The sequence below is a fragment of the Mustela nivalis genome, assembly GCF_964662115.1.
Source record: "Mustela nivalis genome assembly, chromosome: 9".
In the NCBI taxonomy this organism is placed as follows: domain Eukaryota; kingdom Metazoa; phylum Chordata; class Mammalia; order Carnivora; family Mustelidae; genus Mustela; species Mustela nivalis.
This window is the reverse complement of record NC_139028.1, coordinates 43,513,848-43,769,192: the sequence shown is the minus strand read 5'-3', so window position 1 is coordinate 43,769,192 and position 255,345 is coordinate 43,513,848. Positions and strand designations below refer to the sequence as shown.

The following is a 255,345-nucleotide window of genomic DNA, read 5'->3' as shown; positions in this document are numbered from 1 at the left end:
AGAGAGGGAGAAAGCACAACCAGGGAGAGTAGCAGAGGGACAGAGTGAAGCAGGCTCCCCGCTGACCAGGGAGTACAATGTGGAGCTTGATCCCAGGACCCTAGGATCGTGACCTGAGCTGAAGGCAGACACTTAACTGACTGAGCCACCCAGGTACCTCAATCCTTGGATATTTAAAGTCTTACTTACCTTCAGGTATATTTGCTTTTTCTCTGAGATATTGAAAGAACAAAATACCTTGAGGCTCAAATAAATGGCTCTCAGATGGTAGGAATTAAAGCAGAATTCCTCCAGTCTTAAAAAACAAGCAAGTTCCTTTCCTGTGGCCTTCTCTGTACATTGTTTGTTCACATTTTCCACCTTGTAAATTACCTTCCCCATGAAATTCTGACATATTCTGTAACATGGATGAACCTGGAGGGTATTTTGCTAAGTGAAATAAGCCATTATGTAAGATCTCTAGAGTAGTCAAATTCATAGAAACAGAAAGTAGAATGGTGGTTTCCAGGGACTGAGAGAGAGAAAAATGGAGAGTTGTTTTTAAGAAGGTGTAGAGTTTCAGTTTTGCAAGATGAAAAAATTTTTAGATTGGTTGCACAACAGTATGAATATACTTAACACTACTGAATGGTATACTTAAAAATGGTTAAAATGGCAAATTTTGAGTTATGCATGTTCTACCACAAGTAAAAAAGATTTTAAATACAAGCTAGTAGCAAAAACAAACAAACAACAAAACCAAGACAAAGACGTTTGCAGCATAATTTATTTCACCATGGCTTTGAAGATGGAGGGGACCACATGGCCAGGATTTCAGGTGTCCTTTGGAGGTTAGGCTCAGCCAGGAAATAGGAACCTAAGTGCTGTAACCATAAAAAACTTAATTCTGTCAAGAACCTAAAAGAACTTGGAAGTAGATTCTTCCTAGATAGTTCACATAAAAGCCAGCCTAACTGATTCCTAATTTTAGGAATCCCAAGGAGGGATTTTAGATCCCAAGGAGGAAGCCCAGTTGAGTTATGACATAGTTCTCATATATAAATCTGTATAATAAATCTGAGATAATAAATGGATGTTTAAGCTGTTAAAAAAAAATCCCTTCCTTAATCTCGGGCCCTCTTTTCCATAAGCTCCCATTCTCTTTTTTTCTTTACAGCCACATTATTTGACATTCAATGTCTATTTCGGTTCTTCCATTGACTCTACCTTGCCCCAAAATACCAGTGACTTCCTTTAGTTCCCAGTTCTGTTGGACATTCCAAAAGTTTTCTCTCCCTTGACCTTTGTGGCATTTGATGTTCCAGGCTACTTTATTTTTTATGAAACTACTTTCTCCTTTGGATTCTTTAACCCAGTTCTCACCTGGTTTCCCTCTTACCTTTCCTGCTGCTTCTTCCCAATCTCTTTTGTAGATTCTACAATCACTAATTAATTCTTAAAATTTTTGTCCTCCAGAGCTCTGTTATTACCCTAGCTTTTATACCTTATAAATTCTCCTTGAAGAATATCATCTACATTCACAGTTTCAGTTCTTAATTATGCATGTATTATTAAATCCAAACATAATTCTTTGGCTTCTACTCCTGGTTAAACCTTGAGATCTATATATGCAATATCTTAGGGGACAGTTACTCTTGGAAATCCCAAAGGACTTCCAAGTGATTACATCTAACCATTCTCTCCCTACCAGATTTGCATATTTTCTTACAGTTGCTATCTTGATAAATATCAGTCTTTCTAACTCAGTCACCCAAACTAGAAGAAAATAAGTGTTGTCCATATTCCCCTTCATCCCTTACTACCCTTTCCACAAACCAACAATGTAGCCAATCCTAATAGATTCTCCTCCTATAGATCTCTTAAGCCTGACCTTACCTATGTGTACTGCCATTCCTTAGTTTGTGTTCTTCCACTTCATGCTTGATTATAATAATAGTTCCTAACTCTTTTCTTAACTATTTCCTAACTGGTTACCCTATTTTCATTTTGTCCCACTACAATTTATTCTCCACACCAAAGTGATCTTTCTAAAATGCAAAGCTGGTAGTATCACTTCCCTTGATTAAACTTCTATAATAGTTCTTCACTTTTTTCAAGATAAAGTTCAAGCATGCAACACTCTACAAGATCTGGCACTTTCCACACTCCCCAACTCATCCTTTATGTACCTTTTGCTTGGGACATACTAAATAACTACAAATTCAGTAATATGTCAAACTGTTTCTTATCTTTATTCCTTTGGGCATGTTATTCCTTTTGTCCATAATTCACCAACTCATTCTTCAAATCTTAGCCTCTTAAAAACCTATTCTAATGACTGTTGCATTTAGGTGTCCTCCTTTTATCCTTTAACATTTTACTATGCATAAATTGATAGCACTACCTTCTTCACAGTTCCCACTGAGAGTGGTCTACACTCAATCCACCATTAGAATACACTCCTTGAGGACAGATGATGGGCCTTATTGATCTTGTCCACCTAGTATCTAACACAGTGTCTAGCATCAGTCAGTGCAACAAGTATACTTTAATACATGCATGAGTGAATGAATGAATTGTCCTTTATTCATTGTCAGCCAAGAGCTGGTCATAGTTGAAAAGGAATACCAAGACAAAGATATTATTTTCGCCAGCCTAGTAGTAATAATAATAGCTAATACTTAATATGGGCTGGGTCCTATGCCACCTTACTTTTGTGATTTCATTTTACTTAGAACCTACTTAAGATATGTAAAGAGTATAGTTATCCCCTACTTCAGATGGGAAAACTGAGGCATCAGGAAGTCAAGTAATTTGCCCCAAATCCACAGATATAAAATCAAGACTCAAAACTCAGGGCGCCTGAGTGGCTGAGTTGGTTAAGAATCTGACTCTCAGGTGAGGTCATGATCTCAGGTCATGATCTTAATTTTAATCTCAGATTAAGCCCTGAGTTGGGCTCCACTCTGGGCATGGAGTCTGCTTAAGACTGTCTCTCCCAGGGTGCCTGGGTGGCTCAGTGCGTTAAAGCCTCTGCCTTCAGCTCAGGTCATGATCCCAGGACCCTGGGATGGAGCCCCGCATCAGGCTCTCTGCTCAGCGAGGAGCCTGCTTCCTCCTCTCTTTCTACCTGCCTCTCTGCCTACTCGTGATCTCTGTCAAATAAATAAATAAAATCTGAAAAAAAAAAAAAGATTGTCTCTCCCTCTGCCCCTCCCCACTCTGCTCATGCTTGCACACTCTGACTCTCTTAAAAAAAAAAAGATTCAAAACTCAATATTTCTGACTTGACATATAAACTGCCAACCATATGTAGTAAGCTATATAGACAGTTTGGAATTTGAGATCCTCTTTTCCATTATTAGATAATGTAGCAGACCAAAATTTTTATTCAGAAAGTTGAATGCTTCGGTATATAGTGAATGCGTGAAAATAAAATCACAGTAAGAGATAAAACCAATTTTTTTTCTTTCTTTTTTTCCCAAACAAAAATTGATCTGTGTACCTGGTCAGGTAAGCAAACAGCTTTCCTCATAGCTGTCTATCTATCACATGAGTATATATGTTCAAACAACTCACCATAAAGCAAGTCTCAGATTGACTGTATTTTGAAAAATAGCCCTTTCTTTTAATAATACCTGGACTTTTAAAATTTTGTAGTAAAATGTAACAAAGTTCCTGACACATAGAAGGAGTCTAATGGAATTGTAAAATGCTTTATAGAGCCCATCGTCCTCAGTGATGCGGATGCAGGTGAAAAGAGAGCTGCGGGACACGGGAGACTGATGAGACTCCGAGTCCTCATTGCATTTTCAAGATTTGTGGTTTCATTTTTGTCTATATTACTTATGAGACTGCTCTGTAAGATTTTATCTGAAAAAAATTTTATTTTACGTAAAACTTGAAAATGACTTGGATTGTGAAAGCATTTTTTCTGTGACCGTGTGGTGATACATTTTCCAGGAAAAAAAGGGTGGGGCAGATTTCCTTTTCGATTCTCCTTGCATATCTGCTACGTGAAACAAGTTTTTTCTCCTTTTGGTCAATAGATTCTCCTCTATATTTGTTGAAGACAGAAACCTAAAGTATAAAATAGACGTATCCCTTTGATTATAATAGAGCAGCTTGACTTTAGGCACAGACATTTTGTTTGAATTGCATGAGTAAGATTATCACATGTAATTCTCAGCTTCATTCCCTAAGTTCACATCCTAGCTCTGCCACTTTGAGTTGTGTGGCCTTAGACAAATCACTTAGACTCTCTTCACCTCCATGTCTTTATCTGTAAAATGAAGTTAATGATAGAACCCACTTTATAGTGCTGTGGTAAGGGTTAAATGAGTTAACATATATAAAGTTGTTCAAAGAGCCTGGAAAATGGTATGAACTCAATAATTGGTCATTGTTATACTGTTCTTTTTCGCTTGTGCATGAGCATCCTAATCCTTGAAAACCTAGCCATTCTCCATACTAGTACTACTCCTAGCCAGCTCCATAAAAACAACACTATGGTTTTCACTTAAAGGCAGCCAAAAGCAACATAGCCTTTATCTAGGCTTCACACTTAGTAAGACCCATTGACAAGTCTGCAAAATCTACCACTCAAGGTAAGACCTAGTTACTTGGGAACCCAGTAGCTTCCAAAATGATGTTCATCCATCTTCTCCACAATGTGTGTGTTATTCCCTGCCGGGGGTGTGGGACCAGGTACATTGTTACCTCTGGGAGGATTTTGTTGCTTTAACTAGAATGCAAAGACAGAGCCACTATTCAGTTTTTAGTTTGTGAGAGAGATCTTGAAGCCCATGGCAAAACTGTGGTAATAAAAGTCAGAGTTTACACAGAAATAAAGGTATTCCTGAAGTTCAATAGCTTGCCTTTTCATACTAAAAGCAAAACTTGAAAATTTGAAGCATAACATTTCATTATAAGCTCTAGATAGAAATGTAAGTATTACGATACAAAGGAAGTTGCCAGCCACTTAAGTGGTAAGAAGGAAGTGGAAAGAACTTCTGACTGGAGGGACAGTGGTCAGACAGGGAGATCTAAAGAAGACCAGATAATGGAGAGAATTATCATGGGTCCCTGAATATATCCCGAGTGCAACAGCCAGGTGTGCGTGGAGACAGGAAGATTTTGCAGTAGTAGAGATTATCACAAAAACCCTCAACATTTTGATGCAAAAATCAAGAGCATCCAGGCCAGTGTTCTGTTTTCCCAAGCTGCCCATGCTGGCCTTGCAGCAGAGTGGGGGAAGCGTCTACAGAGATGAGCCTGGGATGGCACACCCGACTCTGGGATGGCACATCTGGTACGGTGCTTATACGGTGGGAGAAGGATTCACAAACTTCTGGGGACCTCATGGGATGTGGATCATAAGTGCTGGCTGTGAACTTGTTAGAGGCACAGACAGGCCAAACAGGGGATGGAACAGAGTAATTGGGGATCTGCAGCACTAACGAGCCAACATGGGGCCTAATCGACAGGAGGCAATGGCCAAGCTCTTTAGGAGCAATCGCTATGTGACACCCATTCTAGAGGAGGAGAATCAAGTGATAGCAGCTGATGGTCCATAGCAGCTTTAATGTGATTAAAGGCTGACTCCCGAAGACCAGGTGAGAGATGCTCAAGCACAGGTCCAGAAAGAAGCGAAGGAGGAAAACAGGTAAATCACCTCTTGCATTAGTTCACACAAATATCCCCCTGCTCAGACTCCACCAACTCCCCTGAGAGAGAAGTTAGAGACTTCTCTGCAGACTCTGATTATCCAGAAGAGACAGGGCTGCCTTGAAATGGGCAAATTTAAGGTTTTCCAGCATTGCCAGAATGAAAACTCCAGGGCAAGATGAAGTCAGTGACCAAGAAGTTGAAAAGTACATACTTTGTCCCCTCCAAGTTGAGGGTTACCCAATCTGACCCATTCCTCATGTGACTGAGTATGCGCAGTGTGATGGGAACAAAGAAGGTCAGTTTTTTCAACTGTGGATTTAGAAAAAACTTCCCAGAGGAGTAATGGGGAAGGTAATTTTTGAAGGTGAGCAGGTGTTATCCAGCTATGAGGAAGCAGAATTATATTTCAGGAAATGCAAAAAACACGAGTCAAGGTACACTGGTGAAATTAAGAAGAGCATGTTCAAAGAAAACAAAGTTGCCTGAGAGGAGACCTAAGCCTAGGAGCAGAGAGAAAGCAGGTTGAATAGGAAAGCTGCAGGACCCTGCCAAGGGCCATAGAGGTTGTGACTGGCAAGGACCTCTGAGTGATTGGGGGCTGAAGAACAGCCTGTGCCCTGTTCTCCAAGGGCACAGTGTAACCTACAGCAGAGAGAAAGCACCCTGAGTATGCAACCACCCTTTGTAGTTCACACAAAGGCTTGCTTCGCTCTCCAAGCAGCCCACAAGGGGTCCCTTTCTCAATTTTGCACAAAGACGTGATGTACATTAGCCGGGATCCTTTACATAGGGTCAGGTTATTGAAGACCTCGCAAGTTACTATAAAGAATTTGGACTTTAAAGGACAACGGTGAGCAGCCACTGAAGGTTTTTGGACAGCAGTGTGACATGACAAAAGAGATTATTCCAGAGCAGCTGTATGCAGGATAGATTGGAGCCAAGAGACTCAGGAAGTTACTGCAGTTGTCCAGGCATGAAGGGAAAAAAAAGAGAGAGAAAGAGAGATTCAATGGTATCCATGGTAACAGAAAGGGAAAGATAGGGAAATTATTTTGAAGGCAGAAACAACAGGACTTGATTACTGATTGGATATGAGTGTGTGGAAGAGGAGGCAGTAATAAATGACTCAGGGGTTTTGAGCTTAGAAAGCTGTAAGAATAAATCTGAAATAGGGATGCTAATCAGGAGGGATGCTTTGAGAGGAGATATAGAGAGTTTGGTTTAAGGCATGTTGAATTTCACATAATGATGCAATGTATAAGTGGAAATGCTCTCCATACACTAAAAAGGGCAAGTCTAGGCATTCGCGCTTTTCTTTTTTTCTTTCTTCCTTTCTTCCCCTCTACTTTTGTTCTATCTCCATAAATTTGACTGTACCTGAGGCTATTTTTCTAAGGCTTTTGGGAATAAATTTACCACTTTCCTTACTTTGAGTAAACTGTGAAAAAGGTTACCATCATTATCAGCGTCAACCTTGTCTTCAAGGTAACACAAAGTATTTTCCAACACCTACTTGTGTTTGTCACTTATGTAGACAGTGCTCACAATAACAGATTCGATGCCCTTGGGAGATTTACACTCTGTGACAACCAATATTTATAGGATCAACACATAGAGAACACACAGAATGGAAAGATAATCATTGAACAATATCTACATAAAAGTAATATTTGTACTCTACAGGAGGAAATAGGGATGAAGAGGAGAGGAAGAAGGTGAAGATGAAGATAGAAGAAGAAGGAGGAGGAGGAGGAGGAAGAGGAGGGGGAGGAGGGAGAGGAGGAAGAAGAAGAAGTAGGAGGGAAAGGGGGAGGGGGAAGAGAAGGGGGAGTGGGGGAGGAAGGAGAGGAAAGAAGAAGAAGGGAAAAAGAAGAAGAATGGCATTGTGCTAGATAAGACCAGTGTTGGGATGTTGACGGTGAGAGATAAAAAGAAAATTGGCTAGAATTTTTCTGCATGGAGCTAATATAAGTCATCATCTCCTTAGGAAAGGAAGATGGATTTGCGATGCTACTTACATAATAATAATGATTATTTTCATTTGTCTAGAACTTGACGCTCTCATGCCATTATCTCATCCTCTGCATGGATTCCAGGACTGGTACAAGACCATGTAGCTATTCTTCAGGAAAGCTGGGCCTCGAGCTCAACAAATTTCCAGTATGGCAGTGAATTTTTCCAGTGAATCATTTGAATGATGATAAGAAAGACCACAGTATTTCATAAGGAATTTCAGCTTCTTTAAAAAAAGTTTAGAATTTAAGAACCCAAAAATATTGTTAAGGGTAACTTCTTTAGAAAGCTCTTTTTTTCTGCCTTTTACAAACCGAAGTCCTTTTGGAAGAAAGAACCCAAGGGTAGGCTGCTCATCTCTGCCCACTTGAAGAGCACATTTCCTTCACTCATACATATGTTTGCCTTTGCTGTTGTTCCTTGTATGAAGCACTTCTGTGAGTCAGTGGGAAAACAGTTACATATTATATGTAACCCCACTACATTATGTTATATGATCTCCCACTTCATTAGAGAGGAGGGTCAACTTTGGGCAAAGAGAGAGGAAGAAATGACTTGTATTCTTCCTTGCTTTTCTACTTTATTATTTTCCATTACAGTTTAACATTGTAGGTCAAAATCTGGGTTCAGAGTCAGGTGACTTGGTTCCTGTTTTTGGTCCACTGATGAGCAGGTTATCTTTTGTGCCAGTGTTTCCTCTGCTGTTAAAGAGGTTTACTTGGATGTATGTTGAGAAGATTAAGAAGTTCAGTCAAGATGATGCCTTGTGGATATAGGCACCACTCACAATCAAAGTCAGCTGGTGCTGGTGAAGTCCCCATTCTCACTTATAGAAAATTCTGGGTTATTTTAAGTTTCTTGGTAAATTGAAGCCATCAAACATTTGCCTTTTACTTACATAATGTATTTTCTCAAGTTTCCTTAAATTGTTCAAGATACTAAATAGAGTGAATTTTTTTCAAGTATCTTTATCTTTCACAGCTAGTTCAATATATGAAAGCTTGATTTCTTTGCTACCCACACAATTTCCTCTGGGGCCTTAGCCTTACCAGTGTGCTATGACTCATTGCTTTACTTTTCATAAATAGATGCTAAATAACTGCCCTTGATTCTATTAGAAATGGTAGATAGCAATTCTCAAGGAAAAATCTTAATTAATGCAGATAAATTTTCCCCTTCTCCTTTTTTTTTTCTCTCCTTCTCTTTCTCTCTTGTTTCTGCTCTCCTATTTGCTTGTCATAAACAGTGGTTGTCAATCTCTGTCAGATAACTGTTCACTTTTATTTCTCTTCCCCACAACACACAGTCCATTTATTACGAAGGGAAATGTCTTCTCCCTTTCTTTTTTATCCTTCATTTGCCCATCATTCCCACACTGTATTCTCTTCTCTCCTATCTATTCTCTCTTCCTTTTGTCTAGGTCCATCATGGGTCACTATTGGCCCCAGAAAAAGTTATTTCCTCCTACCAGAGACCTACTTCATTTGTCATCTTTCTTGATTGCAAAGAGCCCTGGGAATCCTTAATGGTTGAGACTCAAGGAAAATAAAGATACCCAGGGTAATTCCAAGCCTAGCTTCAGAGCAGAGACTGGAGGCAGTGAAAACCATTGCATCAATTACTTAATTAATTAATAATTGATAATTAATATAGTGGTCTGGAAATAGTAGTGGAAAAAAGAGAACACGCATTGGGCATGGATACCACATTCTTTCAAGACAGTTTCTCCATGGGACTCTCGTGTTTCTGCACATCTCACGAGAAGAGGCAATGGCTCCCTTTGTTTTGGACTATCTAACCAAGAATGTTTGTATAGAAAGTAGCCTTGGAAGATGCAGTGTTCCTTCCAAAGCAAAGGGTAGGCCAACTTACTATCCATTGTAATGGCTTTGGGTTCCCCAATTCAGGTTTCCTCTCTTGCCATGCAATCTGCAGGTAGCACCTGGTTCTCTCTGTGGCATTTTGTAGGAATTGGAGCTCAGCAAACTGCCACAAGTAAATTCAGATACTCTGCTAATTCTTTGAGTAATAAAGTTATCTGTCTCTGACCCAGAAGTGTTGTGTCTTCTGCCAGTATCTATGAAGCCATAGCAGGCTAATGTATTAGATTACAAGTAGAGTAGAATCTCAACCTTTCACAGTTCTTGACAATTTCCAGACATTATAATATTTTAGTCTGTCGGTAAGAATATTAGGCAGATCAAAACTTAGAGGCAAATTTTTTTTCTATTAATATCTTGAAAGAGTTAACTACATCTCTCCCTCCCCTTCAGTTCCCACCTCGGTCTCATCTAATGTACTTTCTTAACCTTGATAATGATGGGCTTTAATGGCCCATTTATTCAGTAGAGTGGATTTCTAAAACCCATTTCCAGATTACAGTTTCTGTGCCAGGATTACATTTGTTTTTATTAATAGAGAAAGGAGTCGAGCAGCAGATTAGAGCTGACTTTTCAATCACTTAGTCAGCAAATACATCCTGAGCACCTTTATGCTGCTGTGTTAAGTGCTATACAAAGCAGCCTCCATTCTTAGGGGCATTTTAACTTCCTTCCCTCCAATTAAGAAAAACTTCCCTATAAAAAGAACCCAAATGTTCAAGCCACTCACTCAAGCAGTAACCAGGAGAAACATGTTTATAAGAGGGAGTATTCTTCCTCATCTGTCCTGCTCCTAAACAGAAAAGCAATCTCAGGACCCAGAGTCAATACTCTTTTGATTTGTAAAAACCTCCAACTTTTAGGGAACTCAAAGACTGAAATGCCCAGACCTACCAAGTCAACATCTTTCTAGTAGACCTGATTTATTGTAATAATAAGATAAAGCCTTACTCTCAGTTATTTCCAGTTGATTCAATACATAATGATGATTGTTTGTTGGAGGGAAGAAAGCAGGGAATCATGGTAAGTCTTTAACAGCTGAGGAAAGAATCATGTGAATATAGACACACAGAGAGACATACACAGACACAGACACACAGATATACACATACAGACTTAACCATACTGAAATACACACATTTTCATATCAACTTGAATCATGGCATTTCTTAAACAATGGTGCTCAAGTGATAAACACGTTTAACAGTTCAACAAAAACTATAACCTGTCATTAGTTCCTCTGACTCTGTGATCCCCAATTCAGTTCAGAAATTAACCTCTAACCCAAAACAGTAATGACCACCCGAGTTTCAACCACAGCCTTCAGAGAAAGAACGTAGGAAAACCGATGCAGCTTGGTTATGTGTGGAGATGGGGTAAGCCTAAAACCTCACTGACTTCTACTACCCGGGTACCCAGCAAACAGCTACTAAGCTAGTGAAGAGTTTATAAGGGACGGGATATTCTCAGGACTTGCATTCTTTCTGTGGGAAAAAGCTGTTCTCCTCTCTCTGACCTATCCCACAATTCACAGCTTGTTGCTTTTAGCAGTACTGCCTGTTTTCTTTGTACTGGTTTCCCTTTAGAAAAATGGCTACAACATTCAGCAGAGTGTGCCACAGGCTACATTGCTTGCTGTCTTATCCTCAACACAAGAATCAGGATGAGTACCCAAGGACAAAGAAAGATCTTGGGTTGCATAATTTAACAGGCAAAAAGTGGTTAAAGACCTCCACACACACATAGAAAGATGGCGTAATTATCCCAAAGTTAATAACACCTTTATGATGGCAAAGACTTCTGGGTAGTTTTTGTTGTTGTTGTTGTTGTTATTGTTGTTTGCCTTTCACAGATTTTATTTATTTATTTGAAAGAGAGAAAGAGAGCACAAGCCGAAGGGAGGAGTAGAGAGAGAAGCAGATACCCCCACTGAGCTAGGGGCCCGATCCAGGACTCGATCTCAGCACCCTGGGATCATGACTTGAACCAAAGGCAGACGTCTAACTGACTGAGTCACCCAGGTGCCCTTCTGGGGAGTTCTTGACTTGGATGTGGTTGTCTCCTCAATTAAAAGCCAGAGTTGTGTATATAACTATATACACTGCTTCCACTATGTGGGAGGGTTGAAAAAAGTGAAGCGAGACATAAGAGAGAGTTAAGTCATTCCCAAGGTGACCAGTGCTATAAACTGACTGAAGAAAAAAAAAAGAAAGAAAGAAAGAAAGAAGGAAAAATCTCCAGAGGTTCCAGCCTTAGACAGACCCAGCAGTAGCAGTACTTAGGGAGAGGAATAGTTAGAGCTAAAGAAACACAGCTGACAGAAACTCATCTTAAAGTGTGAACTCCAAGCAGTTGCTGACAGAGTCTAAGAATCCTCAGTAGTTTAAGAACTCAGATTCAAGAAGTAACCATCCCAATACAGAGCTATGAGAAACATTCCTATATTAAGAATAGCATACCACATAGAACACAGGTCTTAGTATTAGAAGAAAAGCAGGAGGAAATATGGAGACCTATACATAGATCAGGCATAGATATTTCCCTTTGGCATTTCTGGCTAAATCTATTGCCAGGTCTATTGCCAGGCATTTCTGGCTAAATCTATTGCCAGGTCTCTAATGAGTTAAGATCCTGTGATGGCTTGAGTATATGCTATTTGTAGTTTCATGTGTGCCTGTGCTCATTTGCTGTTAACTATGCAGAACTTGGACGTAGTACATTCTTTGATATGAGTTTAATTATCCTCATTTAATCCTTTTTGTGTTCATCATAAGAACCAATGTGAAACTCCCCAGCAAATACTGTGATGAATAAATGAGCTGGACTGAATGTGCCCAGCGAACAATCAAAACCAAGATTCTGGTGATTGGAGTAAACAACATTAGCAACAGCCCTTCCAGAATGTTGCTTCAGCAGGATTATTTCTATCTGGGTATGCCACACTACTTACTGGAGGATCACAGAGCTACAGAAGAAGGCTCCCAGGAGATCTGGTTGCCATATATAACTCTCCTCAAAGACAGTGTGATTTGCCAGAACTCAATGACCTACCTACCCCCAAATCGTCACCTTCATCAGCCAGGCATGAGCCTGAAATTCTTCACTCTCTTTGTTAAAGAAGTGTAATATTAGAATGTAATTGGGGGAAAGGGGAGAACACTTTTAGCTCTCAGCGTCTACACAAACATCTTTGTATCAACAAGTAAGGGGTCTTGAATACAGCAAACATATTTTAAACTTGACCCAAATCTAGATTTGGGTCAAGTAGTTGCACAAGTACAAATGTAATTATGAACTTTAAAACACTTTGAAGTCACCATAGAACTAGAAGAACTGAAATATTAGGTTATCACAGGCATGAAACAGGGTTGCTTTAATGGTGGAGGACAATGATGAGGCAATAGAGCCCGTAGAATGGAGGAGCGTGAAGCCATCGTCGCTAGAGAGCATCACAGCATTTACAAGACTAGGAAAAGAGTAAAGAAAAGGGAATCCACTGATTCCGAAAAGCCAAAGATCACAAGGCTGCCCTAAGTGGCCCTAATGCTTCCATTTAGCCCTCGATATTTTTGCTGCCAGCTTCAGGGGATAAAAAGTGAAGGAAAAGTGGACAAATATAAATATCCTGCTTTCTTGAACAGAAAATATGGAGAGAGTGGATGCTCAATTCACTATATTCTGAGTCCCTAGTCTGTGTCAAGCCCTGAGCCCAGCACTCTTCTTCCACTGGGTCAAGGAATAGGCCACAGAATACATGTTACCATAGCAACATACCAGTGAAAACACCTCATGCCCCACCTACAATGAACCTTCTATTCTAAATATTCCCAAGATCCATTTCCAATAGAAACAGACTTTTCTTCGCACTTCTGAGAAAGGACTGTGATTACTGATTATTATTTATTTACTTATTGCCATAAAGTTTAGTAATGTCATACAAAACCTCAGCACTTGAAAAGAAAGTGGACTTTCAATGGGCATGCAAGTTGTTTTTCTTTGAAAGACTACCACCTGCTTGACATCTGGACAGAATATCAAGAGCTTTTACTGCAACTCTCAATTTCATCTGCCAAAAGGAACTTTAATATTGTCTTTAGGAGCTGTAAGAAATAACACTAACCAAGGCATGGTGATACCTTTATCTGGTTGGGATCTCCTCACTTCAGAGTTAAGGAAGGGTGGAACTAAAGTCTGACCTTGCCGGGTCATGGGGTGCTGGCTCTTCCTGTCTTGGTCACAGAGCGCCCCCTACTGTATCTGCCCCACTGCTTGCCTCACAGCCACCACATCCTCAGGGCCAAGCATTCCAAAGCCCATAGCTTTGAAAGCCCAGGGCCACTTCCTATATTTATAAGCATCAGTTGGACAAGTGTGTCTTGGACCATAGGGTAAAGAAAGAAGGAGGAAGGGTCAGCTTTGAAGTTTGGAAAGAAGAGTGTATTGGAGATTCACAAGGAGGGTTTTAGATTTCTTCTTACTGCCCAGACTTTAGTCCACTTTCTTTAGTCCACTTTCTCAGGCTTCTCTGCCGCCAGTCCTCTGCATGGAGTCTACGCCAGACACAGTTCCTCACCATGTCCTATATTGTTTCCCATGGTTTTGCCCATTCCATTCCCATTGTCTTGGCCTCAGCACATAGCCCAAACCTGTCTATCTTTCAAGGACTAGTTAAGGGTGTTTTTCTCTCTCCATGAAAGCTTTTTTTTTTTTAAGATTTTGTTTATTTATTTGACAGAGGGGGAGAGATCACAAGCAGGCAGAGAGGCAGTCAGAGAGTGTGGAGGAAGCAGGCTCCCTGCTAAGGGGAGAGCCCAATGCGGGGCTCCATCCCAGGACCTGGGGATCATGACCTGAGCTGAAGGGAGAGGTTTTAACCCACTGAGCCACCTGCCCCACCATGAGAGCTTTCTTGCCAGTCTTTGCAGTTCTTCATACTACACATGGTCAATACCAATTATCAGTGAAACTCCCTAGTGGCACCTCTTACAAGTTTAAGTATGTAATTCTTTCCTGGTTCTATAAGTTGTATCATGCTTTGGGATGATGTTGCCAGCAGGCTTTTAAGTTCCGGGGGGTAGGGGGGAAGCAGTGACATGAGATTTACCCATGGCACACAGCACCAAGAATAGGGCCTTGGACCTGACAGGAACTTTTTCTTTATTTAATCCTTTCTTCTCTAAAACTTCTTTCATTCTGTTCTGTATAATTCTTTGTAGGAGCTTACCTTTGTGAGAGAGCTCTGAATTCAGTCGTTAACCCCATAACATGTATTCTCTTGTCCTCATAGCACAGCAGACAGGAGGATGGGTGGGAGCATAAGCAAAACCAAAGAATGAGTAATTTTTTCTTTGCTTCTAGGGGCTCCTCACTATCCAGTATGTCAATGAGCTTAATTTTAATTACCCAACCATGCTATGGAAATTCTTGAATTCTTTTATTTCATGAATATCAAGGATATAGCCAGCTCTAAACTATGGTAGCTAAGACCATAAATTTTAGAGAAAGAAAAAAATTGAATTTAATTTTCTTGTTTACCATTTAAATCCCAAGTAACCTTGGGCATGTTTCCTGGCATCATTAGACTTGTTTCTTCATATGTAAAACAAAGATAACATTCCTCTAATGCGATATTTGTGAGAACAAAATGAGTAATATGTGCAAAGCACTTATCACAGTGTTTAATAGTAAGCATAATCAATGGTTGTGTTTATATTCACAAGACCTAGCAGGGAGGTCACAGGAAGTATTCAACACACACACACACACACACACGCGCGCGCGCGCACACGGAAAAAGACAAGAACAGATCCATCCCAGCCCAGGCCCAAGGAACGGATCTAGCCTACTGAGCAATAAGTAGCAGCAGTGTGTAAAGATTCAACTCCAGGCCCCATTCCTCAATGTATATCATTTGTCCCCAAAACTCACTGAAGACAACCTGCTCCTCCTGCTCTCATCTTCTCGGTCTAAACTCCTCCCAACTTCTACTTCTGGTTGGTTCTGATTAGATGACAGAGTAAGACATGCCCCAGTATTCTGGCCAGCATGCTCTTAGACTCAGTTGAGCAGTCCCATTCTGGGTCCACATACCCTCTACACTGAGAGGATGTTTTTCTCTCCTTCCCATCCTGTCTAGGGAAGCCCTTCTCATCTCTCCAAGGAAGGGAGATGGGCCACAAACATCCAAATGAGCAACTAGCTAACAAAAGCAAAAATATCAGTTGTCTATTCGAGAGATGAATACATATCCAACTTTGTGATTATATTTTCACTGGTTGCTGAGAAAGTATTCCACATTCTAATATGTATTCTCATCTGTCTACTATCAGAGACTAATGTTCACTATTGTTAATTTCTAACACGACGTATAGTATACGTCTATGATTGAATATGCCGAAGTCTCTTGGAATGGAATGCTGATTACCCACATATGAAGGACAAAAAGGTGTGAGCTTGTCAGAGTGTATCCCTGCTTTGTTTAGTTTAGTTTATTTTTAGCACCATTCCCTGGCATACTGATTCTGAGAATCGCTGTTTTACCTATGATTTTGCTTTCAGCTGGTTGTCAGTGAATAATCCCTCAGGTGTGGACTGACATTGCCTTAAGGTGGTTTTAAGTGCAAAAAAAGTATAAGGCTTTAAACACTGTATCTCCCAATGGTGTTTACACTTCTATATGCGACTCTGGAAGAGAGTCCCAGGAACATGAATCAGTCTCTCAGGGTAAGATTTCAGATATCTTGACAGAGGCTCAAATCCTATCATTTGGGGGCTCATTTACTTCAACGTCCACAAATGTTAGAGCCCGGAGAGTGCAGACTAAAAGTAATAGAAAGATGGAGATTAATATGTAAAATATGCGGCTGTCTCTTTTCACTTAAAATCTGAGGTTAGAAGCTGAGTCATCAGCTCCCAGCTGCTCCAACAAGAGTTTTAGAACAACCAAGGCCACAGCTGTGAAGAGTCCACCCAGGTTTGGCTTCTGCAGTTTCCTTTGTATGAAAAGTAACAGCTCCTTTCTCTCAAGTAAAACCTGTAAAGACTGTTCCAGTAATTTTAAAAGAATATCATTTTGAGGGGGCACCTTGGTGGCTCAGTGGGTTAAGCCTCTGCCTTTGGCTCGGGTTCTGGTTTCAAGGTCCTGGGATCGAGCCCCACATTGGGCTCTCTGCTCAGCAGGGAACCTTATTCCCTCTCTGTCTCTGCCTGCCTCTCTGCCTGCTTGTGATCTCTCTCTCTCTCTGTAAAATAAATAAATAAAATCTTTTTATTAAAAGAATATCCTTCTGATACTGAAACCACCAATGCAAAGAGAAAGAGGAAATGTCCCTTTTAGCAGGCAGAGTGAGTCCCAAAGACTGAGCCTAAAGCTATGTGAACATACAGCCTCTGTCCGAAAGCCTGAAATTAAATTCAGCAACTTGATATTATTATTTCCAGGGAGCTAAGGGCACAATTTAGTGAGCTCCATGGCCCTAACCCTCAAATATTGTGTTGTCCTATGCCCAGCTTAATATCACAAAACTTACCACTTTATTTTGCTATTGAGTTTTGCTTTGTTTTTACAAGTATTCCTTGGAGGAGACTGTGAAGAAAGAAAAAATCAACCAGTTAAACACACAATAGGATATTAAGAATGGATGTAGCTTGCTGAAATGCCAGAGTACCATAGAGGAGGGGAAGATGGTAGGTGATGCTGAGCACGGCTCAGGGAGAGAGCCTCAAGGAAAACTAGACAGAATACTGGCCAGGAAATACAGGACCCGCAGGTAGGGGTTGGAGACAGGAATTAAATCCTCACCCTGGAAGTATGTCAGGGAACATTTGAGCCTTGGGTATCAGAGTGAGCTTAATTGGAACGATGCCTATTCATTGAGCCACCATAGGCAAAGTCAAAGACTTTCACTACACGAGAAATGCAAAGATGTGACAAAGGAGAGATTTCTAGCTTCATACAGTAACCTCTGAATTAGTAGTGTTTTATCCTGATAAAGCCTTAATCTAACTCCATCGTAAGAGTTCCTTGTCCCACACAATCCAAGATTTGTTTCTGGAAGAAGGAAATATGCTAACCCAGAAATATTCCATGAAAGTAATTGCCTGGTAAATTTGTGGGAGGAAGGAACACTTTCTACAGAGCTATTAAATAGAAAATCTGAAAGAAGCTCTAAAGTCAATAGACTAAAATCAAACCATCATGATGCAGTGTGGGATAATGCAGAGAATGTCAGTCAGGGCAGGTGAGAGGGAACTAGAATAATCTCCGGCATCTTTTCCAAACTACACATATCATCCCACACAGAGATTCTGATGGGACCCCAGGGAAAATCTCCCACCTTCACACCCCAGAGAAGAACAGTGCTATTGATGGGCAGGAATCATCAGATTGGCTGAGTGAGAAAAGGATGAGAAATGAGCAAAATGAGAAAAACCACTGGCCTACAGTCAGATGACATGAGAATCAAATTTGGATTCCCACACATACTAAGTTCTTGTTTGAGGCTCTTATTTCATTTCTCTCTGCATCTATTTCCTTGTCTTCAGGAAAGAGAGAGAATAATGAAAGCCACCTCATAAGTTTAATGTAAACATTAAATAAGATATATGATAATGTTATTAAATAAATTTTAGTTGAATCTGAATTGTATTGTGCCATTTATAACTATGATGTTTTATCAAATAAATATGTCAGACTCTACCCACTGTTTTCATTTTACCTTATTTTTATTCATATCAATTTGCCCTGGTTTGTACTAAAAGGATTTCCTGGCTTGTATAATTTTAATCAGTTTGTGGGAAAGGAAGTTCTCAAAGGAAAGACTCTTTGCTCTATATCTGATGGAATCACTGGCATAGAATTTAGAAAGCTAAGAAGAAATAACTCATTTACAGTTATTTGATTTCACATGGAAATTTCCTTTGGGTTTGGATTTCTTTTTGTTGATGTCATTGGCACAAAATAAACTGCTGAATATAAAGGTATGAATCCAGTACTAATAAAGCAAAGTGTAAAACTGTACCAACTAACCTGAATTTTATTCTCATTGATTTTATCAATCAACTTGAAGTTGGACAGAAAGTTTTCTCATATTACAAGGTAGCCTACCCAAAAATCTAAGGAATGCCACTTATCCATCAAAATAAATAAATAGTGCGTAATTCCAGTATAGAATACCATCACATAACTAGGTCCTGTAAGTCTATACTCTAAGAAATATAGTCTTGCTTCCCTTTCTCTATTTATGCATCACTAATATTTATGTATCATTAATATGTATAATAGTCAACATTGGCATATATATTGGGAAAACCATAAAATTTACAGTTTAGTGAATCAGATGAGAAGATTATGCTGGGATTGACATACTCTACCTCATGGTTTATACACCTAATTGAAGGTTACTGTGCTCTTTGGGAATTCATAGGGCCTTCGGTGAAACTGACAAAAAGATTCATTTTCTTACCATTAATATTCATGTCGGAACCTTTAGAACCCCAGAAAAGAGCAAGGTGTAAGAGGAAACTCTGAAGAGTGTTTAAGAAACACCCCCCCCCACAAGGAATTATCACCTTTTTCCCCATCACATACCTCTATCCCTGATCTACCTAAAATTCTAAGCAAAGAAATCAATAGAGCTAAATTAATATAAGTGTGAATTTATCATTATCTCTCTAAGTAGAATTATGCCCAGGCTTTATAAGCTGCATTTCTTCAGCTTCTTTGCTGTCATAAAATGGAATTTCACTTAGCTGAGGTTGAGAATACTGGACAGAGTCAAGGTGAACATCTAGCAAAGAGCTTTGGAAACACTCCAGGGAGAAAGCTGAAGCCATTAGTCACCGGAACACCAAATGAAATGAAATCATTCTAGAGTTTGCTCCCTCACCTCTTTCCCCCACTGCCACTTTCACTTGGTAACCAGTGGAAAAAACCATTAACACTGGTCCTGTGCTGACCGTGAAGTAATACCGAAATGAACAGGAACTCAGTATTTACCTCTTTTCATCTTGAATCTAACCAAGAAAGGATGACAATGTTTCTAATACCTCCTCTCAAAGATGTTTTTAAAGGTACTTATATGAAACAACTGAGAGTTTAAAAAAAAATCAGGTCATTAATAAAAAATATTTCATAGGTCCAGAAATTTACCTCCTTTTCTAGAGTTTGGATAGAACAGAACAGATACTCATAAATATTCATTTATAAAGCATTGTTTATAAAACAACCATTTTACAAATGAAGAAACTAAGGTTCAAGAAGTGCAAATGATTTGCTCTGTCACGGAGCTAGTTAATAGAAAAGCAAGTTGTTTCCTACACGTACTATCTTACTTTTTTGTTAATCATTTATGCATAATTCTATTATATCCACAATATTATCAAAGAACTGTGAGTGATACAAAACCAAACGAGTCATAGTTCCTGCTCCCAAAGTTATTCTTATTAGATACTTTATACAAAGCAATAAGAATAATCACTATTTATCAAAATTCATCCTGTGAGGAAAACTAGACCCATGTGCCACGGTCACATACCCTCCAGAGAGGAGTACTGTGTTCCTCAGTTTACAGAGGGGGAAGCTAGGATACAAAATGGTCCCATACTGGTCTCAAATCACACAATTCATGTAAAGCAGGGGTCAAATTTGAACCCAGATCTTAGTTCTTAATTACATCGAGTCCTTTTACAGAAACTTGGCACTTACTTGTAGAGGCTATGGGAAAAACTTTAGCTAAATGTAAAAGAAATTTTTGTAACTCTGGAATAATTGACCATAGGAACCTATGGAATTTCATCTGCTCCCACGCCCAGTTGACTTAAAAGTGAGAAGACACTGAGTTACAGTTTCCATGTAAGGGTAGGCTCCCTGATTGCCTAGTAGGAAGTGAAACCAAAGGGTATCTCGGGGTTTCTTCCATCCTGTGACTCTATCAGTTACCTTGAAGTCAGGGAAATCAATAATATCCAAAAAACCGAAACAGACTCTCTCCTGTGTTTTCCCTTACATTCAAAAGAGCTTAAAAGTGATAAATGTATTATAAACAAAGTAGCCACACAATACTCTTGGGGGGAAAATGTGCATGGGCTATGAAGCTTTAAGGTGGTTCCTAGGAGATTTTTCAGTCTCTCATAGTAAAGCTTGATACTGAAGTTTGGGCAGAGGTGTGTGTTTGTGTGCAGTGACTAAGCCCGTGTGTGTGGGAGGCAAACATTGCAGATGGCTGAAAAATATGCTAAAGCTGGGAGACCCATGTGATGGTTGGCATCCTGAAAGAGAGACAGATGTTTCCTCAAAAGAAGAATTTTAGAACAAGTTGTTTGCTGCCCTGTTTGGGCTTGATTCTTTAGCTGCATCTCAAGGTCATATCCACACAGGAAATATTGCAGCGGTAACTACGCGTCTCCCTCTGTATCCCAAGAATGAGACCGAGCACCAGGAAAGATCCAGCTAATTAATCACAGGGCCTTTACTAATACTGCCTGTCATTGGAAATACTTTTTTTTTTTTTTTTTTTTTAAGTTTTCAAGATGTTTTCATGTTCTGTTATGCTTGCTTTGGGAATATTGCCTTGGTTCTAATGCTGGGCCCCCTGCTGTGCACCAAGAGGCTCTGTACCTTTTTTTTTCTTTTTCTTTTTTTTTTCCCCATAAAAGCCAATCCTCTAGTACTCACTCTGTAATACAATATCTCTTCTCTGCTAAAGTAGATGCTCATTTGATGGCAGGCAGCATAACTATCTTGTTAACCATCAAATTCCAAAGCCCAACACAATGCCAGATGCAAACCAAGCTCTCAAAAACATTTTCGTCTAAGTACTCCTCTAAGAATAGAGATTCTCAGATATTCTAGAGTGGCAAAGCCTGGGTTGGCTCTTTCGTTAGACTGTTGGAACAAGAGCACTCATCTATTTATTCACTCATTTATTCAACAAATATTTTTGAGGATCACCTGGGTGGCTCTGTCGGTTGTTAAGCATCTGCCTTCGGCTCAGGTTGTGATCCCAGGGTCCTGGGGTCCAGTCCCGCACTGGGCTCTCTGCAGGGAGCCTGCTTCTCCCTCTGCCTGCCACGCGTCTGCTTGTGCTGGCTCACTCTCCCTCTCTCTCTCTGACAAATAAATCTTTAAAAATAACAACAACAACAAATATTTTTGAGTTCACACTATGCATCACGCATCGTCAGGCGCTGAGTTATTGGGATTTTACCATGAAAAGAACAGACAAAAATCTTTGGCTTCATGGATCCTGCATGTCAGCCTAACTACACTTGAGAAAGAAATTTAAACATCTAGCTGCTTGACGACAAAAATCATGTCATTGTCAGATTAGATAAGGTTGCTATGGATGGCATGAATTTTCTATCTCAATCAGGTGGGGAAAGATCTCTGTAACACCTGTCAGATTTTAAGCAGAGAAATACAACTTAAAGGTGGAGGAATCTACCACAATGAATAACGAGCTAGCTGCGTACTACTCCATGCCCACCGTAGAAGCTCGCAGGCGCTTAAACATGAACACACGTGTCCTATATTTTATTGCCGCCTGCCAGGATTCTGGGCAGTAGGCATTGGGCTCTGACAGAAATAGAAACAGGTGGAGAATGGGAGTACTCATGGAGAGAAGGAAACTGTAACTAACTTGCACAGAGCTGTTTGCATGTATTAAGTTATGACTGGAATTTTCACATATACTATCTCATTTGATCTTGGCAGTAAACAAAAAAAATAAATCGTATGACCTTTTATTTTCTATCAAATGAGGATATAGGATCAGAGGTAGAGATGTGCTTCGACCTACTAATACAAAGTGCAGTTTTGCAATGGCCAGAATTCCTAAACAACAAATTAACTTCCTAACTAACAGATTTCTGGTCTTGCTTAAAAGGGGAATAAATGAATGGTCTCACCAGACACTAAGGAAGTTTGTCGTTCATTACCCTGTGCCAAAAAAGAAATGGGAAATCATCAGACCAGAAAGAATGGCTATCTACCTTCTATATAGCCAGGCAAGATTTTGTAGAAAAAGATGGCAACTGGTTCCAGATCAATGTTATTTAAAGAAATCCTGACTTTCAAAATTCTCCTTTCTTGATGACATCTTTTTTTTTTTTTTTCTTTCTGTCCTTAAGGTCACAAATTTTTCTCCAGCTGAAAACACAGCTGCCTCACAGAAAAATTGCATAACAAAATTAATAACAATAAACCCCAGAGGAATCAGGGATGTAGTGATAAGGCTGTTTTATGCTTTTCCCTTATCCAAACGCAAACTTCCTGAGGGCCTCATTGCTGAGTGCTAAAAGGCCAGAGGAGAGTGCTGGAACAGACAGGAGAGAGAAAGGAGTTGAGGGGAGGGGTGCATGGGGGAGGGGTACATGGGGGAGGGGTGCAGGCAGGCATGCAAAAGAGGGAGCAAAGGGAATCTTAAAAAAGAGAAAAGTCTCCAGCTGGGCCATGTCTAAGGACAAATCCAGGTCCACAAGGGTCTTTAACACAATCCTCTCCATCTCTCTCTTCCCTACCCTGTTCTCTTTGCCCCGAGTCTCCACCCCCTTCCCAGCTGCTCTGCGTCCCACCCTCTCAACCACCTGAAATAACAAATGCTCCAAATCAGGAGTTAGTTTTGTGTGTACAGAGGAGCCCCATTTTGTACAAATTTAATTCCTATTCTGACTTTAGAACCTAAGCTTGTCACTATTTTTTTTTTTAATCTTTAACCCCAAACCAATGTATTATCATGTATTAGGATTACTGTGGCTGAACAGTAAAAACCAGAATGGACTATGCCTTCTTCTCGTTAGAATTTATACCTGTCCCTCCTTCTCCTCCAGAGACTAAGAGGGTCTTCAAAGGCAGAATATTGGAAAGGGCAACACAGCAGAATATATGTATTCCTTTTATTTCACTTTTGGTTTGCATCAATGGTAATCAAACTTCAATATGCTTAACAAATAATGAAGAGCAAAATGTTTTAAAACCACTTAGACCATACCTCATAGGGTTTCGCAAGCAAAATTTTGTCTCTCCCAAGTTTTTATCTAGTTTTGTTTTTTGAACATGTCCAGCTACAAAAGTCCCTTCTGCAGTGTGTACATTTTTCTGGGGAGACATTCTACAGCTTTTGAAATATTCTCTAAGGAGTCCATAAGCAGCACAGCTAAGAAACACTGCTCTCCCACAACAGAACTCCCATCACCACGTTCTGTTCCTTCAGGAATACCTCATTCCCTTGCTAAATTACTGCAGTTTAACCAATACATTAATCTGAGTTAAATTTCTTTATGTCTCCTGAACCCAAACAGCACCTGTACTTTACATAGATTCTGGTGCCTGAGCTCAAGGGATTAGATAAATCTGAGGAATTCCAATCAGTTTAACAGAATTAGGAAGGGAAATATTTGGGTAGAGGAGTCAAAAGGATTTTTAGAGCCTCTCAAAACACGCTTTATAAGTAAGCACTTCCTCCTCTTCCAAGAGCTTTCTTCTTGACGCTCTCTACTGACCTACTTCCTGCACCCACATCGCAGCTGCTGCGTGGTGGTGTGAGTGGGACTCTAGATCACCTGGGTCTGAGGGTCTTCAGAGGAATAACATAGAAAAGGAAGTTGAAGAAAAAGGACCTGAGAACCTTGATGCAGGTGAGATCCTTGGAGGAGAGCCCCTTGAGACTGCTACCATCCCAGTCCCCCAACTGTTTAAAGAGAATAAAATAAAATCAGAAAATCCTGTAGCCAAACTTCTGAGATCTATCTCATGTCTTCGGGTCACATAGGTACACAGACATTACAGATCCCAAAGTAATTTGGCAAAGTTGGCATACTTTACTTTTAGAAAATACTGCTCTTAAGAAGAGCCTGGCACCAAGGGTCACCCCCTGTCAGTTCTAGACAGAGAGAAAAAATGCTGACTGGCAGCACCAATTCTAAGTGCCACACCAGGAAATTCACCAACCTAAAGAATTCACAAGCTCTGTGCCTTTGGGGAACACTTTCTGGTCATATTTATTTGGGCAAAGCTCTCATCCCTCACAAAGCAAAAATCCATGCCCTGGCCATTATGACAGCATCGATCATTATGCAGAGAAATAGAGAGAGATGAACCCAGTCAGTGTCTTTCAGAGCTTTGACTCTAGCTGAGCAACTACATGACAAAGATGGCTAGAGATAAGAAACACCTTTACACGCCCGACATTGCATCTGAACTTTGAGCAACTGTAAATAGAAATTTAAAAAGAAATTAATGCCATTCAGTGTGAAACCTGTGAGAAAGTCATCTATCTGCACAGAGAGTCTGGGGTGCAAGCATTATGAGGCACAGCAAAATAGCAAGTGAGGCCCTGGATAAAGACCTAAAACAGCACTGTTTTCCTTGGTTACATCTGGCAGAGGCTTTTGCCAATTCCTTGGAAGGAGGAATCAGAATTACTATCAGGAAAGGATTTTTAGTTTGTTATATATTATAATTATTGTGCTCAACTAACTGTAAAGTTTATATCACTTAATTTCATGATACAGATTTGTTAACTCTCAATTAATTCTTCTATTTTCTTAATAAAACACAAGATAAAGAATTCTCCCAGATACTGGTAAAAAAGATTTCTAGACTGGGATGAAACTTCACTGGATTATAGTCAAGATTCTAATATCCAGATCAGAAGTTTAGGTAACCTGCAAATGTTCTTATTCCATCTCTTTGTTTTATAAACAGCAAATGTAATAGGTAGGAGGGTATATTTCTTCCTCCATTGTCTCATAGATTTGCTTTAATCCTTGAAGGTTTTTAAAAAGATACAATTGCAGGGTCAGGAAGTAGCATCTTTCTTAGTACAAAGCTAACAGGACTGGACATAGAATGACTGCCTCAGCCTCATAAACATAGCCCCATATTACCTGAGCTCTCCTAAGTGCCTGGCCACAAAGATTTGCTCATGACTATTGTTCCTGCCTGTATTTCTGAAGTCTCATAACTTAAAAATATCTGTTGCCAGTGCAAGTTCTTCAAAGTCTACCCAACAAAGCTAGTTTCATTAGCATAAATAAATAAATAATAAATAATAAAGCAATGATCACACAGATAGACTTGGTGTGATTTCTCTTCTTCCAGACTTCACAGGGATTTACCAAGTCACTGGTCCTCAACTTAATGACTTAAAACAAGGCTTTGGTTCAGAAGATGGTCTGTAAGTTGTGCATTCGCAGGAGATATGAGTGAATGATTACTTCTCTGTGAATAATGCATCCATCTGACAACAAAGACATGATACTACACAACTAATGAATGGCTAAAACTCAAAACACTAACAATACTAAATGCTGACAAGTATGTACAGCAACAGGACTCTCATTCATTGTTGGTAAGGATGTGAAATATAATTGCGATTTTGAAAGGCAGTTTAGCAGTTTCTTATAAAACTAATATAGCCTTAGCAGCAATTTTGCTCATCAGAATTTATCCAAGTGATTTGATAACACACATCCAGGGGTGCCTGAATGGCTCAATTGTTTAAGCATCTGGCTCTTGATTTCCGCTCAGATCTTGATCTCAGGATCCTGAATTCAAGCTCCATGTTGGGACCCAACACATATCCACACAAAAACCTTCACATGAATATTTATAACAGCTTTATTCATAATGGCTAAAAACTGAAAACAACCAAGATGCCCTTCAAAAGGTGAAAGGATAAACAAACTTTGGTATATCCATACAATGGAATATTATTCAGCGATAAAAAGCAATAGGCTATCAGGCCAACTGAAAGGGCTCCCAACAGCAAAGGTTGGAGTGATTGTAGTAAACAAAATAATGTAGCATTGGAGTCTAACTTAAAGCATAAATATCCATGAGGTCACACTGATGTAAATGACTGAATATCTAAATGGGGGACAAGAAACAAATCTCCAGTAGAGGAGAATTCCAAACAATTTATGTAGCTAGCCCATCCTGAAGAGATGCAGCACAGTGCTCCACTGCTTAAGGGTGGGGCACACGGTGACTTTCTTCCAAAGAGTGCACTGGAAAGGAGAAGAGTAACTTTACAGTGGAAAAACCTGATGAATACCACCTCGTGCCAGCTGATCAAGGTTAATATCAGCAGTGAGACTTCATTTTGATACTACGTGCCCTTGACATAGTAATGAGAATGGCACTTTACCTCTGTGGTCATCCTCTCAGATACATTGCTCAGTCTAACCATGAGAAAAAAACCCAGACCAATCCCAGCTGAAAGACATTCTACAAAATATCCGACTAGTGCTCCATAAAACCATCAGGGTCCTCAAAACAGGGAAAATCTGAGAAATTGTCACAGACAAAAGGAGACATGACTACTAATGTAATGTAGGTGGATTCTGAAAAAGAAAAAAAAGCACATTTGGTAAAAACAAAAACAGGGGGCGCCTGAGTGGCTCAGTGGGTTAAAGCCCCTGCCTTCGGCTCAGGTCATGATCCCAGTGTTCTAGGATCCAGCCTCACATCGGGCTCTCTGCTCAGTGGGGAGCCTGCTTCCTCCTCTCTCTCTGCCTGCCTCTCTGTCTACTTGTGATCTCTGAGTGTCAAATAAATAAATAAAATCTTTAAAAAAAAAAAAACAGTAAAAAATAAAGATTTCACAGGAAATCTGCATAAAGTTTGGAGCTTAGTTAATAACAACTTCTCAATATCGGTTCATAATTGGACAAATGTTCCATATTAATGTAAGTATTAATAAGAGGGGAAACTGGACGTGAGATGTATGGGAAGATTACTATATTTATAATTCTGTAAATCTAAAAACTTTGTTGTAAAAATCATCCATTCAGTCTTGAGCAAATGTTGGTATACTCTTGCATTTTACTGTGTGGCACTGTATATAAACAGTGAGCAAAACAGAACTGACCCATGACTTCACGGAGCTTATAGTCTAATTTGAAGAAGTGAAATTCAGCAAATACACAAAGAGAGAGAGCGCCTATGTTGTGAGGATTTTATTAAGTAGAATGGCTACCGAGTCTGTAAAGATGTCCTTAGATCCCAAAGAGGGAAGCATCATATCCTTTATTCTGGGCCTCACAGCCACAGGCTGCCTTTTAGCCCTGCCAAAAAACACTTAGTTGATGTAAAAGGGGACTCTGTAGAGAGTAGGGGTGAGCAGAGCATGAATGGATCTATTAGAATTAGAAGACCTGGGATCTTTTTTTTTTTTTTTTTTTTTTAAAAAAAAAAAAAAGAAGAAGACCTGGGATCACATCCCACATTCTGTCCCTCCTCAGTCATTTCAATTCCTTGACCTACAACTTCTTAACCAGTAAAATTCAGATAATAATACTTACTTTTCAGAGTTGGTGTAAAGAGTAAATGTGCTTCTATAAATTGCCAAACACATTTAATGTCTACTTGCAGCAGCTTAGCTAGACCCTCACATTAGTCTGTTCCCTTAGTCCAGAAAAACTCTACTCCAACACATCTCTTTTCTTACAGACTTGCTAGGTATAGTTTCTCTTTTTTCCCCTAATTTGCCCCCTCTCTTGAGAACTCTTGTCTCTCGACACCTGACTTTTTTTATCTGTAAAATCCTGCTGTGCAATGACGCTATAGCTCAACAGAGCTGATCAAAATGGGAAAAAAAAATTATTTTTCTAGTTGCTTTGCTTTCACACAAGGAAACTCAATTTATCTTGCAGAGGGCGAAGGGAAGCTGCATCCAATTTATTTCTGGAAGCAGAGAATATGCTATAGAGAAAGAAAAAACTAGACAGTACATTCGAACTTAAAATCTAGGTGATGCGATCCCATTAATTTGTACATCACTGATTCAGAATTTTCAATGATTCAGTCAGGATTCATGTGCTTCTACTGAATAAAAATGAAACCTGGCAACTACGGGGATTTTGTGGTGTATTCTATTTACATTAACTGACCTGATGTAAATAAATCCATGTTAAGTTCTATTAAATGTATGGGAACACACTCTGTTAGATGTTTCTATGGATGGGATAATTTAGTCACACTCATTCAGGATATGTGATGTGGTATATTAGTATTACCACAGCTACTGTATCTGAACCCAAGGGCCCAACAAACATAGAAATAACTGTTTGAAAAATAATGCTGCAAATGTTAGGATGGAATTGAAAGTAGAAAGCAATTTAGAACTTCAAATAAGAGGATGTCCTTGGGAAAACTGTCATCAGAAGTCATACAAAAATATTTGAGACCAAAATCATTGTCTGGTTCAGGTAATGATGTCCAGCACCTATTGAGGAAGTGGGTATCTTAACAACTTTACCAGCCCTGAAGCAAACATAAGATTAAACATTGTCTTTGCCTCCCCTCATCCATTCTAAAATCTGGAAATGTTAATGACTATTTAACTGGGTTGATGGTAGTATTTCTAGAGAAGAAGCTATCACTGCACTGGACATTAAAAATACTACAAAGAAGATTCTGATGTAAATATAGGTAAATACATATTTTATCTTGTTCTACAAATTCATGAATATATACTTTATCCTACCAAAAATCATTAAGATTCAAACACATCATTATTTCCCTACCAATACTATTTGAAATATTTTTCTTATAGTACTTCCAAAAGTATTATTAAATAAAATAAGAAAATGTTGCATACCTATCTTCTACAGGGAAACTGATGTAAAACTCTCAGTATCCTTCTTTTTACTATTTTTATTATTAATACTCCATATTTTATAGGCTCCATATTTTTTCAGTGCTTTTTTTATAAAACATATGTCATTGGTTTGTTTCATAGATGCTGAAATACTTTCAAAGATACTGAGGACCTAAATTAAAGTCATATAGCAAATAAGTGATGGACCCAGGACCAAACTGCAGGTTTCCTGGCTTACAGCCACAGCTTTATATGTCCTTTATAAGCCCGATGCTATTTGCAGGACAGATGCAGTGAGAGTTGTTTATCATATGAACTTACTTTGTCGTTCACTTTGTAGTGTATACAAATATCAAATTATTATGTTGTATACATGAAACTAATATAGTGTTATATACCAATTTTACCTCAATAAAAAAAGAATGCTTTTCAATTTAGTTGTTTATAAACATAAATGAGTGATACTGAGAATATTAAACTTTGCAATATCAGAGGAAAATGAAATTACCTAACGATCTGTCCAATTAATAAATGCAGACAACAAATCACATCAGAAAAAAGAGTCAAGCCCACAAAAGTAGTTAACTGGAGAGAGCCTCACTCTCTCCATGGGATATAATTAGTGATGGAGTATTATGGACATTCTTGGGAATTCTAAAGAACTGGAATGATTTAGAACAGATAAAGCAACTATGTTCAGAGACGAACATACCACCTTTCCTTTGACACTTGGATCTTTTGATATTTTTTCTGTCAAAAGTGACAGACTCTAACTTCAGTCTGCTTAAAGCAAGACATTGGAATTTATTGCAAGGACATTGTGCTGCCTGGGAATCTAAGATCACATGGGTAGGGCTCATGATCCCCGAGACTCGTTTTAAACATTCTTTGCACACAGGCTTTCTTTTTTGTCTGAAGGAAAGAGGAAGAGACTAGAGTAGAAGAAACATTCTCCACAGACAACACAGTGAGTATAGGAATCTGAACAGACCTGTTTCTGCATGCTCCAAGATGCTCACTAAGGATGTGTTCACTTAAGTGGAAAGACTTGGGCAGGGCTGGGGATTGGTAAATTCCTACAGTTTTATAAATGAGGGCAAAGAAGCCAGCGAATTCTGGGCATTATGCTAATGTGATTGCATTGCTGCCCACAGACAGGAGAAGCCAGAGGACATGAGTCACACATATACCAGGGGTGTGATACAAAGAGGGAGAGAGGGATTCTCCACAGACCAGTGGAGAACACAATGTGAGATTTCTGCACTAAAGCTTCCCCCATCAGTGGCTTTGGCACAATCATATAGCTGTAGTGCTGAGGAAAGCAGGGAGTGGGAGGTAGAGGGGAACAGAGGCAAGAGCCCTGGGCAGCAGCATCTGCTCTTTGCTATTGGGAAATCTGACAACAGACCTTACCCTAGGCAGTAAAACTGGGGCTGGAAAGACGTAAAATGATGGGGTTTGGGTGTATGCATTATGGTGAAACACTCTAAGGATAACTCAGAAGTAATCTGTAAAGGTGTTTAAAGGAGTGCAGAGTGACTGAGACAGAGCCAAAGAAATAATACCTTTGCACTGCTCCTTCTGACTCTCTCATTCTACCCGTGGCTGGGGAAACATCATGTATACATCACTAGAAATGTGTGAATATCTCTCTATCTCCATATCTGGGGAGTTCTCTGAGTATTGCCTTGGAACCAGACTATTTCATGGTACTTGCTGGTATAGAAGTTGTTTTGTACATTTTTTGGCCCTTTCCCACTTTCTGGCGTTCAGTAAGAACTCAATAAACCTTTGTCACTGGGGGCTATCCTGCTGCCTCACATACATTGGCTTCTTTCAGTATCATTTCTATCTTCAACAAAAAATTCTACCTATGATGTTAGTCAGGACATCAGGAAGTAATGCATATGAACTATAGCAATAAAAATCTTTTGAACCCCATACACACCTATTGTATTCATCTTAAAAGACAAATCTATATTATGTAATCCATTGCCAAAAAAATCTATATGTTGCAGTGAATTGCATATAAAGGTAAATGATATTTTAAACAGTGATCATTGAAAAAAGTTTTAGAATAAATTTGTTTGTAAAGGAAATAATCATCTCTCATTCACTTCCTTATAGATTTGTAGTGTCTCTTTAGCAGGTTTGCAGAAAGGCAACAGCACAGCAGAGTGAGAAAAAACTATGGGTTTAAAATCAAAAAGACTGGGGCACCTAGGTGGCTTAGTCAATTAAGCATCAGCCTTCAGCTCAGGTCACGATCCCAGGGTCCTGGGATCGAGCCCTGCCTCAGGCTCCCTGCTCAGCAGGAAACCTGCTTCTCTCTCTCTCTCTCACCCCCCCTGTTTGTGTTCCCTCTCTCACTGTGTTTCTCTCTGTCAGATAAATAAATAAAATCTTTTAAGAAAATAAATAAATAAACAATAAAATCAAATTTAAAAGACTAATAAATAAATAAGTAAATGAATAAATCGAACAAAATCAAAAAGACCAAGAATCCATCTTTATCTCCATTAACTAACTGTGCAACCTTAAACTGCTTTCTTAGATTTGTTAAGCCTTAGTTTCCTATCTGTAAAGAAGGGCTATTGCTGATCTCACAACTTACTCTGAGAACCATGTAAAGAACTTGTACATGACAGTTGCTCATAAACAATATGGTATGCTTTATGTGTGTGTAGGTACACGTACACACACATATTACTACACTTACTATACATACATATGTATGATACCCACATATTTTTTGTTTCTGAAGGAAATAGTATTTCTAGAATTTTTGAAGTATATATAGAAAATCAAAAGTTAGAAAATTTGTAGCACAGATAAGAAAAGTTAGAAAAATTTGTAACACAGGTAAGCAATTACAACTCTTCAATGTTCTGGATAAGCACTATGAAATTTACACTTTTAAACTGTACTGAAATTAACATGTTGGTATATTATTTTATTACTCCTTAGATAAAGTTGACTGTTTCACCTCAGTTCCTACTAAATGAAAAAATAAGTGAATGAGATGACCTTTTCTATATTTGTTGCCTCCATCTGTATGAAAACCCCAATCAATTGATCAGTCAGTATCTGCCTTGGGCATAGGACTGTACCCAGGTAAGATCTTACTAAGTACTCTCTTATCATTGGAATGATGCACCTGGCATTCCCCAAAATCTTATTTTTAAAAAAAGATTTTATTTATTTATTTGTCATAAAGAAAACACAAACAGGCAAAGTGGCAGGCAGAGGCAGAGAGAAGCAGGCTTCCCTCTGAGCAAGGAGTCCAATGCGGAACTTGATCCCAGAGCCCTGGGATCATGACCTGAACTGAAGGTAGTCATTAGCTGACTGAGCCACCCAGGCATCCCTCAAAATCTTATTTTTGATAATTTCATTGCTCCTTTAAAATTTTGGAAAAATAGCAATGAATTCCAAGAGTCAACCTCAGATAGTTTTTCTTCTTTTGTAACAGACATAGTCACAGAGATATCATGACCATTAGTTGCTGTTCGAGTTTCAATATCTGTATATTACAGTTGCAAAATGGGCCTCAAATATGTTCAAAACCAATGTGTTTCAATTGCAAGGTTTTCCCAAGAGGAAAATTAGAATAAATTTTGTATGGTAAAATCACTGCTTTGCATTCTGCAACCTTCGCTGATTTGTACACTAATGTGGAAGAATTATAGGAATCATTTCTGCACCACATCTGTCATTAAGTTTGCTGGAAGATACCTGTTTGAGGGCTTAAAAGGCCAAAACAAGTGTTGAAATGATATGTGCCTCAGTGTTGGGAACTCTTTGTGTCAAACAAATCTATCAGTGTATTTCCACATAGGACATTAGCTCTTATTTTTAGATTTTCATTAAGCCCAGTAAAGCAGGTGTCTGCATAAAATGAAATTTCATTGATATGTTTGTTCTGCATATAGATAGAAATTACATTGCTCCTTATTATTGGTAATGCTTGCCTTAAAAGCAGAATCTTTAAAAAGTATTTTAATAACTGGATTTTAAAAGCTCTTTAGTTTCACTATAACTCACTTGGTCAAACCTTGTTTTCACAAATGTAGCTTCAAAGAAAAATAAATCACTATTTAGTAAAATGTTGGATTAGCACCAGCCAGTGTGCTATGACTGATCTTAAGTGCTTCAAATCAAGTAATAAAACTTGAGATTTGGAAATGACCTTGGCCGATTATCATATTGCCCAACCTATGTATTTTATGTATTTGAATTAATGCCCAGAACTCTGTCACAGATCTTGTAGTATCAAATGCTGACATACTCAGGTTTGTGAGCAGTCTCAACTCACATGATATAAATGTGAAAGGTTTTTTTTAACCCCAATAACCAATATTAATTGTGCTCTCATGAACACCCCACACCATTTTCCAGTCCTGGCCATTTCCCAGGTAGGTTAGTAGGCTCCCTTAAGGTAATTTATTCAGGCTCCATAGCTTTGTAGCCACTTTTCGTTATTTAAAAAAAATCACCTTTGGGAACTTAAAACAGTGCTATTCATTAGCTTCAGTCTCAAAGTTGATTCAAAGCCCTCCTTTTTTTCTCCCTAGCGCAGGATAAACTCCTGACTCCAGAAGCTTGAGAGGAGACTGAGCACAACAGGGGTATTGACTCCTCCCCTCTTCACCCTTCCCCATCCTATCTTCCAGTTTTCCTGCAGTGTTGAGGCGGGGAGGAGGGAAAGGGAGAATACACTGTGTCATCTTCTGTATCTGCCTTTGATGAGGTTGCCATCCCTTTCCTGTGATGGCATATCCTTTTCAGCCAAACATGGGCCAGCAAACCCTTCAGTGTGGTTGACACTCAAATAACACTGGACCTCTTTTTTTGTTGTTGTTCACACTTGATTCCTTATTGACCTCACCCAGTCTGGTAGATTTTAGTAATTTCTGTATATCAAGAATTTCCAGGCTCCAACTGCCTAACCATTGTTTCTATTTGGACAGTCCATCGTCATCCCAAACTTCACATGTCCACAAAACCTGCTCCAGTCTTCCCCATCTCAACTAACAGCAACTTCTTCTTTCTCATTCCTCAAGCCAAAATTTGCAACCATATGATTCCTTCCTCTCTAATCCCATATCCAATCTTTCCACAGATTCCATCACCTCTACCATCAAAATGGTATTGAAGATCCAAATCCATCTTACCATCCCCACTGCTATCCCCCATCCAAGCCATCATGAGCTCTAACCCAAATCACTGCAATGCTCTTCAAATGGATATGCCTCCTTTCCAGTCTTTCTCAACATGGCAACCAGAGTGATCCTGTTAAAACCTGTTTCAGATTGTATCATGCCTCTGTTCAAAATCTGACAGATGGTCCCTATTTCATTTAGAATGAAAGCCAGGTGTCTTACCATGGCCTAGCTGGATTTATATGATTATTTTCATCCCCCATTCTACTTCAGCCTATTCTGCTGCTACATTCCTCTTCACTCACTCCACACCAAAATCTTGATTCCCTGCTTGTCCTTAACAAACACTCTTGGCACATTTTTTTCTTAATTGAAATATAACTTATGTACTATAGAATGTGTAAATCTTAAGTGTCCAGTTCATGGGGTTCTGACAGCTATATTTACCCATGTAAACACCACACAAAACAAGATCTAGGACTTTTCTGTCTCCTCAAAAAGTTTCCTCATGTCTTTTTCCAGTCAATTCTTACCCATGCCTGTAAGCAACACTTTAATTTCTGTCACCATAGGTTTAGGTTTACCTGTTCTTAGACTTGATATAAATATAGTCTCAAAGGGAGGAGCAAGATGGCAGAGGAGTAGGAGACCTAAATATCATTGGGTCTCAGGAGTTCAGCTCAAATCATTCTGAACACACACCTACAAACTCAACAGGAGATTGAAGAGAAGAAGAGCAGCAATTCTAGGAACAGAAAAGCAACCACTTTCTGGAAGGTAGAACATGCAGAGAAGTGACTCTGAAGGGATGGGAAGATAGAGCACGGGGGGAGGAGGTGGCTCCAAGCAAGCAGTAGAGCAGGAGAACACAAAATTGGAACTTTTAGAAGTCTTCTCCACTGAGGGACATCGTTCCAGAGGCTAAGCAGGGGTGGAGTCCTTGCAGGAAGGACAGTGTGGTCTCAGGACCCACGGGGTCACAAAAAAGCTGGGGGTGTCTGAGTGTGGCAGAGTTCCCAGGTATCTTAGTGGGGAAGCCAACTGTAGAGACAGAGCTGAAGAGTGTGCTCTGAGCTCGGGGTTTCCTTAAATCCTGATCTGAGGCACAGTCGGGCCACTGGTCTCCAAGAAGGGAACAAGTGGCAGATCCAGGGAGACTCACCTACCTCCCTGGGGAGAAGCAATGCCAGAGCATGCTGTAGGAATCTGCTGGGTGTGGAGACCCCAAACAGGACCATGTACCAGAGATAGAAATACTTGACCATAGACTGGATGAGCTTGGAGTACGGCCAGAGACCAGAGAGATGGGAGGGATTGACTGCTTTTCTCTGAGGGCACACTGAGGAGTGGGGCCCTGAGTTCTCGGCCACTTTGGGCCTGAGACTGGGAGGCCACCGTCTTTACTCTTCTGCATCCGAAGCTGTACAGAAAGCATTCAGGGAAGCTCCCGAGATTGAACCCAAGCAGATTACTTAGCCTGGCCCTTGGCAAGGGTGGTGCAACTCTGCCTTGGGCAAAGACATTTGAGAATCATAGTAACAGGCTCCTCTCTCAGAAGACTAGCAAGAACATTCAGCCAAGATCAAGTTTACCCATCTCTGAGAACTGCAGAACCCCAGAACTAGGGGAAAGCAACACATAGAATTCATGGCTTTTTCCCCATGATTCCTTTGTCTTTCAAAGTTAAATTTTCTTTATTTTATATTTTCTTATTCTATTTTTAAAATATTTCCTCTTTTCTATTTTAACCTTTTAAACTATTTTATCTAATCAAAACCTTTTTAAAAAATCTTTTCTTAATTTTCATTATTACTGTCATATTCTATCCCTTCATTGTATTTAACCTTAATTATTGTATACACATAGGTTTTTCTTTCTTTAAAATTTTGGATCCTATTAGCTAGGATCTTCTTGAGAATCTTGGCATCCATATTTATCAGGGATACTGGTCTGAAATTCTCCTTTTTGATGAGGTCTTTGCCTGTTTGGGGGATGGGGGTAATGTTGGCTTCATAGAAAGAGTATAGAAGTTTTCCTTCTGTTTCTATTTTTTGAAACAACTTCAGGAGAATAGGTATTATTTCTTCTTTGAATGTTTGGTGGAATTCCCCAGGGTATCTGTCAGGTTCTCTGCTCTTGTTTTTTAGGAGGTTTTCGATCACAGCTTTTAAGCCAAAGACTATAATAAGAGATGAGAAAGGACACTATATCATACTTAAAGGGTCTGTCCAACAAGAAGATCTAACAATTTTAAATATCTATGCCCCTAACATGGAAGCAGCCAATTATATAAATCAATTAAATAAAATCAAAGAAACACATCAGTAATTTTTACAACTATAGTAGGAGACTTTAACACCCCCTCACTGAAATGGACAGATTATCTAAACAAAAGATCATCAAGGAAATAAAGGCTTTAAATGACACACTGGACCAGATGAACATCACAGATATATTCAGAACATTCCATCCCAAAGCAACAGAATACACATTCTTCTCTAGTGCACCTGGAACACTCTCCAAAACAGATCACATCCTGGGTCACAAATTAGGTCTCAACTACTACCAAAAGATCAGGATCATCCCCTGCATATTTTCAGACCACAGTGCTTTGAAACCAGAACTCAACCACCAGAGGAAAGTTGGAAAGAACTCAAATACACGGAGGCTAAAGAGCATCCTACTAAGGAATGAATGGGTCAACCAGGAAATTAAAGAGGAATTGAAAAAATTCATGGAAACAAATGAAGGAGTGCCTGGGTGGTTCAGTGGGTTAAGCCTCTGCCTTCAGCTCAGGTCATGATCTCAGGGTCCTGAAACTGAGCCCCTCATCAGGCTCTCTGCTCAGCAGGGAGCCTGCTTCCCCTCCTCTCTCTGCCTGTCTCTCTGCCTACTTGTTATCTCTGTCTCTCTGTATCAAATAAATAAATAAAATCTTTTAAAAAAAAAAACGAAAATGAAACATAACTGTTTAAAATATGAGAGAAAAGTACACAATACAAGCCTTTCTCAAGAAATAAGAAATGTCTCAAGTACACAACCTAACCCTACACCTAAAGAAGCTAGAGAAAGAACAGCAAAGAAAGCCTAAGCCCAGCAGGGAAGAGAAATAATGAAGATCATACCAGAAATCAATGATATAGAAACCAAAAGAACAGTAGAACAGATCAATGAAAGTAGTAGGTGATTCTTTGAAAAAATTAATACAGTTGATAAACCCCTGGTCAGATGTATCAAAAAGAAAAGAGAAAGGACCCAAATTCATAAATTCGTGAATGAAAAAGGAGAGATCACAACCAACACCAAAGAAATACAAAAAATTATAAGAACATATTATGAGCAACTATACACCAGCAAATTTGACAATCTGGAAGAAATGGATGCATTCCTAGAGACATATAAACTATCAAAACTGAACCGGGAAGAAATAGAAAATCTGGACATACCTATAACCAGTAAGGAGATTGAAGCAGTCATCAAAAATCTCCCAAGATAAAAAAGCCCAGGGCCACCCAGCTTCCTAGGGGAATTCTACCAAACATTTAAAGAAGAATTAATACCTATTCACCTGAAACTGTTCCAAAAATAGAAATGGAAGGAAAACTTCCAAACTCATTTTATGAAGCCAGCATTACCTTGATCCCCAAACCAGATAAAGACCCCATCAAAAAGGAGAATTACAGACCAATATCCTTGATGAACATGGATGCAAAAATTCTCACCAAAATACTAGGCAGTAGAATATAACAGTGCATTAAAATGATTATTCATCATGACCAAGTGGAATTTATTCCTGGGCTGCAAGGATGGTTCAACATCTACAAATCAATCAATGTGATACAATACATTAATAAAAGAAAGAACAAGAACCATATGATACTCTCAGTAGATGCTGAAAAAGCATTTGACAAAATACAGCGTCCTTTCTTGATCAAAACTCTTCAAAGTGTAAGGATAGAGGGTACATACCTCAATATCATAAAAGTCATCAATGAAAAACCCACAGCAAATATCATTCTCAATGGGGAGAAACAGAGAGCTTTTCCCCTAAGGTCAGGAACATGGCAGGGCTGTCCATTATCAACACTGCTATTCAAGTCCTAGCCTCAGCAATCAGACAACAAAAAGAAATAAAAGGCATCCAAATCAGCAAAGAAGACGTCAAACTCTACAATCTGATACTTTATCTGGAAAATCCAAAAGACTCCACTCCAAAACTGCTAGAACTCATACAGGAATTCGGTAAATTGTCAGGATATAAAATCAATGCACAGCAATCAGTTGCATTTCTATACACCAATAGCAAGACAGAAGAAAGAGAATTAAGGAGTCTATCCCATTTACAATTGCACCCCAAACCGTAAAACACCTAGGAACAAACCTAACAAAAGAGGCAAAGAATCTGTACTCAGAAAACTACAAAGTACTCATGAAAGAAATTGAGAAAGATGCAAAGAAATGGAAAAACTTTCCATGCTCATGGATTAGAAGAACAAATATTGCGAAAATGTCTAGGCTACCCAAAGCAATCTACACATTTAAAGCAATCCCTATCAAAATACCATCAATTTTTTTTCAAAGGAATGGGACAGATAATCCTAAAATTTATATGGAACCAGAAAAGACCCTATATAGCCAGAGGAATGTTGAAAAAGAAAACCAAAGTTGGCGGCATCACAATTCCAGACTTCAACCTCAATTACAAAGCTGTAATTGTCAATACAGTATGGTACTGGCACAAAAAATAGACACATAGATCAGTGGAACAGAATAAAGAGCCCAGAAATGGACCCTCAACTCTATGGTTGACTAATCTTCAACAAAGTAAAGAACGTCCAATGGAAAAAGGACAGTCTCTTCAACAAATGGTTTTGGGAAGATTGGACAGCCACATGCAGAAGAATGAAACTGGACCATTTTCTTACACCACACACAAAACTAGACTCAAAATGGATGAAATACCTCAATCTGAGACAGGAATGCGTCAAAATCCTTGAGAGGAACACAGGCAGCAACCTCTTTGACCTCAGCTGCAGCAACTTCTTCCTGGAAACATTGCCAAAGACCAGGGAAGCAAGGGTAAATGAACTATTGGGACTTCATCAAATCAAAAGCTTTTACACAGCAGAGGAAACAGTCAATAAAACCAAAAGGCAACCAACAGAATGAGAGAAGATATTTGCAAATGACATATCAGATAAAGGGCTAGTATCCAAAATCTATAAAGAACTTACCAAACTCAACACCCAAAGAACAAATAATCCAATCAAGAAATGGGCAGAGGACATGAACAGATGTTTCTACAAAGAAGATATCCAAATGGCCAACAGACACATGAAAATGCACTTCACATCACTTAGCATCAGGGAAATGCAAATCAAATGAGATACCACCTCACACCAGTCAGAATGGCTAAAATTAACAAGTCAAGAAACGACAGATATTGGCAAGGATGCAGAGAAAGGGGAACCCTCCTACACTGTTGGTGGGAATGTAAGCTGGTTCAGCCATTCTGGAAAACAGTATAGTAGTTCCTCAAAAAGTGGAAAATAGAGCTACCCTATGACACAGCAATTGCAATACTGGGTGTTTACCCTAAAGATACAAATGTAGTGATCTGAAGTGGCACATGCACCTGAATGTTTATAGCAGCAATGTCCACTAGCCAAACTATAGAAAGAGCTGAGATATCCATCAACAGATGAATGGATAAAGAAGATGTGGTACACACACACACACACACACACACACACACACACACACAATGTTATACTATACAGCCATCAAAAAATGAAATCCTGCCTTTTGCAAAGACATGGATGGAACTAGAGGGTACTACACTAAGCAAAATAAGTCAATCAGAGAAAGATAATTACTGCATGATCTCTCTGATATGAGGAATTTGAGAGGCAGTGTAGGGGGTTGTGGGGGGAAGGGAGGGGGCAATATGAAATAAGATGGAGCCAGAGAGGGAGAAAAACCATAAGAGGCTCTGAATCTCAGGAAACAAACTGAGGTTGCTATGAGGTAAGGGAGAGTGGCTGGATTATGGACATTGGGGAGGGAATGTGGCTTGGTGAGTGTGTGAATTGTATAAGACTGAGGATTCACAGACCTGAATCCCTGAAGCAAATAATATGTTAATAAAATTTTTTTAAAAAGAATAACTAGCCCTTAAAATGGAAGCAAACCATTGAAGGTGTTATCAATAGATATGTTAAAAGGATTTATTTTATTTTTTTTTTTAATTTATTTATTTATGAGAGAGAGAGGGAGCGAGCACAGGCGGACAGAATGGCAGGCAGAGGCAGAGGGAGAAGCAGGCTCCCTGCGGAACAAGGAGCCCGATGTGGGACTCGATCCCAGGACGCCGGGATCATGACCTGAGCTGAAGGCAGCTTCCCAACCAACTGAGCCACCCAGGCGTCCCAAGATATGTTAAAAGGATTTAAATTCCCTAGTTAGTTTTCTATAAAAGACCAAGCCTAAAGACCCTCTTGGCAACCCTGTGGGGACCCCCTCACTCTTGAGAGTTTCTCTGTATCTTCACTTAATAAACTTCTATTGCTCTACTCACTGTATAAATAAATAAATAGAATCAAATAGGATATATTCTTTTGTGTCTGGCTTCTTTGATTCAACACAACATTTTTGAGATTAATTCCTGTTGTAGCATGTATTCATAGTTCTTTCTTTTTAGTTGATGAGCAGTATTCTATTTAATCCATTATATGAATATACCACAACTCATTCTTCTCTTGGATATAAGTGAAATTTTCCATTTGGGGCTAATATGAATAAAGCTGATATAAATATAAGCATTAGTACAGAGTCTTTGTCTGAACATTTGTTTTATTTTATTTTTTTTTCTTTTGAGTGAATACCCAGGAGTGGGATTAGTGGGTCATAAGGTAAATATATATTTAACTTTATTGAGACAATTCTTGCCTCCTGGCCTTTGATCTTTCTGTTCCCTTAACCTAGAATGCTCTTCCTTCAGGTATGTAATGACTCACTCCTTCACTCCCTCAAGTGGAGGGGAAGTTGAATTCATCATGGAAGAAGTGTTTAAAGGCCCATAGTTGCTACATGCTCTTCTAGGCACTTGAAATAAATTAAGGAATAAACAAAGATCTCTGTCTTTGTGAGGGAGACAGACAAAAAATAAGAAGTACAATAAAGAAGCAAACTATATTATGTGTTAAGTGACAACTATTAGAGGTTTAAAAATGTGCTGTGGAGGGGCACCTGGGTGGTTCAGCTGGCTAAGCATCTGACTTTGGCCCAGATCACAATCTCAGGGTCCTGGGATGGAGCCCTGCATCTGGCTCACCATTCAGTGGGGAGCCTACGTCTCCCTCCCCCTCTGTCCCTCCACCTGCTCATGCTCTCTCAAATAATAAATAAAATATTTTTTTAAAAAATGCACTGTAGCACAGAGTCAACAAGATGAAACCTGCTGAGTCGGGGTTGAGGAGAAGGGTAGAAGGTTTTCCCCTGGCCTCTCAACGGTTGGTGAAGACATACACCTTTTCCTCTGGAACAGGCTTTCATACTGGCAAGTAATAGCTTTGTTCTCTTCCCATTCAAGCAAGTAATAGAATTTTGCATGGTCATTTTGACTCTTTTAATTTCCAGATTGGATTTAGCAGAATGACATACTAGGATACCCTGGTTTCTATATTCATTATATTTCATTAGAACTAATTTGGCTTCCTCTATCTCTAAGTACTCAATCTTTCCATCTTCCCTTCACAAATAGAATAATTACTGGTTCATGTCCTTTGACGTCAGAATAGTCCAACCACTGTCAGAGCTCTACCACTTCAACTCTAAAACTTTCATTTGACTCCCTGGACCTCATGTGAACTTCCATGGGTACAAGCCTATCTTAATAAAAGACATAACCACTCTGGGCAAAGTAGTGAAGCAAGGAATGACTGGGAGGGAACCCCTGCCACAACTCACTTCTGAGACTCTTAATCCATTTATTACACTTCTCTTCTTCTCTTCCCTTGCAATGAACAGGGCTCTGATGGAGGCTCTGACCTGTGCATATCTCCCCTGCCCAAAGCTTACCTCCTGCGTGGCATTACCTTGAAGACTTTCCATATAACAGATAAAGCAGTGGTTATTAATTCACACACAGTTACTTAATCCAGGTGATTTTTTTTTAAGGGGGTGGAATTGGTTTGGCTTCATCTTATTCAGTGTTGTATCTCTATACATACATCTCAATACATACTAGTAATCAACATATTTTTAGTGAATGAATGAATGAATGAATGAAACACACTAATACATGAAAATGTTTTCTGACAAGAAAAAAATGTGAATTTTGTTTAAGTGGTTGAAATTGAGGCCATATGTCTCCTATAACCTTCTGTTTTATCCCTTCCTCGTGTATACATACTTTCATCTCACCCTGTTTCATATGTCTGCGTGTCTGTCTGTCTCTTCCACTGAACTCTGAGCTCCTTGAGGGATGTGTTTAGCTGTTTTATATCCTGTCACTAACAACCAGGGTGGGAGAACATTTATTCCCCCATTTGTTTCCAGCCAGAGAGGAACAGGAATGTCTACTCCCTTCCTCAGAAGAGGAAACATGGAGGAACTGATGCTGGGTGGGCTAAGGCCCTGAGAGGCAGGGCCTCAGGCCCATCGCTGAGAAGTTCTTAGCTTTGTACAAGAATGAATTCAAGAGCAAGGCATTTAGAAAAAGGGACACAGGGCACCTGGGTGGCTCAGTTGGTTAAGCATCTGACTTCAGCTCTGGTCATGATCTCTAGGTCTTGGGATCAAGCCCTGAGTCTGGTTCCCTACTTGGGGAGTATGCTTTTCCCTCTTCCTCTTCCTCTCCCTCTGTTCATGATCTCTCTCTCAAATAAGAAAAATCTTTAAAATCTCAAATAAGTAAAATCTTTAAAAAAAAAAAAAAAAGGAAAGGAAAGGAAAGGGAACAAAGATTTATTAAGTGTAGAAGTAAGAAGAGAACCATGTCATAGACAAAGTAGCGGTCTCTCCTCTCAGGTAAGGAAAAGGACCTCTTTGCTTCTAGCAAGAGTTCTTTAAGTTTTTTTGTTGGCTTTCGTTTGTTTGTTTGTTTGTTTGTTTGTTTTTACTTTAGCCAACCATATAGGAGGGACTTACTCTTGAACTTTGGGTATGTCACTTACATTGGAAGGTTAGTTTTTCCATGGCCTAAGGTTGAGGAATTACCCACAGGGAACAATTTTAAGAACATCCAGGCTTAATGACTTTTACTGCAGGAGGAAGTGGGGTCTTGTGGTCATTCATGAGCTGGGTCTTGTGACTCCTTTTAGGACCTGCTGACGTTTAGGTTAATGTTCAGCCTAAGACCAAAATGGCTTTACTTTGGTCAACTTGACTACTGAACCTTCCTTCCCTCAGAACTTCTAATGTCTGGCAAAGCCTTCTTTCACCCCTTTCTGGGATGTTTATTTCATGGGGAAAGAAATCACACAGCTCTTTCTGGCCGGCCTGCCCTCAGGATGCCCAGATGTACTGCTACCGTCGTGGGGTAAGAGTATGGGATAGGAAGCAGAGTGAGGGAGTTTTAATGCTCTTCCAGGGCCTGGGTGGGTAAGTCTGCCTAATTCAGAAGTAAAGTCTTAGATGACCCATTACAGATGCCATTTCTAAACCACAGTGCGTAGTCAGCCTTCCCAACAAAGCCCATTTTGCCTCTCTGTTAGATTCCTGCATTTGTGCCTGAATCGGCTCTGAATGCCACAGCTAAGCAGAGGGCCTGGCTCATGCTATGCGCTCAGAAGTGAGTAAGCTTACTGAGCTAATATTGTCAGGGATTTTGTGATGCTTGAATAGAAATGTGAAGAATGACCTAGATAAGCACAAGGCAATTCTAATGCTCAGGAAAATGGGGAGTCAGCTCTCACCCAAAAGTTCAGGAGTCATTACTTTATTTGGAACTCTGGGGAATAGGATCAGACTAGGGTGAGTTGAAAAATGCCTAATGATGGCTCCGTGTTTCTTTGTCTCCACTCTATCATTTAAGGGTATAAGAATGTGCCCTGAGCTGGGGCACATCCCAGCAACACCTGGTATCTTTATCCTAGAAATGCCCTTCTCAAAGTGTGATCTCTGTGATTCTGTCTGAGCAAGATACTTTCTAGAAAAATAAAAAATGAAAAAGGGAGAAAATAGAGCCTTATGATCAAGAGTATGGGATCTGCAGCCAAACTGCTTTAGTTCAAATCCCAGCAAAGCCGCTTGCTCGTTATGACCTTGATCACTCCAGGTCATTGTTCCAGAAAAATAAAGATGCATCATAGAATAGTTATATGGATTAAATGAGGTAATCTATGTATAACATTTAGTGTGTATTACATTTAACATACTAAATACAGGGGTGCCTGGGTGGCTCAGTGGATTAAAGCCTCTGCCTTTGGCTCAGTTAATGATCCCGGGGTCCCGGGATCGAGCCCCGCATCAGACTCTGCTCAGCAGGGAGCCTGCTTCCCTTCCTCTCTCTCTGCCTGCCTCTCTGCCTACTTGTGATCTCTGTCAAATAAATAAATAAAATCTTTTAAAAAAACATACTAAATATATAGTTGCTCGAAAAATTCTGGCTTCCTTATGAACACTTGACAATTGTATTACCTCCTGCTCTTTGATATTTTCTTTTTTTAAAATTTTATTTTTTCAGTGTTCCAAGAATCCTTGTTTATGCACCACACCCAGATTTTCAATGCACGCATGTATACTTGGGGCTCTGCACTAAAGAAACATATGAGTATGTTTACTACAGGACTTCCTAAATCTATTTCACCATGAACTCTTTTCTTGATGGGTTTTACAGTTATTCTTAACATCCCATGCAAAAACTTCAGGTAATGTTGCCATTGGACTGCGAATATAGCCAGTGGCCACACACACACCCCTGGTGACCATTAAACCCTAAAAAAAGTAGATGTAATTCAGAAATACCCCCCATTTGGCCAGTGAGTCATTTCCAAAGCCTAACAGTATAGCTTCCCTTTGCCATCTGCCTCTTCCTGACCAGCGCTGTGCACAGGCTTTAGTTAATTGAACACGCAAAGAGCCACCCACAGGCAGTGGTCTCAGTATATATTTTGACTCATCATCCACCGAAATCAGAGATGAAAGCAACGTCTAATGGCTGAGAATACATAAATAGCCATTTCCATTCACTTTCAATTACCCTGCAGAGGAATCTGGTCACAGATGAGCTCAGTAAATTCACAATATGCTATCCTCAATAGCCAAGCTGAGCAAAATCACCTAATTTGTTAGAACATTAATCCTCTCAAAGTGTGCCAACCCTAATCATTTTATGGCTTCAGATTGCTTAATGGCAAAGCTAAGAGGACCCCCAGGGATGCCCAGGTGTGACCTTCAGTTAGTCCAGTGCAGACGTCTCCTGATAACATGGATACGTGAGTGTGGCAGGTGCCCTTCACCAAGTTATCTTGGAAAAATGTCTAGTCTTTTGAGACCGAGGATTACACTGTGCTTATTTTTGAATCCTCAGTGATGGGCATACAATCAGGCACATAGAGGTTGCTTGATATATATCCACTAAACAAAAGATAAATAAGTGATTGGCAGTTAGCCCCAGTGAAGAAGAAAGAGAGAGAGACCGAGCATGAGGGAGAAAGGTTTGTTCGTTTGTTTGTTTTACACTTCTCAATCTAAAGATGGAGGTGAAGGCTCTCTTTGCTTGAAGGTATCTGTGAGGAAGAATTCTGAAATGCTGATAACTTCAGAGTACAACTGATAGAATATCCTAACAATTGAAAGCACACATTCTGCCCCATCCTCTACGGGATTAAATCTTGGATCTGCCTCTTAGTAGCTGTGTGACCTTGGGCTAGCTAGCTAACCTTTCTGTGTCTTAATTACTAAATTATGAGACAGGGATAATAATGAGGATTGTCTCAAGTAAATAGATTTTATATATCTATATCTACCTATCTCTGTATCCTTATTTATTTACCTACCTACCTATCAAAGTTCTGGTATACAGTAAACACTATGCAAACTTGCACCATTACTATTTGGGGGTGCCAAGGTGACTAAGTCAGTTAAATATCTGACTATTGATTTCTGCTCAGGTCATGATCTCAGCGTCATGAGATCAAGCCCCCCACGTCAGGCTCCACGATGGACGTGGAACCTGCTTGATATTCTCTCTCTCCCTCTCCCTCTGCCCTGTCTCTCCCCCTCCCCCTCCCTCTCTAAAAACAAAAACAAACACCTGTGCCATTACTATGTGAAGGACAAGTAGTATAGCAGTAACAAGTTTATGAACACTTTCTCCCATTTAAATTGCCCTTTCTTAATGCTGTTCCCTTTTCTGCATCTCTTAGTATCCATTTCTCACAAGGCTGATAGAGCATGAAAGCCAAAAAGCCTGGCAAGGAATAGTATATATGTCTTTGGCCTTGCTCCCTATTCAGATCTCTCTCTCTGGAACCTAGTTGAAGGGATGTCAAGGACACCATTAACCACATGGCAGCCTTGTGCACTTTAGTCTTCCCTGTTCTTTGCCTTGGTGTCTTTCCCTCTTACCTTCCACCATCCAGATCTCATGATAAATTTCAGCCATGCAGACCCCCACAGCTGTACCAAGGAGGCTATATCCACATTCTAGCTTGGATATCGAGTCAGTGTAAATTGGCTGACCAGTGGTCATCTTGAAGAATCATGCTTTGTAGCGGCCTTCCCTTTTCCCAATATGCTTTTTTAAAAGTCAACTGAATTGAGATATAAATTACATATAATAAAATGCTCCCATTTATAAGTGTTCAGTTTAGTGAGACTTGACAAACGGACACACCTATACAACTAACACCTTTTCAGTACATTTCTGTCACCCCCAAAATCTCCCTTGTGCCCTTTGGTGATAATTTATCCCCACCCCAGTCCTAGGCAACAACTCATCTACCACTGTATAGGTGAGTTTTGCCATTACAAGAATTTTCTATAAATTTGCTGTGTATTTTATTGTATGCAACGTGTATTTAAGGGTTATCCATATTGTTGCATGTTCTGGGAGTTTTCTTTTTTTTCTTTTTTCTTTTTTTGTGCTAAGTAGTATTCCAATGTATTAATAATTGCTTTATTCATTCATCTGTTGATGGACATTTGAACTGTTTTCATTTTTTTTTACCATTATGATAAAGCTTCTATGAACATTTATGGACAGATTTTCATGTAGATGTATGTTTTTATTTCTTTTAGGTATATTTCTGGGCATGATTGCTGGTCCAATGGGAATTCAGTGTTTAACTCTGTAAGAATCTGCCAGATTGTTTTCCAAAGTGTTTTACCATTTTATATCCTCACAAATAATTTACAAGGGTTCCAATTATTCTACCTTCTTGCCAATACTTGATATTGCAAATCATTCTAATTTTAGTAAGACTAGTGATTGTGTGATTATATCTCGTTGTATTTTAATTTTCACTCCCTGATGATTAGTGATGTTGAGCATCTGTTCCTGTGTTTATTGGTTATATGTCTTCTTTGGAGGAATATCGGTTCAAATCTTTTGCCTATTTTCAGTTTGGCTTTCTTTATCTTATTACTGAATTCTAAGAGTTCTTTATGTGTTTAGGATAGATACCCAGGTTCTTGTAGTGTTTTAGTCTGGTTTTGTCATTGGAGTAAGACTGGCTTCGTAAAACGAGAGTAAGAAGTAATTCCTCCTCTACAGTTTTCAAAAAACGTTCATATAGAATTTGTATTATTACTTCCATAGTGTTCAGTGGAATTCACCAATGAAGCAATCTAGCAAATACATAGCTTTCTTTGTGACACATCTTTTAACTTTACACACAATATATTTTGTAGATACAGGGCTATTTAAATATTCTACTTTCACCTACATTAGTTTTGATAATTTGCGCTATTCAAGAAATGCTTATTTCTTCCAAGTTCTCAATTTTTTTTAGGATAAAGTTCATAATATTTCCCTTTTTTTTCTTTTAATTTGTGGTGCTAAATCCTGTTTTATTCTTGAAATTTGTAAGTTGTGTGTTGTTTTTTTTTTTTTTTTTCCTGATCAGCCTGACTATAGGCATACCAATTTTAGCCATCTTTTTAAAAAAATCAGCTTTTGGTTTTATTGATTTTTCTGTTGGTCCGCTTTCTATTTAATTACTTTCATTACTTTCTTTTTAAAAACCAATTAATTAACATATAATTTATTATTGGTTTCAGAGGTAGACCCCAGATGTCCACTGACAGATGAATGGGTAAAGACGATGTGGTATATATATATATATACAGTGGAGTATTACTCAACCATAAAAAAATCTCTCTTATCTATTATTTTCTTTGTTTATGTGGGGGGGGGGGTTATTTCCTCTGTGGTACACAATACCATCTTCTTAAAGTGGAAGCCTAGATAATGTTCTTGTTCATTGTGGAGTATTCCTTGTTCTCAGTCTAATAGAGCCACTCTCTCTTTCTTTTGATTTTTTTTTCCCCTTGGTAGTTTTTCATCCTTTTACTTTTAGCCTAGGTCTTGATATTTAAGGTAGATTTCTTGTTGAGTTAAGCATTGCTTTTTTTAAAATCCAATTTGACTGTCTTGGTCATTTGTTTAGTGCCTTTAGTCCATCTACATATCATGAATTATTGACACAACTGGGTTTAAATACACAATCTGCAATGTGCTGTTTGTGTTCGAGTAAATCTTTTCCTCACCTTCATTTCTGAAAGATATTTTTGTTTATTATAGAATTCTTTAGGTTAATGGTTTTTTTTTTCTTTTTTTCAGTAGCTTAAATCTATTTTCCTATCATGCATTGGCTTGTATGGTTTTGGAAAGAAGTTTGACATTTTTATCTGTGTTCTCTTTTAAGCAAAATGATAATTTTCTTTTCCTTTAGCTGTTTTAGGATCATTGACCTTCAGCACTTTGGTTAAAAGATACCTTGGTGGGTTTTTTTAATTGTTTATCTGATAGTTTTGGGTTGCCTTTTTTTTTTTTTTTTTTTTTTTGGAGTGCCTCTCCAGACTTTATTCTATGCAAATACAAATACACATATTTAAAAATGAGATCATGATACAAATTCTGTTCATTTTTACAAAAGCTACATAGTTTTTTTTTAATTTTAGAAATAATACATGTTCATTTTACATCATTAGAAATATATGTCTGATTGTTAATTTTGGTTGGCATTTGTTGAGTTTCTTGGATTTATAATTTTGTGGATTTTATCAAATCTGGATGTGTTTTTCCTTTATTTCATCAAATACTTATCCTACCACCTTTCTTTCTTCTTGGATTCTAATTATACGTATGTGGACTATTTGAAATCTTCACAAAGATTGCTGAAGTTGTATTCATTTATTTTACTCTTTTTTGCTCTCTCTGTTTCCACTTGGATAGTTTCTATTGCTACGTCTTCAACTTCATTAATCTTCCCTCTACACTATCTACTCTCCTGTTATCTTCATCCTGTTTATTATTTTTTAAGATTTTATTTATTTATTTGACAGAGACAGAAAGAGCATGAGTAGGGGGAAGACGAAGAAGGAAAAGTAGACTCCCTGCTGGGCAGGAAGCCAGGTGTGGGACTCGATCCGAGGACCCTGGGATCATGACCTGAGCCAAAGGCAGACTCCCATGACCTGAGCTAAAGACAGATGCTTATCCACTGAGCCACCCAGTTGCCTAACATATTTATTTCAGACATTGGTTTTTCATTCTTGGAAATCCCATTTGTTTTCTTTGAAATATTTACTTTATTCCTCACTAATTTCATGTTTTTTTAATAATTCCTTGAGCATATTTGTTAGAGCAATTTTAAAACTATTATGTCAATTCCTATCTTGTTTGTCATTTCTAGGTGTTATATTGACTTCTCTTTTCCCTGTTTATGCCTCACATTTTCTTGTTTCCTTACATGTCCAGTAATTTTTATTGGATACTAGAAACTGTGGTTTATTACATTCTGCATGCCTAAATTTTATCTTCCACGAAAGTGTGTTTTGTTCATTTTAGCAAGTAATTAAATATGAGCTTGACCACTCTGAGGTTTATTTTTATGTGTTTAGGAATGTATAGAGTAGCCTTTACTCTAGGGTTAGTTTAGCCCTAAAGTGTGAACGTTCTGGGGTCCCTTTTTAATGTTAAATGAGACCTCATTACTTTAGTTAGTTACAACTCAAATAACTTCCAGTCAAGTAGGATCTCTGAAAATTGCTGGTTTTATAGCTCACTAGTGGGTCTTTACTTGGCTAGGAGGAGTTTTCATGCTCTGCATGGATTAGTATTTATTAATGGACTCAAGTGGACCTCTATGCAAGTTTCTGGTGTTCTTTCTCTACATGGCTTCCTACTCTCCAGTTCATTGACCTACAAATTCCAACTACCTGAGCCTCCTCAACTTCAGATTTCTGTGTCCTCAACACAACAAGACTTCTGAGTTCTGCTCGGGTTCTCCCTCTATGAGCTTTCATCCAGAAAGTACAGAAAACTGGAATAGTTGAAAGAGTGACCTCACATTGCTTTTTTTTTTTTTTAACTTTCTCTCAAGAATCATAATCCTGCACTGTCTGTTGTCCAAAGTTTGAAGACAGTTTATTGTATTTTTGTCCAATTTTCTAGTGTTTATAGTGGGAGAGCAAGTCTTTTCTCAGTTACTTCATCATATTTGGAAGTGGAAGTCAAACTTTGTGTTTTAATTGCTGTTATACTGCAGCCAAAATGGTTTTCTGATTTAAGTAAAATTCACATTAACCTATAAAAGACTTACCTTCCCTTTCAAAGACCACAGCAATCCCTTTTCATCATCAAACAGATTTAAGGAAAAGCAAAGAATAAATGGTCAAAGAAATCCTCCATTGGTTATGTTGGCAGGATTTCCATTAAAAATGTTATGTAGCCTTTTCACTTAGCAACACCTCTCTGTCTCTCCACTTTTCCTCATCTACATTCTTGGTTCTGGATTCCCCATGCAGTACATCATGCCCCTCATTCTTTCCAAAATGTCTCTCGACAGAATTTCCTGCCTAATTAGCCATCTGTTCAGAGCCCTACTCCCCATTCAGGGACCATATTTTTAGGCCACACTTCAGTGGTGGTGGGAGACTAGCTCAAGGTTTATTGCTTTTGACCAAGGTAACATCTGTTCTTTTTAGCAGACCCCTTCTGGAGACAACAGTTCTGCCTTTGTTGTTTAACCCAAAAGAGTACATCTAATCAGCTTAGGTAGGAGCAAAGGCCTCTTGGCCAGTCATTGGGAGTGAACATCTTAATTAGATCAGGTCTTTAAATAATCTCCTGGTAGATAGTTAATAAAACTGGGGAACTTTTAATAACACTAAATCAAAATATATCTCCCAATTTCCAGTCTCCAGAAGAGCAATAGAGGGAAGCATTCAAAACTCTTCCTACTTAATTGACTTCCAAGGGATAATACAGTTACACCTGGCAAGTATTTATAGGTTAGCTTATTGTTATTTTATCTTGTTTTATTTTTAATTATTATTATTTTTATTATTTTAAGTAATGTGTTAAATAATATGTTTGGAGTAATTTATCTATTAATTCAGAAACACGTATGCCCTGTGTTAGGGTTGAGTGGATATAGTTACCATTCCCAAGGAACATGCAGTCTTCTGGAGGAGCAAGATGTGTAACTAGATCACTATAATATAGGTATAATATAGATTGTTACAGATATAACTTGGATAGAGACGTGCCCAGAGTGCTTAGGGACACAGAAAAGGGCGTGATTCTCCATGCCTTGGGAAAAGCTACCCAGAGCAGATACCATTTCAGTAGTAGAGCATCTGAGAATCAAGAGCGTTTTGAACTAGAAACATCATAGATATACAAAGATCATTAAGTTAAATATTACAAAACAAAATAACTTTTTCTGGGTTACTAATTCTGGGCTGAGTGAGGATATCCTCATGTTCAATGCATAGATCATTATCAGAGAGAAGGAGCGAAAGCAAGAGACCAGGTCTGATGTAGCTAATTGCTTGAAAAAAGAAGCCAGAAACTCTGTTCGAAGGCTGGGTAATGACAGCAAATGACTGACTAACAAGCATGTTCTTCTTATAGGAGCCATGAAACTCTCCATCCCTGAAAATTCTTACATTGCTGGATGTGTGCACATACACATTTTTCTGAGAAGAGGTTTTTTTGTTTTGTTTTGTTTTGTTTTTTCAGATTTGATCAGGTTATCAACATATCACATAACCTCTAAGTGTTGTGAACCACTGCCACATAGTAAACTTTCATCTAATGACAACAAGTTATGAAGCCAGAACCTCAAGTTTGAGAGTAGGGTCCCCCATACAGTACCTGTGCGACATTCAATATATCCCTTTATCTCTCTATAACCAAGTTCACCATCGGCCTACCTTGTAGAATTGTTGTTAAAGTCAAAGGGTTTCATAAAATATAAAGTGCTACACTATTGTTACTTATAAAAATAAACATTAACATAAGTAAATGCAAATTTAGTTTATTAGAAGTTCCCATTGCTCTTTTATATAAGACAAATAAATACAGGTGTGCCTGGCTGGCTCAGTCGATAAAGCATGCAACTCTTGATCTCAGGGTTGTAATTTCAAGTCCCATGTTGGGTATGGAGATTGATTAAAAGTAAAATCTTTTAAGGGCACCTGGAAGACTCAGTCAGTTAAGTGTCTGCCTTCAGCTCAGATCATGATCAGCAGAGGAGTCTGCTTCTCCATCTCCCTCTGCCCCTCCCTCTGCTCGTTCTTTCCCTCTCTTTTCCCCCCTTCTCTCTAATAAATAAAATCTTTAAAAAAATAAATAAAATAAAATATTTTAAATAAATAAATAAGGCAAATCTACCTTAGAGATTTATTCCTACTTGTATGTGTATGTGCTACTGTGTAAATTAAAAAAAAAAAAAATTCAGGGCAAAAATTTTCAGCCATATGCAAAAGAAGAGGAAATAGTATAACAAACCCCCATGTACTCATTTCTGTAATTACTTAGCCAGTCTTGTTTGATCTATACTCCCATATGCCTCTCCATTCCTCAATGGGTTATTCTGAAGTAAATCTAGTACTTCATATTATTTTATCCGTATTTACATTAGCACATTTGTTAAAAAAAATAAGGTGACTTTTTTTAAACACAATGACATTTTAACATAATAATATCATGATCATACCCCAAAATTACAGTAAACCTTCAGTATCAACAATGTTCAAATTTCCCCGTTATCTTCCTGAGTCAGGGTCCAAATAAGGTCCACACTGAACCTTCCCTTGATAGGGCTCCAGAGGTTCATCCCACAGGCACCTTTCCTGATCCTTGTCTCTGGGGCCCCAGATGCCCATCCCTTGAACCTCATGAGCCAGAGTTGATCAAGCCAGGAATGGCAGCAGCAGCTTCAGGCACCACCAGGTGGATTGGGAAATTATTCTTATTGCTATAATCTTTATATCAACCAGGGCTCAGTCTGACTTTAATTTGGGCTTCTACTTTGATTTCCCTGATAAAGCTACTGACTACTTGCCTACTGCTTTCATGGTTATGTATGGTGGTTTTAAAACTTAGCAACAAAGTCTTAGATGCTCCTTCTCTTGAGATATTATGTCTATGCCCACTTGGATCTGAGGGAGTTTTTACTGCTTTGACAAATAAAGTACAGAAGAAGTGATACGATGTGACTTATAAAGCTGGGTCATAAATGCCCAGGGAGTCTCTGTCGTTTTTTTGCTGGACCAGTCCACCATGGTGTTAGGAAGCTCAGTCCACATGGAGACTGCATGTGGACCTTCTAGCTGACAATCCCAGTTGTGCCCAGTCCCACCATCCCACTAAGCTCCATACCCAAGGTTGAAGACCTTTCTAGATGATTCCAGTCAATGGTCATTTGGGTCCCTCCAGATTTTTGAGTGTTCCCAGTTGCAACTCTGAGGTGTTAAAAGCAGAGAAACCACCACCACTTAAGTTTTATTAGAGAATACCCTACCGGAAATCCTGACCACAGAATCATTGCAAAACAAATGGTTTATGTTTTATGCCACTAAATTTTGTAGTGGTTCGTTATATATAACATTAATAATCACCCCAGGTCTCATCATGCTTGTTTCCTTTAGAGAGCTAAATTCTCCCAAACTCCTACCTCAGGGCCATACATTGACTGTCCGTGATTCGGGAGACCAGCTAAACAGATGGAAATCTTACCATCTGTTGTGAAGAATTTTATAGAATCGCTATTGCTAGAAAAGTGACCCTCTCTGACCCCAGGCTATACCCATCATCATTAAGTCCAGAGTGCCTTGGTTCCAATTTTTCTGGAAAATAAACCTCTAGGTGCCAGGTTTTATGAAGATGGGAGAAGGGTTCAAATAGCCTAAATTTCAATCTATCTTCATAAAGCTGTTCGCACCCTGCCTTCAGGTCCCCAGCCTTTCCTGGACCCTGCAGAGTGAGGCCTCATTGTTGGCACCGTTTCCAGGCACTTCCATTTCCCCTATTGTCTCTTGGCTATGTTGGCAACCACCAGCTTTCTCCCATCTAGAGTATCTGATATGTTTAACATACCACACCTGCTGTGTGTGTTTCCTAGTCCCTTTTGTCTCTCCTGTTTTATTCATTCTCAGGCTCTGATAGCCTAGAAGCAGGACAGGGAGAGTGGCTGGAAGGGAGTCGCTAGATTTCCTGAACGTGGACTCTCCCTCACTCCCTGCTTTCTTATCTCTCACCCTAGCTACACACGATATTGGATATGGCTGAGTTCTCAACTCAAATTTTCTTTTCTTGGCTAGAGACCTTCAAACAGTCTTCTTATTCTCAGCCCTGAGCCTCATTCCCAACCTCCCCAGTACCCGACGCCTGGTTCTGAGCCTGGTAAGACCTCTGTGGGGTGGACCCACTCAGTATTGGTGAGTATATTCTTTTGCAGGCTCAACTCTGGTAAAATTCTGTGTGGGTCTTATATAGATCTTAATTTTAGTGAAAAATGATTGGGAAAATTTGAACACGGATACTAATCACACTAAGAAGTTATAAACTTTTAATGAAAATGGCATTAAGAGTTATGTTTTTCAAACCTTTTTCATCGAGAGATACACACTCAAATATTTATAAATGAAATTACATGATGAAGGATTTGAGATTCAAGGTAATTGGGGAGAATTGGGTATAGATAGAGACGAAATAAGATTGACCTTAAACTTGAGTGAAACAGCTGGCTTGCTTTCCTTCTCCAGACTTTTCCTTTCCATGTGGCCTTTCCACATGGTCTCCTTAGCAGCATAAATAGCCTTCTTACAGAAGGGACTCCCTGAGAACACAACCCTGGAAACTGCCAGAAATTCTTAAAGCTTAGGCCCCAAACTGGCAAAGAACCACTGCCTTTGCATTCTGTTCCTTAAAGGGAGACCCCGAGCCCTCCCATATTCAGTGTAGGAGAGGAATACCCAAGGATGTGAATACTGGAAGGTGTGATTCATGGGTTAAATTTTGGAGACAACTATCACACCTATACATATTCATGAAAACTTCACAATTTTAAAGTTAACATGTCTTTTCTTCTCCAGCTGCAGACTGCTGTGGGCGAGCCGTTTGCAGTCAGTAGAGAGATCAGGATTCTTCTTTCCCCCTACTTAGCATGTGTCCTCTTCTGCAGCCTGCCAGCGTTTCTGACCCAGCCAGTATCCAAGAAGGGAGATACAAGGGCAATAAGCAAAGTGGGAGTTTTTAGTGTCATCATTATAAGACAGTCTGTCTCTCTCTGCATCTGGCAAATGTTTAGAGCTGATGTCTTCTCTTATAATGGGATGGGTAGCTGTGGCCAAGTTGGTGCTTTCATTAAAGTTCTTTTGAGATCTGCTTCCATGTCACTGGAACTTTTCATTGTACTTTCCACGATCTGGGCAAGGTATTTTCCTGTGGTTCACGGTGTGTCCTCAAAGCCCAGGTTTTTCTTTTGACTATTCAATGAAGAGTCTTTGCAGGACTCCCCTCACTGCTTTTTCCACCCACCCAAAGCAGCTCTCTTGGGCAAAATTTGGAACAGCGCCAAGCTGGCTGAATCACATTTCCCACAACTGAAAATACTCATACATCCTTGACCCAAGAATCTCTGAGAATGGAAATTAATCTTGATATAGCAACATTTCCTTTGTTGGTGCCGTCAGAGAAGCTAGGCAAGCCAGCTATGGCTACCAGGTGTTGGAAGTCAGGCACAGGTCCATTTTGTCCCCACAATGGCAGGGAACATGTCAAGCTCTTCACGTGAACTCACTAAGGATCCTCTTTTTGGGGAATTGCACACTAAAGCCCTTCCCTGGATTAAGATGAAAAGCTTTTAGCTCAGCTGTCTCCAAACAAATCTTCTCCTAGGTACTATCCTCAACCTTTTTAGACCTTCAGCGTTGGCCAGGGGTTTAAGAATTGTGTCCCGGGTTTCCAGGTATGTCCTTTTCACAAATCCCCAAGGGTGGCCCATCTCAGTCTGGAATCTGCTATCTATCAGGTCTTCATGTCTCAGTTGTGATTTTCGATCTCATGTCCTGTCCCAAATGATCTGTGTGCTCAAGCTGAATTCATCACCCAATTCCAAATTCAAATGTTTGCTTTGCACTCCTTTGCAAATGCTTCCAAAAGGTACTTTGGGACATGTGGATTGAGAACACAGTTATTTAAAAAACACACAAAACATACAGTGCTTTACATTTTAAAAATAATTTGTATCACAATATCCTCCTATTTCTTTACTTAAAGGAGAGACTAAATACTGTCAAATGCCCTTTCCTCCCTTTACTCTGTACAGCCACACAGATATTTATAGTCTAGGAACCAGGCCACTTCACTGACATAGATGATCGGGCATCGTGGGCCCATCTTGGTAACCATAGGAGCAGGCAGCCAATGACAACAGAGGCTTATATGTGGCTCCTGTTTGCTCAGTGCTATTATGTTTCAAGGAATCACAAGGTGATAAAAAGAAAACATTATATAAAACGCCTTTCAGTCCTTTTAAAAAGTACTTGGGAATGATTTCTAAAATAAGTATCTGAATTCCTACAGCCATTTTTGAACCATCAACTTACAGTAATGAAATTTATCTTAGAAAAGAACTTAAGATAATGTGAAAATGATGTAAAGTAATAAGAATGTAGATTCCATTAGCAGTTTAGTTGGTTGTTTTCTAGGCAAAGGAGAAATGATTTTTCTTGCTGCCTTGACAATTGAGAGTATAAAAAGAGGAGCTTTCAGTAGAGGAATGGCCCAGCTCATATAGGTTCCTGAGACCTGGCAGAGCTGTGCCATTACTAAAGAAGGGAGGCTTTAATCACCCTTTCAAAGAAAAATCCATGTCACATGAAATGTGCAAAAATGAGCAAAATCTACAAAGAAATGATCATTTTGGAACCATTCAATACATGTAACAGCTCGACGTAGAGAGCCTACCATTCCAGCCCCAGGGGTACTCCAAATCCCAGCCCTTCATTTACCGTTGCATGGAGACCAGGACATAGTCAACACCATCTCTGCCGTGTCCTGTCAAACCTCTCAGAGACACAGCTTAGTAGGAGATGGTGGTCTTTTGACTTAGAAGTTACTTTAGTTTATACTGAGTGCAGGAACTCCCTTAGAATTAGGAGGAGGAAGGGCCAAACATATGTTGTGCTTAGTGCAAAAGTGGGACTGGATTTAAAGAGAAAGAGAAATGTGCACAACAATTCAAGACAAATTTTAAGCAACTCTTTTAAAAATAATACTTCTAAATTCAAAAACAGCCTGTATAAAGACAATTTTAAACTCCTTTTGTGTGTGTGTGAGCTAATCCATTGACTGAATTAAAGAATTGTACGGTGGAATTGTGAAAAACAATTGCGTCTTATCCTATACAACAAAACTTCTTACAAAGGGTAGTTAAGGAGTAATGCTTGCTCTTATCACAGGGACTCCCACCGCCTTTCCTCAAGTGCGCTGTGGTATTATTTAGCAGTAAAGTGCTCCACCTAGTGGTCATGAGTAGAAATTTATTTAAGTAGAAACCGTAAAATCTTTAGTATATTTCAGTTCTTTAATATTTAATTCACGGAATTAAAGAAGTAGTAACAGCTGCTTTCACTGGTGGGCGATAAAAGCTGTACTGTAGCAGAAAGACTTGTGTTAAGGTCAAATCTTTTTAGGCCACTGTAAGAGTAGAGATGCAAAAACCATTTTAGGCTTTTGAGTGGCCCACGTTTTCTCAACCTCAGCATTAGTGGCATTTGAGGCTGGATAATTCTGTTGGGAGGGGGGGGTTGGTGTTCTGTGCATTATAGGATGTTTAGCAGCATCTCTGACCTCCACTTAGTTGACATCAGAGGCACTCAACCCACCCCCCACCACTGACCATCGGTCCTGATAATGAAAAATGTCTACAGACATTGCTAAATGTCCCCAAGGAAGCAAAACAGCACCCAGTTGAGAACCGTCGAATAGCTGACCTGACAATAACATGACATCATTTACTAAGATCGCTCTCGGCTTCTCTGTTGAGACAGGCCTGTGGGCAACAGAGACACCCAGTAGGGATGGAGATAATGAAAAATGGTCAAATTCTCAACATACTTCGAAGTTAAAAGCTGACCCAAAGTTTGAAGGAATGGATATGGAGTGAGAGAGAGGAAAGTCAGAGGTGATATCAAGGCTTTTAGGCTGAACAACCAGAATTGAGTTGCCATGAGGTGGGAGACAGCAAGAGCAGCTGGCGGGGGGGGGGGGTTGTTTGGACTTAGGCGTGTAGATCAGGAACACACAATTTGGGCATGTTACATTCTTGAGAGGCTTTTCAGGCACCTGAACGAGATGCCAAGCTGCATTGGATAGATATAGTCTGGGAAGTTAGGGGAGAGATCCAGGCTGTGCATACGGATTTGGGAGTCATTAGCTTATAGGTAGTATTCTATGTGCTTATCTAGGAAGTGTAGGGTGGAATCAGGAATCAAAATAATATTGTGAAGTGATAGTAGCCATTACTCATGAATAATGCCAAAAGAAATGTACAAAAGAAAATTCAGTAGAATTGTGAGTGCATGGTCTTGTCTTTTTTCCCCTTTATTTCTACTCTTTTTTGTACTGCCCCTATTTTTTTCTTTTTCTAGTGAGCCTATGTGTATTTTTTTAAGATTTTATTTATTTGACAGGGAGAGAGAGAACAAGCAGGGAGAGTGGTAGGCAGAGGGAAAGGGGAAAAGCAGGCTTCCCGCTGAGCAGGGATCTTGACCTGAGTCACCCAGGCACCCATGGTGGAGCCTGTGTTTTTACGGTGAGCTAGAATTTGGCAGGGGTGATGGTGTTGGCGATGTTACTTTTCATTATGAGAAGAACTTACATAAAGTTGAACTGAAGAGTGTGAAGAACTGCCGTACACCGATTCCTCAGTTCCAAGAACCACTCACAGCCAGTCCTGCTTCATGTATAGTCCCATCCACCTTCTGCCCTATATTATTTTGAATAATATCGAACATCACGATATTTCATTGTATTTTCGTAGATGTCTCTAGGACTGCTTAAACAATTAAAAATATTTGCCAATTACACAAATATCTAATTATTATGTTGTATAACTGATACTGGCATTATATGCTAATTATATCTCAATAAAAAATTATACATAGCTATACCACCATTATTCAAAAGTTAATAATTCCTTAATGTCATTAAAGAAACAGCATTTAAATTTCCAGTTGCATCATAAATGATTAAAAACATTTTTCTTCTGTTTTTAAATTTCTTCGATTCCAGGTCTATACGTTGTGATTGGTTGGCATCCCCTAAGTCCCTCTTGCTCCATCAATTTTTTCCCCTTGCAACTTACTGAAGAAACAATATGCCAAATTGCGTGCCTTCGGTGTCATTCATCATGATCTCTGTCCTATTTCCTGTAAACTGGTACATGTTTGATCAGATCTAGGTTTGATTCTTTTCTGGAAAAAAAATATGGGTAGCAGTATGTTCCTCGATCAGAAAGCATGGGGTGTTAAGAATGCATCTCTGGGGGGCGCCTGGGTGGCTCAGTGGGTTAGGCCGCTGCCTTCGGCTCGGGTCATGATCTCGGGGTCCTGGGATCGAGTCCCGCATCGGGCTCTCTGCTCAGCAGGGAGCCTGCTTCTTCCTCTCTCTCTCTGCCTGCCTCTCTGCCTACTTGTAATCTCTCTCTGTCAAATAAATAAATAAATCTTAAAAAAAAAAAAAAAAAAAAGAATGCATCTCTGGGGCGCCTGGGTGGCTCAGTGGGTTAAAACCTCTGCCTTCGGCTCAAGTCATGATCCCAGGGTTCTGGGATCGAGCCCCGCATCAGGCTCTCTGCTCAGCTGGGAGCCTGCTTTCTCCTCTTTCTGCCTGCTTCTCTGCCTACTTGTGATCTCCGTCTGTCAAATAAATAAATAAGATCTTTAAAAAAAAAAAAAAAAAGAATGCGTCTCTGTATTTTTAGCAGCTGCCCTAAGCATGGGCAATGCTTATTATTCCATCAATTTATTAGAAGTTGCAAAATGGAGATATTGTAATTTCATCATTCCTTTTTCACTTATTAGCTGGGAATGCTTTTTCAGAGCGATTGTATTCCTCATTTACTCCTCACTTACCCAGAGATAGTTTGTATGAGAACCATAGGAAATACTGATTCTTCTCTGTTTATTTACCAATTTTTAAAATAACGAGTTAGCTCACTAGCATCCTCTAATGGTGAGCAATTAGTGCTTTGTTTCTCATGTGGTGTATTTGTCTATTTAGTATCATTCTGAATTCAGGTATTTAAAACATATTCAATGTTTCAATGCATTGTAGTTAGGATTTCCTATACTGATGCTCATTCAATTGTACAATCTTCCAATTGCCTTGAGTCTTTTTGAGAGCGTACTAAATAGTCTTTGAAAGCTTTCTTACTATCTGGCATAAGATGGTACATACTTTTCCCACTAAATATGTACATTTGTTTTTCTTAGAGAAAATATCTTGAGTTTATACTGATAACTCTAATTAAGAGCATGACACAGATTTTACTAAATTTACCTCTCTTCTCTTTAGCCAAGAATTCCAGGCCTGAGTGACAAATGAAATAATAGAAATATTATTTCTATTATTTATATAAATAAATAATAATAGAAATAAATAATATATATATTATATATATTTATATAAATAATAGAAATAACAGATTACATAATTTTTCACTTGCTTTATCCCACAAAACTTTACCCCACACCATAATTACAGAATAACAATATTGACACTGCCACCAACACTGATTATTGTCAACAGCATAAGATTATTCTTCCAGGGTTTTTTTTTTTTTTTTTTTTTTTTTTCAAATTTTTTAACCTTTTTTTTTAACGTTAGAATATATCCCACTAAGGAGGTACAAACTATTGCATTTTATGGCAATTAGAATAGTCCTCTGTGTGGTTATGGCACCAACTGGCTGTCTTAGGTACATCTGTTTCTTTTCTTTTCTTTTTGACTTTTACTTCATGAGTGAATGGAAGTAGAGGGTACAGGTTTCCAGTTATGGAATGAATAAGTCATGGAACTAAAAGGTACAGCATGGGGAATATAGTCCATGATATTGCGATAGTGTTAGATGGTGAGGGGAGGATAGACAGCATAATGCATAAACTTGTCAAATTACTATGCCATATACCTGAAACTAATGTAACATCGTGTCAACTATACTCAACTAGAAAAAAAATAAATTTAAAGATTGTTTTATTTTATAATTTTTAACAGTATCTCAATGACTCCAAAGTCAAATCAATAAAAATTATGTTCAAAGATCTCTAATTTCTAACACTGTCCCCTCCAACACATTTTCTCCCTCACCCCTTATTTGTAACCATTTTTAAACAATTATGGTTTTCAGTTTTTAAAAACTATAAGCAGATACTTTTGTGTATGTATGTGGGTGTAGCCCTCCCCTTAACATACTTTCTTCTCCTTTGCTTTTCTCACTTCAACAAATGTACTGTGGAGTAGCTGAGTCAATTCTATGGCTAAATAGATTCATTATATGGATGTCCCAAAGTTGTTTTTTTTTTTTTTTTTTTTTTTTTTTTACCAACCCCTTAATCTCAACTGTTTTCTGTTTCTGCTATTCCAAATAATTTTGAGTTGTGCATATGTCTTTGCATTTTTGTTAAGAGTATGTTTGGGACCAATTCCTAGATATTGGATTGCAAGATCGAAGTATAAATGTATATGTATTGCTGCCATTTATTAAAACTCCACAGGACTATTTGGCAATGGCCATTAGAAATGTCAAAGAGTGTCTGTTTCCCCACAACTGTGTCAACAAAGTATGTTGTCAGATTTGGAATTTTCCAAACCTATAGGTGACAAATAGTTAACTCCATACACTTTTAAATTTTTCTGAATTTTCTTTTATTACGAGTAAGGTCATTTTTTCGCATGGTTAAAAACCATCTGCATTTACCCTATGAATGATATATTTATTCCTCTGGCCCAGTTTCTTTACAGTTGTTGCTTTTTTCTTGTTTTAGAAAAAGTCAATCATTTTAGTCAAAATACAGTTTTCAACACTCTAATCATTTAACTTCTCAGATTGCATTTTTCTTGAGAAGTGGTGACTAGCACAATTTCAAAAGCAGTCATGGCAGCACCAAACATGAGAGAAAAGCCATAGGGCTTGTCATCTACTATCCTCTTGTCAATAAAAAAACAAATTCTGGGGCGCCTGGGTGGCTCAGTGGGTTAAGCCACTGCCTTCGGCTCGGGTCGTGATCTCAGGGTCCTGGGATCGAGTCCCTCATCGGGCTCTCTGCTCAGCAGGGAGCCTGCTTCCTTCTCTCTCTCTCTCTGCCTGCCTCTCAGTGTACTTGTGATTTCTCTCTGTCAAATAAATAAATAAAATCTTAAAAAAAAAAAAAACAACAAATTCTGCACCTTATATACTAAGACATTGTTTAGAAGGGAAGTTTTTCTCAGCCCATAAGCTTGTCCTATCCAACTGACATCCAACTGATGATTCTCATCATCCTCAACCTCTTAGCTATGTCTGAGAGGACGACTACACACACACCTCCTTAATACTGATTTTGTGTGGCAAACTACCTAGGCACAAGTCACTTGAACCAAGTTACCTCAATTCTTTTTGGAAAATGTCAGGGCATTAATAAAAGTCCATACTCATTTACCACTTCCTGCTCCACTTCCTTGGCTACAAGATAAAGCAGGTGGAGAAAATGGCCTGTAGTGCTCTTCTCAACATGTTCAGTATTTGGTCTTACATCATTTCCTTTTCAAAACTCTAGTAGTCTTCCCAAACTGCCTTGAAAATACAGCTCCAAATAATTTTTCCAAGTTCACTCCCCAGTTCTTCTCAAAATAGCCTCTACTCTTTAGCCCTTCAATCTTTCATGCCTTTTTTATATCCCACTTGTTCTCAGAGTATGTGTTCTGGGTCAGAAGCAATAGCATTAGCATTAGCATTACCTGGTAACTGAGAGATGCAGATTCTTGGGACCAATTGCAAACTCATACACTCAAGACTATGACTGATGCATGCTCAAGTTTGAGAAAACAATGACTTAGACTAACATTTCCCACAATTCTTAGGATGCCCTTGCTAAAAGCTATCAGCTTCTTATTGCCCTTCCTAATACCAAAGTTCCAGATACTTTTTCATGTATATGGTCTCCCCAACCAGACTATAATGGTCTAGGTCTACAGACCATAAACGTCTATAAATCAGGTCTTTAACTCATTTTATCAAACAACATAGCATGGTTTTAGTCATGTTCCAAAGTTTGTAAAATCAAAACTACATCTAGCTTGATTTGCTTTATTATTGCTTTGAAATATCTCAATAGCTAATGAAAGCTAATGAAAGCAGTCTTAATGAACATGTAGCAAAATGAATGTGTTTGCCTGAGCCAATTCTCTCAAATCTGTCAACTTCAAAGCCTCATACTGGGGAAAATGTAGATGAAGCTTATGAGAGGCTCAGTAATGGTCTCCTGAAATGTCCATGTTCTAATCTCTATGAATAGGTTACCTTATGTGACAACAGATGTGACTAAGAATTTGAGATATGAGGACTCCTGATCATCCAGGTGGGTCCAATAATGTCCTTATTAGAGGGAGCAGAGGGAGATACCATGACCAAAAAGAGAAGACCATATGATGACAGAGCTAGAGAGATTTGAATATGCTACAATTTTTTAGCTCTGAAGATGGAGGAAGGGGCAAAGAGCTAAAGAATGCAAGGAATGCAGCTCCAAAAGCTGGAAAAGGCAAGAAAGCAGATTCTCCCCAGAGCCTCCAGAAGGAATCAGCTCTGCCAACTTTGACATTAGCTTAGTAAAACTGATTTTGGACTTCTGGTCTCCAGAACTATCAGAGAATTGACCTTTGCTGTTTTAGGCCACTAAGGTTATGGAATTTGTTGCAGAAGCAACAGGAAACTAGTAGAAAAAATTTTGACAAGTTTTTATTGTGAAATATTGGATTTAGAAAAAAGTACAAAATGTCAACAGTCAGATGTGTACAAGTACAGTATTTCAATAGTCTATACATGTGAACAGCTTACCAGGTTCACCAGAGAATGCATATTTAGACCAATACAATCTAAAAAGAACTGCAATATTCACAGGCTATTAATACATAAATAACCTGGGCCAAAATGACCCTCACTGGTAAATGCTAATTAATAGTTGAAAACGGGCTAAAAAGCACAATACGGCACACCATAGTATCTCCTTACAGGTCCACATTTAAATATCAGCTCATTATGTCAATACACTACAAATCCAGGACTGGGACTCAATTACTAGTTTATACAATTGCAAAAAAATTAAGTTATAAAATAAGGTCATGGAATAATGAGAGGGCATTTAATTAGGACTAAATACTGTGAAGCCCCTAAAAAGTTTTAACCTTAAAATTTACAAAACTTAATGTCTGAGACTGAGTCTTCAATTTTTAATCTGTTTTCTAAAAAAGGGGAAGGGGCACCTTGGTTTTTAGTAGCAGCTCCAACATGTTATAAGAACTATTACATAGTTTGTTTTAAAACTATAATGAGCACTGTGGATTGATTATTGGCTATGAAACCAGAATATAAAAGTATTAATTTCAAAGAAAGGTAATGACTACCTTATGAATTTAGCAAATCCTGCAAACATTAAAATCTGTGTTAAGAAGGCATTATCTATCATTGTTGAGAGTACTAAATTTAGGAAGATTATTGCATGAAGAGCTCATAAAAATAAACTGGTTTAATTTTTCCAAGTCAAGTCTGATTGATTCAATCTTTTGCTATATTACTTCAAAATTACCCTAGATAATGTTTTCAATTGGACAAAGAATTATTTGATATCAACATATAATGAAAAACTGCAGGAATCATCTCCTGAAACATTGGTTATGTTAAAAACAATTATTATAACCATCCTGTGTTCTGAGAAAAGATGATCTTTGACCTGACATTTATAATCAGTTTATAAACAACTTAAAAACTAATAAATTTATTAAGTTTACTTAAATTTAATCCTTGACCATAAATTCCCAAGAGAAGGAACTCTCTCCCACTCTATACAGTATATCTAGCATTGCCTGATGCTTCACAATTGAATTGAAAGTCTGAACTTGCATTTACTAAGGAGATCAATTGCATTAAAGGCTGAAAACCAATGGATCAGAAAATAATTAGTCAATAACTTTACATAACCTATCCCAACCTACTTAACCTTTTATAGACAATTTTAAAGACTCTGATATAATTTTCTTATAAATAGTGCCTGTATCTTACAGTAGATTCCAATTTATTCAAAGATAATCATGGATTGATTTATTTAAATTTTTCCAGATTTGCTTTAAACTTACAAATCAAATATGGTGTACATAAATATTAACTTAGATAACCACATATTATAAGGAAAGCAGATATATGGACCACTGCAGAAAAATTATAAATTTTTAAAAACTTTTATAAAAGAAAAAATAAAGAACATGTAACTCACGAAATATGAACATGAAGCCGTATGACATAAAAAATAAAATTACTCTATCAGAAATGATTTAAAATTAAATCTTTGGGGAAGTATTTTTACATAATTCAATGAATTCAGTGACCAACAGCTTCTCATATCACACAGAAACAAACCACAAAATCATCTAGAGTCTATATGCATTATCGGTTCTTAATGGAATCTCAAACATTTTACTAACAACTTTGATTTCCTTTTGAAATAGGCTTCTGTACATATGCATTTATATACAAACATTTATTAAACATGATTTTAAAACAAACTGTATGTACAAAAGATTGGCATTCCTATAAATAAAAACATTAGGTGGCAAAAAGGCACTTGTAAGTAAAAATCTACAGTAGTTTGTACAAAACAGAACACATTTTACCTTGGATACTGTACAATAAACATTAATTCCTATACCAATAATGAAAATACTAGTTTACTAACTAATGTTAATGATGTAACTTTTAAAAACATATTTACATATACTCTGAAGTTCATTTAATAAAAGCACCATGATTTTCTCCTAAATTCATGTTGATGCAAAGTAAAAACACAATTACCAAAAAAAACCAGTGTTTACCATTTTCCTTGTTTAAAAGCTTTTGTATTTCTAAATTGAAAACTGTTTATCTGAAATCAGCATAGTGTAAAAACAAAACCAAAACAAACCGAAAGCCCTGCTGCTCTGACTTCTGAACACCATCATCCACTCTATTATTGCATGTTGCATTTTATAAAGGGCACGACTCATGCACTCCTTTACAAGTGTTTAATACTATTGCTGGCAAAAAAGTTCCTGGATATCAAATCATTAAAAATTAACTTCAAGCCAGTTGAAGTTTTATTTGAATGTTTTACAACTTAAAAAATGCTGTATATCAGTTATAAAAGTGAATAGGAAACACGCCAATTCATCTGGTGTGCAAAAATATTTCTCCACTACACAGAATTTAAGGGCTTCACAGAACTTTTCTCAAATTTACATTTTCAGCAGAAACACTGCATGAATAACTATTTTCTCAAGGAGATGTTAGTATGCTTCCACTTTTGTCAAACTTTTTACCCTTTGACAATGCTGCGACCTGTTTGAGTAGTTCCCTGTTTTTGGCCTGTGGGAGACAAAAACATTTAAAATGAAAAATGCTTGAAATATCAGGTCATGTTGAAGAATACTACTTACTTAATGCCGTTCTTTCCACTTACACAACAAGATTTCATTGAAACCCTAAGACCAGATGAAAGAGTTGGTATATTAAGGTTCATCTCTTTAATGCTGCATATGGAGAAGGAAAATTCTAGATTGGCTTATCAGCCCCCTTTGTAGATGTTGATATTAATGTAACTGTTGTCCAAAGATACAATCAATGAAAAAAAAAGGCAACTTAAAGACAATCCATATAAGAGTGGGTCAAATTTTAAATAAGGAAAAAAAATATCTGGCTCTTTAACTTAAAAACATAAAATGAAAATAAGTTTTCTAACTAATGACCCAAATAATGATTTGGGAGGAATACTGCCCAACAAAATTTACAGTCTTCTATTTGATATTTACCTATTTATAGAATAAGCAAAGGAGGTCTGTTTTGTAAAAATACTCACACTTTATCACTTTGCCAAAGGGACCCTGTCAATTTAATGCTATTCAACTAAATTTTTTGAAGCACCCATCAGAAATGTTCTTCCTCTCTGATCTCATTTTTGTTTAATTGCCACAGCAGTCATTAGGTACTGCCTTTGATGTAATTTGAACATCTACACATCATCGTTTTCAGATCTGTGAAAGGATGAAATTATTTTTCAAAGATTCCAAGTTTCACTTTGCCATTGATCTGAACTGAATGTCCCCTTCATTAAAATGTTCCACCTGCCAAAGACTCGGTCTTTGAGCCAAAGCACTAGGACAATCACCAGTGTTTAGTGAAAAGGAATGTGTAAAGAGCGACCTTCAAGTGAGTACTTTCATATTTTAACTGCCTTTGTCTCCCTATGTGATCTCTTAACTGTGGAAACCCAGGTAATAAGAACCCTCCATATATACAAAAACATTAAAGACCAAACACTTCTGTTGGAGTTTTTGAGCCAAAATGGGGAAAGTATTGAGAATAGATTAGAATCTGAGTGCTGCTAAAAGGAACAAAATTTTTCCTCTTGTTTATGTAGGGAAACCATTTATTTTCCTTCACAAGTTTCAACATTTTTTATTATCTAGATAAGACTTTTTTTTTTAACCTCAGTGTTTCATCTTCTACTCTAATTTTGGCCTTTGTATGGCAAGATAACACCCTGCCTTCTCTGTATAACATCTTAAACAGTCTCATGAAACATAAACCTTTTTTCAAAGCTTTGTACTTCTACTCCCCTGCCTTTCTTCAACCAAACTCTCCCCAATACCTATACCTCCTAAATGCAAATATTCTTAGAACAATTTCATATTTGCAAATCTAACCATGTTTATGTTTGTCTGCCTGATTAACAGCATTTGTTTATTCAATAGTCATTAAATAAGGGGGTAATTAAAAGTTTCAAATTTCAGGGGTGCTTGGATGGCTCAGTTGCTTAAAGTATCTGACTCTTAATTTCAGCTCAGGTCATGATCTTGGGGTTGTGAGATACAGCCCCACGTCAGACTCCGTGCTGGGCATGGAGCCTGCTTATGGTTCTCGTCACCCTCTTCCTCTGTCCCTCTGTTCCCAACCCTCTTTAAAAAAAAAAAAATTTAATTTCAAATTTGATTTCAATTTTAAATCTAGAAAATCACAAAGAATTTAACAGGATATTGTTTTCCTTTAAAAATTAAAAAGTCCGAGGGTGCCTAGGTGCCTCAGTGGGTTACGCCTCTGCCTTTGGCTCAGGTCGTGATCTCAGGGTTCTGGGATCGAGTCCCATATCGGGCTCTCTGCTCAGCAGGGAGCCTGCTTCCCCTCTCTCTCTGCCTGTTTCTCTGCCTACTTGTGATATCTCTGTCAAATAAATAAATAAAATCATTAAAAAAAAAAAATTAAAAAGTCCGAAAACTCAGAAGACAAATAACGTGAATGACCGGCAATTAGCAGTAAGTCAAGTGAGTACACTTATGATCATCTGGTTTATTACTCAGGGGACCAATCCTAGTCAGTGTAATAGTTTTAAATTGTTTTCTTTTTATTGTTAGTTCCTTTAGCTCCATGTTATTTAATTTATAACTACCATAGACTCTCTTTGCCAAAAACAAATCTTAACAGAAATTTTAAAATATAGATTAATGAATGGCATAAAAAAAATGGTATCTTTGCAAATGTGCCTCAAAGAGATTGCCATCAGCTCTGTAAATTATATTTATCCAAAACTTTTTATATTGACAGCATTCAAATTATCTTTTCTCGGTTTTCAATAAGAAGCAACCATAAAAATCAAAGTTTATAATTTTCATATTCTAAGTATGAAACACAAGAACTCAAACATTAGGTATTTTGAGAACAGTTTTCCCCTTTTTTAGCAGCTAATTCTCAATTTGCATTTATATATTCTCTCCTAACTGCAACACTAATAAATTTATTTGCTGATAAATTATATAAGAAAAAAACCCTTAAGAAAAATAAATGTATCAGTTGTTAAATGGAGATAAGTCCAAATGTCTGTTACTCTAATTTAGGTACATTAAAAATGTATTTTACAATGCAATACTTAAATATGTATGCACTTAAAATTTTTATCCTAATATTACTTCTTTACTACACACCCTGCAACAATCAAATAATTTAAAACTCTTAACAAATTAAGCTAAAAATGTTTAGAAACAGTGACCTAAAGGAAAGACTACCTGGAGTAACACAGATCCTGCTGTGCAACCTGGAGTCTATGTTCTCATACGTAAGACAGAAACCTCACCACCACCTCAAAAGGAGTTGAAAGAACTAATCAAATAAATAAAACACTTAGCCTAACACAGAGGCTGATTCATAGCAGGCACTCAAATCTTAATCTCCTCTCCCCCTTCATTAACTTCACTCCTAAACATAAAGTAGATTTTTTATTTGGTATTCTTGTTAGACAACTTAGGTTGTTTGTTTACTTTGGTATTTTGCACAATTTTTTTCTTGTGATGCTCACTGCTTATTTCTCAGGTTTTAACAGTTTAAAATGTTTTGAGAACTATTAGAACATAGTAAATTTTCTGCTACAGGGTTATTTGTTATAACAGGTAAGAAAAATAGTTAACTCTGTTTACTCAACTAAATGGAAAACCCTACTAGTCCACGGTTGAAGGGACTACAGTTAAAAGAGGATACACAACTGTAACAGAATGTCTCTAGCAATTAACACAAAAGATATAGGGAAGTGGTCTGATAACAAGGAACAGAAACCTGAGTGACCTGAGGTGGTGGGAACACAAGAGAAAGTACAGTTTAATGAGTCACAAGATGTAGGTTTCTATGTCAGTTCTGAATAATTATGTGACCACCAATTTCATCTGTAAAATGGAACTCAAAGTTATCGTAAAGAACAAATAAGAGAGCCTACGTAAAATCATGTTAGAAATGTCATACTTCTATCTAAACATTGCTACTCTATTACATGGAAGTTCAGCTACTGACCAAGAAGAGTTATTAGGCTTAAGATACCAATCAGGATAAAATGTCAAAGAGGAGGTCCCCAACAAAATAAAACAAACTGCTCTTCTGGACAATGAGTCATACTAAGTTTTATCATAAACTTAAGTATTGCTCACAGTTTTTCTATTACCTCGATTCTGGATTTACTCCAGAGTTTTGGTTACACCACTCTAAATCAGAGATCATCAGGCAGAAGATTCTGCTGCCAGGTAATCATTCAGCAATAATAACTGAATGAGAATAAGAATATCATAAAGCAAATATATACTGGTATATGATAATGTCCAAGAACGACAATTATATGGGCAATTTCTCAGGACAGAAGGCAGATGGACTCTTCCATAAATCAATACTCATTCAAATTATTTGAGTGCCTACTATGTGCCAGGTTCTACACAAAGTTTCTCTTTAAAACTCTTTGTAAGATCAATGTTAAGACTAGGGCTGTAACTGAAATTCAGGTTCCTAAATCCATTTTACAACTTCATGCAATTTAAGCTACCTTCAAAGATGTCTGAGTAATACAAACCAAAAGACAGGAATAGCACATATACCCTGGTTTTACAATGAAAAAAACAAACAAAAACTCAGGGCAGTATTATTTCCTTCCTTCCCAAGCTGCACTCCCCCATTAAGTCTAAACTCTATGTGCTTTAAGATTTAAAATTAATAAAGTTTAAAAGCCCTGTTACCCAAAGATTAATTCCTCAGATGTGAGAATGTGTATCGACAGAACATGTAATTAATTTAGTGTGGTCTGATTTCTAAATTTATGAAAACAAGGTGGAAAAGGCTTAAATAAGGGAGTAATGTCTATCCCTGCTGGATGCTCTCCATCTCTGCATGCCGGACATCAGATACTGCCCTCTCTGGCACTATGGTGGCTCTTGGCTTCACCATTCAGTTGTTCTGTATATTGGAATCCTCCTGAGTATACCTTGCAGTACTCTTGGGAGGCTGGCCTTGGCCTTGATCACTAGAGGCTCCCTGCTGCAGCACACAGAATCCTATTTGGCACCTTGAAAATCACAGTACAAAGGTTAAAGTGCACTCCTTTGCCTTTCATCACTGCATGTAGCATAAATTTCCTCCACTTGAGGTCCCTGAGAATTGGCTTTGTACACCCACCTCCCTTCCCATAATCTGGAAAGATACAAGAATGACTGTACAATGTACTAAAGACCTTATTTTTATCTTAGTTTCATGAATCTAATCTTTGATTTTTTGTTTTTCATGCAATGATCAACTAAACATACTCCACTGGTATCCTCCTCTGAAAACCCCATAACAAGTTTAAGCAAAAGTTTTCAGAATTAATATACTCAATCCCCTTACCAAGTGATTTCAAGCAGTAACTCTTAATGGGAACAGGATTAAGAAATGGTAAAAAATTAAAATCAGAGTGGCCTGGTGGCTCAGCAGGTTAAGTGTCTCCCGCCAGCTCAGGTCATGATCTCAGGCTCCCCACTCAGCAGGGAGTCTGCTTCTCCCCATGCCCCCTGGTTCCTGCTTTCCCTCTCTCAAATTAAAAAAAAAAAAAAAAAAACTTTAAAAAGTCCAAGTTAAAGCTGAAAATGCACCAAATACACATAAAATAGAGATACCAATACCAGTTTAAAACAGTATTATTTACAATTAAGCAAGGTTAGCTTTTTCCTTGCATAACAGTACATGTAAACAATGTCATTTACCTGAAGTTGTTCCACAGTTTCTTTGTGAGCTTTTTCCATACTGTTCATCTTTGTTCTCAAATTTGACTCTTGGTACTGAAAGTCCGCCTTTAGTTCAGTTAGCTAAGAAACAGAAAAATAAGCATATAAATTTATATATGTGCATATGTAAAAAAAAATATGTACAAACATTATTTTAAATATCCTTCATTATAAATTCGTAATTCATTATAGAAGTGGAAGATGTTAGCAGCTTCCTGAGTTTTATAACTTATTTAGAAATGAAATTTTGTGAAATGAAATTCTATTTTATTATAGTATATTTTAAAGTTAAGGTAATACTTAACTGTCAGTAAAACTTTTAAGAAGATGCCTTTTTTTGCTTCAATTTAAAAATGGCTTTGCTGGACACAGAGTTTGGCAACTGGTATGCCAACAGGAAAGTTTAATGGCTTATACCACAGAAAAATGCTTCAATTACAACATACTTCATATTATATATAAACAAAGTAAATGTTAAAGGTGATTTCAGGTTAAAATAATCTTTTAATGACAAAAGAGGAAAATATCACAATTTACATCCAGAATTATGTATCCAATATCACCTAAGACTTGAGGTAAAATGGAGAGCAAAGTACAGAAATAAAACTAACATGGAATGAGAAAGAAAAGGGAGTTAATTTAAAATTTTTGCTAACTTAGACAAATGTAAGGAAAAAAATCCAGTGGTTTGAGGAAGCTACATTTTCTTCTTAAATATCAATGAAATACATAAAAATGCAAAATCCTTATGACCTTGAACTAAAATATAAATTGATACTATATAATTTCATATCAGAACCATGGAGAAGAAAGCTTCTGGTTATTTTTAAATGGTTTTCATTACATATAAACTTTAAAGGTTTGTGTGTTTTTTGTTTTAAGATTTTATTTATTCGGGACGCCTGGGTGGCTCAGTTGGTTAAGCAGCTGCCTTCAGCTCAGGTCATGATCCCAGCATCCTGGGATCGAGTCCCACATCGGGCTCCTTGCTCTGCAGGGAGCCTGCTTCTCCCTCTGACTCTGCCTGCCACTCTGTCTGCCTGTACTCGCTCTCGCTTGCTCTCGCTCGCTCTCTCTCTGACAAATAAATAAATAAAATCTTTAAAAAAAGAAAAAAGATTTTATTTATTCATTTGAGATACAGAGATAGAGAAAGAGAGAGCACAAGCAGGGGAAGAGCAGAGGGAGAGGGAGAAGCATACTCCCCACTGAGCTGGGAGCCTGACATGGGGCTCGATCCCAGGACCTAGAGATCATGACCTGTGCTGGAGGCAGACGCTTAACCATCTGAGCCACCCAGGCGCCCCTCCATGTTCTTTTTGTATAGATATATAACAGCAAAAAGACAAAGAAAATCGTGGTGTATTATATTCTTATTGCCCAAATAAAAGCCCTTTCTTTTGCCAAATTCAAAGAATAACTGAATTCTCTGTTTATTACATTACAAAGGAATTCCTATTCTGAAATGTCAATTCACATCAGATCAACTAAGATAATTATTCTGGTCACTCCACTGTGTGTTGCCTTCAGATTATGAATTTCTGAAAGATAAGGATCGTGTCCAATTTATTTACTCATTTTTGTATCCTCACGATCACTAGAGGATATATGGCTAGCTCTAGAAGTCACTGAATAAAGAGATAAATTTAAGAAAATATCTTGGTTGCCTTAGATTTACATTACAAGAAAAAATAGCAAATATGTAGCCATTTTAGGCTCAGAATTATTATTTTTCTTACAACGCTGCTTATTTCTATCCCCATTATTTTTTTTTTAAAGGAATACTAACAAAAGTAGAAAACTTTAAACAAACTGCACTAAAACAGACGAGTCATGCTATGAAAAAAAAAAACCAAACTAATAAAGTCAAAATTCCAGTGTATTACTACTTGGTTTTGGAATTATTACTTTATAGCAAATTTACTATGTTATTCAATTTTACCTAGATTTCCTAGGCTAATATAGGTAAATCTTTGTGCAATAGATGTGTCTCGAAAATTTTGTGCATAAAACAAATTTCCATAAAAGTTCATTACTCAAAAAATTCTGCTAATCAAAAAGAACCATGAAAAGTAAGATACTCCTAACTATTCTATTTTTATGTCAATCCTAAATTTCATATATTGAACTTGCTTAAACTAAAATACAAATGTATTAAAATAAATTTAAATCTACTAACCATTAAGGCACGGGAAAATTTAACACAAAAGTTGTTAAATGCCAGGCTCAGATTCAAGCACCATTATGGATACTCAGAAATAGAGATAATTCATTATAATAAAGTCTTATTCATGGTTTTGAAAGGAATATTTTTAATGTTCTCCTATTGCAGAAGGCACTTAAAATAAGTCAAACTAGAATAGTTTATAGTGTAAGACTATAAACAAGTACAAAAGTTGGCTCTACCCTCAAAGATGACCCAACATCAGAAATAGCAGCTATGAGCACTATATACATGGCAGGAGCTGTAGCAAGTACTTTATATTTCATGTAATCCTAACAACCACCTCCTGAGATGGTACTAATACTTCCATTTTTTAAAAAAACTAAGGACCAAATATGTGAAAGCATTCTGCTCCAGTTCACACAGAAAGTGTTAGAACTTTTCACAAAATTGACAACATATTTGACACTCCTAATCTAACTGACAAAGTCCTCAGAAGTATACTTGGTTCCTACAAAATGATCTTAGACACCTACTGCTAATCACAGACTACCACACAGGAAATTCCCATAGCACTACTTTTCACCAGTTATTTGATCTGGATTGAAATACACGATTGGCATGTCAAAGACTAAACTCAACTACTTTCTCAAACCACAAGAATTTATATAATGGATATCCCATTTATATGTCATTTTCAAATTAAGACATTAGGCTTATTTTTAAGCTACAGGTTTGCTGAAAACTAATGTTCAGAAATTATTATAATTCTAATCAGTTAATTCTTAAAACTAAAATTCTGAAAGACCATTTTCACCTATAATGTGTCTTGTCTTATATGAATTACCCACAAGATTACCAAATTACTGAAGTCTAATAAAACTTGCATTTTCAAGCATAACTTAAGATGTAAATCTTAGCAGGCTTCAGTGAACCATGTTCTTACCTTTTTATCTTTTTCTAAAATGGTCTGGTCTCTCTGCTGTAAGAGACGTTTAAGTGACATCACTTCTTCTTTCAGTTGACTTATAAGGACAAAATTGTCTGTTCCCCCACTATCTGCTGACTGATTTATAGAGCTACTAAAAAGAAAAAAGTAAAACACAGTTAAATGAAGTAGAAGGAAAATTAGCAGGTGTTCAAATTGCATAAATTAGACAATTCCACAAACATCCTTAAGGCTAATGCAAAAAAATATGTACCTGACAGAAATGGATGCAACTGGCAAATTACCTTACTAATGGCACACATTACATACACCTGCAGAAATATAATTCAGTATTAGCTTTTAGGGGGTCAATACTTCTAGTGTAAAGCAATAGGCAGCCAATTTGTACAGTAACATCAGCAAACTTTTGGCTAATGAACTAAAAACAAACTCACGCTCATAATACTTTCAATACATTTTCCAAGCAGGTCAATTTAAAACATAACAATTAGATTTTTAGATTTGTGTTTCACTGAAGAAAAATTAAGATCAAGAAAATGTTCTATTCAGATTTGTTCTCCTTTTTTCAAAACCCAATGTATTCCCCAAATAGAACAACAGTTCAGTGCCACTTGCTCATTGCCAAAATTAAGTAAAACTGTTAACTAATTATGGTTACTCTTCTAGGTGACTCAAAAAAGTCAATGCAGAAGATAAATGTTTCTATTCTTTTACCTAGTCATAACTGGCAATCAACTGTAACTGTTCAACTAACTTGAATTTTTGTAGCGCTAAAGGAATTCATTTTTACCTATCTCCATTAGATGGCTTAGATTCCAATTTGGGCTTTTTCTTTGGAGTTTCATTCTGAATTGCTGCAGAGGATTTATGGCTGAAACCAAACATTAATAAGAATAATTAGAGTAAAAAGGGCAGAGGCACCAAGTGAGAAGTTATTCTTCTTCCCCTAAAATATTACTGAGTATCACTGATTATTTAAAAGCCTAAGTAACAAAATTAAAGGGATGGCACATTAAAAGAATATATATGTATCAAAATACTTCAGAAAATATGTTAACATATTTACCTCTGTTTCCACAGTCCCTGCTCTTGTTCTGGACTCAGATTGCTGATTCTGAAAAATATATAAATGACATCTAACAACAACATTTATTTAATACATATGTTTAACAACATTCTTTCCAATGGATTCAAATTGCATATGTTTAGAATCTTTCGTTCAGAGAATGAATATTCAATTAAGTTTTTGAACTAAGCTAACATATTCTAAATAAATCATATTGTATGGAGATAAGTTCGAATCAAATAAGTGCTAGGCAATTGCTACTAAGTTCTTTAACAAAGGTATAGTGATAGAGATTAAATTCTCCCTTTTATCAGATCATCTTCCAAAAGCCAATTTAATATCATACTAAAAGTTGGGGTATATAAGCACAAAACCAACAAGGCTCTATTAATTATGAAGTATGACAATCTTCATACTTGGGCTGCTCTTACTACTTCAGACAGAAAATGTTTGATCTTTAAAGGCATTCCTAATATACCTCCTTCGGAGTAATTCCAGTTGCTCAGAATAGTGTGTCAAGTTGAACCAGGAAATAATCTTGTTTCTTTCCTAGTTTTCCTAAGAACCCTCTCCAAACTCTCTTAATGTTTCTTGAGTCAGGACTATAGACCAGACATGCTGAAAATACTGGGAATTTTATAGTAAGAACTGATTTTACTTTTACTAATAATTAATGCTATATTACTAATTCTTTTCCATTATGCCAAAACACTAATAATGACTTTATAATTTACTATGAACCCTACAAGTTTTCCTGCAGTTATGTATCAGCCAATCCTGCATTAACCCCTAATTTATTGATTCAACATGTACAGAGCATCTTCTACATACCAGACACCACATATTTATACAATAAAAGATGTTAAAAGACCTAGGCTGTGTGACCTTTTTGCCATTTACTTAAAATTCCTGAGCTTTAGTTCCCTCAACTGTGAAATGGGTATAATTTATACCTTATAGGAATATCAAACTTAAATTGAGTTTATATACATAAAAACACATCATACATTACTGGCGGCATACACAATAAATAAAAATAAGTACATATAGTTGTGAGAATAAAATTTACTATTGTAGCTTTAGAAATTTTCAAGCAAAAAAACAAAACAATCAGATCATGTTCTTAAAAATCAGCTGTAAATAAATAACTAGTTGGGGAAAAATGCTGTAATTCTATAAACCTGACTTATTCTCTATTTGTAGCAATAAACTGCAACATGACTGCGGAATTCAGTTGCTCTTTCTTTTACAAATTTCATCATAACCATTAGCAAGCCATATAATCACATATGAATTAACAGCACTATCTGGATCTCAAAGTGAGAACAATCACATTTTAATGGCTTAACAAAAACACTTGGAATTCACATCTTTGCTTTCTGAGGTGGCCGTTCCTGGATCCAGATTGACTTGCTTTTGCTCTCCTCCACCCCACCCACCACTATATACATATCACAGTATGTACACTCCTCCTAACTATTCTAACCTACTAAAATTAAAATAAAACCTCACAAACAGGTTGCCTACTAACTAAATGGTCTACATCCATCAAATACAAAACAGTATTTCTATTTCGTAAGCAATAAAAAGGAAAAAAATTAAGGGTCAATACCATTCTTATTCCTTTTACTTTTGACACCTGTTATTCCTTCTAAAGATGAAGTTACTGTCACAGAATTTGATCTTTATAAACATACTCCGTGTCCTATCACACACTAACCAAAATTTGTAAAGGACAGGAGAAAAGAACACTTTAGTGGAGTTTCAGGAGTAGGTCTGTGATAATTACTTTATCAGTTTTTCTTAAAAAGGCAAAAACAAGAAAGATTTATGTTCTTCTGTTCCTTGGGATATTGAAAGAAGCACTACAAGATTTCTTCAGAAGAGCTAGATTAGAAGACACTATGCACTCCACAACTACGGCATGCAGAAAGTACTACAGGGTAGGGCAAATGGAAGAATTGCTAAGTAAACATCAGTACCTCAATAAAACTTCGTAACATGTGCTTGCCTATAGTTTAGAATCAAATCTTATTAGCACTACGTTATATTCTAAAAACCTGTTCTTAAATACTATAAGCATCAATTTTCTATAAATGAAATTATGTTTTATCTACCTAAAATATTAGAGAATTTGGGGAAAAAAACAAGTTCTTCTGAAAACTGGTTATCATGTCCCTGTTTTGTCCATTTTGCGTTTAATATATTCTTGATTTTTCCATGAAGACTAAAACCACAATTCAAAAATTTTTATATCATATACATATTACCACTATGTAACTTTTCCCTCCCAAGGCACTTTAAAAATCAAGTAATTGTTTATATTTGAATAGAATTCCTGCCTATGTATTTTAAAATAAGTAGCAAAATACTGCTAGTTTAAAAGATTATTTTTCACACTTTTGGAAACTTCAAAATTTATAATGTTTCTATCATGATCTACAAAAACACTGAAGTTATATACCCTAGTCACTGGTAAATATAACTGCATATGACTATAATTTGTATTTCTAACTGTAAATATAACTTTTACAAGTAAATCCTACCTATTATTTAAACAAAAGAAGAATATTGAGGCCTTTAATAACATAAAACCAATGAAGTATTAACTCTGGTGTACTTGTATTTTTACTTCATATGATCATAATTTTATGTAATTCCGTAAAGGTCCTATCTTTATTTTGTGGTAAACAGCTAAACAAACTCCAAGTGTATAATTTTATACAGGCTTACCTCAAAGACACTTTGGGTTGGGTTATAGAGCACGCAATAAAAATAATACTGCAATAAAGCAAGTCAAATACATTTCTGGTTTCCCAGTGCACCTAACTTATATTTATATTATACTATAGTCTATTAAACTGTGCAAAAGCATTATACTTAAAACAACTAGATACCTTAACAAAGTAATTAAAAAATTATTGCTAAAAAAATGCTCATATCATCTGAGCTTTCAGCAAGTCATGAATCACTGATCACAGATCACTATAACAAATTTAATAAAGAAAAAGTTTGAAATATTGTTGAGAATTACCAAAATGTGATACAGAAATGTGAAGTGAGTAAATGCTGTTGGAAAATGGTGCCTGCAGGGGCGGCTGGGTGACTCAATCGGTTAAGTGGCTGCCTTCAGCTCACATCATGACCTAATGGTCCTGGGATTGAGTCCTGCATCAGGCTCTCTGCTCAGCAGGTAGCCTGCTTCCTCCACTCTCTCTGCCTGCCTCTCTGCCTACTTGTGATCTCTGTCTCTCTCTCTGTCAAATAAATATATAAATAATCTTTAAAAAAATGGTGCCCACAGACCTGCTCAACGCAGGGTTATCACAACCCTTCAATTTGTTAAAAAACGAGCATCTGTGAAGCACAATAAAAAAAAAAAGTGATAAAATAAGGTGCACCTGTATACTGAATAATGTAGGGAAAAGGCCCCTAACACTCAAGAAGCTTACCACGTGCAACAGAAACTAGACTTGTACAAAAGTAGTATTTGCAAAAAGTTAAACACCAATACATGGCATTAAATGCCAAGAGGATTTTAGAAAACATGATTTGGAAGTACTTACTTGTGATGGCTACTGCTGTGACGATGGTGATGGTGATGATGGTGGTGATGATGTTTTGAATGATGCTGGTCTTTCTCAGTAAGAGATGAAGAAGATGAGTTTGAATGTGAAGATCCCAGGCTCTTCCTTTGTTCTTTTGTCTTCTGCAAAACTCTCTTGTATGATAAAGTACAGAGCCAGCATAATAACTTTCCGTCAACCTTTTTAAAGAAAATATTTGTATTAGATTCAATGTACCTATAAACTGAGTTTAAGTAAAAAATAAACTATTCAACTTCTGGCGCAGACGCAGACTCATGTGCGTGCTCTCTCACACAAACACATGCATACACACACACACACACACACACACAGATCATTACAAAATGGAAATAAAATAAAAGACTTTCATGAAACTTGGGAAAATGCTCATCTAGTAGGTCGTAAAATTGGTGAGGATGATCTATGGACTTTCATTAATTTTGAGGTTTTTTTTAAATTTTGAGAGAAAAGTTTATTTTCTTATTACAGGGAATTAAGCATAAATTGACATATTTCAAAGAATCTTACCTAAGCACCGGCCTGAATTCTTAAGTCACTGTGTAATTACTAAAATGACAAAGTAATCCCCACTACAGTGAAAATTGTTAGTTTATAGAAATAAGGAGAGCTTGAATAACATACACATTTGATTCTCATTATTCCTAGGTTTCCCATTTGCAAATTCACCACCTACTTGCTAAAATTTATCTGTAACCCCTAAATCAACTTGGAGCGCTTTCATGATCATTCACGAACATGTATGCGGCAGCAAAACATTTCTGGAGATGGACAGCAAACATTCCCTGCAGAGGTTTAACAAGGTGACACTCTGTGGTCTTCTTTCAGCTTTTACACCATAAACAAGTGTTCTTTTCACGGCCTATTTAGTGCCATGTTTTCTACATTTGTGCTTTCTTATTGGTGATTCCACTGCTTATAACGGTCCCCAAGTGTACTGCTAAAGTGATGTATAGTGTTCTTTAGCACAAGAAAGCTGTGATATACCTTATGTAGAAAATACTATCTCAGGTAAGTTCCGTCAGGCATATAGTGCTGTTTGCCATGACTTCAGTGGAACTGAACAACAATTTATATTACATAAAATGTCTCTGAAGAGAAACATGCACAAAACAAGATTAAGTATTGATCGAATGATTACCATGTTGTGACCAGATCAAGAATCTAATCCTTTAGTGCCCCTTTAGAAGCAATACTTCAATATTCACTAATTCAGTGTTCACAGCTACTTTATAGAACCTATCTACCACGAATAAATGAAGATCAACCATACATGTGTCAAGAGGAAGGAAAAGAGCCTTCTTTCCAAAATTAAGACTAAGCCCTAAAAAATAAAACAAAGTTTCTTTCTTCTACTTATTCACACAAGAACTGCTGGAGGGCCATGTCTTACAACTAGGGTACATATACTTCTGCTGAAGAACCTGGGGAGCTTCTCAAAGAGACAGTCATCCTGCAACTAAACAGAACTGACAGACAACAGGAGGCCTATGTGAATGCCGACAGGCAGAGGAATGCCACAGGTACATACATACTTTTTAAGTCATTGCAGGCAGAGCAAAGCAAACAATGGTTGAAAACATGAGCCCCAAGTCAAAAGGCACAAGACTAACTTTGAATTATACGTGTTAATGTGCCATCAGGTATTTTTTCACACCAGTGGCTTCAAGTAACGAGCAAAAGGTTAAGTAGCTGAAAGAATTTAAAAGCAGTTAGTAATTTTCCTCAACAAAATGTTAGACAACCAAATAGTATGGCATAGCTATCACAGAGTATTTTTTAAAAATATAATAATCTCAACTGATCAACATAAATCTATGTATGATGCAAACATGGAGAAAATGCACTGTTCCTGCACTTCCATCTAACCATTTTCAAGGACTCAAAGGATACATCATGTAGCGGTAGTGTAGTCATTAAAATAACTCCAAACCTGTGTGTTTCATTTAATTTCCAGAAGATATCATAATATAAATACCTTTCTTCTTCCTTCCTCCTTTCGATCAAAAGCACATTGTTGTTTGCACTGTTCACAGGTCTGAGGTGGTCCGTATTTTTTTTCTGAATTTGTACAACGCTGACACTTTGTACCAATAAATGCAGCAATTATGTTACAGTACTGACAAGGTTTAGGCTGAAAAGCAGATACACATTTTAACACATTTTAACATTTAAAAATTAATTAAAAATTTGCTGCATAAAACATATACCTGTATACAGACATATTTCTAGGACTAAATAAGGAAAGAGATAAAAAGCTTTCTGTTAAGTATGTTACCCTGTCACATTTAATGACATTCTTCATGTTCCTATTCATTTACTAACATTTATTTCTAGAATCATGCAAGTTTTTGTTAACTCTCTTAAATAAATAACGTCATCAAAAATGTATTTATGATCGGACAATATGTTATATAAAAGCTATATGTGAAAAAGTTCTCAAAGAATGAAAATAAAGGTACACACTGATAGAAAAGTTTCGTGCATCCAGTATTTAGGAGCATGAACTAATTTAATAATCTAGTTACTCTCATTACTGTTTCATTTATTAAAAAAACATTGAACAGCTTTTTTTTTTATCACATACTGTTATTGATGATGAAATGAATATACATTACCCATGAGCTTTCACCTTAAGAACTGGCACAAGCATATTTAACCTAAACTGTAACAAACATACCTTGATTTTCTTTGATACTCATATAATTCAAAATTTTACAGAACCTTAAGGCCAGAACTTTGACCAATCATGACAGTACTATACCAATAATGACTGTTGTATACATGTGAGAAAAAAATTATACTAGCATAATGTCCTGACTTTTTAGAATAAGTGCCTGAACTGCACGACTACATAAAAGTTGTTAGAGGTCCTTAAGGGGGGGGGGGGGGGGCGTGTGATTATGCCAATTTTATAGATAAGGAGGTTCTCCATAACCAGGAGTTTGTTTTATTTGAGCCTCTGAAGAATAAAATCATACACTTCACACCGAAATTCAATATACACAAAACATGCACATAATAGTACTGTTTTTAAACGCTGTCATCCTCTGACTGGATTGTCATCCAATCAGACAGTCTACAACAAATTTCTTTCCTGGAATATTTTAATATCTTGAATATTTAAGAACATAACCATATATATTTTTTACAAAGTCCATTTTGTGAAAAACACTGACTAGTAACAAAATAGCATGAAATAAAAACGTAAAACATTCTTACCGTGCCAAATTGCTTCACATTTTGAGCACACTTCTTACAAATTGTATTAGTTTTGCTGAAAAGGAAATTGAGTATAGATCAAATTTACATAGCTTTCTGAAGTAATTAGCACACTATCAAACTAAAGCAAATACAGTTTATATTTGACATTTGCTTTAGTAGTTCTTAAAACTTCCTCTAATACAGACCAAGGATCTTCTTAGGGATGCATATTATACACATTTTCTCCTCTTTCATTAACTTTAGATAAATGATAAATGTTATTACACATTTTTATTGTGTATCTTTTAGTAAAGGAAACAAAAACCAAAGGGCAAAAATTCCTAATGTTTCCTACCTAGTTCCAAAATCTTCACATTTGCCATGGTTTATGCACAGCCTTATATCTCAGTGCCTACCTAACCTTCCTCTGGGCCTTCCCCACTATTATGATGCCAGTAATCTACTTATGAAGAAATGATTTGTTCTTCTCCTTAGGCTACTCTCTTATAAGCTCTCTGATCCCTTAACAAGAAATCACCCTATTAAAAAGTATGTGCTGTTCTTCCACTGGTAACAAGTTACTAGATTTCACTTTGGAAGATACTTGGTAACAATACAGACCTTTCTTCAGGTCCATGTCAGCACTAATGTTTTGTCATTTTTACAGCTTAACAGTAACTTTATGTCTGCGTTTTTAGTCCACAAGACTAAACCGGTCTAATTGTAAAACAGCCACTAATTTTCTATCAACATAGTCTCTCCCAGCACATATAAAAGGTTTACAACTTAAAATTTAAGAGAATAAACCATATTTAAGAATATTTCACCACAAATACGGGATGACCACCCCCCCCCCCCCGGTATTCCTTACAGACAACGGTGTCTTTAACAATCAAAAACTGTTTAGTATACAAACCTCTCTTGTTGAAATTCTGATCTGCAGTAAGTACATTTTACAATAGGATGCGCAATCCGACATTCCTGTAATAAGACAATATATTAGTACCTATCTCAAAGTCCCCAATTTCACTTTTCTGGTAGAAAACTAATACACAACCTAGTCAAATTCCTAAAACATCAATAATACCTGTCCCCCAACGTACACAATTGAGTAATTTATCATATAAGTGGCCAATTACAGCATATTTCCTTAGGGAAGGCATAGGTGTCTTTGTCTTTACTTGATGTGGGGAGTATGCTACAAATTAAGAAAGCTGTCAGGGCCGATTTCAAGGGTTGGTTAAATGCGAAACTACTTAAAATTTTGCACCGTTGTTCACAGACAGCATCCTGGCTTTAATGGGATGGGAGGAGCTCCAAATCATAGAGCATTCTGTCCCCAAACCAGTCGCTTCGCTTTCCTGGACAGGGAAGAAGGATGCCATCAGCTTTGCGGCTTCAGGTTCCTAGCAAGAAAGTGCAAAAACCGTCCCCTGCCTCCGGGTGGAAGGAGAGGACAGTCCAGGCAGAAAACCGAGATGAAAATATCTCCACCCCAGGGTTTCTGCGGCGTAGACAGGTGGCTGCCGCCTCACTCAGCCCCACCCGAGACCCCTGAATGTTGGTGGGGCCCGGCCCCCTCCTGGGCCGCCTGGAAGAGGGCAGAATCTTGTCTTCTCTCAGGGGCCCCTCCCATCTGATGCCCACGTCCTCGATAAAGGGGTCCCGAGTGAGGAGGCAAGAGCTCCAAGCGCCCAAGGCGCAGACGAAGAGAGCCGGGCTGCAGCGCAGCGGACACCCAGCTTCCCTCGGGCTCCGGCCGAGGAAACCCCGCCCGCCCGCCGCCCAGCGCCCACGGACCTTGCAGAGCTGCTGGCCCTGGGAGAGCTCCTCGAAGGGATAGCGCTGGGTACACTTGGTGCAGGCGTACAGGGCCGAGGCCGCCATCCTGCTCCTCAGTCTCCTCCTCCACCGCCGCCCGCTCTGAGGCGGGGCCCTACGGGGAACTCGGGCGCCGCCGCCGCCGCCGCCGCCCGGGCCGCGGGCTCCTCCTCCACCCCCTCCCCTGCCTCGCGCCCACCAGAGCCTCGCCGCTACGGCCCAAGGCCCTGCGGTCTGTACCGTCTCCCTCCGCCTCCACTTCCGCCCCCAGCCCTCTCAGTGACGCCGTCCCAGCCGCTCCCGCTTAGGCCCCTATAGCGGCGGAGGGAGACGAAGATGATAGCTCGATACGGTTTAGCTGCGCGGCAGTGGATCCGCTTCCTTCTCGGCCTCGCTTCCCCATCTCTGATTGGCTGGGATGGCTACTGCGTCACTCGGTGGCTCCTCCCAACCCATAACCCCGACTACGCTGGAAGCTCCCACAAAGGGAGGAAGTTGCTGGCCAATGAAGGACCGACGCTCTCAGCGCGCGAAATCCGCTTCAAACTCGCCCCGCCCAAAGGCGCCAGTAGCGCCTGTATGTAGCAGCCAGTCTTAGGTTTCAGTGAGAATGCCCCAATCCAATTGGGCAAGTGTTCGTGGAGGTTTACTCTCTGCCTCCACTTTTTTCCCCCCTTGACTGCTATTGGATCAAATCACTAAAGTCCCTCCTGATTCTATTTGTTATTGGTCAAAAGCTAAGTACTTCACCTAGAGAGGCGTCTCCGACTCGAGCTGACGCTCTCTCCGGCGTCTACTCCAGGGGAACGGATGGAGTGTTTGAACTTCGCATTTTATTGTTTCAGTCATTCTATTCAATTGCCACTGGAGACAACACAACCCGTGGCCCACGTTTCCTCCTCGATGTGGCCCGCCCTTTTGTAGAGCCCCCTCAGAGCCGTGGGGTAGCCCGCAGCGTTAGCTTCGCCCGCGGCTTCAGCGATGCGCTACCTTGTGACGTCAGCGAGGGAAGAGGCGGAATCTCTCCTACTACCGGAAGACGTCCGCTTTTTTGATTGGCTACTCAAGACGTCCGTTAGGACGTGTTGCCTTTTCCGTGTGCGCTCTGAGCGTGGGCGTCCCTGTGGGGGTGTGTGCAGGGGTTTCTACACCGGGCACCAACACCCCAACCCCTTCCATCAGGGGTTCGGCTTAGGGTCGCCCCTGGTGGGCGGCTCTCGAATCTTGAAGAAAAGCTCGAGAACACGGATCCCCCCAGGGCTGCGGAGGTCCTCTCGGTAGGCAGGAAGATGGCGGCAGCATCGGTCTCTGCGACCACTGGTTCGCAGATCTCGGTAAGAAGCGGCTGACGTTCGAATGGGCTCGGTCCTGGCGCCTCTTTGCTTTTCCTCACCCTTCAAAGCGCTCTGGGCCCAGCGTCTCACCCCATCCTGGGGAATGGCCGGGGATGCGTGGTCGCCCCTTGCTCTCCAGCACCCCCTGCTCCCCTGTCGAGGCTGCACCCTTACCTCGAAACAGGCCTGGCCCGCCTCCTTCCCCTGTTCATTCACCTTCCGGCCTAGAGGCGCAGGTTACCGAACTTTGCCAGGATTCGCTAGGGTGTCTACCCACGCCCTGGCCTTGCGAAAACATTGCAGCTTTGGTCACGTGTGTGTAACGGCCCCTCTTGGAAACTTGCCGAGACCAGGTGGGCTCGAGAATTGCCTTAACTGGCAGCTGTTGAATAGTCCTCAGTGGGAAGCGCTTACTAGTTGCTGCTTGTGCTGATTCCATTGCGTACAGTGCCTCCCCTCGCGTATTCCCAGGGACTTTGTTCTTGCTCGTACCCAGAGCGCGCGCTTTCCCCCTTCGGTATTACTTTGCAACGTGTACGTGCAGTTCTAGAGAGGCGGCAGGGACAGTTGAACCTGAACATGGTTTTCGCCTCTCCGAGGGCCCCCAGCCAGTTCAGTCATTATTATTTGTCGAATTGCAATGTCGGTGCTTAGTATTTGGGGATCCGGCACTTTGGGATCCTGCAGAAAATGGGAGGAATCTCAAGTAAGAGCCATTATAGCCTTTTTTTTTTTTCCAGCTAAAGCGGAGTGCCTGCATACTTTGAGTATCTAAGATGACACAGGTGAATGAGGTAGAATCCCTGCGCTGAAGGAGTCGGCACTGAGGAGAAACTGCATGTAATCAGGCTGTTACACAGTTCAGATTGATCAGTGTTGCTGTCCTAAAATAACCTAGGCATGAGTGGCTAGCAGTTCTTGGTAGGCTAGAAACCGTTTCCCGGTAGGGAAGATGGAGCTAGCTAGGTGAGCTGTATGGTGAAGGAGTTGTAAATGCTTGTCACAAGAACTGAAAAGAAGAAAAAGGCACCAATGGCATTTCTAGGTATATGCCAAGACAAGAGGGGCTTTCAGGAAACTAAGAATGAGCAAAAGTCGTGTGGTGGTAGAGTTGGGTTAGATGAATTGTGGGAGTAGGTAAAAACGTGAAAAAAGAGCGATAGGGAAGAAAACAGAGAACTATCAGGGTAAAGTTAATGTCCTACACACTAAAGGGGAAGAAGTTAGGGAGCATTAAGAACAGAGTCACCTCTGGAAGACAGTTTTCCTCAGTTTCAGCTTTTGGTGACTTAAGGTTTATGATAATGAGGCCCGAAATAACTCAGAGTTTCTGCAGAACGGGAGTAGAATTTGCAGAGCAGTCAGAAGATGGAGAAGAAGGAATGAATGAAGCACATAGAGTTTATTCCGGAATTAGATCAGTGAAAGGGAATATAAAAAGAGGAACTGTTAGGAGGAAGTGTCCCTAAGTAGATGGTTGAGATTATATAGGAGCTGAGATGAATTAAATTTAATGGGAGAAGAAGGCTCTTTCTTCACTGCTTTCAAAACTTAGCACTTGGAGACTGAGGAGACTGAGCAAGAAGTACTCCTGCAAATGTTAATTGAGCTATACTCTGCCAAGTCCACTTAGCTGAGCACTGGTATTGGGATGTGCTGTCAAACCTTATTCCATAAGGTAGCCAGATCATAAATTTCCTGGAGTGTTCAATAGGAAAGCATATATATTTCTATATATTAAGCTCAGCTTTATTTGGATTCTAAATATCAAGAATACACTTTTCAAATATTTAGGATCTTTGGGAAATCAAAAGTATAACGATCTTCTTAATTTGACTTGCTACATCAAACTAACTTGGAAGTCAGTTTAAAAACAAAAATGACTAAATTTAGATTATTAGCATATCAGAAATGACCCTCCTCAGACTGTTTAACTGTCCTGTCATAAATAAGGCTGACATTTCCAACAAAATTTAAAACATTCAGCTTAGCAAATAGCCTATCATAAAATAACACACACACACAAAATCCTTTGAAAACTGCAGCATAAACTCAGAGCCTACTCATACTCAGATTTTAGGATTTATTAACTATTCATATAAAAAAAATTCCTTTTTATTCAACACTCATAAACCCAGCTTGGAGCATGCTATAATAAATAGGGATGCTTTTACTAGGTAAGGATTTTTAACAGGTAAATTCACAAATAGCATTCTTGAGAAAGCAGCTGCTATGTAAATCTCAAATGTGAGTAAGATGGAAGCAGGTGATACATTCAGGTTTTTTGGTTTCATTTTGTTTTTTAGGTATTTTTTGCAACAACAGTGAGAAGAGTAACAACAGCCAGTAACATATAACATGATTGCTATGTATCTTTTCAGTAGTGGCTGCCTCAGGAAAGCAGCTTCGACTGGGCACAGTTACATTAAGTAGAAGTATAGGCAGTATAGAATTGAAATAGAGGAGTATCTTTCCTGTCAGTTCTTTTTTATTTTCCCACTATCCATAGTCAGAACTCTTACGTCACTTCGGACTTAATAAACTAATCTAACTGGTCTCTGTGACTTTTTAACCAGACCCTGTAATTAATATGCTCCATATTTTTTTCCTCTTAAGTTTTATGAATATATCATAGATTTTTTAATACTAAATATATAAAAGATTTATCTTTGAGATTAATAAAATGAATTTCTTTATGCTTCTTCATGCATCTTTTCTCTCATACATACCACCAGCTTATGTTTTGGGATTATAAAATATATAGTATTATATGGCAGTCATGGTTTTAAGTGCTTTTCATGTATTAACTAATTAGTATTTCCATTTTTAAATGAGCCAGATGAGGCACAGAGGTTAAATCAAGTTTACACAACTAGTAAATGGCAAAGCCAGTTTTGTTAATCACTAGTTTGCCAGCCATTCAAAAATAGTTCTCTTGTGATCATCCTTAGAAGTTCTACAAGTGCAAAAATTTCTCTAAAGTAGCAGTTTTCAAAGCATGGTCTGAAGACCTTTGGGGGTCCCTGAAGCCCTCCCAAGAGGGTCTACAGTTATCTTCCTTACCCAGCCACTTTGTGGGAGACCAGATTTTCTTTTGTGTCAGCCGAAATAGCATATTCAGTAGAGTGAATGCAGAAGCAAATACACGAATCCCGTAGCCTTTTTTTTTTTTTTTTAAGATTTTATTTATTTATTTGACAGAGAGAAATCACAGGTAAGCAGAGAGGCAGGCAGAGAGAGGAGGAAGCAGGCTCCCCACGGAGCAGAGAGCCCGATGCGGGGCTCGATCCCAGGACCCTGGGACCATGACCGGAGCCGAAAGCAGAGGCTTTAACCCACTGAGCCACCCAGGCGCCCCCCGTAGCCTTTTTTAAAGATCTGTAAAAAATTCTTCATTAAATATTTTAGATGGCTGTTAGTTTTCATTCAAGAATTATATTTATGGTAACATCATGGGTGTATTATTTTTAAATTAGTAAGTTTGTTAACATCTAGGTATAACCCACATGAACAAAAAGCTCTTTGGGATCTTCAGTAATTTTTATGAGTGTAAAGGAGTCCCCAAAGCCAAAATGTTTGAGAGGGGCAACAGTGGTTTAAACTGCCAGTTGGGCTGTGGGTTCCAACTCGGTGGTGGGTTGCGGAATATGTTAAGTGACTAAGGACATAATCATTAAAAAAGAAGAAGAGGAAGAAGAAAGAAAATAGTTCAGCAAATAGAGTTGTGATTGAAATGGCAGGATCATAGAGGGTGCATCTTTGGCTTTCTTTGATAATGCTGAATTGTTTTCCAAAGCAATTGTACCAATATGTTCCCAGCAGCTATTCCCTTTAATCCATATCCTCTTGAACATGTAGTATGGTCTCACTTCTGAATTATTGCCAGGAAGGGAGTATGAAATGCTATCCTGTTCTTGTTCTCATTTGTGCTCCCCTTATCAATGTAGACAATGCACCTTTTATTTTTTCATAACTTTACTTGTAGTTTTTTTTTTCTTCTATGAAATGCTTGCTTGTGCCTTTTGCCTTTCTTTAATTGGTTTGTCTTTTCCTGTTGATTTATACTCATTCTTTATGCATTCTGGAAGTTAATGCTTGCCTGTTTAGCTTTATTCTAATTACTCTTCAGCTTGTCTTTCACTTGTCTAAGATACCTTTTGCTGGGAGTTCCTGATGTTCATGGATAAAATTTATTAGTCTTTCCTTTTTATGTTTAGTGCTTTTTGGTTAAGAAATTCTTGAAGCAGGGCGCCTGGGTGGCTCAGTGGGTTAAGCCTCTGCCTTCGGCTCAGGTCATGATTTCAGGGTCCTGGGATCAAGTCCCGCCTTGGGCTCTCTGCTCTACCCACAGCCTGCTTCCTCTTTCTCTCTCTCTCTTCCCTCTCTCTGCCTGCCTGTCTGCCTACTTGTGATCTCTGTCAAATAAATAAATAAAATCTAAAATTAAAAAAAAAAAAAGGAAATTCTTGAAGCAAAGGACATTAATGACATTCTTTTGTGTTTTTCTATACAGGTTTTAAAGTTGGGGCCTTTTAAGTCCTTAATATGCTTGAAATTAATTTGTGTGCTGTGAGGTAGGGATCTAGTTTAACCTTTCTGCTTAAGATATACAATTTCTCAGGGCGCCTGAGTGGCTCAGTGGGTTAAAGCCTCTGTTTTCAGCTCAGGTCATGATCGCAGGGTTCTGGGATGGAGCCCCACATTGGGCTCTGGAACCTGCTTCCCTCCCCCGCTCCCCCACCCCACCTCTCTGCCTACTTGTGATCTCTGTCTGTCAAATAAATGAATAAAATCTTAAAAAAAAAATACAGGGGCGCCTGGGTGGCTCAGTGGGTTAAAGCCTCTGCCTTGGGCTCGGGTCATGATCCCAGGGTCCTGGGATCGAGCCCCGCATCAGGCTTTCTGCTCAGCAGGGAGCCTGCTTCCCTTCCTCTCTCTCTGCCTGTCTCTCTGCCTACTTGCGATCTCTGTCTGTCAAATAAATAAATAAAATCTTAAAAAAAAAATACACAACTTCTTCAACATTGCTTATTAGGTATATCTTTCCCGAATGGTTTGCATTTGTAGCTATCAGTATATTTCCATATATGTATGTTTGTTTTACTGGGCTCTTTGTTCCGTGATTGTATTTGTCTATCCCTATATACTCACTGTATTAATGATTCTCCTTTATATATTTCTGAGAGAGTACCTGCCTATCTTCCTTGTTCCTTCAAGAGAAATGTTAGCTATTCTTGGTCCTCCACTGTTCTTTAATAGAAATTATAAATTATATATTATAAATTATATCTGCTGTTGGAATTTCAATTGAAACTGCATTGAATTTCTAGTTTAATTTGGGAGTAACCAATGTCTTTAAGACAGTATTCTGCCTGTGTCTTGTTATTCCAGTTTTTTTGAACATTAACATTTTTCCATAAAATTTATAATTTCAGGTCTTGTACATCATTTAATTTATTTCTAGCTCATTTTTTATATATTTTCATAAGTTGCATTTTCTAACTGATATATAGAACTGTTATGTACATTTTTCATATTAATTTTCTTAATCTTTCCTAAACTCTAATTCTAATAATTGAGGATTTTTTGGTATTTTCTATTTAGATGATCTTAACCTGTGAAATTTTGATTCTTTGTTTTCAGTCTTAACGTTTATTATCCTTTTCTTATCTTAATATGCAGGCTATGAATTGCAGCACAACATTTACTAGTTGCTTTGTAAATATCTTTGACTTGCTCCTGAATTTAAAAGGAATGTTTTAAATTTTGTACCATTAAATATGTTGTCATGTTTTTTTGTAAACTTGCTTACTACGGTAAGAAAATAGTTCTTTAATAATGGCTGGGTATTGAATTTTATTGATTACTTTACATATGATCATACGGATTTTCACATTAAAGTAAAATGGATATTCTAATGTTCAGTCATTCATAAACATTCCTAGAATGACCCCACTTTGATCATACTGTATTTTTTTCTGTTGAGTATGATTTGCTAAATTGTATTTAAGTTTTTATGTGCCTGATTTCTTCCAGCTCATTTCTTCCTATACATTCCATTTGAAAAGAAGGCAAATAATATAAATTTCTTATCATCTTTCATACTTAATGCAGTGCCATACACAGAGATATTCCATAAATACTTGAATCATAAGTGTTCCTAAGTAGGAGCTAAAGTTACCAGGGAAGAAATTGGTCAGATTAAACATTTTGCCTTTAATCCTGAAAGTTTCTCTTAGAATCCTGTCATTTTAGTTGGAAAAATATTTATTTTGAATGCTTTGGGTCTTGGAAAAGCATACTGATTAGGAGTAAGACTCAGGCTCCTTAGTAGCTGTGTGTGGTTTAACTTTTCTTAACCTGCTTTTTTCACCTGCAGTGGGGACAATAATATTTGCTACCTTCAGGGTTTCTTGTAATAAGTACAGGAGAATATGAATGTGCTTGGAAAAAATATAGAATATAGAAATTCTGTAGAATCTGGAAATCGAAGATTCTATGTTCAGGGTCCTTAAAAATACATTTTTCTGAACTCTAAGTGAAGATACTTTCTTGTCAGGATTGTTATGAGGATCAACTAAGATAACGGATACGTGAATTTTAAAGTACCATGCAAGTTTGGGGTGTGTTTTGTTTTTATTTTGCGTATGTACATATATATAACATATATATGGGGGGAGCCTAATTCAACTTGAAAGATCCTTTGCCTTTCAGTAGTTCTCAGGTATCCATGATCGAATGGCATGTGGCACTGAAAGCAAGAAGAATTCACTTGAAATCTTCTATCATCTCAGATCAATCTGCTATCTTTAGAAAGTTCTATTGGCAGGGTTAGTTCTTGGTAGGCAGCTGTGGACTTAAATGGAAACAATTTCATATACTAACATAAAACTTTAAATGATGAGTACTTCACTCTGCCTAAACCGTTTGTACAAACAATGTGGCTTATGCTGAACACCTGCTTTCTTTCTGGGAGTCAGGAATGTAACAGCCCCCAGTGAAAACTTTGGCCACTCACTGAGTCTAAGGAGCCTTGGTGAAAAAACACTTCACAAAAATTGTCACTGTTAGTTGCTGGAGGAATTAAGCATATCATTTAAGCAGCTAGAGAGGAATTTTGAAAGCTTGTGCCTGGTATCTTACAGACTTCACCCCGATGGGTCTTTTGCTTTTGCTGATTTTGCTTATGAATCCTTTTGCTATATTAAATCCTAGTGATGAGTATAACTATTTGCTGTGTCCTTTCAGTCCATCTAGCAAATCCCCAAACCTTGGGCTGGTCCTGGGGACTGCTGACAATCATGGAACATTCCCAAAATTCAGGTTCCCAGATACCAGCCAAGACCACCTCATAAGCAGACATTTTTAAGTACAGTAGTCTCGTGTATGCTATGTTAATCCTTTCTGCACAGTCTTTCTATGATATTTGTGCTCTCTGTTTGGCATAAAGGAAATTATATTTTGTAATTTATATTTTATAAATACATATAATTTTATAATTTATATACTTGAGTAAAATAGTTCAGTTTTATGGACAGTGAAGTTTTCCTGTTTTACAGAGGAATTATATAATGAATTCACTCAACAAATTTATTAAATACCTTTATCAGGTGTTTTTATTGGAACTTAAACTTTATTCCCACTTAAACAGTGGGAATGACTATGTTTTTCCAGCATCAGTTCTCCTGTGTTAGCTGGGTGTCCTACAGTCAATTCAGTTCTGCTGCTAACTAGCTGGATAAAGTTCAGGCCCCATAGGTTAAGGGACTAGCCCCCACATGACTGTCCCTACTTCAGTCCCAGGTGTGCTGAAGGTAGGTTTTTGCACTTCTGCCCAGTCAACTACAAATGAAGGAGTTCCCATGACCCCTGTTCCTCACATTTATTAATTTGCTAAAATGACTCACAGAACTCAGGAAAGTGAGTTATGATTATAGTTAGGTTTTTTTTGTTTTGTTTTGTTTTGTTTTTATAGAGGATACAACTCAGAAACAGCCAAGTGGAAGAGACACATAGGGCAAGATATAAAGGGGCTTCCATGACCACTCTGGATGCTCCTGGGACCTCATTGTTCAGGAGTTTTTATTAGTATATAAATCATGTACTTAAAATTTAGTCAGTCATTGGCCATTATTAATTGAACTCAATCTCCAGCCCCTCCCTTCTGAGGTCAGGGTGTGGGGCTGAAATTTCTAATGCTAGTCACTTGGTTGGGTTTCTGGCTACTAGCTCTCATCCCGAAGCTGTCTAGAGGGTCCCACTCTTGGTATAACAAAGACAGCCACCACTTAAGAAATTCCCGGAGTTTTTGAATCTCTGTGTTAGGAACCAAAGACAAAAACTTTTTTTTTTTTTTAATTCCACAGGGCATAGAGATACTAAATATATCAAGTAGGGATAAGCATTTTTAAAAAAGAATAAAGGCAACAGAGTGACAGAATGGTGCTACTTTAGGTACTATTGTCAGGGAAAGCCTTATTGACAAGACTTTTGAGCAGATGACTGAGTGGCATGAGAAAGGGAGCTTTCCAGGCAGGTAAACTTAGAAAAGAAAAAAGTGTACTGTGCATTTTAGAAATCCAAAAGTAGGTCAGTATAGCTGGGAAATAATGAGGGGACAGAGGATTATGGAGAAAGAGTGGGAGGGAATGAAGTCAGAGTTAGCCTAAGGTCAGATACCTGCGTGGGGCCATAAAAAGCATGGTAAGGAGGCATCTGGGTGGCTCAGTCAGTTGAGCTTCTGACTCTTGATTTCACCTCAGGTCATGATCTCAGGTAGTGAGATTGGAGCCCCATATCAGGCTGTGCACAGTGTCTGCTGGAGGTTCTCCCTCTGCCCCTTCCCCTGTTCTTGTGCCTGCACGTGCACTCTTAACACGCATTCACTCACTCTCAAATAAGTAAACCATGGTGAGAATTTTGGATTTTATTCTGTGATGGAAATCTATTGGAGGGTTTTAGCTAGGGGTATTACTCTAATATTCTTGTTTTTTAAAAACAAAGCATAATGATTACTACTTGGAGACAGGCTAAGGGGATATGGACAGGAGTGATTAGGAGGCTATTAATGCAATCCAGACAACAGATCACAGTGGTGTAAACCAGGGCATTAGTAGTAGAATTAGTGAGAAATTGTAGAGTTTCTGGACATATTTTGAAGACAGAGACCCAACAAGATATAATGAAAAATTGGATGTGGGATATATGAGAAATGACTTCGTCCAAGGGTTTTGACCTGAACAGCTAGCTGGGTGCATAGTGGTGCCAATTGTTGTGGTATGCTGGGAGAGGAACAGGTTTGGGGAGTTAGTTCAAGAATTTGTTGTAGGCATGTAAAATTTGAGGTGCCCATCCAAGTGGAAATAATGAGTAGTAAGGTTAATGTGAATATAAAATTTGAGAGTGAGAGAGCTCTGGATTCCATATTTAAACTTGAAAGTCTCAGCAAGTCTCAGTTGATCTCATCAACTTGTAAAGCCCTACAAGTTGATGAGATCAAAGGAATTCATGTAGAAGAAAACCAGAAGTAGAAGGACTAAGCTTTGGAGCACTTCAGCATTTAGAAAGAGAAAGAAGAGAGCCAAGGAGATTCTTAGGAAGAGGCCTGTGTTGATAGGAAAACCAGAGTGTGGTCCATCTTCTAAGGAAAGTGTTGGGATGAAGTGATATGTATCACATGCTTCTGGGAGGTCTTCAAAGTCAGCAATGTAAAAGTCCCTGGTGAGCTTGCTGAGCTGTTTCTGTGAACTGGTGAAGACTCAAGTCTGATTGGAGAGGGTAAGAGGTGGGGTGATTAAGAGATTGCAGCAATTACAAACAATTACTTTAAGGGCCTTTGTTGTAAGCTCAGAGAAATGAGGCAGGAGCTGGAGGAGAGTCCTAAAGTTCAGGAAAGCTTTTGTTTATTTTGTCCTTAATGACAATGTGAGAGATCTTGTAGAGAGAAATAGCATCAGGAGGGGAGGGGTTTTATAGGAACCAAGGCTTTGAACAGGTAGGAGGAGATAGGTTCGTTAAACAAACCCCATTCCTTGTTTCAGGGTAGGGAAGGTGAAATGTATGAACGGGTGTAGATAAGCTGGTGGTTCTCTTTTGAGAACTAGATACTTGTTCAGTTAACCACCTCTGATTCTGTAGGGGATGAGATTGGCTTGGGAGTGGGGTAGGCAAGTCTACTCTTTTGAACCTCCTTTTCCTCTTTTATAAGACAAGGAGGGTATACTAGATTGTTTCTGTGGTTCTTCTCTTACCTGAAGTTTCCAACTTATCCCCAATTGTTTTTCTCGCTTAGAAAGACGTGGCTATTAACACATACTGTTTTTTTCTTGCTATATTATTCTTCTTGGGTGTTTACCTACCACTTTTCCATCTTAAACATTTTTAAGTATATGATTCAGTAATGTTAAGTATAATAATACTGTGGTGAAACATCTTTAGACTTTTCATCTTACAGAACTCTCTGTCCATTTAACAGCGCTACTTTGCAATCTCCCCAGTCCTGGTAACCAACATTCTACTTTCAGTTTCTATGAGTTTGACTACTTTAGGACACATTATAATAAAGTAGAATTGTAAAGTATTTCTTTTTTTGACTAGCTTATTTCACCGAGCATAATTCCTCTCAGGTTTATCCATTATGTCACATGTAATGCGATTTCTCTCCTTAAGGCTGAATAATGCTATATGTATATACAATATTTTATTCCCTACTGCTTTTATTATATACATTTGCGTGCATATGTTAAGAGTTGCCAGTTTTGTATTTCTTGGTTTAATTTTATTTCAAAATAGTTCTTGTAAATAATTTTACAGGCCATTTTATTTTCTGTTTTGCTTTTGAGTTATGTATTCTTCCTGTGATTTAAACTGCTGGTAGCAAATGAAGACACTGAGTCAACACATTTGATATAACAATGACATTCATTGCTTAAACTCAAAAATTCAAAATGAGATGGCTGACTTGGAAAATGGACTCATTTAGAAAAGCTTTTTTTTTTTTTTTTAAATCTTATGCTTAGATTTTAACATAAAGTCTCATCATTTGTCTGCTGACTCAACCTAAGCAATATTCTGGTGATATATATGTGACAAATTTTGTTTAAAGATAAATCTCTCCCCTTGCCCAGTTTTATTGAGAAATAATTGACATATATCACCATCCAGATTTAAGGCATACAGCATGATGGTTTGATTTACATATATTGTGAATCAGTTACCAAAATAGGTTTAGCTAACATTCATCTTCTCATATGAATACAAAGAAAAGAACTTTTTTTCTTATGATGAAAACTTGTAGAATATCCTGCCTTCACAACCCCTCTATATCATATAGTAGTGTTGGCTGTAGTTGTCATGTTGTACATTACATCCTTACTATTTATTTTATAATTGGAAGTTTGTATTTTTTGACCACCTTCCTCCAGCTCCCCTTTTCCCCCATTTTTTAACTCTGTAACCACCAGTGTGATTTTTTTCCATAGAGTATGGTTTTTTGTTTTAGATTCCACATATGATTGAGTTCATACGGTGACTTCATTTAATATAATGCCTTCAGGGTCCAGCTGTGCTTTTGTAAATGGTGGGATTTTCTGTGTGTGTGTGTTTTAATGGCTGAATAATTCTCCATTGTATATGTCACAACTTCTTTACCCATTCCTCCATCAGCAGACACACATTGCTTCCATGTCTTGGCTCTTATAAGTAATGCTGCTATGATCTGAACATGGAGATGCTAATAACTCTTCAAGTTAGTGTTCATTTCTTTTGGATATATACCCATTGCTGGATTATGTCGTAGTTCTATTAGTAATTTTTTGAGGATCCTCCATACTGTTTTCTGTAGTGGCTCTATCAGTTTACAGTTCCACAAACAGTGCACAAAAGGTTCCTTTTTCTCTGTATCTATGACAGCTTTTGTAATCTTTTGTCTTTATGATGATGGTCAGTCTCAACAGGTGTGAGATCTCTCATTGTGGTTTTAAAGCAATTTTTAAAAAATTTACCTATTTAACAGAGAGAGAGAGTGCCCACAAGCAGGGGGAATGATGGGTAGAGGGAGAGGGAAAAGCAGGCTCCCCACTGAGCAGAGAGCCCAATGTGGGGCAGGATCCCAGGATTCTGAGATCATGACCTGAGCCAGAAAGCAGGCATTTAACCAGCTGAGCCACCCAGGCGCCCCTTTCATTGTGGTTTTAATTTGCACTTTCCTAATGACTAATGAATGTTGAGCATCTTTTCATTGTACCTGTTGGCTTTGGAAAAATGTTTCAGAAAGGATAAATTTTGAACTGGTAGTTTTTATAAGAGCTAGCAAGCAGTGAATTTAATGAAGATGGTTTCTTTTTTTTTTTTTTTTTTTTCTTTTTTTGGTTTGGGTTTTTCGAAGGTAAATTATTTATGCATAGTCCTGTTAGTATCTGTACAGTATTCAGTAATTCTAATAAAAATTGTTTTCAAAATCTTAGGTAAATTTGCAGGCATTTTATGTTCATACATATATATTGATAAGGAATACTTCCTGTCCAGTTACTTTGAATGGTAGCTGTTAAATGATAGGATTCTAGTAGGTTGTATGAAAATCTAAGGTTCTCTGGGAAGAATCATATTTGAAATTAAGCTAAGTGATAATTCATGGTGCTTTGTAAGAGCTTTGGCAGTATAATATATTTTAAGAATTGAAAACTCACCCTGTTTTCTGGCCACCTCCAAAAACCTGATGTCAGTTTGCCAAAAATTTGATAAATGTCAGCTCAGTCCACAATTTTTGCTATTGATTTAACATCAGTTTACTTGAGTACTACGTTCAGACTTACCTCTATCTTTTCCAAGTCTTTACTCTCTTCTTTAGTTTTCATAGCCATAGTTTAGTTTTGTATTTGCTTTCTTAAGTCAATTGGAAAATTATATGGTTTTACATGGAAACAGTCTTTGATTTTTAATAAGATTTAGATACTGTGTGGTTTTCTTGATTGCCTTCGTTTATTCCAGGAGGTTGTTTACCATTATTGTTCTTTATGTACAGTAAAGTACAGTACACTATTATACTGTCCCTTTCTGCTTTTCTGGACACAGATTGTTTTGTGCTGTCTAGTTTAGTTCTCCAAAGGTAAGAGTTGAGAACTGATTTTGCTGTGGTTATTTGAAAGAAAGATAAATGAGAATTCTGAGTAGCAAGTATAATTGTATCTTCCACCTTAGCTTTCAGTTTCTCCATTACTTTCCCCGCTTTAGGTCTCTCTACCAATAGGAAATCGTCTACAATTAACAATATACCACAGTTAGCATCCCCTGAAACTGAAATCATGTGGAACATAATCCCTAATTGAACCAAATCTCATTCATAATAGTGTTTTTTTGGAATTAAAATTTATATTTGGAGGGCGCCTGGGTGGCTCGGTTGGTTGGGTGACTGCCTTCGGCTCAGGTCATGATCCCGGAGTTCCAGGATCTAGTTCCACATCAGGCTCCCAGCTCCATGGGGAGTCTGCTTTTCCCTCTGACCTTTTCCCCCCTCATGCTCTCTCTCAAATAAATAAAGCAAATCTTTAAAAAAAAAAAAAACACACAATTATACTTGGGTACTTGGTATTTCTAATTGCTCTCCCCCACCTTTTTTTCCTAAATATAAATTTTTTGGAGCAAGAACTATGTCTGTCTGTCTGTATACCACAGAGTCTTGGACATTTAATAAATATTCAAGAATTACTTACTTGATTGGAGAGAGATTAATTCAGTCATTTTGTAGCAGTTTCAGATACTATAAAAAGACAGTATTTACTTTTCTGAATTTATATTTTACACTACATATTTTTAAGTAAACATATTACATTTATTATGAGTATCATATTCAAGTGTTTCTGTGCAGCATTTCAGTATATGTGCTGCCGAAGCGAGCACTCTGTGCAGCATTTCTATTCAGGTTGTTGAACATTATTTCCTTTTTACAGTGTCTGTTATATGGCTATATATATGCACATAAGAAACACAGAAAAGTTTTATTATTTTAAAATAATGATTGAATTCTGTTGTGTATGGTCAGTGAGCTCTCTTTTTTCTGTCGTCACCATCAATGGAACATGAGCTGTACAGTTCTCAGGAACAAATTGTCCGTGTGTGTGTGTGTGTACACGTGCGTGCACACCTCTGTGTGTGTGTATGTGTGTATTTATATCTTTTTTGCAGTGTAAAATTTTGAAAGGTAATTTCTATATTTTTATTTTTCAGAACATCGTAGTTGAACCCTCAAGGTCTGATGGAAGTATGGTTCGCCATTCCTCATCTCCGTATGTAGTATATCCACCTGATAAGCCTTTCCTTAATAGTGATCTACGACGCTCCCCAAATAAGCCTACATTTGCCTATCCAGAAAGTAACAGCAGAGGTAATAGAGCCTGACAAAATAGATGTTTTTTATTGTTTGTTCATCCACTGCTTTAAAACTCTTATAATGTCTTCTAGGTATTTTAAAATTAGAGGAGTGGCACATGGGTGGCTCAGTCAGTTAAGCATCCAGATCCTGATTTATGCTCAGGTCATGATCTCCCAGCCCCCCCCCCACCCCACCCCCCCCACACACGTGCTCACTTTCACTCAAAAAAAAAAAAGAAGAGTACCTATTTTCCCTTTTCCTATTTTTAACCTCGTCAAAATACAGTGCTTTTCTTTTGTTCACTGATTGTTAAACAGTATTGTCCACTAAATCATCAAGGCTAAATACTTTGAGAAATCTAGGACTGTTCTGTCATATGCAATATGAGTCATGAACCAAAAAATCAGTATTTATGCCTCTGAAATATCCCAAAGATGTATTGGTTATATCTCTTCATTCTTATTGCTTTGGCTTAGACTTTCGTCATCTATTACATAGATAATTGTGATATACTCCTAAATAATTGCTTAACCTGTGGTTTCCCTCTCATCCCCATTTAAACAACATTCTGCATCATCTCTCCTACTTTAAACAAATTGTAGCACCTCTCCATGTCTTACATAATAAAGTCCCAGGGGATTTTTTTGGTTTGGTTTTTTTTTTAGTTTGGTTTTTTTGGGGTTTTTTTGTTTGTTTTGTTTTTTTTAATCTAGATTCTACCTACCTTACCAATTTCATCCCTGTCTTCTCTTCTGTTCTTCCTTACCCACATATCCTTTGCTCTGGCTACTTAGAACTGTATCTTTTCCCAGAACTTGTCATCTGTATTAGCTTTCTTGCTGCTTTTACAGATTACCACAGCTCAGCAACTTTAACACAACTATAAATCACCATCACACAGTTTCTTTAGGGCAGAAATCTGGATGGGCTTAGCAGGGTCTTCTGTTTAGCGTTCTATGAGGCTGAAATCAAGGTGTTGACTGGGCTCTGTTCCTTACTAGAGAGTTTAGGGAAGAATCTGTTCTCAGCTCATTCAACTGTTTGGCTGCATTCAGTTACCTGTGGTGATAGAGCTGAGGTTCCATTGTCTTGCTAACTTTTAGTTAGGGCCAGTCTTTCTTCCTAGAAGCTGTCTGCATTCCTTCCTTTGCCTTCTTTATGGCTCCCTTCAAGGAGTCATGGGTCATGGGTCTTTCATGCTTCATATCTCTCTGTTAGGGTCCTTTCCCAAAGTCCTTTTTGCCATGTATCAGAGATTGAAGGATTAGGACATAGGTATTCTTGGGTGTCCATTCTGGCTGTCACACCAGCCATGTCAAGCTTATAAGTCTTTCTCTTGCTGTGCCCTCTTACTGAAATCTTTCTGTTAGGGAATTATAGTCTTTAAAACCCACATTATGTATTAATTATTTTGAGAAATCTTCCTCTCTGCCAGCTTCCCCAACACATACCTCTTCCTGCTCTTCTCAGATACCTCTTCTAAATTCTGTTGGTCCTTTACCAACCATCCAGAGCCTTCATTTTTTTGTTATGGGAAAGCAGGTACTGGTTTCCTTATCTGGCTGTCCCATACTGAAAGTAGATATCATTGGATTGATACAAAAAATGCTATAAAAGCATAATGGATCATAGTGAATATCCTGAGGCATTGCTTAAACAGTTCACAACACCATGCTCTGAAGGGATAAGAGATCTGATTTACTATGTACACATTATTTTTTCTTTTGCTTACTTTCCTCTTCATCTCCTTTTTCCCTCTTCTCTCACATGTTCTTTAAAGCCATTAGTGACACACAAGCAGAATGTAGCATTATCACTCACACAGGGCTAAACATTTGCTGACTTTCTCCTGTATGAATAAATCTGCCCCATTTCACTTTTCTTATTCTTTTCATTCTTTAGTAATTACTTTTCTCTGAACATTTTTTTTAAGTTTCTTTCGATAAAGGTGAAGATCAGAACTAGATATAATATTGCAGTGGAAGGATTGATATCTGATTCCTAGACCTTGTATTTCTGCTAGAACTTTGTTGCATAATTATTTTTGTATGTGCTTATTTTTTAAATAATAATTACTAAATCTTAACAGTTTTTTTTTTAATTTTTTAATTTTTTATTTTTTATATAAACATATATTTTTATCCCCAGGGGTACAGGTCTGTGAATCGCCAGGTTTACACACTTCACAGCACTCACCAAAGCACACACCCGCCCCAGTGTCCATAACCCCACCCCCCTTCTCCCAAGCCCGCTCTCCCCACCAACCCTCAATTTGTTTTGTGAGATTAAGAGTCACTTATGGTTTGTCTCCCTCCCAATCCCATCTTGTTTCTTTTCTTTTTTTTTTTTTTTTTTAAAGATTTTATTTATTTATTTGACAGAGAGAAATCACAAGTAGATGGAGAGGCAGGCAGAGAGAGAGAGAGGGAAGCAGGCTCTCTGCTGAGCAGAGAGCCCGATGTGGGACTCGATCCCAGGACTCTGAGATCATGACCTGAGCCGAAGGCAGTGGCTTAACCCACTGAGCCACCCAGGCGCCCCCCATCTTGTTTCTTAACAGATTTTTTATCCACTGTGGGCTTCAGTTATTTATTCTTTGCTTTTTTACCATATGTTGTTTGTATGTTACACAGCTTTTATTTTTGTAAATCGCCAAAATCTTTAGCTGCTGTGTTCAGATGAGTAGCATTCTATCACTTGTTTTGTTAACCATTGAATTAACATTTTCTTTATTATCTTCATCTTTGAGACACTATATCCTGTAAGAGGTTTTTAGTTAGTAAGTTGACCATTGAATAAAAATATTTGTGCAAAACACCAGACTTCTGTTTGAATGACTGAAGTCTTAATTTGAATAGATACTCTGTATGATAAACTTTTCTTCTTTACATATAATAAATGCTTTTTTTGTATGAATACATTACAATAAAGAAGACTAACTCTTCTTTAGTTCTAGTTTAATATACTTTCATTTGATAAATTACCATTTCACTTGGCTATCTAATAATCACATTGAAAATATAGCTTGATTAATGCCATTGAAAGATAATTAAATTATGTTTTTTTAAATTCTCATTTTCATACTCATTTTGAGTTTTTGAAAAGAGATGAGCAAGAAATTGGAAGTTATTACTGCCTTCAAAAAAATGTATTGTCCTTGGAACCACTTTTTTTCCCTGCCCCTTGGAGCCCTTTAAAAAAAAAAACGTAACTAATGTCAATCCAAAGAAGTCTAACCTATTATTTATGTTATTTAATACATTTCAAATCACAGTAGTGTGCAGAATGGCTTGGACATTTGAAGCAAGGTAACTATGAGGCAATTCTACTAGGCCAGTGCTTTCTAAACCTTTCACTTAGCCTAGTCCTTGTGGAAAATAAATGGTAACACATGTACAGCACATGGAGATAAACTGATGGGGCTGTTAGGAACTAGTCTGGGTGTTTCCACTGTGCCAGGCCACTCATGGCCTCTATAAAAGCTAAGAGAGATGGATCTATTACAAATTTGTATCACACCTGTTGGAAGAAGCTCAGATTATTGTGACCAAAGAGAGAAATCAAGTTATAGCTAGGGTGCTAGGTAGGTATTGATTACAGTTTACTGCCCATCTGTTCTTCTAAGGCACTGGTTCTCCAATTTTTTAAATTCAGGGAACCCTAATTAACCCACTGCATATTTATATAATATGTTAATGAAGAATAACTGTTTTCCAGATTTAAAAAATATACTGCAGAGAGTGACATTGTTTTATTTTATACTTTGTAAGTCCCTTATTTCTAGATTAGTAGAAAACTGCTTGATTCTCATCTATTTTTGCATTCCATTTGTGTTAATTGTTTTGATTAAAGTATGTGAAAAAAACCTGGCCTGACATGGATATGTAGATGGAAAAGAAGTAATACTTTAATAGCCTTTCCAGCAATTTGTGGATATTTTTATTTGATATTACACCAAAACTTAGCAAGTGGTGTCTTAAAATTCAGTTGTGTTGTGGAATCTGAAAACATTATTGAATATTTCATATTCTGGGACCTCAGGACCACCTACATGGTGGAAGATTAACTTAGAGGATTCACAAGTTTCAGAAGTCGTTGTACAGTAGAATCTAGAGAAACCAAAATTCAGGCTTCCAAATTTCTCCCTCATGAAGGTCACACAGAAAAACACTTCCTCCTCCAGCAATAAACTGCATGACATGTGTAGTGTTTCTGCTCAGGAAAGCCCACTTAAGTGTCAGACACTATGGCTTTTATTTGGGCTGGTCACACAAAACACTTTGTGCCTGCACAGTCATGATATTCACCATAAAACACTTTTGTTTATGCAATCAAAGCAGATTTATGCAGCAGGATTTAGTGCCTTAGGCATACAAAACCGTATTGATTAGTAACTGAAGGAACATTTCGAGAGCCTAGTTTCCAGAGAGTAGCCAAGGTTCAGGCCTGCTGTATAAACTTCTTTGGTAAGAATTAATCAATTTGTTTATTTATTTATGATTTTATTTATTCATTTGAGAGAGACACAGTGAGAGAGGGAACACAAGCAGAGAGAGTGGGAGAGAGAGAAGCAGGCTTCCTGATGAGCAGGGAGCCAATGAGGGGCTCCATCCCAGCACCCTGGGATCATGACCCGAGCTGGAGGCAACCACTTAACTGACTAAGCCACCGAGGTGCCCCAAGGAATTTTTTTTTTTTTTTTTTGAAGGGTAGTTGACATACACTGTTACATTAGTTTCAGGTATACAGAATAGTGATTTGACAGTCCTATATATTATACTCTTCTCACCACAATAAATGTAGTTTACTGTCACCATTCAATATTATTGTGGTATTATTGGCTGTGTTGCCGATGTTGTACTTTTTATTCCTGTGACTTACAACTGGATTTTGTACCTCTTAATCCCCTTCACATATTCTGCCTATCTCCCACTCGCCTCCTTTCTGGCAACCACCAGTTCTCTGTGTTTATGAGTCAGTTTCTGTTTTGTTTATTAGGGTTTGTTTTTGTTTTTGTTTTGACTCCATATACAAGTGAAATCATGTGGTATTTGTCTTTCTCTGGCTTATGTATTTAGCATAAACCCCTCTAAGTTGACCCATCTCATCATGTATGGCAAGATTTCGTTCCTTTTTATGGCTAATACTCCATTATGTATATATGTGTGCCATATCTAATACTCCATTATATATATCACATCCTCTTTAATTTATCTGTGGATGTGCACTTAGATTGGTTATTATAAATAATGCTGCAATAAACATAGGAGTGCGTGTGTCTTTTCAAATTAGTGTTTTCTTTGGGTAATCAGTAGTGGAATTACTATTACTGTATCAGGTAGTATTTCCTTTTTTTTTTTTTTTGAGGAACCTTCTTAATGTTCCACAGTGACTTCCCCAGTTTATACTTTTACCAACAGTGCATAAGCGATCCCTTTTCACATCCTTGAAAACACTTGTCATTTCTTGTGTGAAACTATGTAGTGGGTACATGTGTGTGAGTAATAATTACATCTATATATATTGGTACCTGTGTGAATTTGGTATATGATACAGTTGCCATTTAAAGTTCTTCTTTCAGTGCAAAAATAACTTTTATTTCACTTAAAGAAATAAATGTAAACATATATGAAACTACACGTACAATAAAGGAAAATATGAAGTATATATATTCTTGAAGTTACAGAAGAATGTTCTACCTATATAAAGAACTTGATGTTAAAGTTGTTATAATATGAAAAATCAGAACATCTTTATGCCAAAACTGACAACATCTAAACTGGCAGGTATATTTTCTGGAATTAAGGACCAATAATAAAGTGATGGGGGACTTTTTTTTAAGGAATTCAGAAGAAAATTGGCCAGCTATATATATATATATATATATATATATATATATATATATATGTAAATTTTTAATAGAACTCCAAAGTGAAATAACCAGAAGGAGCTTTTGTTTCTTAAACAAAATAACAGAAATGTTGTAATTAATAGTGGTGTAACATTGCCAAAGACACATACATCTGATGAAAGTATAAATTGATACAGCCTTTTATGAAGGTATTTTGTTTCAAAAACCTTCCAAATACGGATTTTTTTTGACCCAGCAACTTAATTTTTCAATTTTTAGTTATTGACTATGAGGAAGTAATCTTTTAAGACTATCTGATTGTATGAGGGAATACTCACAGTTTCATTGTGCTAACATCAAAAAAGAAAACTTAGGTAAATTTTGATTTAAATTTGTTTTATTCATATCAAAAAAGATAGAAAGCAGTAACCAAAAGTGATCGTCATTACCTCTTCGTAGTAAGAGTATAAGTTGTTCTTTTTGTTTTCTTTTCCTGTGCCTTCTATAGAGATCATGTATTACTTTTATAATCAGAAACTTTTGGTGGGGGGACAGTTTAAAGAATGAATAGAATTTTTCCTATATAATGAAAAATTGAGATTTAAAAAAATAGTCCTTTTGTGCTTGAGTTCTGTAACTCTACAGTTTGAGTCTGCATGTGATCCTATTAATAAAACAGAAAGCAGATTGGTAGTTAATGTACTTTTGGACAGTTAATGAATTTTATATGATTAGCTAAATATTTTTACCATTTTATAAAATCTTCAAAATGTTTTACCATGATTTGGTTTTTGAGTGTCTAGTGTATTTAAGAGACTCAGAGTATGTCTTTAAATGGATTTTTTTAAATGGATTTTTTTAAAAACAATTATGTCTCAGTAATTAGCATTTCATTTTTCCCAAAGAGTGTTTCTCCCCTGGGCCCACCCATGTTTTACTTTTTATTTAGATGAGTTTTTTTTTTTTAATTGAACTTTCTCCATATATTTATATTATGCATGTTTGGGTTTGGCAGCTATATTTTCTGCTCTGAAGAATCTTCAAGATAAGATTCGACGCTTAGAACTTGAAAGAATTCAGGCAGAAGAAAGTGTGAAAACCTTGTCTAGAGAAACAATTGAGTATAAGAAAGTATTGGATGAACAGATACAAGAAAGAGAGAATTCAAAGAATGAGGAGTCAAAGCACAATCAAGGTTTGTTTAATTATGAAGAAAATGAAACCTACAAATACACAAAATACAAAATGAAATACACAAAATGTCTTGTAAAATTATTCTAGAAGCAATTTCACATTAGTATTTTCTATTAGTCAGTGTCTTTGGGCACTCCAGAATTGCATTATACTCAGGTGCGTTTCAAAAAGCACATGCTGATGGTCCTGCATTATATTTACTGGTTGAATTCAAGACAGATTCGACTTGCATATAGAAAGAGAATGACTTAAGTCATCTGAATAGGCTTCTAGAGCTACTGGATAGTGTTCGTTGTTTACATAGTAGAATTAATTCCCATTAAATAGCTTGTTAAAACTTCCCATGGGGGGGCGCCTGGGTGGCTTAGTGGGTTAAGCCGCTGCCTTCGGCTCAGGTCATGATCTCAGGGTCCTGGGATCGAGTCCCACGTCGGGCTCTCTGCTCAGCAGGGAGCCTGCTTCCTTCTCTCTCTCTCTGCCTGCCTCTCAGTGTACTTGTGATTTCTCTCTGTCAAATAAATAAATAAAATCTTTAAAAAAAAAAAAAAAAAAAAACTTCCCATGGGTGAGCTAATTTCTCCTTTTGTTACGTATTCTTTTTAGAACTGACATCTCAGTTGTTAGCTGCAGAAAATAAGTGCAATCTTCTAGAAAAACAGTTGGAATACATGCGCAATATGATAAAGCATGCAGAAATGGAAAGGACATCTGTCTTAGAAAAACAGGTATGGTGTATCACAGGTTCATTTTCAGACTGACCTAAAGATCTTTTTTCACAGTAAAGACTAACATTTCTGTTATGGTAGTCATTTCTCCTTTTATCCTAATCACCAATAGTAGTACAAGAAGTTCATCTTGAGAAACAGCTCGGGTAGGCTTTGGGGGAAAATGTGATTTGTTTCTTAAGCATAGCTATAAAGAGGTTTCTTTTTTCCATGACCCTCACACACCCTGTCATATCCTCTGCTTACAGCTTCCATAGCGTCTGGCTTGTGAACAGTATAACAGCCCAAGGCTGAAATTACTTGAATTGTTTATACATTGGGGAAAGGGGTAGTCAGTTGAATCTGCCACATGATTGGAAATAGAAACCATTATATACAGTAATATAGCAATTCTTTCATTTGGGGTATTCCAGTTCTTAGGTTAGAAAGAATCTGTAAGAGAAGAGTAAAATGTTTTGATTAGTATATCTGTTAGGCATATATAATAAATGTCTTTGAATTAATAACCTTGTTTCATTAGTAAATTTCAAAAATAGCCCATTTCTTAAGATTAGTACTGGAAATAAAATATTATTTATGCCAGTTTTTAACAATGTATTTTTTAAGGGCATTAACTGTCCACTAGCCTAGCCTAGTTTAATGGTTTACTCTGTGACTGTCAGATGGTAGTCTTTTCAACACCTTGACACTAAACCTAAAAATATAATACTAGATATTTTGCATAGAATTCAGAGACAGTATAAATGATAGATATAAAAATAATTATTGCCCTAATTAAGAGATTAACTGTGTAAGTGAACCAGACTCATTGAAAGTATTAGTAGTCTATGTGTATCTAATAAATCCCTTCTACCCCAGAGTATAATGAAAGTCTCAGTATATGGAACCAAATGTAATAGTATATGGTGAGAACAGGATTCCACTTGTTTTCCCTCTGTGGTTTCATTTTAATATGTTCTCCTAGAATTTCTCTGTAGTATCTAAGTAGTTCTATGAAAGGCCAAACAAATAAAATATATAGTATATGCCCTGTGTCAGTTGCTTTTTGTTTTGACAAATTATCGTGCTGTTTATTACTGTTCCCTAGGTTTCCCTCGAAAGAGAACGACAACATGATCAAACACATGTGCAGAGCCAACTTGAAAAGTTGGATCTTCTGGAGCAGGAGTATAACAAACTTACCACAATGCAGGCCCTGGCAGAAGTCAGTGAATGTTTCTTTCACTCATCAGTGCATAATAATGGTTCTTTTGTAAAACTGATCATTTTATAATACTGGATATTTATAGGAAGAAAAGTGACCTTGTAGCAAAGAAACAGGAATTTTTAAAGGCAAATATGTAAATTTGGAGAAAGTGTTCACATTTTATAATCTTGATGTGCATAAGGAAATAGTTCTTTTTGAAAATGTTAAAATGTTGGAAGCGTAAATGTTTTTGATCATCCTTAAGGCTTGTGTTACTTGGTTTAAGCTGCTCTCTTTAGTTTTAATTGGTTCACTTGGGAAATATTTTTACCACTGAGATTAAGTTCCCAGTTTAGCTTCCATGTACCCTATATGCCTTCGTTCAGTGCTGTGTGCTTTGGCCATAGATTTTACCCATAATTCTGTTCAACTGCCTCACAGCTACTTCACAAATGACTAATAATGAATCACAAAGAGTGTCATGGTTACTGGCAACCACAGTCCCATTACTAGAGTGAACTAGCAAGCATATATTTACTGTGCTAAAATTTTATAGCAGATTACTGTGTTGCTGTTTTAAATTTTACATAAAGACACTAAATCTTTCACTAACCACTTTTAATATTTTTATTACTAGAAAAAAATGCAAGAGTTAGAAGCAAAGCTCCGTGAAGAAGAACAAGAAAGGAAACGTATGCAAACTAAGGCAGCCCAGGTAAGTTGCAGTGTCAGCAGATAGGCTCCTCATATTTCATACTTTTCTTAATACAAAAGATTAAATGTGGACTTCTTAAATTATTTATATTTTGGAATAACCCAATATATTAATTGTCAGACATAGCTTGATATGGAAAATAAACCTATATTTTTACAGGGAGAGAATAAAAGTTGAGCAGTTTTTTAGAGTTATTTAAATTGTGATGTACCAATCAGCATTTTAAAAAAATAATAGACAAAAACATCACAGATATTATATACAATGTAATACCTAACTATGTAAAATTTCTCACATGGGACACTACTAGAAATGTTTGAAAGCCATCATGTAGTTTCCATCTTACATATTTTCCTTTTCTTTAGTGGCCTCAAAACACCAGGACAGAAATTGAGGTAATAGGCTGCCCCACTAGCTAGTTACCCATACTAATTCACAAAAGCTACCATAAAGGGAAAGTGAGCTCTGTTTGCTCCTAGTCTTTGATTTTATCCTGTGCATTGGTTACCAAATAGAATAGCTGGGGCAGTATGAATTCACAGAAACAACTGAGTTTGTGTAAACCAACCAGAACTTCCATTTCTTAAAGATACAGTAATACTTTTGTACCCTGTAAGTCTTAGAAATAAACACTTTGTTTGTAACTGAAGACTCTCTTACGAGCTTATTTGTTTAAATACCTCCCATATATTGCCCTCCCACTTCCAAAGTCTTTAAGTTTTATACATTTGTATGTACCTCTTCCCATCATATTAACACAAGAAGCAGGTCTTGATTCCAAAAACAGTTAGGAATGGAGGTTCTGCAGTTCAGGCTGTGGTCAGATGCCAGCTCAGTTCACATGTGGGCTTGCAAGACTGTAAAAATTCTGTTCTCTTTGTCATCTTGTCTACTTCTTCATTACTTCCCAGAATTCATTGAATTAACATATCTCTATTAAACCTGATGTATTTTCTTTCTCCATTTCCTCACTTATAACATTCAAACTCGTGGATTGTGCTTTATATACATTGTGGCATTGTGGTGGTGAGTTCTGTTGTACGTGAAGTAAAAATTAAGCAGGTTCATTATTTAAATTTTAATTTACAGAATTTTTGCTTTCTTTTTTCATTTCTCAGGCATAAAGAAGGGGCCAGATGTTTATTACTGATAATATAGTAAATTTTTGTAAACATTTTATTTATTTATTTGACAGAGAGAGAGATCACAAGTAGGCAGAGAGGCAGGGGGAGGCAGGCTCCCTGCTGAGCAGAGCGCTCGATGCGAGGCTTGATCCCAGGACCCTGAGATCATGACCTGAGCTGAAGGCAGAGGCTTTAACCCACTGAGCCACCCTGGCACTCTGAAAATGTTTTGAGTTCTGAGAGTGAACACTATTATAGTGGAATAACAATGACCACGGATTGTACATGGTTCCAAATCAAGCTAACCTTTTTTTTTTTTAAGAGATTTTATTTTTTTGAGAGCATATGAGCACATGGTTGGGGAGAGTTGTAGAGGAGAAAGATAGGGAGAAGCAGACTCCCCAGTGAGCAGGGAGCCAGATGCCAGGTTCAGTCTTAGAACCCCAGGAATCATGACGCTGAGCCAAAGGCAGACACTTGACCAACTAAGCCACCCAAGCACCCCCAAAATCAAGTTAACCTTAACTTTCCTAATCTCTGGCAAGGTATTTAACCATTCAGAGCTTGGGTTTTAACACGATGAAGTGGTCTTCATATTATAACTTCCAAGTATTGGAGAGATCAAACAAGAGAAAAGACCAAGTATTAAAGTACTCAAATGGTAAAATTCTGCCACACAAATAGATAACTACTACCAAGAAGAAATAAATAAACTGGAAGTTAAAACATTCAGAAAAAAATTGTTCTTTTTATGCTGTTCAAGCTCATTGGCTTCATAGGTATTCCAGAATGTAATTTTATGTTCAGTGAATTCTATCTATTCAGTTTACTATCTGTAAAGCATTGTTAAATGCTTAATGTAGATGCTCCTGAGGGTAAGCATCCCTCTCTTGCTTTATCTCTGAACAGAGTCTCTGCCTAATGAATTTAGTCATTATAGGAATTATTAGTATTCTATTTCTTTAATCCATTGGTTCTGAGTGTTTGTTCCAGCTCCATCATAATTTCATGGGGAACTTTTTAAAACAGTACTTTTTAAACAGTGAGGTCCAGAGAAAATCATTACAATCTGAATGTTTCTCATAAACTCCAAATGAGTTTGATAGACAGGCTGGTTTGAAAAGCCACTGTTGTAGACAAATAGACACATGTGTGTGTGTATATTTATGTTTTTGTTGTTGTTGTTGTTGTTTTAGGAAATCTGACAGTTGGTTTAGGGATGGCAGCAGCCCTTATTTGATATCCCTAGAAATTGGTTATGGAATTTCTACCATGTGCAAAGGAAATTATTTTTAAATTAATGTAGTCACTAAGTTACTAGAGAAAAGGGCATAACAGCATCTGCTGTTCTTTACCATACCTTTCAGTTCTTTTGGACATAAATTTCCAGTTTCTTTTTCTTTAAATTATAAAAGTATGAATTTTCTAAAGAGGAAGAAATGTATTTTGCTCTCCAACTGCTTTGTGCCTTGCACTGATATGGTTGCCATGTGTAAAAAAAATATTGAAACACTGTTTTCGAATTAGATATATTGCATTTAACTCATTAGGTCTAATTTATGGAACAACTACAAATAATGGAGCTAAAGTGTTCCAAGGTAAAAAAAAATAATAATAAAATAACACAGCACTTCAAGATAAAATGACAGACTTGCAATTAATTTAAAATATTTGGTAAATGTTGAAAGATACAGGTTATACAGCTATGATGTGTTTTCCAGTCAGATACTACTATAGGCTTTTACAGGTCTTTACATGGCAAATCTCAGATTTAAATAATAGCTTTTAATCCTATAGCATTAAATTTATGCCGTCCTGTTTTTTTTAGTTGCAGACTGGTCTAGAAACAAATAGAATTGTCTTTGAAGATAAGGCAACTCCATGTGTTCCCACGGCAAGAAGAGTTAAAAAAAAGAAGTCAAAACCACCAGAAAAGGTACAAAAATGGGACCAGTAAGTCAAAGTGCTGATTTTCACTTAGCGTAATTTATGTGAAAATACTCAAAACAGTGTGGTACGTCAACCTTTGATCTCTTTCATTCATTTTCTTCATTGGGAAAATGGGGGTAATAATTACATATAAATTTTTACCTTAGTAGATAACATACATGAAAGCATTTTAGAACTGCAAAACACTATGCAAATCTTATTATTCAGTATTTGATTAATGACCTTTTACTCTTAAGTGTTTTTAGGTGTATCTGACTATACGTGCATCACATACACACAGTTTTTTTACTGAGACTGTAATTGCTGTTTTGGCACATACTGTTTTTTCCTTCCTAGTGTTTCTTAGGCTAGGATGCATATTGTTAAGTATTATTAGGGGCTCAACATTCCAGTATCGATAAAGCAAGTAGTAGCCCAGCAATAAGCTGAAATTTCAGGTTAGTGCTATATGGTCAGCTTTTATCATGTGAATAAACTTGTTTTTCTCTCCTTTCCATTCAGAAAGGTTCTAGGAACTATTTTGCTGCACAACCACATTATAGATTATGCTTGGGGGATATGCCTTTTGTAGCTGGAAAGGTGAGTTGGTCAAAGTCTGGATTTTTTTTCTTTACAACTTAGCTCTTTAATCAACTCATACACCTGTATGCCTAGAAATGCTGAAAACATTTTTTTGCCCCTTTACCAGCAATGGATCATAGTGATGTGAGAATGAGATAGAAGAAGGTATTATGGGATTGGGAAAAGCAGGGCTGAGACTAGGGGGACTTTAAAGCAGGTAAAACATATGTGCAAGGAAATTTTAAAAGTTTCGAACAAAATCCGACACCCTAGTTTGGAGAAGGAGTCATAGTAAATGAAATAGGAAATAGTATATTTGTAGCATTGGATTTTTAGTATCAACCTTGTTCATTTATATTTAAATATAGGTAGATATTTTAATAAATAGAAATCATATACTGTTTGTCCTCACATGCATATTACTTAAGTACTCATTCTCCCAAGAGGCAGTCAGAAATAGACCTGAATCGTTCCTTCAGTGTTAATTTATTTTTTATTTTTTAATTTTCTTTTTTAAGATTTTATTTATTTGACAGAGAAACACAAGCAGAGGGAGTGGGAGATGGAGAAACAGGCTTCTCAATGAGCAGGGAGCCTGGATGCAGAGCTAGATCCCAGGACCCTGGGAGCATAACCTGAGCTAAAGACAGACACTTAACAACTGAGCCACCCAGATGCCCCTCCTTTAGTGTTTAAATGTAGAGATGATAATTTTGTCAAATATCAGCAAGTACTAGATCATTTCTAATAAAACTGTGTTAGTAGGGTCCTCTGGGTGGTTTAGTTGGTTGAAAAGCTGACTCTTGATTTCAGCTCAGGTCATGATCTCAGGGTCCTGGGATCAAACCCCAAGTCCTGCTTTGCACTCAGCAGGGAATCTACTTGAGATTCTCTTTCCCCCTGCCTTTCTCCCCACTACTCTCTAAAATAATCTTTTTTTTTTTTTTTAAATACATCTAATGAGACCTCATTGATACATTTCTAGACCAGTTTATTTGAAAGTTCCTAAGTGAGTTAAAATCTTTCACTGTAAATTAGCTTTGTTCTTTTTCTGCTCTCAGGGATCCACATAGAACAAATGAGCCCTTGACTGTAGGGTAATAACAAAAATTTTGAAAATAACTTTATCTTTATTCTCATCTCCTATTCTATTCTAGGTTATAAACACGTTTTCTTCAGCTATTCAGGATGTGTTTTAATGAGTTTATCTCATCACTCTCTTCTTTTCTAAATGTGGTATGACTAGCACAGAATAGACACTTTGTCACCTCCTGGTGACAAAGCTCGGCCTAGCATCATATTAATGTTCTGGCAGAGGCCACATGATCAATCCCTCTCATGAAATTTTTTTTTAAAGATTTTATTTATTTATTTGACAGACAGATCACAAGTAGACAGAGAGGTAGGCAGAGAGAGAGGGAGAAGCAGACTCCCCCTCTCATGAATTTCAGAGTCAACTGAAGTGTTTTCCTGAATCTTTGCATTAGCTTCTATAGTGTAGGTCCTACCTTGTAGATCTAATTATTTTATACAGAATTTGTATGTAAATGAAACTATAGGAATAGATTCACCCTGTCCCACATTACATTGGAATCTAGTTCATTATTTGTATTATCTCCAAATATTGCCTATCATTGATAATTCTCATTGAAGTCATTAATACAAAGTTTGAACAAGGCAGGTTCGAAGACCAGTCTTTTCAACCTAAACCCTCCTTCTGAAGTTATTTGTACTCTTTGTGAAATATTAATTAGGGGTGCCTGAGTGGCTCAGTTGGTTAAGTGTCTGCCTTCAGCTGAGTTCATGATCCTGGAGTCCTGGGACTGAGCCCCTCATCAGGCTCCCTGCTTAGCAGGGAGTCCGCTTTTCCCTCTGATTCTCCCCCACTCATGCTTTCTCTTACTCGCTCACTCTCAAATAAACAAAATCTTTGAAAGAAAATTATTCAAATAGCCAAGAATGTGCTGTCACCTAACCAAGTGTTCTCAAACTGTCTATTGTGAAGGATCCGTTGTTTTTGTTTTTTAAGATTTTATTTATTTATTTATTTATTTGACAGGTAGAGATCACAAGTAGGCAGAGAGGCAGGCAGAGAGAGAGGAGGAAGCAGGCTACCCACTGAGTAGAGAGCCCGACGTGGGGCTTGATCCCAGGACCCTGGGATCACAACCTGAGCTGAAGGCAGAGAGGCCAAACCCACTGAGCCACCCAGGCACCCCTCAGTTTTTATTTTTAATTAGATGTTGTCATAGACCAATACACTTGTAAAAGGCAATAAAAATGAATTACTAGAAAAATGAAATTAAAAAAACATAAAGTACGTGTCCTGTTTTAAATTATAGATTGAACAAACAAAACAATTAATAAATACAATCAGCAAAATAATAGGAAAAAGTTAAAATCTGCATAATGCTTATTGAAAGTATACATAGACAATTAGTATCGCCAACACAAGTTATGAGCAGAATAATGATTTCACATACTCACATATTTTCACACTCTAATGATTACTGTGTGTATCAGCATTAAATTGTTAACGAGAGGGGCGCCTGGGTGGCTCAGTGGGTTAAGCCTCTGCCTTTGGCTCAGGTCATGATCTCAGGGTCTTGGGATCGAGCCCTGCATCAGTTCCTCTGCTCAGCAGGGAGCCTGCTCCCACCTCCCCTTCTGTCTGCCTCTGCCTACTTGTGATCTCTCTCTCTGTGTCAAATAAATGAGTAAACAAAATCTCTTTAAAAAAGAAAATGAATTGTTAACGAGACCAATGAATTTGGTTCTTGATAATCAAGGTTGTATTGATGACTACGGAGTTGCAAGGGAGAATGTCTAAGCCATTTTAATTGTAGGTGAATTTAAATCATCTTGATAAAAACATAGACTAACTTTTTAATTTTGAAAAGGTTCTAGATTTATAGGAAATTGCAAAAATAATAAAGGGCCCCTGTATCCTTTATCTGGTGTACCGCAGCAGCGGGACATTACATAACATAGTAGAGTTTCACGACCAGGAGGTTAACATTGGTACAATTCATAGACCTAAGTCAGATCTCTCTAGTTTCACATGCCCTTGTGGGTGTGTATGTGTGCACATGCATGTGTATATTTAGGTCAGTGTGGATTTATCACATATTCGTGCAACCACCACCAGCACTCCATGCCTACAGTTTTGCCATTTCAAAAACAGGAATCATGCAGGATGTGACATTTTTGATATTGACCTTTTCACTCAGTATAAATTCCTTCAGATTGATCAAATTGTTGTGTGTATCCATAGTTCCTTCCTTTCTCTTTGCTGAATATCCCATGGTGTGAATGTACCACAGTTTAATGATTCACCCACTTAAGGACCTTTAGGTTGCTCCCAGTTTCAGTCTTCACAAACAAAACCAGTACCAACATTGTGTACAGGTTTTTGTGTGAACATAAGTACTCGTTTCTATGGGATAAATGTCCAGGAATGTGATCACTGGGTTGTATGGTAAGTGTATATTTTCTTTTTAAACTATCCACTTATTTTTAAATGATTGTAACATTTTTCATGCCTAATAGCAGTGCCCAAGAGATGAAATTTTTCCCTATCCTTACCAGCATTTAGTATTGTCACTTTTTATTTTAGCTGTTCTGAGTGTATGATATCTCACTATGCTTTGATTTTATATTACAGTAATGATGGTAGTCCTATTTTCATGTGCTTATTTACCATCCATATATCCTCTAATGAAATATCTACCTACATTTCATGCCCTTTTTTAATTGGGCTGGTTATTATGTGTTTTTTTTTTTTTATTGTTTTTTGTTTTTACTCTTAGGTTTTAAGAGTTCTTATTTTGATAAAAGTCATATATCAGATAGTTTGTGAGTATATTCTCCCAGTCTTTCTTCCTCTTAGAGTGTTTCACAGAGCAGCTTTTTGTTGTGATGAAATCCAGTTAACTGATTCTTGCTTTTTATGGATCATGCTTTTGCTGTCAGGTCTAAGAACTCTTTTCCAGGACCGACATCCTGTAGATTTTCACTTATGTTTCATATGTATTTTATAATTTCATATTTTACATCTAAATCTGTGATCTATTTGAAATGATTTTTATATACAGCATGAGGCTTGTTAGGTCAAGGTTTATTTTTTATTCTGTTCCATCGATGTATATGTTTACCTCTTTGCCAGTACCACACTGCCTTGATTACTGTGGCTTTATTTTTTTTAAGGTTTTATTTATATATTTGACAGAAAGAGAGCGAGACAGGTAACAAAAGCAGGAGGAGTGGGAGAGGGAGAAGCAGCCTCTGCACTGAGCAGGGAGCCCAATGCGGGGTTTGATCCCAGGACCCTGGGATCATGACCTGAGCCGAAGGCAGACACTTAACAACTGAGCCATCCAGGCACCCCAAACTGTGGCTTTTTATAGTAAGTCTTAACATCAGGCAGAGTGATTCTTTTCTCTATTCTTCTTTTTCAAAATTGTTTTAGCTCTTCTAGTTTCTTTGATTATAAGAATTCTAGAATAAGTTTGTCTCTGTCTACAAAAAAAGTGTCTTTTCATAATGTTGGTTGGAATTACATTATAACTATAGATCAGCTTAGGGGAGTTGATGTCCTTGTTATGTTCAATCTTCCAGACCATGAGTACAGTATAGCTTTTATTTATTTATTTAGATCTTCAATTTCTTTCATCAGTATTTTGTGGTTTCTGGTGGATTGGTCCCATGTCTGTTTTATTAGATTTAAACTCACATATTTTTTTTAGAGCAAGTGTAAGTTTTAATGTAGTTTTTGTGTTATCGTTGCTATTATATTTAGTTTTTGTTGAGCTTACATTCTGTGATATCACTGAATTACTTTCTAGTCCTAGGAATTGTTTTTCGGATTGGTTTGGATTTTCTGTGTAGAGAAGTATGTCATCTGTAAATAGGGACAGTTTTATTTCTTTTAAATTTGCAAGCCTTTTATTTCCTGTTTTGCCTTAATGCATTAGCTAGAATTTCTAATATTACATTAAGCAGGAGGGATGAGAGTAGACATCCTTGCCTTTTGTCTGATCTTGAGTGGGGGGAGAACTACCATTCAGTCTCACCAGTAAGTAAGATGTTAGCTGTAGGTTCTTTATCAAGCCTCTTTATCAACTAGAGGATATTTCTGTCTGTTTCTACTTTGCTGAGAGTACCTGATTGGGTGTTGGATATTTTCAGATGCTTTTCTTTATTAAATGATATGGTTATGTGCTTTTTCCTTTATACTGTTGATGCATTACATTGATCAATTTTTAAAATAGTTGAACTAGTCTTGAATTCCTAGGACAAACCCTACTTGGATACAGTATACAAACTTCTTCATATATAATGCTGGATTCAGTTTGCTACCTAACAATAGAAAGTAAGAAAAAAGAGACTATCTGTTAGCTTAGCACAGTGGTTTTCAAACCTGGCTGGTCAGAATCAACTGGCAATCTTAAAAATACACATTTCCAAAGAATTTTCTTTAAATTAAAAGAAAAAAAAAACACATTTCCAGGTCTTGACACCACACGGAGTTTGGAGTGTTTTGTAGGAATCTGCATTTTAAACAAGCTGTCTAGATGATGCTCATGGAGCCAAGTTTGTCCAGCCATCTGTTTGTAAATTGAAATAGCATATGGAGATTATTGTTTGGCATTCAAAACCAGAAACTTTGAAAAGGATACCAGGTTTCTCCTGTTGTTTATGTGACAAGGATGAACTTGGTGCATCTTAACTATTTGAGGATAGTAAAATGAATTTGACCGCAGTCCCTCCTACCTGGAAGTACATACACTGTTTAGTAAGTGAAATAGATACGGAAACACAATTGTAATATATTGTGATAAACGTTGTGATAGACATAAATGCTGTAGGTGATCTGAGAATGGACTGCTTAATTGGACCAATTCATTACCTGGAGGTTTTAAGGAAGTCTTTAAAAGTTAATATATTTGAACTTAGTTTTAAAGAATGGTAAAAAAAATGTTGGCCACACGAAAGAAATGGCATGTACAAATATAGTTTATTTAAATAATGCAGATTTTCAGAGCTAGTTCAGTGATTCATGAGTTGCATACAACACCTGGTGCTCATTACTTCTATGTGCCCTCCTTAATGCCTGTCACCCAATTACTGTATCCCCCATTCCTGTCCCTCCAGCAACCCTGTTTGTTTCCTAGAGTTAAAGAGTCTGTCATGGTTTGCCTCCCTCTCAGTTTTCTTTCTTTTTTTTTTTTTCTCTGTTTTCATCTTACTTTATTTTTCCTTCCCTTCCTCTCTGTTCATCTGTTTTGTTTCTTAAATTCTACATATGAGTGAAATCATATGGTATTTGTCTTTCTCTGACCAACTTATTTCACTTAGCATTGTACCTTCTAGTTCCATCCACGTTGTTATATGTTCATTTGAATCTAGATAAAAAACAATTGAAGCAAGCAGAGAAATTAGGGGATGGTGGGATATAAGGCCAGTGGGGTATCAGTTGCAGCTCAATGATAGAAGACTTCTTTCCTATGCTAAGGAATTTGGACATTAAAGTTAGTGGGCTTAACATCAAATATTTCAAGTAGGAGAACAACCTAATATTCCTATTAGAGTAATATTTTAGGAGGAGAGCTTTTAGCACTATGGAGTTAAAGACTGAACACACTAGGGGCAGGGAGTCCAAATGGAATCTTCTTGTAGGGGTAGTTGCAAGGGGATGACAGGAGGGTAGAGACAAAGAGGCGAATTGGAGGTATTTCAGAGGTTCAGTGTGACTTGGTACTAGGATTTACTCTAGGAGATTTATATTGTTTCTTGGTGGGTGGGGTCTTTTTATGCTACTTAGGGAGTAAGCAAGAAAACAGATTTAGGGGATGTGGCTTCAATTAATTCTCATTTTTCTTCAGTCCACCAGTCCTAGTCATGCTGTGGTAGCCAATGTTCAGCATGTCTTGCATCTAATGAAGCAACACAGTAAAGCCCTGTGCAACGATCGAGTGGTCAACAATGTTCCTTTGACAAAGCAAGGTTCTTCACGAAGTGGTAATAAAAGTAAGAAGTTGTCAGTAACACCTTCCTCCTCCAACAGCATTAATGAAGAGTTGTCAGAAGTCTTACAGACTTTACAGGATGAATTTGGGCAAATGAGCTTGTGAGTTTTAGTTTTTGTTTTTAGTTTTTTGGGTTTTTTTTTTTTTTTTTTTAAAGTTATATTTAGTTCTGGTGGCACAGTCAGTTAAGCGTCTGCCTTCGGCTCAGGACATGATGGGATTGAGCCCCAAATTGGGCTCCCTGCTTAGCAGGGAGACTGGTTCTCCCTCTCCCTCTGCTACTCCCCGCTGCTTGCGCTGTCTCCCTCTCAAATAAATAAAATCTTTTTTTAAAAAAATCACAGTTCTAAAACTTCATTTTAACTTCTTGGTGACGTCGTTAATTGTATTGTTAATTTGTTCAGCAAATATCTGAGCACAGTCCTTGAACCAATCACTAAGACCTTAACTAATATAACTGTTCTGGGGGAAATCTCTCCCTTTTTTAATACTGTTAAATGTTTTCATGATCAAGGTTTACATTTAAGTTTTATTTTCTTATCGGGAGCTTGATACACATGGAGGAGTTTAGTTCAGCTTAAATGATAAATTAGGATGTATTTGAAGAACGAGATCCTCCCTGTCTTTCTAGGCTTTTCTTTTCAATATACGTGTATATGTATACTGTTCTGGGGGAGGAAGCAATATAAATTATTAGGTCTTTGAAATTAAGAACTCCTTTTGTGCATTTGCCTCCAGTGCCTTTCTTGAGCCTTAAAACCATCTTGTTGCTCTGTTTAAGAAATTGAGTCATTTTTTATTGCACAGACCAGTGGTCCTATGGTGAGTGGGTTGTGTTGGACCTAACCATGAAACCAGAAACTTAACCAAGCCTTGCTTTTATTTTTTATATAGTGACCACCAGCAGCTTGCGAAACTTATCCAAGAATCCCCAACTGTTGAACTGAAGGACAACTTAGAGTGTGAACTGGAGGCACTGGTGGGGAGGATGGAGGCCAAAGCCAACCAAATAACTAAAGTTCGAAAATACCAAGCCCAGGTAACTCCAACTCAGTTTCCCTTTCCCTGTTTCTAATGATTAAAAATAGTAAAGCAGAGCCAAAAGCCTTTCCTCAAATACATTAATCGATGACATTGAAATGTATCACAGATAGGGAGCTACAGGGAGCATTTCTCTAATGTAGACACTAATTCAGTCCTTTCGTACTAAGGATTGGTGCTCAATGGGCTAGGAAGGAAGACACTGTCTTGTAATCTGAGAGTCGATTTCATCATCTAAGATACATGTTTCAAATACTGAATATATTTACTCTTACCATTATATGAACAAACTTAAACTTCCCTGATGAATTTAAATGGTTCTAAATGTATCTAAATCTTTTGAAAGCATTTGGAAATTCTTGATTCCCAAAGGAGTAAGTCAGATATAAATATGTGAAAAAAAATCTTGTTATATTTCTCTTGCTAAATTAAATTAATAGAAGAGCCATGTATTAAATACCTCCTACTGAACTTAGTAGGAGGGCACACTCCAGGGTTTCGTCTGGAGAGAAATATAGTGATTCATGGCTTAGGTGATTACTGTGACTGCTGAGAGTGGTCTGGAGATCAGCTGGGAAGGGAGAAGTTCTCTGTCAGAGATCATCACTGACTGCAGTCAGGGAGAAGCAGACAGATTAGAATTGTGCTTTGGTAGTAGAAAGATCAGGGCAGCTTGCTGCTGAATATCATTTGAGGGAGAGGGCAGCCATACCACTGATGGAAATGGAGAAAGACTGGAAGCAGAATAGGTTTGGCTGACGTTTACTGATTGGTGGCTATATGAGAGGCATGATGCTCAGTGCTTTTAAATATGTCCTCTTATTGGATTTTCATGGAACGCCTATGAAATGGGTGTATTGTCTTATTCTATGGATAAGGAAATGGGCTCTTTCCTGGGAGGTAGGCATATCCTAATGTGAAAGTAAGTAACCTTTATGCAAGGACACACTGGCCTGCTGGTAAATGGCAGAGCTGGCATGCAGGTGTGGGTCTTTTCAACTCCAAAACCTGAGATTTTAAGTATTTTTGTGAAGTTCACATTTAAAAAAGAATAAATATAAGCAAATGATTGCTATAGGAGTAATGGTCTAATTTGTTTTTTGTACATTCGATTTAACTTTATTCTCGCTAATGGAACACCAGCTTGGCAGCAGCTAAAAGTACAAGTAAAGCTCTCTGAAATAAATTCTCTGGTTTAAATTATTCTAAAATAGTGAAATAATTTAAAATCTTTTATATTAATACATTACCATTACATCTCTTTGTTTATCTAAAATAATGTTTCATTGCTCCTCAAACTAGTTTCTAGAACCACTCTTCTCCTCTTCACCTCTAGTATCTATCCTATCCTTCACTTACCATGTCAGATTTTTTGTCTTCTCCGTGACACCTTCCCCCAGCCCCTCTTGTTTCTCACTCTATTCTGCACTTGGGCAACACTGCCTTACCTTCTGAAAGAGCCCCAATATTGATGTTTACTCTTGTTCTCTGGTTTGTATGTCCCTTTATATTTTGACACACGGTGTTCAGTGACTGGTACAATTAGTTTTTGAAGGCTTTAAAACAGTAAACCCAGAATATATTATCTGCATTTTAGTTTGTATGAGAGTTAAAAATACCAGTTGTCAGAAGAGATTGTTTTCATTGAATTCTCCTTTTTCCCTGCCTTGGTTATTTGCTATAGCTGGAGAAACAGAAGGTAGAGAAGCAGAAGAGGGACTTGCGAACCACTAGAAAGACTCTTGATGAAGAAGGAAACAGCAGCAGTCGTTCTTCTGGAATCACAGGAACCACAAGCAAGAAGGACGCTGTCAAACCGAGACCTGGTGAAAAAAGCAGGAAAAATCTTCAGTTATTGAAGGACATGCAGACCATACAGAGTTCATTACAAAGCAATAGTTTATGTTGGGATTACTAACTGGTAGCAGGTTATAAATTTTATTCAGATAATCTGTACCTCATCAATCAGATTTTGACAATTTACTCTCCAGGTCTCATACTCTCTTACGTTGGAATTAATAATAGCAGGTGTTAAGGGGCCTAAGCTTCATTACACAGGCTTCTTGTGTTACGCATCATGACTAAATGTTAAACCACCTAAGTGGAAACCAGGGGAGTTTTAAAGGCCAGGAAGCCACACACACTGCTTCTTTGAGATGAATTTGCTGTACTGAAATACTGCACTTTGTAAACAAATTACCAGTTGTTTACTTGTGGGTGTGATTTTTTTTTAACAGTTCCTTACATATCTAAGTAAAATTAGGTTTAAATGATCAAAATGAGAGGCTGTCCTGTAGGCAGTGTTTGCTTAAAAAATCTTTCTAAATCTTCCCCTGACACAAATCACCCCTTTCTCCTTTCCAATACAACCATTAAATATACTTTGTTTTGACTGTTGGTGGAGCTTTTCTATATTTAAGTATTTATACATATTTGAGAGGATTGCTTTGTTTTGTTTTTTGACATTCCAGACATTGATCAGTATTAAATACACTTGTATTGAGTTATCCACCATTAAAAAATTTTTAAAGACCCAGCATTTATTTTAAGTCCATTCACTGCAAAACTTTTAAAAACATTTTTTGAAGTATAAGCAAAGTACTATTGAAATAAATGAGCTTTTAGAATGAAGAGAGAAGAGGAAATGTTGTAAAGCATATACATTTGTTGTTTTTAAATAATACTTGTTTGTAATCATGCTATTGAGTTCGGGGCATGGTGTTTTTTAATCTTGAAATTTTAGAGAAGAGCCCCTTGGACATGTTATCGGTGTGCAGTATGAGTGCATTAGCTGTACACATGTAATTCATTATGTTAATAATGTGAATCATAATTCTGCATAGATCAAGACATGTGAACTTTTTATAAATTTGCCACTGAAGTCAATAAAGCAGCTTTTTTTAAGGAAACACTGAAATTTTCCTTAACAGCCTGTTAATAAAGGCTTTATTTGTTGTAAACTCTCTAAAAAATGCATTTCTAAATAGGACATTTAACATGTTTTGAGAAACAATAAGAATGTGTAATTACATAATTTGCCTTTCTCATGCTTACACAGAAGCTAAACCCAACAAGACTGAACTATCTCATGGCATGTGATGAGATACTCTGAAGACACATTAACTACATGTTAGATTTTTTATGCCTTCCCTGGGATCTAGATGGAAGTTCTGGGATTTTATCTGGGTATAATCAGCATGAATTGTAGTGCCTATCTGGGTACTAAGCTTGTTAGGCCTCTTACTTGAATTAATTTTTTTACAGAGTTCTTCATTTAGGTTCCTTGAATTTGGATCTGTTTGTGAATGTTCTGAAATTGTATGTAAACTTTTGCTTGCGTGCGCAGTTTTGTATCCTCTTGACATCACAACAGTGAGTCCACAGACCCAAAGAATCACTGCTCTGGTGACATGGAAAATATTTTCTTGTGTCTCGACCACCATTTCAACTATTAAACTTTTGCTATCGCTGTGTTTGAATTTCAGGTCATTAAACTGTGTGACATTTGGCATGGTAATGGCTCTAAGTCCTAATTAGGAGAAGTTTAATGGTGCTAAAACCCGCCCCATCCCTCAGATAGGAGTCAAACTCTGATCTTCGGCTTTTAATACAGTCAGATGAGAGTTGAAAACAAGGATACCAAAACCGCCTCATTCTCGTCGTCTGAGAGTTTATAACGCAGGAGTTTGCTGTTAGACACCTAGTTTGTTGCGAGAGCACTGGTGCAGTGCACTTCTTAGACAAGTGTCTTCTGTGTGTGAGATGCTGAAATGGATACCAGGCTTGCAAGGTAGGTGGTAGACATCTGAATTATTTCAGCACTGGTGTGAATGTGGTGGTGACAGAACAAGCGCAGTGCAGTGAGGGCACAGAGGGCACAGAGGAGGGGGTTAACATCCTGGAGGAGGAAGTGATGCCTAGACTGGAGAACTGGAATGAGCCAGAAGCGAAGTGTTCCAGGTCAATGGGGTAAAATAAAAAGGGAAAAGGCCAGATTCTGCAGTTGACGTGGAAGAGTTGTGGCTAGCTGAGTGGTACTGGTACCTAAGAGTTGAGATATGCAAGTGAGACTAGAAGAGTAAGCCAACAAGTTACAGGAGGCTAAAGAGCTTTGACATAACCACACAGGTCTTTTTTTGTATTCCAGATCATAAAGGAAAAAGTGCACATGCACAACCACTACTCATAGATACAAAGTTCTAAAATAGCTCTCAAATATGAAAGTTACATAAGCTTCTGAATTCGATGTAGTCCCACTTGTTAATTCTTACTTTTCTTATTTGTGTTTTGGCATTAATATCCAAAAAATGATTGAGGAGACCAACATCAGGGGGCTTCCTCCTATGTTCCCTTTAGGAATTTTATGGCATCTGGTCTTCTGTTTTAGTCTTTGATATATTTTGAGTTAATTGTTGTGAGTGGTGTGAGGTAGGGGTCCACTTCCATTATTCTCCACATGTATTTCTCCAGTTTTCCCAGCACCACTTGTTGAAGACTGTCCTCTCCCCAGCAGATGTTCTTCACTCCCTTGTTGAGTTGACCACATATGCCAGGATTTCATTCTGGCCTCTTCCTGTTCTATTTTTGTGCCAGTACCATACTGTTTTTATTACTGTGGCTTTGCTAGTGTAAAACTGACCCTTGAACAACATGAGTTTGAACTGTGTAGGACCACTTACACATGAATTTTTTACAGTATTGCAAATGTATTTTCCTTATGATCTCAACATTTTCTAGCTTACTTTAAAAATACAGTTTATTAATACATATACAAAATGTGGGTTTTTTTTTTTTTAAGATTTTATTAGAGAAATAGCACAAGCAGAGGAAGCAGTAGAGAGGGTGAAGCAGTCTTGCCACTGAGCAGGGAGCCTGATGTGGAACTCATCCCAGGACCTTGGGATCATGACCTGAGTGGAATGCAGATGCTTAACTGACTGAGCCACCCAGATGCCCCCAAAATGTGTTTTTTTACTCTCTTACTGGTAAGGCTTCTGGTCAACAATAGGCTATTAGTAGCTAAGTATTGGAGTTAATCTGATACTTTAGATGTCACAAAGGATCTTGTTATGCTGTGAAATTTTGCTGTGAATGCTGTGAATTATTACGATTTAATAGCTATCATTTTTAATGCTCTTTAATCTTTATGCTGCAATTATTTTATATTCTCGAGTTACAGTTTTCTGTCAATCACTTTAATAAAAATGTTGTGTATTGAGATCTTTTCACCTAGAAGATCTACTTCCAGCATTTCTTCTAAGGCAGTGTTAGGGGTGGTAAACTCACATTTTATTGGTTTGGGAAATCCTTTCTCTTTCATATCAAGGATAACTTTGCCTGACAGTTTTTGCCTGGCAGTTCTTTGAATAGGTCATTCCATTCTCTCTTGGCCTGTAGAAATTGTGCTGAGGAATCTGATAGCCTAATGTGGGGGCAGGTGATGCCTTATAGGTTTTCCCCCCCGGCTTTTGACAGTTTCATTCGTGTGTCTTGGAGAAGGTGTATTAGCTTTGAATTCTTGTATATCCAGTTCCTTCCCCCAGGTTAGGAAGTTCTCAACCATTTTTTCTTTCTAGAAACACTCTGCCTCCTCCTCTTTCTGATACACCCATTAATCTTATGTTAGCTTTTCTGTTGGAGTCTGAGAATTGTTATAGGTTGTATCCACTTCTTAAGTATCTTAGTTCTCTCTTCCTCCTGAATCATTTCTAAACTCTTATCTTCCAGCTTGCTTATTCTCTCTTCCATCTGATCTTCTGCATTTCCAATGCTTTCTAATAGCTTTAGATTTTCATTTTAATTCTTTTTTAGAATTTCAATTTCTTTGGCAAAGTACTTCTTAATGTTCATTAATTTTATTCCTAAGTTCATTGAATTGCCTTTCTGAGTTTTCTTGGAGCTTGTTGAATTTTGTCCTCTTACTTTGAATTCTAAGTTAGAACAGTGTTCCATGTCTTTGGGTACAGTTACTGGAGAACTGTCATTACCTTTTTGTGATCCTGTGTTACCATGATTTTTTATGGTATTCAATGAAATGGGCCTCTGCCGCCACCTTTAAAGTAGCAAACACCTTTCTTACTTACATAAGGCTTTGTTTGATTTTAATAATTCATCAGGTTGGCAGTTAGAAGCCTTTCTTTTGTTTCCCAGAAGGTGGTGCTATAGCACAAGCTTTTGAGTTTTCTTACTGGTGGTAACTCCCTGCTAAAGTTTGATGTGTGCACATAAAAGGTGGTAAAAAGAAAAACACTGGGGGCGCCTGTGTAGCTTAGTGGGTTGGGTGTCTTCTGGTTTCAGCTCAGGTGATGATCTCAGGGTCTTGAGATCCAGCCCCACCTTGGCTCTGTGGGGGGCACACAGTGCAGAGTCCTTGAAACTCCCTCTCCCTCTACACCACCCCCCCATGCCTGCACATCCATCAGCTCTCTCAAATAAAATCTTTGGTTTTATTTTTTAAAGATGGGTCGCAGAGTGGGGGGAGGTGTATGCTTAGCACTTGGGGCTTTAGGTGTGCCGATGGCCTGGTAGGGCAGTCCTTGAGTGGGGGATTCCCAAAGGCACATGGATGGACCTCTTGCTGGATTCCCAGAGCTTATGGAAGGAACCATGTCTCTTCAGCTCTCTCTGACTTGTTTTTTCTTTCCCTCTACCCAGTCATGGAAGTCTCTCCTCAGAAATCTAGGTGTTCCTGAAAAGCAGTAGAACCCTCCAACTGCAGCCCATTGCTGCTGAGCACTTCTGGGTACCCCGTTCTCGTTCTACCACCTCCACTAAGGAGGTCGCCACAGTCACTGCCACTGTAACTCCCCTGGCTCCATAACTTCCTTGGACTTGATGTGCAGAGGCGCTTCTGTTCAGTCATGGATGTCCAGCTGGTTGTAAGTCGTGGGGGAGGAAAGAGAAACATCTCACAAGGCCATCAAGATCCTCACGTTGCCCCCAGGGGATTCTCTTAAATGCACTCCACTTTAAAGACTTCTGTTAAGGTGAAAAGGAAACCCCTGGAAAAGTCTTAAAATGGTAAGTGATAGATTTGCATTTCCATTGCTCTGGCCTTTGAATGGAATTTAAAGTGGATGTGTAGGGTACTGAGACAAAGTCTGAAACTCTTCAGTCATCTGTATTTTTATGTGGTATCAGACCAAAATGATCAAGGCTTAAATGAGGAAAATGGAAGAATGGACATCAATGGGTTTGTAAAATATCTGGAAGAGAAAACTTAGCTTCAGTTGATGGGCTGGCTGCTCAAAAATACCCTGACAACTTCTTTTTTAAATGTGTATCATACAAAGACCAAATCATCCTGGTAGTAATTTTGCTAATACTGGAGGTAGTAGGAAAAATTACAGTTCCTCACCACCAGACCCAACAACAAGACTGAGGTCACAAGTGAAAGAACACTGCCTTGTTTAGTACTGCTTGATTTCGGTATTAGAAGCAAAATGGGTTGAAACTGAACACTTCAATCTGGAGCAGGTGCTAAGCCACCCTTCTTCAAAAACATTTCTGCAAAAGACATTTAAGGCAAACAACTTAGGATAAGAACAACGTTTTAAAAGTCAGTTGAAATTTCCTTTTAATTAAAGAACCAAGGGACAAGAAGCTCCTTTGTTACAGTACATAACATATGGCTCTTAAGGTATCAGGGAGTCGAATGTTTACACCAGTGCTGAACTGTTACTGGCAGGTGAACAGTGAAGCAGTATCTCCTTTACTGGCATTGAGATTGTAACATATTGGTACATGCAGTAAATTCTTTGGTAGACTTAATCTTTCAGTGGAATTACAGATTTTGCAAAGTAAAGTAGTAAAATATCTCGTGTAAAATTTGAGCATATTTCCCACCCAGAAGCTATTTATACAGACTTCAGGAAAAAAGTCAATCCTAGTAAACTTTTAAAATATTGCCTCAAAACTCAGCCAATTAACTTCTGTGTTCAGACACACACACAAAAAAACCATAAATGCAATAAAGGAAGGGAATAATGAATTTGTAAATATGTTTCATTATGTGTTTCTAGTAACTGGACAAATGGAAACTAATCTGAAGGGTGTGGAATTCTTTGAAGTCCTGGGCAGCTACTGCTTCTGCCTCTCAATCCCGCACCCGCCCCCAAGCACATCTCTAAGGCATCCATTCGGACAGCTATCTACTACATCTTAAATACATATGCCAGTAAGGACAGCAATAATTTTCAACTACTATTATGCCATAGTATCCTCAGATCTTTGCCATATCATATATGAAGAGTGTGGGTGCAGAAAGGTGATAAAAGTAAATCACTATTACAGAAAAGAAAAACCCACGACGGGGGAAGGGAGTATCATGTGATTCTGAGCTTTCGTGCCATTGAGGCTCAACATGTGTCATGGCAGGGAACTGCAGTGTCAGTGCGCTGAGATTCACTGGGATGCTCCTTCCCTCTGTGCAGCCAGTTCTCTTCCAGCAGGAGGTGTGTTTCCGAAGTGTCTGTATTTTGATTTTAAAATCAGAAACTTGCTCCCACCGTGGATCTGGTAATGAAGCATCTAAATATTCTTTGGGTGACTCGGAAGATTAGTGTCATAATCGTGGAAATACATAGGGGGTTATTTCACGTACGCCACCTGCACTGCCACAGTTCTAAACCCCTCCTGGAGAGATATAAAATAAATAAAGCAACTGCACTTCTCCCGGGGCTGGGTTCTAACTTCAGAAGACCGTATACTCCTAAAGCTGCCACTGTAATGCAGAGTTCATGGCCATGCCGGCCCCCTCAGACAGTCCCCTCACACAACAGTTTGGACAGGAGTGACACACTGTGCAGGAGAACTGGCCCTCTCGGAGGATGAGGTTGATCGGTTGGAAATCTCTCTCTGTAGTTCCTCTACTTTTTTCTGAAGCTCTGCTCGTTTAGCAAGAAGTTCTTTATATCTGTTGTGAATGGGCTCCTACAAGAGCAAAATACCATAATGTCACTCAATGAGGCAGACGTAAACAAACCCAAAGTCCAATCGTGCTGGTATATAGTTCTTTCCCTAAGTGCTGTCATGGGCATTTTCTTGGCTCTGGGGACCAGGCCAACCTTTCCAGCACATCAGTGAGAATTAACTGGACTCTACTGACAGCCCCACTCTTCCAGTGACTTTCCCAGGGTTCCCGAGTACTTCCACGGGTATATCCTGCAGCTGTTACTTTAAAAACAACCAAGTAACAAGACAATAAGTAAAAGCCAAAACTCAACAAATTTCCTGTCACTTAGCTGCAGATTTTTAGTCTTTTAAACAGTTCTAAGTAGAATATATTCTATAACATATTTCAGAATGGACCAGAATTGGTCAGACTTTTAATTTTCTTCAAGCTATTTCCTCAAACCTATTAAAATGACTTGCAGAAGTCATCCAATCCCCCACACTCATTTTCCCGAGAAGGGAAGAAAAGTGCTTCATCTAGGACCATTCAAGCAAAGACAAGGCATGAACGCAGTTCATTGATGACCCCCATGTAGTGCTTTTTCTACTATACAATTATAAATATTAACAGGAAAAAAGGAAAAGTTTTAAATATACCTAATTTTTCTAGTTGCTTTATAGGTAATGAACCTAAACGATAGAACTGCCTGGATGAAACCTCTCGCTGTCTGCCGGAGAGCACTCACCTGCGGTTTCATCCGGGGATTCCACCTGACGTAATAGCCCACCCAGAGCTCTAGGTGGCGCATGCTGGCTACCGGGTAAAGGACATGATTGGAGTAGCTCCCGTAGAGAGGATTAGTGAAGTCTTCCAGCTGGCTATTTATGTAAGACCACAGTGACACAGTCCTCTTAGAAAGATTCTGTAAGAAGGAAACAGGTATTTTCGATTATTGAATATCTCTTGGGAGGGAGAGGACATGGACACTTCAGTGACAGCCCTACTTTTCATTCAAATCAGAGAGTACTAGAAAACACTGCAATTAATTCATTAAAAATTTAAACGAGTTCTCATACTAGCAATTCCACTCAGGTATATATACCAAAAGAGAAACATATGCACACAAAACTTGTACACAGATGTTCAAAGGGGCATTACTCATAAGAGCAAAAGGAAGAAACAACCCAAAAGTCCATCAACTGATAAAATGGATAAAATGTAGTCTATTTATATAATGGAGTAATATTTCACCATGAAAAGAAATAAAGTAGTGATGCATACTACAAATTGAACTTTGAAAACACACTAAGTGAAAGAAGCCAGACACAAAGGTCTCATCTTGAATGATTCCATTTATAGGATGTATCCAGAAGGGGCAAATCCAGAGAGTAGTGATGGCCAAGGGACCAGGGGAGGAGACCAGGGAGAAACTGCAAACAGGGACACGGTTACTTCTCAATGTTTAAAGTCAGCAGTGGTGACAGTTGTACAACTCTAGATAATTGAAAACTACTAAATTATACACTTTTATGGACTGCAAATTACAGCTCAGCAAAAAAATATTATCTTCTTAAAATCAAGATATAGTTAAATCCTATTCAAGCCTCTCAAAAGATGAGGAAAAAATTATCTTTGGAACTTAGGTGGTTTTAGTTATCTAACATCCGGTAAGTTCTTAATGCACCTCTTCTGTATGGGTATGCTAACTGCAGGCTGGCCACTGAAGAGACGGTTTTTTCAAAATTTCCTGGGGCACCTGCGTGGCTCAGTTGGTTTAGCGTCTGCCTTCAACTCAGGTCATGATCTCGGGATCCTGGGATGAAGTCCCATGTGGTAGGGCTCCATGCTCAGCGGGGAGCCTGCTTTCTCCTCTCCTTTCTGCTGCTCCCCCTCTCATGTGCTTCCTCTCAAATAAATAATCTTTAAGAAAAAATTTTTAATACCTGCTTTCAAAGAACGTACAGTCTGCTACATGGCAGTTACTATGGTGTTCTGTAGTTTATTTTATTGAACCACACACTAGTACTATTTTTCCCCATTTACTAAAGCAGAAATGAATTTGCACAAGGTTACAAGACAAGGGATAGATCCAAGATTGCATCCCAGGCAGCCTGGCCCCAGAGCAAGCACTCCTTGCCATGATGCTTTATAGAAGAGCATGAATAAACCGGTTGGCAACCACATTTTTGGAATTAAAACTGATGCAGGGGAGACACCCAATCAAGAGGATTTGGAATTTCATACATAGGAGGCATGTATTTCAAGGTCAGAAGTAAAACTTGAAATGTCATCCTTATACGGTTTCTTCTAAATACCAACCACTTACCAGTGATCTCCCTGGGGAAGCAGAGATTAGTGTCATAATCGTGGAATTACACGGGGGGTTATTTCTTTCTACACAGTATCTCTTCAGTGTTCAGTTGTTTTATGGTATTATTTTACAATTAAAAAAAAAAAACCTAAAATGGCTCATACGTATGCACCATATATCTGGGGATCTCTTCATTCATGTGTGTTTTTCTTGCTAATTAGATGTTTCTGCACCTGCTCTGAAGGATTTCCATCCCGCAAGGACTGGTGCTCCTGAGAGTACACAGACTTCAGTTCTCTTTAGCAGACACTACTTTTCAGCTGTAAACGCACCTGCACCTGACAGCTAGCTGGTACCTTCAGCCTCGCAACAGAGGTACCTGAAAACCGATCAGGCTCAGATATATGGAAAGAAGCCATCGTATACATCATATACATAGGAATAAAACATGACCAAAGAAATCACCCAAGAGGACTGTTAGGTTGAAAACTGTCGCAGGGAACATCACATATATTGGGAGTAGAAGGGGGGGAGGGTCATGGCTCATATTTTACCTCTTTTCCTCTCTGAAGTTCACTGTTACAGAGGAATGTTCCAAATAAACAGCTATATAGATGGTCCAAAATGGTAATGAGAAAATATTCATTGAATTCAAATGCTGTAGGAAACTGCAAATTGAATACCACAAACACAAAATTATTAGGACATTTTTTCAAGCATATTTATCCCAATATATGGGGAGATTCTTTGTAATGCTTCTTAAAATTAGGTTAAACAATGTTCAAAACTATGTTTTTCTAAGCCATTGTGGCATTACCTTCTTCATTCTCTGTTCAAAAATCACTCTACCACTTTTCTGAGATTTCTCCCCATGAGAAATCCTTTTCTTGTGCAGCAGGAGTTTGAATGGTGTGACCTTGGTGTTTCCATATCTCCCTGTATTTGTTAATCCTAACCTTGAAGAGGGATGGATTTTGACTTTGGCAATTCTGACAACTCTTGGCCTTTCTTTGCCAAAAATGACCATAAACAGCATAGTAAGATTTTCTTTAAATTTTCAGCAACATAGTTTTTGCTTCAGGGATTACACAAAAAATATCACTGTCTCCAGATAATGTCAGCAATGCACAAAAATAAAGATCCAAGGCAGATGTGCAGATCATTTAAAAGCCAGCCTAGTCAAACCTGGGATCAGCAGTTCAGCAGCCTCTTTCTAACAAAAAGAAAATGCCCTTCCTCTTTAACCTAGGACAAGAGCTTGACCAGGTATCTTAATATTACCTAAACAACAAATCTGGGGTGGGGGTGAACTTATCAAGGATGGAGGACAGATCCCAGGAGGGGAAAGAGTTCATATAATCCACCCTTATCCAGCTAATATTTCAAAAATTTTTATCAGTGTCCATGAAAACTGTACCAACTGCAGGACTGTGGAAAACAAAGTCTACGAATATCTGGACTACAGATTTGGGGAACAGATATTGGTTCCAAGTCTGTCTTAGAATGATCTCTACCTAGTAGTGCAAGAAAACAGCCTCAACTGCATGCCCAAGGGATAAGAATGAAACTGTCTTTGTCTCCACATTTCCTAAATTTAGAAGCAGGTAACAGCAAATTTCTCGAACGGCTAACTAGCCTGCCTTGAATGATCATTTCTGTGGCTGTGAAGCTGAACCAGGTGATCGGAGCACATGTCAACAAAAAGCCTGTAAGAAACCTGGTCAAATCACAGTCACTCATTTACAAATAAAATCCATCCCCTGTACCGTTACACACCCTTCACAGCCTTATTAGCCAACTGTGAATGCATTCTGACTCATTACACAGCCATCCGAAGGAGCGACGGCCTGTGATCGGTTTCTCATCTTTTCAACAAAAGCACATGCTCAGTCATGAGAAGAGGAGAGCTGCAATGGGGGGCAGATCCCCACCCCAAAACGAAGGCAGCGGAGCAGGAACTTCTGAGAGCAGAGGAGGAATACTGTCTCCTCCTGACGGCTTTCGAATTGGAAGGGCCCTTCACTAACTGCTTCCTGACCCAGGAGTGAGGGGCTGGGGCCAAGGGTGGGGGGACAGGGAGAAGCTGGCTAATCGCCACATAACCGGTGTCACGTTCACAAGTGTGCTTACTTAAGGCTCTGCACAAAAGTTCAATTATTTACAAAAAGAGTGATGGCCCATAAACATGCCTAACAGGTTCTATGTTCCAGAATATCATACAGGAAAACAGAACTGGATGTCTAAGATAAAGACACATCACTATATGACGTACTTTCAGTTCCATCAGAGAAATGTAAGATGAAACTGATTTTTTTTTTTAGAATTTATTTGACAGACAGAGATTACAAGTAGACAAAGAGGCAGACAGAGAGAGGAAGGGAAGCAGGCTCCCCGCTGAGCAGAAAGCCCGACATGGGGCTCGATCCCAGGACCCTGGGATCATGACCCGAGCCTAAGGCAGAGGCTTTAACCCACTGAGCCACCCAGGCGCCCCTGAAACTGATTTTCTATGCAGTAACTTAAGCTCAGAATTGGAGTGAAGCTGCTTCTAGGTCTACAGCGTGTAGTAATTTAGCGAGGCAGGTACTTACTGCGTACTCTTCTATGCAAACAACTGGCAAATTGGATCTTGTTTCTAACAAACATATCAACTCATATATCCGCACAGGTTGCCCCTTTAGGGGAATTCCCTTGGGAAAGCAGTGCCCAGCCATCAATGGTGACATGGCTTCAAACCGCTTTTTGAGCCTTTTCAAAGGGCATATTTAATTTTCGCCAAGAGTCAAATGTTATTTAGAAATCAAATATGGTAATAGTCAATAGTGGCTCTTCTTGTTTTTGGTCAAACACCCAAAAAAGGACTGGCAAGGATTTGCAGAGCTCCCATTACAAACTCAAGGGCAATTCCAAAGAAAAAATTCAAACCTCGTCCAAAAGTAGTAAACACCATTAAACTCTACAGTTAAGTTTCTCCCCTTCTCCCAACACACCAAGAGCCTTTTATAGAGCAAAACTCTAAGTGTGGTACACATTAGCAGGTATATTTTAAATTCCAGCCTCATCATTCCATCATCATACCTACTACAACAATGCATTTAACCCAGCAGCTTTCAAAATAATCCACCTAGACCGATATGCCATTGGGGGAAATGCTTATATAATTGGTGTATTTCATCTAAAGATCACCATTTGTTTTCTTTTAATGAAATAATAGTGTTTTCTTGAAGCTAAAATGTAATCCTAAAGCGAAGCAGAGACAGCAACTGCCCTATTTTATATTCATGTGGCGGACTCACTAACAACAAACCGGACTCCCAGTTGTCTGAGGTCTAATAAACCCTTGGGCAAATAATTAGCTGACATAGCAGTGACCTGTAGCCAAGCTCTGGGATGATTTTTCTTGAGTTCAATATGTTTAAGACACCAACCTCTCGCCTCACTAGTGAAGTGATCCCATAGCAAAGTAGGTGTTTTTCAATCTCCCCCAATATCATTCCAAAAGACTAAATCCATTACCATTAATATTTCAAACCAGTTTGTTAGAAAGTTAATAGAAGGTCTAAAAAGCAATCTATCTATGCCTAAGAACAAAAAGAACTGAATCTATTACATATCTACCTACTCATTATTCCCACATAAATGTATTTTTCCATTCCTTAAAACAGAATTTTATTTTGCTCCAGTGAACTTGCTTCATTTCTTCACCTCTACCTTCTCTAGCAATGTATAGATGACCTTCCGGGTAAATATATTACAGTTAACTACTTGTCCAAAACAAAGGAGGAAACCTCTCGGGTTATTATTAATGCCACTGGTTGAAATGCTAATGGATCAAATTGTCAAGTGTTTAATACGATCTCCAAATAATGTCCTTTAATTTAGTTCATAATGTAGTAAGTAATAGTTCTATTACCAAGAAATCTTCCCAGAATTTCCATTTTACATGCAATGTAGGATAATCACTGACCACACCTCCCAACTCTGGATGGCTTAAAAGAAAGATGTAAGAATGACTATCCCAGATAAGTTACCTGTCTTGTCATTTGCCAGACACAGTCAATAAACTGAAGGAAAACAGGTGATCTGTCTGCATCTGCATGGTTCTTATCTCCATGGCCAAGTCTCTGGAGCAAAAAGAGTGAAAATCTGTATGAGCTTTGTGGAACTTTTCTTTTTCATGGAAATAAATTTATTTTCCAATTAAAGTAATATCTTCCAGTATTTTTTAAAGTTCAAAAGTCTTTTTAAAAGAGCACAGGGGGGCACCTGGGTGGCTCAATGGATTAAAGCCTCTGCCTTCGGCTCATGTCATGATCCCAGGGTCCTGGGCTCGAGCCTCGCTCGCATCAGGGTCCATGCTCAGTGGGGAGCCTGCTTCTCCCTCTGCCCCACTCTCTCGCCCACTCATTCTTTCTCTCTCAAAAATAAACAAACTCTTTAAGAAATTAATTAAATAAAAGAGCACAGCAAGGAAAACAGAAATCACTCATAGTCTTACCAAGCAGAAGGCTCTGTTATCATTTTGATGTACAAACTGCCATATTATTTACTGACATGAATGCTTGTAATAGGAAATTACAACTTTAACAAGAGGAACCCAGATCTTAAGAGGTTGATAATGGAAGACAGGAGCAGTCAGACCTCAGAACCCCAGATTTTTTGTCCCAGAAATTTAATATTCCCTAAATATTAACAAATACTTGTCCAACAGCCTCAGGAAGCACCCGTCTCCTTTAACAATGTGGCCAGGGTGTGCAGGGGGGCCCTGTCATATCTTATCTCATCTGTCTTTATCAAGAATAATCACATCAGCACAAACTCTTGAAAACCTGTAAAGAATGCTTGACATCTACCTTCCAAGCATGTACTCACCTCCTTTCTCAGTTTTTTTCTCTTCTAAGGACCTTTGCCCCAGATGATTGTAAAGAACCCTCCACACTCCAAAACAGTGATTCTAAGTCTGGTCCACAGATTACCAGGGGCCAGGGGGTGGGGCTGGGGGGTAGCGGTGGGGGAGGGAGAGGGGTCTGTGATGTCAAAACTATTTTCATAATAATACTAAAACGTTATTTGCCTTTTTCAATGCACTAACATTTACGCTGAGAGTGCAAAAGTGACGAAGGATAAAACTCTGGGTTCCTTAGGAAAACTCAAGCAAATCACTGGAATCCAGCTGCACAAGTAGTGTCAGACCCTGCCTTGCCACACACTCGCAGTCAAATGAAAGGGTGGGGAGAGCCAGTTTCCTTGATGAAGCAGTAAAAATTAATCCTGCTAAGTCTTCTCCCCTTAAGGACAGCCTGTATAACAAAATGGGAAATACATATAATGTTCTGCAGCTGCAAACCTTAGCTGATGGTACAAAACACCACGTTTTCATGCAACATCATTTTGACTTGAAAGAACTGATATATATAAACTACAGTTATTAAGACTTGAAAGTCTTGCAGACTTTTTTTTTTTTTTTTTAATGTACAAAGCAAATGTGTCATTTCAAGGAAAACTGATAAAATTCAAGCTTTCAAGCTTTGAGTGCACATTAGATTTTTGGGAAACTACCTGTCAAAATAAGCTTGGTAATAGACGTTTCTGATAAAATCACTGGTGATGCTCACAAATGAGATGATAGTCTGTAAGGAAATGCATTAATACTCGAAGAGCTGTGTAAGTCAGGAAGCCAGTATTTTCCAAATAACCAACACCTGATGTTACAGAATCACACATGGGTAAAAGCTCTATTCAAAGCTCAAGACAGACCAATGAAATTTAATAGAAAGGACAGTGAAAACCTCATTGATCTAGTTTTGGATTTCACATTACAAGAAACCTCGATGAAATCAGCATTTGTTAAATTTAGGCACACTATGAAAGAATATCCACAATTCCCTGAAAATGCTATCAAAACACTCTGATTTCAACCTGCATATCTGTGTGTGGTCAGATTTTCCTCATTTACGTCAAGGAAGAGCACACATTGCAATAGAGTAGTTGTGAAATTTGGCTGTCTTCTAATAAGCCAGACATGAAAGGAATTTGCAAAAACTGTAAAACAATGCCACCCTTCACACTAACCTTTTTATCATTGTTGTTCTGGAAAATACAACTTGTTTTCTTTAAAATGCTCTTTAGGCTAATATACAGTAGTACTAGGTCCTGAATGTTTGTGTCCCCCCCTCCCCCGCCAAAAAAATTCACATTGAAATCCTAATGTCAGATGTAATGGCAGGAGTCATCGTCTGGGAGCTGCTAGTCAAGAGGGTAGAAGTCCAGCAGAGGGGATTAGTGCTCTCATCAAAAGACCCTACAGAGGGTGCCTGGGTGGCTCAGTAGGTTAAGCCTCTGCCTCCAGCTCAGGTCATGGTCTCACGGTCCTGAGATCCAGGTCCGCATCCGGCTCTCTGTTCAGCAGAGAGCCTGCTTCCTCCTCTCTCTCTGTCTCTGTCTGCCTCTCTGCCTACTTGTGATCTCTGCCTGTCAAACAAATGAATAAAATCTTTAAAAAAAATAAAAATAAAGGGGCACCTGGGTGGCTCAGTGGGTTAAAGCCTCTGCCTTCGGCTCCGGTCATGATCCCAGGCTCTTGGGATAGAGCCCCAAGTCTGGCTCTCTGCTTCACAGGGAGTCTGCTTCTCCCTCTCTCTCTGCCTGCCTCTCTGCCTACTTGTGATCTCTCTCTCTCAACCTCTCTGTCAAATAAATAAAATCTTAAAAAAAAAAAAAAAAATTAATAAATAAATAAATATAAATAAAAATAAAGACACCACAGAGCTCCTTGGTTCTCTTCACCACATAAGGACAGAGAGGTTGACAAGCTACAACCCACAATCTACGGCCTTCCACAGAACATGACTACGCTGACACCCTGACCTTGGATTTCCAGCCTTCAAAACTGTGAGAAATAAATGTCTATTGAAATTTTACAAGCCACCCAGATTGTGGTATGACATTAACAGCAACCCAGAGTAAGATTTATTATTTCATTAATATTTACACATTTTTAAAAATTCAATTTCTAGGGGTGCCTGGATGGCTCAGTGGGTTAAGCCTCTGCCTTCAGCTCGGGTCGTGATCCCAGGGTCCTGGGATAGAGCCCCGAATCGGGCTCTGCTCAGTGGGGAGCCTGCTTCCCTCTCTCTCTCTCTCTCTGCCTGCCTCTCTGCCTACTTGTGATCTCTGTCAAATAAATAAATAAATAAACCTTTTTGAAAATTTAATTTCTGGGGCGCCTGGGTGGCTCAGTGGGTTAAGCCGTTGCCTTCGGCTCAGGTCATGATCTCAGGGTCCTGGGATCGAGTCCCGCATCGGGTTCTCTGCTCAGCAGGGAGCCTGCTTCCCTCTCTCTCTCTCTCTCTGCCTGCCTCTCTGTCTACTGTGATCTCTGCCTGTCAAATAAATAAATAAATAAAATCTTTTAAAAAATTAAAAAATAAAAAAATACAAATAAAAATTTAATTTCGAATATGGTAGATATAAATCATATAAACGAAGTTCTTTGGGGTCACCAATAATTGTTAAGAATGGAAAGAGATCCTGACAATGAAAAGTTTGAGACTCACTGCCCTTTCATTAAACAGGTGAATGTACCCTCTTGACCAGCTGTCCTTTAATTGCCAAATTCTGCTTTCAGATAAACTGGGGGTACGGGGAGGGGGCACGGAGTAGGGAACCAGAGTTAGCAATCTAGGAATCCACAGCAATTTCCAATGGTCTTAAATGTTTACTATTTTGATCACACTGATATAAACACGTGCAGCTCTGGATGACTAAAACTCCATTTTTTGAAGTAAGAGCGTTTTAGTAATGTGTTTTTTCATCGTAAGTATATTTTAGAGAGAACTGAAAAATGTGAGCCATCAGGAAAGATCCTCCAAAAGCCCAGTTTTATTTAACAGTTCAAGTTCAAAAAGCAGACTACCTTTAAATTTGTCTGCTTCTTTCAAGTTAACTCTTGAACTCTTAAACAGCACGAATGGGCCAAGTGAGTTCACTTAAATGTGGATTTATTTTTACAGAACTGTAAAAGTATTTTCTCTTCCTTATGATTTTCTTAGTAACATTTCCTTTTGTCAGCTTCCTTTATTATAAGAATATAGTATATCATACACACAACATACAAAATAGGTGTTAATCGTTTATCTTATTGGGAAAGCTTCCATCAACCACAGGCTACAGGGAGTTAGGTTCCGGGGAGGAGTCAACAGTTACGTGTGGAGTTTTGACTGCACCCCTCTCTCCTACACTGTGCATTGTGCAAGGGTCATCTGTATTTGTAAACACTGCTGGTACAGGTTAACATTCGAGACTGCATCTGGGTAAACAGCTTTCAGAAAGTCTTTCAGCTACTCTAGGAATGTGCTGCCAGGAGCCTCGCACACTCTCAGTGGCTCCAACGCCTCTGACAATCTAAGTCTCCCCCTCCATGATTCTCTAACCCCACCCTTCCCTCAACTCTACTCCTGCAAGCTCAATGTCATCTAGACTTTTGCTCACCCTGTTCCTCCTTTTGGGGAAAATATTCCTACTCTTCACTCTTTAAAATCGGTGATTACAACTAACACAGATGAATAATACATGAAAAACAAGGCCTACACGCTTACTGTTCTCAAGTTTTCTGATTGCAAATTTAGTTTTTAGCAGAAACACAGCTAAAAACTACATGAATGTTTATTTAATTAAAAGGTGCATGACTCCAAAGTATGATGTAGCAACAAAGCAAAATTGAAAGCTGAATACCCTTTGAAAGGGACATAATAAACCCATTCCTCTATTTTGGGAACCATGATTAGTTCTGTGTACCACACTTGATGAAAGACATGACCAAAGTCCAGAGGACAACTGGAGTGAAGAGGGGACTGAGATAGGAAAACAATGAAGAAAATTAATGTTTAGCCAGAAGAGCTGAAGTTAGGCAGGCCAGGGGTACACACCTACTTCTAAATATTTGAAGGGCTATCTCATTTGGTTAAGTAGTCATATCTGTTCTTGTTTTCAAAGGGGAAATGGGAAGTAAATTTTGGTTTACTATGAGAAAGAACTTTCTGGTAGGTAGATTTTCTGAAGTGAGACTGGATAGCCTGAGGAAGAGCCCGGCTGCTGATTTCTGGAGGTGTTAATGCAGAAACTATACAATCATTTCATGGGAACACCACAGAAGACATTCAACACTGAATGCCTGGACACTGAGGTCCTATCAACTCAGATTTGAGATGAACGACAACATCAAAATAAATTCTGAGGCAAAGAGAGGGCAGGAACATGTGTCATTCCCATAAAACCAACTGCAGCACTCTCCATGTGTATACGCATTACAGTGTTAATGCTTTAGGAGGATAATCAAAAAGCGGTTTTATTTCCCACTCTGAGGGAAATTTTTGGTTTTTTTCTCTAATATTTCTTTTGGTCCCAGCCTGTTTTTTTTTTAAACCCTGTTCCTGCGTGAGCACTGCTACTTGGAAGTATTCTTAAATTAAGAATAATAATTAAGCCATCCTTGGCTCCTTTTACATCGAGATCAGAAGTGGCCTGTAATTCTGCAACCATGCCTGAAGGCAGAGATAGGCGCACAGATGAAGGAATGGTATCTAATGTCTCCCCCAGCAGGGATCACAGAAGAGACCGAGCCACAGGTGTCCCGACAGCCCTGGTCAGACTGCACACCCGCAAGAGGCTATCCTAAGGCTTTCCACAACTAACAAGAACATTCTCTCTAGAAGTTTACCCCTTTAGTATGAAGGAGTGGTTTTCAGTGAGTATCTAGTGAATAAAAGGTTTTGTCTTCACACGCCTCATGTAGGATGCATGATGACGCTGCGAGTCAAGGCTCTAGACTCACAAGCTGAAATCGATGTCCAAAGCTCAGCCACTCTTTCTCCACAAGGACCTCGAAGCCTCGGATGCTTCGATAGTAGCCATCCAGCATGAGCATGGCCAGGGAAGTCAGCTGGGCCGTGCGGTCCCAGCCGTCGCTGCAGTGCACCACCACAGACGTCTTCCCGGACTCTACTTTGTCAGCGATCCGAAGAGCGCCTGCGAGAATGAGCTGCAAGATAGAGTTTTCAGTGAAATTTTTTAAAAATTAAGTGCTTCCTTCTTCAAAAGTAACAAATACAGTTTTATTACGGACAACTGTCTCAATAACACATGGAGGAAAAAAGCCCCTTCCTAAAAAGAATTCTTATAAGTGGCAGAAGATTTTTGCCTTTATCACAAAAAAAACCTCATAAATGCAGGCTCCTATTAATCCACACAATGAAAGAGCCAAACGAAGAGTACGTTCTGGTTCTGTACAAATCAAAAGTATGAGTGAGAGAAAAGGATTCGGTTTTAAAGAGATCTGTTTCTAAGAATCTTCAAATATTCCAACATCATCTATTTAAATAAAAAAATATGCCAAGTGAAGTCATACATGTTACTTACACAATCCCTACCTAACCAAAACAGAATAAAGAGTAAAGCAGTAAAATTGGATCTCTTACCCCATAGCTTCTAGAGCATTTATTTATTATATGTCACATAGCTTACAGCAAGCCCAGTATAAAACTTGAAGCCATTTTTCTGTATTAATATGAATGAAAAATTCATATTACAATGTCAACTGGTATTTAAAATAATTTAAAATAATTTCAGATTCTTTTTAAAATATGCAGACACTGCAAAATAATTAACTTTTCTGAAGCTGAAGTTGAGTCAAAACTAAACAGAATTAGAGATAGCCAAATAAGCAGCACAAAAGCACAATATTCTTTAAAATGAATGATACAGTTCTCGTCTTCTCTGCAACGGCTAGACGATCCATACTAGGAGAACAGTGTGGGTCCACAAACATGGATCAGAATGAAAGAAAGTAGATTTACTAGGGTTGGACAATCTCATGATGACCTCCTTTTAATTGTAACTATAGGCATATTCTGGAAATGGGGTACTCTGAAGCAATGTCAATCCTGACTCTGTATCAGAGTCACCTGTGAGCCATTTTTTAAGTGTCTGGGCCCCATCGTCACTACTCCTAGCTTACTACTTTATAAATGTCTTCCACTTGTAAATTCAGTGGGTTTTGAGACTTATGATTCACTGACCCAAAGTATTAGAACAGCTGGAAAGCTAAGACCATGGTCACCATCCCACCTTCCTTCCCCTATAAAATAAACATTTTGGAGCCCCTTCCCATGTGGCAGGTTCTGCTCCAGGTGCTAGAGACAGAGCAGTGAACCAAACAAAGAAAGGGCTAGTACATTCTACTCAGGTGAGGCCAGCCAGATACATGTAAATAAGAAAACACAGACTGTGCCGGAGGGCAGGAAGTGAGAGCACCCTGCCAGTGGAGCCGTTATTTGTAAGGTATGGTGGGGAAAGGCCTTTCTGAGAAACTGGTATTTGAGCAGAGCTCTGAAGAAGGTGCTGCTGTGAGGACTACAGGTGGAGAAGGCAGGCCAGGCACAGCCGGATCTCCTCTGCCTCTAAGGGGACCTGTTTGTTGCCAGAGTGAGCTTTCTGGAGAGGCTGTTATATGCTCAGGGAGAACGCCCTGCCATTTACAGATGCCGACATTGCAATTTATGTTCGCTTCAAATCAAGTGTCCCTGTTTTCTATTTACACTTCACGCGCTGCAACAGATGGGCCCCCCGGGAACATGCTCCCTGCCTGAGGAGAGTGTGCACTCTGCTACATTCAAGCTTCTAAGCATCTGGAAGAGAAAGAATAAAATTAATCTATAATTCTCAGTAAGATCAAATTGGCCTTCTCTTCAGTTCTGTCCAAATTTGAGAGATTCTAATGTGAGCACGTGTCTGCTCCTTACTCGTTATTTCACAGTATGAACGTGTGTACAGCTAGAGTCTCCATCTTGGGACGTGGTGTTACTGGGATTCAGACCACGTCTGAGAAAAGTATGTAACTGTACAAAGTGCAATTACATCTGCTGCTCCAAACACGACAGTGACAGGCGAGGCACACTAGCGTTCACGGGGTAGACTCCACATCATTTAGCCTCATACCCTCATTCAACCACTTCACCTCCCTCACACACATGGTGCTGCCCTAGCTCCTGAGGGGTCCAAAAACATTAACAACTTATCCAGCCCAGGTTTCCATGAATTAGGAATATACACTGACTGACACGAGACCATTAAATGAAGTGTAAGGTCGTACTTGATGAGCTGGAAGGAGAAAGCAAAGTGAAAGTGCAGAGAAAATGGAAGAGAAGAAGTCAGAACTGGGGTCTGAAGGATGAGAAGAATTCAGCCAGGGCGGGGCAGGGAGGCGGAGAGAAGACCACAAGAGAACCAAATGCGCAGTACAGGAAACTAATTCATTCAAGCAACACAGCTTAGAAGTACTTACAATTTTCAAAGAGTTATCCATTGTTCATTGTATAGAAAGATACCTTCATCTTACAGTTCAATTGTAAGAAGAGTGTGGAAAGAGAGGGGCAGAGAAACCCCTTGTCTGATACTCTGTAATAATATAAGGGAATAATAACAAATACCGAACCTTAATATGTTCAAGCCAGTGAGTGGATTCCAAGTTAGACAGCCAGTGAGTCTCCTCAATGTTAGGGTACACAATCTCCTTAAGTTTTCGTAAAGATTCTCTCATAACATGAATATTGTGGATATCCAGAAAAACTAGTTCTGCATTTTGATAGGCATCTTCACTCTCATAACCTCCACCCTTCGCCTGGGAAAAAAGCAAACACCACAGGAAATCATAAATGAAGGTACACCCACTGTACGTAAACATGTGAACAGGTGCCACAAAATATCCAATAGCATGACAGATGCATTTTTTTTTTAAAGATTTTATTTATTTGAGAGAAAGAGTGACAGAGAGCACAAGCAGAGGTGGGGGAACGGCAGGGACAGAGGGAGAGGGAGAAGCAGACACCATGCTAAGCACGGAGCCTGACGCGGGGCTCGATCCCAGGAACCAGGGATGATGACCTGAGCTGAAGTCAGATGCTTAACCGACTGTGCCACCCTGGCACCCCAGTGATACATATTACTGATGAATAGGAAAACTCCGTGGGAAAATGTCAACAGGTCAGGACCTCATAACACAGCCACTCTCTCTACACATTTTTCTTTATAAAATGGGAAAATACGCTCTTACTCTGACTTTCTTATGTGGCTGTTATAAAATTTAAATGTGATACCATATACGAAGGTCCTTCAACATGTTAAAGCACTAAACTTTTCCCACCAATATTTCCAGTTCTACCCAAACATAATTTATTAGAGAAGGCTGAACTCACTGGCTCTGTGTGCAAAGAAAACATCTAGTTGGTTTCATTCTGGTCCATGATTCTTCACCTCCCGTCCTCATCACCTCATTTTAATCGGAATATTTGCAAGATGCCTTGCAATCCTAGTGACTTGCCTCTATTTCAACCACATAATTATTTCCAAATAAAAAGACAGAACAGGTATAAAAGCATAGAATACCATACTATATTAGTATCTCTATCCTCAAATACTTAAATCTACACCCACAAAACAGGATGAGAAATATTTTGTGTTCAAAATACGCTGTGGCTGAAAAGAACTCATTTATTTATTTATTTTGAGGTGCTAAAACTGTTTTTATTAATTATTTTTATTAACATATAATGTATTATTTGGCAGGTCTGTGAATTGTCAGGCTTACACAATTCATAGCACGTACCATGTCACATACCATTCCCAATGTCCACAATCCAACCACCCTCTCTATACACTCCCTCCCCACAGCAACCCTCGTTTGTTTTGTGAGATTAAGAATCTCTTATGGTTTGTCTCCCTCCTGATCCAAAGTTGTTTCATTTTTTTCCTTCCCTAACCCCCAAACCCCAAACCCTGCCTCTCAAGTTCCTCATATCAGGGACTTCAAGTGATAATTATCTTTCTCTGATTGGCTTATTTCACTCAGCATAATACCCACTAGTTCCAACCATGTCCTTCCAAATGGCAAAATTTCATTTCTTTTGATGGCTGCATAGTATTCCATTATACACACGCACACACACACACACACACACATATATGTGTGTGTGTGTGTGTATATATCACTTCTTCTTTATCCATTCATCTGTTGATGGACATCGAGGTTCTTTCCATAGTTTGGCTATTGTGGATGTTGCTACCACAAACATTCAGGTGCATGTGCCCCTTTGGATCACTACATTTGTATCTTTACAGTAAATACCCAGTAGTGCGATTGCTGGGTCATAGGGTAGCTCTATTTTCCACTTTTTGAGGAACCTCCATACTGTTTGACAGAGTGGCTCACCAGCTTGCATTCCCACTAACAGTGTAGAAGGGTTCCCCTTTCTCTGCATCCTCACCAACTTCTGTTGTCTCCTGACTGGTTAATTGTAGCCATTCTGACTAGTGTGAGGTGGTATCTCATTGTGATATTGATTTGTACTTCCCTGATGCCGAGTGATGTGGAGCACTTTTTCTGTGTCTGTTGGCCATCCGGACATCTTCTTTGCAGAAATGTCTGTTCATGTCTTCTGCCCACTTCTTGATTGGATTCTTTGTTCTTTGGGTGTGATTTTGATAAGCTCTTTATAGATTTTGGATACTAGCCCTTAATCTGATATGCCATTTGCAAATATCTCTCCCATTCTGTCAGCTGTTTTTTGGTTTTGTTGACTGTTTCCTTTGCTGTGCAAAAGCTTTTGATCTTGATGAAGTCCCAATAGTTCATTTTTGCCCTTGCTTCCCTTGCCTCTAGCAATGTTTCTAGGAAGAAGTTGCTGTGGCTGAGGTTGAAGAGGTTGCTGCCTGTGTTCTCCTCAAGGATTTTGATGGATTCCTGTCTCACATTGAGGTTTTTCATCAATTTTGAGTCTATTTTTGTATGTGGTATAAGGAAATGGTCCAGTTTTATTTTTCTGCATGTGGCTGTCCAATTTTTCCAACACCATTTGTTGAAAAGACTGTCTTTTTTCCATTGGACATTGTTTTCTTACTTTGTCAAAGATTAGTTAACCGTACAGTTGAGGGTCTATTTCTGGGCTCTCTATTCTGTTCCATTGATCTATGTGTCTGTTTTTGTGCATACTGTCTTGATGATGACAGCTTTGTAATAACAGAGCTTAAAGTCTGGAATTGCGATTCCACCAACTTTGGCTTTCTTTTTCAACATTCCTTGCTATTTGGGGTCTCTCCTGGTTCCATAGAACTTTTAGAATTATTTGTTCCATTTCATTGAAAAAAAATTGATGGTATTTTGATAGGGGTTGCATTAAATGTGAAGATTACTATAGGTAGCTTAGACATTTTCACAATATTTATTTTCCCAATCCATGAGCATGGAATGTTTTTCCATTTTTTGCATCCTCCTCAATTTCTTTCATGAGTACTTTATAGTTTTCTGAGTACAGATTCTTTGCCTCTTTGGTTAGGTTTATTCCTAGGTATCTTATGGTTTGGGGTGCAACTGCAAATGGGATTGACTCTTTAATTTCTCTGTCTTCTGTCTTGCTGTTGGTATATAAAAATGCAACTAATTTCTGGGCTTTGATTTTATATCTTTACACTTTACTGAATTCCTATATGAGTTCTAGCAGTTTTAGAGTGGAGTCTTTTGGGTTTTCCACATACGGCATCATATCATCTGCAAAGAGTGAGAGTTTGCCTTCTTCTTTGCCAATTCAGATGCCTTTTATTTCTTTTTGTTGTCTGATTGCTGAGGCTAGGACTTCTAGTACTATGTTAAGTAGCAGTGGTGATAGTGGACATCCCTGCCATGTTCCCAATCTTAGCAGAAAAGCTCTCAGTTTTTCTCCATTGAGAATGATATTCGCTGTGGGTGCTTCATACATGACTTTGAGGATATTGAGGTATGTACCCTCTATCCCTACACTTTGAAGAGTTTTGATCAAGAAAGGATGCTGTACTTTGTCAAATGCTTTTTCAGCATCTACAGAGAGTATCATATGGTTCATGTTCTTTCTTTTATTAATGTGTTGTATCACACTGATTGATTTGCGGATGTTGAACCAAACTTGCAGCCCAGGAATAAATCCCACTTGGTCATGATGAATAATCCTTTTAAAGTACTGTTGGATCCTACTGGCTAGTATTTTGATGAGAATTTTTGCATCTGTGTTCATCAAGGATATTGGTCTGTAGTTCTCCTTTTTGATGGGGTCTTTGATTTGGGGATCAAGGTAATGCTGGCATAAAATGAGTTTGGAATTTTCCCCTCCATTTCTATTTCTTGAAACAGTTTCAGGGGAATAGGTATTAATTCTTCTTTAAAGATTTGGTACAATTCCCTTCAGGAGCTCTCTGGTCTTGGGCTCTTGTTTCTTAGGAGATTTTTGATGACTGTTTCAATCTCCTTACTGGTTATGGGTCTGTTCAGATTTTCTGTTTCTTCCTGTTCAGTTTCGGTAGTTTATATGTCTCTAGGAATGTATCCATTTCTTCCAGATTGTCAAATTTGCTGGCATAGAGCTGCTCATAATATGTTCTTATAATTGTTTGTATTTCTTTGGTGTTGGTTGTGATCTCTCCTCTTTCATTCATGATTTTATTTATTTGGATCCCTTCTCTTTTCTTTTTGATATGTCTGGCCAGGGGTTTATCAATTTTATCAATTATTTCAGTAAAACAGCTCCTAGTTTCATCGACCTGTTCTACTGTTCTTTTGGTTTCTATATCATTTCTGCTCTGATCTTTATTATTTCGCTTCTCCTGCTGGGTTTAGGCTTTCTTTGCTGTTCTTTCTCTAGCTCCTTTAGGTGTATGGTGTAGGGTTAGGTTGTATACTTAAGACCTTTCTTGTTTCTTGAGAAAGGCTTGTATTGCTATATACTTTCCTCTCAGGCCCACCTTTGCTGTGTCCCACAGATTTTGAACAGTTGTTTTTTCATTTTCATATGTTTCTATGAATTTTTTGTATTCTTCTTTAATTTCCTGGTTGACCCATTCATTCTTTAGTAGGATGCTCTTTAGCCTTCATGTATTTGAGTTCTTTCCATCTTTCCTCTTGTGACTGAGCTCTAGCTTCAGAGCATTGTGGTCTGAAAATATGCAGCGAATGATCCCAATCTTTTGGTACTGGTTGAGACCTGATTTGTGACCCAGGATGTGCTCTATTCTGGAGAATGTCCCATGTGCACTAGAGAAGAATGTGTGTTCTGTTCCTTTGGGATGGAATGTTCTGAATATATCTGTGATGTCCATCTGGTCCAGTGTGTCATTTAAGGCCTTTATTTCCTTGTTGATCTTTTGCTTGGATGATCTGTCCATTTCAGGGGGGGAGATTAAAGTCCCTTACTGTTATTGTATTATTATCTATGTGTTTCTTTGATTTCATTATTAATTGATTTATATAGTTGGCTGCTCCCATGTTAGGGGCATAGATATTTAAAATTGTTAGATCTTCTTGTTGGACAGACCCTTTAAATATGATATAGTGTTCTTTCTCATCTTTATTATATTCTTTGGCTTAAAATCTAATTTATCTGATATAAGGATCTCCACCCTAGCTTTCTTTTAATGTCCATTACCATAGTAAATTGTTTTCCAACCCCCTGGTCCTGGCTGGATGCTCTTGCTGATCTTCTAGGGGAGGGGCCTGTTGCAGTGAGTACCGCATGTCTTTGCCTGAGGCGGAACTCCACTGCCCTGCCCTTGCCAGGGGCGAGGCTAGATAATCTGCTCGGGCTCGCTCTTGGTAGCTTTTGTTCCCTGAATGCTTTCCATATGAGTTCTGGAGGATGGGAATAAAAATGGTGGCCTCCCGGGATGCCTGGGTGGCTTAGTTGGTTAAGCAGCTGCCTTTGGCTCAGGTCATGATCCCAGCGTCCTGGGATCGAGTCCCACATCGGGCTCCTTGCTCCGCAGGGAGCTTGCTTCTCCCTCTGCCTCTGCCTTCCACTCTGTCTGCCTGTGCTCGCTCTCTCATTCTCTCTCTCTGACAAATAAATAAATAAAATCTCTAAAAAAAAAAAAAATGGTGGCCTCCCAATCTCCGGCCCAGAGAAGCCAAGAGTGTGGTGCCCCACTCCTCCGTACACCCTCAGGGAAAAGCAGACAATCCCTCCCATCTCCCTGGTCTCTGGTCACATTCCAGGCTCACCCTGCTTGCGACTGACCATTTCTATCTCTGGTGCACAGGCCTGTTTGTGGAGTCTCCAAACTGAGCAGATTCCTGCCACGCGTTCCTGTGCCACTCCTCCTGGAGGAGGAAAGAGGGGTTCTCTCCAGACCTGCCATTTGTGGGGGGTCCCGCCTCAAAGAGCAGTGGTCCGACTGTGCCTTGGATCACAGTTTAAGGTAACCCCATTCTGAAAGCTCACTCCTTGGCTCCATCTCTGTAGCTGGCTTCCCTGCTCTGATACCGGGAAGCTTTGCCATGCTCAGACACCCCTGGTCTTTCTGTGACCCCACAGGACCTGAGACCACATTTTCCCTGTGAGGTCTCCACCCCTGCTTAGCCTCTGAAGTGATGTCCCTCAGTGGAGCAGACTTCTAAAAGTTCTGATTTTGTGCTCTGCTGCTCCACCACTTTCAAAGAGCCGGCCCCTCCCCCCGCAGTCTATCTTCCCGTTGCTTCAGACTCACTTCTCCGCACGTCCTACCTTCCAGAAAGTGGTCTTTTTCTGTTCCTAGAATTGATGCTCTTTTTCTCTAATATCTCCTGTTGAATTTGTAGGTGTTCAGAATGGTTTGATAACTATCTAACTCCTGGGAAGTTGAACTCCTGGGACCTGATGTCATTTCAGTATGCCACTCCTCTGCCATCTTGGCCCCACTCCTTTCCTTTTTTTTTTCTTTTTCTTAATAAAATATTCTCCTATCTCCTACCTATCATGCATAAAATCAAGCTTCTTAGAGAAATAATGGGGAAAAACTTAGAAAAACACTAGGATAGTCATTGTATCTACAGAAAAATTAAGTATTCATATGACTCGCACCACTGAAAACTACAAAACCCACTAACTCCTAACCAACAACAAACCACCAAAAAACAGAACGTCTGTTTCTGACACTGACAGTTTGGGAAATAGTTTGGATTCAAGACTGGCATAGGTACAAAGTTAACAGTGTTTCAATGGGTACCTATTAACAAGGATTATTCCTGGAACATGGGAACTGAACAAGTCAGGGGTAAGAGACACTTTTAATTCAAATTGGTTGCAACAAATTCTAGAAAGATGGCAGTGGAAACTACACAGGACCAGTCACAAAAACAAGCAGAAAGAAAATGCTCTGTAATCAGGCAGCTGTACAACTTTGTGAGCATACTAAAACTGCTGAAATATACACTTAAAAAGAGTGTATTTTTTGGCATGTGTATTAGATTTTTTAAAAACTGACATTTAAAGAAAATTGAGCAACTAGACAGTAAAACCAAAAACAAATAAATCATTTAAAACAGAAATGGGGACAAAGTATTCTGTGAAACCTCAAAACCACCCACAGCCACAAGATCTGAATGTCCTCAGTAAATGCGTGGGAAGAAGCAGAGGAAGTAATGGGTATAAAAGGACAGGAGAAATGGAGAAGCACAAGAGAGCCTTATACTTTTTATTCTGCTTTCCATGTTGGCCTTCATCTTCTGGAACTACAGGAAGTCCAACAGGTAAATTTAAGAAGTGTGGCTGAAACCAGGAAGGATTCTGTCCATTCTAACAGCCCATGAATCTAAGAGATCTACAGTAGATCTAAAAGTGCTGAAGCAGTCTAACCTTCCTGAACTCTCCTAACGGACCAGTCAGGGATCGCTTCTGCTATTACATCATCAAAATTGAGCAGGACAGAGTCAACAGAGGTGAAGAGATGGTCCAGAGAAGACAAAGAAAAAGAAGTTTCAGATAAGGGATGGGGAGAAGGTATTAGATGGGAGAGAGAGGACAGAGCCAGGAAATTCCAGAAAGTAAGACTTCATTTTTTTTTTTAAGATTTTATTTATTTATTTGACAGAGAGAGGGATCACAAGTAGGCAGAGAGGCAGGCAGAGAGAGAGAGAGGAGGAAGCAGGCTCCCTGCTGAGCAGAGAGCTGGATGTGGGACTCGATCCCAGGACCCTGAGATCATACCTGAGCCGAAGGCAGCGGCTTAACCTACTGAGCCACCCAGGTGCCCCAAGACTTCATATTTTTTAATGCTACATGCAAACAATAAAAGAGGCAGCTCAGTGAAATTAGCTCTTCTCACTTCTGGGTACACCTAACTTCTGAGCCATGGCTTCTAACTGAACCAACGATCCTGAAGATTCAGAAGATTACTAATTTCATGTAAAAATGAGTAACAGAAAAGGATCAAGGCTAAGTCCCATACGCACTACCCTAAAAAGATAATGACCAGCATTCATAACGTATCCACTGAAAAGGCCTCTCAACACTGAAATCTCTTTCCAAGCAAGCTAAAGACATTAAAAAATAATAGCAGGCATGAAAAACAAAATAAATTGGAATTAGAAAACTCAGAAATGAAGTGAAAGAACTTGGGGAGAAATTAGAAATAAAAGGAAAAAAAATCAGGAAGACTAAAGAAGAAGAAACATAAGAATAAATAATATAGCCGATATCAAGTTAAAAGAATAGAGAAAAGAAAAATATTTAAAGCCAAAATGAAATTAGAAAGACATAAGAAGGAGTCAGGAGAAAGCGACAAATGATGAAAAAAGGCAAAGAAGAGCCAACAGGGGAGTCCTGAAGAACAAGTCAGAACAAGGAAACAGAATGCTAAGAACTGTGATTAAAGAAAACTGCATGAATTTTTTTTTATTGGAAATTACATATTGAAACAGCACACATGCATACCTAAGAATACAGACCCAGAACACACATCATGAAGACATATTCTGGCAATAACTGTACTTCAAAGGAAAAAAGTCCTCCGAATATCCAAGTAAAAAGAGTAACTTAGAAGGTAAAGAAATTTAGTTTATCACTAGCCTTTGAAGCTTTTATGCCAAAAGAAAATAAGCACTGTATTTAAGAAACTCAGAAAAATCACACGTAAGCTAAGGGTTTTATGTCTAGCCAAACTAACTTTCAAACAAGAAGCTCCTATTAGCAAGCAAACACAGAATATTGTTCCCATGAGTCCCTGCTGAAATATTCAGAGGAGAACAACATCAGACAATAAGAAGAATCAGAATAATGTCTAGAAATCATTGACATACGAATTGTGAGTACAAAATAAATAGCTACTTGTGGAAGTCAGAGGTGAATGGGAGAATACATGTTCAAAAGGGAGAATGTGTTAAGGTCGTTTGTGCTTACAATGTCAATATAATACAATGTATTTTAAAAATGGGGGAGAATGGGGAGAGCAAATGAAAAAAAAATTAACTTTCCAGTAAGTACTGATGATGGGGGTATTAATATTGTTATTCTGAGACTGGTGGGAGAAACCACACAAATAATTATGGAACATACTTATCATTCCCAGAGTCTTTGAGAACTGGGATTGCTAGTGTGGAGATAAGAAGATATATATGTAATTTAGAAGAAGTTATGTAAAAACTATTTAACACTGAATTTACATTGAAAGCACCACTATGAACTCCCGAGGTACTTTATCTTTAAAAGTACATAAATATTCCCCAATCCTATTTTCACTGGAAAGACACTGAAACAGTACCAATCCAGGAACAAATATCCTCAGCACCCCAGATGATGGTTTGCAACACCATTTGGTAGTAACAGGAATGATAAGTTCTTGGAGAAATAGCTGTTTCGAGTCTGGGGCTAGGCAATGTGCAAGACTTCCTGACAAGTCTAGTATATCTCCCTACACCAGATAGCGAACATTAACTAGAGTTATGTAAAAAAAAATCAGGAAATAACTTGAAAAGCCTCTCTCTGATCAAAGATGAGAAATTTTAACTTTAAAAAAATATTATCTGCAATGGATTAAAAAATGTTGAATATGTTTAAATACACACACTTATAATGGTACTTTAAAAAATTAGTCACCTTCCTGGGATGACAGGAAATAAGCTCATTCCTGGGAAAATGGATCTAAATTGCTGGTTAATCAAAATATAGTTAAAAGAAAGTGTTTCTTTATAGAAAGAGCTCAACCAATAGCTGAAAGAGAAATCATTTTAATTCTTGACATGTATCATGACTGCAAGAGGATTTGTCATATTCATATTGATTAAGTTATTAAAAACGTCCTGAGAGTTCAGGTTACAAACAAGGATATACACTTTTGCAAATTAAGGGGGGGGGGCGGATGTGGAGATTGGGTAAAGGTGGTCAAAAGGTGCAAACTTCCACTTAAAAGATAAGTTCTGAAGATTATGGTTAGCCATACTATGCTGCATATTTGAAAGTTACTAAGGAAACAGATCTTACAAATTCTCAGCACAAGGGAAAAAAAATTTGTAATTATATGAGGTAATGGATGTTAACTAAACTTATTGCAGTGATCATTTCATAATACATACACATATAAAATCATATTGTACACCTTAAACTTGTGAAATGTTTTACATCAATTATATCTCAATAAAACCAGAGGGACAGACACCAGGCTGGCAAATTGAATGAACTTTCCTGAAGAATATTGACCATACGTAACAAAACTCTTAAAAACACATATTTTAAATTTCAGTACAGTCACTGTATATCTAGGGTACTCTTTTAAGGAAATAAAGATGCCAACAAAAGATATTTATTTCAGTGATATTTAAAATAATAAACACTTAAACACTCAATATGAGAAAAATGACTAAATGAATAATGACACAGCTGTAACAACTACTATTAAAGTATTTTTCATGAATATTGTACTAGAAGAAATAATTCCTATAGTATTAAGAGGAAAAACAAAGAACCAAAATTATCAACATATAAGTGTGCCCAAAAAATAATGAAGAAAATATAGCAAAATATTAGTGGATATGGATAGATTTTTATTTCCTTTCTTTTTCTATGCCTGCTGAGTTTTCCTATCCTGTCTAGTATATCTTGTAACCAGCAAAACATGCCAATAAACAAAATATATCAGTCTTTTAAAAAAGAGGGGATTTCCATATTAAAGTAAGTATCAGAATATTTTAAAAAATAAGATAAAAAATGTAAGACTTTGCCGTACCACCATTTTTGCATTACATTTCTATTTCCTTCTCCTCTTATGCTAGAAAACATACTAAGTCTCTCTCCTGCTAATTCAGAGAAAAGTTCTAGAAGGGGAACAAGTAATTACTAGGAAAATACATGCTAGTCCCGTGCTGCAAGCTTCACATAGACATTATCTCATTTCTCCTTTTGAGGAAACATTTACAGTTTAATAGAGAATGCCTGCAACTCACAATGCCCTCAAAAACACTAACTAGGATGGAAATAATCAAGCACAGGCACCATTATTTAATTAAAAGGATGATCATCCCAGCATTGTTTATAAAAGCAAAAAAAAAAAAAAAAAAAAGAAAGAAAGAAAGAACCTAAATACCCAGTAACAGTTGATATTATTAGTTATTGCACCATTAAAATAATGTTTTGGATAAATGTTTATTGGCGCAGAAAAGTACAGTGTCAATGTTTTATTTATTTATTTATTTACTTATTAGGACTTTTTAAATTCATTTTATTTGACAGAGAGAGAGAGATCACAAGTAGGCAGAGAGGTAGGCAGAGAGAGAGAAGGAAGCAGACTCCCTGCTGAGGAGAGAGCCCAACGAGGGGCTCAATCCCAGGATCCTGGGACCACGACCTAGGCTGAAGGCAGAGGCTTTAATCTGCTGAGTCACCCAGGCTCCCCCAATTCAATGTTTTAAAAAGGAAGTTAAATTATCCCACTGCTTCAAATATTTGTGTGCATGCAAATACTCATAGAAGGTCTGGAAGAACAACCAAAGTTTCATGGTTTAAAGGATTTAGAGTGTTTTAAAATATGTTCTTTTTTTTGCTTATCTCATTAGCTGATTCTATAAAATAGATACATTGCTTCCTGGGGGTTAAAAGGTAACTTACTAAAGCTAAATTACATCCCTTCTCTTCCCTCTATGGTAGATTTTGTCAACTGGACAAAAATGTTTATTTCCACAATGTAAATATTTGTTCTACAGCAGAAAGCAGGGCTACTGCTCCAGCTAACTGCAAATCCTCAGGGTAAATAACTTGATTAGTGGAGGGCAGTGAGAAGAGGGCCCCACCGGTCACTGAGAACACTGCTTTCCAATTCCTACAGCCATGCTGTGCAGACTTCAGTCATTCATAAACTCAGTTAGCTGTCAAGTATGGAGAAGGGAGAAGAAAACTAGTAATTGCTGAATATTCATTATGTACGTGAGCACGGGATTATGCACTACATTTTATTAGGTGTGTTTTGTCCGCAAAACAACCTTGCTAGCTATTATTATTCCCATTTCACAAATGAGCAAATTAAGGTCTAAGACAATTAAGTAGCCCATCCCCCCATATGCCACTTCACTTTGGCCCCAACAAAGCCAGCTGGTGCATGTGTGTAGCCCACAGAGAGGACACTCACTGAGGGCCCAGCTCTGGTGGCCAAGGGGGATTGTGTTTCTGGGCCCTGAGGGTCTGAAACAATTGGAGATGCTGCTCTTGGCAGACTACCAGCCTTGAGGCATTGTACAGTCAGAAGACTTCAATACATCTGTCTTTCCACTGAAAACGGCCTACCTTCTAGATCTGTAGCTTCAGCCTGAGGCATAGCCTTCATATTTGTAACACATCTAGGGTCTATGGAAATGCTCTCAGAAAACATAAGCTGAGGGGATACTATTTACCTATGAGCTCTCACTATGCCCTGCTACAGCTCACCAGTACCTCCAGAAAAAAAGCCCAAATACTTGTCCAAAGCCTCAAATTTTGCAATTTCCCTAAAGGGACACCTCCAGATCACTTGGTCTGGAGGCCATCAAGATCTGTACCTGCAGTCCCATAGGACTGTATATATTTGCCTATCTTAAATGCTCCTACCTGAGGGTCATAATCCAATCAGCCTGAAACTAGGAGATGACTAAGATCCCTCCCCCTGGAACACTTAAGGTGTTGCTTGGTACACCCTCAACAGCTGGGACCCACCAAAAAAACAACAGGCTGCTTAAACAATCACCAAGATTTGGAAGACAACCAAAAACTAGGCCAAGGTAAAATGTTAAGGCTTATCTCCCAAACAGTGCCACTCCTGCAAGACCAGGAGACATAGCTATTATTTCACCTAAAACACAGGAACAGAGGCTCGAGCAAAATGAGGCAAAAGATAAATATGTTCCACATGAAAAAATAAACTAAAACAACAGAAAAAAAATTTAATAAAATGGAGATGAATAATTCACCAGATAAAGAATTCAAAGTAGGGGTGCCTGGGTGGCTCAGGGGGGTAAAGCCTCTGCCTTCGGCTCAGGTCATGATCCCAGGGTCCTGGAATCGAGTCCTGCATTGGGCTCTCTGCACAGCAGGGAGCCTGCTTCCCCCCAACTCTCTGCCTGCCTCTCTGCCTACTTGTGATCTCTGTCTGTCAAATAAATAAATAAAATTAAAAAAAAAAAAAAAGAATTCAAAGTAATGGTCATTAAAGGTGCTCACCAAACTTGAAGAATGTATGAACACAGTAAGAACTACCACAAAGATACAGAAAATTTTAAAAGTACCAAACAGAAGTCACAGAACTGAAGAATACAATAATTAAACTGAAAAATGCAAGAGAAGTTCAACAGCAGAGCAGATGAAACAGAAGACAGAAAGGGGCAGAAAACTTACTTGAAGAAATAATGGCTAAAACTTCCCTAGAAAAAGAAATAGACATTTCAGTCCAGGAAGTCCAGAGAGTTGCAAATAAGATAAACCCAAAAGAGCCATACCAAGTCACATTATAATTTAAATGTCAAAAGTTAAGGGTAAGGAGAGAATCTTAAAAACAGCAAGAGAAAATCAACTTGTTACATACAAAGAAACCTCTATAAGACAATCAGCAGTATTTTTAGAAGAAACTGTGTAGGCCAAAGAGTGGCATGATATATTCGAAGTACTGAAAGGAAACATTTCCTACCAAGAATATTCTTTCTGGAAAGGTTATCATTCAGAATTGAGAAGAGATTAAGAGCTTTCCAGACAAACAAAAGCTAAAAGAGTTTATCAGACTTAGAAAAATGTTAAAGGGACTTCTTTAAGCAGAAAAGGGCACTAATTAATAACAAAAAAATATGAAAGTAAAAATTTCACTTGTAGAAACAAATCTATAGTAAACATAGTATATTAATAACTTATATAGTATGAAGGTTGGAAAAGTAGTGAAAATAACTATAACCACAATAAACAGTTAAAGGATACAAAAAATAAAAAGTTGTAAGTGTGACATCAAAAACACAAAATATGTCGGAGGGAGTAAAAGTGTAGACTTTTAAAATGCATTCAAACAAATGCTATCCTCTTAACATAGACTTTTACATATAAAGGCAGTAATATATGAGCCTCGTGGTAACCACAAAGCAAAAACATAGTACTGAATAACCCATGGGTCAACAAAGAAATCAAAGAAGAAATGTAAAATACCTTGAGGACAAATGAAATGGAAATAAAACACACTATAATCTATAAGAAGCAGCAAAAACATCTTTTAAGAGGCAAATTTCTAGCAATACAGGCCTACCTGAAGAAACAAGAAAATATTAAATAAACAATCTCATTCTACACCTAAATAAAATAACCCTGTAAATTAGTATAAAGAAGAAACTAATAAAGATCAGAGTGGAAATAAATGAAACAGAGACTAAAAACATAAAATAGAAAAGATCAATGAAACTAAACCAAATTAATAAAATCAATAAACCTTTAGACAGACACACTAAGAAAAATAGAGGGAGGGCTCAAATAAATAAAATCAGAAGTACAAGAGAATAAGTCCCAACTGATACTGAAGAAATAAATACAAAGGATCATAAGAGACTACTATGAACTATATGGCAATAAACTGGACAACCTACGGGAAAAAATGGATAAATTCCTAGAAACACAGAATCTTCTAAGACTGAATCAGGAAGAAAACAGAAAATCTGGATAGATGGATTACAAGTAAGGAATTTATATCAGTAATCAAAACCTCCCAACAAACAAAAGTCCAGGACCGGACAGCTTCACCAGTGAATTCTACCAATATTCAAAGAAGATTTAATAGCTATCTTTTTCAAACACCTACAAAACTGAAGAGGCAGGAACAATACAATACTCATTTTATGAGACCAGCACTACCCTGACAACAAAAACAGATGACCAAAAAAAAAAACAAAACAAAACAAAACAAAAACAAAATTACAGGCCAATATCCCTAATGAACATAGATGTGAAAATCTTCAACAGAATATTACCACATTTGACAATACATTAAAAGGATCATACACCATGATCAAGTAGGATTTCTTCCAGGGATGTAAGGATGGTTTAACATCTACAGAACAATGAATGTGACACGTTAACGAAATGGAAGAATAAAATTTATTTTTTTTTAAATAGGCAGAGGATTTGAATAGACATTTTTCCAAAGAAGACAACGGATGGCCAACAAGCACACAAAAAGATGCTCAACATCACTAATCATGAGGAATTGCAAATTATAACCACAATGAGATATAACCTTGTATCTGACAAAATGGCTATTATCACAATAATAAACATGATGGAAAAGAGCATGAAGTTTCCTCAAAAGCTTAAAAATGAACCACTAGATTAAGCCGCTGCCTTCGGCTCAGGTCATGATCTCGGTGTCCTGGGATTGAGACCCGTATCGGGCTCTCTGCTCAGCAGGGAGCCAGCTTCCCCCTCTCTGCCTGACTCTCTGACTACTTGCGATCTCTCTCTGTCAAATAAATAAATAAAATCTTAAAAAAAAAAATGAACCACTAGTCACTTATTGAAAGAAAACAACACTAATCTAAAAAGATCTGTGCACTCCATGTTCACTGCAGCATTGTTTACAATAGTCAAGCTACGGAAAGAATCTATGTGTCCATCAGTGGATGAACATATAAAGATGTGCTGCGTATGTGTGTATACTACTCGCCATCAAAAGAAATGAAATCTTGCCATTTATAACAATACAGATGGGTCTCAAGAGTATCATGTTAAGTGAAATAAGTAAGACAGAGAAAGACAAATACAGACTCATTTCACTTATATTTGGAATCTAAAAAACAAAACAAATGAACAAACAAGACTCAGAGATTCAGAGAACAGACTGGTGGTCACAGGGTGGAGGGTTTATCTGGGAACAAAACCGATGGAGATAAGGAGGCACACCTTTCCAGTTATCAAATAAATGTCATGAGAATGCAACACACTAGATGGGGACTACAGTCAGTAATACCGTTATCATGAATTTGAAAGCTGCTAAGAAGGTAAATCTTAAAAGTGTTCATTATATGGAGAATATGTTGTAAATTCTGTATGGGGACAGATGATAAACACACTTAATGTGATCATTTCACAATCTATACAAATACTGAAATATGTTATAAACCAATAATTAGTATAATGTTGTATCTCAATTGTACTTCAACAAAAAGTGGACAAATAAAAAATTAAAAGATTAAGTAACTAACTAGGGGCACCTGGGTGACTCAGCTGGTTACGTGGTCAACTCTTGATTTTGGCTCAGGTCATGATCTCAGGAACGTGAGATCGTACTCAGTGGGGCATCTGCTAGAGATTCTCTCTCTGTCCCTCCTCCTGCTTGCTTTCACTCTCTAAAATAAATAAATAAATCTTTAAAAAAGAGAGAGAGATTAAGTAACTGACTCAAACTCAAAGTCATACCATAAGTAGGACAGCCAGTATTAGAATCTACATCTCTATCACTGGAGAGCCTGAACCTTTTCTACTACGCATTGTGGCCCCCACCAAACTCAGCCAACGCACGAACCTGTAACTGTGATCTTAATTACTGAAAGACAATCTCACCTTATTGGCAACAGCATTGACACTTGGCCGGGCATCAAATATAAAGATTTTATGAGACTGGGCATTGGAGTCCATGATAGCTTGAAGGTATTTTTCATCTTCTTTGCTTCTCTTTCCACTCACTCCTACCATGGGCTGGCTACACCGAGTGATAGTGGCTTGACTTTCAGGATGAATCCATGATAAAACCTTAACGAGGGAAAAAATAGTGACATACTCTTTATATATTTCTGTTTATAATTCCTCTCCAAAACATTACTCTACAAAATACTGCTTTCTGACCAAATGGACCAAAGTCCATTCTAGGCTGCTATAAAAATCATCACCTTTCTTTCAAGACAACTCTGGCATATGGAAAATTTGGTCTAATCCTTTAATGAGGTATTGATTTATTGGAGTCATGATTATTCAGAAGTCTCTAGAATCAAAATACATTAAAAGGGGGTTAAGTAAACCCCTTAAAGTTTTATTACTAAAGCAAAAGACTGTCCAACTATAAAGTCTTTAGAAGCTATGACTTTTGTACCTAAAATTGAGCTGATCTTTCTAAAACACAGTAATTCATCAAAATTTGTAAAGTTTTCTTCTTTCTAGGATTTAAAGGAAAAGAGCATTTATTGCCATGATTAAATAATACATAATAAAATAAAGAAATAGTGAATAATACAGAGTCAACTTTGTTTTCAAGTTAAGAGTCACAATTCTGTGAAGTTCTCTCCTACCAATGGCAGACTCTCCAGAAACTTCCTTAATCTAAGTCTTTCCTCCAGTTTTAATTTTACTAAATAACTCATTCTCTCAAATCCCCATAAAAGACATGTTGCTGTAGCTATTTTTATTCTGCAACATTTTCCCATTCATTAACCTCAGTGTTACATACAGTACAAAAGCATTTGCAAAGTCGCATCAAAGCTTCACACTTACTGGGATACGGCCCCTTGACCTGAAGGATGCCACTCTTTTCAATTCTTCATCAGGAATATTTGCTGGCACAACCAAGAGGGCAGGGTATGTATCACAAAGTTCATAGCGTTCATTTATCTTTGTTATTCTCCAGCTTTCATTCGGGATTCCCTACATGGGAAATAGAACACAAGGCAAATTATTACCTAAAATATTAAAACCTACTGAAAGAAAAGCCATCTTATTTAAACCCCTCTTATCTCCACTACCCATTTCTTAAGTTGCTGGAATAGTTACTGTCTACCTGTAGTGACCAGGCTTTTAGGATGAGCTATTTTAAAGTAGGGATCTGTGTTCATTTTGATGCTAAATATATAGAAAGATTTCTTAAATCACTAAATACTGAGAGACTGCTGGGTCTGTGCTAAACATATGCAATAGGAAGGAAGGACACAGTAAGACTGAGAATGTTCTCTGTCTTAAAAACAAAAAGTCTCACTGTAGTTGATTGGATGGTTGATTTTGCTGCCATTCATCTACATAAAGAAATTTCAGGGAGCAGGTACTCAGTATCCGGCAGAACACCAGACATATATTTATCATTCAACTAACTAAAGTGAATTTTTCCCTTTAAATTATAGTACTAATGGGAATGTTGCTAATCTAACACATATTTGAAAAGTAAGGGAGTAACAGAAGCCAAGAGACAAGAAATACTTCAACTTTTTAAAAATACATCAATTATTAAACTCTCATTTGATCTTCAGTATTAGCTATAACTAGTCTACTACTTCACATAAATGGTATGTGAAGTAGTAGATATGTAAAGAAGTAGTAGATATGTAAAGAAGTAGATACTTAAAATTTTTCCATCTTTCATTCTACAGAAAATAAAGCCATAAAATTAACTGGAACTAAGAAAATATATATATTTAAAATTGTATAGCCTCCAACAACTCATAAAATCAATCAGAAAAAGAACTGAAAGAAACCAAACTGGTAGTTAAAGAAAAAAATTATTGAGCACCTATTAGGCACCAGTACATGTCAGCAGCCTTTACACACACCCACATGCACATGTACCCAGGTTTTGTTAACTACATTTGATAGATGAAGAAACAAAGGAGGTAATAAAGAACTCCATGTACATTGCACATCTATCCTTTTTATTTAAAAGTACATTGTTCCTGGAAAAAAAAAAAAAAGAAAAGGTTGTTATAAAAATCTGAAATGAAAGGGAAGAATGTACTCTTCTTTAAAAGGTATTTCTCAAGTGCCCGCCAGTCACCCAAGAGGGTATTAACATTAAGGAAAGAGAGAAAATTCCCTCCTGGTAATCATAGGGTAAATAGAGTTTCCATGAATTCCGAGCCATGGTCTGGTTCTTTATTGGTGCCTTATACTCTATACCCTATTTAATTAGCCTTGTCCCAACCTGCTTCATATGATATACATAACCCCCTCCCTCTTGCTTTCCTCAACTTTTTTATATAGCAAACAACTGTTTAGGTAAGATCCTTATTTATTTTTAGAAATAAAAGAAAGACTGGATTAAAGGCTTAAAAATATATTTCCATGCAATAGCAAAAAAGTAGAGTGAACTGGCAAATTTATAAAGCTGATACTCAAGCAAAAACCTCAGATACCATCTTTAATTCATCCCTTTGCCTAACCCCCTTACATCCTATCAGTGACCAACTTCTATGATTTTTGTCCATCTAAAAGTGCCAAAAGAAAACTCTGCTCACTATCATCCACCCTCAATGCAACTTGCCTAATTCAAGCCATTACCAAATCTCTCCTGTCCCTCTGCAATCCATTCTATCATACTCGCTTAAGAAGCAAATTATCATGCCGTTCCTCTAAGAACTATCAGTGGTTACCTAGTCCTTTTCACATGAAGCATAACTCCTTCATGAGGAGTGATGTCACCAAGATGACAACATAGGTGTTTCTGACTTTGCTTCCCCTCACAAGCACAACTGACAACTATTCCAGAACAAGACAGCACTGAGTGAATCCTCGAACATGGGACTGAAGCAGCTCCTGCACTTCAGAGACCCAGAAAGGTAATAGAAGGGTAATATCCCTCCCCTCCAGGCCAGCCCAGCACCACACAGAGAGGTTTTCCCTAAGCCAAGGGAGACAACCAGCTCCTCACCAGCACTCTGGGTCACCTTGTTGGAGCCACTACACTGATCTTGCCGCCCAGGAACAGCAGGGGAATCTCTGGGGCTCAAACACTAGGAATCTGATGGAGAAGTGGGGAAGGGCTTATAGAACCAGCACATGGATCTTGACAAACTGATTGATACATCCTGGGGTGAAGGAGGAACCTGTATGGGTGGTTTTGCTCACCTGCAGACCAGAGTCAGGGACGCACACACTCTGACCAGGGAACTCAGGAGGGTCCAGAACTCCCTAATTTGGACCCTCAAACGAGGAGTTTTGCCAGCCCTAGAGTTCAGTTTGTGCACCCCCAAGCCAGAAGCTAAATCATTGCCCACACACTGCAAAGTGTCTTACCACCCCATCTGACCATAAGGACTGGCAAAAACTGGAAGCAGTGTGGACTGGCAGCACTCAAGCAGGGAGACAGGAGAGAAGAGCTGACTGTCCCTGGAGCAAAGCAAGTCCTAGGAATGCAGCGTTCCCAAACAGGGGAATTAATTCTTAGCTGGGGCTGAGGGTAGTTCCAGGCCCTTCCCAACCGCTGAGCTGGCTTGCGAAATGGAGAATAACTAGAGAGGCCCTGCCCCTCTCACCAAGGCAAGGAAGCTAAAACACAGACCAACCAGTTGTAGATGGAGTGTGTCTTCTAGCCCCATCTGACCAGAAATGGCTGGCAACAACTCATGGTAGCATTGTACTCCAATGGTACTCAGGCCAAGAAGTGGACAGATAGCCAAGACTTTACAGAACAAAGCTAGTGGCCCTGTTTGGTCGGGAACTTGAGATCTAAATCATCTTGAGTCAATACAGCAAAGAGTTTTACTGGCTTTAGAGCTGTTTTTCCTGCTGCACTCAAGAAGGGAACCTAACTCACTGTCCTGCTCATTGCTGAATATAGCTCTCAGCTTGTCTGGCCAGGGACCCTAACTAGGGAACACAAGAAGCTCCACAGCCCATGAAACAGCCCTATGTACAGTGATATGTGAACAGAGCACACAGCCTGTGGCCTCTCCAGGGTGCAGAGTAAAACCAGTGGCCTTGCTCGACCAGGGAATTCAGTGACAGGCCTAATTTGGGTCCCCAAACAATGAGGCCTGGGTCCCATCATGCTGTCCTGCCATTAAGAGCCCCGTCTACAACTGAACACAGTACCCAGTCCCAGCAATCTAGTACACCTGACCTGACCGAAGAATCCAGGTTACTGTAGGGCCCATCCTACACCCTCACTTGGATAGGGAACCAAGCCAGCAATCCCATTCAACTGCTCTCCACCAGTAGCACACCCTTCCCAATCTCTGTCCTCTGAGTTCAAACAGTTGACTTGCCCCAAAACAGACTATAATAATAGGCCCCGCCTGCCAAAGGACAGTACCCACAGACATTCCCAGACACCCAAACAGAACTGATTAGTGAAGAATGGTCTCTGCCAAAGAAAACCTATAAATTCTGGAAGAAATGCCCAATCATTCAAATGTGCAGATACCAACATAAGGAATCAAGAATCATGAAAAATCAGGTAAATATGATACCACCAAAGGAAACTAACAAAGCTCCAATAATGGACCCTAAAGAAATAGAAATATATGAACTATCAGGCAAAGAAATCAGAATAATCCTCTTAATGAATTTTAATGAGCTATAAGAACACACAATTAAAATTAGGAAAATAATGACGAGCAAAACAAGAAGTTCCACAAGAAAATACCAAGCATAAAAAAAACCAAAACAAACAAAACCCGAGAAATCCTAGAGTGGAAAAATACAGTAACTGCGTTGAAGAATTCAACAGTTTCAAAAGCAGACTCAAGGGGCACTTGGGTGGCTCAGGGAGGTAAAGCCTCTGCCTTCGGCTCAGGTCATGATCCCAGGGTCCTGGAATCGAGTCCCACATTGGGTTCTCTGCTCGGCAGGGAGGCTGCTTCCCCCCAACTCTCTGCCTGCCTCTCTGCCTACTTGTGATCTCTGTCTGTCAAATAAATAAATAAAATATTAAAATAAATAAGTAAATAAAATCTTTTTAAAAAAACAGATTCAACCATACAAAATAATCAGGGACTTGAAGGATAAGTATTAGAAATTAACCAGTCAGAGATGCCTGGTTGGCTCAGTCAGTTAAGCATCTCCCCTCAGGTGAGGTCATGATCCCAGGGTCCTAGGATTGAGTCCTGCATCAGAATTTTTTTTTTTAAGATTTTATTTATTTATTTGATAGAGAGTGAGCACAAGTAGGCAGAGCAGCAGGCAGAGGGAGAGAGAGGGAGAAGCAGGCTCCCCACTGAGCAGGGAGCCCGATGTGGGGCTCCATCCCAGGACCCTGGGATCATGACCTTAGCCGAAGGCAGAGGCTTTAACCCACTGAGCCACCCAGGCGTCCCCTGCATCGGGATCTTGCTCAGTGGGAAGCCTGCTTCTCCCTCTGCCTACAGCTCTCCTTGCCTGTGCTCTCTCACTCTCTCTCTCTGCCATATAAATAAAATCTTGAAAAAAAAAAAAAAAGCTATCAGAATAACAAAAAGAAAAAAAAAGAATGAAAACAATGATGAAGAAAGCCTACATGAATTATGGGGCATAACGTAAAGAAACAATATTCACATTATGAGAATTCCAGAAGAAAAGAAAGAGAATGAGATAGAAAGTATGTTTAAAACAATAATGACTCAAAATGCCCTGAGTCTAGTAAAAGAAAGGGACACCCAGATCCATAAGGTCCAAAGCACCCCAAATATGTTGAATTTAAAGAGGGATACACTGAGACACATTACAATTAACATCATAAGTCAGGGCACCTGGATGGCTCAGTCAGTCAACCAGCTGCCTTCAGTTCAGGTCAGGATCCCACAGTGCTGGGATCAAGCCCTGCATCCAGCTCCTTGCTCAGCGGGGAGCCTGCTTCTCCCTCTCCCTCTGTCTCCCTCTGCTTCCTTCTCCCTCTGCTTGCTGCTCCCCCTGCTTGTGCACACACACTCTCTCTCACTCCCTCTCTCTCTGTCAAATAACTAAATAAAGAAACCTAAAAAGCAAAACAAACAAACAAAAAATAATCATCAAAAGTCAAAGAATTTTAAGAGCAACAAGAATGGGCTTTCTTTCAAGGATAACCCTGTAAGAATACTGGCAGATTTCTCAACAGAAATATTTTAGGCCAGAGAGAATGGGAAGGCATACTCAAAATAGTCAAAGAAAATAACTAAGCCAAGAATTCTATAGCCAGTGAAACTGTCTCTCTGAACTGAAGGAAGGGTAGACTTTCCCAAACAAAAGTAGAGGGAGTCCATCATTACCAGATCTACCTTATAAGAAATGCTAAATACTTGAGTACAAGTGAAAGAATGCTAATTAGCATCATAAAAACACAGAAAGGTAGTATAAACCTCATTGGTAACAATCAGTTTAATTCTGCAATACAGTAGCAGTGGCATGTAATTCACCTACAACTCTAGTTGGCAAGTTAAAAAAACAACATAGTAGGGGCACCTGATTGGCTCAGTGGGTTAAAGCCTCTGCCTTCGGCTCAGGTCATGATCTCAGGGTCCTGGGATTGAGCCCCACATCGGGCTCTCTGCTTGGTGGGGAGCCTGCTTCCCCCTCTCTCTCTGCCTGCCTCTCTGCCTACTTGTGATCTCTCTCTATATCAAATAAATAAATAAAATCTTAAAAAAAAATAGTAAAAATAACCATAACTAAAATAATCTGGTTATTAGTTATACAATATAAAAAACATGTAATTTATAACAGCAATAACCTAAAAATAAAGAGGAACAGCAGTAAAAATATAAAGTTTATAAGCTCTATTGACATTAACGTGTTATCAGTTTAAAAGTGGGGTGTTCTGAGTGCAAGATATTTATGTAACCTTATGGTAACCACATGGAAAATTCTGTAGTAATTACAAAAAACATGATAAAGAAGTCAAAGTGTACTGATACAAAAAGACATCAAAATATACACGCACAAAGAGAGCAGGATAAGAAATAAGGAACAATGATTCTACAAAACAACCAGAATTGATTTGTTAATTAATTAACAAAGTGGCAACAGTAAGTCCTACTAATAATTACTCTAAACATAAACCAACTAAATTCTCCAATTAAAAGATGCAATATGGCAAAATGGATAAAAAAAATAAGATCCAACCATATGCTGCCAATAAGAGACTCACTTTGGCCTCGAAGACTCACATAGACTGGGAATGAAAAGATGGAAAAAGACAATCCAGGAAAATGATAAACAAAAAAAGGAGGGTTATCTACACTGAGAAAAATAGATTTTAAACAATAATAGTATAGAGAGAATAAGAAAGCCATGATATAATGAGGAAAAGGACAATACATTAATAAGATAAAGCAACTATAAATATTTGTGTGCTCAACTTTGGAGGTCCTAAACATATAAAGCAAAAACTAACAGCAAAAGTAAAAATAAAGAGTAATATAGTAATAGTTGGGGATGTCAATACCCCATTGTCAATAACAGATATATAATCCAAACAGAAAATCATTAAGAAATCAATACATGGATTTGAGCACTATGGTCAAAATAGACCTAACAGGTTCCTAGAGAACACTCTATCCAACAGCAGCAGAATACACATTCTTCTGAAGTATACATGGAACACTTTCTACTATAGGCCACATGTCAGGGCTCAGCAAATTCAAGAAGATTAAAACCATACTAGGTATCTTCTCTGTCTATAATGGCCTAAAACCAGAAATCACTAACAGGAAAAAACTGAAAAAAAATCACAAAGAAATTAAACAACATTCTCCTGAATAACCAACAACAACCATCTGGTCAGAAAACAAATTAAAGGAGAAATAAAATTAGTACAAACAGACATGGAAATACAACATATCAGAACTTGTAGGGTGTTTCAGAAGCACTTCTAAAAGGGAAGTTAGAGCAATAAATGCCTACATTAAGATGCAAGAAAAATCTGGGGCACCTGGATAGCACAGTTGGTTAGGCATCCAACTCTTGGGTTTTTGCTCAGGTTGTGATCTCAGGGTTGTTGAGTTTGAACCCTGTGTCGGGCTCCACGCTCAACATGGAGTCTGCTTGGGATTCTCTCTCTCTCCCTCTCCCTCTGCCCTTCCCCAACCCCTCTCTCTAATAAATAAAATCTTTTTTTTTTTTAGGCAAGAAAAATCCCAAATTAACAACGTAAGTGCATATCTTAACTAAAAGAAGAACAAACTGAGTCCAAAGTTACCAGAAGAAAGGAAACAATAAAGATTAGAGTGGAAATAAATAAAACAGAAAAGAAGGGGGGGAGGGGAATTAAACAAACTAAGAGTTTGTTCCCTGAAAAGATAAATAAAGTTGGCAAACTCTTAGACTAACCGAGTTAAAAAGAGAAAGGGTCTAAATCAACAAAATTATAAATGAAAAAGGAAACATTACAACTGTTAATACAGAAATTCAAATACTTTTAAACTGTATATCTAATAAGGGGTTAATATCCAAAATATATAAAGAACTCATGCAACACAGCAGCAAAAACCAAATCATGATGTTGTACACCTGAAACTGATATAACACAGTATGGCAGCTATACTCAAAAAAAAAAAAGAAAAATTAATGGTCAAAGGACCTGAATGAACATTTCTTCAAAAAAGAAATATGAAAGGCCAATAGACACATGAAAAGATTCTCAATATAGTCATTAAGTAAATGCAAATTAAAACCACAATGAGATCTCATCTCAGACCTGTCAGAATGGCCATCATAAAATAAGAAATAAAAATAAATTTAAAAAATCGAGAGATGACAGAAGCGGGTGTAGATATGGAGAAAGAAAACCCTGTGGATGCAGCTGTAAACTGGTTCAGCTGCTATGGAAAACGGTGTGAGGATGCTCAGAAAATCAAACCCAGAACTACAGTATTATAACAACTCCATTTCTAAAGATATATAAGGAAATGAAAACAGTAACTGGAAAAGATACCTGCACTGCCCATAACCAGGACAGCATTGTTTACAACAGCCAAGACATGGACATAAGTGTCCACTGGTGGAGGAATGGATAATGTGATATTATTCAGCCATGAAAACCAAGCAAATCTTAACCATTTGCAACAACACAGGAGGATCTGGAGGGTAGTATGCTTAGTGAAATAAGTCAGACAGAAAAAGACAAATACTATATGATATGCAGAATGTTAAAAAATAAAAATAAAAAAAAACTCACAGAAATTGACAGAAAAAGAACAGACTTGTGGTTGGGGTAGAGAAAACTGGAGGAAAGTGGTCAGGTGGCAAAAAGGTACAAACTTCCATTATAAGAGAAGTAACTGCTTGGGACGTCATGGACAACATGATGACTACAGCTCATACTGCTGTATGATACACAGGAAAGCTGCTGAGAGAAAATCCTATGCATTCCCCTCAAAAGGAGAAAATTGTTTCCTTTTCTTCTTTGTTTTTATTCTGTCTATATGAAAAGATGGATGTTAGCTGAACCTATTCTGGCAATCATTTCACAACACATGCAAATCAAACCATCATGTCATGTACCTTAAACTTACACAGTGACGTATGCCAATTATTTCTCAATAAAACTGTGAAAGAAACTCCTTTGTGGACTTAGCAAAACCCAGCCCTTCACACTTCAGCTTTCCCCAGTCTGATCTCTTGCCACTCCAGTCTTTAGTCAAGCCTATACCAATACTTTCAGTTCCCAAAGGGCTTCATATTCTCTCACTGGAGTACCTTGCTTTACCTGTCACTGTATTTATTGCTGTGTATTTTAATTATCAGCTTACCTCTTTGAATCCTCCACTAAGTATAGGCTCTTTGGAAGTCAGGATTGTGTCTTCTAGTTTCATAGACTTAGCCACTAGTATATATAGTGCCAGATGGATGGATGGATGGATGGATGGATGAGTGAAGGAAGGAATGATTAATGACTAAATCAATGACCCACAAGGAAGCCTTCACAAAAAGCGACAGTAGTTTCTCAAGTTTTCTTAGGCAACATGGAGTCAGAGCTAAGACTGCCAGATCACCCGAGAGGCATACCTCACCTGAGATCCTGATGAACCATCCCCAACCCAGGGAGTACTCTAATCTCTCAATCCCTTCTCATATCCTTGAAAAATCACTCTCAGGGAGAACCACTATTACCCGTGGGACTGTGTCACATTCTCCAGGAAACTGGCAGGGTGGGGGTAGAACCACTGACTTAAGTTACACTAATGCTGTTGTGTTCCTATTCTTAGATAAGGTGGTATACTGACCTCCACTGAAGGAACTGCCTTCCAAACCGACAAGTGGAGTTGACCAGTCAGCATACACTCTTTGTAGACAGTACTAAAGACATTCTGACAGCTACTGATCCTTGGCATACATTTTTATAATCTCCCTGCAAATCACTGTCCTTCAGTTAATGTATCTGTTTGTCAGAGTCAAGTTACAACCCAATTAACTGGATGATAGCTTTCCTTAGTTATTCACATTCCAATGCTGAGAATAAATTCTGTTTTCCTTGACTGGACTTGAGTGTTTTCCAAATTTGCTAAGCAATACATCTATCTACCCTGTGACTGAATATTTTTGCAGAAGACCATGTTCATTTCCTTAAGACTGATTTTCACTGTTTCAGCAACTTGATTTTTCTTGATCTTATCCACAAATTTCAAGAGTCCTCTGTATAATCACTATATGTATGCATCAAGAATAAATTCAAGAAACATCCTCTTACATAAAAAATTTAAATAGTTATTAATAATTTTGTGCATTAAAAATAACACATGATCAGCACTATAATGTACAGGTCTACAGAATTAATGTGACTTTCCTTTCGTGTTTTAGTGGCTACACACAATGAATCTCACCACCAGTCATGATTTCCGTTTTTAGAGCTCTACAAAATAATATAAACAGTAATAATCACTTGGATAGATTTCTTTGGTTAATAAAATACCTTCTTGTATATTACTAATCCTTCAAACATTCCTATAAAGCAGTTCCTATGACCGTGTAAAAAAATAAAAGCACTGTGACATAATGACTCATTCAAGAACACATACCTAAGATTGAGAACTAAGTAAGAGCTAAAGATATGACTCAAACTCAGTCTTCTAAATGCTCTGGAATTTTTGGTAATAGTTGTACAACTTTGCGCATATGTTAAAAGCCAGTGGACTGTACATTAAAGTGATACATTTTATGGTACGTGAATTATACCTCAACCTAAAAGAAAAAAAAGAATAGGCAGGTCTGTATGTTCTGAGATGGTATGTATCCTCCAAAACACATTAAATGAAAAAGAAGGCATAAAATCTCTGAAAGCTTACATAGGTAACCAACAACATTATTTCCTTAAGAAAGAGGAACTGGAGTGGCTGGGGGACAAGGTTGTCCTGGAAGGGAAACCTACTTTTCAACTCAAATTCAACTTCTAAATTTTATGCAGAGTGCAAGTGTCACCACTTTTAATTTTAATTGAAAAGAAAAAAAGGAATAATCTGATGCATTATCTTTAGACTTAAGGTTTATATTAAAAGATTACCTTCATTTTCTTCTGTAATAAACTTAATATACATCAAAATCCACCCCTGAACCTGAGTCTTCCAACCACAAGAAATACACAGTTCTCTACACTATACTTCAATTTAGTTGCATCAGAGACAAAGTGTCTAGCTTTGCTGGAAAAAAAGTCAAAAATTCATCTAGTAAATCAAAGACCATAAAGCATCTGCATTACTTCATATAGAGTCAATGCTCTATTCTGACAGCCACATTTCCTAATCTCTTAATTCTCCTTCTATAGGGGTATAGTTGGGGGGGGGGGAGGGGTTGCTCTTTGTTGTTGTTGTTGTTGTTGTTTAAGATTTTATTTATTTATTTGACAGAGAGAGATCACAAATAGGCAGAGAAAGAGGCAGAAGCGGGGCTCAAACCCAGGACCCTAAGATCCATGACCTGAGCCGAAGGCAGACACTTAACCATCTGAGCCACCCAGGCACCCCAGGGGTATAGTTGTTTATTTACTCTTTAACTTACTCTCTTTTCCATAATAACTTATTTCTTTTCTGTGGACACAGTTATTCGCCTGCTTTCCAAAGTTCTATGTTGACGGCAATTTTTGTCTAGATTCCTAAAGAATATTTCTCATCTTAACAATTCTCAGGACATGGTCAGATCTTCTGATTGCTTTCCCACCTAATTCTGACACTGGCTTTTTGAATTAGCAAAAATCTTGCAATGTTAACTTGTAGACTCATGATTTCTAGTTGATTCACTTATTGAATATTCTGCCTCATACTTTGCCAATCTGATGGCTTTATAACTGACTAAGAAATTTTATTTTACTGACTATATGCTATTGAGCAACAAATGATACTTCAAACCATTTGGGTATCTTTAGTTCTCTGGTAGTGGATTTTTACTCTTCCTTGCTTTGTGAAACAAACTTAAATAAATTAGAAGCTCTATAATTCAAACACAATGTCTGAAATCTAAATACAAAAATCAAAGCTTATTTTCATATCTGAATTCTAGAGTAACCTGGATCTCAAATCTAATGATTACCAAAGAAACAACCAATGTGTCCTAACTTAAATTCTCAAGAAAGCAGACTGAACATGCAGATCGTTCAAGACTATTTTAGGCAGAGTTTAAATATTCATTAAAGGGCTCTGGGAAGTGGTGTCCTGAGGATGACAGACTGTCACACAGATTTCCAGACTGAACTCTGCTTTAATCTCTTACTGTGGTATATCATGCTGATAGGTTTCTCATAGTAAACCAACCGACTTTAGTCATGATGTATTATCTCTTTGGTATACTATCAGATTTGATTTGATAACATTTTATGTATAAGTGTGTCCTCTATGAAGATCTAAAACTTTCAAAATTTCATGGGGGGCTATGTTATAAGCAGAACTACTATGAAATTTTTTCAGAATTATATTATAGGACCTCCAAAAGAGAAAAAGGCGTGAATAATGTTGAATGGTACATAAGAATATTAAAATGTAAATATATTTACCATTTAATTTTTATCAATATTAAAGTTTTTAGAAGCTGATTTACTTATTATTTCTTAGATAAGTAAATTAATAAAAGATCACTAAAACAGTCTCAAAGAGTTTAGAGAAACTGAAAGGTAGACAAAGAATCAAGATTAGCCTTCATTAAAACAACACGACCCACACAACTATATAAAGATATATACCTCTACCCTTAAGTTTTTTGTTGTAATGAAAATAATGCAAAATATTAAAACTGAAAGAATAAAAGTACATACCTGTCTTCTATACTCTAAAAGAGAGTCATATAGCTTCCACCCATTTTCAGGGAATACTTCTTTATACTCAAAAGCAAAAAGAGGCTACAAAACAGCAAACAGAGTTAATAGCTACAAAAAGACATTTCAGAGGGTCATGAATCAGAAATGAATCCTTATCATACCCAAAGTTTTCATTTACTCATCTGCAAGGATATTTTGTAGTGGTGTCCTTTTTTTTCCATATTGTTGTTTTGGCTCTTGCTTTATAATTTTGAAAATGTATTGTTTTGTTTTTTTTCATATTTTTCAAACACATAGGAAAGCACAGAGGCCCACCACCAAGATGTATCAAATGCTAACATATCACCATATTTCCTTCAGATATAAGCTATTTAGGTTACAAAAGACATCTTCTGATAAAATTAAGTAGTCTGACATCACAGATGTCAGCAGTTAAGCAGCTGAAGTTAATGCTACATTTTCTAAAACATACTGAATAAACATATTGTTTTTTGGCATGTGATCAGTGTACCAAAAAAGAAAATCTAATTTATCATCTTTGTAGACAGAAGGACAGAAACAACTATGGTGAAAAACATTCAAACAAGAATCAAAAAACAAATTCTGATTACAAATGTTACTCCCTACTAGCTGTACCCTTGAGTTAATTACTTACCTGCCCCTGGTTTCAACTCTAAAATAGGGATAAATAATATTTACCACCACGGGATATTATAAAATATTAATTAGATTACATAACATTAATGAGGGGGCACCACTGCTAGCAGGTAGCAGGAACTCCGCTAAGATTTGCTCACTCTTTCCTCTAAAATTGCTAGACTTAACTCTCAGCTCCTAATTAAAAAGATTTCAAATAAATAAATAAAATCTTTTAAAAAAAATAATAAAAAGGAGATTTCAAATCCTAATGAAGACCACAGACAGCTTTTCATCGTGGGAACACCCTCTATAGAAAGATCATATAATTATAGAACGTCAGCAAGCAGGAATGGACCTCAGAAATCTGCTAGCTCAGCCTCCTCATTTCATACCTAAAAGAAACTGCTCCAAGAGGTTAGATTAAACTTAAATTATGCATCTGGTTTAATGACAAAGTAGGATCACAAATGTAGATTCTAGGTAGCCTAGACAAGTTTCTTTACACTGCACCAAGAATTACAATACACATTTTTCAAAGACAAAAAACATCTTACCAGGTTATTAGAGACAGGAAAAGCATATTTCATTAGATTCTCAAAGATGGATCTTCTTGTTCGCCCCTCAGGTTTATGAGCAAACCGTAAATTCCGAATATCCTAGAAAAGATTTATGATCCAAGTCATCGATCCCCGTTCACCTTTTATTTAATGAACACATAAGGATAACTCAGAACTACCTTGTAGAATATTAAGATCTGTGAATGTGGGATACGAAAATAAGACAACAACTCCTAGAGGAAGGGAAATCACAATGTCTAATTGAAAAGAAAAAAAGGCACTCTAATACAAGGCAAAATTCAGAGGACAGAAATTTTATTTCTGCTTATTTACTCACAACAGACCAGTAAAGGAGATACCACCTGATAAGAGATACTGTATCTGAAGCTCACTATCATGACTGGTAGATACACAGCTCGGTGTGTATCCTTTCCCTGTGAAAGCCCATTTTTTGTCATGGATTTCCCTACTAAAAACCTGATTAGCTCTTGTTATATTTCATAAGTGCCCTTGTTCCCATCATGCCTGGTGATAACTTTCCTATTTACGATCCCTTCTCAGGGCTCATTTTCACTGGATCTTCCTACGTTTTCTGCTACTGGACTGATAGAATCAAACTGTACATAAATCTCTTCCTCTTCTCCAGGTCCAAGCTCTTCAAACACCTCCTGGCAGATAAACTCCCAAATGTTTGGTTGATGTCATCCTGCCTCTACAGTCGGATCTAAAGTCCCGGGCTCCCTTTTGTTATTCGTCCTCAAGCAATTTTCTATGCTCAGTCTCAATATAGATATTCATGTTCTGGTTTACTGACATCTTAACTGCACTAAGAAAAACTTGGGGATTAAAAATAATTTCAAGAGGGGCGCCTGGGTGGCTCAGTGAGTTAAAGCCTCTGCCGTCGGCTCAGGTCATGATCCCAGAGTCCTGGGATTGAGCCCTACATCGGGCTCTCTGCTCAGCAGGGAATCTGCCTCCCCCTCTCTCTCTGCCTGCCTCTCTGCCTACTTATGATCTCTGTCTGTCAAATAAATAAATAAAAATCTTCTAAAAAAATAATTTCAAGACTACCCATTTTATCTAAGTGTTTTAATCTAAGCAGAATTCAAAATAGCTTTATTATATTTATTCTATAAGACTGAATACAGGAACACTGCACTCTAATGCATCTGCAGTACACAAACAAGTAGGCCATTTTATCACAAATCTGATCCAAAACGAGGACGCTAGCTTTACCTTACTTTAAAACAAACATGTGCGGAAACCTAAGCTGATACCTTGTTTCTTCCTCAGTAAATATATTTACAACTAGTAGAGATGTTCATAATCACTCTTGTTAATTGGAGGGTTATCTAAAAGTGCCACAGATGGGGCCCTACAAATGTTTGCGTTTGTTGATAATGATCTTGCTCCATGGAAAAACTGTATTTAAAATGATCCAGATTTCATGTCCTCTCATATTCTACGCTCCATTTACTATTAGATTACAATAAAGTGATTAGGAGACAATGTGCTTGACACATTTTTCACAGCTATTATACTCTTAGAGCCCTTCTGACTATGAAGGAAAATGTATAAAAATAATTAGTAGTCATTACCTTTATTACTAGATTTACAGAAATAAAGATTAGCATAAGAAAGTAACTTGAGGGGCTAAGTGGCTTAGGCCTCTGCCTTCAGCTCAGGTCATGATCTCAGGGTCCTGGGATCGAGCCCCACATCAGGCTCTCTGCTCAGCAGGGAGCCTGCTCCCCCCTCTCTCTCTGTCTGCCTCTCTGCCTACTTGTAATCTCCCTGCCAAATAAATAAATAAAAATCTTAAAAAAAAAAATTAAGAAAGAAAGTAACTTGAAATTTATGCATGTGCTGTTGCTTTTACGTTTGGCACTGGCAGAAAAGCAGGGAAAAAAAAAAACAAAAGGATTTCTAGAACTGAAATGTGCACAGGTATTAATCAGGCCATAATGAGAACAGCTACCAACTGAAATGACACCAGAGATGAAATGTCTATGACTGAACAGAATGATGAAAGTGTAAAAATCTTAAGTTTCATTCAAGTGTCAATGCATTTAATACAAGTTAGACATCTCCAAATCAAAACCACAATGGGGTAACTCCTCATACCTGTCAGAATGGCTAAAATCAAAAACTCAAGAAACAAGTGTTGGTGAGGATGTGGAGAAAAAGAAACCCTCCTGCACTCTTCGTGGGAATACAAAATGGTACAACCACTGTGGAAAACAGTATGGAGGTTCCTCAAAAAATTAATAATTAATAATAGAACTACCCTACAATCCAGTAATCATATTACTGGATATTTACCCAAAAAATACAAAAAACACTAATTTGAGTAGATACATGCATTCCTGTGTTTACTGCAGCATTATTTGCAATAGCCAAACTATGGAAGCAGTGTCCATCAGCAGATGAATGGAAAAGAAGATGAGGTGTGTATATATACACACATATATAAATATATACACATGAAATAATCAATGTCAAAGTATCTTGTACTGGGTCCAAAAGAATTCAAGCCTAATTCATGATAGATCACCTTTTATTACTCTTAAATGTTGCTGTTGTCTTCTAGAATGATGTTACAGCATGAAATGTACTTTACAGTTTGGAAACCAGTTTCTGCACATAGGCTCTATTTAATAGAAAGCTTTTCAAAGGGGTGCCTGGGTGGCTCAGTGGGTTAAAGCCTCTGCCTTCAGCTCAGGTCATGATCCCAGTGTCCTGGGATCGAGCCCCGCATTGGGCTCTCTGCTAGGCAGGGAGCCTGCTTCCTCCTCTCTCTCTGCCTGCCTCTCTGCCTACTTGTGATCTCTGTCTGTCAAATAAATAAATAAAATTTAAAAAGAAAGCTTTTCAAACCAAATAAAATTGTGTAAGTATAACATTTACCTTACACACAGTTTCTAGTCCATAAGAATTTTCACCTCGACTAGAAGCACCACCAATTTTTTCTACTCTACTTATCACACCAAGAGAGGCATCTAAAACAAATGGGGGATCCTAAGGGAAGGAAAGAAAAAAAAAAAAAGAAAACAATTAAAACTAAGCAATCGATACTGTACAATTATTTTAATTAGAAACGCCTTAATTAAAAATGATAAAAAATGAACAAAACTGCAAAGAACATACAGATGTACATATAAAAATCTAATCCAACAAGTCTTACCCGTTCCATGCTTTTAAAATATAACCTATAATTCGTGACAGTCAGAGTTCCTCGGACAGCACCAGTGAATGGACATATATAAGTTACATCTTTGGCTGCAAAAGCAAAGAGTCCACAATTTACTATACAACATGCACTATTAAAAACTGCACTCTCATCTTTTCAGAAGTGAAATTTACTAAAATTCTGACTGCTGTTCTAACCTATATTCCAAAATGACAGAATCAGTGTTCCAACAGAACCCAGAAGCCAAATCCAGGCTTCTAACCATGCAGAAATCTGGGAGGGACTGAAGAGGTAGAGATGACCCCTACCCTCTGACAGGAGACAAGGCTAGCCTCTATCCCTGCTGGATAAAATACATGCGGAAGCTAGAGTAGTGGATGGAAGGGTAGTAGTGATTCAGTTAATAACTGCAGATGTCTCAAGCCACAGTCACCAATCAGCACAGTTTCCAGGTCACCTCATCAAACTGCTGGTTGTCTTCTGGTCAGTTTAATGTATCAACATTTCTCTAAAAATATATCGGAAATATAGAAGAGAAACTCCTGACCTGATTTACTTATGGGGAAAGTATTGTAGGAGAAATGCAATGTATATGAAACATTATCTCTTTGAAAGATAATAGTAAAATAAGAGGATATTATATTCCTGACCAAGCAACTGATGTCGAATTTTGGAAAGAAACAATCTCAAGAATTGTTTTATTAAATGATAAATAATGGATCTACACAGTATAATGCTTTTTAAAACATTCATTAATTAAGCAGGATAACTCAGCTACCACTAGCTCAAAATAGTATTTAATATGGTAGAGTTCATAATGCCCGCTACAAACTTTTTTACATCTTAAAATATTCATAAATCCCTGGTATGTCATTATAGCAGCAAATGAGCAAGTAAAGGAATATCTTCATCACTCCAGAAAGTAAGGCACAAATTGAAGCAACAAATTGCAAAGAACTTTCCAAAGGACTTCTGGGAAAATGCAGGGACATAAGATACATTTAATAAGGTATTATAACTTCCTGACTTTGCTTTTTACTCACTACTCTGAAGGACTGAACATTTTGTATGGAATCTGAAATGAGACTGATCTTACAACAAACATTTCTAACCTTCAAAGTAGTTCCCTCAGGAATGTTCAAGTATGAGCTACATTTTTTAAACTGTTGTCTCCAATGCATGTTTCATTTAGAGGGGCACTTTTAAAATTAAATAAACTCATCATATGGAAAGATACACAAACTTGCCTTGCATATACTTTCTTGCTCTTATAAATTTTTACCTCAAGTAGAAAGGCCTTATTCAATGTGACTAAAACATTTCTGGATTCTTTCCAGAGCCAGTTTTCTTACTTACACAAGAAAATCAACCTCATTGTTCTATAAGATGCCTCAAGGTATATCCCTCTTAGCCCCATGTTTTTGTTACATCTTACCTTTTATTCTAAAATTATGAGATAATATTCATGAAAGTACTACACATACAAAAGAGTTTATATCTATGTTACTATTATCACTGATCATTTGTTCTATCCACTTTATCCTTCCTTCTCAGTTTGGTAGTAGCTAAATCACACTGAAGAAAGAATTTGTGCTTCGCAGGATTTGCACCAAATAGATGAGAGATTATGACCGGAACCGCACCAGAGCAAATGACAGTAGGAACACCCAGCACTGATGCCCCTGCACTGCAGAGTTTATAAAGTATTTTTCACCTGAGTACTTCCTTTAACCTTCATAACAAACCTATATAAGACTTATACTTACACCTATAAATTTTAAATGAGAATACCAGGGCTGAGAGAAGTATAACGAAAGCCTAATATTTCAGAACCAGGAACTGCTAAGATTAAGACTTGAAAGCAGATCCTCTGACTACAAATTCCAAATCTCTTTCCATCATGTCATGCAAAGCTAAGCCACTAACATAGCACCATCTGACTCCTGTGTTAAAGGTTAAAATACTGTAGTCTGGGGCTATCTCTATTTCTGATATACCCAGACCACAATACTCTGAGACTTGCTTAAAGCATGCCATTGATGTTCCTAACACTACTCTAACTTAAAAAACTATACTGAAGATTTACATTAGGCCAACTAAAAATCAAATGACTCTTCTAGAGGAATTAACATATTCAAGGTTATTCTAGCCTTACACTTTACATTCAATGTCATTTTTGCATATAATCAAGTCTAGACAGATAATTTTCAACCAGAATATTTAATATATTAGGTAGTCCTCTAAATTTTAGAATACTGATACTGCCTGGTGGTACCAAAAGAGCTTAGATTTACTAACCCTCTCAAATTTTCACTGAGTTCAAAGGGGAAGAAGCCATATTTTCGGTGAGATAGACTAAAATGACCTTGAAAATACCTGTCTGTAAGGATATAAAATATATACAAACAAATGTAATAGATGAGAGCATGCAATCTGTACAGAAAGAGACATAAAAATATATACTAAATAATACAATGAAGGGGAAGTCCGTTCTGCTGTGGGATGAGGAAAGTTCAAGGAACGGAGAGGCGTGTGAGTTGTGCCCTCATGGCAGGTGTCCACTAGATGGGCAGAGATGGTGAGATGGCGCCCAGTGCACAGGAAGAACTGAATCCAAAATACAGAAGGGGAGAAGTAAAGGACCTACCTGGACAAAGGTAAGTACACAGTCTGGCTCTCTCTAGCTCACACCGTTAATCACACTCTCTTCACTCCTCAATTTCCCTCCCTGGTTCCTCTTCCACCCCATGTTGTAAATTGACAATAAAATGAAAGGTGCTGTTTCTCTGGCTAAGAAGCCATTTGTTCTCCAAACACATTACTTCTTTCCTCAAAAGCTATGGTATTTTTTAGATCACCATACAGATTTAATGAAGTAAAAGCATAAGAACAACAACAAAAAAAAAGTCCATACAATCAGTTACTGCTTAGTTCTTTAGGCTGCAGAAGAAAAGCACCTACATGCAAACAGCTTGCGTTGCAATGGAGATGAAATACCTTCATCCAAAAACTGACACGAGTTTATTCAGAACAGATAAAATAAAGGAAACAGAAAAAAAGAATGTGTTTTAAGAAAAAATCACTTGTACAAAGCGACAATCCAATGTTTTATCTAGGCAAACCAATTTCTTACTGTAGTCATTCAAAATAATGAAATACTCTTGAAAATTCAGCATGAGTTAAAAAAAAAAAAAAAAAAAAAAGGCCCCTACTTTCAATGAATGTAGAGCAAACCGGAAAAGCAGCAGAATATAACTCAATCTGCATGTTACCCTACAGTCCAACTACAAAACCAGCAGGTGTAAGGGTCTAGGCCTAGGGGCCACACCAGATCTTGGGAAGGGTGGCAGTAATGAGTGCTGCCAGACAGGAGGTGTCTTGGACAATGAACCTGTTCTCTCTACACTGAGAGTACTGAATAGTCTGTGCACTCAGAAAAGAGAAGGAAATTCAACAAAAAATACCATTACAGACCCATGTCTTTAATATTTTCTCCTGGAAGCAAGGGTGGTTCTTCCATTTCTGCTAATTTGTTAGATTCCCTCAGGACCTGGATTGGAAAGAGGAGGAGGGAACAAGAAAAGAAACATGTTTTATTCAAAGGCTACTTTTTCACTCTAATTTCAATTGAGCATACTTGCTCTTATTTAAAGTTACAACATTATATCACACATACTACTTTAAATTAAGTTATAGAGATTGTGATGTTGGCATGTATAACATGTGAAGCTGCAGTTTTTCTACCCAGCATTGACTGAGTGCCTACTTCGTGTAAGGTGCTGTTCAAAACACTTGACATTTTTCTCAGTGAATTCCCCAACAGCCCCATAAAGGGTAGATATCTGTTATGATCCTCATTTCCTAAATGAAGAAAAACAAGTCAGATGTGACAATTAACTTGTTCAAGATCACACAGTAACAAGTCAGAATCTAGATATGAATTATAGTTTAGTGGACTGCAAAGCCCATGTTTCTTCCATTAAGCCATGCCCAGGGGCCTTAGTGCATTTAAACCCAGATAAAATCAGGCTCTTACGTAGATTTAATGTTTAGAGAATTTGGAAATGATGGTAATAAAGTATCTTGTTGAAGAGAGATCTTAAATAGATTAAAATCACGATCAACACTATACTGGACTCCAAGAATGGACAGATACAGAAACATGTATCTGTATAATAGATTCACAACCCAAACAACCACACACACACACACGCACACGCACACAAACACGTTGTCATAAACTAAATATAAATATGTCATCCTAGCTACCACAAGCCTCCCCACCTCTTCCTCTTTTACTACCAAACAATAATCTTCATTGTCTCCAGATTTTTTAGTTCCCATTAATTCTTCAACATTCTGCAATCTGGCTTTGCTTCCTAACCCAATCCTTCCAGGGAACCTACTTTCTTCCCAATCACCTACTCATTACTAAAGATAATGAACATTTCTCAGTCTTTATTTCTATCTCTTAACTACATTTGACACTATCTACACTTGCCTGCTTCTTGAAAGCATACTGTCCTGTCAAACTCTTCCTTCTCTGACCATTCTTTTTCAATGACCTTTATTCCCTTTCCTCAACCTTCCTCATTCCCCAGACCTTTGTCTGTACCTCACTTTACTCACTTGCTGATATCTCATACCCTATCTGTGACTTCACCTAACTTCAATCTATACTGTCAGCCAAGATTTTTCTTGGACTCTAAGTTCCATTCATCCCACTGCTAATATTCCTCCCCAACCAGATGTCCCCCAGACTCTGTGAACTCAACAGATCTCAAATCGACCTGTGTTCCATACTTAGCAAAGGACACCAGCATCAATTTGGTTGTCTAAGCCAGTTCTGGCGGAGGGAGGAGCAGTGGTCTCTGTGCACCCTCAGGCCTTCTGCTTCAACCCTGACTCATTTCATTAGACTGAGAACCAATACCACTAGAAAAAAGATGCTCACTTTTTAAAGTAGCTTTTGACTCTTCTTTCCTTCAATCCAAAAAGCAGATTTAGAGACTTCAAAAGAAGGTAAAAAGGAAGGAAAACAGCACTGCTGTTTTAAAGGTCACCTTCTACAGGCCCCTCAAACTCGGTTAGAGGTCTCTTCTGCATGCGCTCCTATCTAGCACTTACCACACCACTCTGCTTAACTGCTTTCTTGCTACCAGACTCTGAAAGAAGAGGTATCATATCTTAGACACTTCTGAATACTGAACAGAAATATAACACAACCCATATATGTAACTTTTAATTTTCTAGTAGTCACATTAAAAAAGTAAAAAGGAACAGGAAAAATTGATTCTAATATATTTTAATCTAATAAATAAATAAAAATATTGTCTTCTCAATATGTAGTAAGTATTTTTATATGTAGTAAGTATTTATGAGGTATTTTATATTCTTTTATTCATACTAAGCCTTTGAAACCCAGACTGTATTTTCTACTTATAGCATATCTCAATCTAGAGCAGCCACATTTCAAATGATCAACAGCCATATTTCTAGCGGTGCCCATATTGGCAGTACTAATCTAAGGAATCTAATTCTTCTTGATAATTAAGTCATTCCTCACTTTAAGTTAGGTGTTTAGGGAGGTTAGACAAAATAGTTAGATACTACTGCCAGAGCTCAGTGTTCACCTAAGGCCAAAAAACTAAGAACTACAAAGAACAAATTAATTCTGTTTAATAAACTTGCAATCTAAACAAATAATATCATTCTTTTGAAAGCTTAATTATTTGTTTCATAAAGTAACCTTAATGCAATACCTAAAGAACTAAAACATACACAAACATATAATTTTTTATCTTCTGCATTCTAAATTTAGGAAGTCAGAGAAAGAGAGCAGGAGGAAGGAAGGAAGGAGAGAGGGAGGAAGAATGAGCTTGTGACAATGCAGAAAAACAGGATATAAACTTGCAATATGCAAATATATACACTTTTCCTGGGTTCAAATCCTGACCATGCCACATGCTAAGTCCTCTTGGGTAGAGTGATCAACTTCTTTATGCCTCTATAAAATGGTAATAATCATACTACTCCACAAAAGTGTTAAATGAGTTAATACATTTACAACAGTGTTGTCACATAATACATAGTTAATAAGTGTTTTCTCTTGAGCACAATAAAAATTTAGACTAAAAACTGATGACTAGAATCTGGTAAGAACTTCTACTAATTATGAAAATAACAGAATTAGATTGAAAGATACAAAAACAACTAAAACAGTACACAAAGAACAAAAATCAAACATGCTGCCCATGTGAAAAATCATTTTAAATGTTTTATCCTGGGGGCACCTGGGAAGCTCAGTCAGTCAGGGGTCTGCCTTCAGCTCAGGTCATGATCCTGGGGTCCAGGGACTGAGTCCCAAGTTGGAATCCCTGCTCAGGGGGAGTCTGCTCCTCCCTCTGCCCCTCCCCCTACTCATGCACGCTCTCTCTCTCTCTGTCTCTCTCAAATAAATAAATAAAATCTTTAAAAAATAAATAAAATAAAATGCTTTACCCTTTGCCTATCACCAGACTTGGAAATACAGAGATTATGTCCCCTACAAAGCCACAGGAGTTCCCGCACTGCACAGGTATACATTCTTGTGACTGCTACAGTGTTGTTTCCCAGGACTTTTTTCTGTCTCTCTGTATTTCTACACTCTGAAGAAAACTGCAAAGCCCAGAAAATGTGTGTTGTATGCAGGAACAGAGAGGAAGGCAGTGCCAGCACAAACACAGGATAGAACAGGAGGCATTATCTTCATAAGTAAAGCTTTTTCTTTTTTTTTTTTTTTTTAAGATTTTATTTATTTAATTGTCAGAGAGAGAGAGAGAGAGCACAGGCTGGCAGAGTGGCAGGCAGAGGCAGAGGGGGAAGCAGGTTCCCTGCAGAGCAAGGAGCCCAATGTGGGACTTGATCCCAGGATGCTGGGATCATAACCTGAGCCGAAGGCAGCCGCTTAACCTACTGAGCCACCCAGGCATCCCCATAAGTAAAGCTTTATAAAGTGAGAAAAGAGACATGCAAGTCGTGCATGTTGAGAGCCATAGGCTCTCTTATATTTGCTCTGACCAGAATGTCACAGAGCAAGGCAAGAAAGAGAAGCCAATCAAGATCCAGTATCTGCCCAGAAAAGCTGCCCCCGGTGGCGGAGTTTTAACAATAGGCACACACCAGAGGATATACAACTCTCTTCAGAGCTGAAGATATAAAAGGAACTCAAAAGAGTGAACAGAGCAGGGCCAAGGGCAATACAGATCCTTTGTTGGCAAACACTGATTATGAACAAATCTATCCTTAGACAGAAGAGGGAAAAAAAAACCACAGGGTCTACAAAAAAAGATTATTTGACAAGGAAAAGGAGGCATCTGCCTGAGGCTCAACAAAAAAAGCAATCTTCTGAAAAGAATTATCTATAGGCATTAGCAGAAACATAAGCTATTTGGAAATCAACCATATTCCCTAAGAAATAAAACAGAAAGTCATAAGGAATAAGGAGAGACACTGATACTAAGAAAAATGGGTAAGATAAAGAATGATTACAAACATTTTAAATGTAGTAACAAAATTTGTGTTGGAAATAATAAAGAACTGAACTGATTAATCAGAAAACAGCATTTATTTTGAGGGCAAACATGAAAACTGTTCTAAGAATTTGTAGGAAAAAGGCAAATCAAAACATGAAGGAAGATGATAAAGAGCCAATGAAAAAATTCTATTTCCCAAAAGAAAAAAATCAAAACAGAATACAAGCAAAAATCCAAGATACAAGTGAAGAACACGCTTTTAAAATGAATAAAGATTTTCTAAGTTCGCTGATGAAAATAGTTTGCTATGATCCACATAAAAATCAATGAACAGAGATGCCTGGGTGGCTCAGTCTGTTAAGCATCTGACTCTTGATTTCAGCTCAGGTTCTGGTCTCAGGATTTTGAGATCGAGAGTCCCACATCAGGGCTAACGATGGAACCTGCTTAAGATTCTTTACCTCTTCCTCTGCCCCCAGCCCCCTAAAAAAAAAAAAAAAAAAAAAAAAAAATCAATGAACAGAGGTATATGTAAGTGAATTGTAGCAAATGTTTTTGAACTGTAAGAATTAAAAGACAACCCATGAGGCTACAGGCCAAAAGAGAGAGGGGTCTGGGGGAAGCTGTGTACAAAGCAAGATCAGGCCAGCTTCAACTGATCCCTACAACTATACTCCAAAAACAGTAACAAAATGTAACCAGATCTTTGAAAGAAAATCCACTGACACGTTTGATGGCAACAGAAAGTTATTCTCAGATATACTAAGTCACCAAAAATATAACCCACATGTCCTGCTTTTAAAAAAGAAAAAAAAGGGGTGGGGCGCCTGGGTGGCTCAGTGGGTTAAAGCCTATGCCTTCGGCTCAGGTCATGATCTCAGGGTCCTGGCAGCAAGCCCCATATTGGGCTCTCTGCTCTGCAGGCAGCCTGCTTTCTCCTCTCTCTCTACCTGCCTCTTTGCCTACTTGTGATCTCTGTCTGTCAAATAAATGAATAAAATCTTAAATAAATTAGAAAGAAGAAAAAAAATTACCTGAGGCAATAATTAAGCTGAAAAGGGGAATTAAAATTTATATATATGAAAATTGTGTCTTCTTCAATTTCTTTCATGAGTTTTCTGTAGTTCCTTGAGTACAGATCCTTTACCTCTTTGGTTAGGCTTATTCCCAAGTGTCTTGTGATTCTTGGTTCTATAGTAAATGGAATCGATTCTCTAATTTCCCTTTCTGTATTTTCATTGTTAGTGTGTTTTTTTGTTTTTGTTTTTGTTTTTTTAAAGATTTTATTTATTTGACAGACGGAGATCACAAGTAGGCAGAGAGGCAGGCAGAAAGAGAGGGGGGAAGCAGGCTCACTGCTGAGCAGAGAGCCTGATGCAGGGCTCAATTCCAGGACCCTGAGATCATGACCTGAGCCGAAGGCAGAGGCTTAACCCTCTGAGCCACCCAGGCACCCCAAAAGCAACTGATTTCTATACATTGATTTTGTATCCTGCCACATTACTGAATTGCTGTATGAGTTCTAGTAGTTGGGGGTGGAGTCTTTTGGGTTTTCCGTATAAAGTATCAGACACAAAAAAATGGAAGACCATTCCATGTTCATGGATCAGAAGAATAAACGTTGTTAAAATGTCTATACTACCTAGAGCAATCTATACTTTCAATGCCATCCTGATCAAAATTCCACCAGTATTTTTCAAAGATCTTTTTTGAGAGTTTTTTCAAAGAGCTTTTCAAAGAGTTTTTCAAAGAACAAACAATTCTAAAATTTGTATGGAACCAGAAGAGACCCTGAATTGCTAAGGAAATGTTGAAAAAGAAAAACAAAACTGGGGCATCACGTTTCCTGATTTCAAGCTTTACTACAAAGCTGTGATCACCAAGACAGCATGGTACTGGCACACAAACAGACACATAGACCAGTGGAAAAAAGTAGAGAGCCCAGATATGGACCCTCAACTCCATGGTCAAATAAACTTCAACAAAGCAGGAAAAATATGCTGTGGGAAAAAGACAGTATCTTCAATAAATAGTGCTGGGAAAATTGGACAGCTATGTATAGAAGAATGAAACTTGACCATTCTCTTACACCATACACAAAGAAAAACCTGAAATGGATAAAAGACCTCAACGTGAGGCAGGATCTATCAAAATCATAAAGGAGAACGTAGGCAGTAACCTCTTCGACATCAGCCACAGCAAATTCTTTCAAGATATGTCTCCAAAGGCAAAGGAAACAAAAGTGAAAATGAACTTTTAGGACTTCATCAAGATCAAAAGTTTCTGCACAGCCAAGGAAATAGTCAACAAAACAAAGAGGCAACCCACGGAATGTGAGAAGATATTCACAAATGACAGTACAGACAAAGGGCTCATATCCAAGATCTATAAAGAACTCCTCAAACTCAACACACAAAAAACAGATAATCACATCAAATAATAGGACAGAAAACATGAATAGACACTTCTCCAAAGAAGACATACAACTGGCTAACAGACACATGAAAAAATGTTCATCATCATTAGCCATCAGGGAGATTCAAATCAAAACCACATTGAGGGGGCACCTGGGTGGCTCCGTGGGTTAAGCCTCTGCCTTTGGCTCGGGTCATGGTCTCAGGGTCCTGGGATGGGGCCCCACGTCGGGCTCTCTGCTTAGTGGGGAGCCTGTCTCTCTCTCCGCCTATATCTCTCTCTGCCTGCCTCTCTGCCTACTTGTGATCTTTCTCTGTCAAATAAATAAATAAAATCTTAAAAAAAACACATTGAGATACCACCTTACACAGTTAGAATGGCCAAAATTAACAAGACAGGAAACAAGTGTTGGAGAGGATGTGGAGAAAGGGAACCCTCTTACACTGCTGGTGGGAATGCAAGTTGGTGCAGCCACTATGGAAAACAGTGTGGAGATTCCTTTAGAAATTAAAAATAGAGCTACCCTATGACTCTGCCATTGCACTACTGGGTATTTACCCCAAAGATACAGATGTACTGAAAAGAAGGGCCATCTGTACCCCAATGTTCATAGCAGCAATGGCCACAGTCGCCAAACCATGGAAAGAATATCCTTCAATGTCCTTCCATGTCCTTCAACGGACGAATGGATAAAGAAGATATGGTCCATATATACAATGGAGTATTATGCCTCCGTGAGAAAGATGAATACCCAACTTTTGTATCAACATGGACGGGACTGGAGGAGATTATGCTGAGTAAAATAAGTCAAGCACAGAGAGTCAATTATCATATGGTTTCACTTACTTGTGGAGCATAAGGAATAACACGGAGGACATGGGGAGATGGAGAAGAAAAGTGAGCTGGGGGAAATCAGAGGGGGAGAAAAACCATGAGAGACTGTGGACTCTGAGAAATAAACTGAGGGTTTTGCGGGGGGGCGGGGGCAGCGGCAGGGGCGTTGGGTGAACCTGGTGGTGGGTATTAAGGAAAGCAGGTATTACACAGAGCACTGGTTGAAGTGCATAAACAATGAATTTTGGAACACACACACACTAAAAAAATTTTTAATTTAATTTAGTTTAAAAAAAAAAGAAATTTGTGATGTATAGCAAAGACTTAAGTTTTACATCTTAACTACCCTCCTGCCCTTCCCCGCCAAAAATCCACTTACTGCCACCCTATTAAACTCTCTGAATCTTAGTTTCATCATTTATATTATCAAGAAAGATTTTATCTTACAGGTTTGCAAATATGAAATGAGACAGTTGCATCATAAAGGGCTTTGTAAGATGCTAGTAAAATGGAAAAAATACTTATTATTCTTAGCAGCATCAAGTTAAGTTTTTACTGTCTCTTTCCACCACGGCCCTAATCACATGATGCTTTGTCCCTCTGATCCAAAAGAGATAGGTATTAATATTTGAGACTGCATGTCATAAATCTCTCTTACCCCTGAAAATTTAGCTACAAAACAGCAAGCATCTTACTATTTCTAATATTACAAGGAAAACAGCAAGAAGAGTGATATCAGTATCGTGGCATCATACCCTAAGATGGCCCTCATTTTTGTTGTCCCTTCACATGTAAAATTTGGCACCTCTCCACGAACCCAAGTGCCTCCACAGGAGCTCTGGAATCAAGGGACCCAGGAGGAGCCTCACCCACTTTCGCGGCAGGTAAGGGCAGGAAGAACCTGGTACGGGCTATGGAAACAGTAGGAAGCTATGAACAGTCTCCAAATCTTCTTGGCTACAGCACCTGGAAAACGCTAACTTGGGCCGATCCCCATGGATGAGAAAGCCTTCACAGAAGTCCAGGTTTCTAGAGGAGAAGTTCCAGCATGCCACTGGCAGGAAGAAAAAAAATCTGGACACTGGAGAGTGGGTAAGAGGAGCTTGGCCATCACCACCTCTCCCTACAAGGAACCCACAAGGTTCCACAGTTCAGAGAAAAAGCAGGTTAGGGATCCTTCCCATGGGGAAAAAGGAGAAGAGTGAGTCAGTGCTCAGCTAAAGAAACCCAAGTATTAAAACAAGAGCTCCGTGACAGGGAAAAGGAGGAGTTCAGGAAAGAGACAGGTAAGAATTTCAGAGATGAAAGGGATGCAGTTCTCCACTCTGTACTCCAATAGGAAGCCCATCCACGAGTCACTGGGAAAACCTCATCTAAAGGATGCCCTCCTCTGAGCCACAGAAACCCTCAACATCCCAAGCACCAAACCCACACCCTTCTCACTCTGCAGTCTACAAAGGAACTTCCATCATTGGGCTATCAGCAGATTTTTCAGCAGTAACCTGGCCAGGAGAGAAGGAAATGAGATATTCAAAGCACAGAAAGGAGAAAAAAAAAAACTGTTAGCCATGAATATTTTATCCAGCAAAGGTATCCTTCAGAAGGACAGGACTGAATGACAGGACTAAAGAAGCAATAAAGACTTTCCCAGAAAAACAAATGCGGGGGCGCCTTGGTGGCTCAGTGGGTTAAGTCGCTGCCTTCAGCTCAGGTCATGATCTCAGGGTCCTGGGATCGAGCCCCGCATCGGGCTCTCTGCTCAGCAGGGAGCCTGCTTCCTTCTCTCTCTCTCTGCCTGCCTCTCTGCCTGCCTGTGATCTCTCTCTGTCAAATAAATAAATAAAATCTTAAAAAAAAAAAAAAAAGAAAGAAAGAAAAGAAAAGAAAAACAAATGCAGAGGGAGTTCGTCACCACAAAGTCTCCCTTGCAAAAAATGCTGAAAGGACTTGTTCAAACTGAAATGAAAAAAAAAAAAAAAAAAAACACTAAATAGAAACATAAAAACATATGAAAATATACATTGCACTGGTAAAGGTAACAGTATCATCAGATTCTGAAATAGGATGGTATATTAAACCCTTAACGTATTACAAAGGTTAAAGGAAAAGAAGATTAAAAATAACTGTAGCCAGTATAATTTCTTCACAAATACACAATATAAAAAGAGGTAAACTGCGGCATTAAAAACATGAAAGGTTCAATGCACTATCAAAATCCCAATGACATTTTCACAGCAATAGAATAAAAAAATCCTAAAATTTACATGGAAACACGAAAGATCCCAAATAGCCAAAGTGATCTTGAAAAAGAACAAAGCTAGAGGGATCACACTTCTTGATTGCAAACTATATTACAAATCCATAGTAATCAAAAGAGTATGGTACTGACATAAAAACAGAAATGAAGATCAGTGGAATACAGAGCTCAGAAATAAATCCACATATATATGGCCAATTAATTACAACGAAGCTGCCAAGAATATACAATGGGGAAAGGACAGTCTCTTCAATAAATGGTGTTGGGAAAACTGGACAGCTATGTGCAAGACTGAAACTGGACCCCTATCTTATACCATACACAAAAATCAACTCAAAATACATTAAGGATTTGAGAAATAATACCTGAAACAAGTTAAAACTCCTAGATGAAAACACAGAGTGTAAGTTCCTTGACATTGGTCTAGGCAATGGTTTTTTGGATTTGACACCAAAACCAAAGGCAACAAAAGCTAAAATAAACACATGGAACTATACCAAACTAAAAAGTTCTGGAGAGCAAAGGAAACCAGCGACAAAATGAAAAGGCCAGCTACTTGAATGGAAGAACATATCTGTAAATCTGGTAGGGGGCTAATTTCTAAAATATATTAAAAAAAAATTCCTACAACTCAATAGCGTATTTGAAAATTTTTATAATAAAATATTGGCTGGGCAGGGGAGGAGTAAGGATTTTAAAATTCACTGGTCAAGTAAAGGAAAAATCACTGGAGGCCTCTGAGAGAGGTAAATAACATTGTTAGGGAGGTATAAAAAACTAAATATGATAAAGATGAAATTATAATAATCAGACATATCAAAATCCTGGATTACTCTGTGGTAGTAGAAAAAAAGAGGAATATTTGATACTTGAAGAAGTGATCAGATTTGGCCCTAAGCTTATGATACAAATGCAAGCAATTATTTGAGTAACACTTGATGATTTTTACTTCAGAAGAAGTACATTTCAGATATTTCAGTAATAAGAAATAGAGATTCAACAGAACAAGAGGACAACTCAAAAACACCAGGGCCAGGGTCTACCTTCCTAAAAGGGGGTCTGAAGAATAAAGACAGCAAATCCAGAATGATTCATTAGATCTTTCTGCATTAACATGGAAATATCTTTAGTGTAGAAAAAGTCAGGACTCTCAGATATGAGAGGAGGAAAGAAGTCCCCTGGAATACATAAAACATGACACAGATACGAGAGATCCTTGCCTGCCTCCGGAACTCTGGCTGTATCAGTAGATAAGATGATATAAGGTCTGTCCTTTGATAGCATTTTATACGATATTTAATGCTTTCCTTATTGTCAAGAAAAGTTTATTCATCATATTAAATTCTTACTGGTGAATAAAACCCTGCCATACAGACTGAAATTTATAATTCTTTTATACCTAAAACATAATTCACTTTTGCTCTCTCCCCAATGAAAATGTTCCCCGTTTTCTTGCACGCCCTCTTGATCAAACTATTTTAAAACTGCTCAGTAACTTTTCATGTGACTTTAAGCTACCTCCCTTTCTCTCCCTCCCTGTCCCTTTCACTCTAATCAGGAAATTACTATAAAGGAAATTCAGAAACCTTGTCTAGAAATGATGATCTGAATGTGAGCAAGTTTATGGGTCAGTTTTTACATGGAATGTCAGATGACAGAAAAACAGGAAAGAGTGTTTTGGAAATCTGCAAAACCCGACATTATAATCACCTGAAAGGGAAAAATGAGCTGTAGAAGTTACAAATTATCTCCACAGTTTATATACTAAAAACTGTGAAGGAAAAAAATTAAGTACTCATTCTTCATTGGATAATTCCAATAAAAAATTGTTAACATCAATTTAATTTTTTTATACAACTTCACTGACAAACCATGAAGTAGGCAAATGAACCATACAAACAAACTGAACAGGGCAGAGCCACAAACTGGCATCTGGGTAAATCTTATTGGTTGTATATTTGAAAGTACAAATTTGAGCATAGGAACACTGTTTTTTATAGCACTGCCAAGGACAAATTGGTTTTCAGTCGAAACCACACCTACCAAAGGCTGGGTAACATTACATCACTATCAATGATTCAAGAACAAAAAAGCTTAAGTATAGAAAGAAGAACAGTCTGGAAAGCATCACTGCATGCTACGAGTTAACTGTGCCTTCCTCCCTTGAATAAAGATAGGTTGAAGTCCTGACAGTATCTGGGAATGTGGTCTAATTTGGAAATAGGGTCACTGTAGATGTAATTAGTTAAGATGAGGATATAGTGGAGTCAGATGGGCCCTAACTTGATATAACTGCTGTCCGTTTAAGAAGAGGACCCTATGAAGACACAGAGATACAGGGAGAATGCCATGCGAAGACAGAGGCACAGATTCAAGTGATGGATCTATAAGCCTAAGAAGACCAAGGATCACTGGACTTCCCAGCAGCTAAGGGAGAAGTATAGACCAATCTTCGCACCTTGATTTCAGATTCTAACCTCCTAAAAGAAAAACCGTTTTCCACTCTCTACTCTCAACACTTCTGATAACTGAACATGGTGTGTTTTTCCATAGGAAACAATTCTTTAATTCTCAGTGGATACCAGCTGAGAGTAGGGTCTCTCAGTCCACACAACTGATCCCCACTTCAAGTACCTATCTCAAGTCCTAGACTGTCACCTGTATATCTGACCAACCACCCATAAGTCACGTTCCCATGACTCCCCTCCCAAGTTCAATAATTTGCTAGAATGGCTCACAAAACTCAGAGCCACATTTTATTCACATTACCTATTTATTGTAAAGGATATAACTCAAAAGCAGCCAGCTGGAAGAGCCTGGAGGGCAAGGTACAAGGTAAGAGGGTGTATGGAATTTCCATGCCCTGGTTGGGTGGGCGCATCACCTCCCAGTACCACCAAGAATTCACCAGCCCAGTAGCTCTCTAAACCCATTCAGTCAGGATGTTTTTATAGAAACTTCATTACTCAGATATGATTGATTCAATCACTGACCATTAATGACTAAGTCAAAGTCTGGGCTGAAAGTTCCAAACCTCTAGTCACAAGGGTGGTTCCCCTGACAACCAGGCCCCCATTCTTAGAGGCTTTCCAAAGGTCACCTCACTAACATAAACTCAGGTAAGATTGAAAGGTGTGTGCTATAACAAAGATGTTTCTTTCGCTTTTAGCACTCTGGAACTGTCAGGAGTCAGAAACCAAAACCAAATATTATATCAAAAGATCCTCCTATGGGCCTTATCACTTGGTAAAATTACAAAGGTTTTAGGAGCTCTGGCCAGAAGCTGAGCATGAAGACCAAAACATGTATGTCTTATTATATCACAATACCACACTCCAGAACTATGAAAGCATAAATTCCTGTGTTCTATGCCACTCAGTTCATGGGAAATGAATACAGCTAATATAAAGAAAAATTTTCAAATCTGAATCTTGAATAATTTTAAATGCAAGCTGTTCTTAACTGTGAAAACTTGGAAGCAACCAAAAAGTCTTTCAATGAATGGATAAACAAACTGTGGTACATCCCTACAAAGGAGTATTTTTCAGCAATAGAAAGAAATGTTTTCAAGACAAAAAAAGAAATGGAGGGACTCTAAAGGCATACCATTAAGTGAAAGTAAGCCAATCTGGCTATGTACTAGACGATTCCACCTATACGACATTCTGGAAAAGGCAAATCTATGTAGACAGTAAAGAGATGAGTGGTTGCCAGGGTTCAATGAAAGGGAAGGAGAGACGAACAGGCAGAGCACAGAGGATTTTTCAGGGCAATGAAACTATTATGTACAATACAGCAATGGTGGAAACATTGCATTATACTTTTGTCAAAACCCACAAAATGTACAACACAAAGAGTAAACCCTTAATGTAAACTAAAGGTTTTAGCTAATAATAATGTGTCGGTACTGGTTCATCAATCCTAACAAGTGCACCACGCTAATACAAAATATAAATAGGAGAAACTGTGGGGGTCGCAAAAGGGGAGCGTAGGGCTGCAGACTTTTTATTTTCTAGTAACTGAGAACATTAAAATAACCATAATAATAACTACTATGACAGATATTATTTTATAATAGAAAGAAGATCTTTTTTTTTTTTTGAAGATTTTATTTATTAGAGAGAGAGAGAGAGACAGAGAGCAAGCACACAAGCAGGGGGAAGGGCAGAGGTATGGGGAGAAGCAGGCTCCCTGCTCAGCAGGGAGTCGAATGAGGGACTTAATCCCAGGACACTGAGATCAGGACCTGAACTGAAGGCAGATGCTTAACTGACTGAGCCACCCAGGCGTCCCAGAAATAAGATCTTTAAAGCCAAAAACTTAGGAGGATATACTCTTGTGATACAGAACAGTCCTACCTTGTGCTATTCCTATTTACAAATGGGGTAAGTGACCTTACAGAAGTTGAGCAACTTTTCCAAGGTGACATATACCTTGCAAGGGCAGCTGAACTTGCACTGTGTAACTGTACTGAGATTATGCTCATGACGTGATAGCATTCTGGTGCAACTGTATAGCAGGTAACAAAACGAGGGATGCGAGGCTGAGAAAGAGACCAGGACCAGAGGTAAGAGGTGGAAGTCATTCATAAAGAAACAACAGCTAAAGCTATGAGGGGGCAAAAAAGAGCAGAAGGAAGAAAGAAGGGAGTTAGGGAGTGAGCAAGGACTGAAGGACACATTAAGGTCATCTCTTTTGGCTGTGCACGAAGTGTACAAAGGAGAGGCAATCAGAAAACTGAACCAAGGGGCGCCTGGGTGGCTCAGTGGGTTAAGCTACTGCCTTCGGCTCAGGTCATGATCTCAGGGTCCTGGGATCAAGTCCCGCATCGGGCTCTCTGCTCATCGAGGAGCCTGCCTCTCCGTCTACTTGTGATTTCTCTCTGTCAAAAATAAATAAATAAAATCTTTAAAAAAAAAAAAAAAAAAAAAAAAAAACAGAAAAGAAAACTGAACCAAAAGTTGTCACCAGATCTGAAATTGGGGGCCATCGTCTTTAACTCCGCTCTCCCCCTAATCTACAACATTAAGGCAGCTTTCATGCATTCTGTCCACATACATATGTTTTCAAATCTGTCCTTCACTTTGCATTATGTCACTACCCTAGCTCATGTCTTTTTATCAATTTTTACTTGGAATTGTTCAGAGCCTCCAAACATGTCTCCTTGTCTCCATTCTACCCGCCTCTAAGTAATACTACCTGTTTGTGTATCCAAGTTTCTTTTACTCCTCCCCCAACAATTCCCAACAAATGGGAACTTATACACCCTGTTTAATTCTTGATTGTTTTTAACTGTCTTGAACATACTTTCATATTCATATGTGGAGATCCACCTCTTCTTTCCAAAGACTGCACAGTATTCAATTATAAGCATAAAATCAACCCCGAAAAAACATTTCTCTTATTTCCAGACTTCTGTCATTACAAATTCTAGCATCAACTTGTCAAGTTTGAACCATATTTTTACAGAATAAGAACTAAAATCTGAACAATATTGAGCACTTCAATTTCATATCAAACAAGGTATGTCTTTCCAATTATTTAAGTGTTCTTTTATATTATTCATCAGAGTTTAAAATTTCTTCATAAAATCTCTGCATATATCTTAAGTTTATTTTTGGATATTTTATATTTTCAATTGTTATTATAAATAGGATCTTTCCCTCCCTTAAATATATATATTTAAATACCTAAGTATATACTTAAAAGTATTTTCATAATAGGAAGCTATTGATTCTTATATATCAAACTTGGCTTTTAGTATGCCTTGTAATTTTTTTTTGTTGAAAGTTGGACATGACGTACTAGGTAAAAAGAACTGAAATAATCAGGCCTTTAGTGATACCATGGTTAAGGTGTGGTGGTGGGAGCGGAAGTGTTCTATAGTCCTATGACTAAGTCCTACAGTCCTCAGTCTTTTTTTTTTTTTTTTTAAGATTTTTTATTTATTTATTTGACAGACAGAGATCACAAGTAGGCAGAGAGGCAGTCAGAGAGAAGAGGAAGCAGGCTCCCCGCTGAGCAGAGAGCCCGATACAGGCCTCGATCCCAGGACCCTGGGATCATGACCTGAGCCGAAGGCAGAAGCTTTAACCCACTGAGCCACCCAGGCGTCCAGTCTTCAGTCTTTTAAGGAGCTTGTACCCCTGGGCCCTGACACTCACAAGTGCTTCTTAGTCTCCCCACTCAAGGTGGGACAGGATGGCTGGATGGTACTGAAGTTTATACTTCTACTTCTCTTCCCCTAGAAAGAGAAGGCTAGAATTGGGTATTTCCCTTCTCCCAGGTCAGGCAGGCTCTGACAAAACCAGGCAGGGTAGGCAAGTAAAATAGTTTCTCTCAAGGGTAGGCTTTTACCAAAGAGAACAGAATGTTTTCAACATATTTCAAAAACTGGCTATTTTTCCCCTCCCTCTGCCAGAGAAGAGATTTTTCTCACTCTTCTCTGTATGAACCTGGTAGGGTTTTTGTTGGTAAAACTCAGAAAAGTACAAAGACCTCCTAAATGTGGGGTCTCCTGGAGTTGTATCTCTCAGACTTGTCCATTGTGAGCCTCCAGAAATTCATCAATTACAGTTCCTATGCTGATACACCATCCTGGTTCCTGAGAAGGTTTCTGCTCTACCTGTCTGTCCAACGTGGAGGGCAGCCATTTGGCCCGCAACCTCAGTTCTCTGACGGATCTAAGAAGAGGTGTTGACTTTCAACTTGTTCTGCTTTTTTTTTTTTTAAGATTTTTATTTATTTATTTGACAGACAGAGATCACAAGTAGGCAGAGAGGCAGGCAGAGAGAGAGGAGGAAGCAGGCTTCCCGCTAAGCAGAGATCCCAATGCTCGATCCCGGACCCTGGGATCATGACCCGAGCCAAAGGCAGAGGCTTTAACCCACTGAAGCCATCCAGGCGCCCCCTTGTTCTGCTTTTTATTTGTTAGAATAGAGTGAGGACTTCCAAGCTCCTTCTTATAACCAGTCATCTAATTACTTTGTTTCTAATAATATTCATTTGATTTTCTTGATTTCCAGGTAAAAATATGCTTATTTTGCCTGTTCCTTTTCAATAATATGCCTACCATGTATTTCTTCTTATCTAATTGCATCGGACAGTACCTATAAACAACGATAACTAACACAGGCATGATAGTAGGTAACCCTATCTTGTTCTTTAGTGGGACTATTTCTACTGTTTTAATACTGTACTATTAAGTAAGATGCTTACATAAGCCTTTACCCATTGCTTTCTAATTAAAAAGTTCTAAAAATCTGAAAGATGTTGAATTTTGTCAAATAGCTTTCATTATGTGCCTTTTCTGTATATATGAAGGTGATTATATGGAATCATGTGTGGGTTGTAACAGCAATTATATCAACAGCACTTTATGCTCAGTTTTGAAGTCTGAAACACTTTTTGTCTTCTCTAGAATTATCATGTTAATTAGTATTCCACCTAATTAAATAACCTTTAGGCACATATACTATTCCTTATCTCCTTACAATGAATTGAATACAGTCAATATTATTCCTGTTGCATCATGATTTATGCTTTCACTATATCATTTTTTCATACTTTCTAATTTTTAAATAATCTTTATTTATGATTCTCTATTATAATGATTTGGCTCTTTTTACTAATCTTAACACATTCAGACTTTTTTTCTTTTAAGAGTTAAGGGGGTTAATAATATCTTCAAATCACATCAAATTAATTACAGACCCAACAGAATGGTGGGCAAGACATTACTTACTAGAGCCTAGTCAACTGCTGACATCATGAGCTTGTGGTGAGCAGAGCTGAGGAGCTTTTACTCTGGTACCCAACCTTATAACTGTCAAAGGAGAAATTTGGCGGGCTGGGGGGGGGGGGTCTAACTTTTTATTTTTATGTTTATTTAAATTATGTTATATTAGTCACCATACAGTTATATTAGTCACTCATACATCATGAGTTTTTGATGCAATGTTCCATCATTTATTGTTTGTGTACAACACCCAGTGTTCTATGCAATATATGCCCTCCTTAATACCCATCAATCAGGCTAACCTAGTCCCCCACCCAAAGGAGAAATTTTTTTTTAAAGATTTTATTTATTTATTTTACAGAGAGAGATCACAAGTAGACAGAGAGGCAGGCAGAGAGAGAGAGAGAGAGAGGGAAGCAGGCTCCCCGCTGAACAGAGAGCCCGATGTGAGACTCGATCCCAGGACCCTGAGATCATGACCTGAGCCAAAGGCAGCAGCTTAACCCACTGAGCCACCCAGGCACCCCCAAAGAAGAAATTTTTAAGGAGGAGTTTCTATATACCAAATACTAAGAGTAAGAGTAGTAAAAGTGCTGGTAATTTTTTTCCTTAATTCTATTTCTATTTGCCACAGATTTTTATTTCATTATATTACTTTCATTTAAAAAAAAAACTAGCATTGTTATAAACAATAAAATTTTATAAAACAGAGTTAATGGTAACTTTGGAGAAAAATTCAGTAAAACAGAAATCATGAGAGTTTGGACTGAAATCATTTCCCTAATAAGGTTGGATATGAGACAACTGTGACCATTTTCAAATGGATTTTGGCGGCTCTTCAATGACAGAAATGAATTAGTGACCACTTCCATCTCTTTTCCAAATTTTCCTCATATAATTTCTTCAAAGTTTGTTTTTGTTGTTGTTGTTGTTGTTTTAAAGATTTTTTTTGACAGAGAGAGAGATCACAGTAGGCAGAGAGGCAGGCAGAGAGAGAGAGAGAGAGAGGGAAGCAGGCTCCCCGCTGAACAGAGAGCCCGATGCGGGGCTCAATCCCAGGACCCTGAGATCACGACCTGAGCCGAAGGCAGAGGCCTAACCCACTGAGCCCCCCAAGTGCCCCAGTTTTTTGTTTTTTCGTTTTTTTTTTTTTTAACATTATCTCTCAGATTATTATCCATATACCTTCTATCAGGAAAAAAAGATCACAATGGACTGGAATCACCTGATGGGGCTGAGTCTATTATTAACATACCATGATTTGTTTCACTAAAGAGCAGAAGGAAGTACATTCCAGATGCATGAGCCAGCATGAATGGAAGTTGAAATGAGCACATGACATTTAAGGGACTATTGAAAAAAAACAAAAACAAAAAAAACCTATCTATAGATGTGGGGTTATGTTCTGGAAAAGATGGACATACTCTGTGATAGCTTTGATGTGACCATACATTGAGAACCCTGAACACAAGGCTTAAAAGTCTACACTTTCTGTAAGAAACAGGGATCCCCTGGAAGGATTTTTTTTAGGATTTTTTTTTTTTTCTAAAATCTATTCCACAGAGAGAGAAAGAGAGTGAGAAAGTGGGGTGAGGGGGCAGAGGGAGATAACCAGACTCCCCACTGAGCGGGAGCCTAACACAGGGCTCAATCCCAGGAGCCTGAGTCATGCTCTGAGCTGAAACCAGGAGTCAGACACTTAACCAACTGAGCCATGCAGGCAGCCCTCCTCCCTGAAGAACTTTTAAATAGGGGTATCACATTATGAAAGTGATTTCAGAGGAAGATTAGCTTTATGATGATGCATTAACTAAATCAGAGAAAAGCAAACCTACCACACAAAAGACTTAGGGGACTATTAAGAAACAAAGGACCTATGGGGTGCCTGAGTAGCTCAGTCAGTTAGGCATCTGTCATCAGTTTGGGGTACGATCCCAGGGTCCTGCTCAGCGAGGAGTCTGCTTCTCCCCCAGCTCGTGCTCTCTGTCAAAATAAATAAATAAAATCTTAAAAAAAAAAAAAAAAAAGAATGAAAGAAAAATGAGCAAACAACTTCGTATTCCTCATTCTCTTCTACTGATTCAGTCAACAAAATTTTCCTGAGTACCTTTCACATTCTAGATACTGATCTCTAAGGATTCAACAGAGAATAAGACAAGTATATCTGTCCTCAAGGGGCTTACAGCCATAGCCCTTTTTTATTTTTATGAACTTTAGAATATTCTGCTTTAGAATGTTTTAGAATGTTCTGTCCTCTTTGCTTCCATAGTATACCTTTTTCATAGTATCTATCATGCAATAATCACTGATTTGCTTACCTCCTTTTCCACTACATGACTCCAAGCTCCATGTTGGCAGAAACCATGTCTTACAGGACACTGTTTCCTCAGAACACCCAGAAAATTTCAAGACTGCAGTGACTTAGTGACTAAATATATAGATTTTATTTGAAACTATGAATAAAACACAGAATTTCTTCCTCCATTTTCCAGATATGGCTAAAAAGTAGTTTCAGGAGTCACTTGATTAGGAGTGCTCCTCAAACTTTTCCACCAACTAAACAAAGCAAATGAGAGGACAAATGTTTCCAGTGCTGCAACTGGCCACAAGTATGAAAGGGCTTTTAAGTCACATTCATTCAGGTACTGTTCTGTGAACTAGGGATATAACTAAGGGTAGAGCTTAAGATGAGAGAGGTCAGATGAACAGTAATCAATAAGCAAGAAAGGTCCTTACCTACCATTTTAGCACAATAAAACTTTTTTATTTTTTTTATAAATAAACCTTTTTAAGTTTCTTTATTTAATAATAATGTTTATGGTTAATATCTTTCAGGACTCATTTACTAATTCCTGCCTGATGCAAGTAATAAAGATAGTATCACATAATTTCTTCTAAAATCTTAATATTCTGATTTTCAATTTTAGGTTTTTAATCTAATGAATTCATTGTTTGTGTATATGTGAATTAGGAACTCAGCTTTTTTTTTTTTTTTAATTTCAATATGGCTAACCCAGCACTGATTACCAAATAGTTCATTCTTTCCCCACTGATTTGTTATACCAACTCTGTCATACACAGAGTCCCTACAAATATCAGTCATTCTTGAACTCTGCCATGTGCCTCCCTGATCTGTTTCCATTCCAATTACTTTAGCTCTACAAATTATTAAGTGAACTCCCCCTTCATTTTTCCTCTTAAGTAATCCTGACTTTTTACTTTTCCGTATAAATTTTAGGATCAACTTGCCAAGTTCTACAAGACAAACTTTTGAATTTGGTTTAAAATTATATTGCATTAATAGATATATACTGAAAATATTTGACATCTCCAGATGGTTGTGTCTACTCATCTGTTTATTTAGATTTAAGTTCTTAAATAAAGTTGATAACCTTCCCCATACAGTTCTTATATATCTTTTATTACATGCATCCCTGAGTAATGTCATTTCGTTGCTCTTGTGACTGGAAAACTTTTTAAAATCACACTGTCTAAACATTTCTGTTAAGGTACAAAAGCATGATTTATCTTTTTAAAGTTATCTTGTATCCAGCAATAGTGCTGATAGTTTGCATATAGATTTTCCTTATATTTTCCATATAGACAATCATCTGTAAATTTAAAAAGCTTTCTTTCTTCCTTTCATTTCTTATACTATTTATTCTTTTCTTATTTTACTGGGTAGGAATTCTAGCATCGTGCTCCTAAGTTTAAAGGCTATGCTTCTAACATTTCCCCAATTAAGTGTAAGACTTATTGAAGAGTTTTGATGGATATCCTTTACCTGGCTCAAGTTATTCTTTTCATTTCATAGGCTCTCAAGAATTGATGCTGGTGTGAGCAGTAGTAGTATTAACTTCTGCTAATGAGTACTACCTTCAACCATTTTTCCTCTGACTATTGAAATGATTATGTGTAATAGTTCACATGTAAATGTTCACTATCTAATATCTGCTCAATGAGTCTTAATTCATTCTGACTATATTTACGTATTTTCAGAACATGTCAATATTCATGCACACACTCTAGATAAGAAATAATCCAATTATCTCCGACCTTTGTTTCATAAAGAAAATACAAATAATATAAAAAGACAAGCAAATTTACTTGATTTAAGCCTTTCAACTATTACAAGGGCAGATGGCTAAAAACTGAAAATATTATTTTCATATTTCAAATTTTATCTCATATATAGTATTTATATATACATAAATTATACATGTCATATAACACATATATTCCAAGATCAAACAGGCCTTATAAAATAGAGATAAAAGATATAAAATACAATTCCATTCTAATATTGATTCTGAATTATAGACAAACATTGGTATAAATGCCTTATCACAGATACCACAAAGGAAATGTTGCATAGTACAACTTCTAATTTATCTTTTAGTCACCACCATTTAAGGAATTTATTTTAATTAAAACCCAACACTATGCAAATTACACTTTATAAATAAATAGAGCTGTATGCATCTGAATTTTCAAATCCTGCATTTCATGGAAATTATTTCAGTCAGCAAATAAACTAACCAGACACTAGTTCTTTAGGTTCTTAATTTCACTAAGTGCTAAACTTTAAAAATATGTTATTAAAGAAAGCTTGATTTTAACAACTGCAGATTTATAAAAAAAAATAAATGCATTTGTATTAAAAGTTTTAAATGAAAGGGGGCAGGGAGAAAGAAGGGGGAGGGGGAATTTTGAAAGGATTTTTTTGAAAAATTTTAATGAAATTACATAAGTTTCTCTACCACATGAAGAAGAAAAGAAGCAAACAAACACTCTGCATTTATTCACTGAGGAACCATGATTGAATTTACCAAGGCTAAATTTGTGCTCAGTTTTTCAGAAACACATGAATGGATTTTACCATTCCACAACAAGCAATGCTGAAAAGATGAAAAATATAAAGCGAACTCCTCTTGAATAAATACAAGTTTCAAATATCTAGCATAGTTTCATCTTGTTTTAATAAGAAATCCTCAACACAAGCTTTTACATTCAGCTGTTAATCAACTAACCCACTATATTCTCAGGAAAAGGGTCACTGCACAACACCTGTAGCAGAAATTTTTTACAATTTGATTTAAGATTTCTAATGAAATTGGATTAGCTTTCCAATGCATGGTGCTTTTCATACTTCCATTTAAAAGCTGTTGCTAAAGGAGCTTTAAAAGGTTAAGGCTCAGGGTAGGGATAAACAGCTGAGGCTATGTGGAGAACTCAAAGCCTGGAGGTTAACTAACTTCAAATCATTTGTGAATGATGATTTTCACAACCACCAACCATACCAAGCCCCTCATCTCAAGCATAGAGCCAAACCACGATCAGGCAGAAAACAACACACAGCTGTCTGCAGTTGGGCTCACCTATAATTAACTAGCACACTTAAATTTTAGGGCCACTGAAGGTATACACACTATACACACTAAATATAAACAACTAACAGAACTGAGGGGAGATCAAACCTTTACTACAAAAAGCCTCCTTTTCTGATTATTGAGGAAAGGAATTTTAATTTATTAAGGAAGTAATGTTCAAAACTGCTACTGCTACCTCAAAAAATGTATTGGGATATTCTTTGTCCCTTCAGAAAAGCTCACTACATGTATAAAAACAACAGCCAAGTCACAGAAGGCCAGTCACTCTGGGTAATGTGCTGTACAGGGACACAACCCACCTGAGACCAAGTAAGGCGAACACAGAGCTGCATGCCTTTAAGCATGGGACTTAATTAATCTCTTCTGAATACCAGGTTTCTCACTAGTGACATGGAGTCACAGTATCTGTCTCACAGGACTGTTGTGGAAGTTAAAGGAGATGAGGCTTATATAGCAATAATCGCACCTCGGATAAACCTCACTGGCTACGATACTGGCATATATAAATGTTTACCAGTAGCAAGAAGATTTTTTTCAAGTATTAGAAGCACATTCTTCCTATCTCACCTCTGAAAAGAGCACATATTTGAAATCAGGTGGCATTTTTTTAAAGAATACTAACATTTAATGCAATGTTAATCATTCATCTCCCTTCCACAACTGAGAAAAAAGACTAGGAATCAAAGGTAACTTTAAAAATGAGGGAACAGGGTAACAGGCAGACTACACACTACTATGGAAAGTACAATTAACCTTTGCTGCCCAAAACCATCTTCTCTTCAGTTTAACATTTAACAACTGTCTCTTCATTCATCTCATAAAGATTTTCCGAGGGACCCTCTAAACTTTGAAAGATGCTTAATTCATAAGGCACTAATGGAGAGAATCCCAACAGTCATGGAGTCGATATGTAATTTCAGAAGATTCCCTTGGTACTCCAGAGCGCTAAGAAAGTCAATACTCTGGTACATTTTTGTATCTGATGTTAAACCGGAAGGGACAACAGGCATAAAATAAGACTACTCCAGACTAATGTGCATATATGATCACCCCACCCATGATATCACCTCCAAATAAAATGCATGCAAATGACGTTTTGCTTCAGAAGTAAAATAACTTTGTTCCTTTTTGGTGAAAGGAAGGAAGGGAGGGGAGGGAAGAGGTGGGGTAGGGAAGGAGGGAGGGAGGAGAGGGAAGAAAGGGAGGGAAGGGAGAAGAAAGAAAGAGAAGGAAGGAAGGGAAGGAGGGAGGGAGGAAGGAGAGAGAGAAAGGGAGGGAGGGAGGAAAGAAGAAAGAGAGAGAGGGAGGGAGGGAGAGAGAGGGAGAGGAAGGGAGAAAGGAAGAAAGCCTAGTGCCCAGATCTTGGTTTCTAATACCATTCTCCAATAAAAGAAATCTGGGCTCCTTGAGAAATGGGATGTCCATCACCACCACTGCTATTCAACATAGTAGTAGAGGTCCTAGCCTCAGCAATCAGACAACAAAAGGAAATCAAAGGCATCCAAATCAGCAAAGAAGAAGTCAAACTATCACTCTTCGCAGATGATGTGATACTATATGTGGAAAACCCAAAAGACTCCACTCCAAAACTGCTAGAACTTGTACAGGAATTCAGTGAAGTGTCAGGATATAAAATCAATGCACAGAAATCAGTTGCATTTCTCTACACCAACAACAAGACAGAAGAAAGAGAAATTAAGGAGTCAATCTCATTTACAATTGCACCCAAAACCATAAGATACCTAGGAATAAACCTAACCAAAGAGGCTAAGAATCTATACTCAGAAAACTATAAAGTATTCATGAAAGAAACTGAGGAAGACACAAAGAAATGGGAAAATGTTCCATGCTCCTGGACTGGAAGAATAAATATTGTGAAAATGTCTATGCTACCTAAAGCAATCTACACATTTAATGCAATTCCTATCAAAGTACCATCCATTTTCTTCAAAGAAATGGAACAAATAATCCTAAAATTTATATGGAACCAGAAAAGACCTTGAATAGCCAAAGGAATATTGAAAAAGAAAGCCAAAGTTGGTGGCATCACAATTCCGGACTTCAAGCTCTATTGCAAAGCTGTCATCATCAAGACAGCATGGTACTGGCACAAAAACAGACACAGAGATCAATGGAACAGAATAGAGAGCCCCGAAATAGACCCTCAACTCTAAGGTCAACTAATCTTCGACAAAGCAGGAAAGAATGTCCAATGGAAAATGGACAGCCTCTTCAATAAATGGTGTTGGGAAAATTGGACAGCCACATGCAGAAAAATGAAATTGGACCATTTCCTTACACCACACACAAAAATAGAATCAAAATGGATGAAGGACCTCAATGTGAGAAAGAAATGGATGATGATTTTAAAACTGAGGCAGGAAATATCAAGATAAGGCTGGACTATCCTGTAGTGCTTACTTAGTAAAGTAACACAGGGTTGAGAACAAAACAAAACAATGATAGGAATACATCGAAGGGACAGATAATCTAACTGAGGTAACTCTCAATTTGGAGTTGGAACAATCTGCACAACAAGGTAGCACTGAATTAAGATCCAAAATATAAAATAGATATCCATAAGTAAATACTGATATAAATAAATGGCTGCATTAAAGTGATAAATGAGAGAGGAGAGACAAATCTCCAGGCAGAGGAATTACAAAAAATGTATGTAGAAGTTCCACTCTCAACAAGATGAGCTTAAATTCAGGCTGTGCATAGCCACTTCCTTCAGAGACTACAGTATAAAAAGGCAGGGGAGGGGAAAAAAAAAAGTATTTTGCATTGAAAACCCCTAACTCTACCTCCCTCCACCAAGTGATTAAGGTTAACATCCACAGTGATAAATCATGTCGACAGTATGTACCCTTGACATGATGTGATGAAGATGGCTCTTTACCTCTGTGGTCTTCTTCCCCAAAAGACATAACCCCAGTCTATGGGTAAAATATCGGACAGCCTACAAAACACCTGATGAGTGCTCTTTAAAACTGTCAGGATCACCAAAAACAAAGAGTCTGAAAGCGTGTCACAGCCAAGAAACACCTAAGGAGACATGACTGATAAATGTGATATGATGTCCTAGATGTGATCCTAGAACAAAAACAAGGAAATCATGTAAAGACTAAGGACACTTGAAAAAAGTGTAGGCTTTAGTTAATTATACCATGGGTTCATTATTTTTGAGAGATGTATCACACAAATGTAAGACATTAATAATAGGGGAAAGTGGAGGTCAAGTACATAGGAACCCCATATTATCTATGCAATTTTTCTGTAAATCAAAGTGTTTTAAATTTTTTTAAATATCTAGTAAGAAATAAATTATAATGTTTAATATACAAATTAAAATTATGGGGGCACCTGGGTGGCTCAGTGGGTTAAGCTGCTGCCTTCAGCTCAGGTCATGATCCCCGAGTCCTAGGATTGAGCCCCGCATCGGGCTCTCTACTCAGCGGGGAGTCTGCTTCCCCCTCTCTCTCGCCTGCCTCTCTGCCTACTTGTGATCTCTCTCTCTCTGTCAAATAAATAAATAAAATATTTGAAAAAAAATTATGACCCTCATTTTGTCCCAATGTAAGTCAGTCACTCTTATTTATAAGTTTGGGTCCCAAGGAAATGAAGGAGACCTGCCTTCAAAAAAGCTGAGAGCAGAGGCCACCTTTCAGCTGTGATTCACAGGTGTGCCTAGCTAGTTAAGTAGTTTAACTAACATAACCCTCACAAGAACACAAAAATGGTTTATTTTGAACCATTTACTTATATTTTATTTCAGGCAAGAAAAGGCAGATTGAATATTAATAATGCAGGCATAGCCAGAAGCAAAAGTGACATTTCTCCCACTCCTAGTAGGAGTTCTTTATCATCACAACACGAGTTAAAAGCAAACACTGTGGGGCACCTGGCTGGCTCAGTCGGTTGGGCATCCAACCCTTGGCTTTGGCTGAGGGGCTATGCCCCACATCAGGCTCCATGCTCAACACGGAGTCTGCTTGTCCCTCTCCCTTTGCTGCCCCGCCCCCTTGCTCACTGGCTCTCTTTTCTCAAATAAGTAAATAAATAAAATCTTTTTTAAAAAATGATGTTTTTAACTAATGTAATCTGCCTAGAAGTAGCCCAAAAAGATTCACAGGCCTTCAGTGGATTTGTATTAACGTAATGAATAAACAAAAGTTAGATACATATATAAAAGATAGGGGGTTTTTTGAAGATTTTATTTATTTGAGAGAGAGAGAGAGTGAGAAAGCATAAAGGGAGTGGGGAGGTCAGAGGGAGAAGCAGACTCCCTGCTGAACGGGGAGCCCAATGTGGGACTCTATCCTGGGATTCCAGGATCATGACCTAAGCCAAAGGCTGTGTCTTAACCAACTGAGCCCCAGGTGCCCCAAAAGATAAATTTTTAAATAGCAATGAATTAAGGAGAGGGAATGATGGGTTTATATCCATCATTATTAATGATGAACCCTGCCCTTAATGTATATTATGCAACAAAATAATAGCTAAAGATATTATGAAGCCTTCATAATTAGCACAATATATCCAGACTATAAAGATAAATGTTTACTATTTTTAATAATGTTTAAAGTCAGGTTATACCCAAACTATTATTTTATGACATTTCACAACACAAGAACAAAAAAGAGGAAGACTTTACAGATGTTTTGTAATCTGTATTCTTACATCTGTTGGATTCTGTCTTGAAAATTTAACACAAAAAAAGATACAGTCTCAGTATATGCTTAAGAGCAAATGACTTCATTAATATAAAAAATAAAAATGTTCTTATTAAAATTGTGGAAGTATAACCACTGGGAAAGCAGCCACTTGGTCAGGATAAAAAGACTCCAAGGTTTAAGGGTTAGCACTGCACATGAAATTCATTTTCTCCATCATTCAAAGATAAGCAGTTGCAGAAAGGCCGATGAATCCAAAAACATTCAAAATGCTACAGGGTATCACTGGTGTGGTTAATTTCATAGCAATAAGACCTTGAACAAATACAAGAATATTTAAACTATAATGAGATGCATAGCAACTACAACACTATATTTAAGTGACTTAGCTCCAGAACTGGAGGTGAGCTAGACTAGCTAGAGAATTTATTAGTGACGAGACTTTGGACATGGTATTAAGCTCTATGAATTATTATTATTCCTAGAATAGTGATGAAAATAGTCTCTATCTCACAGAATTTGAAGAAGTATTACAAGAGCTATTTCATTACAGGATGTAGAACAACACTCAGGATATGGTAAGTACTCAAAAAAGGTTAGCTATTATGGGCCACCATTATGGGAGTAATTTTGAACATCTTTGACATGACAACCAAACACACTAATTATCTTTTTGCGAAGAACTTCAAAGTTATCAAACTCAGAAATGAATTACAATTTTTCTTTTACAAATAAGATTTCCAGACCTGGGGCCTGTTCTGGGATATACTATAAAGACGGGTCTTGGTAGACTACTTAGAGCAAGGTTGTAACTTAGTGCAAGGTTGCACTTAGGGCAAGGTTACACTCAGTGTTGGCCACAAACAGCTAACAAAAAATATATCAAAATACTTCAAAAAAATGGCATACATACCCTCAAATCAGGAGAAAAGTTGTCTGCAGAAGTTGAAATGGAATCCGATGACACTACAGAAGCTGATTTTGTATGCACTGAATTCTCTGAATGAGAAGTGGAAGCACTACAAAACACAAAAGCACAGTACGTTTCAAAAATGAGGGCTTTAAAACACAATTTCAGAAATTCTACTAATTCGAACTTCAAATTCTACTAATTGTAACTCCATTATTTATTAAAACTTCCATTGCCAACCAGTCCTACTTTGTCTATTCAAGCCTGTCTTCAAATACTGATAAATTACAAACTCCCTGTACCTGCAGGCTTAAGTATTTTTACCACAGTCCCTCTGGACAGACCCCCAGTACTCCTGAATAAACATGGGGCTAATTCTTTTTGTTCAACCATCCACTCCTTCATCCATCCAATCAACACTCACTGAATGATCCAATATACAAAACCATTACACTAGGCTCTAAGATTTGGAGATAAATAGGATAAAACCCTCACGTTCACAAAGTTCACAAACTGTGGCAGAGACAGATAAGTAAATAAATGGTGTGTTGTGATGACGATACTAAGCCCTGTGAAACTGAAGAAAGGAAGCCCCCTTTAAAATAGTCAGGAGGCAAGAAGGGGGGGGGGATCTCTCACGCACTACCATTCTCTGCAGTCCTCTGCATTCCCAACAGGAAGAAGCCTCTATTTTACCACCCCAGGAGAAGGAAGATTTTCTCCTTGCCTGGCAAAAGCCCCGCCAAAGAGAAGCTGTCACAACTCAGCCAACTAAAGCCACTACACTTCAAACACCAGTTTAGTCCAATGAGCTTTGTGTTTCTAACACAAAGTTTATAACTGCTCCTCTGTATCCCCCTTTTCCACATAAAAGAGCATCCCTCTCCTTTGTTCTCTGGACTTGCCTATGGTTGTGCCATAATGCTTATGTCTCAAACTGCAATTCTGTTATTCCTGATAAATCCATTTTGCTGGAAATATAACTGACAGCTTTATTTTCAAGGTTAACACACTACAAACACAGAGAGAAACATAAAGACAGAGACAGAGACAGAAACAGAGAAAATGGACCGTGGGGGAAAGGCAAAGGAAGAACCCAACTTTCCCCAGGAACTTCAGGGAAGATTTCACAGAAAAGATATTCTTTGAAGCAAGTCTTGAAAGACAGAAAATTGCCAAGCTGACAAGTAAGGGAACTCCAAAAGCATACAAACCAAAAGCACTGCAAAGATCCTGAATGATCGAAGGGCCCAGAACACTTGAGAAACTACAAAAAGTTCACAGGGCTAGAGAAGTGGAACAGATACAGGTGCCTGTCAACTGTCTTTCCACCTGTATCTTTCCACTAATCAAATTCTATATAAGCCTGTCTTAAATATCTACTTCTTCCATTACATTACGTAATCACAATTTAATTAATTTAACTACCCCAAAAGGAAGAACTGTCTTCATTTTCCACAAAATCCACCTGAATGTCTACATATACTATTAACATGTATTATTTTTGTTAAATTCTAAAACAGTGACAATATGCCTATACCACAAACTGAATGATTTACATCATTTCCTTATATCAGTAAAACAAAGTTAAAATCATTTAAAATTTAAAAAAAAAAAGGTGAAAAAATCTCGGGCACTTGGAATCGAAGCTTAAGGTTCTGATTAAAAAATACATTTTTCTAAAGCTCCACTTCCAACATATTGAAAGGCTTCCTCACATCAAAAGTCAAATTTGCTTCATCAGATTTTGATAAAATAAACCATCTTGAGATGTGAAACTTAAAAACCAGATTTTTATTTTAAAATTTGTTCACCATAAACCTGCTGTAACAATAACTAAATTATTTCTACAATGTGAAAACCATCTTCTCCAAAAGAAACTGTCACTTCAATTTCTCTTGTTACATTTTTAGGCCTTACTGAGGAGTGACTGATAAAGGAGAACTATACAGGACACATTACGGTGTATAACATGATGTTTTGATATATGTATACACCTTGAAATGTGAAATGAGTACCACAATCAAGCCAACACAAACATCCATCACCTCACATCATTACTTTTTTTTTTTTTTTGTGGGGAGAAAATTTGAGATCTACCCTTTTGGCAATTTCAAGAGTATACTCACAACAGTCACCATGCTATACATAAGGTCCCTGGAACTATTCACATTGTATCTAACACTTTGTCCCTTTTGCTCAGTATCTCCCCATCCTCCTCTTTTCAGATCTATGGTCTGAAAATATGCTCATATTCTGCAGGTCCCTTTTGCATTTTGTTATTTCGTTTGCTATAGAGAAATTGTTTAGTTTGATGTAGTTTATTTTTGCTTTTGTTGTGCCTATGCTAGTGGTGTCAAGTCCAAGAAACTGTTCTAAAGCTAATGCTAAGGAGATTTTCCCTTGTTTCCTTCTAGGATTTTTAAACACTCAGGCCTCACATCTAAATGTTTAATCCATTTTGGTTTGATTTCTGTGAATAGTGTAACATCAGGGTTCAATTTCATCCTTTTGCATGTGGATATCCATTTTTACCAAAACCACTGTACATTCTTGGCACCCTTTTCAAAGACAAGTTGACTGTATTTGTGTGGTTTTATTTCTGGGCTCTCTACCCTGTTCTGTTAATCTGTGTGTCCCTTTTTTATGCCAGGACCATACTGTTTTGAAAATTACAGCTTTGCAATACAGTTTGAAGATAGGAAGTAAGATGCCTCCAGCTTTGTTCTTCATGTTCAAGATTGCTTTAGCTATTTGGGGTCTTCTGAGGTACCACAATGATTTCGGGATGCTTTTTTCTATGAAAATTGCTACTGGAATTTTTAAAGAATGTGTTGAATCTGTAGACCACTTTGGTCAGCATGGACATCTTAGGATTAATTCTTCTAATCCATTAACACAATATAACTTTCCATTGATTTATGCCTTCAGTTTTCTCCATCACAGTTTTACAGTTTGTACAAGTCTTTACCCTCTTTGGTTAGATTTGCTCCTAAGTATTTTACTCTTTTTGATGCTACCACAATGGAATTATTTTAATTTCTTTTTTGGAGAGTTGTTAGTGTATAGAAACACAACTGATTTCTGCATGTTGATTTTGCATCCTGCAACTTTCCTCAATTTGTTTATTAGTTTTAACAGTTTCTTGGTAGAGCCTTTACAGTTCTCCAATGTAAGATCATGCCATCTGCAAAATGTTTGGTTTTTTTACAAGATTTTTTATTTATTTATTTGACAGAGAGAGAGAGAGAGAGAGAGGACAAGCAGAGAGAGCAGCAGGCAAAGGCAGAGGAAAAAGCAGGCACCCCACAGAGCAGGGAGCCCTATGTGGGGCTCCATCCCAGGACCCGGAGACAATGACCCGAGCTGAAGGCAGACACCGAACTGACTGAGCCAACCAGGTGCCCTGAAAAATGTTTTTATATATTCATACAATGGGAAAATTATCTCTCCCAAAATAAATTCACTTAAATGGATTAAAAACAGTATTCTAGTAGGAAGACTTCATAACATTTTTTTCAAATGCAAACATGTATTTATTTTATTAACTATTTCAAGGTGTGAGTATAAGTTGTTATTTGTTTAGACCCAACAACTTGTAATATTACACAAAGGAGTAGTCACAAGAAATTCTATTATCTAATTTTACAATATAAAGATAGAGAAACTGACAGAGAAATATTTTCTTCCTTTCTTCTTTTTTCTTTTTTGTTGTTGTAGCCAACTTCTCACTAATTAAATGCCATCTGTGTTAAAATAACAGATAAAATAATCAAACTTTAGGCATAGTACTTTGAGAGACATTATTTGTTGCCTACTCCATATACATACATAACTCTTTTTTCCCTGACTTTGATTAGGGCAAAATGTGCCCAGCCTAACATGACAGGCTTGCTTTTGGCTCCCTTGTGGCCAGGAGAACTATGTGACACAACTTCGGTTAATGAGATTTAAGAGAAACTATGTTAATAGTTACAAAAATCAAAGGTTTCATAATAAAGGTGAGCAGGAACAGCAGGACAGTCCTTAACCTTTCCCATTTTCTCTTGGCTGGAACAAGAATGTAAAGCTTAGGAATAATATAGCCATCTTGTAAACATGACCAACAAGCTGACCTGCTAAGAACTGGGACCCAAATAACAGGAAGAACATAAAGTCCTCGTGGCATCACTGAGCAGCCGAATCCACACCAGCTCCCTACGTATCGAATTTTGTTATATAAAAAAAATGAAGTTCTTTTTTTTAAGATTTATTTATCTATTTGAGAGAGAGGGTATGTGCAGCAGAGAGAGAGTGCAGAGGGAGAGAATCTTCAAGCAGACTCCCCGCTGAGCATGGAGTCCAATGTAGGGCTTGATATCACAACCTAGGAGATCATGACCTGAGCCAAAACAAGGGTCAGATGCCTAACCGACTGAGCCCCCCAGGTGCCCCTGAAGTTCAATTTTTAAAAACACTGCAATGGAGTTTTTTATTCTGTACAGCCAAACACAATTCTAAATGATATGGCAATCAGCACCTCATAAAGTCAATTTTGGACAAGTTCAAATGTGCAAAACTACTTTTTAAACATATGACCTTCTAAGAGAAGATAAAATTAAAGGCAATAAAACACAATTTGGAATTATGGGTATTACTTAGAAAAAATGATTTGACAGAGAAGATATAATAGCATGTGCCACTGAGAAACCAAAGGGTTATTTAAAGTCAAAGTATAAAGTAAATATATCTAAGGGACATAAAATAAGAAAGCTAGGTTCTATAACTAATAACTTGCAGTCTCAAAGAATTAGTCCTTCAAGCAGAAGTATGGCAAATAGCTTTTAATTATTAACTTCTCTTTCCAGACATGCATAAACATGGGTAGTAGATATTATGACGCACCGTGTTATATGTGAAGCAGCGCTGATGTGTATAGTTCTAGGTGACCAGTTTACAAGAGGTTTTAAACCCCAAGCAAACGAGTAGAGGCTGAAAGAGACAGGAGTAGAGTATATCCTATTGCTGTTCTTGTGATGACGGCAGACACACACATGCCCATACACACAACAGAACTATTCAATGTTCTTCTGGTATAAACAGGATGTGCTGCCCTTTATGGCCACTCAGACTGGAGGTGACACCCTAGAATGCAGAGCTCTATTTTCAGTGTTTTTTTTTTTCTTCTGTCAGATGGGCTTTGTGCATGCTTCTGATCATCACAGGCCACTGGTATAATACAATCTAATGTCTGCTGCTCTTTTCCATTGCTCCCTTGCTTCTGTTGAGGTCAAACTCTCTATGTTGATCTTTTATGAACTATTCCACAAGCAAGCTCTGTATTTCCCTGAATTCACATCTTTGCTCATGCCATTCCAAAACAGAATGCCTCTTTATCCCCGTCTATTTATTGACATCCTACCAACTCTTTAAGACCCAGTTAAAAAGCAAGCTTTCCAAGAAGTCCTCCCGTGGTGTTCCAGCTGGAGCTAAACTCTCATTCCTCTGCACTTTCACAGACTTCTGCCTATACTCTGTAATTACACCTAACACTTTCCACATTAGACCAGAGTTCTTTGGTTACATGGCCTCCTCTTTTTTAAATCATAAACTGCTAGAGGATAAGAATTTTGTAACTGGCAAGGCATTTGAACTCGGAGCAAAGACTGCAGTCTGCTAACCTCATTAAGTAACCAATACCACTTTGGTCCTCACTTTTCCTAGGCCCACAAACTTCACTGCCGTCGGTCCAAACATTCCTGCCATCCTTGTCATCCTGAGCCTCTCTGCAAAAATGCCAGACCTTCCTCTCTATGTGTTTCCTCCATGCATTTTCCCTGCTCAGGTCTTCTTTCAGCTACTAGCTGGTCCTAACCTTTACATCCGAGTCGTTATTTCAGAGTGACTCAAATGCCTCACATCTTCAATGGAATTTTCCCTCCACCTCTCTGCCTCAGCCCCTCTTCCTGGGAGACCCCACTTCCCTGTAGCATTTTCTAAAGGAGACTCTTCCCCAGCACCTAACAAAACCCAAAGGCAAAACCAGCACTTCCCCAGCTCCACTCTCACGTTTCCACACTAGTATTACTTTTCCATCTTCACATGTAAAAGACTTTTTCCTCTTCTGGCATTTGTGTGTATAGCTTCCCTATTACTGTCATCCACCTACCTTTTAATTACTGCTCACTCACTAAGGACTTTTTCAGGACTTTTCTTCTCCAAAGCTGCTCTCTGCTCCAAAGCCATCATGGCAATTTTAACGGCGACAAGGATAAACCAGCAACAACCTACTGCAAAATTCCTCAGCTCCTACACCCCCTCACCCACATTCCCACTTCAGCAATGTGCTTCTGTGGTCATACCCTGGTCTTCATCATTCTGGGAACTACTCAGTGTCTACAATCTTAAACTCAAGGAAACCAATCTCTGTCTACCGACAGATGGTATCCTTTCCAAATATCTCACTTTCTTAACCTTTCCTTCATCTAATCTTCAACACACTGGAGACAAATCATCTCTCAGCCCCTCCACTGGTCATTATCCTTCATGCTTCTTTGCTCTCCTTCTCCCACACACTTCTCTCCCTATCTGGCCTGAAATGTACAGGAATATTTTATAATCTCTTCAGCAAACCTTCAGCATCCTTATATCCTATTCATTGGCCAACACGGCTTTGCCAACCCCTAAATTTGAATCAATATAACTATCTGTCTTCTCTGTGCTACAGTTTAGCTATTATGGAAGAAATCTGCAAAGTGGGGTCCTGTAAGACTCAGTTAGAAATGTGAGTTAGGCCCAAGGCAGTGCTCAGCAATGCATCACATCCAATCAATCCGAAGTCCTATAGTGTCCACCTCCCCATCACCTCAAATGCATCCATTTTTCCATCCTAATTTTTACTGCTTTAATTCAACACCTCTTACCTGAACTACAGCAAATCACCCGTCTCCTTTCTTCTACTCACCCAATATATCACCGCAAACTAATGCCAAAGTGGTCCTTCAAAAACAGAGATCCTATCATATCATTCCCCTAACTTAAATTTTTATTGATTCCTCAATCCCTCCCAAATTGAACCCAAACTCCTTAGCATAACACCAGAAGTCTTCCATGATCTGGACCTTGTTCTACGTAACTCACTGTAGCTTTAACTCATCTGAAGCCATTGGGAATGGCTTACAGAGTGCCTCTATCTTCTAGCCGTTTCACGCCTCTTTCCTTTGCTACCCCTGCTGATAATTGCCTGCAACGTCCTTCATAGACTCCCATGCCCTCTTTGCCCCTATTCATCTTGTAGGCATGACTCTCTTCCTTTACTGTACACTGGATGTATTCTTATCAAAATACCTGTATACTTTATTGCCTTTAATCATCTGCAAGCTCTTCCTCTCAGATATTTTTGTTATTGTATACTATTCCAGTATACAGATTCTTTCTTTACCACAGATCATTTCCCCTCCTTGCTCTCAATAAAACACAGAAAGTATCAAGAAAAGAATACCTGGCACATTTGTTAGTTATTATTTATGACAAATGAATATTATTGCACAAGTATTCTCCTCCAAGTCAGATTAGCTGCATAAATACAATTATAATGGCAAAGCTACTGTGTCACCTCTTATTAATACTATTTCTGCTCTGACATATTACAAGTAAGAATATAAATTCCCCAGTGACTGTAACCAAAGAGTTACTAAGGGGGAAAAAAACAGCAAGAACTACAATTAAAGACCTGGTATTTACAAAATAAGAAGTAATTATCTCTCTTGGACAGAATTATATTAAAGTATTAGGAAAAATGACTATCATCATCACTATAGAAGCAAGCATGCTGGCGCTATAAATGTCATTTTTTTTAAAGTAGGTTCCACAGCCAGTGTGAAGTCCAATGTGGGGCTTGAACTCATGATGCTGAGATCAAGAACTGAGCTGAGATAAAGAATCAAGGACACTTAACCAACTGAGCCTCCAGGTGTCTGTCCCACTGTGACTACCATTTAAAAATGAAGTCTGTCATTGCTATGGGCTAAACTGTGTCCCCACCCCAAATTCTTTTTTTAAGATTTTATTTATTTATTTGAGAGAGAAAGAGATAGGGAGAGAGAGCACAAGTGGGGAGAGAGGGAGAAGCAAGCTCCCTGCTGAGCAGGAGCCTGACATGGGTTGGGTCCCAAGACTCTGATCTCATGACCTGAGCGGAAGGCAGTTGCTTAACTGACTAAGCCATCCAGGTGGCCCCTAACCCAAATTCCTATATTGAAGTTCTAACCCCCAATGTGACTGTAACTGGAGACAAGGCTTTTAGAAGGTAATTAAGATTAAATGACGTCATAATGGTGGAGTCCTAACCCATTAAGATTAGTGGCCCTATAGGAAGAAGAGAAAGAGAGAAAGCCCGCCTCTCCCTTTCCCCCAGTTACTTCCTTCCCCAATCCTCCCCCACCCCCAACAATGAATGTACCTAGGAAAGAGGAAAGGCCATGCAAGGACATAGCAAGAAGACAAAAACAGTCAAAGAAAGCCCTCATTAGAAATGGAATTGTCTGGCAACTTGATCTTGGACTTCCCAGCCGCCAGAACTACAAGAAATAAATTACTGTTCCTTAAGCCACCCAGGGGTATGGAGGAGCATTACATAATAAAAAGAACTGTTCCTAATTCTATCAGGTGTGATTATGAGATTATGTGAAAAAAAATGTTTTTAGTTTTAAAGATGTGCACTGAAGTATGAAGGAATGAAAAGTCATGATTTGCTTCAAAACAGTTCAGGAAAAAAAAAAGAACGAGAAAAGGAGATGAAGCAAATATGACAAATTCTTGCTAACGATTTAGTGTGGGTGATGGGTCATCAGAGAATTATTGTACAACTCTCTTTTCTGTATACTTGAAAATTTCTTTAAAAATATAATAGCTTTAGAATCCTAAAAAAAAGAAAAGAAAAAATACTAGTAATTTTAAGATCTCAGTATTTATCTGAACTCAACTACCAAACTTTGACAAGCAGCAGTTTTTAAAACAGTGGGGGCGAGGGGGTTGCAGGGCAGTGGTAGATGATGGAAATATCACTAGACGAAAAATACAGTTGGCCTAGATTATAGTTCTGACATCATCGAGTAAGAAATGTGCGACCCTGGGCCTTTCTCCCAATTTCTTAAAAACTGCTTTTCCCAATGTCTTAAAAATAGCTTTAAGTGCTATCGAAAGAGAATGTTGAGTAATTTGCCCAAAGTCACACAGCTAGTAAGTGAAAGCCAGCACTGTCCAGATCCAGAGTAGGTAAATAAGAAGAAGAAAAACAGTTCTCTGAGAAAACTGTGAGTAAATGAATATTCATTCATTCGGACTGTTTTTGTTTTCCCAGAACTGTTTACCTCAACTTAATAGATACTCCAATGAGAAAACTAATTTCCAATTTCCAAGAAGAAACAGTTTGTACCTTTCTTCCTCCCTTCTTTTCTTTCACATTGAATATAATTTTAATTTCCTATTTTCATGTCTCATTCTAGCAATAAAACTTGGCTGCAAAAGCCACAACAAGCTCATACCTACATTTATCTCAGAGATGTTAGTCTCATCTGTCCCTACTATATTTTCAAATCTATAAGCATAATTTTCCTCAAGTATTACTCCAACAAATCCTTAGCACTTGCATTTATTATGACAAAGGTGCTTATGCGGGTGCCAACTGCCTCCAAATCAAATTAAATCTCATCATCACAGCTTTCGAAGTGTCAGAGCTCTCCACCATACCTAGTTCTAGCCCATGCTTACATTCACTAAAGCTATACAAACCTGTTTGTTACCACTGGTCAGGAGAATCAGACTCTTCCCACTTTCTACTTTGAACATCGTTTAATTTACTCTCCAAATGTCTTCTCTGACCAACTGTGGGGTTGTTTTTTGTTCTCTTTTGTTTTTTTTTTTAAGATTTCATTTATTTATTTGACAGACAGAGATCACAAGTAGGCAGAGGCAGGCAGAGAGAGAGAGGAGGAAGCAGGCTTCCTGCTGAGCAGAGAGTCCACTGAGGGGCTTGATCCCAGGACCCTGAGATCATGACTTAACCCAATGAGCCACCCAGGCGCACCCCCAACTGTGGTTTTTAACTATCTAAATCTTCTGTTGAAAGTTCATTTTCGGCAAGAAGCTTCCTAAGTTATTCTTACAGGATCTAGGCATTCCAATATCTTTGCATGTGAATTCAGTTATAGTTACGTATATTGGATATACTACGTTTATATTGATTCATTCTCTTCATACGGATTCATTATATAGTACACATACTCCTTTTAAAGAGAGTTAACTATGATCAAACCCTATAAAAAACACTGGGCTATAGAATAGCCTCCACCCTTGAGATTTCAGCCCCGTAAGAGACATTGTACCACATCAGCACATCAATAATACCATGAAGGTACAAACAAGTACTAGGAGAAAAAGCTCAAAGGCAATGGAAATAATTTCAGGATTAGAGGAAATCAAGAAATACATTAAAATGAAGCATTTGAAACTGCTACGTCTACAGGTAAAATGGTCAAGTATCAACTATTCCATAGGGCTCAATGAGATAAAATGAAGAAGACAGGAAAAAATCTAGCTGGGTCTTCAAAGATTGTGAGGCACAGATCAGGGCACTGCATATATAAGCATATGCATACATGAAAAGAAATTTTAAAAAACAGCTTGGGAAAGTATAGGGCACATTTTGTGGACAATGAGTAGTTTATTCAAACTAAGTGGATAAAAGAACAAGGCTTAAAAAGCCTTGCTAGGAAAAGGCAAGCAATTCACAGTAAGATACCACTCCATGCCATCTAAGGTGGCTGCAGTCAAAAAGATAGGCAATAACAAACATCAGAAAAGATATGGAGAAATGGGACCCTCCTACACTGCTGGTGGGGCTGTAAAATGATAAGAGCAACTTTCGAGAACAGACTGGCACTTCTTTAAAATGTGAAAGAGAATTTCCAAATGACACAGCAATTCCACTCCTAAATATATTCCCGAGAGTAAGAAAAATGTATGTCTATACAAAACAACACATGAATACACACGATGTACGTGAATGTTCACAGCAGCATTATTCATAATGGCCAGAAAGTCCAGCTCAGTCAATGTCATTTCCCTGCTTGAAATCCTCCAACGACGTTCCACTTCCTCTTACCTCAAATCGCCTTCAAATCATTACAGGATCTGCTCCCCATGTCCTTGTTCAGCTTCCTCTTGTGCATCAATCTTTCCCTTGCTTTTCCTCAGCTCAGTCCCACTGGGTCTCTGAGCTCCTTGAATATGCGGCTCTGCTGCTCGGACCATAGACATGCCAAACGCCTTCCTGACTTAAGTTTTCAACTGAAACATCACTTCTTCAGGGAAATCTGATCAGATGCCTCGGATCCAATCCCTCAGTAGTTGTGGACTCATAGCTCTTTGTGTTTTTAGTTCTTTCTAACCTAGGAAGTCCTATTCTTATATATCCTCCCAAATGCTTGACTAACATCCATGTCCCCTAAGACCACACACTTCAAGAAAGAAGGAACTATGTCAATTTTACCATTCTGTTCCCAGGACCACAGAGCAGGCACTCAGGAAATAATTCTTGAATTAACTGATGAGTGGAAGAATGAATGAGAATGATCAAAACATTGGATTATTCTAATCAAAATCATCAGAGGCCATGACTAGAATATCCAAAACAAAATTAAAAAGAGACCTGGTAAAGGGAGGGAGGAGGCAGAACTAGGACAGAGGAAGATAAATGGTCTCATTTGGCTTCTGGAGTTACTGTGTATATATTATTTTATACATCATAGTGTCGCATTTCCATTTAAACATTTCTTAAAATACGTGGGCAAACATTTCTTTAAAGAAATTATCTCTTTAGTGAATGACAAATAATCCTAAACTGCTGGGAACTGGTTTGGGGCTATGTGTTATTTCCATTGGGATGGTTAAAAAAAAAATGGCTCGGAACTGAAAAACCAGGATTTTAGAAGTATCGAGCTAACAGCACTATCCTTGGCCAAATGAGTTATTCCCGATTCCCCAATACAATTAGACTATTTTAGGGGTGCTTTTTGGTGGTCCAATACCTCTTTGACAATCTCAAAGCTATTCTTTGATTTGTTTACAATGTCAGGGACTTTAAGGTTAAGAATCCTGGCCTAGATGATCCCCTCTACCTTTTATTTTAAAGAATTTATACACATGCACATGAGCAGGGGGAGGGGCAGAGGGAGAGAAAGAGAGAGAGAAGCAGACTCCCCGCTGAGCAGGGAGACCAACGCAGGGCTCAGTCCCAGGACCCTCAGATGATCTGAGCCTAAGGCAGATGTTTAACCGACTAAGCCATCAAGGCACCCCTTTTAGTTCAATGTACTCTAGGGCTTCCGAAATGAGTACTACCTTTCAATATATCCATACCCTACCTAAACAAATACTGAAAAATTAAACTGTCCACAAAGTGTATGTGTTTGCATCTATCTCTATTTTCTAATTCTATAATCACAGTTTTAGTCTTAAATATGAAGACTCAGACTAAATAGAATTATACTAATATTTTATTTCTTACAATAAAGTCTTTAAGAGAATATTTGTGTATAATAAAATCAAAGGAAAACTAAACTCAATAGCTACACTTATTTTAGGAGATCTGGGCTACCACTGTGTAAATTCAACACCCCTGCTTATAGGTAAACATTAATGATATCCTATCAAGAAATATAAGCTATAATTTCTTTAAATATTTTTATTGTTTTCATATTAAGTGATTTCACCAGAAACTAGATCTTTTAAAATGAGTTGGAAAGATATTCTAATTTAGCTATGTAATGATTCTTTTCCAAATTTATTACATTTAAAATACATGTGCTTAATAATTAGGAAAGAGACCCTCTAAATATATATATATATATGACCAGCTCAGTAACTCTTCTCTTCTAAATAATTTCATAACATTTAACTGGAACAGAGGAACATAAACTCAATTGATTCGGGAACATCACCCTTGCCAGTGCCCAACACGGTCATGTTTAAACGCCTTCTAACTCTACAGTGCGAACATTTACTCTAACCTTGCGACTTCAGGCCACTGCAATGTGATATTAGCTTCAGAGACCTGACTCATTCGAAGCAGTCCTCCGCAGAGGGGAAAAATGAAAACGTAGGATTTGGAAGAATTCTGGCACTTGGGGGTTTCGACAGCACACTCGTTCTTCTTTCAAACACCACCTGTGGTTTTCCTTCACAAGTTTCTTTCCAAATCTACAGACCATATTCCATTTCTTACAAGATTTGCCACCTTCCACATCACAACAGCGTGTCTATTCTCACTGGCTCATTTTCTCAATATCCACTCACTCCTTAATCCCTAGCCATCTGGCTTCTGCATCTAATGAATTCTGTAAAATGGCTCTTTCTGGATTACTAATGACCCAACTGTAAGAAAAAATAACAATAAAATATTTTTAATGTTCTTTTCTCAGTTCTGATACTATAAATTCTCATCTTTCAGTCGCATATGGTTTTGGTTATCTCATATCTCAGGTGAAGAGTAAACAGTACTCTTGAGCACCCACTATACTCCAGGTCCTACTGTTTTAGGAACTCCTAAAGTTACAAAGATAAAAAACGGGCTTTCTGCCTCTGCTGACTTTTCACTCCTAGATATTTAATTCAAGTACACACATGCACACACACACACACACACACACACACGTGTCACAATGCAGAATATGAAAAATGAATGAGAGGGATGCCTCAGTGGCTCAGTGGGTTAAGCGACTGCCTTCAGCTCAGGTCATGATCCCAGTATCCTGGATCAAGTCCTGAATCAGGCTCCTTGCTCAGCTGGGGAATTGCTTCTCCCTCTGCCTGCTGCTCCCCCTGCTTGTACACTCACTCACTCTCTTTCTCTCTGTGTGTCAAATAAACAAAATATTTTTAAAAAGAAAAAGAAAACTGAGTGAAAGAGAAATAAAGCAGTTAGAAGTTTAGAATTGAAAAGTTCATATACAGCTTTAATTTATGGGCTTGAGAAAGATTTTATGAAAGAAATGGTTGGTATCTGAGGTTAGCCAAAATACAGAAGAGGTTCAACACCTTCTCAACAATTTCACTAAGCAAAAAAAAAAAAAAAACAGCATGAAAAAACGAACAAACAAATAAGTGAGAAATTAGGGGATATTAAAGCTTTTGCAACTTTGGTTGGAGTACAGGATATTTATAACACACAATCAGAGATGAGCCTGAAACAGTAGGTTTTGACTAGACTGTAGAAGGTCATAACAAATAAGTGAGTATTTAGGTATTTAGTACTGAAAGCACTGAGAAGCCACTGAAAGTTTCTGTGCTTTAGAAAGATTATTTTAAGAACAGGTCAAAGAACCCATGATAAGGGCAGAAAAATCTATTAGGAGACCTCCCCAAGCAGAGGAACTAAGGGCCTAACCTAGCAGTAAAAATGAAACACAAGTGGATGCAGGGGACACCATGGAGACAGAATCAATAGAACTTGGCAAAGAACTCAACATGATGACAAAAGGAGAGAAAAGGGTCAGAATATGATTCCAAGTCTTGCTGACTCAGAAACCAGTGTGCCAAAATAGTAACAAAGAAAAGGAGGTACTATGGGCAGCTGAGAGTTCCAGCTTGAAATCGTTAAGACTGACGTGGCCTCAAGACATCCACAGGGAAAATATGCAGCCCCTCATACACTGATAGGCCCAAAGATTCCAGTCAGATTTTACCTGGTCATGAATTTGTTCCTTTGTTCATTCATTCATTCATTCATTCACTCAGGGCTGAGCTACTGCTTACTTGGGGGTGAATGAGTGCACCCTGACAACACATGTGATTCAACAGTCTTCCATGTGCTCCCAAACTGCAGCGTCATGGGAAAGACAAACTCCTATTCACCTAGGAATTGATCATGATGAATGCTGTAAGGGCAGTTAAAAAATACTATAGGAGAAAAAAGGAAGAATAGATTCAATGTGAGTGGGAAGGTTGAGGCCGACCTGAGAGATGTGTTGTTTCTGAGGGTCTGTTAGTAGGTTTTGACAGTAAAACGGAAGAGGGAAAACATCCAAGTCAGAGACAGCATAAACAGATGATTGGGGAGGCCAATGTGACTGGCTCTGTGGGTCACGGCAGGGGTGGAAGTTTCATGAAGAAACTGCAGACTATTCTAGACGTTAGATGGGAGGCCATCTAACATCTGTAAGAACTATTATATATTCTGCTGGAGTTAGGGAGCACTGACTGAAGGGTAAAAATTCTAAAGAAACTTAGTTAAGGTTATCGAATTAGGTCTTAATGAACAACTGAAATGGGCCACAAAATAATAAAAATAGGACAGAAGAAAAAGTTTGAATAATGAGGTATGTGGAAACATCCATTAGAATTTGATGTTGATGATGCTGTTGAATCTGAAGTTCTCACAAAATAACCCACGTGAATGTGTTTATCGAGTAAGTAGCAACACAGAACATTTCCAGTTTTCACATTCGCTGGATAGGTTACAGCTACATTTATTCTGCTAAATCCACAAAACTAAATCATGTAACCTAGGAACAGCATATACAGCAAAAAGAGACATGAGATTCAGTGAATGGAATTACAGTCATTTTCACAGAATAAAGACTAGAGAAGTTGAAGTATAAAAAAAAATGGAAAAATTGAAAGAAAAGTTTAGTGAGAGCCAAGAAGAGTGTTTTAAAACCAATAGTTAATAGCATGCAACACTACAGAGCAGTAAAGGAAAGTAAGAGAAAAATCCAATGGATTTATTAACATATGTTAAATCAATTACTATGTCAACATGGTCTATATTATGTTTCAGCAACAATAACCTAGTATGAATGAGGCACAAATTGTCTCAACTTCTTGACCATCTCTCAGTAAATTTATCTATATCCAAACCAACTCTTCCTTCCTTGGGTGATAGATGGCATGTCTCATGTCTCTTCTCAGGTTCAGGCCAGTTTTTTCTCCCCTGTTCTTCACTCTATCCCATCTGGTCTCCTTTGGAAAGTGAGTGTGCATGTGTGTACATGCATGTGTGTGTACACACACAGACTTTACACAACACTGGACAGTTAGCAGGAACTCAATGGTGAGTGGCTGAATCTATGTTGGCATCATTAACAAGATACTGAGTTCTACTTGAACTACTCTATTGATGCCACTCTCCCAATGTCATTACTGACCTCGGGAACTAAGGCAGGGCGCCTTGCTCCTCTCAGTTCTCACCCTCTGTAACCTGTCCACAGGATCTGATACTGTATCACTGCATCCCTCTTGCAATGCTTTTCTCTCTAAACTTCCTTGGTCATTAAAATTTACTGGTGTTCTCTATCCTCAAATATTCTTCTCTAGGTTCTTTTCTTCCAGTCACCCTCTAAATATAGATTCTCTTGAAATTTCTAACCCTGGCTCTCTTCTCCATACTTCATCTCTCAGAAATACAGACTCCCACAGCTTCACTTGTCACCTCTGTGCAGAAGATTTTCAAACATATCCTCTGTCTTCTCAGTCCTGCATCCACAAATACTTGCTACTGGAACCATCTGGCCCCACCTTCTCTCCAGGCTTACTTCTCATTCTGATCCTGCTTGGTGACTGCCTGCACCTTACAATGACATTAAGCTGTGTAGTAAGTAACTAGAATTACATGAGGTAATATTTTTCAAATCTTTCAAATACAAGTAGAGGCATCAGCTAACCAACTATTCTGATAGCCAGCCAATGAATTATAGGATTTTATCACTTCCAAAGACCTCTGAGATCATTCTAGTAAGACTCCTCTCACTTACACAGATAAAGTGAAGCCTAGATAAGATAAAGATATAAAAATAAAGCCCAGAAAAGTGAAGGGAATGGTCTGCAATATCTTATCAAATCAGTGGCTGAGCCAGCTATAAAATCAGATCCCCTTTTGACCAAATCAAAATTTGGTCAAAAGGGGATCTGATTTTTTTTTAAGATTTTATTTATTTATTTGACAGAGAGAGATCACAAGTAGACAGAGAGGCAGGCAGAGAGTGGGGCGGAAGCAGGCTCCCCACCGAGCAGAGAGCCCAACACAGGGCTCGATCCCAGGACCCTGAGATCCCAGGACCCTGAGCCGAAGGCAGAGACTCAACCCACTGAGCCACCCAGGCACCCCAATCACATTATTTCTTGTACGGAGTATAGAACCAAAATAAGAAATCCCTCAGGGTGCTTAATTCTCTAAATTCTCTAACTAAAGCTGGCCCTATACTTCAGATTTTCAAGGTCAAATATCAGCAAAATTTCTTCTACACTCTCTCCAACAGCCTCTTTCACTCTAACTAAAGCCTGGTCTTCCCAAGGTCACTGCTCTCCCCATAGATTTTTCAAATGGAAAAATACAGCCTCACTTTTGGTCCTGTACCCCTCTCCCACCACTGTGTCTGCAAACTGGCCTTGTTCCAATTTGCAGATTACTCTTCCTGTCTAGCAGGGCAGCCAAGCTACTCATATACCCTTGACCTAAGAAGAATGCTCCTCCTCTCGCAGGGAAGGTCATCCTCTTTAACCCAGAAAACAGCTTTGGGCGGGATGCACACGGAGTGATGAGGGAGGAAGGCCACACCTGCCTGGGCAGCCTGATCGCCCTCGTATCCCATCCCCGTTTGTTCTTCAGCCAGCAACCAGAATGACATTTTTTGAAACATCTGATAGTGTCACTCCTTTGCAAAAAAAAACCTTCTACTACCTTGCCATCCCACTCGGAATAAAAGTCAAAGTTCTTAAAACGGCCTATAAGGCCTTTCACAATCTGCTCCCACACCCTGATCTTAACTTCTACTGTTCTTCCTTCTGCCCCCTTGCACTGTAACAGACCCCTTGCTGGTCCTCAAACACACTAGGCAATTTCCTATTTGAAGACCTTTGTTCCTTCAGGTATCTCTAACTCTCTTCTCCCATATTTCCCGTTTTTTCCTTCACTTCCTTCAGCTTCTTTGCTCAAATGTTGCCTTCTTTAGTATGACCTTCCCTGGTCGATTTACTCAAAAGTGCAAACCACTCTTAACTCATTCTCTATTCCCTTCCTGTTTTGTTTCTCCTGCAGTGCTTATTACCTTCTGACACACTTGTGTTTTACTTATTTATTTTATATCTCCTCCATTTAGTTAATAATTACTGACTGCTTACCATATGCCAGGAAGAGTTCACCTCCTCATAAAGATTAAATACAATAATGCATGCAAAGAGTTTAGGACATTACCTAACAAAAAGAAACAACAAAACTATGTAAACTATTTTTACCTAATGGAGACTAGAACAGGACTCCCCCTACTGCCATCAGAGAATGCTAGTTTATCAGAACAAGGTCAAACAGAGGATTGGAGTAAAATGAATGAGCCTCTAATAATTTGATCCTTTTTTTTTAAACGTTTTCTTTATTTATTTGACAGAGAGAGAGGAAGAGATCAGAAGTAGGCTGGCGGCCGGGGGGGGGGGGGGGGCGCGGGGGGGCTCCCTGCTGAGCAGAGAGCCTAATTCAGGGCTTGATCCCAGGACCCTGAAATCATGATCTGAGCAGAAGCCAGAGGCTTATCCCACTGAGCCACCCAGATGCCCCTAATAATTTGATCCTTAAGGAATCAAGGAACTAAATTGCCCAAAAATCAGTCTCTGTCACAGAAAACTTAATACAACTCATTTAAAACAAAAGAAGCACGGACACCTGGGTTACTCAATCTAAGTTTCTCACTCTTGATTTTGGCTCAGGTCATTATCTCAGGGCTGGGAGATAAAACCCTGTGTCAGACTCCACACTCAGCATGGAGTCTGTTTGTCCCTCTCCCTCTATTCTTCTCCCCATTCACATTCTTTCTCAAATAAATAAATAAATAAAATATTTAAAAGAAAAAGACAAGCAAACAAAAATAACCTCTAGAGAAGGAAATTTTATGTTTCCCTTCTAGCACTCCATTCAGCTTACTAAATCATTGTTGGAAACAGACTCTACTTCCGTCACAAATGTCATGTACTATTTCATTTCATAACCAAAAAAGGATGTCAACAGTTAAGCATTTAGTAGTGGATTGTATTATCAAACTAAAAAAGTATCCTCACAATATGAAGCAAGGGACACTTTGGCAAATGCTAGCACACAGATAAGCTACTCTCCCAGTCAACCAGGACATGTGAGTTTAAAACTATAAGAGAAAGAAAAAAAAACTGGGTCATAAATCACGGAAAGTCGATTAGCCTTTCAGAGATTTGACTTCATATTACGAGTAGGAGTAGAAATAAAAATACTTGCTCCTCTTACCTCACTGGGTAGCTATAAAAAAACAACTGAAAATGCTATCTGTATTGTAAAATTCTTTTCTAGGTAAATCCCACTGCTAAAAAAGAGGGATTGGGGTGGGAATCCTGCAACTGATAATGTGCCAAAACGTGGAAAATGAAGTTATTGTTAAAATGTTTAGGAATTAAGTTTAAAGCAAAAAACAAGTATGTATGGGGCTAAGAAACAAGACATCCTTTCAGGAACACTTCCCAGATTCATTCAGCATTTCATAGCTATTTCTTATTGGTCCTTCACTAATGTTGTTAAGCAAATGGATGTTTTCTAGTTTGATGAAATATACAAACTCAATAAATGTTTAATCACCAAGAAAACTTATCAAATGAAAATCAGAACCCTTTAGAGATTAGGATTTATAACATATCAGCTGCATTAAAAATGGCATGAATAAAAATAATAGGCTTAATCCATTTACACTAAAATAACTTACAGGAAAAATAACATTAAATAAATATTTGAGATGATCAAGTCTATCATTACAAAGAATAAAAGAATGTGGGGAAATGCCATAAAATATGGAAAAAAATCATGTCATCTCATTTTTAACAAAAGCCAACTTAGCATTTGGGCACACAAATGAAAAGATGATATACAGATTCATAGGTGACTGATCCAAATACATTTCTAAATGGCTCTTATTCTGTAACAGTTTCACAGAAAGATTTCAGTCAAGATTAGAAGCACTGTGGTGTTACTATTAAAATAGAATTATATCCATTGCACAGTACCTGCTTTCGTCAGTAAATGCCTCATCCCCCGCCCCTACACGCAGATTTTTCCCAATGCATGCCTAACTGAAAAATACAATTATGTATCCAAACTAAGCCATCATTCCCCATTACCATACTCCATTTAATTGGCTGGCTACAAAAAGCCCATTTCTTATAACCAAGTCCTCTTTTCATCATGAGAGTGGTCTTCCAAACGGAGCAGGAAGTGTTAAAGATGTGAGAACTTTGTAAATGATGTTATTAGATGACATTCAAAAGAATTCAACTCAGTGGTGACATTCAAGTCATAAGGAAGACTAAAGGGTTGAGTTGCACTACAAGACGGTCTCAAAGTTCAAATCTAAGATTTTATAATTCAGAGCAAAGACATAGAAATCTGATATCACAAATGAGTTGAAGAGTTTCAGTTCGAAATACTAGAAATATGAGCTAAACTGCGTTTTACCATTTTTTTATAACCCTTCATCTCTTGATAGCTAAAATGCCCCAACTTTTCCCTCCCACACACCCACATGCGTACATGCATACAAATGAACCATTGTCCCACTTATAAATGTGATTCAAAGACATGTCCTTCCACATATTTCTTTTTTTTTAATTTTTAATTTTTTATGAACATAATATATTTTTATCCCCCGGGGTACAGGTCTGTGAATCACCAGGTTTACACACTTCACAGCACTCACCAAAGCACATACCCTCCCCAATGTCCCTTACCCCCACCCTTCTCCCAACCCCTCTCCCCCCAGCAACCCTCAGTTTGTTTTGTGAGATTAAGAGTCACTTATGGTTTGTCTCCCTCCCAATCCCATCTTGTTTCATTTATTCTTTTCCTACCCACTTAAGCCCCCATATTGCATCACCACTTCCTCATATCAGGGAGATCATATGTTAGTTGTCTTTCTCCGCTTGACTTATTTCGCTAAGCATGATACACTCTAGTTCCATCCACGTTGTCGCAAATGGCAAGATTTCATTTCTTTTGATGGCTGCATAGTATTCCATTGTGTATATATACCACATCTTCTTTATCCACTCATCTGTTGATGGACATCTAGGTTCTTTCCATAGTTTGGCTATTGTGGACATTGCTGCTATAAACATCGGGTGCATGTGCCCCTTCGGATCACTACGTTTGTATCTTTAGGGTAAATACCCAGTAGTGCAATTGCTGGGTCATAGGGCAGTTCTATTTTCAACATTTTGAGGAACTTCCATGCTGTTTTCCAGAGTGGTTGCACCAGCTTGCATTCCCACCAACAGTGTAGGAGGGTTCCCCTTTCTCCGCATCCTTGCCAGCATCTGTCATTTCCTGATTTGTTGATTTTAGCCATTCTGACTGGTTATATCAGATCAATTAGATTTTAAGCCAAAGACTATAATAAGAGATGAGGAAGGACACTATATCATACTCAAAGGGTCTGTCCAACAAGAAGATCTAACAATTTTAAATATCTATGCCCCCAACGTGGGAGCAGCCAACTATATAAACCATTAATAACAAAATCAAAGAAACACATCAACAATAATACAATAATAGTAGGGGACTTTAACACTCCCCTCACTGAAATGGACAGATCATCCAAGCAAAAGATCAACAAGGAAATAAACGCCTTAAACTTCCACATATTTCTTAGCTGTCCTGCATAAACTCTCCCCATGGAAAGACCCTCACTCAACTGCAGCAACATGAAATTTTGCTCCTCATTTTTAATTAGTGTGAGCACTTTTCTGCCAAAATCTCTAGTCCATGATCTGACTAATAAATAAAATTAAGAGGTGCCTGGGTAGCACAGTCGGTTAAGCATCTGCCTTTGGCTCGGGTCACGATCCTAGCGTCCTCTCTGCTCAGTGGGAGTCTGCTTCTCTCTCTCCCTCTGCTGCTTCCCCTGCCTGTGCTCTCTCTCTTTCCGTCAAATAAATAAATTAAATATGTTTTTTTTAATTGAATTAAGTTATAATCATGACTCCCTTCTATTCCTATCAGTCCTTCAATGGAGGACTGATAGGAACAAAAAAAAAACATTGACAAGATTAAATCTATAAACCATATATGAGAAAATTCACAGGCCCTGAATAAATAATGTATTACTGAGCCATCAAAAAAAAAAAAAAAAAATTTTGCCATTTGCAATGATGCGGATGGAACTAGAGGGTACTATGCTAAGCAAAATAATTCAATCAGAGAAAGACAATTGTTAAATGATTTCACTCATATGTGGAATTTAGGAAAACAGAAGCATAGAGAAAGGGCAGGAAAAATAAAAGAAGACATACTCAGAAAGGGAGATAAACCATAAGAGGCACTTAACCATAGGAAACAAACTAAGGGTTGCTGGAGGGAAGGGAGGGGTTGGGGATGGGGAAACAGGATGATGGGCATTAAGGAGGGCACATGATATAATGAGCACTGGGACCTATATACAACTGATGAATCACTGAACTGTACCTCTGAAACTAATAATACATTATGTGTTAATTAATTGAATTTAAATTTTTTAAATAGTTGCAGAAAAAAATGATTCAGAATAATGGAGGGCTAAGTGTACTTTGAAACAAAAACAATCATTGTGTCTCTAAGTTGGTAAAACATTCCTGCCCTCAAGAACATGAATACCTTTATTCAGATAAGTGTGCCATGTTTAAAGAAATAAATAAATAAAACTCACACTTTAGAAATTAATCAAATTGTTATAGAAGAATATTTTCTCAAAAGCCAAACTGATCGAAAGATAACTAGCACTGTGGAATACGCATGTTAATAATACCAGTTACTCTTTATATTTATTCATAGATAGACTCCGTTTCCTAAGAGGCTCAAAATACCTCTGAGAATAAAACTATAATTGTAGTCTAATGTACTAAATTCTAATTGGTTATCAAGTCTTATTAGGAAGAGCAGTTAAAGACTACACCAATACGCAAACAATTTGCTTCACAAATGCATTTACCCAAATTTGCAGAGCGATGGCCCTTGTGAATGGAAAGTCACTCTCACCAGAATTCCTCCCCCTTTAACCCACTCCTCACTCCATCCTAAACCAGATTGTTCTCTTTACTCCTAATTAAAAAGATTCAAATCAATCTTATTTAAATGTTAACTTCTGATTCCACAAAATAACCAAATGAACACACATTCACACAGAATAACAGAATTTAGGTTTACAGTGAGTAAGAATGGGACAATACAGGACATCACTAGTCATACTCTGTTTTTTAATAGCCCTGCCACTGTCTTAGCCAGAGTGACACAGTTTTCCTTCCACCGCAAGATCAAAACAGAAATCCCATCATCTGACTCTTAGTCATTCCCACACATTTACTGGTCTGCTGTTGTTGTAACAGAATGTCTTTTTCCTTTGCTACGCTAATCCTAAGAACAACGCTCCACCCTTTCCGTCTCAAAAATTCTATTTCAAAGTACAGCATTTAGGTGAACAGAGGTATACAAACTAATTATTGGTAGGGGGACAGGAATTACTCTTTAGGTGCTTTTCAAATGAGTAACATTACATAAGATAAAGTCCTCTACATTTTTTTTAATTTTTTGTTTCAGTTGGGAGATTTTTTTTAATTATAGTTATTCCTGAGAATCAAGCTAAAAACTTACAAATTAAGACAGTTATGTCCAAACAAATAAATTCTGGTACCTACTACAGCAGTATTTCATGTCTCAATACTACTAAACTTACAAGTATCACTGTTAATTCTGCAGAAGTAGAGAAATCTGCCTCGAGAGAGCAGGGTTCACCTCTAATCTCCAAATAGTCCCCTGCCTCAAAGTACCCTTCAGCTTCCTTGGAAGGATGGACACTGAAAATGTCTACCTCCAACTGGAGGTCTCGTAGCCATCTGCCCTCCTGCTCTTCCCATGTCTCCCCTCCATCTGGGGAGCAGGAACCTCCTGCAACTCCCTTATCACAGACCCCCATCTATCTCTTCCACAGACGGTCACTAACATCAACAATGTATTATGTACTGGGGACAGAGCTGAAAACAGATTCATTTTCTTCAAGGGACTTACAGTCTAATAATGAAGGTGTCAGATCTGTAAGTATCTCGCAATAGTACAGTATAGAAATGGAGGACTATAAAGGACACAACGGATATACAGAAGAGGACATAACACACAGAACAAGATGTTGAAGTGCTTAATGGCCAAAAACATAAGCTTTAGGGTCACAGAGACTTGGTTTCATCACTTAGCAAATAGTAATTCAGGTAAATTACTTAATCTCTGTTCTTTCTTTTTTTTTTTTTTTTTTTTTTAAAGATTTTATTTATTTATTTGTCAGAGAGAGAGAGAGAGTGAGAGCGAGCACAGGCAGACAGAGTGGAAGGCAGAGGCAGAGGGAGAAGCAGGCTCCCTGCGGAGCAAGGAGCCCGATGTGGGACTCGATCCCAGGACGCTGGGATCATGACCTGAGCCGAAGGCAGCTGCTTAACCAACTGAGCCACCCAGGCGTCCCAACTCTGTTCTTTCTTTATAAGATAAAATAATGATACTTTCTAAAGCTAAGCAAAAAAACATGATCTATATGAAGCTATTCATGCTAAATAACTGGTAGTGGTAGAAGGAGCTCAACAAATAGCATTGTGGAAATATAAGAGTATCCTCTTCAGAAGGGAAAACAAGATGGGATGAGAAGTAAGGGTCTCCTTTTAAGAAGGAATCCATTAATTAAATTAAAATGGAGCAAAAGCACTTGGCCCTAAAAGTACTTTTCACTTAAATCTGTACTATAAACTGTCCTCATTTGATTAAGGTAACTGAATGTACAAAATTTTAAACTTAAAAAAAGAGTTTGATAAATCACTTAACAAATATCAAAGTGAAGTTTTTTATATATGTACAAATATGTTAATTTATGCTTTTATATTTTGGTTTTTATATACATACAAATATATCACATTTAGGTTTTCAGATTTTATATATTTATATGTATACACATATTACACACATACACAGAGACACACCTTATGTAACTCCAGATATAACCAAACAGAAGTCTGCCAAAAGCTTCAATCACAAAACCATTACCTGTATTTTTCAATGTAACCATTATCAAAGCACTGAACCCCTCTAGCTCTACTGGTCTGCTGGACTGTTAATGGAATTATCATTACTCTACTGTCATTCACAGTACACTTGGAGGTATTTCACAATAATAAATAGAAATATAAAATCTAAGCCTTGACAGAAGCCCTAAATATATTTATATTACTCTTACCTCTCCTGATCTAGTATTTCAAAATCCAATAAAAAAATTTCTTTCAGAAGTGAAAAAATATGTCTGAGAACTAAAGGTGCAGATAAACATACCAAGCATTATTCACTCTTAATTCAAAACAATCTGAAAACAAGTCACCTATCTTTTCATATATACTAGTAAACAAATGCCTCCAGAGGATTTGGGCGAGGCTGTATGTCTTTTATTTTCAGTTATTAACAATCACAGTCATTACAATAAAATCTAAACCACTTGCCTTAAACAGCTTCACTCCTTCCGCCAATTTAACTTTTCTTCAGTATTCCATGGAAAGAAATGGTTCTTTTTGAAAGGTATTCTCTTGTAAGTAATGTCCTGAGCACATACATAACATGTTTGTGCAAGAACATTAAAGAATGTGGTCTATATTCTGATTGTGAACAAGCTTTTCGAGGAATGCAAATTTGCTTTCAGTACTTACACAATGGACTACAGTGTCATAACCACTGTTCATGCTCTATTAGTCATTCTGTTCAAAACTTTATTTAAAAAATAATAAAAGGCCTGCAGTGTGTATATAACATTGAGACACAAAAGACTTATTGTCAGAATATTTGCAGGATCCCCAAAATAGAAAAACAATTACCAAAAACAAATTAATTTACAGCTTACAACGATTTTTTGAAATGCTACACCAGAGCCCTAAATTTCTTAACCAGTCTTGAGAATAAAAGACAGGACAAAATGGTCTTATCATCATGGCATCTGACTGACAGAGATGAGAGAGTACATTTCGCATTCTTCGGACAAACAAAGAGGATTTGAGCTCTGGGACAGCTGGCTCATGTTGGCATTTAGTCTGGAAAATCCCAAGGTTCTAAAGTACATGTGACCTTGGGTACAGTTTAATTTGCATTTTTGTTTTCACATCTATCAACCATATTTCCCAAAATAAAAGTCAGGGCATGTAACTTGGTAATCCAGCAGCAAGTGCAAAAAACCAGGCTGTAAAGGAAATGCCTTACATATTTCTCTTTTTTCTGCAAAGTAGTGTTTCTTCAAAGCTCTTATCTGGAAACATAAATAAATAAAATAAGCAAAAGCCAAAGCCTTCTAGCCAAAATGAGTGTGTCTGTAGGGGATGGGGTAAAAATGGAGTAAGAGGCACCTTGAGTCCCAATGCCAATCCCTACACCCTCAGCACCCTCTTAAAAGAATTTCTCAGAACTTCTAAATCTGACTCAAACTCAGACAAGAGCTAAAATTAAAACTTATGTGGATTCATAAGTGGCCTAGAGGGGGAGAGTTATTTATATTTCAGCTTAGCTGAGAAGATGTCATACTAAACCAAAAATTGGTCACATCATTAGAACTCAAAGCGCAGGACTCTGAAATTACATTTCCTTTCAGAAACAAACACTTCCATCCCAAATTGAATATAAGGTCAGAAATACTAAAAAAGGAGAGTAGACCTATGCAATAAATGCCTGCTCAAAAACACTTTTACCTGGACAAATGGAAAACACACAGGGAATTCATGCCTTGATAAATGACCTCACATGTAATTCTCTTACCCCAACATGCTAATCTGAATTCAGTATTAAAATCAGAAAGTCACATATCCATTCTTCAAGTTATCTAGAGAGATTTTTTTTAATCCTAGAGAAAGAGAAACTAATCATTACTATTAATTGGTCACTCCTACAGTGTAATGAAATAAAACTTTTCTGCACAAACTTCAAAATCCCATAAATTAACACAGGTATTTTGTTTTGTAGTCATTAAGTTAAAACATTCAGTAGGAAAAGCATTCAATATCTCTTTCTTGTTCTAGCCTAAAAAGGTTAAACTACAAATCAAATGTATAAGCATCATTCAGTCACGTATCTCTCCATAATTTTGAAGACGCTTCCAAATTTACGAGATCGGTCAATTGTTAAAAATCATAAATCATAACAAGACACTTTTTTCTTACTTGGTTTTGCCTTTTTTCCCCTCTATCTGTATAATAAGGATGAGGAACACATCTCTCTTTTTAAACATCTTATTTAAATATTAATACCGATCATCAGCATAGTCCTTTACAAATGTCAAAGTGCTCTAATCCATACATTATCTTTCATACACACTACCCACTCTACGGCTACCTTGCCTGATACTAAATTCTGGTTCAGTCAACCTGTATGACCTTGGGGAAGTTACTTCACCTCTCAGTTTCACCATCTACCAAGTGGGAATAATGGTAATTCCTATACTTCACAGGACCATTATGAGAATTAATGAACTAATATACATAAAACACTTAAAACAGTGCCTACCACATGGTACACACTACATAGCTGTTAGCTGGGGTTTTTTTCCTTATTGTCATCATCAATCCCCATATTTAGGCCTCACAACAATCCTGCAAAGGCAGGATACATTTCATTTTATCATTTTACCCTTTTCCCAGATAAGGGAATCAGGCTCACAGAAATCAAGTGACACATCCAGAGTCACAGTCCAGAAGTAGAATTAAAAAATGTCAAGCAGAGAAAGACAACTATCATATGATCTCCCTGATATGAGGAAGTTGTGATGCAACATGGGGGCTTAAGTGGGTACGAGAAGAATAAATGAAACAAGATGGGATTGGGAGGGAGACAAACCATAAGTGACTCTTAATCTCACAAAACAAACTGAGGGTTGCTGGGGGGAGGGGGTTTGGGAGAAGGGGGTGGGATTATGGACATTGGGGAGGGTATGTGCTTTGGTGAGTGCTGTGAAGTGTGTAAACCTGGTGATTCATAGACCTGTACCCCTGGGGATAAAAATATATGTTTATAAAAAAAAAATAAAAAATAAAAAATCTAAAATAAATAAATAAATAAATAAATAAATAAAATCTTAAAAAAAAAAAAAAAATTAAAGAACCAAGGACTGTGTTCTATCATATCACAGTATATTTTTTGAGTTTATATAGTTCAACATACTTCTAAAAGCTATAATTACTACTGTTTTAAACATTTAAAGACTCAAAAATTTTAAACAGCACACACTGGTAACCATGCTGGGAATGAGTCTTTGATCCAAAAGATACCTGCATCTCTTATTACTACTTCAAGAGTAGTGACATGAGTCAGACTTCTAAAGAGAAGTATGCACTGAATAATCAGGCTGGCTGGGCCAGATGAACCTGTCATCAATTTTCCAATATTCAGAATTTCCTTTAAAGAGCAAGATGTATACCCCATGAAACTTTAAGAGTTCCATGTTACAATTCATGCTGGGCAGTGGAAAGAGAATGGCATCTACAGTCAAAGTTCCAGTTCCATCTCTTATAAGCAGGAGACAGTGGACAGTCATGTCACTTCTCTGAGCTTCAGTTACTCAGCTGTCAAATGAAGACGTACCTCATGAAGCTGCTATGAGAAACAATGGAGCTGATGTAGGTCAAACAGCGTTGTAACTACAAAAACTATACCAAAGTGTTAACGTGACTATTAGCTACTTTGATTACACTGAGGGATAATACTGAGCATTCATTCATTCTTCCATGGAAAATGGCTGAGAGAACTCTTCCAAAAAAAAATCACCCTGAGTGTATAATTTTATAAGGTGACAATCTGGATTAGATTAACACAGTGAAAGAGAAATTTAGGTAACCTGCAAAGTATCTATTCTAAAACCATGTGCTTAAAGGGGACTTAGTAAAGTCTGACCACAGGAGACAAGAGACCAAGAAACGAACATACGTATTTCTCTTCCTTATTTTAAACTAAGTGATACTATTTTCAATTAAGTCACAAGGAAACTCAGCAGACACATGATCATCATAGCAGCAATCATAGTACATTATATTTATGTGATATTTTACAGTTCTGAAAGCATTTCACTTATATCAGCATAGAAATATCATGTTGTTCTGTTCACTAACATATGTTAACATTCATAAAACTTTCACTCTCAGACACTCTTCAGTGTCTGAACATAAAAATGAAGGGGTTAGACTACATTAAAAAAGTTCCCTTTTAGAGCTATCATATTTATGATTTTGGGTCTGTGGCTAAAAAAGAGCAAAAAACATTTAATGGAAAGAAAATTCATTATATTTAAACTTATTAGAAATGAATAAGTGATTTTAAAATATCTCTTTTCTTAAATCTTATCATTAAAACATGTCTCAAAATATCCAGAAAATTGCATAATGGCATTCTATAGTTAAACTTACTAATAAATTCGAGAATTACAGAATATCTCCCAAAAACTGGATAACTACTTTTACTAACATAAGATTAAAATTCAGTAACTATCAGTATACCACATACAATACAACATAAACTATACACAATACTAAAACTAAGTTGAACTCTACAGTTCAGAAAATAATTTAGAGGGGCGCCTGGGTGGCTCAGTGGGTTAAGCCGCTGCCTTCGGCTCAGGTCATGATCTCAGGGTCCTGGGATCGAGTCCCACATTGGGCTCTCTGCCCAGCAGGGAGCCTGCTTCCCTCTCTCTCTCTCTCTCTGCCTGCCTCTCCATCTACTTGTGATCTCTCTCTGTCAAATAAGAAAGAAAGAAAGAAAGAAAGAAAGAAAGAAAGAAAGAAAGAAAGAAAGAAAGAAAGAAAAGAAAAGAAAAGAAAATAATTTAGACTATCTCAGTCGCTCAGAGATACTGTGACTATCAGCCATAATAATTCAGTATTAAAAATATAAAATAACTTCAATGCTTAATGTCTCTGGCTTGGTATATGAAGTATCAGATTCTGAACCAAGAAAATAAAACCACCTCTAAAAGTATCTCATAGAATACAAAAGGGGAAAACAAAGTTTTAACATGAAGTTACTCATTACAGTTGAGCAAGAACCTACTATTTACAAAGGCTAGCTATTATCATTTAAAAATTAAATCAAATCCCTTCTCAGAAGCATGAAACTTAAAGGCCAAGTTGGAATAGTATCGTGGTGGAGGAGAGGGGTCCTCTACTTGGATTACTGGGGTATTCCTGGACTACTAGAGCATTTTTCTACCTAGTGATTTCAAAATCAGAACAAGTAACATATCTACTAAAGAAATAGTCCATGTTTTTCATGCACAAAACTCATATATGCATTCAGTTAATTTTTTTCAATAAGAGTAACGGATTCATTGCGATTTTATATACATACAGGAAAGCTGCCTGGCCCAACAAAGTCACTGTGTGATTTAGTGAAGTCTAGAACTGAGAGTCAGGAAATCACTTCTAACACTGATTAGCTCTGTGACTTTGGAGGAAACAACACCAATCGTCTCTGGCCTTCTAATACATACTATACCTTTGGGTAAGTTATTAAATTTCTCCAGGTCTCTTCCTGCATCTACAAACGTATAGAGTCCAAAAAGTATCTGGATTGAAGATTCTCACTTTAAGTGCAGATTCTTGGGCCCACTCTCAGTGGTTCAGAATGTTGGCGCTGGAAGCTAGAAAGCTAAATGTCTCCTAAGCACCACAGGTTACTGAAATACGCAGGTGGTCCTCAGCCACACTTAAGGTCATCACAAGTCCTAGTCACACCAGATGATCTCTAATGTCCCTAAATGTATAAAAAAGATGACACAACTCATCTCAGCACAAAGGTCTTGGGAATTCTGTATCTAGCATAATGTGTAGGCCATAGTAGATGCTAAACAAATACTTCTGGAAAGAAAGAAAGGGAGGGAGGGAGGAGGCTAGCTAGCTAAGTGGTCATATTTTTGACAAAGAAACATACAAAATGATAGTAAAATTAAAACCAAGGGGCGCCTGTGTGGCTCAGTGGGTTAAGCCTCTGCCTTCAGCTCAGGTTATGATCCCAGGGTTCTGCGATCGAGCCCCGCATCGGGCTCTCTGCTCAGCAGGGAGCCTGCTTTTTTCCCCTCTCTCTGCCTGCCTCTCTGCCTACTTGTGATCTGTCTGTCAAATAAATAAATTAAATCTAAAAAAAAAAAAAAAAAAAAAAACGAATAAAACATCAGCAGCCAAAGAGCAAAGACCTCAGTCTCTACATACATACAATTTTAAATATAACACGAGCCGCTGTCGAACAGCAAACTACTAAAGAGAAAAAGAGAAAAAACAGTACACAGAAGCCAAAAGAATTTTAATGGAAAATTACTGGTGACTAAAACATAGCAACTGTTTACTCCGGGTAGAAGAGAACACAGAATTTTAAGGACTGGGAGTTGGAATTGGGACTAAAGTTTGAAGTCACTGGTTACTCAAAGGCATAAATTTCATTTGGGATAAAAGTATATGGATTCCAGAAATATTGGTGACAATATTAACTTTTGTCCATTTTTTAATTCCATTTTCCCATTCACTTACATTATAATTTTTGAGATGTTTTATCTTCACTTCTGATGGTCTTCAAATGTCAATGGCTCTTAACACATTAACTGTAAACAAACATACAAAGGAACTTAGGGGAATTCTGATACTTAAGGAACCCTAAACTAAAGTATTCTAAATTATTCTGTAAAGCCTGTGGGGGAGGAAGCAGTGGGAGGGCTTTCATACCAGGTTTACTTGCTTCGTAATGTATCCGTTCAAAACTTAGTATCCTTCTAATGACACTTTCTTCTTACTCATCAAGCAAAGAAAAAAAAGTTATCCTATCTTCTGTCAGAAGCAAAAAACATTTAAAGCCAGATTAAATTCTCTCCAAATATGGACACTCTGAACTCACTGATGTATTATGTCTACATTAACCTCGTCCTGCTCAGCAGTGCAGCCAATCAAAGAAACTCATTTCCTTGCCACTACAACCCAACCATCCTGCCCTGGGACCACCCTCTATGTACCAATTTTGGGCCTAGACCTACAACCTGGTTTGGGCCTAGACCTAGATCTTCAGGCATGATCAGGTCTTTACAGAGACCCTGACGTTAAACACACTTGGGTCCAAATGTCAAACTGCTCTCCCTAATCTTCAGTTTTCTCATCTGTAAAACGGAAATAATAATACTGTTTATTTTATATAATTATGATGATAATATGAGAAAATGCATATTAAGGGATTTAGCACCATGCCCAGCAAGCACTCAAAAATGTTAAGTGCTATTATTTATATTAGTATTAACAATCACAACAATGATATTAATTTACTTCTAGAACAACTGTCTACCACTTGAAAAGCAAAGTTTATCCTAGGTGTTTCTATCTTTATGCACTGCCTTTGCTTATAATGGAAGAATATTATCCAATACCAGTAACAGAGGACATCTGTATCATATAAAATTTTATTTTTGACCTTGGTGGGCATCCTGGCTCAGCTCAAGAAAATTAAGGCTTGAAATCACTAGTCTGTCTTCAGCCAAAGTTATTATTCCTTTTGTTAATACACAACCTTCTAATAAAGTTCTACTTGCAGTGACCTGTGAAAGCAATTTTGCTATGAAAGGAGATTGGCATATTTATGACTCATTCCTTTTAAACCCTCTGAGCCTAAAGAATAATGCCATCCCAATCCAGAGGAGACTTCTCTATCCTCTTCGACCCACTCCCAAATGATTCAACACTTATGTTTGACATTACATGCTTAAAATATTAATATTTAAGCTCAGAACCAAAAATGCATCAACACATTTCTCTGAATTTTCAAATTTCTAAGTCAAAGATACAAAAGCACACACAAAATATTGGCAACAGCATTCATAAACTAACATGGCCCCAAATGGCCCGCTTTATTTCCCCTAGGCAGACCAAACCTTTAGAACTAAAATGAGAGAAAATACCTAAGTGGAACCTGAGACATATCTTCAGGGGGAGATAAAACGTATGGATACAAGACTGGAAGCAAACTGGAAACAGCAGAGAAGTAAGCAGTGTTGGCCACCATCCTCATTACCACCACCAGTTTACACGCAATTCCTTGAGCTCTTCATATGAAATAAAAAATGAAATAGCACAGTTGATCATTCTTCATTTGATTTCCATTTGCCTTTCACTTAATGAGTTGACAATTATGGAATGTATCCCTTTTATGTTATGGTCCCTGGTTAGGATTATAAAAATCTGGCCCAAGACAATACACAAGAAAAAGTATAAAGTTAAAAAACTTGAGTTTAGAGTGCTCCAAGATACAGTTTTCTTTTCTGGTCTGCCACAATATGTCATGTCTCTCAGAGCATTTTCTACTTTGGTCACTGCTCTTGCAAGTCTAACAATGTCTCTGCTGTAAGAAGTATTGTCCACTTTAACCAGAAAATGTCTTCCTTGCTAAAATGATTCATTAATATGCTATGGAGAAGCTGCGGTCTCCAGTACCCATTCTTTAGTATTTCCTACAGACAGAACCTCCAATTTTTAGCTCAGTACAGGCTTCCCAAAAGAGATTATACATCCTAGCCTTCCCTGTGGCTAAGTACAGCAATGGAACCATGTTCTTGCCAACTAGATGTAATCTTAAAAGACTATAATCTCAAAAAATATCCCTTAAGAAAGAAAACATGACTTTCTTCTTCCCTTCATCCTTCCTTTTGACTACAATGAATGTAACGGTTAGAGCTCCAACAGCAATTCTGGCTCACGAGATAAACTTGCAAAAAAGATTCTATGTTCTCGATACTTGAGGTCCACTATATCAGATCAGTATGAACTGTCTCTGGGCTTCTGTACGGGAGAAAAACTAAAATCATCTATTTTACGCCACAGCTGGCTTGGATTTTCTTTTATAATCTGTTAAAGCTAAAACCTAACTTCAAAAACAATAAAATAAGAGTTTTCCAAGTATCGGTATTTAGGGGTTTTGAAGTATATAATTCAAAACATATTTTAAAAGCAAATTATTATATTGAAAACATAGCATCTGCCCTTATTTAATCTAGGCTTAAAAGTATTTGAAGAGCCCAAGAGTTAATTTCATCCAATAAGAGTCTTTGAAAAGTCATCAGCGATGGCTGCCGCGAGTAACAACGAAGCACATAGCAGGGAAAGAGCTATGATGGTGGTGTATTCGTGGTCTACAGTGATGGCACCAGTGGCACACACACAGAAGCACAGTAAGAGGAACAGCACAATTAGTTCTGTATAATAAAATTACAGGAAAGGGAACAAGAGATTATTACTTTCATTAAGAGAGCATCTTCTCTAGTCCTTTTGATTTTAGTAACTTTGTACCAATCTTTTTTGTTTCAATAGTTCCATTTTTAACCTGACTTCCTGTGGGAAGCAGGCTTATAAAATCACTCCCTATCCTTGACCAAGAACTCTCAATAGTTTTTAATCCTATCCACAGATTTAACTAAATCAAACAATGGGACAGAGCTAGCAAATGCTTTACCTATTCAAAACTAATTTTCTCAAAAAGAAAAAAATACTCTTTATTAAAATGTGCAGAATTTCCACTGGTCAAGTCCTGAATCACATGCAACCTTTGGCCCTGGTGATTTTGAATACAATAGCATGAACTTGGCAGCTTTACAAAATAAGCTTACTGATTTCTGGACATCTGTATCTGGGTTATTTCCTTCCCTTGGGCGTAATCCAGACTTTACTGGTTCAGGTGATGGCTTCCTGGAATTACTTATTTATAATATATTTTTTTAATGTGTTACCACTAATGGATTTCACCAAGGACCTTTAAAAAAAAAAAAAAAAAGATTTATTTATTTGAGAGAGAGAGGGTGTGCACATGTGAGTGGGGGAGAGGCAAAGGGAAAGAAAGAATGGCAAACAGACTCCCTGCTGAGCACAGAGTCCCACACGGGGCTCAATCTCATGACCCTAAGATCATGATCCCACTTGAAACGGAGAGTTGGGACACTTAACCGACTTAGTCACCCAGGCGCCCCAAGGACCAATTTTTAAGAAAGGACCTAAAACATGTATTCCTGATGTGTTACTCTTAACTGAAAAGAAAAAAACCTCAGGAAATTTCCTAAAGCTCAGATATCATAAATCCCTAAAAAATAACTTTGACCTTTCACTACTTCAATATTTCTACAAAAATACTTTCAAGTAATAGGCTAATGGTAGATTTAACACACACCTTAAATGAGTCTGTTTCAACAAATATTGATGGAGATACTAGAAAAAAAATAGTAAAAGACGTAAGGCAGTGGTTCTCAAACTCTAATTTTAGTTGAGGATCACTTGGAGGACTTGTTAAAACAAACTGCAGGCTCCACTGCCAGAGTGTTTTATCCAGTTGCATCTGAGGTAGGACCAGGGAATCTATATTTTTAACAAACCCCCAAAAGATGCTGATGCTACTGATCTGGGAACTACTGAACTACATTAATAGAAGACTACTGATGGCAGCATAAAGAGGAAAGAAAAAAACACGTATGGAACCCAATCTCAGTTTCAAAGTACACTTGTATACTTTTGACTAGTAATTAATCTTTTTAAATTTTCTTTCAGAAAAATCTACACAGTTATTACTCAAGTTCACAATAATATTGGCTCTTACCTGACAAAACTTGAAAGTTCTTTTAGGGTCCTGGAATAATGAAATACAAAATAACTAAGTATGTCCAATGTCTGACGCAAGGTCCTAATTATACTGCCGGGGTTGGAAATTTAACCTGTAAGTTTCATTTAGTTCCGTAACTAGTTTCTACCATTAATTCTGGCCAGCTGCCTCAGAGGATATGCCAAGAGTCACAAAGGGAGTAGGTAAGAATGTGTGATTGGACACAAATCCATCACCACTACTGGAAAACAACCCAAAAGCACATTTCCTACCAACATATCAGCTCTAAGTGACCTTGAGGCTGATACTAGAGATGAAACCTTAAAAAAATGTGATTCAGAAATCTTAAAAACTCTTCTTCCTTTTCAGACAATAAGTATTATCAAAATTCATGGAAACAACCAGGATTTGCTGTTTTCAGATGATAATTTTAAAGGAAGACATCAACTTAAAAATGTATTTAGCTAAAGACTACATTTTTTAGTATATTCAGTGTACCACACTTTGATTGTTTTGTCTAAGTTAAATGTAAGTATGTACATATAAACACATAAATGTAAATGTAAAGAATTTATAGACTAGAACTCAACTGATAAGCCAACATAATCTGAGACAAACAAGTGGTACCCAGAATAACTGCAGCATATGAGGGTATATAAAAGATGAAAGGAACAGGTATTACACTTGATCTTAGCCAAAAGGCCAAGAAGCAAAGAGAGAAACAGGTATTAAACAAAAGTCTGAGGAGGTAAGTTAGACAAGAGACCAAAATAATCAAGAGTAGCAGATGGAAAAGTAGGCAGGCTAAAGGAACACAATGTTGTGAAAATATATTACTGGGCACAGAAAAGATAATGTAGCCAATAAAATCAGCTCAATGTATCAACAGGCTTCATGCAAGATGAGCTTTAACTTGAAGCTATGTCTTCATGGGCCAAATTCAACATAGGAAAACCCTTTTTAATCCTTTGAATGGAGACTGCAAATAAAAGAGCAGTGAACGTTGAACATGTCTTTATTCAACACTTACTAGACACCTATTTGGCACTAGATATATTAGCATGTGACTATGCAGAGTAAAAAATTAACAAGAAACCCACTCAGGCAGTACATTTTATAACACTGTATAAACTGAAAATAAAAAAAAAAAAAAATGGAAAACCAGACTAAGAAGACAGAAATAGTACCAATATACTGACAAATCCTGCTGTAGAACTTATACAATTCTAAGGCTCAGGCCTACCCTAGCTATCATACCTAGCCTACAGTACTGCTTTATGTCAAGAATCAGAGTCAGGGCAACAAGAATTAAATTATGGAATACAGCCAGATTAACAGTGTGCTGAAGTGAATTTTTTCACAACTCTCTCTCTGGGGCTGGACGCACTGAAGGCCAGACAACACGGGATACACCGAGGGGCTGCATAGCTCACTGAAGTAGACTAACACAAAGTAAGATTCACCAAAGAAAATTACTTTTTTTAAGGATGCAGGATGACAGGAGAGCCTGAGTGACTCAGTGGGTTAAAGCCTCTGCCTTCACTTCAGGTCATGATCCCAGGGTCCTGGGATTGAGCCCTGTGGACTGGGCTCTCTGCTCAGCAGGGAGCCTGCTTCCTCCTCTCTCTCTGCCTGCCTCTCTGTCTACTTGTGATCTCTGTCTGTCAAATAAATAAATAAATAATTTTGAAAAGGATGCAGGATGACATAACTATAGCTGATTAGGAAACTGCTATCTGGATATCATATTTAAAAAAAATAAAATCACTCCTTCCTGGAGAAAAGCATTAAGCTTATGATGACCTAGAAGGCAAAGCCAGAAGCAATAGCAACTCTGAGATGACCACAAATATAGACACATAGATACACAGACAGACATACCAAGACTCAATATATATTTAAAAATGTTACTTATGAGAGAGAGAGAGAACGTGTGTGCCCTGGGGGGAGAGACAGAGGGAGAGGGAGGAGAGAATCTCAAGCAGACTGAGTAATGAGCATGGAGCCTGACTCCAGGCTCAATCCCAAGACCCCAAGATCATGACCTGAGCTGAAACCAAGAGTCGGACATTCAACTGACTGAGCCACCCAGGTGCCACAAGCCTCAACTTGAGTTTAGTGTGAACTAGAGACCCCACAAAAGCCTGTCACCCAACTTCAATGGAGTGTGTCCTTTTCAAAAAAACAGTGGGCAACCAGAAGGATTAGTGTATAATTTTTCAGACTTATATTCTTATTTCCCAGAAAATTATAAAACAACAAATTAGCACATTTAAATATAATATTTAAACTGAATTAATCTAATAGAAGTACTTGAAGAAATTAGATAAGCATATATTACCAAGTTCAGTCATACATTTGACTTAAGTCTTTTTGCTGAATTGAAGAGAAACATGCAGTTACATAGTTTGCATTTTCAAACAAATAGGAAGCACACTTTTTTGCATAAATAATTCTTCTTGGAGATAAACATAGCAGATATTTTTGTCAATCTAGTGTGTAAAAGACATATGGGAACACAATGAACATACTAATATTGTACAGTTAGTTTTGAAACAAATTCACATGGCAATTTCCTAATTGAAAAATTGAAAATTTGAAATTGAAAATTTCCTAATTGTAAAAAACAGAAGGGATAAAAATAAACTACAATTTAAAAACAACATTTCCACAAAAGGCTGAGACAATACAATCCACACATCGATATTTTGCTTTATCATAGACTTCAAGTAAAAACTCAAACAACTGGATAGCCACTTGGCATAGCTATTGGAATCATGGTTGTCTACCCTGCCTCTGCATTTGGATCCTCTATAATTGTTGTTTGCCTAGATTAATTTTAAATTTAAGGTAACAAGTGCTTACAATGCAGCTATTCTATACCGTTGATCAACCCGGTGTAATGATTCATAAAATAAAAGACATGAAAAAATTCAGCAGGGTGAATTCTACATAGCAGACATTCAATAAATGTAGTTTTTTCTACCTTCCAGAAGAAAGGAATGAAAGCTGGCATTCTCCTATGGAAAGTAGATCATACTTATTTTTTTGTCCAGAGAAGATGAGGCTAAAATATTCTAGTGAAAGCTCTTTGAAGGAGTTAGTTTTTTTTCAAATTCATATGTTAGTAATGTAATTTTTTAATTAAGAATTAGAAAGCATATATAAACTTTAAAGTTACTGGGCTTTCTTGGAGGGGAATTAAATGTGCTTAGGTGGCACAATTAGGAAGTTAATTTGTAATAACAGACATTTATTTAATATAATTTCAAAAATCTATAAAGGGAATATCTTCGTAATTGATAAGAAAGTATCATAATCACTATTGTCATTGAATAGTCTAGAATGATAGAACTTTAGAGCACCAAGGGACCTTACAGATCCCTCGAAGATCTGTATAAAGATCAACTTCTTTATTTTGAAAGATAAGAAAACTGCAGACTAGAAAGGTTCAATGATACAAACCAAAATGCTAGCAGAGCCAGGGACTTTTAAGAGCCTGAGCCTCTTAACTTCCAGTACCTTCTTCATTCTAAAAGACTGTGCTGCCTCCTGTGGTTCCAAATTCTATTGCTTGAATTAGATTACTGGCTCCTTCATTTGTTTTCTTTACATTCTATTCTGAACCATAGCTGCCATTCGTAACTTCCCTATAAAATTACAATTCCAACCTGTTTTCTGCATAATTTTACAGCTGAGAATGTAAATCCTCCGCTTTCTATATTTCAGAGTAATAAACATAAAACTTTTAAATACCTAAAACAAAAGTACAGTATATGTGATTGAATGCAAAGAAAAATTCTCCTCCCCTGGATAATTACATCTACAGATTCAAAAAGATATTTAGCACTCTAACATGCAGGGTCTTTGTTAAATGCTGAACATAGAAGATAAGAAATAGTCCTTGTCCTCAAGTAGAAAAGTCAATTAAACCAACAATTACAGGGGCACCTGGGTGGCTCGGTGGGTTAGACCTCTGCTTTTGGCCCAGGTCGTGATCCCGGGGTCCTGGGATCCAGCCCCTTGTCGGGCTCTCTGCTCAGCGGGGAGCCTGCTTCCCTTCCTCTCTCTGCCTGCCTCTCTGCCTACTTGTGATCTCTGTCTGTCAAATAAATAAATAAAATCTTTAAAAAATAATAATTACACTGTTAAGAACTCTGAAAAAGGTGTGGGCAGGCTGCTATGAGTGCTTTAGGAAGAGAATCTAATTTATAATGACAGAATCAGCTAATAATTTCCCATATGGTCTGAGCAGTAATAGGAAAACATAGCTGTGTCACCCAAATTTAGTGGGGTCCAAAATGAATTAAAAGAGAGAAACTTCTCTTTATTCAGAGGAAAATGAAATTTGTGTTTTCACACAGATTAGTATCCAATAACTCTTTAATAATAATTGACTATTTTTTTATGGAAAAGAACCTGATTTCATTGTAGCTATATAACAAATACAGGTCCTCTATTATTTCTTCCATCATTATTTTAAAACCAAAAGGGAAATATTCATCTAAAACATGTCTAGTTAATATTCACAACAGCTGTCTACAAAATTGCATACTAAAGTCCTTCTCAACATTGGGGGGGTGGGAATCTGGTACAAGAGAAATAACCAGGAGAATCAGTAGCCCAAGAAGGAAGAAAACTACCACTCATTATTCACTCGGGGTTAAGGACTGCTCAGATTCCTACATAATTATTTTCAGCTGGAAGATTTGGAAAAAAGACGTACAATGGGAATTTTTATTTACATTTTTAAGGCGAAATGGGGGAAGGGGTCAGAGTATAGGGAAAATCATTAAAGACATAAGGAAGTGAAGTGATGGAAAAAGAGGAAAGGGTGGGCAAGAGTCCCAAAATCAAAGGCACACGGACAGATGGAACAAAGACTGGAGAACTGTTTGGAAAAGTGTATAGTAAAGAAAGGCAGAGAGGAAATGAGGGGTGGTGGCTGGGGCGGGGTGGGGGGGGTGTCCAAAAAAATAATCCGAGAGGTAATGAGAAACAAGAGAAACCAATGAACTGGGGCTGCCTCAACCAGGGATAAACCAAGATCGTTTTAAGTAGAGTCACCGATAAAGCAGCAGTGAGTTTTAACCTCCCGTTTTCCCAGCCTCTAAACCCCGAAGAGGGAGGAAGAAGTGGCTCCCAAGTCGCAGGAAAGGAATTTCGGCGCAGCCTTCGGGAAGCAAGTCCAAGAGCTGGGGCACCATCCAGTGGGTCCCCGGCCCCTCTCCATCCCTCTCGGGCGCTGGGCGGGGCCCTGGGCATCCTGGTTACCTGGACAGGGAATCCACGCTGGGCGGCCGCGCTGCGGCCGGCTGGGAGCCAAGACTCTCGCAGCTCGAGCTCTTCTCCATGGCGCGGCGGGGGCAGCAGGAGGGAAAGGCTGAAGCGACCTCCGCGGCGGCGGGGCGGGAGCAGCGGAGGGCGGAGTGCGCCGGACCGAGGCCGCGGTCAGGCTTGCGCCGGCCCGGGAGGGAGACCGGAAGCGGCCATGTTCCCCCAGACTGCACCGCGCCCGGGGGCTCTACCGAGGCGCGGGAGGACCCCGCGGCTCCCCTCCGACTGCGGCCCCGACGCGCTGCGCTCTTTACGTGCGCTCGCGGCGTGCCCCGCGCTGCCTCTGGGCTCTGGGAAAGGGAGGTGCCCTTCCCGGCGGGAGAGGTTCTCCTGCTGCAGGGGTCGGGGCCTGGGGGAGTGCGGACGAGGACCCCACAGGAGGAGGGAGAATTTCAGACGTAGAGAGAAATAGGGAATACTAGGGACGAGGGTCTTCAAAAAAAAAGGAAAGAAAGGGACAAGGATCTTGGGAATGGGGGTGACTGAGACAGGAATAGGGAAGAAGACCGGGTAGTAGAGGAGTGCGGGCGAACCTGGGGATGAAGGGGCGGAAAGGACATGGGGCGGGGCTCGAAGAAGGGAAGAGAACCTAGGGAAACAACGGATGAGGATACTAGAGATGGCAAAGTGTTCGCCCGATTTGGGGCTGAAAATAATAATTAAATAATTATCAAATCGTGATTAAAAGTTGCTTTAACCAGCCAGACAGGAATTCAAATCCTGCCTCTGCCGGTCGCTTGCAGCATAACCCAAGGTTTTTGTTGTTGTTGTTGTTGTTGTTTTTTAAGATTTTATTTATTTTACAGAGAGAGAGATCACAAGTAGGCAGAGAGAGAAGGGAAAGCAGGCTCCCTGCTGAGCAGAGAGTCCGATGCGGGGCATGAACCCAGGACCCTGAGATATGGGAAAGGTAGTGGAGACAGTACAAGACAGGAAGGGAAAAAATTAATGCTCCTCATAATATCATCATTACATCACCGGCCCAGCATTGTAGAAAGGAATCTAGAAAAGCAGAAATTTTCAGCCCTGCTCTGATTCGAATGGAAGTCTCTGTGGCCTGGCAGTGTGCAGGGGCAAAGCACAGGCGTTAGTCCATTGAACACAAGGAGGTATGGAAGAGGAAAATGGGAACAAATATGCAAAAAGAATTAGACACATACACTATTGTATGTTGTGGTGTTGGATAGAGAACAAACTCTAGCACTCTTCCCTGCCCTCTCAAATTCCCCTGCAGAGCAGGAAGGGAGGGTAGAGAAAAACTGTGATAAGAGAATAGGCATTGGGTGAAGGGAAAATGCTTCTGCTGGTAATTTTCTGTTATGGAAGACACAGGAAAGACAAAAGGAGGGCATAAAGAAATTTTTCTGAGACAATCACAGTTACCTCATGTCTGAAGTATAAAATGATGCAAAAATTATTTCTGTAGAAAAAAAATAACAATGAATCGTTTAAAAAAAAAAAAACCTTGCTAGGATAAGTAGAATTATGTTCATTTAAACTAGATTTAATGATGTTTTAAGAAAATCTTAAAATCTAGGGTTGGTGAAATATTGACTTGCAAGTACGTTCCCTAAAAGAACAACCTAACCTAGTTTTGTTCAGCATATTTATTAAAATGTTTTTAAGCACAAAAGTCTTTGGGACGCCTGGGTGGCTCAGTTGGTTAAGCACAAAAGTCTTTACCTTTCCATTCCATTCTCCAGCTTGCAAGGATAGGATGGCAGCTGATAGTTTTTATTTATATAGTTTTTAAAAAGGCCTTTAACTGTACTCCTCTAATAGGCAAAGATAATAGGCAGTTAGAAACACTTAACAAGCATAAACATCTACAACGATTCATAAAGAATTTGCTTATTGATTCCTGATTTCTACCTGCCTGAAGGTAGAAAATGCTGACTCACTTGTCACCTGATACTATGACATAGATTTTTCTAGCCTAGGTTTGGTGAATACTGATGAGGAAGACCCAGCACTCTCTACAGCCCAGTTGTTTCTAGGACTGTGTTAATAGAGCACTTGAAATCATCTGCCTAATGATGTAATAATTTGTATATGAGTCTATCTGGGGATTAATAACAATACTGCAGGGCACCTGGCTGGTTCAGTTAGTAAAGCATGAGACTCTTGGTCTTGGGGTTGTGAATTCAAGCCCCGTTGGGTGAGGCAATTACTTAAAAATAAAAATCAAATAAAGTTAGTGTAGAAATTTTAGAACCAGGCAAATCTGAATTGGGATCCTGACTCTGTCACATACTTGCTCTATGATTTCAATTAAGTTGCTTCTCCAACACGGCTTTCTCATCC

The 255,345-nt window shown here is 38.0% G+C and overlaps 3 protein-coding genes and 2 long non-coding RNA genes across 25 annotated transcripts; 3 read left to right on the top strand and 2 right to left on the bottom strand.

Annotated features, from left to right (window-relative positions):
• Positions 1-55,317: 55,317 nt before the first annotated feature.
• Positions 55,318-85,833, bottom strand: FAM76B (family with sequence similarity 76 member B). Of its 19 annotated transcripts, XR_014298641.1 has the most exons (14): positions 85,405-85,833; positions 84,521-84,585; positions 83,623-83,677; positions 82,379-82,534; positions 80,362-80,561; positions 76,796-76,843; positions 76,520-76,600; positions 75,727-75,862; positions 72,596-72,697; positions 61,334-61,363; positions 60,138-60,246; positions 59,652-59,759; positions 58,671-58,823; positions 55,318-56,932 (listed from the first exon to the last, which is right to left on the bottom strand). XR_014298641.1 is itself a non-coding variant. In XM_082682659.1 (12 exons), exons 1-11 carry the CDS (start codon positions 85,489-85,491, stop codon positions 60,181-60,183), a joined length of 1,026 nt encoding a protein of 341 aa, XP_082538785.1. In that variant the 5' UTR covers positions 85,492-85,833; the 3' UTR covers positions 55,318-59,759; positions 60,138-60,180. The 19 variants fall into 19 exon arrangements, 14 of the variants coding, with proteins under 14 accessions (XP_082538785.1, XP_082538779.1, XP_082538776.1 ...); XR_014298643.1 differs by lacking the exon at positions 60,138-60,246; XR_014298640.1 differs by having other exon boundaries at positions 58,671-60,246.
• Positions 85,834-86,169: 336 nt separating this feature from the next.
• Positions 86,170-125,981, top strand: CEP57 (centrosomal protein 57). The gene is made up of 11 exons (XM_082682649.1): positions 86,170-86,759; positions 100,983-101,139; positions 107,994-108,173; positions 108,776-108,897; positions 109,985-110,101; positions 110,721-110,798; positions 113,751-113,858; positions 114,374-114,451; positions 121,318-121,562; positions 122,356-122,500; positions 124,187-125,981. Exons 1-11 carry the CDS (start codon positions 86,715-86,717, stop codon positions 124,418-124,420), a joined length of 1,509 nt encoding a protein of 502 aa, XP_082538775.1. The 5' UTR covers positions 86,170-86,714; the 3' UTR covers positions 124,421-125,981.
• Positions 125,982-130,052: 4,071 nt separating this feature from the next.
• MTMR2 (myotubularin related protein 2) lies at positions 130,053-253,611 on the bottom strand. Of its 2 annotated transcripts, XM_082682648.1 has the most exons (16): positions 252,979-253,607; positions 243,615-243,685; positions 212,031-212,136; positions 183,768-183,843; positions 180,288-180,382; positions 180,011-180,121; positions 177,101-177,202; positions 175,905-175,988; positions 163,505-163,654; positions 162,581-162,769; positions 146,197-146,382; positions 143,539-143,745; positions 137,738-137,830; positions 134,261-134,374; positions 132,141-132,317; positions 130,053-131,433 (listed from the first exon to the last, which is right to left on the bottom strand). In XM_082682648.1, exons 4-16 carry the CDS (start codon positions 183,811-183,813, stop codon positions 131,272-131,274), a joined length of 1,716 nt encoding a protein of 571 aa, XP_082538774.1. In that variant the 5' UTR covers positions 183,814-183,843; positions 212,031-212,136; positions 243,615-243,685; positions 252,979-253,607; the 3' UTR covers positions 130,053-131,271. The 2 variants fall into 2 exon arrangements, with proteins under 2 accessions (XP_082538774.1, XP_082538773.1); XM_082682647.1 differs by lacking the exon at positions 243,615-243,685 and having other exon boundaries at positions 252,979-253,611.
• Positions 196,372-236,225, top strand: LOC309840521. Of its 2 annotated transcripts, none has more exons than XR_014298647.1 (3): positions 196,372-196,432; positions 198,725-198,836; positions 236,027-236,225. It is a non-coding gene; the product is annotated as an uncharacterized lncRNA (long non-coding RNA). The 2 variants fall into 2 exon arrangements; XR_014298648.1 differs by lacking the exon at positions 236,027-236,225 and adding an exon at positions 215,272-215,515.
• Positions 242,447-245,201, top strand: LOC309840522. The gene is made up of 2 exons (XR_014298649.1): positions 242,447-242,592; positions 244,986-245,201. It is a non-coding gene; the product is annotated as an uncharacterized lncRNA (long non-coding RNA).
• Positions 253,612-255,345: the final 1,734 nt, after the last annotated feature.

What these genes read in the sequence shown, in the direction of transcription:
- CEP57 (XM_082682649.1), top strand. Translation starts at nt 86,715, where the DNA reads ATGGCGGCAGCATCGGTCTCTGCGACCACTGGTTCGCAGATCTCG. An exon ending in GGAGTCAAAGCACAATCAAG is followed by an intron (nt 108,174 to 108,775) that starts GTTTGTTTAATT and finishes TATTCTTTTTAG; the next exon opens with AACTGACATCTCAGTTGTTA. An exon ending in CATCTGTCTTAGAAAAACAG is followed by an intron (nt 108,898 to 109,984) that starts GTATGGTGTATC and finishes ACTGTTCCCTAG; the next exon opens with GTTTCCCTCGAAAGAGAACG.
- FAM76B (XM_082682650.1), bottom strand. Translation starts at nt 85,491, where the DNA reads ATGGCGGCCTCGGCCCTGTACGCCTGCACCAAGTGTACCCAGCGCTAT. An exon ending in TTTTAGAAAAAGATAAAAAG is followed by an intron (nt 72,698 to 75,726) that starts GTAAGAACATGG and finishes TCTGTTTCTTAG; the next exon opens with CTAACTGAACTAAAGGCGGA. An exon ending in CTTGGCTAAAGAGAAGAGAG is followed by an intron (nt 60,247 to 61,333) that starts GTAAATTTAGTA and finishes TTTTTTTTCCAG; the next exon opens with AAAAGAATCAAACCTAGATC.
- MTMR2 (XM_082682647.1), bottom strand. Translation starts at nt 253,058, where the DNA reads ATGGAGAAGAGCTCGAGCTGCGAGAGTCTTGGCTCCCAGCCGGCCGCA. An exon ending in TTTTAGAGTATAGAAGACAG is followed by an intron (nt 163,655 to 175,904) that starts GTATGTACTTTT and finishes TTTCCCATGTAG; the next exon opens with GGAATCCCGAATGAAAGCTG. An exon ending in TTGGACATCGATTTCAGCTT is followed by an intron (nt 137,831 to 143,538) that starts GTGAGTCTAGAG and finishes TTTTTGCTCCAG; the next exon opens with AGACTTGGCCATGGAGATAA.